The 246434-nt window shown below is 39.2% G+C and overlaps 3 protein-coding genes across 11 annotated transcripts; 1 reads left to right on the forward strand and 2 right to left on the reverse strand.

The window, feature by feature from the left end:
* Positions 1–11233: 11233 nt before the first annotated feature.
* Positions 11234–168387, reverse strand: ATP8B (ATPase phospholipid transporting 8B). 9 transcript variants are annotated; one of them, XM_065238338.1, is made up of 22 exons: positions 167919–168387; positions 108280–109399; positions 51128–51186; positions 50780–50992; positions 50168–50704; positions 37589–37672; positions 37392–37526; positions 37078–37326; positions 35918–36490; positions 23594–23760; positions 23407–23530; positions 23161–23334; positions 22814–23090; positions 22595–22747; positions 22335–22530; positions 15720–16009; positions 15435–15658; positions 15138–15363; positions 14974–15077; positions 14663–14911; positions 14485–14604; positions 11234–14415 (listed from the first exon to the last, which is right to left on the reverse strand). In XM_065238338.1, the coding sequence occupies exons 2-22, from the start codon at positions 108311–108313 to the stop codon at positions 14068–14070; spliced, it is 4536 nt and encodes a 1511-aa protein (XP_065094410.1). In that variant the 5' UTR covers positions 108314–109399; positions 167919–168387; the 3' UTR covers positions 11234–14067. The 9 variants fall into 9 exon arrangements, with proteins under 9 accessions (XP_065094410.1, XP_065094405.1, XP_065094402.1 ...); XM_065238333.1 differs by lacking the exons at positions 108280–109399; positions 167919–168387 and adding exons at positions 57335–58137; positions 81736–82314; XM_065238330.1 differs by lacking the exons at positions 108280–109399; positions 167919–168387 and adding exons at positions 57335–58137; positions 81633–82314.
* Positions 168388–180984: 12597 nt separating this feature from the next.
* On the reverse strand, positions 180985–196702 carry LOC135714940 (mutS protein homolog 5-like). Its single transcript, XM_065238345.1, has 3 exons — positions 196222–196702; positions 181201–183363; positions 180985–181144 (listed from the first exon to the last, which is right to left on the reverse strand). Exons 2-3 carry the CDS (start codon positions 183339–183341, stop codon positions 180997–180999), a joined length of 2289 nt encoding a protein of 762 aa, XP_065094417.1. The 5' UTR covers positions 183342–183363; positions 196222–196702; the 3' UTR covers positions 180985–180996.
* Positions 196703–223529: 26827 nt separating this feature from the next.
* LOC135714958 (odorant receptor 10a-like) lies at positions 223530–237863 on the forward strand. The gene is made up of 6 exons (XM_065238362.1): positions 223530–223875; positions 223942–224131; positions 236832–237213; positions 237296–237394; positions 237498–237650; positions 237813–237863. The coding sequence occupies exons 1-6, from the start codon at positions 223530–223532 to the stop codon at positions 237861–237863; spliced, it is 1221 nt and encodes a 406-aa protein (XP_065094434.1).
* Positions 237864–246434: the final 8571 nt, after the last annotated feature.

The following is a 246434-nucleotide window of genomic DNA, read 5'->3' on the forward strand; positions in this document are numbered from 1 at the left end:
AATTAACCAGAAACTTCAAGACGTGAACCAAATAATCATGCAAGATTCGAAAATCTCCAAAATAGAGAAAATAAAAAAAAATTTAACCATGCAAGATCAGAAAAATTATGGCCGCATCCGGACATGTTCTGGGTACCCCCGAGGAAGTGGTCAGATCCTTCTTGAACCTACACCCTCATGCGACACATCAAACCAAGCTGAACTTTGCATTAGGTCCTAAGTAACATTGATCGATACTCTTCGTCGACTTTCTCTTTCGTTAATAACTTATTCACAGAACCGTTTCTTGATTTGTTTGCCGTATTGCATGCAAGATAAAAGCTTCTTATATCGATTTATGGGCTGAAAATACCTGGGAATGTCTTTACATGACCGTGAGGATGCAAAGAGAAAGTCGACGAAGAGAATCTGTCAATGTTACTTAGGACCTAATGCAATGTTCAGCTTGAAATTACATGAGAATTAAAAAAATTATGATAATTTTTGTCCATATTAAGTATTGAAGACCACGTTGGCAAGATCCGGACACGTTCTGGATACCCCCGGAGAAGTAAAACTTGGACCTACATCCTCATGTGACACATCAAATGAGAATTCAAAAATAAGAACATTGGTGACCTTAAGTACTGAGGACCACGCTGGTCAGACATGTCCGGGTGCTCCCGGGAAGTTTCATAAATTTCCCGAAATTTTCCTGAGGCCAATGGAACTTCTCTGCAGTTCTCAGAAATTCTGAAGGTCTCCTCAGAACTACTCTGAAGCTCTCTTCAGAATTACTTTCAACTTCTCCTAAAAACTACTCTGAAGGACTCCTCAGAACTACTCTGAAGTTCTCGTCAGAACTACTCAAGTTCTCGCCAGAACTACTCTGAAGTTCTCCTAAAACTACTCTAGATCTTCGATGAAGTTTTCAACAGTTTTCCTGAAATGTACGAGTTGTCTGAAGAATCTCTTGAAGATCTTTGAAGTTCTTTAAACTTCTCAATAAATTAGAGTTCTCTAGACTTCCCTAAAATTCATGGAGTTTCCTTAAGCTCTCGAAGTTTTCTTAATATTCATAATTCTTCTACGAAGAGCTCTCGATATTTCCCCACGGTTAATGGTACTTCTTCAAAGTGTTCCTAATTTTTTTGAAGTTAATGCAAATTCAGAGACGATCACTGAACTTTGCCCCTTGGATATTTTTACAAGATTGATCAATTACAGCCCAAATTCGCTGGTTGGGCTTTTAATACTTGGGCTGCTTTTTAGTTGCGCCTCCGTTGGTTGGGCCATGACCCAATTAAAAAGCAACTGGATGTCAAAATCTCATGCCAAATTGGAATTGACAATCGATCATAAATTCTTCCAGGGGGTAAGCTATGCGGCTAGGATTGCGAATCATATGTAATGAATGTTAACGTTTGGTGAACTGGCCGTTGGGTACTTTTTTCTTACCGTGTAAGGCTGTGAACCATTTGCCGAGTTAAATTTAACTCGTGGTGACATTTCGAAAGTTATTCTTGATGTTCGAAAATCCCTGTGCTGTCGATCGACCGGTTTTTGAGAAGAACTCAGCCACGGTTGTCAACATTTAACTTCTTGTCTGTCACGCTGGGATAGCAGGGTTAATCGATAACTTTCCATCTGTCAAATTTAAACCAAAAGTTAAAATAATCCTAAGGCTGTGAACCATTTGCTGAGTTAAATTTAGGTTGTGAACCATTTGCCGAGTTAAATTTAACTCGTGGTTAAAAGTGACATTTCGAAAGTTTTTTCTTATGTTCGAAAATCCCTGTGCTGTCGATCACCCGGTTTTCGAGCAGAACTCAGCCACGGTTGTCAAAATTTAACTTCTTGTCTGTCAGAAATAACCACGCTCGGATAGCAGGGTTAATCGATAACTTTCCATCTGTCAAATTTTAACCAAAAGTTAAAATAATCCACCAAATGGTTCAGAGCCTTAACTCGTGGTTAAAAGTGACACTTCGAAAGTTATTTCCCATGTTCGAAAATCCCGTGCTGTCGATCGACCGGTTTTCGAGCCATGGTCGTCAAAATTTATCTTCTTGTCTGTCAGAAATAACCATGCTCGGATAGCAGGGCTAATCAATAACTTTCATTGTGTCAAATTTTAACCTAAAGTTAAAAAAAATCGCCAAATGGTTCAGGCCTAAGTTTCCTGTAGATCTACAACCGTTTTTCGTTCCAATTTTAACTGGGCATAGTGTCAGGAGCAAAACTGACTTTTCTTGAGTTCACTGGCGGCGTATCTTCAAATGATTCAGTGAGGGTGTGAACTCCAACTAGCCCTCATTTAAATTCAGAAAAATGTGGTAAGATTTGAACACTGCTTGCCCTGCATCCGTTCTTCCAGGAATTCGAAAAGCCTCCGGGGGAAAAGGTCGGAACATAACCTTTTCGTTGCAAGCGCTTGGAGTTCACGTGAGAAGAAAATCTCCTGTAGTTCGGGCAATTCAGGATCCTTAGGAAAATTGTGAAAAGATTTTCACTTGGTAACACCTTGTCTATTTGCGCACCAATAAAACTCGCACTTGCGGCCCATGTTCTGATCGGTTTTTAACAAACAATGTTTTGCTCACAACAATTTTGACATCATGTTAAGATGACGTCTGCCGGTCATCGACGTCGATGGGCAGCGACACTAGCGCCACCACGATATTGCTAGTTTCAAATGTCTAAATTTCTTACACACTTTAAGAATTTGACTTGGATGTCTGTTCTCTGTGGTATAACATTTAAATACAGCTTGAGACTGTATAAATGAAATGAATAAAGCGTTTACATTGCGAAAATTGTTAAGTGGGTTGACCGCTTCTGCTGCTACCGCTGCCAAATCCTTCACCACTGCATCCCATACATTCGAGGCTTCGAGGTACACCTGAACGCGGATCTTCCAATTTATTTTATAACTAGTTTATTGAACGTCTGGTAAGGATGGATGTTGAGTTAGGAATGACACACAAAAGAATATGAATATGGGTTGCTGTGATGAACGGTCCTCGTTGAACACCGATGACTTGATCGCCAACAGGAAAATACGGTTCAAACGAAAACGAGAATATGGGTGAATACCTTCTAGAATGTAAGTTGAATTGCACCGCATGGCTTGTATATTAAGGAATTTCGAATAAATCAAAATCAGTCCCCAAAAAAACATTTCAAATTTCCACTTTATTTCACTAGTCTCGTACGCCCGCTTCGGCTCTGGCTCATACAATACAAAAATTACCATTCTCCATACCGCTTCTTAGATTTGACAGGAATGCAAAATTAAAATTTGGTTTCTTGTTTTGTGTTTGTGTGTGTGTGTTAGTCTGTGTGTTCACAGAAGAATATTGTGGTTCAATGATTCTTTCTCCCAAACAGTCCTCCTAGCACAAGTACGTTTAACGTAAACTATTAAATATTGAAAACGAAGGCGTAGCTAAAATCTAAATTGAACCAATTGCACGTAAACGTAGGATAAATTTGAAATTAACAAAAGGATCTACTGACAATAAAAATACTTATTCCATATCACTAGACTTGCTTGGTCTTAGAAAACTAGAGAGACTCCTACTTACACTTAAGACACGTGAGTACATTTGATGTACATCTTCTTTGATGATCATGCTTGTTTCCCATTTTGTAGTTTAATGGTAACAGGTGGTAACTGCGCTTGTTCGCTCTGATAGGAGGATAGAGGGGGGGGTTGTACAATGCTAGCAATTCCGCTACACTTTGAGATTATAAAACATAGAAATTACAAAACAGCTCAACGACAACTTTGATTAAATCAAGAAGGCATCTTCGTTTTCCGGGTTTTGTTTCTTCCAAATCAGAGATGGTTCGCTCATTGCTTTTTTTTTTACATGGAATGCTAACGTTAAGTTCAACTGAATTTTCAGTCAATGCATCTTAACACAGATAGATTGATGATAGTATTTTCCCGACCAAACTTCAACAATTTCGCACCGTTGAGCCACACTCCGTGTTTTCATTGAAGATTCACTAGAGTGCGAGTGCCTCTACGGTGCAAAAGGTTTGATCGATCAATTTTTAAATGGATTAACTGAAAATTCAATTGGACCTAACGTTAGCTTTCTATATTAAAAAGTAATGAACGATGCTCCAAAGAGCGAGCCACGCCTGCTCCAAATCAATGATTTTGCTACGCTCTGCTTTGGACTAAATGGCGGAAAATGTTCCCTATGATTTCGCGTGCTGAGATTGACTGATTAACCGTTTTATTTATTAGGAAACATTCAACCGATAAGCTTGTACAACTTCACCCACATATCACGTCTACGTTTCACCTTCTACTTAGCCTTGTTTTCTGTTTCCTTGGGAAAATTTGTCCACTGATTTAATTACCATTAGCTTTTCCATAAATATAGTTATTCTGTTTCTGTTTGATTTTCTAGGTATTCCACAATATACACTTTGCAACAATTTAGCGCATTAGTTTGCTTGCTCACTATGCATATTATTTATCAGATAGTAAACCAATCTGTACATCGAGCTGTAAAATTTACAGGATGATCACAATGAATGTTTGTTTTACAGCTTCAAATTTATACACCTATTAGTTTGATTCATGCTGAATGATGAAAGCTATATATTTTCAGATCTGAATGAATATGCTATTGAAAATTAATAAAAACTAACGCTTTGCGGTTCATGTCAAGTTTTCAGTTGTATGGTTCTGTTCGAAATGTGAGGTGATCGGTGACCGGATGTGTCCTAGCTTCCAGGAATGAACTAGTTATTATAGGCTATTATTGTTACTGTTCATGTTATCTTCCTCTTAGGTAAGGTTTTGCTTTGTTAAGTAGCTGAAACATTCACACATGCGTTAGTTAATTTGTTGATTCAGAGAGACTCGAAATTATGAAGGCAAAGTTTCCTTACGTGCTAATAAACGATCAGTATTGTTTTTTGCTTTGTTTTTATTTGTTCATTGGTCATCTCAGGCTTCCCGCCTCCGTACACACCGATTTTTATCACATTCATTCTTTTTTGTTGTTGTTAAGTCGCGCTTCGTTTGTTAAAATTACACTCCTTTTCGTTCCGTAATATATATTTTAAATACTTTTGTTTCTTTCTTGTTTGTTCATTTAATGAAACGATATGCCATGACAACAGTGGTACAATTTTGCTTTTGCTAGGACTCGGCTTGGAGCCCTAAATTTGTGAACAATACGCTTCTTTCGGCGTGAGTTTCTTACTACATACTATAAAATGGTCGTAAAAAATGGTCATAGGGAAGCGGCACTGATCCTGGTTTCTTGGGTATGTTAAAGAAGAGATTTTGATTGATGCCATTCAAAGCTAATACAAACTGGGAGCACTGCAAAGCTCATGCTCAGTTCTCGAGCAACAATAGAAAAGAGTCCATCGGTTTTGTAAACAACCCGTTCTAAAGTCCTTTCCATCGTGTAGGGGAAACTTCCCCTACCCGTTAATGCTGTTGAAGATGGGCGGCATTCGATTTGTTTACAAATGCAAATGGGCCCTTTTGTATTGTTGCTCCAGAGTTTCGGATCAATCCGATATAGATTTATTCCTAAGTCTATCATGGTCCTTTAACTTTCACTTAAATTTCATTTGATCTTTCGGAAATCGCATACTTCTAGATAGAGCTGGAATTTGGGCGTAACAGCTTTTGTAAACAATGACTTCTCTCAATGCTTTATAGAAAGTTAAGGCTCGCCCACTCAAATCAACGACACCATCGGGTAGAGGAAAACTTCCCCTTCCCGAAGGTTATGTTGGTTTGCGTGGGCGTGCCTTGAGTTTTGAGAAATCATCGAGAGATGTCATTGTTTACAAAAGCTGTTACGCCCTAATTCCAGCTCTATCAAGACTTGCTCTACCGATTTTCAATTTCACGTATTTTAAAACGGGGTAATATTGATAGCTTTTTTGGAGTGTATTCTAAATATTTTTTACAGCAATGAATGTTTTTCAATTTTTTTTAAACAAGTACTGAGGATTCTAGAGTAAATTAATTAGTAATATGTATAACGGAAATTATTACATTTGCACTATTTTTTTAGTCTTGTGACCGAATATCAGTATTTTGATTTGGGGTTACTTTGAAAATGCTCGATGAATGTAGAAAAAACATGCGCGAAACTCAAACAATTTAGATCAAAATTTGAATTTGTGATGGCTATATCGGAAATACATTTCATAAGTGATTGTTTTAATACCTTTTCCAACAGGCGAAAATAAAGAAAATTGGTTTTTAATATGTTTGGAAAATATGTAACACATATTATATAAAAAACTCCATTCGATATCAAGGGCAATACCACCGACAAACCGACATGACACTTAATTCGTAAACGACCGATTTGAATGTGTAGTGATCCGAACTTTCAATACCATAGGTTTTTTTGATCTAGATAAAATAATTTATCTAGAATAGATCAGACACGAAACAATTCATAACTTTTGCATGCTGGTTCATGGCTTAGCTAAATATTTCCAGCGAACACGGTGCCAGATGTCAGTAGTGTGCTTTGGTCAGACATTTTAATGTTTTTGCTATGGTCATTCATGTCGGTTTGTCGGTGGCAATAACCCAAGCTACAATATGGAAACATTGTTTTGCAATTCGCAGGAAGTTCAGAGAGTTAATTTGATCATTATATAGTTACCCGCTTTATCAAAGATACCCCGTTTTACGGTAGCTAGAAATTTAATTCATTGTAAACTTTTAGGTTTGTATGGCTTCTAGATAGTGACCTACAAAACTTGCAAACTGGAGGGGCAAATTTCTTGCCAAGATGACGGATTCGAGGCTTTGCTTTAATGTGTAGTACCTAGTGCATATTCATTAAGTATCCGGAATTCTAGAACGTTTTCCACGACGTTCAGAGTAAAATTTACAACCGCTCCAGTAAAGCTCTAAGCTCAAGGATGGTTTGGTCAATATGTGACTGAAAATGTCATCAGGATTCCCGAATTGGTCATCAGAATGACCGAAACGGTTATCGGATTGTAGCAACTCGGGGGCAACTTGACATCTCCAGTATATTACCATTGTACCCCGAAAATTTGGTGCTGGTGGTTCTGTCAAACTCACAAATTTCAGAAGTTTTATCTGAATAGGACGAATTCGGAAATGATGTAATGTAAATAAAATTTATTTATTAACAAATAAAAGTTTAAAATGCATCTTATTGTCGCACGCCCGCCAAACAGGACACGCGACGTCCGACGACAAAACTAGTATTAACGACATAGAAACTCCAGTGATCCAAGCGACTAATATCGGTTTGATTCTCAGTAGTATGTACAATACATAATCAGTTTATGAAACTTTTTTTTATTTGGTGTATCGTATGTATTTGAGCAGTATAGAACCAGCAGCATATGATTTGTTATACAAAAATGAATGATTGTCATCGTCAAATTGTTTCGCTTCCTATGTCTCACGGCACAAATTTCTACTCACAACACTCTTCCCAACAAACAATTTGAGTTGATCAACAGCTGAATAAGCTATTTTTTAGCTGAAGATGCTTACGTTTGCCTGAATAAGGTCTTAATCAACATTCAATGTTTGTTGAGTTTTTGACGTTCTCCTATTCACCAAGAGTGATTAAATCTATCGCTAAGTTTCTATTAAAAAGCCGTATCAGGTATGTAACTTCTTTGTGGATAGAATTCTTAATGCTTCCAAAGTTGTTAACATGTTCCTCAAGCCAGCGTTTTAAATAAAAGTCTATGCACATTACCTGAACTCCGAGAAAGGCTCTGATAAGTTTACAGATCTGTAGAAAATATCATACGGCATTCGGAAAGTTCTTAGCACTTCAGGGCAAGAACTTGAGGGAAGTTCCAAAAAATTTAGGAAATTTCAACGAACTTCAAGAAAATTTCAACGCATTTCATGAAAATTCCAACGGGTTTCAAGGCAATTCCAATTCATTTCAAGGAAATTCCAACGAAGTTTATGGAAATTTTGATAAATTTCAAAGAAATTCCAACGAAGTTTATGGAAATTCCGATAAATTTCAAAGAAATTCTTACGAATTTCAAGAAAAATCCTACAAATTTCAAGGAATGCCAAAAATTTCAAAAAAATGCCAACGAATTTCAAGAAAATTCCAATGAATTTCAAGGTAATTGCAATGAATTCAATGAAATTCTAACGTATTCAACCCAATTCACACAATTTCAAGGAATTGGCAACAATTGCAAGGACATTTCAATAATTTCATGAAAATTCATACGGATTTCAACAAAACTTCATTGAATTTCAAGGAAATTCCTCAAAGTTTATAGAAAATAACTAAGAATTTCAACAAAATTCAATCGAATTTTATGGAAGTTCCATCAATTCTCAAAGAAATTTCATCGAACCTCAAGGAAATTCTTAAGAATTTTAAGGAAATTTCATGGATTTTCAAGCAATTTCCAACGAATTATAGGAAAATTCAAACAATTTCAAAGAAAATTCTTTCGAAATTCAAGGAAATTCCAATGAATTTCAAGGAGATTCCTATGCATTTCAAGGACATTCTTACGAATTTCTAGGAAATTCGTTTCAATTTCAAGGAAATTTCAGCAGTTTAATGGAAATTCCAACAAATTTCAAAGAACAATAACTTTATGGACATTTTTCGAATTTAAAGAAAATTCCAACTAATTCAACGAAATTCCCGAGGGGGACGACTCTATCTACGATGCAAAAAGGATTGTGTTTTGCTGTGGCTAGCTGCGCGCACGCTGAGTAGATATAAAGAAGATTGATGATGATTCTGAAGATTGATGAACGATGCAAGTAGATGCGACAAATGAAAGAAGATTTTTCGAAGATTGATTCGCTAGTGTGAGATTTTTTGAGCATCTAAACTTGAGATTTAGATGTGCCGCCCCCCTCGGAAATTCCAACGAAATTCCAACGAATTTAATGAAATTCCAACAATTTAAAGGAATGAAATTTCATACTTTCACTTTCAAGAAAACTCTACCGAATTTCAAATGTATTCCACAAAATTTAATACAAATTCCTACACTGAACGAATTTGACATATTCCTTTTATGTGGAAGTCTAATAAATTTGCGCTATAAGATAATCCATTGAAAATGATATGTTTGAAAATGTGTCAGGTAAATTCTATATGAATATCTGATACATTTACAATGCTGATAATTTGGTAACTTTTATATGATCGTCATATGATAAATGAAAATCGATCAAATTATAATAATTAACTGAAATGGATTTGAAACCCATAAGCATAAGCTATACTTTTCACCACAATATAATATATGTGTCATAAATCAATCGAAGTAAAGTTTATGTGAAAATAACATGAAATTTACTTCTTCTTTTGACACATATATTTAATCGAATTCTAAAAATAAATTCGAAAAAATAAACATCAGGCAGTGGGAGCTTTCGCAGTTGTGCCTTTTTTTATTGTAGCTGTTTTGGGATTCGATCAAGAACTGTTGAGGTGTGATGCTTTCGGTGTCTGTGCTCGATTCCACTGGGCCACGGCTGACTTCAAGATTGAGCTCGTTCAAATAGCATAAAGTAAGAACAGCTCTCCCGACATGGAATGTAGTGCAACGTTATGCTCGTTTTGCTAGAGTGAAGACAAATAGCACTGACAAATTTATGTTCCGTTTCGGTGGTGTGGTTTGTTCAAATCTTTCTCAATGCACCTGTGTGCAATAAATCAACGACTAAATTATATGATTTGATAGAACTGGCTCATGAAGTTCGAGTACTACTTAGGGCTGGAATCTGAATTAGCCGTGTAGAAGGCTTACAATTAGAATCATAGCAAAGTAAATATTACAGTAGAATCATTTTTTTTTCAATCTCAATACATTCTTTTCCGGAACCAATTATCTTATGAAACAATAACAAACAAAGATTATTCAATACAGTATCATTGTTGTTAGTAGTATTTAGTTCAACTAATCATTTTAATAAGTGTACGTTAACATCGTTGAAAATTGTTTCAATAATTTATAAAGAACAATCATGTAAGATGTATTTTATTGGGAGCGATATTAATCCCAGAAAAACATGCCAAAACAAATGCTTGCTGTTGGATTTCTTAAAAGGCATTTCTATATGACTATTTAATGATTGGGATAGATCTGTTTACAATCTCTAAACCTCAAAAATCAAAGGAAGCTATTCCAATGAGATATACATGTTTTCCTATACTGCAAAGTTAAATGACAGTCCAATAGTTTCTACATGTCTATTTACACGCGACATATCAACAAACGTCAAAAATCAGTAAAAGCAACTCCAATAAAATATACATGATTATCTTATAAGATATATATTCTAGTGAGCAATATTCATCATGAAAACAGGTATATTTTACTGAATTTTCTCATAGTGCAAACTTATATGATTTTCCATTAGTTTCTAGATGTCTGTTCCCACCCATGACATATCAACAGTTTTTCACCATGAAATATATCAGACAATATTCATAAAATTCTTACCTTCGCTAACCACGTTCGAAGCAAAGTATTATCAAGTACTAAGTATGTGAAATTACGATAGAAATCATTCCATATCGCAGTCATAGTTTTTAAGTGATAATCCAATGGAATCTATCAATCATCACATAGAATGAATAAATCTGCTGACATTGCTATGTTATAAGATGGATCCAATAAACGGTACATGTTGATTTGTTTCAGTGTACGAATTTCAGGAAAGTCGATCAAATTTTAAGGAATTTCCATTGAATTTCAAAGAAATTTTAACGATCTTCAAGGAAATTCCAAATAAATTCCTAAGAATTTCACGAAAGTCCGACGAATTTTAAGGAAATTTCTATGAATCCTTCGAATTCTAAACCCAAATGAATTCAATAAAATTCTAACATTTATAGAAAATTCTTAAAAATTTCCAGAAATTCAAAGTTCCATCAAGTTTCAATGACATTCCGACGAACTCCAAGGAAATTCATAAGAATTTTAAAGAAATGTCATAGAATTACAAGCAATTTCCAACGAATTACAAGAAATTCCATTACATTGTATGGAAATTCCATCGATTTTTAAGGAGATTCCAACGAATTTAAAGGACATTTCTATGAATTTCTAGGAAACTCCAACGAATTTCAAGGAAATTTTAACGAAAATCATGAAAATTCCAACAAATTTCATGGAAATTCCTACGAATTTCAAGGACATTCCTCCGAATTACAAGGAAATTCCTATGAATTTCAAAAAAGTCCTACGAATTTCAAGTAAATTCTTACGAATTTCAAGTTAATTCCTACGAATTTCAAGGAAATTCCTATGAAATTCGAAGAATTTCCAACGCATTTCATGAAAATTTCACGAATTGTAAGGAAATTTCACGAATTGTAAGGAAATTCCACCAAACTTCAAGAAATTCCAACAATTTCAAGGAAATTCCTACAATTTTAAGAAAATTCCAACAATTTCAGCAAAAGTTTTTGTCATGTTCCTCAAGCCAGCGTTTTAAATAAAAGTCTATGAACAATTTTATCAGGATATTGCGATGGATGCTTACTGCATCCTCCTCCAAAATAAGTCCTGATTGTTACAAAAAAAAAACATGTTGATGAATGTTGCAGATGTTCATTATGATTCTATTTTCAAGCCGTTCGTAGTATGTATTTCCCAACGTTGAAATTTTGTGGTGATTAATTAGTATTTTCAGTTCAGTTTCAGAAATTTTGCATATCAGAAGAACACATACGGCCTAGGGCAAGCCTTCATCATCGCACAACTATGATCAAAAACATAATCTGAAGGCTGATATATAAGAAAATGAACCTCCATCAATCGGTTTCAATTCATTTTGATTTATTTCATTTCACCACGAAAATCATAAATTCGCTCTTTTCATATAACATACTTGCCTGTTATTTGACATCCACACATGGGGAAACAAAAAGTTGATTTCCCATAGAAAAATACCATTACGGTGGTGAAGGACAATGCCTTTGTTTACGTTGTGTGGCAACATCTACTATTTGCAAGTGGTTACGTGAAATTAAGGTTATCTGTCACCTTGCCAGGGACTTGTATTGTAGTCACGGTAAATTTAGAGCTGGTTACTCTCTGATTTAGCATAACAAGCTGAACTATGCATTAGGTCCTATAGGTAACATTGACAGATCCTCTTCGTCGTCTTTTTCTTTGCATCCTCATGGTAATTTTAAGACATTCCTAGTTTCTAGTAAGGCTAATTGAACTGAACTGAGGGTCATTGACCATCTCTGATGTTCTCAAAGCTCACCTGAACCACAGACAAACAGACGTAACTCTTCATAATCATCTAGATCATCGTTTGCGCCTTTAACGATTTGTTTGAATGTTATTGTTTCCGTGAACTACTCGTCGCAGCGCTGGCATCGGATTACTTTGACGTTTCTATACATTCGGTTTTTCTTGCATGCAACATTGTTTGCGAATCAGCGAGCAAGCTTGTTTTCCGCGAGAAGCTCGCGAGATGTCGTTACTGGAGTCCTATGTTTAGCGGTACTATGTTTAGTAGATAATTTTATTCAAAGAGTTACGTCTGTTTGTCTGTGCCTGAACCTTCCCCTGAAGATTTTCTCTACAAATATCTGGACTTCTGTAAAGTTCTCAAAATATGTATGAATATTTCTAAATTTCTCAGCAAATGTCTGGACGTTCCCGAAATTCCCAGAACTCTCAAAGCTTCTTGAAGTTTTCGTGGAATTCGTGGAGCTGTTCAGAATTAATCGAAACTAACCCTTACAGATCTCTGAGCTTGTCCGAAGATCTCTGGACCTAACTTGTCTGCGGTTCTTGGAATTTCTATAAAGTATTCACAGTTTTTCTCAAGTTACGTGGACTTTGCTGAAGTTTTCATGCTTTCTCTGAATTTCTCTTCTTCGGTTGGGACGAGGAAAAGTGCGGAAAACAGAATGCCTAGGAAATCTGTTGCCCAAAATGAAATTTATTGCTTTGCTTTTGAGGATCACTTCTGATTTTGACAATTTTGGGTAGCATAATCAAGCACTGGTGAATATCAACAAACGCGTATTCACTGATGTATAATGAACTCATTTGTTCAGCTCACCCGTACGTGACAACGAAGATTTTCAAAACGAACGCAATTCATCTACACTGGGTTGAAGCGCTACTCGTTTCGTGCGATGGTAAATGATAAAAACAGACACTGATTCAGTATGACTGAACTCATCATCAGTACGATCGAAACGAATTAGCAGTACCATGGATCAGGATGACCAACATTAATCAAGATAATCGAAACGGTAATTTGTTTGACCTAAATGATCATCAGTATCAACAGGATGGTCGAAACGGTCATCAAAATGTTATTACATAAGATTGCCGCAGATTACAAACGGTTATTACATAAGATTACCGCAGTTTATCACAATGATCGATACGATCAGTGTCACTGGAACGGTCATCAGTATGACCTAAACGATCATTAGGGAGACCGTACCGGACATCAAGTTTGGTTAAGTTCATCAAAATGGTCGAAACGGACATCAGTATGATCGAATCAGTCATTAGGATTTCCGAAACGTCGGTGTGACCAGTGTGACCGAAACGCTTACTAGGATGATTGTAACCTGGACGACCGTCAAGAAGATCGAATCGGTAATCAGTATGACAGAAATGGTCGCCAGTGTAACCGAAACGATCAGGATGATCATCAAATTAATCTGCAGATTGGTTGCTTCTATTCATCTTGTAAGAATTTCTCCGCACATTTTTAACTCTTTTTCGCGCATAATACTTGAATGTTTAAACATAATCCCAAGAAATTGAATCACTTCCGTATCCCTTCAACCATTTCTCAGCTAAATATTCGATTTCGACAGAACTCCAAACCGTTGATATCCTGGAAGTCTGGGCAATAAATTCAATTTGTTTCTTGAAGAACAGCCAAAAATATAACCTTAATCGTGATATCTCATGCCGCAAATCCTCCCTCGAGAGCCTTGATTCGATATATTCGCTAAAATCCATTCCCTAACTTAAACAGGTAACTTTAATTCTTGTCCTCGACTAAAATTCTCACACCTGAGCTTGCTCTCTTTCTCTCTCATCCGCTCAAAGATTGATCGTGTCCAGATCTTGGCAGGGTGCCCGCGGACTGTGGTCGCTATTCGAGCTGCCGGGCAGGTTGGTGATCTGATTTCCGTTGATCGTAATGTTACCGCTTGCGTTGACATTGTTGGCGTTGTTGGTATTGTTGTTGTTATTGTTGTTGGTATTACCGTTACCATTGTTGCCACCGATGTTGACACTGTTGATACTGGTCTTACCGGGCGTCCCGGTGTCAGCGGCGATCGTATTGGCCTGCTGTTGCTTCTTGCTGCCTAGCCCCAGAGGGAAGGCAAAGTCCTGCGGTAGCTTGCGCATGATCTTACCGGACGTGATGAGCCGACCGAATCCTTCCTGTAATTTTTGAGAAGTTGTTTGGTTATGAAAATGAATGAAAATGTTCTGGCGAAGCAGCTAACGGACCTGATGGGCAAACGCGTACCCGGATCGAAGTGATCTTCTACCTCGACGAGCTGACGGCGTTCGAAGGACGTCGTTGCTTTGCCTGGATCGGAGCTGTGCTAGCCGTTGCTTGGCTCGAATCTGACCGAATACAAAAATTCATTAGATTGTGCTGAAATCAGGAAACTCATATTCTTACCTTGTCCGATAGGCCAGGGAACACATCGACAAAGTAGAACCTGGACGCCAGGACCGGTACCATCAGTACGATCACGGTTAGTACCGTGGTGAACCAGAAGGTAGCCTCTTTCATGGCTTGCGTCAGCGAGCCAACGTACGGACCTCCGATGACGTAGTTGTAGAAGTAGTCCAGGAAAAAGTACCACAGCAGACTACCCCAGATCATAATGTGGTTGAACACGGTCCAGTAGGAAGTGTCCAAGGCGATCTGTGAATTAGAAAGAATGCGTTAGAACAGATCGGTGATCGTCGGGGAAGCCAATCTCTTACTTGGGCAGTATTATCCAGAATCAGGATGGTGGCAACCACCGATCCCAACAGCATATGGTCGTTAAGTACGTAGCCGTCTGGGGAGATTCCGTCCTTGTAGGTACCTGAAAATAAACCTTTGATCACAACGACGATTCAATCACACACACACAAAGTGATCTTACCGTAAGGTATCAGGAACAAGATCAACGAGCTGAAGATCCCATGCAGTACGCTCCGGATGAACTCGGTCGTGTTGAATAAGGCATTGGTGATTCCGGGGGTGTAGAGCTTCGGATAATCGACGCTATTCTTGTCCGAAACGTCCTGTTCAAAAATACCTAACGCTAGCACTGGTAACGACGTATAAAACAGATTGTACACGGATATAAACATCGGATCGAACACCGTCTGCGGGTGGAAAGAATAAAGTTCTCGTTTAGTTTCTGGCCTCGACCGATCGATCGATTCACACAACTTACTTGAGCACTGAAGCCGCAGAAAAATGCATACCAAAAATGGCACAACGTGAATGCAAAGTTTTTGTAGAAAAAATAGCGCAGAAATTTACACATCCGATAGTAGGACCATCGTCCATGTACCAGTAGCAGTCTTTCGAGGAATTTGAACTGAGCTATCGAGTAATCGCTAGCCAGGACGGCTTGCATGCCCTCCTGTCCCGAGATGCCAACGCCGATGTGGGCAGCTGCAATCAATCTCCCGTTAGCATAAAAATCACATTTTCCAAAGCCCAATCGCAACCTCACCTTTAATCATAGAAACGTCGTTGGCGCCATCGCCGATGGCCAGAGTTACGGCGTTTTTCGCCCGCTTGATCAGCTCCACCACCATGGCCTTCTGCAGCGGAGTCACCCGGCAGCAGATGACCGCCCGACAGTGCGAAGCAATCTCTAGGAACTTGGACTCCATGTCCGGTTGCAGGCAGTGCACCAGCGAGTGACCGTTGATGACCAGCGCCACGCCGGAACCTTCGTCCAGATCGGACATCGAGGTGTCCGTTTTGCCCAGCCCATCGGTGTAGTTGCTACAGTTTACACTAAAATGATTGAAATCGTATTTAGTTTGGAGGGTTTTATGATGGCAACAAAGTATGTTTGAACAAATTTGGACAAATTTCGAACGTAACATCAACGGCTGGATTCTACTCCAAAAAATAGATTCTTCAATTAGTACAACTTACGGGTATGTATATGAGGAAGGGATTGGCGATACCAACTGTATTTACTTTGTTCGTTTCGGAGCTAGCTTTCGGACTACACAGCTGGATTCGGTCAAGTCTAAGCCAAAGGTAATCGTTAAGTAGCTGAAATTTTCTGAAAACGGTCCTACTAAAGAATACTGCTCGTGGAAACATAAAATAAACAATTCCATGAATAAACTAAATAGGTACTAGAATGTAGGAACAACATAACTATGGTTTCTTGTAGGAAGCTTTTATTCTGATTCTACGAACAACTAAGAGAAATGGAAAATTTGGATGAAATGGACAATGCAGCTTTGACTCAATAAGCATACAATTTACATAATCCGTTGCCCGCACATTACAAATCAAGCTAAGTTCATTGTCGGAAATTCTCAGTGCGAAGAACTCCATGAATACATATGCTTTAATTTCTCAGTATTCGAACGAATTCTTCATATTAAAAAAAAAAAAACAAAAAAATAAAATCCGCTTCGTTCCAAACCGGGAATAAGGGCGTCTGCGATTTCGAACATTGCCTGGATTTTGCACTGACTCCAAGATACAGGCAAATTGATAAAATCGAGATCAATATTGATTATTCAAAGAATTAGTAGAGCCTTGTAGAGAAGTAATGAACAAGTTTAGTTTTGAGTAATGGTTGGTTAAAACAACCTCCGATGGAGTTCATTTGATAGGTTTGAATAGTGCAGTTTTAGATTGTCATAGTGCAATATTCAGTGAGGCCATAAAACAGTAGAATATTACCGGTTTCTAATTCAATCGATGACCCAATTTGAGTGATCTTCAATTAAAAAGTGATCTTCAGCAACGTAGAAGTTGTGAAAATTTCCCACAAGTACAGATAGTAAATTTGTCTGTCGTTGAATTTATGTTTAAAAGGCAGGTTGAAGTGAAATAAAAGTTCATTTTACCCTTCTCACAGAGAACGGTATACATATCGCTTGAAAAACTAACTTTCGATCAGATCCGAATTCGTCTTGATTGCTGCCTTCGAGCTTATCGTTCCATTCGGACAATTACAGTCAGGAATCCTTATTGCGGGGGTAACAGGGGCGTGAATAAGTAACCGCGAATATGGATACCCACAGCTTATGGGATTTTCTTCTTTCCTTTATTTAACGTCGGTCTCTGTTCCGCAATCTAGTGCCAATCACCAACGGACATCGATTGCCATCCATTGACGGCAATCGAATGTGCAGGAAGGCAGCTTCCACACCTGCGTAGGATATCGCACCCATTCAACACACATGGGCCGGGACCAACGGCTTTACTTCCCTTCCGTGACCAGAGATTTTTATGCCTCAGAAAAATCCCACCGATCTCAGCTGGGATTGATCCCAGACCCATCGGGGTGTTAGAAAGCAGTCACGGTTACCACTACACCACCGGCGCCGGCTCTTATGGGATTTTCATTAATAGGGGCTGTGGTGAATTATCTCATTTGTTTCAATATATAGAGCTATACTGTCTTTGTCAAAGTTGTTGTACTGGGATAGACCAACAAGCCTGTGTTATTGAATTCAGGTTTAATTGGGAACTACTCCGCTAGAGGCGCTTCACTTTTATGTTACTTATGACAGGCACTATAATACATGGATCATTCCAACAAAGAATATTTCGTGATCCTGGCCATATAGAAAGTTACTGTCTTCAGCAAAGTTGTTCAAGTGACCAAGTCTTTTCGGATGGTGGCCTTTATTAGTTTAGAACTCTTTCACTACGTAGCGTTAATGTGCATATGAGCTTGCTATATATATTATATAGGGGAAATGACGGCTTCGGCATGACAGACTATTTTCGGCAACCCAAATTGAAACACTATTTTCACTGGATTTTCTTACGAAAACACTTCGCTGAATGCATGCAAACAATTCTTTATGCTTTCAGCTTCAATTTGACTATATTTTTACCACTGAGAAAAAGCAATCTAGCAGGGTTTTCTTGAAATGAAACACACGCACTACAAATTGTAGCTGATTTCGAGTTGCCGATAATAGAACAGCAGATTTACATGCAGTTCAAATGGATCGGTTGCCGAAGAAAAACTGGTTGCCGACAATACTCGCTCTCACTAGAGAAGATTGGAGCTTTGTAAAAGCGTTTCAAAACAGTTTTTGACAATTCTTTCGACTGAAATTGTTAGAGCAGCTGGCAGCAAAAGATTGTAAACAAACCAATACTGCACATTTGTGCGTTCCATAGAGAAAAAGACTATAGAAAGAGGGTCGCTGCTTAGGTTGCCGAGAATACGTAAATTCCCCTAGTTTGCTATATAAGCTGTATCTCAAAATCCTGGCCATATAGAAAGTTACTGTCTTCAGCAAAGTTGTTCAGGTAATCATGTCCTTTTGTATGGTGTTCATATTAGTTCAGAACTATCTCAATATGCAGCGCTAGTGTGCATGTGAAATTTCTATATAAACTGTATCTCGAGAACCTGGCCATATGGAACGTTGCTGTCTTCAGCAAAGTTGTTCGGGTGACCAAGTCCTTTCGGATGGTGGTCATATTATTTAATAACTCTCTCATTTCGGAAAGAGACGACGTGTAGAGTTGGAAAATCGATGCCAGACGCCATTTTGAAACACACTAGCGCTCCGTAGTTTATTTGTTTATTTAATAATTCAACTGACAATTAATGTCTTAATGAATAAAACTTAATCTAAATAGTTATGGTCAACGAAACGAAAACGGTCAAGTAACCGGTGACAAAACACATTTGCTGATACGTTAAAGTCAAATTCGCAATAAAAGTAGTTAAATTGTCGGCTGATTGCACGAATTGGCTCATTCTGCGTATAATTTCTGCCTCGTGGCTCCAAAAACAGAAATTCGCGTTGACGAAGAGGTCTCTCAGGAGCATACATATTTAGCTGGGCCAGAAACGTTGGACAGTCGATGTCACCCGTGAGAAGCTTTCCAGCAAACATAGCTTGAGCGACCGTCCGTCGCACCACTAGCGGTTCGATGCCCAGAAGACGGCAACGCTCCTCGTACGGTGGCAGGTTCGATGAGTCACGTCAGTTCAAGAAACGAAGAGCATATCTCACAAACTTTCGTTGAACAGATTCGATTCTAGCGATCCAAGTGGCTTGGAAAGGGCACCATACAACTGCCCTTGATTCTAATATAGACCGCACAAGTGAGCAGTAAAGTGATCTGAGGCATAACGGGTCCCGGAACTCATCGGCAATTTTGAAAATAAAACCCAGTTGGCGATTGGCTCGGGAAATGATGTCGTTATAATGGATTTTGAAGGTGAGCCCGCAGTCCAGAGTAACACCGAGATCCTTTATTTGTTCTACACGGGCAATGCAACGTCCAAAGAGCACATAGTCAAACATAATTGGTTCGTTTTTACGGTGATAGGAGATGACGTTGCATTTTTCGATGCTCAGGCCCATCAAATTTCTCGTGCACCAGTCAGCGAAAATACATAGCATATGCTGGAGATCCCAACAGTCCGAGAGGCTTTTGATAATTTTGTAGATTTTGGCGTCATCTGCGTAGTAAAGACGACATCGAGATGGTAACAACAGAGCGATGTCGTTTAAAAAGATCGAAAACAGCAGAGGTCCCAGGTTGCTGCCTTGTGGGACTCCCGAGTTGTTTGAGAAAACATTTGAATCCGTCGCGCCAATCTTGACTCGTACAGAGCGATTCACTAAGTACGATCTGAACCATTTCACAGCCGTAGACGAGACACCTAGTATCTCCAACTTAGCAAGCAGGATTTCATGATCCACCCTGTCAAAAGCGGCTTTTAAGTCCATGTATGCAGCATCAACTTGCCATCCAGCATCCAAGCTTCGCAGACAGTCAGAGGTAAACTGCACCAGGTTCGTGGAAACCGATCGCTTGGGGTAAAAACCATGTTGGTCCGTATCGATATAATTTTTACAGTACATAAACAGAGCATCATTTACAATAATCTCGAAAAGTTTAGAGCAGGTGCACATGGAGGAAATCCCACGATAATTAGCGACATTCCGTTTGTCTCCTTTTTTGTGAATTGGAAACAGATAGGAAAGCTTCCAGCGGGAGGGGAATTCACTTTGCTGTGCCGAGAAATTAGAAAAGTCGCGCAAGTGGAAGGCAGAGGTTGACTGCACATCGTTTTAAAACTGACGAGGGAATTCCGTCAGGACCAGCGGCGAATGAGTTCTTCATTTTGCGTGTTGCGGCTATCACCATGTCTTCAGTGATGTGAGGTATGTCAAAACTAAAAAAATCACGTGGCATCCCGGAGGTTGCGACCAACACCTGTGTCGGTGAAGCGGAAAAATCGTGGAAGACTTGTTTGAATTGACGAGCAAACAAGCTGCATTTTTCACTTTCGCTGCAGGCCGTATCATCTCCGAGGAACATGGAACAAGGCAGCCCGGATTCTTTCCGTTTTGAATTTACAAACTTTCGGGTTCGACCGAAGGTTCGCTTCCGTGCATCTAACGTGCCGATTATAGAGGAAGTGGTTGTAGTTTCGATAGCGACGACTTGCGAAATTAAACTGTTGCTTGTAGAACGGGGAGCGAGAGCTGCAGTACCTTCGGAGTGCGGCGGAGCGCTGACGTTTTAGTTTACGTAGGCGTGGGTTCGACCATGGGGGCTTCTGCGGGGGACGTCTGAGTTCTTAAATAATATCACCACCATTCGGAAGGACTTGGTCACTCGAACAACTTTGCTGAAGACAGCAACGTTCTATATGGCCAGGTTCTCGAGATACAGTTTATATAGGAAGTTCACATGCACACTAGCGCTGCGTATTGAGATAGTTCTGAACTAATATGAACACTATACAAAAAGACACAATTACCTGATCGACTTTGCTGAAGACAGTAACCTTCTATATGGCCAGGATTTTGAGATACAGCTTATATAGCAAGCTCATATGCACACTAGCGCTGCGTAGTGAAAAAGCTCTGAACTAATAAAGGCCACCATCCGAAAAGACTTGGTCACTTGAACAACTTTGCTCAAGACAGTAACTTTCTATATGGCCAGGATCACGAAATATTCTATGTTGGACCTATGATCCATATATTATAGTGCCCGTCATAAGTAACATAAAAGTGAAGCGCCTCTAGCGGCGTAGTTCCCAATTAAACCTGAATCCAATGACACAGACTTGTTGGTCTATTCCAGTACAACAACTTTGTCGAAGACAGTATAGCTCTATATATTGAAACAAATGAGATAATTCACCACAGCCCCTATTAGTGAAAATCCCATAAGCTGTGGGTATCCTTATTCGCGGATAGCCCGGCAATAAGGAATCCGGCAATAAGGATTCCTGACTGTATCCTGAATTCGTGTAAATAGCTGAGTTCAAGTTTGTTGTTCGATTCGGGCAGTGTCGCAAATTCTAAAAAAATGTCTCGAATTCGTGTACATTGCTGAATTCAAGCTTGTTGTTCAATTTGGGCACCATCTCGAATTCGGGCAATTCTTCCCAATTCGTGTAAATTGTGTCAATTTTTGAATTAAAATTTGTTGTTCAATCCTGGCATTGTGCTAAATTCGTCTAAATTGCTGAGTTCAGGCTTAAACTTCAACTCGGGCAATAGTCCCGAATTCGTGTACATTGCTGAATTCAAGCTTGTTGTTCAATTGGGTTAGGCCCCGAATTCGAGCAAATTTTTGTTTTAAAGCTTGTTCAATTAAAGCAGTTTTTTGAATTCGTGTAAATTGCTGACTTCAAGCTTGTGAAATTCGGAAAATTGACCCGACATGGTGTAAATTTCTGAATTCAAATTTGCTGTTCAGTTCTGGCATTGTTCCGAATTTGGTCCTAGTTTGGTTTAATGAAACCTTTGACCGGTGTCTTGAATTTCCTAATAATAAATACAGAATTGAAAAGTTCACAAAAGCAAACATTTATTCGAGCTGTTTTGTATCATCAGCCTCGATCAATCTTACGATAAAAAGGATTAGTGAAAATAGGGGAAAAAATCTACTGCAAATTAAGTTGGTTGAAATTGATAATAATAGAACACAAGCAAATGAAACTATGAACCAATGCTACCGATAGCCAAAACCCAAATAGAAAGTGAGAAAATGAAACGAGAAGATCATTAATTTAGGAAACTCGTCCAGCCTAGCGCTGTACTCGCGTGTTAGACCCGCGTTAACCCGAACAAAAGATGAACCTCTGCAGTACCTGTCCGACGCCTCCTCGCTTCCTCCTATACTTGTATATTTATGTCTATTATCCCACCTAAAGGTTACCACCGACACCGACGGCGGTGACGAGTTCTGGATCTCGATCATCGGCCCCGAGCTTCCACTGTTGCCACCGTTGGCCGTCGGACCCGTCGTCAGGCCACTACTTTGGTTAAGGGAGTTCTTCGGCATGGCTGCAAGCAGAAGGAAGTTGCGCTTGTATTCGGGTTTCTTTCATAGTTATACGGAAATACTTACTCGTAGGATGATAGGTATTTACAATTCGTAATGATTCCATGTACTTCCGTAGCTGCTGTTCCACCTCGACCTTCGTTAGACCATCGATGATGAATACGTCCACCATGTCGTCCGTCAGTAGCTGACAGGAGTAACCGATATTGATTGCCGTTTCTGGTTTGGTGAAGTAAAGATCAGATTGGTACTAGAACAAGGGTTCACAATAGGGGAAGGCCTTACCTTGTTTATCCCCCGTCAGCACCCAGATCTTGATACCAGCCATCTGCAGGTTGGCAATCGTCTGCGGTACCCCGTCCTGAAGCTTATCCTCTATGGCGGTCACACCGACCAGTTGCATATCACATTCGATTTCGTCGTAGATTACACCTAACTTATCCTCTCTACCGTCTAGCGATAAGGCAGCTTCCCTTTGTCGCAGCAGCCAGGAGTCGAAGAACTCCTTAGTTAGCCTCCGTTCGGCTAGCACAAGTGTCCGCAGACCTTCACCGGCGAATTTCTGGCAAATGGGAGAACGCACAGTTAGTGCAATTTATCTATTGGTGATGGCAAGCAAAAGTAAATCTCACGTTCAAATGCTCCTGGGTCCTAGCCTTCAGGTCCTGTTGATTACGTCCTAACCTATCATATATCACACTGTCGGCCCCTTTGCAGTACAGTATTATGGTATCATTGCGTTGCAGTATCACCGACATTCGCTTCCTAACATTATTAAAATCTAAAATACTCAACAGTTGGTACTCCTGCGAACGAAAAAAAAAAGATACACTTATGAGAATCCATCAAGTCCTAATCGCCTCTCTCCGGGACCGTACCTCCATCCTTCCCATTACTTCGATTGTTATACTATTAGGTGCTCTGGATCGGAAAACGAATCCGAAATTTCTGGCCGCCGAAACGAGCGCAGCCTCGTCAGGACTTTGTGCTTGATACTCTAACCTAGAATTGGATCCAGCGTTTAAAAAAGGGTCTTAAAATTGAGCCAACGAATCGAGGACCAACCTCCCGTTCTTCTCCTCCGGCATCACCGTGTGGCACAGTGCAAGCAGGCGAAAAAAGTTGTGAGCGTGCTCCTCGTCCGCCCGGACGGCATCCAGCAGACCCTGGTCGTACCACCGGAAGTCCGGCTCGAATTCCGGGTTGAAGGAGAAATCCACCGGTTCGGTGACCTAGATTTTCGGTTTTGTTTTGTTTGCGTTGTCGTATTGTGTGATTGTGATGGGGATGTTGATGTAGGTATGGATGTATGGGTTCGGTTTTTGGTTTGATTGTGGTGACAACACCAAAGTTGAAATTGATCACAGAGAAAGGAATAAGAACGGAGAAAACGAAAAAAACAGAGAGTGCGTTTAAAGTTGATCGGAATCTAGACATTGAAAGCTACATAAATATTGAGAGAAAAAGAGGGACTCGGCCATTAGTTTGGTTAGTAGATGTACTAGATTCTGGGCTCTAAATGAAAGGCGTGATCAAGCACAATCAAAGCTACATTGCAATGGCCTCGTTGCTAATCTACTATGCTAGATAAATGTACTTCTGTCTACCAAGCACGAAAGCTAAGGCAAAATTAAAAGTAAGCACTGCATCGTGAGTGATGAAATTTTGATTTTGTTTCTGACGTTCTTTGGTCAGCTATTTAGTTTTATGCATTCAATGTTGAATGGCAGCACAGAAAGGCTGCTGCTTTGGCACTATTCAATTAACACGTTATTATATCATCTAGCTAAATATACAGGGATTGACATAGGTTCATTTAACGATTAAACTATGCCCTTTGCATCCAAAAGGAGATGGTTGAATGGAGATTAGACTGCTCCAGACTTGACTTGTAAAATCAGCCACTCGATATGAGTAATGGGTTTGAGTTTTCATGTGATTTGAAGTGTTGCATGTTGGGTTTTGGTTCAAATCAGAAACTGGTCAGTGGCTACTTCCCCCTGAGTACTCGGAACATATTTGGATGTGACGGAAATGGTCCTCGGTACGCTATGCGACTAACATTAAACTTCACTCTTAGTGCTCCTGAAATTTGTTCTCTGTTCGGATTATAATCACTGCGACCAATACATTGATCTTTTGTGATATGTCCGTGTCCTTTGTTTAGTGAATGTCATAGTACCTCATTACTATGGAATAGTAATGACACAGACAAACAGACATAACACTCGCAAGTTGTTCGTCGAACAAGCATTTAACGGTCAATTTAAAAGTATCGTAGTTGGTAGTACCGCCACCTGTGGCACGCATAGTCTATTCCCTTGCGTTTGACGTTTACACACTACCGCCATCTGTTCAGCGTACTGCCCACCACAGCAGTGTACTCAACAGATAACGGTAATGTTTTAGCGACGATGAATTGCAGTGAGAAATATTCAATGTGTTATGTCTGTTTGTCTGTGGTAATGAGGTATTCATTTTTTTTTTGTGATGTTCCGTATCATTTGAAGAGTTATGGGACCTCTCTAAATATGCGTCCTTACATCAATCAAAATGGGTTTTACATGAATCCTCATTCAATAGTGATGTTCGGCATCTTTTGACAAATTCTGGGATCTCTTCAAATATGCAACTTCTCAGCAATCAAAATAGGTCTTCTTAGTGAGAAAAACAAGCGATGATACTAATATTTTATCATGCATCGGAACCCTGTTCCGAACCTTTTCTTGCATCCAATCTCAAAACAGTCAACAAGAAGAGCATCGGGCCAGAGTTCGATGTGGTGGATCTTACATCCCGTAACGTACCAAGAAAAGGTGATCTACCCACGCTACGGGGCAAGTTTGAAGTTAGAAACTGGTCACTTCACCGAGTGTACCCGGAACATGTCCGGGTGTGGTCAATTGAGTTCTGGGCATTCAACATGACCACCACTGATTTGTATTTCGTATTCTCATATGCTTTGAGGGTGTCACATGATATGTTTCAGGTCACTTCTAGCATTAAGAATCGTATTCAGTGGAACATGTTCATAGCCATATCCCCGGAACCAGTTGACCGATTCCAAAAATATCGTTCCAAGGGGCTATGATACTTTTCGTTTGAAGGTTGTTGCATATAATTTGGTTCAGTGGTTGACGAGAAATACATTTTACAAATTGTAACACATACATACATATTACAATCTTAGAAATAACTACTTTACACTAGACGTAAGAAATATTGGACGTAAATCATGGAACGTAAACAAACATTTCACGTGAAATCAAGTGTTCTCAAACCGAAACATAAGCTAGTCGACGAAGAGAACGTTTGATTGAATTGATTTTCTCGTTTCTTTCAACTGATTCTTATGTCAAAAGGGTCGCTTACATGTGTCGGTCTCAAAGATCAGAAATTTAAATGACTTTTTCGTAGTATGTAGGATGGGTCACCGTTTGAAAAAGCGCAAACTTGACGTCATCAAGCGAGGGTTTGGGGTCCCTCTAGGATCTAGCTTTCCGCATTGCGTTTGAAATTTTGAACCTTGCAACTTTGCCCAAGGAAGTACGAAAATTTATGGTTTTAATTGAATGCCGAAGCTCACTTTTTCTGCCAACACTGCCGGTGTAAAAATGAAATTTTTTTCCGAACTGAAATAATTTCGGAGTGGGGGTATAGTAAGCCTCTCTCCCTTCTCTCACTACGCATCTTAGATAGAGCAATTGTTTTTTGAATAATTCATCTAAACATACCAAATCGATACGGTAAGAAGCTTCGAAGTTGTTTCAGTTTGAAACTTCACTTCCATTGATATGAGTGAGGAGGGTGGGGGTGTAGTAAAACACCAAACGTGGTGCCCGTGCAAGATGGGAAATGACAGGTGGGAAGGAACTCACGGTCTCCCAGTGTTGGTGAGTTCTTTGCCGTTAATGTTCACGAAAAGTTCACTATTTTGCCATACAGAAATTCAAAACAAAAATTTTTATCTGCGGGTTTGGACTGTTTTTGACCTGTTTCGTACGACCGGAAGGTGTATGCTGGTCACAAATGCCGTGGCAAACTGATTTCCTACTCAATTAATCAATCTTTGATGTGAATTTCGCTAATAAACACGAGGAGCATTTCTTATAGCAAACTTGCCATAACAAAATGGGCATGGTTCATTTAAGTAAACAAACTAACACTTTTTCCGACTGTGGCACCTCTCTTACTCGCCTGGGTGCCCGTGCATAATTGTTTGCACCGGTGTAAGGATGCTTCGGCAAATATCAAAGCCGAGTGTTTCTAACTTCGGCAAACACCGCAGCCGAGTAGATTTCGGTACTGCTTTTTAACCAAAAGAAACCGAATTGAATTTCATAGATTTACCTTATGAACATAATGTTGACAAAAATATTGAAGAGGGATGGACTAGGATCGAACCATGGACATTGGAATTATGAGCCAATGCTCTTTGACCACTCTATCAGCTCCTGCTAAATGGAGGATGCTAAAGGCTACCTTGAGTAAGACGATAATCTTTGATAAGTCGACCAAAGAAAATTCCAACGAGCAGCAAGCGTGTTTTCCGATACAAAAGAATCGATCTTTTCTTCATAATGCTGAATTACCGTAATGCACCGAATACTGGACGGTCGGTTAACCGGGACATTTAAATTATAATTAAATATCACGTCTATTTTGCAAGATCACTAATATGTGTGATCCAGATCGATCCTTAAACACGTTTACGTGATTTTTAGCATAGTAGGCAGTGATAACAAACTTTTAAAAGTGTTCGGATTTATGGGCTAGGTATCCGTATATCAAGTCATTACGGAATATTATGAAAATCAAAAGTAACATGTTTAAATTTCAAAGAATTGATTTATAAGTCTTCAAATGATATTTTGTATTAGTAGGTTACAATACGAGAGTATAAGGAATGTGTTGCTCACATAAACCTGCCAATTTTGCTTTCAAAGAGTAACAATCAGCGATGCTCGAATCGCTGTTCGCGAACAATCAAGAATGAGTGAAATTGTCAGGTTTTATGAGTGAAACACAAACTTTACAAACTCTTCTTGCCACTAACAAATACAAAATATGATCATAATCATAATTTCTTATATGATTCCATTATCCCATAAAAACATCTTTTAATGCAAAATTAATGAAAGTAACCCTGTGTCAACCTTACTGTCATAATGCGTAATAATGAAAGAGGAAACATATGAAATTTATATTCTCAACCCTATTTTGTATAAAACATTAGGAGCGACTATGTTAATGCTAAATTTGAGGGTATTTTCAAAAAATTTAGGCTTGGGGTGAATGGAAATCAGTTTTTCGATGCGCTCAAATTACTTTCGTTTGCTTCTTTGAAGATCGAAAAGATCGAACGGAAAGATCGATTTTTACGATTTTTTTATTAAATAAAGATCGATCCAAGATCGCCCAATCCTAGTTTGCCGAAGCATCCATACACCGCGGTGCAAACAATTATGCACGGGTACCGGTACCGGTGCCTTGTTCGCAACGTTTGGTGTTTTCTATCGAGCAGTGCACAGTGGTCCAGAATGCAGATTTAGGTGGAATGATATGTTTTGAGCCTGAAATTGAAACTTTAGACTAAAAGTCTCTTCTATAAAGTTGTTCCTTATAGTTACGCCCTCATTTTTATGATAATGAATGCTAGGGTGGTTCCTATTATCATTAAAATCAAAAATCTAACTTTTTTGTTTGAATAAATTAAGGTATACATTCTTGGGCAAAGTCATAGCTGAGCTAATTTTAAGCAACTTTGTTGAATTTAACTTTTTTGTATCTCTTAAATTGGTCGATTTAGAGCTATTTTCTTGAATTGAGTTAGGGTGGCTCTTAAAAAACAGTTTTTTTGCTCTAGTTTTCTTATTTAAAATTTCACAGCAAAGGTGTCTTCAAATAACTTTTAGATCTTAAAAAGGCACAAATTTTTGCTGCTCAAAGTTTGTCAATATCTTTAGCCGATCAAGAGTTATTGACGTTTTTTATACTAAAAATATGCACTTTTCAAATGTTAATATCTCTGGTTGGGGCAAACAAAAAAACAGTTTTTTACGGCATTTGAAAGGACGTATGTTATTCTCAATAATATGAAAAAAGTGGAGGTATATTATTTTTTAAACTCGTATAAAATCAATTTGAATTTATTCACATTTTTTACTATATTTGGTTATATCTTTTTTATTAGAAGAGATACAGGCAACAAATTCAGCTATAAAACATTTGTCTTAAAGAGTTTTTAAATTCTCTAGAAGATAACTTTCATGAGAAATTTCAAACTTTAAGGGACTTCCAGTTATAGAATTATCGACTTATAAAATAAATTAAATATTTTTTTGTTATGGTCTATTAGTTTAAGAACAATACCAAAATACTCCATTTACTGGAATATCCGACCTTATTTACTCATATGAGTTTGAAAAATCCAGCCAAGGATCCATTTGTGGAAGTTCTGAGTAGCTAATTTATAATATTGAGCCAATATGCACAAAACACGCAATAGGGCTGTCAGTTCTTGAAATTTAATATGTCAAGATATGAAAGATTCTGGTCATTTGCCCGAAGGTCACACGAAAATGTCGTATCACTATAGTATCACTATAGTATGTCCGACATAGACTGACCAAAAGCATTTTCACAGCCAGGTATTACATTTCGAATGAAATGTACTACTTGACTGGGACCTGCATTCCAAACAGGGGTTGAAACTGTTGACGTTTTTTACGACACTCGCTTCGTTGTCATGTGCGACAGTCTGTTTTTATTCGTACTCTCATGCTCTACCGTCGTCTTTCTCACACAACACAACCGGTAGAATAACATTCGAGCAAAAAGAAAATTATCAAATAACTATCATATGACATGAGTCATTTCGTTCTAATTCCTCAGTGTGGTGTAAATTAAACCATTTCTGATCAGAAATGTTATTCCTAGGCCATCATTGCTTGCTATTTTCAGAATTCACACAAGCACAACATCAGCAGCTCTTATTATGTGAAAAACTAAAATACATACATTTGTGACGGTCTTCGGCGACAGTGTCGTATGACAGAGCCTGTCAAATGACATTTGAGTTTGGTAGTGTACTATGATAGCTTGTTTTGCAAGTGTCGGAGGCAAAGGCAGTCGATTATCACAGAAAATGTGTCGACTACCGTGACCGCTTACAAGACTGATTCCAAATATCAAAGGGTTCTGCCAGCCCCTTATCCAGAAAACACGCCTTTTATTGAAGATTGCTGCACAAGAGCATAGCAGATGTTCAGAGTCTTCCTTTTCTATGCCACAGAATCGACACATATCCTCTTGAAGTTTTCCTATTAACTTCAAATGATATTTGCATGGACAATGTCCTGTTATCAAACCAGTATAGACACTGAGATCTTTCTTTGATAATTCAAGAATTTTGCTAGTCACTGAAGTGTTCGGAATTATGAACCGTTTCGACTGCCTAGCAATGGAAGTGTTGTGCCAATTGGTCTCCACTTTCATTTTTAAGAGAACAAGCAGAAACTCCACAGAATGGTTCTGGTCCTATGAATTGCTGAGATGATCCTTGCCTGGTTAACGTGTCGGCTTTTTCATTCCCTTTTCAATTCCACAGTGGCCAGGAACCCAATATAGGTTTACTTGGTTTTGACAGGCCAATTTCTGAAGTGACATTGCACATTCCCATACGAGTTTTGCATTGCATGTTGCTGATTTTAAAGCATATAATACTGCTTGACTATCAGACATAATGCAGATATTCGAATGTTTATAATTTCTACGCAAGCATATTACAGAGCATTCATGAATTGCTTGAATTTCTGCTTGGAACACGGTTGGTAGATATTGAGATATCTATCCCTGCACACTTAATCTAGCTCAGTAAAATCTTCAACAGCCGATTACCTAGGCATTTACTTTTGCTGATATCTCAGCAAAATCTTATTTGTTAGCTGAGTCTCGACAATTGTTTTACTGAATCTCAGCAAAATAAATTGCAGAACTACTCGGCTGTTGGAATCTCGGCGAAAAAATTTAAATGTGTGGACCAGTTATCACTGCTCCCACATGATTGTTCAATCTTGAACCGTCTGTATAAAAAACAGTTGAACCTGGTCTGATGTTTGGTTCCCCACTTTCCCAAACATTACGATCAAATTCTGCTGCATTGTATAAACGATCGAAATTATATTTTTTCTCCATCCAGTCTTCACTTTTTAATACGAGAGAATTAATATCAAACATTTTTTTAAATACTAAGGTGTCCTGTAAGATCACCTTCAAGGAAGTACTTTGTTCGTTGGACCCTTAAAGCACTCCTTTCAGCTTCTAATTGGATAAATTGATGCAACGGAAGCAGATAAAGTAGAGCATCTAGTGCCATACTCGGTGTGCTGTTCATCGCACCAGTTATTGAGAGAGTAGCAAGTCTTTGCAGTCTCCCCAGCTTCTTCTGAGCCGATTTTTCATTTGTTTTCGGCCACCAAACCAATGCCACCAATGCGTAGGAAATTCTGGGTCTTACAATCGTCAAATAAATCCAGTGGATCATTTTTGGTTTTAGGCCCCATTTCCTACCAAAAGTTTTCTTACTTATCCAAATAGCATTTATTGCCTTACTAACAACCTGCTCTATATGTGAGTTCCAGTTAAGTTTACTGTCGAGAATGACCCCCAGATACTTGACTGTTCGTGAATGTTCTAAAGAAGTTTCTTTCAATTTTAAGTTATTTATAGAAAATTTCCATTTCCGTGTGAACGGAATTATATATTATATATTCAACCCTTCTTTAGTGCACCACGACCAAACATTATTTAAAGCAGTTTGCATTCTATTTTAAATGACATTATCAAATTTTCCTCGTACTATTATGACTATGTCATCTGCAAAGCCAATTATCTCGAAGCCCTTTGCTTCTAGGTTTTTGAGAAGTTCGTCAACTATAAAAGACCATAAAAGAGGCGAAAGAACACCTCCTTGAGGACACCCTTTTACTGCTCTAACTGTCATGGAGGAGCTTCCAAGATTTGCTGAGATTTCTCTTTTAGAAAGCATCCCATTAATCCACCTAACGATGCTTTTGTCGAATCCAAGCTTAAACATATTGTTTTTCATGGAGTTATAAGTTGACGAACTTTTTAACACAGCTATGTTTTTAAGATTTTGAAAACATGAGCCATTCTCGTTGAAACCAAATTAATGGACCTCTCGCTCGCCAAGTTTTTAAAAAAGATGAATTTCTAGCAACTTTTGACATATCTATCATGTTAAATCTTTGAAATTTCATATGGAACCCTCCTGCAAACAACACGTTATTATGAAAAGGAAGGATAAGGCTTTTATTTGGCATGATTTTTGTTGGCAGCCATCTTGGATTTGTCCGCCATATTGGATTTTATAAGAAAAACGTATTTTTCAGTATGTTCACACGAGAATTGCTCACTTAGATATTTGTTGAGACTATTCGGGGAAAACTTTTCAAGAGAACTCGGATTGCGATTTTTGTATTTTTTTCGGAATAGAATAAATTTCAACCGTACCCTGACATTTAAAATTTCAATTTTGAGATCAACCCCCAATTTCGGGTTATATGGTAACGAAGGGAGGTGACACTACTCTAGTACAATGGTCTAGGATTTGTACCACCTACGAACTCGTGCAACCAGCTTAATGCGAATACGAATGCGAAATACATCATGCGACACATCAAATCACATGAGCCTTCAAAAAGCATCTCAATAGAAGACAACTGCACTTCGTGGATTGCCATACCCGGACATCTTACGGATACCCCAGGTTAAGCGATCAGAACCAAACATAAACCGGAAATTGGCCATGTGACACCTCAAATCACATTAGCAGCTCAATGGAAAACAATTGGGTTTCGTGAACCGCACCGGTCACACCTGGACTTGTTCCGGATACCCCGGAGGAAGTTGCCAGAACCCCACCAAAGCAAAAATCTGCAGTGTGACACATCAGCTCACATGAGCTTTCAAACAGTAGCTCAATGGAAGTTAACTAGACTTCACTCGACGAGTTACAGCTGAAAATCCAATTTCCACCGCCATGTTGGAATCCAAGATGGTGTCTTATAGTAGGGAATTTTTGGAATATGGCCAGAAAAAAAGTTGTCAGATATGCGATAATTGTGAGTATTTTTGGAAAAGTGAAGTCCAGGTATCCAAAAATGAGTCAAATACCAAGCAATGTGGATATTTTTTTTTGGAAAAGAGAACCCGAGCAAAGCTGAAGATCAAATTGAAATCAAAATTTGCTGTTATGATGTAACTTATATTGAATACTCCAGTTGATCTCATTTTGGTTGACTTAAAGGTTAACACAGCAAAAATTAGAGCACAATGTTACACTGTTGAATCAAACGGAAAACTAATCCTGCTATCAATTAAATCAATTTGATTACTGATTTTGCATTCATGTTGTTTAACTGAATACGGGCCTGGTGTAAATGGTTAGAATCCATGCTTCTCACGCTGAAAGACTTGAGCTCAAATCTCATCCCGGGCAAAACACTAACGACATAAAATGTGTTATACAAAACAAATAAACAATAATCGTTAGTTCAACAACAGATGAACTTAAATTAAATTTTAAACAAGACGTTAACAGCAGAACTTCAAGTTAAGTTGTTTTTATTTAAAAATTTTGACTGTATAATGAAAGCACAATATGATATCAGACTTCTGTCGCGGAAATTAAAATCAAAATTAGTTTTCATTATGATAGGAACTGCAAACTTTAATATCAATTTGCTTTCATTTTGTTAACCGACTTTGCTCGGGAACACATGCAGACTAGAGATCAGAAATCAATATCCAACGCTAGTTTTAAATCAAAGATGGTGACTTCCGCTTTTCGAAATAAAATGTAAGCAAGGATATTTCGAAACGGTAACTTTTCGTCAAAGTTTATTCAATCTCAGTTAAATTTGTTTGCTCGGAGCTCAACAGCGTAAATCTTGGCAAAAATGGCTTAGATTGGGCAAACAAAACTAATTGTACTATCGTTCTCTACATTGTGCATATTTCAGTTGAATTGGTTAAACAATTTGTAGATTGTGGTAATAAATGATCAACATAATATCAAATTTCTTTCAAGTGTAGAAGTAATCGTGGAAATTCTACAGTTTATTAAAAAAAATGCATTAAACCGAGAATTATTTTAGCGAAGACAACAAATCAAGAAGACTGGCAACTTTGCCAGAATCCCAGCGACAGATACAATGGCGCTGCGCTTGAGTGAAGGTGGAAGCAACGCATAGAAGAATGAGCAAATACACAAACCCTTCTTCTGAGGATGTAATCTTTACTATCAAACTCGTTCGAAGCATTTACCTTTGAGCGGCAGATGACGCGATTGTACCTGTCTACCTGTACCTGTACTTGTGCGTTCGTATGAGAAAATTGAAGAGTTGTCAGTTTTCTTGATTTGTTGTCTTCGATTTTAGTCATCTCATGAAAGGTGCGAACATTCTCAAAGAGACCATTTATTTGGGTCAACTCAGTGTCAACATTATAAAGGGGCGTAATTGCATTTGTAAACAATGGCTTGAACCATCGATTTCTTTATTTGCGAGAAATCGATAGCTCAAGCCATTGTTTACAACAGCAATTACGCCCCTTTGAAATGTTGGCACTGAACTGTAACGGAATTTCTCATAAAACCGAACTTCCTTATAGAAATTTAGGCTAGTTTTATCACTATGTATTTCCATACAGAATATTTCCAGAGATGGTGCTGTTTCCTTGTTTCTTCTTCTTCTTATTCGCATTTCAAGCTTATTGCTTAGCGCATATTAGCTTATTGCGTGCTCTCAACTTAGTGTTCTAAATGCACTTCCACAGTTATCAATTGAGAGCTTTCGGTGCCAATACCAATGCATGAATTTGTATATTGTGTGGCAAGCAAAATGATACTCTATGCCCAGGGAAGTCGAGAAAATTTCCAACCCGAAAGATTCCCTCGACCGGACCGGGAATCGAACCCGCCGCCTCCGGCTTGGTAATACCGTGCCTTTACTGACTAGGCTATGGGGCCCCATATTCCTTGTTTGGCATCGTTGAATTCAGTATGGGAGAAGAGAGAAAATCATTTATTTCCAATAATTACAAGCAGTAATCAAGAATTCACGTTGCAAAGTACATAGAGATAGTAAATATTTACCTTCTTTGACACTTTTATTTTTAACTTTACTAGATAATTTGCTGTAAAATCAAAAAACAGATCATTCCCATACTCTTTACTTTCAACCTTACTAGGGTTTTTGATCTAATTTCCGTCCTACTAAGCACAACCCGCACTTTACCTCTCTTTTCTGAACGAGTTTAAACAAAAAAATGGAATATTTCTGTCAAAAATGACTTCTAAATTTATTCACCTTTCCATACGTACCGTTGGATTTGATAAAGAGCCACAAATTGTTGAGATATTGTTTAAAATCTAATACTGCTTCTTGATTCTAAATTCGTTCTACGAGTTTCAATTCCGTCCAAACGCATTGAAACGCCATTCGTCCTACGGATAAACGTAGAAAAAGGGGATTCGCTAGGAGCGCTTCTTTTGTTTTGAGAACAATGGGCGTAAATGTTCATACAATGCGCTCTAACAGGATTTATGTTGTAGCTAATGAACAAACGCATGGAACAAACCTATTATTGATTTGTGCACGGTGAAATCATTGATATTATTGATCTTTTCTGATCGATAGAACGGAAATGGGCGATTACGACGAAGTAGCGCTCTACCCTACCAAGAGAATAAGCTACTTTGTCTCTCACACAATTCTCTTTCTCCGACGAGCTTTAACTCTCTACATGCCATGTATTTTGATGACACACTATTTATGATTTCCCTCTCACTCTGTGCTCTCACTGACTTCATGTCACAGAAAAAAGTTATCCTTATTTATGCACTTAGATAAACATTCAAGTTCCGATTTTGCACACTCAGCACAAAAGATACTTTCTAAACCCCTACTCATTCATGAAAAACGGTTAGAAATACTGTTAGGGGTGGGGCTTAGAAAGTATTTTTTGTACTGAGCATGCACAAAAGGAGGGGCTTCTGACTTGTTTTGCAGTATCAGGATCTCTATTTTCTAGTCTGTGGAAGGGATTTCTGATGGCCATCGGCTCATTGACTGATCGTTTTTGACTTCAAAAGAAACCCCCTACTGGAGAGAAAATGTTCAAGCAAAAACCTACGGTAAACTAGCTAACTGAAGAGTGCTTTATTCTGAGGCAAAAGATTAGTGCATTAAATATAGAAAAGAACAATCTATTGAAAACTTTTAGAAATTCAAATCAAACTACAAGTCCGAGCAAATCAATGGTGTCAACATCTATAAAAAATAATATTAAAAAAATCATGCATACATGCACTCCTTGCGCATTACTCCCGCTAGGTGGCTCAGTGGTCGTCGAGATCGTCGTCGTTGTGGAGGTCGTTGTAGTGTTATCTAACATCGCGGTAAGATCGGACTTTTGCGAATGTCTTATACTGGTGCCGCTAGAGGCACCACCACCGTAGGCCACCGTCGCCGCCGCCGCCGTCGACGCCTTTGTCGCCTCATAGTAATCGGGGGGTTTCGCGGGGATGGGCGTGGTTATCGTTTTCGTCTCGTGGCTACTACTGTGCGGGCTGAATCTAACGTGTAGTGAGGCATGATGCTGTTTTCTACTACTACTACTGGCCGTGCCTGTGAGATTGCTATTGTTTCGTGTCGTGTTCGGACTGACTGATTGTGGTGGGGGTTGCTCTTGCTGTAGCAGTACTTGATAGTCGTAGTTTGAGTTTCTAAGCGTCGTCGAAGTACTAGTAGTGGAGGGTACTGTATTTTTGGTGGTGGTGGCGGTGTCGACGGTAAAAGCTGAGCTTGGCTGTGGTGTGCTGCGACCGGGTGGCTCTTCGGCGTTTAGTAAAAGCGATGTGTTGCTGTTGAATGTAGGCTACACGGAATCCGTGTTGGTGGTAGTGGTGGTGGTGATGGTGGTTGAGTGTTGTGGTGGGAGAGTAGGCGAACAATAGTAGTTAGATGAAACGAAAGAGAGCGTTTTGGTAAAAGACAAAAAAAAAGAAAATTCAATGCAGAGGGGTTATTGGGGTGGAAGTATTTCCTGGTAGAATGTGTATTATAGCAGATTGTGTTTGCAAAAACCGGTCACTCAACCGCACGCACACGCACACGCTTACGACGGATGTGCACTTTGATGTCCACTGATGCTTCAGCGGAGATCAAACCTCGGAAATCAAAATGTGCAACTCTACTTGAATAAAAGTTAAATTCCAATTAGTTACAATGACGATCAACATAGAGATAAGTGAAACGAATAATGCAAATAGTTTTGAACTGGTACTCGAAAATAAGTACTTCTTTTGAGATAGTGGAATACGAGGCAATCGAAAGAAACACTCACACAGAAATGACAAACACAAACATGAGCATTGGTTAGTTGAAGAACCAGTTCATCACGGTGCCAAGACTGACATTTTCCAGTAGTAGGTACTCGTACACATGATGGGTGTGAAAGCTTACCTCGGACACCTCGACCGCTTCGCCGGTCCTCAGGTCGATCACATCGCCGTACGCCCGGCCCGCTATGCTGCACTTGTTGAATGTCATGATGTTCTGTGTCAGCGTTCCCGTTTTGTCCGAGAAAATGTACTGAATCTGACCCAACTCCTCGTTCAGTGTCGTCGTCCGCGCTTTGGCGTGGGTCTTCGTCTGGTCATAGTACATCTTCTCGTCCCAGTTGATTAGAAAGGATTGCGCAAAACGTATCACCTGTTTTGAGTGGATATAAAATGCATTACTTTCTATATCGACTATCAGATTCTGGCAGCACTTACCTCGACCGAAACATATAATGAAATTGGCACCACTGTATTCAGTACAATTGCGTAGGAAAAAAAGACTAGACATCCAATGATGGTAGCACCCTGTAGATAATCCTTTGGAATTATGTTTTCCCATGGCAGATAATCCTGTTGAAACATGGGACCAACATAAGCTTGGAATTGAGAGCCATAAAAAGTGAGTTACTTACTTGAAATTTATAGCCTACTATCGCTTCCCATATTGCGGCCGCTATCGTGCAGAATCCGCAGATGGATAAAAGAAAAAATACTATCTGCAAAGACAAAACAACAATAGACGGAGGACCAATCTTAGTAAATCATTTCACAAAAGTTTATGACTCATCTTTAATGCTTTGAAAGCAGCAATAAAAAAAGGAAAACCGACAGCCCACTGCTAATTGATTTAACAAAGAGGAGACGAACGAAATAATGCGTTTGTTCCGGATTCAACAGATTTATTTACCCTCGGCGATGATGATGGTGATCATGGTCAACAATGACACACCCAAAAAACCAGATTTCCTGGGGAGAGCAAAGTAAGTGATGTTTGTTCGGAGTAAATAATGAAATCCAGCTTGAAAGGGGAAGTAAAAGAGCACGGCCCACGGTTTGATGATTGAGTGAAAATTTGTCGTCTGGAACGCTTGTTCCAGGTGTTGACTACAAAAATGTGACAAATGTTTAACTGTTGCACTGCCTAGTTGAGACACAGGGTTGTTTAAGAAGAGGCTTAATGCCTCAAAAAATTGTTTTGAGTATTCTAAAAAGCAATGTTTTGATTATTCTAAACAAAAATGTTGTTTCCTATTTTTCTTAAGAGCTACCTACATTGCACTTTTATATGGGCAACCTATTTTTCCTCTATGCGGGACATAACACTACTGCGACTAGTAATTTGATCTATTGTCCTTAGTTTATTGCATGTCGTATACCTCCATTACTGTTGAGAAATGATGATGTTTTCGGTTTTGATACAGTTGTCTTTCTTGCCTTCATCGCAAGGAATCGATTCTAATTGAATGGCCCCGCTATTTATGCCTTTTGGAGTGTTGAAACACCCTTCAAAGGCGCGCCCCTTTGTCAGTCAAAATTGGATTCCTTAGCAACACAATTAAATAATGACACCGATAATGACCATGTATCAGAATCCTCGTCTTAACCACTTCAAACTAGGGAACAACGAATAGAAGATTAGGAATCACATAGATGAAGACTAACTAACTCATTTTTTTCCTTGTTTCAAGATCATCCTCGGTGGACAAAGCCGAGTCTTGTCACTATCAACAAGGCATTAAAAGTAGCAAGGACTAAGATGTGTTCCTTTGATTACTGAAAAATCCTGTTCCCCTACTTTGAAGTAGTCAAGACTAGGAATCGGTGCTACATCTTACATCCCGTAACGTACCACGAAAAGGTGATTAACCCACGTTAAGGGCACAACTCAAAATGTGCCTTTGATGCTACTTTATTTTTGACTTCTTTGAAAAAGTAGCAAAGGCATATCTACCTTTAACTTACGCTTTTTCATGGATTTCAAAATGGGTTTATGTTGGATGAAACTTCACATTATTTGCCGTCATTTGCCATTAAAATCTCACAAATGAAAAATTTCGGCTTGGACAGTATTGCATGAAACTGACGATATGTTTGGTACGATACATTATTTCAAAAGCTATACTCTATAAGGACGGGCGGGATGAATGTTTACACCCATTTTTCTTAAAAAGAAGAAGGGTCTGTGCCTATGGACACGAACGGAAGCTTGACGTAGGACCGCTAATGGACGGAACAAATATGTTTATCATTTAGTTCTTAACTGTTTCCATTTTTGAATTGGTGGCCCTGAGAAGGGTTGGTTTTTTTCAAATGGTGGCCACACCAGTGCAAGTCTATGCTGACCGGATGATGGCGGCCTAGTCATGCTGCCCATTTGAGGGAAGCCTTTTCCCCGGTCGATGTGGGTGCTTTCATCGTCGTCTTCGTATTGGTACGATCGAGGGTGCGATGCGTGTTGTTCCACTCATACATCGTGTCCGAAGCTTATCCGTCTGTTGCTCGCAAGCAAATGACGAAGAAAACGATTTGGCAAGCGATTTTATTATCACTGCTTTCTCTTCCCTTCTTTTCATTGGTGAAATGGAGAGCGAGCGGTCAACCGAGCATTGAGCTCGCTCATGTGAGCATGTACAATGTGTCGTCTGTTCGATTTGCACTCTATCGTTGCGTCCGTGTTTGGGATTTTTCGTTACATGTCTGAATTTTGAATTTTTAATGTGACCCCCAGTATAGAAATTAAAGACGTAGTCCTACGTCAAAAAAAAAGAAGCGCTCCGAATTCGAATTAATTTTTCCATTCCATTTTGACGTAGGACTACGTTTGTGATTTCTATATGGGGGTACACTTTGTGAAAACCAAAAATGGAACATGTAACAAAATTATGAAAGATTTTGAACGTTAATAACTCAGCTGCCGCTGGACCAATTTCAATAATTTTATCACCAATCGATCAGAAATATTTCTACGCGCCTGTTAAATTTCATCAACTTCTCAAAAACCTTCGACAACGCGCAAAGTATGCGGATTGGGCGCAGATTGGTAATATCGTTTAAATGCGCTTTTTTTTCAGAGGCAAAATTTTTACGTGCTTCCAGCAATCGGGAAAGGTAGATGTTTCTATGAACATGTTGAACAGATGAGTAATGTGTTGCAGGACAAACGGTAGGATGATCTTAACGAAGGTAATCGGTAAACCGTCCATCCCAATAGCGTTTGATTTAATCTCCCAGATAGCATTGACAACTTCCCAGTACCGCACAGCTTGGAAAGAGAAGCTATACCGCGAAGGAGATGCTCATCTCGAAGCTCTTGCTACTCGAGTGCTGTTTGTAAAGTTGGCTGCGAATGTTTGATTCACTTCGTCCGTATCAAACTCACATGGAGACCCGTTTCCAAACGGTTTTCGACGGAGTTCTGCTGTCCAAGAAACGGTCATGTGTTCATAGTGAACAGCGAAATCGGCCAACTTCTCTGCCAAGAAAGATAAGCAGTCGTTATCGGGAGGGTTGTAGATGGTCATCAGCAAAATCTTGCTGCCGTCCACTCGAAACTCTAACGCCAAACATTCAGTTTTGTCCGTCGATTCTGCTGTAAGTACCGTGCCGAAAACCTTGGAGCAGGCAAGATGTTTCTTGTACTAAACAGCGATTCCTCCGCCGCGCCTACACGCCCTTGGAGTCCGACAAGACGTTCCGAACTTCATCGAGCTTACTGGAATTACGAGCGCAAAGACTCTGGGCATTTCCATGGCAGATATTAAGCTTTCCAGCGAAAAGGACAGCATTCAGCACTGCTCCTGGAATGTTCGTAGAGGTGTGGTTGTGTGTCGGAAGCATTAAGTATACTGGGGGAAGCAATTTCTAGAGGGCTGTATTTTTACGGAGGAAAATAAAACAAATATCTCTGTCACACAATCTTCAACACAACAATACATAAGTTGAAACACTACTACATAGACATAACTTCAAAAGTGAACGAAAAACATAGTTACGAATATTTGTCCAGCCTGTATCACGATTGTAGGTCCACCAGCTGCAGGCTTTAAATGGACGACTCCTTGCTTGCTGTACACCGATGCTTGCTTACCCGCCTTCTTCAGGTGTAGTACCGCCGACTTCAATTTCCGCGCTTCGATGGTCAGGCTTTCGTTGATGTACACCCGGCGGTCAGAATCCAATCCGATGTGTCTCAGCTTGAGGTCTCGCTTTCGTAAATATGCACTGTAGAGCTTGTCTCACGTTGTCTTCAGTGCAAACTCCACAACGATAAGACCGTCATTGTCCGAGTTGCTGCTGGATTTTATCCGTCTGGTTTCTGCCATCGAGGTGGTCGTATCCTTCACGGATAGGTGCCGTCCGATCGCCTTGAGCGTTGAGTTCAGGTTTTCACCAATACGGAAAGGGATGCCGCTTATGATGAGCTCGTTCCGGTTTTGTAGGGCCCCGATTATCTGGGACACACTGTCCACTCTCTCATTCAGCGAGTCCAAGGCGGCGTCGTGATGTTGAAATTTCGCTGCACATTCGTCTTTGACCGATTTGATGTCATTCTTCAACTCGGTTTTAACGGAATCAATTTTGTTGTTGACATCCTTGATTTCGCTCCACACACTGTATCAATCAGCTGCCTGATTACCGTGAACTGCTGCATCATCGTCTTCATCATACCTTCCAGCGTGATCGAATTCACACTCGCATCACTTGCCGCCGAATCCGTCTTTTGCTCGTCCTGGTCATCAATCCGCAGTCGCTTGTTCGTCAATGCTCAACTACTTTTTCGAAGGGACGTATCAGCTTTTGTAAACAATGCATTTGGCGTAACTGGTAGCTCGCCCACGCATTTTAACGATAGGGGAAATTTTCCCCTACCTGATAGTGGTGTTAGTATGCGTGAGGGCGGCGATCAAATGCAATGTTTACAAAAACTGATACGTCCCTTCGAAAAAGTAGTCGAGAATGGTGTATTTTTACCCGGTTTACCAACAGCTGGTGGAGTGGAGTGCGCTGCAAGTTCGCCATCGCGTGTGGGGAGGAACAGTGAAAATAACACAATCTGAGTGTTGTGTACAACAAAAGAGCGTCGACGGTAGGTTGTTGATTTCAAGCGCCGCACAACAATAGCAATGGTGAATCCACAGACCGAATGCAGGCAAAAAATTTCGACCGCAGTAACACACTGGCACATTATCGTACCGACTGGATAACGCGTACGGGATTAATTCGGACACTCCGGGTCGCGATGGAATAGATTTCGGTAGTGAAACTACGGTGGAACTTCACTTTTGGAGCAGTCTAATCCGCGACTATTCTCGACACATACTCGTGTTCACGTCGTCTCTCTATTGAATTCAAAGCCCATTCGGTCGCACCAAACGGTTTATTCAATCACCGCGTGGTGAGTGGTGGTGTTCTCCAGTACACAACGTAAGGCTGCCTGCAAGCAGCGAGCTGCAGTTCACATGACCACCCATAGAAGGAGGATAAAGCCGCACCGCTATTGATCGGAATCAGTAGCTCTCCGTGAGTTGCTGTGGGCCATCTGTCAAGCGCGTCATACTACAGAGTATAAATAGAGAGAACCCCGCTCAAATTCCTATTCCTACACAAAACACAAGCTCCTGCTGCAGGTAACAAATAAGATTTGTTATATAAGACCACGTAGCCCTACGTCACCATAGCGTACAACCCCATAGGGTTGTCCCTTGTAGTTTTTAACTTCATCCGTATGCCAAAGTAAATTCATTCAAGAATTCGTTGGCCCAGTCAAGAAAGGGTGTTAGATTTTTGAGAATATCTCGACAACTCGTGACTCTTTATCTAATCTAACGGTATGCATGCGAAAGGTAAATAAATTTGAAAGACATCTGTAGTGAAAGCATTCCATTCTGTGTAAGTATTAGGGATGGACAATCCACTCCGGAGCTGTTCCAAAGAATCGATTCTTTAAGGTGATACTCCTAGGAATCCTTAGCGTGAAACTTCAAGAACACAAATGTCAACTTCCACAAAACGTACAAATATGAAATTGCTACTCCTTAGTTGCAGCGTTACAACAAACAGAGAGTAGAAATTACATTATTGCATGTTTTGTGGAAGCTGACATTTGTGCTTTTGAAGTTTCACGCTAAGGTTTCCTCAGAGTATCACCTTAAAGGGAGCTGCAGACCTGAAATTCTATTTAAAAGAACCGCAGCTCATCAGCTCCCACTGTAACTACTATTTTACCTTGAAAAAAACAACACATACACAACTGTAAATGGGATGCGAAACTACTTTTCTCACTTCAGTTGTATTTTAGCGCATCACGTGAGCTGCACGACAGTGGTGGTTTGACAACAAGCGGGTGAAAAAGATCCAATGTGAGCTCAATGAACCTTCAGCTCCCTCAGCTCTGATTCGAAAAAGACCCGACGTTCAGCTCCAGATACAAAAAGAGCTGCGGAGTCGACGGAGCTGAATGGATCATCAGCTCTTTCAGCTCCGATTCAACAAAGAGCTGTCAAAAAGACTCGCTGTAAAGTGAATCCTACACGATAGCTTTTATTGACAATAATCATATTGTCAATAAATTCTTTATTGACGTCAATATATCGAGATTGACAATATTCCTGTATTTACATCATCAATATTATTGTCAATAATTCCCCTTCGCGTCAATATATTGAAACGTGTGGGGTTCACTAAAGCCTAAAGCGAACCCCACACGTATCAATATATTGACACGAAGGGGAATTATTGACAATAATATTGATGATGTGAATACAGAAATATTGTCAATACCGATGTATTGACGTCAAGATTGAATGTATTGACAGTACGATTATTGTCAATAAAAGTAATCGTGTAGGGTTCACTTAAGAGAAGAGAAAATACGGGGGCGAAAACGAACCACTTTTCTGTCAAACGTTTGATTGGCCGATTTCATGTGCGTAAGATAGAGATAGAGATAGATAAAGATAGAGATAGAGATAGAAATAAAAGAGGTAGAAGCCAATTGTCACCTCTTCCTCTTAGCTGTAAGCCAATGGGTTCCAAGAGAGTGCTATGCGTTCCTCTCTCTCTCGTTTCTTGCTTTGCTCATTCGCTTAATTTGGCTGTACAAAACGCAATAGACCTGTGCACAGGTGAACTTTTGTTCATCTACTGCACAAAATTTGACACAACACCGGGGCCCTGTTTACTAAAAATGAGCACAAGAATAATATTTGCGTCACATTTGAAAAGCGCCTACACAAACCAATCGCACTATCGGGAAGCGGAGAGTTTCCCCTACACGATGGTGTAAATAAACTGTGTGAGCATACTTCGGTTCGCGGGAAAAGGGCTTAACAAGTTATTTACAAAAGTTGATAGGCGCTTTTCAAATGTGACGCGAACATTATTCATGTGTTCATTTTTAGTAAACAGGGCCCCGCTGTTGTGTCAATTTTTGTTCAGTAGCTGAACAAAAGCTCACCCGTGCACTCGTCTATTGGAAAGTCTATCAAATCGATTGTCGATAATGTGAAACGAATTGTTCAATACTTCAAGAAAAGCTTTGCATTGTCAAAGTTCACTAATATGCTGAAAACACTTAACAAATCACCCCTTGAACAAAAACAAGATGTTCAAATTCGGTGGAATTCAACGGTTGACATGCTGGAACGGATTTTACTTAACAAAGACTTTGGCCTTGCTTGGTTCAAAACTGTCTCTGAAAAACTCGGATTGGGAGGTGATTCAACATAGCGTCAACGTGTTGAAAATTTTGGAACCACGGTTCAAGAAACAAGTTTTCGGAGATGATGGGAAGTTCAACCTGGCATACCAATCCGTTGTAGAAAAGTTGACGAAACATCACAAGTGGTTCAGAAGCAGACACCAGTACCGGTATCTTGTCTGTGGGAGGACATCGACGATTCGGTGATGAAAATACAAGGCCAACAAGATCAATCTTCGGCAACAATTGTTGAGTTGGACAAATATCTAGCAGAGCCGCATCTGGCGAGAGTTGGAGATCCGCTAGAGTTGTGGGAAACCAGGAAAGCTGTGTACCCAAACCTGTTTCGTCTGATGCGCAACTTTCTTTTTATTCCGGTGACATCGGTTTCTTGCGAACGCATATTTTCTAAAGCAGGCCAAATAAGTACCGAAAAAATGAGCAGATTATCGGCACAGCATATTGAACAAATCCTTTTTCTCAACAGCAATGCGTGTGACTTGTTGATTATTCTTTACTAACTCTATCTACTTTCCTATTGTTATAAGAAATATAAATACAAGAGAAACTACATAAAAATTTGATAAACCAGCCTAAACTATAAATTTGTATACTACTCAAAAGTAAAAGTATTTAAAATACTAGTAAAATCAATCTGAGCCGATGAGCTGTTCTAAAGAATCGGTTGTTTTTGGTGAGCTGAGCAGCTCCGATCCGCTGTGCAAAGTGAGTTGAATTGTACATCTCTAGCTAAGTATCCACCTTGAAAAGATAGGCAAAGTGCGGCTTGTGTTTAGTTGGCCCAAAATTAGATCTAAACCCTATACACAGAAAAAAAATCTGAATTTTAACTATTGCGTAAAATCTCCCTTCGTTTAATGTTGAGCTATACTTGGCATTAACAGCGAAATCGTTTACAAGTTTGCATACAATATTGCTAATTTATGCGATATTGCGCTTAAGTTTACACGAAATATCGCGTAGATTTATGCCAAATCTAGCGTTAATTTTATGTGCGCTATATGTCGCAGAAATTTACATGAATTTTTCGAACGGTGTATTGAAAATACAATGTTACTTCAGTTGTTATTCCAGGAAGTTTGTTTTTTATGTAGACTACGTATTACCGGAAGGTACTGGGGGTAAATCGTAAATCTAAAATTGCAACCGTCACGAAAAGGTGTAAGGTTTTGAACGCTTATAACTTTGTCATTTATAGATGAAATTAAAATCCAAATACACCAATCGATAGGAATTAACTCTCACAATTTGCTACAATATTTTTTTTTTCAAATTTTACACAAAATCGTTGAAAAATGTACAAATAAAAAGTAATAATTTTATCACTATTTTAATGAAAGAAACGTTTTCCCCAAACCAAGTCGTCATAATCGAGTACCATTTGGCTGCGCATCGTTTTGCTTGTACCTATAAAACTATATAAGAGCTCTCCTGTCGTCCCTCCGCTCATTAATGCTTGGGACGGCGTGGCAACCAGAAACAGGAGTAAATCAGGAAAAGGTGGAATTTTCCCCTCTGCCTCTGCTGAACATAACCGCAGTCAGCCTGACTAGCCTAGAGCGCTGCTATTGTGAATCCGCTCATTTTCACATCGGACGACACAAAATAGCAGCAGTCAGCGTGATCACCTTGATGACAACCAACGATGGGGTGGAGAGGATGTAGAATTTGTGGAGATCGAACAATTGATCCTTTTCAGGACTACACATATTTCACAGACTGTTTTCGGTCCCGTTCAAATAACGTGAAATGTTATTTTTATCTAACACAAATGACAAATGTTATTTTTATATAACAAACCCCCCCCCCCCATCCTCCTATAACGACAACCTAAAAAGAATTGACGTTAATTTTTCACCCGCCAAAAATTCAAGTTGAGAGAAAATTTGCTTGCCATGTATGCTGTACCTCTCACAGCTACAAAATAGTGTAAAACATGTCTGGTACCTCTTTATATGCAATTAGATTAACATCTGAAGTCCATCCTTTTTTACATATTCTGCACAAAAGATACTTTCTGTCACACCCAATTCATAAAAAAAGGCGGGAAATACTGTCAGGGGCGGTGCTTAGAAAGTAGATTTTGTGCAGAATATGCAAAAAAGGAAAATTTTCGGGTGTATTTTTTCTGCCGAATATGTAAAAAGGGAGGGACTTTGGATGTTACATACAAATTACAGATGCATTACTGTAAGAACTGTCAAAATCCTATGAATTTACACGCTAGTGTTCGTAAGATTCTGCTTGGCAAACTGAATTTTGGTGATTCTGGGCCGTCCGTCCCTGTGTTGAAGTGGGATCCAGAGGGACGGCAAAAAATCATTTACATCTTTAAGGGGAAGCTTACCGGCCCGAAAATAAAAAAATATTCTCGGTACATTTTTATTTCTTTAAAAATATTGGGGAAAAATATCAAAAATAAAATAATCAAAAAATGTTCCTTAGATTTTTGTCAAAAATTACATGTAAATTTTTTTTTCTATCTCATCATGAAAAAAAAAATTGGACTCTCAGCAAAACCGAAAAGTCGATGTTTTGTGGTTTTTTGAGTCCAACTTTATGCCATAATGACTTATAAAAAATGTTTTTGCACGTGAATTTTCTTTGAAAAATTAAAAAATATGTGATTTTCTTAGAATTTTGATATCTTTTTCCAATATTTTTAGAAAAATCAAAACGTAATTTTTTTTTCGGAGCGGTGAGCTTCCCCTTAAGCAGAGCTTTACATTGTTATTTGTTACAAAATTCATGCATCAAGTGGATTGACGAGTTTCTAAGCGCGTTCTAATTTTGTGAAAGCATAACTCTGAATATCAAATGTTCGATTATGCTGATGGAAAGAAAGTGAGGGGACAAACAACAAAATCAATCCAAATTAGCGGCCTTATTGGATACCTCCCAAGTAACAATTTGGGTTTTATGAGGGTACTGTAGACCATGATTTAGACTTGTAGAGTGCTTTAAAACCTCAATAAAACATACAATGTTACTTGGGCTGGGATGTGCAATACATGCTTGTGAACGATTTCCCACCGGAGGTATCCCACTGCGATCAAGCGTTTTGTTAAACGTGTTATCCATATCAAATGTGTTACCGTTTGTAACTTTGTTGATGTATTTCTGTATGTTTATCGTATTCTGCATGTCCATTTAAATTTGAATAATAATTGCCAATTTGATACCCCTAGTTTTAGTACACTATACACTACCACAGTTTACTACCAACTGCTGGAATAGGTGATGAGCCAACAAATTGAGTTCAGTGGAACATAGGAGAATGGGTACGAGAAGTACAGAGAAAGGGAACGGCGAGTAGCACGGAAACTTCTTCCGCGACTTGCCAAGTAAACTCAAACAAGAGCAGTTGCATAAGCTAAAATCTGTTAAAAGTTTAGTGAAGAAGAGTAAGAGTGTCGTAGTAGCAGGAGTGGATAGAGAGAGAGAGAGAGAGAGAGAGAGAGAGAGAGTCAGGACCCGTTAGTTGCAAGGGTAGCTTTTGGTGGAGAACTGGCCTCTCGACGATACCGAGGTTGGACTCGGTAAGATTAGGATTTGGGTTGGTATGGTACCGAGCAGGTCTCCACACACCCGTGAAATCCAAGTCTGCCATCTCCAAGCCTGGAACCACAGACTCTCAGCATAGCCAACATTTGTTCGCCAGAGTCCGCCATTGTGCTAACCGACCGGCGTCGCCAGACGGTTTCACCGAGTCTTCATCAGCCTCACTGTTTCCCGCCATCAAGCTAGCCACCATCATCGAGACCACCACCACCAGCACCATCACCCCCACCAGTAAATTCCAGCAGCCACCGGCCGGTCAGGTATTACACACCACACCCCCCCACACACACACACCATGTTAAATTAGGGAAATAAATGGTAAAATTGTATTTCACCAGCTTCTTTTTACTACACCTTATCCGAGGTCTGATTTGCCGAGTGAAGTACTCCAGCCGACCTTGAGACTCAGAAATAGTTCTCCAGCTCTGCTAGCCATCAAAAAAGGTCGTTGAATGACCCACCCTCATTGGTAGGCCGTTGCTTAGCCAAGCCCGCCGAGGTGTTTGTCCTGGTAGCCCCCTAGGTACCCCACCCTAGCAGCAACAAATGTTCAATGGAGATGGGATAGGCATTGCACGGGGAATATATTTAATAACGGAGGATTAAAAACAAGTGTTTCATATGCGGAAATATCCCTAACCGAAAGTCCAGAAACAGTCAGAAAAATAACTAGTAACGGTGAGCAAATTGACACGTCAAGGAGAGGAAATGTAGTGAATTGAGGAAATAAGTTACTTCTACTGTATTTTAAATCGTTATCAAGATAAATGCACAAGAAGTTCACTAAACATCTCAACGTAGTCTACCATGCGGTCGAGTCTTGTACACAGCCCCACATTTTTTTTAATTCCCAGGCTAATTGCAAAGAAGTTCACTGAGAATACTCTATGCATTTCAGTCAGAAATATTAGGAAAATTTCTAGAGAAAATCCAAGTCAATTTGATGTAAGAGCCTTTCGGGAAGAATTTTCTTAAAATTTCTTTGTTAAGTGGATTACAGACAAGTTGTTGAGAAAGTTTTAACCTATATTCCATGTGAATTCATCCTGGCATATTTCATTTGCTTGAACAAGTCTAGTCAAAATAGTAAATACTATGGGAAACGTAAATTTGTTGTACTCATCGTCTTACCCAATCGCTATAGTTCTATACAGAAAGTTTGCTATCTGTACTTATGTGAAATTTGCTGAAGGCCTCTTTTTGATTGAACATCAAGAACATTAATTATTAATTGATGTCCAAGTCGATATCTTTCTGCTATGATTCATCGGCTGCTCAACAGGCAACCCTACATTTTGCCCCATTCTTCTTGACAAAGCATCGTGATTGCTACTTTAAATTCCTCTCGAATGCAATCGTCCGAAAATATGATGATAATGCATAAGATGCATTAGAGAAAATTGGCATGGAAAAATCTCCCACACATTTCCGAACGCTGTATTACCAACCAGACATACAATGCACTGTATTGCCTCTCTTCGACAGCAAATCCCATTGAAAACGACGACGACGACGACCGGTGCCATCAATCATCGCAGAAGCATCCCGACAAAATCGCATCATTCTATTTTTATGTGCTTCTTGATCTTGATGTTGCAACTCTCTAACTTCGTTATGAAATGTTTGTATATGGCGTCAACTGGAAAAGAAAATACAAATCTTGCGCTTTACCACGACCCATCCGACGACGGCGACGACCAAGCTTGCATATTCATTGTCAATGAGGTCATCCCGTTTCATCAAGATACTACCAGCACCAGCACGGCAGACACTTTCAGTCGGCCACAGACCTTTTGTTCGTTCGAGCATTGATGGATGTGACAATAGCGCATACTGACACTTTTTGCTATTTCGCACCCTCCTTATTTAAGCGGAATCGTAGGTATGCGGCTGTCGGTTTTTCGATCACGTCCCACACCGCGCGACTTACCCCTATAATTATAAAATTTAATAGCCTATCGATGGTAGTCCGCTTGAACTTGGTTTTCCCGGAGTTTTGCATCAGCTTGGTGTCCTTGCCGGCGAAGATCACCACGCCATAGCACCACTGGGTGTTCCGGATGATGCAACCCCGCAGCAGGATTTTGTCGTTGTCCAGCGCATAGCGTTGGTTCTTCCACGTCAGGGTGCCCTCGAATTTGTTCAGCAGATTGTTCGGTGGTTCACACACAATTTCCCCGTTGAACTTCCACAGCAGGTCCTCCTGCTCGCTCATGACGGCCGTCTCCACCAGGCACTGTTTGCACTTGAGATTCGTTTCGCCGTCCAGTTCGGCCGTTTCAATGAAGCACAGCCCGTTCGGTTCGCTCGAAGACAGCAGCAGGATATCGGCCGCCACGAACTGATCGTTGTCCATGCGAATGATGTCCCCGACCTGTACGCCGGACCACTTCTCGTCCACAAGCTTCCCGTGGCGAAGTGCCTTCGAACGGCGGTTGTTGACCTGCGAGTCGGACATGTGACGTTGCTGGAAACCGAAGAACGAAAGAACCGCTTTTAAAACACCTTCGAACTAGGCATGATTGTTGGGTTTTAAACTTACGAAATCATCGTACGCATCCTTGATGGCCGTCAGCATTAGCACCCCGATCAACGGGATGGCCGTGGTCACCGGTGTCAGCGAGGAGATCGCCGGTATCAGTTGCAGGATCAGGAGACATAAAAAATAAAAATTGGCAAGACGTTGGAACTGCTCCAGTAGGTTTAAAGGCAGAAACGTTAAAACGCTATACTTGGACGTTTTGATGTAGTTGTTCTGTCGGGAAGGTCGGAGAGAAGAATGAAAGCATACAATTAGTGCCATACGTACGCACTCGGTCTTCCAGTGGGTGGATGTTCATCAGGGAACGTCTTGTTCGGCTGAAGCGCTCTGAAGTGAAGAGGTACTTACCGCATATTTAAATTGTGTGTTGTATTCTCTATCGTTGGCTCGTATTCTACGTTCATTTTCTGCAAGTAAAATTGGCGGAAAGAGAGAAAGAGATTGTAAGGAATTTGATGAGTAATGGCCTATGTGGAGAAGAAGCAACCAGGAGAAGGGCAACCTAAATATAACTCACAAGGCATATTGACAGAGTCAAGCTCCATTGAAGACGATTAAGCACAGCGTGAGAGGTTTGACTTTCTCACCCAATATATTATATTGCGCGACGGTAGTTGAAAGGGAAAATGGGTTGGAAAGCGAAACGGTCATTATGGGAGGATGTAAGTAGAAAAAAAATAAGCAAAAGGCATCCAGTACTTATCACACTGAGGGGGTGGCGTTACATTCGTAAATACACAATCATACGCTGTACTTGGTCGTAGTACGGAGATTGAGGAGGGGGATGGTCTAATCAATAAAAACGATTACGGGATTGCTGTGTGCTCGAGTGGCGCAACCTGCGTAGGTAGGGCCATTCATTCTGAACAGGATATTACAAAACGTAAGAACGTTGGCCACTTTGTTTGTGTTCCGCGAAGGATGTGCATGCATGTGTGAGTGCGGTTTGTGTATGCCTACATTGTGTTGGTCGAAAGTGGGTCAAAAACGGATTGATGGTTGATTACTATCAAATTGTGTCGAGGCAATTGCGTTTGCCGTGCTTTAGCGGCGGGGGAGTGCAGTGCGTATTGTAAATAGCTATCTACGTATTTGAATCTATGAGAAGAGGGGACTTACTATTTATGTTCCCTCAATTACATACAAGTTATACGATGCACGGAATTGATATTCTAAATTTATTCCATACCAAAAAAGAACGCTAATTTAGGCTTGAAGTGGAAGCAGATTGTTTCAGATTGTTTGTATTAAGGATTTCAAACGTTTGATCCAATGCTGCAATTGATTTTTTTTAATCAGCATTGAAAATTTCCATCTGATCCTGCAAACTAATGCAGGTATTTGTTGTTCGGTAATTTTTGAACTTTCACAACTGCAAGTGAAAAAATCAGTGAAATTTAAAAAAAAAATCGTTCATTTATTCCCAATTTTGTACAGACTTCGTTCAGTTGACCCCATTTAATGATGAAAAAATTGTCGCTTCTATTGATTCCTTACGTATAACGGTCATTGAAATCTTTTCGACTTTATTAGCTGTTCTAAGACCCTTATCGACTTGGGTGATCTGAATTCAGATGAGAGAAAATCGAGAGCAAAAAAATTATTTATTTTCCATTTAATTCCACTTAGTATTTTATCCATGATGGATACAGGGAGGGACCGTTGTTTGCGGATCGTATCATTTTTTTCTGGACTCATTGATACTTGGTTTTTTGTAATATAGATACCAATTGTGGTCAATGTTCGTACTACCAAAGATCAGGTACCAAGAATTGGGAAAAAGGAATACCTACTAAAACCCTATCGGCAAACAACGTACGAATTTTGACTACAATGTGCAGTCATCATCAGGTCATCCCCACTAAACTTCTATTGAAAACAATCCCTCCTAAGTAATCAGTCCCGGGGTAAACATGTCAACATCAGGTATAAAAGTGAGACTACAATGTGTTGAATCGAAACCTTGTAGTTGAAATACGCATCTGTCATGGATGCAAAAGTGGAATCAAATAGAAAATAATCCTCTTTTCTGATCACCAAATTCATAACTTTCATCAAGAAAAGCTATACTAGTATCACCATGAAACTTAAGAGCGATTATTTATTACCTAGAGAAAGTTCTGAAGAGGATAGATTAATAGTTCCACTAGCGCACGGCAGTGTGAACATTTAACAGAAGTTGAAAGTGAGCGAAGGGCCATTAATGTGACAATACTAATCAAATGCGCACTCCTTTGCCTAGCTCATTTGGTGGGTGAGAGGTGTTTGAGGTATTTCCTCAAATTTACAGGCAAAATAGTGCGAGTTAGCTTGGAATAGTTCTAGCGACGTTTATCACTACTTAAACCACTCGTTACCGGAAGCATTTCCAGGCGATGGTGTGTTATAATGCAACTCTTATTTAACCAACTATTGTTTGCAACTGTCGTCATGATCACAGTGCCGTACTCTAATGGAACTATCAATCTATCCGCTTCAGAAAATTCTCTGGTTGATGAATTATCACACTAAAGCTTCATGTTGATATTAGTAAACCATTTCCTCCCAACTCTGTAATCGTAAACTTCACTTATGAAGTAAAAAACACTTGGATTGAATCAAGGAAATGTAAATAGCATAAACAATATTTTCTAGGAAGCATCGATATAGAGAAAGATCGAGACAGAAAGAATATCGAGTTGAACATGATGTATGGGAATCTGAAGGTACTGTCCAACTATCGAAATGTAGAACATCGAGAAATGGATAGTTGACTTGACTATGCTACAAACCATGCTTATGATTTTGATTTCGTGTGATTTCGCATCAGTTTAGAAAACCATATATGATATTTAAACATACTTAGGCCAAATCAGTTACTATGCTAAGCAGGTACTTGAAATCACTTGGAAAGTTGAAATTTTGAATTTGTTTTAACTTTAACTCGATAAAGATGAAACAAAGGCGAAGTTTTATAAAGCACATTACGCACATGATAAGGAGCTGTCCATAAACTACGTAGACAGTTTAGGGGGATGGTTGACAATTATCCTCGGTCCATACAAATTTTAAAATTTTTATACGGACAATTGTCTACGCAGTGGGATGGGGGGGGGGGTCAAAAATAAAAAAAAAAACTGTTACGTAGTTAATGAACAGCCTCTAAGAGCGATGTGTGGATACGTTAATAAAAGTGCGCTTTTACGTTAAATCGTTTTGGTGTCTTCCTTGGTTCATAACGAAATAGTACGCAGAAGACACCAAGATGATACAACGTAAAAGCGCACTTTTATTAGCGATTCCTCACTTTTGTGGAGTCCAGTTAGAAATACGATATCCCGTACGCAATAGTTTAATTTGATTGAATAAGTTTTTGCAAATGCGCTTGGTGTGATTTCGCATTTCGCTTTGTTACCCGGAGTGACCTCGATCACGCTTAGATATTGTTCGGTTGCTGCGATGAGCAACGCCTTTGTGGCCAACGCAGTGTGGTGTAAAATAATAGATACCGAAAACACGTTCGATGATGCAGTGTTTGATGATGACCTGATGATGGAGTGAATGACCGGGATTGGAGATGAATGTGCCAGCTAAGCAAAAATGGAAATAAGTTGCTCCCAAAATCAAAAAACATGCTGTGAACATTTACTTTTAGAAGTTTTTTTTTTTTTATTTTGCTTTTTAGGATCAATCACATGAAATGGACTTATCTCCAGAGAAGCAAATTCCGTGAATTGCAGGGTAGTTAACAACCTCTGGAATAAAAAAAAAACGATGACCATCATTTATCACGACATTTAGCCATTCCACCCCTGCTATAATGTCATCCTGCACAGAAAGTCCATTTGTTTTTTTTTGCAAATAAATGTAAATATAAATATTTGAAATGAATCTTACCATTCGAGATCAATAATCATTCGAGAGACATGTGAACAGTATTCCACTAAAACATTATTTTTCGTTTGATTTACGTCTACGTAGGCTTTTAAAAATTGAACTAAAATCATCCAATACTAAGATGACAAGCATCTGAATTGGTTTGCTATGAATCGAATGACGATCATCTCAATATCATCTGATAAGGCTTGAGTAAGCGAATAATCATTCAAACCAAGGATGACGTTTAGATTCAGTGTAGATTCAGCTGGAGAAAATATACACTGAATGATGATCATTTATGTAGGTTTGTCGGTAGTTATCGTGGAGAATGATTCGGAGCCCGTCTACCTTATGCAGAATGTATACATTTTGAATACGTTGGACGAGTTCCGGGTCATTTCTAAATCAAGTGAATGTAAAGTTGGTGCAATTTGAATTCATAATATATGAATCCTCACCATTGTACAGTGATCATGGATAGATTTGGTCAGTTTGTTTCAGTTGAAAGAAAAACATTCTTATACATATATTATCATTGTTCATTGTTCTTGATTTCATGTTGTTAACCATCGGGATAACCTCGATCTCGCATGATATATTGCTCGGTTGTTGCAGTTTAGATTTTGTTAATTTTGAAACATAATTAGGGATTCAAAGAACGTGGAAAGATCCAGATTTTTTCAGTTATTTATAGATCGAATTTAGGTAAAGCTGAAACAATTCGTGGTGTTTGAATCCACATCATTAGACTTTTAAGACGCCATTGAAAAAAAAAATATGATCATTATTGATTATACTTATACTTCATCATTTCTCAATAGTGATGTAGTAATACGACATGCACTAAACTAAGGACACGGGATATACTACAATAGATCAAATTATTGGTCGCAGTGGTGTAAGGTCCCGAACAGAGGAAAAAAATGTTAAGCGTCTGTTCATTTTGAAACTTGATGGTCCTTGAAAAAATAGATACCGCGATCGCAATTGAACATGTAGCCTAAGCAGGTGGCTAATTTCGTTGTAAGTTCCTCACGATTTCTATGGTCGCATATGCTACGCTACCCAAGTAACAATTTAGGGTGTATAGTGCTCTTGCAGACCATGAATTAGACTTGAAAAACGCTTTAAATTCCTGATAAAACTTATAATGTTGCTTGGGTATGCTATGGCTTTAGCTGTATTGTGATTAATATTGGTGTTTTGCTGTATTATAAAGGGCGAATTCAATAACAATGGCCCACACATAATCAGCTGTAACTATTAAACTATTATACCAAATAACATTCATTTTTCAAAGATGATTCTTTGTAAAGTACTAGAGAACACATTTTAGGCGAATTTGTTCAATATATTAACAGATTATCGTGAAAGTATTATAGAAATTACTGCTTTTGTTTGGCGTAAAAGAATTGATTTTTATTTTTTTTTAAGTCAAAATGAGTTGAAATTATGAAGTGTAATTTCTGACCAACTGTACAATCTTTTGAAATATTACCAAGCCAAACTGGACTAACTGCTACTCAATTCCACCGGCCACATTTAAAACATGGTTGGTTGTTTGGTTTGGTTGGTTTTCACCAGGCAATGAACGATTAGGCGGATGGCTGTTCATATTCATATGAAAATGACTCATTGAACCTGACTGTTTTGAGCACTGCTGGTAACCTAATTGACCAATAACATGAATATCCTAATTTGGTATGATATCGTATTTTGGTATAAAACCACGTTTTGTTATTTATCAGCAGTCGAAATATTTTGTTAAATATTTACTGAATACCTCCTTTAGAATTTATTGCCTAAAAATCAACATGACGTTTTGTTATTTTGCTGAATAATATCAAAACTAGGTTTTATTCCACAATCAGACCAAAATAGGATCTCATACCACATTAAGATATTCATATGTGATCGGTCAGTTCAAGCGTAACTGTTCAAATCAACGTATCTACTTTTGTAAACAATCACTTCAATCGACGGTTTGTCTTAACTGCTAACTCACTTCCTATTCGCAGGTGTTGTAGTGGCTCCAAATCGTCGATTGAAGTGATTGTTTACAAAATCAGATACGTCGATTTGAATAGTTACGCTTGAGTTATCGGTTCTTGCTTGACGTTGAAAGTATTTATTCACTGGATTTTTCATACTAAATAATCCCAAGCCCTATTCAAATGGTTCTTTGTGCAAATTTAGCATGGATCTGGTCAATCACGGAGTAGCAACTACTAAATGTATGGTCGTCAATGCTCATGCACATGCGATGATTCTTTTGATCAACCACAGTGCTGCTGTATTTATTACTTGTATTCTGACAGATATTACATTCTTCTCGTTATGTTGTTTTCGATAATACGTTTGGTATTTAAATTTTAATCCACTTCAGTACAATACTTAGTGCTGGTGACCTAAAGTGTGAGCATAGGCTGATATAAGGTTTCATAACAGCAGTTTATTAATTCATTTTGAACAGAGCAAACTAAGATACAGTACATAGTGAAAATTTTTTTCAATTAAAATGTTATGATGTTTATAAAATTATTAAAGACAAGCGGGTCAAAAGGAAACTTCTTAACGATTTTACAACTAACACTAATTCACATAAAACACATAAGCGCAGGCAAAAAAAAACATCGAAAGCCAAGCAAGAGAGAAAAATGCGTCCACAACACAGTATCTCGCTAGAAGTAGCTTTACCCCCAAACTTCGACCGCAACCGTCCGGCTCCATTCGATATGTACGATTGTCCACGATCAAACGACGACTTGGTGTCGCTTTTGTGGATTTGACTTTTTGTCACCTTGGCACTGTTCCACATACCAAGCTTCTCCAGCACGGTCACGATCGAGGCCTTGAGCCCGTACTGCACATGCCCGCTACCACTACCGGCCCCGATCGATCCACCGCCACCTGCTGCGCCGTCACCACTACTAGTTCTACCATAGTAACCACTACTTCCACCTCCACCTCCACCTCCACCTCCACCTCTTCGGCCGCAGTAGGAGCCAATTCCCGTCCTGCCGGAACTGCCCCGCGGTCCTATGTCGCTAATGCTCTCGCAGCTTTCCAGCACCGGAGCATCGTCGAGCGTGTTGGAGCTATCCTCCACTTGGAAATTGATATCTATAACGCCCTCGTTCTCACCGCTAGCATAAAAGTTGACGTTCGGCTCCGACCGCTGGGGGTACAGCGGCCGTATCGACGCCAGATTGTACAGACTCCCGCAGCTCTGGGAATTGGATTTCCGTCGGCTGGTCCGATTTCGCCGGTAGCGTTTCCGCCGGGGTGGCGAGCAAGGTCGCGGAACACCCCCGCTTCCTGCTCGTCCGATGTCCAAATCCTCCTCATCGCTGCTGTCCTGACGGATTTCCAAAATTTCTAGCTCCACCGAATCTGTCGTCGCATTCGAGATGGGCATTTTCCCGCGCAATCACACACTATCACACTTCAATTTTCTTCATTTGGACCGGATTGCCGTTTTCTCGTTTCGTATCTTCTTTCTATGGCAACGCATCGGAGTTGAGCCGGGGGAGTGTATAAATATAATCAAATGAACGAATCAATAATCGACTGATCACCACACTTAGCACTGACCGCAAGCCACCTCCCCCGAGACCGACGTATTGGAAGTTTGTTGAGAGCAATTTTTTAATTATCTTCATTACATTTTCTCATCTCGCTGGCAAAGCTGCAAAAGCCAACCACACCACCACCGCCAGTAGCCCCCATTCCAACGGAACGACGCCGAAACGAGAAGCTTGGTCCAACCAAGGAGACGATGATGATGATGATGATGATGATGACGAGGATGATGGAGCGCTAATGTGCTTGAATTATAAATTTATTTGGTTTTTTTCTTCTCTGGTGGGAATTTTCCTTTCATGTACCCATGGTTGCGAAGACGAACGGGCATTGGGAAGAGCTTAGTTGTTAGTTGTTGAGCTATGGCGAGGGAGTGATTCGTCTAGTCTCAACATTTGTGTCTATATTGAGCTTAGGTGATTATTGAGTTTGTCAACGCGACGCCACGCGTCGACCCCAAGTGATACCTAGTCAATTTTGAGAAGAAAAGGGCATAATTGTTGGCGGAAAGTCCATGGCTGTGGAGTCAGGTGCATTTTCGAACATAAGGAGTCAGAGTTGGAGAAAAAAAGAACCGACTCCGACATTACTGATAATTTAAAACAAAGATCGTCTCAAAAGTTATTATATGAACACCTTTTTTTGGCTGGTTAACCCGAGCAGGAAAAATACCAAATTCAGGTATGAAAATAGCATAACTGCCAACCTATAAATGGTATAAGTGAGGCTAACATAAGAGGTAAAATACCAAAAATAATATCTCAAAAATATTCTACGAATAACGAACTAATAAATAATTTAGTTATGACAATAACAAAAGGATAACAGACGCTTTTTTAGATGCCAGAATACCATAGTTTGTTATTTTGAAGGTCTTCTAATACCAATTCAATCACTCTTTTAGGTGTCATTGTCCAAAAAACCTGAAGATCACATTTTGTTATTTTGGTATTCATTTGAAATTTTACAAACTATTTCGATAACTGAATAATATCAAAACAAGGTTTTATACCACAAGCATACCAAAATCGGTTATCATACCATGTTAAGGTTTTCATTTGTTATGAACCCAGATTAAGTGTTGATTTTTATTAAACAAACCTTCTCATTATACAGATCAAATATTTTGATTTCTATTTTAAGTGAGGTGAATGTTTTTTTTCGAGCATACATAAAAAAATTACATTCGAAAATACTTTTTAAATATCAAAATTGCAGAAAGTTTATTTTCATTCTGCGTTTATTGCACAGGTATTAAATCTAGCATAAAAAATAAAAACATTGTGGAATTGCATCCAATTGAGTTGACGTCTTGAGTGAAGTTTCTTGAATTCATTAGGACTACAATTTTGTGGACACAAATAGTTCAAATTTCGACCACAAAGATGGCGCATCGATGCAACTTTTGTTATTTCGCAAGATAGAGTTTTGTTGTCTTTGGCAAAGTTGTAGAACGTAGAATTTCATGAAAAGTTGCCCAAGACATGAAACGACTGAGATGTATGAAGTTTCATAAAATTTGACTGAAATTCACGTATTATATTTTGAACAATCGTTCAAAAGAATACTTTTATTATTTTTCCTCGATCGGTACTGATCAATCCAATATTTTTCAGATCAATTCTATTATTATAAATAGTTAACAGTTGGGACCAGTATCTTTTAAACAGCATTATGATTTTTTCTGAAATTGTGACACGCTTATTCTAAATTGTGTTCATTTTCGTCAAAAATGGGCAAATTTTATGAAAATTACCGATAGAACTTGCGCCAAATTTCCGATAAAAATTGTGATATTTTTCATTAAAAGTAGCAGAAATATTTGTTTAAATGTCTGCCCATTTTAACTTTAAATCAGATTAATTACACTCAAAGCTGTCATCAAATTCAGCTGTGATTAATTTCGTTACATATTTTGATCGATTGCATTCGAAGTTGTGGCCAATTTATTTTATAAATAGGGGAAATGGATGTAATGTCGGCCTAAATGCCCCTAATTTGGGCCCATACATAAATTCAGCAATCGACTAAATTTTCAATAGCGACCAAATAATATCCATTAGTTCCGTCTCAATGACGCGTTGATCTAGATAAAATTAATAAATAGCAGATTTTTAGCGATGGGCCCAATCTTAGATCCAACATTAGAGCAAATTCCCCTATGACCAATTTTGTTTCACAGAAATTAATACGTTTATACAGCCATTCCATAGCAAAACGATAAAGTGGTTCCCAGAATTTCGAAAAAAATGGCAGTTTTGTTCCTTATTGCAAAATAATGGGCTCGTATTTTTTTGTATTTTGTCATAAGGGTGACCATTTTCATGTAAGGGTGGTCCACAAAATCGATTTTTTCGGTTTTTTTTTCAAAAATGACTTTTTTAAAAATTCATCACTTTTGAACCACATGGCCGATTGCAAAAATGCAAAGATCAAAATATCAAATGAAAGGTAATTGAAAACGATATAAAAAATTGGGATTTTGTATTGAAAAACGTTGATTGTATTTGTTTTTTTTTATGGTTTCCATGAATTATAGACTGAGGGTGCAATATGTTTTTATATTTTTCTTGAAAATTCTGACTTTTTTACACAACATATCAAAAAATTAGCGAAGTGTTTTTTTTCCGTTTTTTACTTAAATTTTTTGAAGCTATCCAGTTTTGGGTTTTCACTCAATACTCCTATACGACTAGACTATCATGCGTCAATACCATGTTACAGTCGCTATTATAAATGGATGAAATCGGCCCAGTGCACAGTGGTCCAGAACAAGGTTGCAAATACTCATATGAGCTAAAATAATGTTTTACCGAATAATAAATCCAAAAGATGGTATGATGACATGTTTTACTTGTAATTTACAAGAAGTGGGTACAAAGTATACGTTTGAAACATAAAACCTGTAAATTTTGCTTCACAATCAGCGATTTGCTGCTCGCTGAGTGAGTGAGTGAGTGAGTGTGTGAAACATCGCTGATTGTGACGCTCATGAAGTGAAATAAACAGGTTTAATATTTCAAACACATTCTTTGCAACCTCTTCTTGTATCTTACCAATTCAAAATATGATCATAGCATCTAATTATTTCATATTAAAAAAAAAAACATTGTTTTAGCAGAAATGAGTATTTGCAACCTTGGTCCAGAATGCAGATTTAGCAGTTTTAAGACTGAAATTGTAATTTTTAACAAAATGTGTATTCTAGAAAGTTGTTCCTTATAGCTAGGCCCTTATTGTTATGACAATGAATTCTAGGGTGGTTCTTATTATCATTGAAATCAAAAATCTAACTTGTTTGTGTGATGGATTTAATGTATATATTTTTTGGCAAAGTTATAGCTGTGCTAATTTCAAGCAACTTTGTTAAAAAAAACTTTTGCATTGACTCATGAATTGACCGATTTAGAGCAATTTTCCTTAATTGAGTAAGGGTGTCTCTAAAAAAACAGTTTTTTTTATCAAGTATTCTTATTTCAAATTTCTCAAGGTGTCTTCAAATAACTTTTAGATCTTTAGCAATCAAACCAGACCCCAAGGTACTTGAAAGACAATGATTGAGTAATGCATTTGGGCTGGGTACCGCTTTCGAGTAAACACTACCAGTTCAGTTTTCTGCGGCAAGAATTCGATCCCTAGATTCCTAGCCCAAGAAGACAAGTTATCTAAGAAACTTTGCAATGGTCCTTGCAAGTCCACGGCATGTGGACCTCTTATGGAAACCACACCGTCATCTGCAATTTGTCTTAGCGTGCATTGTTCTGCCAAACAGTTGTCGATATCTTTGACATAAAAGTTATAAAGAAGAGGGCTGAGACATGAGCCTTGGGGCAGGCCCATGTAGCTAATTCTGGAAGTTGTCAGTTGTCCAAGGGAAAAGTTCATTTGCTTTTCTGACAACAAATTGTACAAGAAATTATTTAAAATTCCGGAAAGCCCACATCTGTGCAGATTGTCTGACAGAATTTCAATGGAAACTGAATCAAAAGCCCCCTTAATGTCTAAGAATACTGACGCCAATTGCTCCTTGTGCGCAAAGGCCAGTTGAATATCTGTGGAAAGCAGCGCTAGCCAATCGTTTGTTCCTTTGCTCTTGCGGAACCCAAACTGTGTATTTTATAGCAAGTTATTTGTTTCGACCCACTGATCGAGTCTCCTAAGGATCATTTTCTCCAACAATTTCCTAATACACGAAAGCATCGCAATCGGGCGGTATGAGTTATGGTCAGACGCTGGTTTGCCAGGTTTTCGAATGGCTATTACTTTGACCTGTCTCCATTCAGGCGGTATAATGTTGTTCTCTAGTAAGGAATTGAATAAGTCTAGCAAGCGTCTTTTAGCGATATCTGGGAGATTTTTCAGAAGATTGAATTTAATCATATCGCTTCCCGGTGAGGAGTTGTTCGATGAAAGAAGAGCCATAGAGAATTCCAGCATTGTGAATGGTCTATCCAGAGAGCTGCCGCTCGGAGACGCTTCTCGAAGAATGTGTTGTGCTGGAACTGAGTCCGGACAGACCTTTTTAGCGAAATCGAATATCCATCGGTTGGAGTATTCTTCACTCTCATTAGAAGATGAGCGGTTACGCATGTTTCGAGCCACCCTTCACAAGGTGGTCATTGAGGTTTCTCGTGAGAGTCCCTCGACGAAATTGCGCCAATAACCGCGTTTTTTTGCTTTGATTAATTGTTTCAGCTTTGTTTCAAGCTTTGAATATTCCTCGAAGTAAGTGGAGGTTTTGTGTCTACGAAAAGCTTTGAAAGCATCAGATTTTTCTACATACAATTTTGTGCATTCTTCGTCCCAACCAGGTGTGGCTGGTCTCCTTTTAAAGGGTGCACTTGGAACTTTTCTTTTTTGTGCTTCCAGTGAGCTTTTGTAAATCAAATCGGCTAGGAATCGATATTCTTCCAATGGTGGAAGCGCATCTATTGATTCGACACCGATTGTCACCGCCGTTGCATATTTCTGCCAGTCGATGTTCCTTGTAAGATCAAATGGAACCCGAGATGGTTCTGCAGAGTGAGGGCCACACTTTATTGAAATGATGATTGGCAAATGATCGCTACCATGGGGATCATTGATAACCTTCCACTGACAATCCAATGATAGCGATCTTGAACACAAAGATAGGTCGAGTCGGCTTTCTCGAGCCGGAGGTTTTGCTATACGTGTCGCTTCACCAGTGTTCAAAATAGTCAAGTGGAAATCGTCGCATAAATCGTAAAAAATAGCCGCTCTATTGTCGTCATATAGATCGCCCCACCCAGTACCATGGGAGTTCATATCACCCAGAATTAATACTGGGGATGGAAGAATCGAAACTAGATTCCAGAGTTGACTACGGCTAATGGAGGTTCTTGGTGGAACATAAACTGAAGCTATGCAAAGGTCTTTGTTCTTCACATTTATTTGGCAAGCGACGATTTCGACGCCGGATAGAGCAGGAAGGGAAGTTTTGTAGAAAGGGTAGCAGTTTTTGATCCCTAAAAGTACTCCTCCATAAGAATCGTATCTATCCAGGCGTATAATGTTAAAATCGTGGAAGTTGAGTTCTTTATCGGAAGAAAGCCATGTTTCACAGAGAGCAAATATATCACAATCAGAATTGTGAAGTAAAAATTTGAACGAGTCTAGTTTAGGCACTAGACTACGGCAGTTCCACTGTAGCACAGTGATCATATCTTCAACCTCGTTCGACGAATTATCCATCGAAAGATATGATTGATGCAAGGAGGGGCCATGAAACAGTCAATTGCTTAAGATATGATTCAAATGTTGGAAGCAAGGCAGAAACTAAGCTTCTAAGAGGGTCTTGTATGTTGAACATATTTAATATGAATTCCACAATGTACGAAAAAGCTAGCAAACCTCGTTCGGACTTGGATTTCTTTTGAGAAGTTTGAGGAGCAGCTTTTTTATTTTTCTTATCTTTTTTGGGCAATGGTGGAAAATTCCTGCTGCATCCAGGGATTGGTTCAGCAGGAGCCTTCGGTTTCGTTTTTTCATCCCCATTACCCTTGGAATTTTCCAATCTTCTGGAGGTGACTTTTGTTTTCTTACGGCGCACTTTCGGGGAGGGGCATTTTCTTTTTGAGGATCCGTCCATTTTTGAAGGTGCGTGTACCACCGTAGAATCACCTTCATCGGATGAGTCAGAGTCCGATTCTTCAGCTGACACAATCGAAAATTGGTTTGCATCTTGGACGGCTGATGCAGCCTTCACTTTTTGAGCATATGTCTGCTTGGAGCGTCCAGAGATTGAACGCTGCACTTTATCGGAGTGCTGCTTGTACATCGGGCACTCCTGCAAGGGGTGAGGATTCTCGCCACAATAAGCGCATTTTACTGATTCTTTGTGGCAAGAATCCTCTTTGTGGTTTTCACTACATTTGCCACAACGAGTTTTGTTGCCGCAATGGCTGGCCGAGTGTCCCAGCCTTTTGCAGTTGGTACAATTGTATACCCTCTGTACAAACAGCCGCACCGGAAAAAAAGCACCATCAATTTTAACAAAGTTTGGGAGAACCGAACCTGCGAAAGTCACGCGAAACGAGTCTGAATGTCGATAAACTTTTTTACCGTCTAGCAAAGATGCTGAATGCAGTTGCCTTACATCCAGTATCTTCACTAGCACGGTAGCGAATGTGGAGTTTTTAAAACTTCCCGAGGCACGTTTCAAGTCCTCGACAGTCAGACTCGCGTCGGAGACCACGCCTTCTATCTCCACATCTCGAGAAGGGATGTAGATGTTATACTCAACACTAAAAAGCTCGTGTTCAGCAATTTTATTTGCCACATCATAAGTCGGTGCTTCTACCCGCAGTTTGTTGAATCTTTCCTTATGTACCTAGATTCCCGGATACTTCCGCAGCAAATCTCTCGTAATGTCGAGAGTTTTCAAAGGTTTATTTTTGGGCCGAAAAAAGACAACCCATGGTCCTTTCGAAGACGGTTGGTAGTATCTGGTTCGCGCAACGTAGGCATCCGAAGACGCCATGAGTGTTGCGCAGAAGCGGTGCACAACCGCTTAAAAATGAAAAAAAAACTTAAGAATAACTTTCACCAATTAATTTACTTAACTACTAGTTGTTAATATTTCGTTGCCCGGTGTGCAAACAACCATACAAAAAAAAAAAAAAAATTATCAGAAAAAAAATTATATAAAAAAAAAATTAACTTTTTACTAATTGCAAAAATGCCCCACCCTATTAGGGAGAGCACACTGCAACAAGGCAACTTTGCTATACAATAGCAAGGCAATCGAAACAAATTGCTTGCAGCTGCAGGTGGCGATACAATGGAGACGTCGATAACTGCGATACAATGGAGACGTCGTGATGATGGTGATCTTTCACCGGGATGGGTAGAGATGGACACTCGAAATAAACGGGCTCGCCGAATTTCGGTGCTTCCGAGACACGCGCGCTTATCACCTGGACACTGCACTGTGATGCGAAAAAAACCACGCGGGTGGAAAAAAATCACAACTAATACTTTGTGTCGTGTGAGAGACCGGGACCGTGTTAACCGACTCAGCGCTCGATACGGAATGTTTGATAACCTTAATCGTTATTAAAAAAATTAAACATTAAATAATTGCTCAATCACAGAAACTAATTCCCTTTAATTTGTTTGTATCCAAAATTTCAGCTCAGAACGAGTTGTCATAATATTTTTTGTGAGAAAACAGCTTAGATTAGTTGTCACTATTATTTTACAATAGCTTTTAGCAGTTTTTAGGAGACCGGTTATTGCCACTTTTATTCATGTTCTATGGCTGTTTTCCTTAAAATTGACAATTTCAAATATCTCGAGTTAAAAAAAAATGCTACCTCTGCCATTTTTCAGCAAATATATAACCAAATTTCTTCTTTCCATTACTTTCAATAGATTTGAAATTGGCTTGGATTTTTTTTAGATTATTTTGACCTTAGAACATCTGACATCATGACACCAATATTAAATGAAGATGTTCTAAGGTCAAAAGGATCTAAAAAAAAAACCAAAATGGCTTTAAACACCAAAAAAAGCCATGACATTTTAACGGCTAAAACAGCTAAAAAAGATACATAGAAATATAAAATAGCTAGAAACGATAAAATTGTACCAAATCGACAAATTTATCAAAATCGGCTACAAATGTGTGGAAAGGATCTGAAAACACTAGAAGAGCTATCTATAGCACGCATAAGTAGTATCAAAACAATAATGTATTTAAGCTAATTAGAAAACCAACTCATAACGTTGTAAAATTGACTCGAGACCTACTTTCAAAGCCAGAATGACTTTAAAAACCAAACGAAGGCTTTAAGTCGCGAAAAAGGCCTCAAATCGCTAAAATGGCTTTTAAAACGTCGTGAACACTGAATTCCTTAAAAACGTCAAAACACCAAAAAGGCCTGACTAAACAAGATTAAAATGGCCTAGAATTGCTTTGAAAACGACAAATTATCATCAGCCTAAAAATGACAACGTTTTTTTTTTTTTTTAACTTTATTAAACTGTTTTTCAGCCGTAGAAATGACAACTCTCATAACAATCAAGGAACGATAAAATAGCCCTAAAAACGCTAAAAATGGTTCAACTGACCTAGGATTTCCAAACTGGCTGTATAATGCCAGAATGGCCATGAAATTTTGTATTCCAGCTCAAATTGAGAAACGCAGCACTATTGTATTACAAATGGTCTCGTTTGGCTGTAACCCTGTGTCATTGAATTCTAATAAATTATAATTATAATTGAACACTTGGATTCGAATATTGGTCATCTCTCCCTACACGATGCATGTGAGATTATTTCGTGTGTTACTGACAGCTGGAATAATCTAGGCATTTTTTTTTAATTTGTCAAAAAATTTAATGAATTCCATAAACAGACCTTCAGTGGATTAAACTTCGTGTCGTCTATATTTCGACCGTGCCATGGTGAACGGTAAACGTTGAGGTCCATTGTGTGAGGGTATGTGCCCTGCCTGCAATTTTCAGCTCCAAATGGTATAATCAAATTACATTTGATTGGATGCGGCACCCCACAGTCACCAGTAAGTCTGTTTTCAGATGAGCAGCATCATCCCACAGTGTCCGAGTTCGCCGTATTTAACGCTCTACCGAAGGATTTTAATACATAGAGGTTGAGCTACGCGAGGATAGCTAGAAGTGTAGAATGTCAATTGAGCCGTTCCAGGCAAAACAGCGAACAAAAACTGAATTTTTAAATCAACCTTCTCAGATTTGTATGAAACTTTGCGTAATTCCGGAGTGATTTTTGGGCGTAATTGCATTTGTAAGAAAACGCGTCAATCATTGATTTCTCGCGAATAAAAGCTCTACCTCGAAAATTTTTAACGCTATGAGGTAGAGGAATGATTCCTCTATCATTTGGTATAGTAAAAAAAAGGTAAAAACCAAGTATCTCAAAATGCCCATTCCGATTTAAAATTTTCTTTTTCTTTAAAAAAAAAGGTCATGAAAAATGCAAAATTTTGTAATTTTCAAAAATATGGACACTTGAAAACTGGCAAACATTGTAGAACAAGAACTTTTGGTCCAGTTTTTAACCTTTTGTTAGTTAGCTTGTTTGTGTATTTTTTCACATATAATGATTTAAAATGTCTCAAACGTTGTTTTCTGAGTATAAATAACGTCAAAACACGTTTTAATGAAAAGATGTAAATAATTACCAAAAGTTCTTGATCTACGATTTTTGTAGATTTTTAAGTGCCCGAAATTTTAATCGTTCCAAAAGTTTGCATTTTTCGTGAGTTTTTTTTAATGAAAAAAATTAAAATTCGGTCTAGAAAATTTTGAGACATTAAGATTGTTAACATTTTTTGGAAATTTTTATTTGAAAGTATCAAAAACCTTTTTTGGTATATTTTCTCCATAAAAACGTTATTTTTCTCTATAAATTTGTCCCAGACGTCTTTTCGATAAGAAGTGCCGTTTCCTTCCTTGCAACAATTTTTGAAAAATTTCAAATACGTTATTTAGAAAATTTTGCAAGATCCAAAATGGCCGAATTTTAGCAAAAATGTGAACCATTTCCCATAATAAACAAATATGCAAAGTTTGGTTCAAATCGGAGAAGGTCGAGTGTTTCCGATTCGTCATTTGGCGTGGAACTGCTCAATTTAATGGTGGCGCTTGTCGCCTGATGTACTTTGGGGGGTGTGGTGTACACAGAGCTCGACCTTGATCTTAGACAGAATGGACAGTTTTATACTTGTGGATGTTTTGTGGGTGGATCAATTTCGTTTGCGAGAGGGAATTAATTTTTACTGAGCGATGGAGACAGTTTTATAGCAGCACTATGTACCATTTATAGCTATATTATAATTTTAGCAGTGGATTCAAAATCAGTTCCGAATCATTAATATAAAAATGTATTGCATAATTTAACTCCATTAATTCACACTTTGACAGCTCTTTTTTTCTGCAGTACCCATATATGTTGTCAATGTACGGAATGAATTCCATAAATCATAAATCGTGGCTAATTATTACGAGTAAACTGTTTATAATGCCATACAAGTAAACAGGTAAGTCCATCGTGATTAATAGTTACGTGATAGATAATGAAGCCACGTTCATTGTTTAACTAGTAATAGTATTCGCCACTGAGCACTGATTGTTGTTATCATCATTAAGCGATAATGTTCTATAATAATGATCACAGAACCATTGCTGATGATGAAGGTTAGTATGAATGCGCATCGAAACTCTGTTCGTATTAAATTTCGATATTATTTCATTTTTTCCTCATAATCCTGGAAATAATCAAAGTAGTTTTTGCATCCTCACAACGTAATCAAACTGTTCTGCACTTCCATTAGTCAACTAATGATATGGTTGTAATTACATCCTCAACTCAACACCCATTATACGCCTGTCTTCACTGACTGACAATCAATTCAATCTGAGCATCACATGCAACAGAGTTGCTTCCTATCGTTACCATATCGTAAATTGAAATCTTAATAACCCCCGCCCTCGCCCACAAATCGTCGATCTCCTCACGCACATTTTGCGCATCGCAAACGTTGTTGTCACTCTGCTGCATATATATGGCAAGCAAAATTGGATTAAAAATAATAGCATTAATCTAATCGAGCATAGCACAAATGGCCTCACATTGGACGTGCTCTCCGTGGATCTGGCAATAAGATCCACGTCAATCACTTGCCCACTGAGGCCCGACGACGATGGCGCGACGAGTGCATCCCATGTGCCATCATCATTGTCTCTAAAATGCAACATGCAATCGTTTATAGACAACGGCGACTCCAGTGGAGTGCATTTTGATTATTATCCATTGTATAAGTATAGCTGTAGTTGTTGTTGTTGTTGTGCTGACAAAACGACAAATTGCTTACTTAGTATCATTCACAACAGCTTAGCTGCCGTGGATGCCATGGTGCTGATGGCATGCATCTACGCTGTTCGTTTGGCAGAATGGGAGAATCCAGTAGAAACAATGCCAACGTCGACGACGGTGACGGTAGCCATTTATTGCGGGTGGAACAAAAGAGGCTAAACCGCTGACTTCAGCTACTACAATGTGATGCACTACGCTGTTAAACCGCTGTTACATATGTATAGTATTCCCAACCACCTATGGGATTCTGCCACTTTCGATTGTGCGAGGTCTGGTGACTCTGCGTGTTCTGGTTGCTTATGTAATACGGGATGACATCTGAGCGAGTGGTTGGGGCTTCCCGGGTGAGCGAGTGCCGAGTGAGGAAAATTGAGTTGACGCTATTGAGGGATTTTGCTGGTTAAATGTGTATTGAAGTTTACACCTTTAGAGTAATGAGCTGATCTTCAAATTCAAACTGCAGCAAATTTTAATGATGATGCTCTACTTTTTGGTAGATGGTGTTATCACCTCTATTGTGCTCTTTAATAGTTGATGGTCTTCTCAAAAATGTAATAGCCCAAGGCTTCGATTATACAGATGGTTCAAGATTGAAAAATCAAGTGGGAGCAGGAGTAACTGACATTGGGATCTTAATCCTTTTGGAAGAACTCCACCCAAAAATAACTGTTCGTCAAACGAAATGAGCATTGTTTACTGATCATATCTTTTTCGTTAAGCCTACATTTTTTTCCTAGACGGTTTTGCTCTACACTCGAAGTTTTTCCTAGTAGGATTGTTTGAATAAAATGTGCGCCAAAGCAAATACACCCTTGTAAAATATCACGCTTGTTTCCAAATGACCCCCGTGAAACATAATTGTTGTACAATACCGGAAACCTGTGTAAAGTTTCATCAAAATCGAAGATTCTTTGCGCATGATATCGGCTTTCCTCCAAGCTGAGTGAACCCCCACACAACGTAACTGCCTCGCGCAGACAGCAGCAGGCGGCAGCTGGCAGCCCGGAAAAAATAACCATACAATTACCATAAAATAATATAAAATCACAACAAAATCTATTGCCAACATTCGATCCTATTGTATGTATATCATACAAGTAAATTTAAAATATTGTTGTTACAATCGATCTACAATACGTTCCATAGAGCATAAATTTTCAACAGTAGAAAAACAATAAAGTTAATGGTAAATGACTCAAGTTTATTCGGGGAAAAGTGATTTTCTGTACGGTTAAGATACATAACAACCCCCTTGTTCTATTGTAGATTTCCACATTTACCATATATTCTATTGTGGAAACTATAAATTCTATGGTTATTTTATCGTTGTTGACAGTACAATTTATTTTAAGTACAATCAATTCTATTGTATGGTTACAATACATTTCATTGTACCTGTATCGTTCTTTTTTTACGGGAGTGCTGCTAGAAAAAAAGAATAATGACCTCACCCGATTTTTATTTGAAAAAGTAAGTTTTCCCATAGAAAATCCTGTGTAAAATTAAAATCGCTGGCGCTAAAATATAGTTCCACCGACCGACCTGAAATTTTACACAGTTATTCTAGGACCCAGAAGGCCCCCAGAAATCATACTGGAACGAGAATTAATTTTTTCATATATCCGTGTCCCAGCATATAGACATATCCGTTCCTATGAGCAGATTGCCAACTGTAATCCAAGCTGAAATCCAAGTAATTTTAGAGTGTTCTATTATATGTTTGCGTAGAGTAGAGACCATAAGAGTTCAAATACATGCATCATGTCCGACAGCTAAGCTGCTCTAAATGCTTTAAAATCGGCGACATGTACATCAAAACTTGTCTGGAAGCGTCCCAAGTAACCAACAAGCCCGATAATCGCCCTTTTTGGTATATAAGGCTGCTATACGATTGATATAAAGTTCGGAAACCCTATATTTATCTTATATCGCAAAAAGGGCGATTATCGGGTAGTTAGCGGGCTTGGTGGTTAGTTGGGGTGTTCAATCATTTCAAAAAATTGTCTTGTTATAATCAAGTCAGTGTTCACTCGGCTGTCGACAGAAGCAGACCACTTTCAATGTATGTCACGTGATCTTTTTGTTCGGCAGCAACCATTGTGTGGTCCTCCTCATTGTTCTTCATCAGCAGTTCTTTCAGTCGATGCGTCGTCGACTTTGGAAAGCAACCGTTTCGTTATGAATATGTGATTGCTGGCCACGTTTCGCGCCCATTGCTGAAATGGAAGCACTCTGACCCCCGTTGGCGAATCTGCCATACAATGAAACCACTGGAAGCGGTTCCCGTTCTGATGGAGGAGGCTTATTGGATAGCGGAAGATAAAATGTTTATTGTGTTGTACCTTTTGACTATAGCTTTAAGATGTATTGTATAGTGAACATGAATCCTCGGCTCTGTAAAGTTAATTCGGTTGAGCCTTATCAAATAAATTAATAAAAAAAATAATCAAGTCAACTTGGGTTCCTGGTCATTGCGGGATTGACGGAAATGAAAATGTTGATGTGCTAGCAAGACTCGGATCTTCTCATAAGTTCATAGGGCCAGAGCCCTTTTGTGACTTATCGGCTGCATCTCTTAGAATGGAGCTAGAAGCATGGGAATCTTCAAAAGTGGAGGGAAACTGGAAGAACACTTGCTAGGCAGTCGAAGGGATTCATTAATCCAAACATTTCTGTGACCCTCATAATCTTGGAACTTTCTAAGAAAGAGCTTATATGCTAAGGTCTTATAACAGGTTATTGTCCGAGCCGTTATCACTTGAAGCTGATTGGAAAACTTCAAGATGATGAATGCCGCTTCTGTGGAAGACTCTAAACATTTGCTATGCCACTGTATGGACATTTTCAATAAAATGCGTAAGATCTTCAACAACGGGCTGATAGAATCAAAGGGAGAATAACTCGCAGTACGGCAGTGCACTTTATTCGAAGTGTAATGCCATGCTGGGATAATGCTATTAGTCAAACGATGATCACCAATAATAGTAATAATAATAATAATACTAATACGGCATCTTGATATAGCTAAGGAAAAATAAATGGGGAATATATCGCAATAGATCAGATAAATAGTCGCAGTGATGACAATACCCGATAACGAAAAAAATGGCCGTGGTTTTGAAAGTTTTCCAACGTTCTTATATTTTGACTTTTACTTAGTTACACAATCACTACAATTTTTCGAAATCCAGCGCTAGATTAAATAGGCCATAAGACTGACTTTTAGAAAGGAAATTGTTTTAGCAATTTTGAACTTGAATTGATTGAAATCCGAAACAAGTTTAAGATTTTTTTTTAGGTTCTATATATGCTTGAAACACGAAAGTTTTGTTGGGATTTAGAATTAATTTCGAATGTCTGGGTCTTGATTGAAAAAATGAGAACATTGAAACACTTTCAAAGCTCTTGGACTATTGGAAAATAAATTCATGATTTTGAAACTTCGTGGAGTTGGAGTCAATGAAAATTTCTAAAGAATATTGAGGCTAAAAATCTAGGCGTATTTCGGCGTAACACATTCTAAGGACTAATCTAAGAGAGTTCTGACAAAATATTCCATTTTCGCTTTAAGTAGAATTCAAAACTAGTGATGAGGAAGTCTTAGAATTACCTCCAAGGGAATTCTGTAGACATCTGGATTCCTGTAAACATAAAAATCCTAGAAAGGTCTACGAAGAATTCTAAGATGTCCAGAGTAGAATTCTAAGGAAATTGGGAGGAGACCTACAAACCAATTTTGAGAATTACTAAGCAATTCCACGGAAACTCCAAGGGAATTTTGAACTGACATTTAAAGGGAGCTACAATTTTCCAGTATTTACAGGAGTATGCTTAAGGAATGCTAAGGAGAATTGAATGCGAATTGTGATGCGCATTGTATGGAAAATTTATAAGAGTTCTGAAGAGTCTCGAAGGGAATTGAAAAGAGAAACTGATAGTAAATTCGGAGGAGAATTCCAGGAGATTTCTGAGAGGTGTTTCAAAGCAATTACAGTGAAGTTTCGATTTTATCACGGTCATCAATTTTATTCCTGCGATTTATTTGAAACGTGATATATTTGAACTTATCATTGAAACTACTAGCATTCAATGAAAAAAACACCATTCAATCTCCAGCAGTCCACATCGTGCTGATCTATTTTCATTTTGCTGAAGGAAGTGTTACTGCTACCTAAAGCTTAAACAAAAAATTAAATAACACTTTTCAGTGCTCACTATTACTTGTAAAATTTCTGCCTTATTTGACTCTTATTCCTCTTCGATCCTTGTTTGGACCCTACCCGAGGTAATCCTGCTTAGCCATCGACTTGGAAAATTCCTCTTCGATCCTTCGGATTCTTATAGTAATCTGCTTGGAAGTCGATTTGGAGAAACTTGGATCTGCCGCCATGGCGCCTAAGCGCAAAAGAAAAGGGCAAAATCTTGATCCCCCTTCTGATGAAATTCAATTGAGCAATCCATTTGCCATGCTTACAGTTGATGAGAATGATCTATCATCAAGGAAAAATTCCATTTAACATTCCCGGCTCAATGCCAAAAAGGAAAAGGTTTCCCCTATTGTTATAACCACTACGTATTTCCATGCTCTTCGCAAGGAACTTTTGAACTTCATTCAGTTCTCACGTCTTCTTAAGTATCTTACTGAGAAGCAACACACATTTTTTACTAACGGCACCAACACTGAACGTCTGTTCAAGGTTGTCTTAAAAGGTCTGCCCAGTGGTGAATCCCTGGATCAGATCGAAGATGAATTGACTAAATTACTTGGAGTTGAGGCCTGTCCAAGTAATCAAAATGAAAATGAAATCCCGCACTGGCGATTCACGCAACGGGATTTCCAATGATTTTTATTTAGTTTACTTCAAGTCTAGTGAACTAAACAACTTTAAGGCCTTAGAAAAAGCTAGCCTTATGCTCCATGTCCGAGTGAAGTGGGAACACTTCAGGTTGTGTACAGTGCGAAGATCCGATTAAGGTTGTGCCGCTAGTCAAAAAAGGATCCGACATCAGCCGTATGAGCTTCATCTCGTACAAAGTCGGAATGGATCCCAAACTACGCGAAGCTGCTGTTAGATCGGATACATGGCCGAAAGGAATTTGGTTCCGTGAATTTGAAGACGGTTCAAAAAACATGTGGTTGCCTCGTTTGAACACGCCTACCATCACGATCTCTCCTATTACGGGACCTTCCGAGTTCTCAATTCCCATTTCCGGACTAGACCCAGTCTGCTGATTCAGAATTGGATTTTGCGTTGTGAATCGGACCAGAACGCAATGCCTGTCGCATTATGGGAGACCTTGAACCACTCGATCCAGTCGCACTAGATGTTTCCCGCCATCAAAGTCGTTCTATTTTCTGCCATCAGAGCCGTTCTGGCCTTGCGGTTGAGTTCGGTGGTGGGGTCTCCCAAGCATCGTCTTCAGGCAAGTATGCATACATTAGTTACAGTCATTTGCCTGATCAGTTTCCGTGTTCCAGTGCAATGCTTCAAGCATCTGCCGGCTGTTTCTAGTTGAGAAGCACTTCTGATACTGCTCATTCACATCACCCGCTTTACTGTTCGAACAAACCTAATTCATCTCCGGGACTCCAGCCCAGTCGTGCCGATTCCCACCAGCGTTCAGCATAGTCGTCCTGGACCTGTGGCTGGATATGAATCAGGAGTCTTCCACCTTGCCTCTACAAGCAAGTACAATCAATATATTAACTATTCACTGCCTGATGCCGATCAAATTTTCAGCAATTCTAACTATGTTAGTCGTTGTGATGATGCCTCTGTAACTCCTAATCCTGGAAACCCGGAACGCACCGTAGGAAGCCCCATGAAAGCCCCCAATCCCTCCGTCTCAGTCCTGCCATCAGCAGCCTTCGTTCATCATAGTCGTTCCGGACCTGCTGTCGGATGCGGAGAGGGGGTCTTCCAACCCACTGACTATGGCGAGTATCCAATGAGACTTGATGATGGTCAGTTATTGCCTGATGTATCTGTGATTTCCAGGGAGAGCAGTCGTTCGATTCCTTGCCGCAAGCAGGACGTCGTGATCTTCTACCAAAACGCCGGTGGAATGAATTCTGATGTTGAAGAGTACCGCCTAGCTGTATCGGATCGTTGCTACAATATTATTGTCCTGTGCGAAACGTGGCTCGATTATCGAACGCTTTCCAGTCAAGTCTTCGGTCCTGACTACGAGGTCTTTCGTTGCGATCGGAATCCTAACAACAGCCGTAAATCTACTGGTGGAGGTGTCCTTGTAGCTGTCCGTAGCGGGTTGGAGGCAAAGGCCATCGAGAACGATTCATGGAACTATGTGGAGCAGGTTTGGAAAGCCATCAATCTGGGTGATCGCACACTATTTCTATGCGCTCTGTACATTCCACCTGATCGAGGCCGCGCCAATGAACTCATCGATACTCACTGTCGGTCAGTTTTCACAGTTGTCGAAAGTTCCACTCCAGTTGATGAGATATTCATTTTTGGTGACTTCAATCTGCCAGGCGTTTCGTGGAGTCCATCTTATAGCGGATTCCTGTATCCAGATCCTGCTAGCTCTACATTTCACGCAGGAGCTATTAGCCTTCTCGACAACTACAGCGCAGCGACGCTTTCTCAAATTAACCATGTAGTTAACGAAAATGGTCGTAGTTTGGACCTCTGCTTCGTGAGCACACAGGACAGGGCTCCATCAATTTCCTCGGCTCCTTGTGCACTAACTAAGCTAGTTCCACATCACCCTCCTCTAATTGTCACTGTTGAGGACAAACTCGTGCGTGATTTCGGCGACTATACTGCTACGGTTTCTTGAGACACTAACTGACGACCATATTAACCTGGCTGCCAGGAACGTTCCAGTAAACGATCAAACGCTGGGTGCAATTGATGTTAATGCAGAAATGATTTCTAAGGCCGCGACTCTGCTCAAGTCATCCTTCAATCCTGGACCTGATGGAGTTCTATCTGTATTTTTGAAGAGACATATTGCTTGCTTGTTAATTTCGCTTCTTCGTCTGTTCCGAATGTCTCTCTCAGGTGGCATTTTTCCATCTTGCTGGAAATTTGCGCACATGTTTCCCGTCCACAAAAAAGGAAGGAAACGAGCTGTGGATAACTATCGAAGAATTACATCGTTAAGTGCCGTTTCGAAGCTATTCGAGCTAGTGATTATGGAACCGTTGCTGTCCCATTGCAAGCAGTATTTGAGTGCTGATCAACATGGGTTTACTGTCGGCCGCTCTACAACTACCAATCTGCTGTGTCTCACATCGTATATAACCGAAAGCATGTCGGATCGGGTTCAAACGGACGTTATTTATTCAGACCTATCCGCAGCATTCGACAAGTTGAATCATGCTATTGCGATTGCTAAACTCGGCAGACTCGGTGTATGCGGTAATCTTCTGAGTTGGTTTCGATCATATCTTACCGGTCGGCAACTAAAAGTTGCCATAGGAGATTGCAGATCAGCTAGCTTCTTCGCCACATCAGGTATACCTCAGGGAAGCCACATGGGACCGTTAATTTTTATACTGTACTTCAACGACGTGCATCTGGTCATCGAAACTCCTCGGTTATCATATGCAGATGACCTCACAATCTTCCTACGAATCTGCTCCATTGCTGACTGTCACTTTCTTCAACGTCAATTGAATGTATTCGCTAGTTGGTGCAGGTTATGGGAGACAGAACAGAATGGTAGTGAACCCAGCCAAATGCTCCGCTATTACGTTCTCACGAAAACAACAACCGATAATATTTAGCTTGGCTCGACAATCGAACGCGTGAATCAGGTGAAAGACTTGGGTGTGATCTTGGATTCGCAGCTTTCATTCAAGCAACACATTGCATATGTTGTTGATAAGGCGTCAAGAACTTTAGGGTTCATTTTTAGGATAGCTAAAAACTTCACTTATATCTACTGTCTAAAATCTCTCTATTGTTCGCTTGTTCGATCGACGCTTGAGTATTGTTCAGCGGTTTGGAACCCAAACTACAACAACGGTGCCGAAAGAATTGAATCTGTTCAACGTCGCTTTCTCCGTTTTGCGTTGCGTAGATTGCCTTGGAATGATCCGTTTCGATTACCAAGTTACGAAAGCCGTTGTCAACTTATCGACCTAGAACTTCTCCGGACTAGAAGAGACACAAGCAGAGCCCTAACCGTGGCCGATATCCTACAAGGAAGGACAGATTGTGAGGCTATCCTGAGGCAAATTGACCTGAATGTTCAACCCCGACCGCTTCGTAATAACCTTATGCTAAGACTGCCTCTACGTCGCACAAATTATGGAGCGTACGGTGCGATTTGCGGACTGCAGAGAACATTCAACAGAGTTGCATCTGTTTTCGACTTTCATCTCTCCCGTTATGCGCTTCGTCGAAAGTTTTCTTCTGTTTTTCGCCGGCAGGAGTTAAGATATTGACTATAAGATATACGTTTTTTAATGTTTGAATGTATTTTTTTTTACCATAGTTGATAAGGTTAAAATCATTGGGGCTTCATCCAGCCTGTTGATGTAAAACAACAATAAACAATAAACAAAAAACTAGTCCTATTGAGAATCACGTTGCTCGGGATGATCTGAATGTTTTCTCTCGGGAAAATATTTTTGATGATTCCTGGGAGACTGAGTAGATCTATAACTAAAAAGTTTCATAATATGAAAGCTCCAGGTGATGATAGAATTTTCTATATCCTCATCACAAAACTCCCAGAGAGTACCTTGTCTTTCGTGGTAAAAATATTTAACAGATGTTTCCATTTGGCATGCTTTCCTGATAAATGGAAAAATGCAAAAGTTGTTCCAATTTTGAAGCCGGATAAAAATCCAGCTGAAGCTTCTAGCTACCGTCCAATAAGTTTGCTTTCTTCAATAAGTAAACTTTTTGAAAAGATAGTTTTAAATAGAATGATGCTTCACATCAATACGAACCCAATTTTTGCAGATGAGCAGTTTGGATTTCGCCATGGGCATTCAACTATTCATCAACTCTTAAGAGTTACCAATTTAATTCGTTCTAACAAATCTGGAGGCCACTCATCTGGAGTTGCTCTTCTAGACATAGAAAAAGCATTCGACAGTGTTTGGCATGAAGGTTTGATTGCTAATTGGAAAAAGTTTAATTTTCCATTTTATATTATGAAATTAGTTCAAAATTATTTAACTGACAGAACTCTGCAGGTTAATTATCAAAATTCCAAACCGGAACGACTACCTGTTAGAGCAGGAGCTCCTCAGGGTAGCATTCTTGGGCCTATATTGTATAACATTTTCACTTCGGACCTCCCTGATTTGCCCCAGGGTTGCCACAAATCTTTGTTCGTTGATGACACAGGCATTTCCGCTAAAGGAAGAAGTCTTCGTGTTGTTTGCAGCAGACTGCAGAGAAGGTTAGATATTTTCTCTTCTTATTTACAAAAATGGAAGATTTCTTCCAACGCTTCCAAAACTCAACTTATAATATTTCCACATAAGCCTAGAGCTTCCTTTTTGAAACCTAGTAGTAGTCACATAGTCACTATGAACGGAGTCCCAATGTCCTGGTCAAACCAAGTGAAATATCTTGGATTAGTACTTGACCAAAAATTAACTTTTAAAGATCACATTGAGGGCATTCAAGCCAAATGTAACAAATATATAAAATGTTTCTATCCTCTTATAAACAGGAAATCTAAACTTTGCCGGACGAATAAACTTGTAATATTTAAACAAGTTTTTAGACCAGCCATGCTTTACGCTGTGCCAATATGGTCTAGTTGCTGCACTACCAGGAAAAAAGCACTTCAAAGGATTCAGAACAAAGTTCTAAAGATGATTTTGAAGTTACCTCCCTGGTACAGTACTACCGAGGTACATAGAATTTCGAATGTTGAGAATTTAGAACAAATGTCCAACAAAATAATTAATAATTTCTGGCAAAATCGTTGCAATCCTAAATTGCAACGATTAATTCCCTTTATACTTAGATAATATTTAGTGTTAGTTTTTAGTTTTAAGATGTCAATTGTTATACTGACATGCATGTATAGAAAACCTGTTTAAAATACTGAATTGCCAAGGCAGGAACAATGTAAAAACACTTAGATAAATATCATAACAATTAAGACTGGTATGTTACTGCAGTAGTTGGAGAATCTAGGTTAAAATGAAATGTAATTTATTTTGAATTTGGAATAAATAACTATGAACGAAGCTCCAACTAAGCATCTGATAAATTGTTTAATTTTGAATTTAAATACTACTCGCTCACACGCATACAACATCAGAAACGAGCAGTAGCCTATGCGAGCCGAACTGATTTAGTTCATATTCTCATTGCTTTCATTTCCTTCGATGAACGCAGAATTAATCCAAACAGGTAGTTGAGCGCAACATGAATGATTTTGAGTGTAGAAGTGTGAATGATTCCTTGCTGACTATTTTTTGCTTGCTGAGTCTTTCACGATTGCATTCTGCTGAGTGAGCTGAGTGAGAATTTTGTAGAAAGAATAACTTTTTATTTTCTAGCTTTAAACTTTATTTTCTAGCTTTAAATTGACACATTCAAATTGCTATTAACATGGAGAAAAGTATTATACTGTAACACATAGACATAAGCGTCACACAAATACTGTAAAACTGCTGTGGCCCAATCAACTGATTTAAATCACTGAGTCAAAATATAGCTCACTCGGCTATTTAAATCGCTAGCGTTCGATTTTTACGCATTCACACGGGTTCTCCCTCGCGCGTGGAGAAATTTTCCGGTTGCCTTTCAATTTATCCTTCATTCCTTCCAGGGTAAACGCTCCTATAGTTGCGGTACCTTAGAAGCGTTTAGTTCCTATAGTTGTGTATTGAGTCTCCATGTGCCTACAACTATAGGAGCGTTTCCCCTACTGCCGTCAGTTCCGAGTCTACCTGCAGAGCTACTTGGTTGGAATAATTTACGCACACGTTCGGCAATCTGTGGTGAGGATTTTGTTTCTATGGTGCTCGCGCGAGTGAATAAATTTTCGCATGCTTGGTTCCAATTAGGTCAAGACAAGTGAAATTTCTTGGACAGAACAAACTCCTAATGTTAAAAATTTTTAGGCCGGGTCATGTTTCACGCTTTGCCAATATGGTCTAGTTGTTGCACTACCAGGAAAAAGCACTTCAAAGATGAAATGCAGTTTCAATTTTGTCGGAATTTAAACCCGTAAGAACGGCCAGATCTCCATATAGGTGAACAAATGTAAGTTTTTCCTATCCCTTAAGCATTGCTTGTCACAGATTTCTAATCCACCCCCCCTAGAAAACAAATTGACAATATAGCAAACAAGCAAGCTTTGACTCTTCTTTAGGTTGGCTTGCAAAACAAACGCCAAAGGTCGTGGTAATGAACTTTTTCTGCATTGCCGAGCCTATACAGATAGATATAGGTGAGGTTTTTTTTTAATGTTCAAGCCATTATGATGCAGCAGGACCTCACCGACCGCTCCGATTGTTTGTCAAATCGATTTAACATAGTAGCTGAGTGGCAGCCAGAGCACTATTCTCGCATCATTCACCGTCGGTTCTCGGTTGGTCGATCGTGTTGTGTCTATGTGCATTTCCATAGTATCGTTCGCATTAGATGCAGCTATAGGACTGCGGTAGGTAGCTATATACAGCATAACCGACGTACCGCAGCTAATCCCCAACATTGGTTCAAGACGTTTTCTCGACGATGGTTGCGACAGCGAAAAATAATAATAAAGAAACAATATTCTATTTCACCGTCACTACCACTCGTCGTCGTCGTCGTTGGTCTTGACAATTAGAGACACCACTGTTCCCAAAGGCATAGTGTGCGCTTGGTTGGTTGGGCGTTTCATTCGTTGGCCGGGTGGTGGTGTACGGTGGCTGAAGACTTGAGCTCGAGGAAAATGCGACGATGTGTTTTATGAAGAATTTTCTAGCTCAATGCAGTAGATTTTCTCGGTTCTCGGTCGGTCGTTCGTAGGCAGATGGTTCCGATCAGATGCTGTTTTCCAGAACTAACTGGCATATACACTTGCACGAACATACACACATACACACTGGCGCACGTTCAAACAGGGCTGGACAGGATATCCTTTTTAACGGGTGGTCGATGATGAGGAAGTAGCAGCAACAAAAAAAAAATCAATTTTTCATTACACTTTAACACCACCCGCTTGCGGTGGACACTTTGCAAGCACACGGTATTCACACACGCTTGAGCTGGGCACTTGAACCTGCGGACTCTAGCGCGTAATCGATAGCATATTCTTTCCTTCTGGCACTTTGCAGCAATTAGTCGGACTGACCACCGCAGCGGATGTTGAAACTGTAACTTGTTCTTCTCGAGCGAGCGTTACTTGGCCTCCGTGTCAAAATCGATGACTCATGGCACGGGTTTGTCCTGCCCCCACAACACCAACAGCAAGCAAGCAATCCCAGGGGGTGGTGGTAGGTGTAGTGAGTTGCCTTGTTTTGCCAAAACTGATTTTCTGCACTAATATCTACGGAGAGGACTGAACTGCCTTACGGTTCACTTGCTTTTAACCTTCTTGTGAAATATCACTCTAGAAAACTAACGAACGGACGTTCCTAATTATCGCAAATAAAACAACCGCACTAATCGTAAACTCATAATTCGAATTTTACAACACCACCCGTGTGTGTTTCAAGGATATGCCACTTTCCAATAACAAGGTCTGCGCCCTAAACCTTCTCTTGGGCTGCTTCGGCCGGAACGTTCTATCGCGAAACGAGAAAGAAAACTGACTGACGACGGACTTCTAGCGCTGTGCACCCTCAGTAGGGGAGGGTTTGCGTTGGTGAAAAATCTTACCCCAATTCGACGTGGTTGGCAGCCCGTGCAGAGCTGCCAACCGTGACAAACCAACAGCCATATTTACAATTGTTGTTGTTGTTGTCGTCGTCGTCGTAGACGCGGCTGTTGGTCGTTCCGAACGAGTCCAAAACAAAAACATTACCGATCAACATGTGGATGTCATCGACGTTGTTGTTGTGGTTGCTGTGGGTTGTAGCGTTGCCGGGTGGCGGTGGGTGGACTTTAACCGTTTCAACGCGCGCGGTCGTTTGTATTGGTGACGATCACGTGGAACTCGATGCACTGCGAAAACATGACCAACACATCGATGCAACGAATAAGTACGTTCCTTTGGGCCGATGGCTGACGGAGGGACGACGTCGGTGGAAACCGTGATTGTGTGTTTTCAGATTTCTAGTGAATAAAAAGTGAAATCAGCTGCTGCCGGGTTATGCGCATGACATGCAGTTGGCAGTATCGTTTAGTAATATGGCACTCTCCCACTCTCCGCTCGCTCGCTCGCCGATCGGGCGGCTGCACTACTGGCTGCTGGTGGTGTTAGTCATTCATTGCCAGAGCAGTAGAGCAATAGAACGCATGTAGGCAGTTGCAGCACGTTCAGCCGCACTCGAGTTGTCCTTCTTGTTTTGGTTTTCATTCGCATGCACCAACCGGAATTCATTCATATTTTACGTGGAATGGAGCTTTTTTTTGGTCTATCTCTCTTGTTGCAGTGTAATAGGTATTTGGCAATATGGTTCGTTTGAGTGAGCCACGTTTTAAAGAGTGTTTACCTTTTTTCGCCATCAAAGTTGGTTCGGGTACCGAGCGTCTCCTTCGGAGGGGACTTCACATGTTTCAAATTTCCCGGAATAGTTGCTGATGTAATTGATGGGCTAATTATCAGGAGTATGCATGCGATATTTATGAAGGTAACTTACAATCGATTAAGGAAAGCAATTGGAGCACTTTGAACGGGTCTAGATGTCATATTTCAGTATAATTCGATGATACAAAGTTGGGGATTCAAGTTGACTAGAGTTGTTTTGATGAGAATAATGGGAAAACAATAACATGTTTATTGGGATGAACTGTAGGCAACATTCGAAGGGTAACTAGATTGTTTTGGCTGAGTTGGTGGTACGTTCAATTCTGGATCAAATTGTGATTAGGCCGAAACTAGCAAAACGTAAACAAATCGAGAAAAACCGAGCAAGTTTTCACGTATTAATTCTCGAGACGTATCAGCTTTTGTAAACAATGCATTTTATCGTCGATTTGGCGTAACTGGCAGCTCGCTCACGCATGCTAACACTATCATCAGACAGGGGAAGTTTTCCCCTAACTGATAATGGTGTTAGTATGCGTGAGCGAGCTACCACTTACGCCAAATTGACGATCAAATGCATTGTTTGCAAAAGCTGATACGTCCCTTCGAAAAAGTAATCGAAAATTTAATTTTTAATTCATTTTCTCTTGAAAATTCGTCGTTTTTATAATTTCGCCCGTATATACGGAATGTTAAGAATACGAACTCATTAAATTGTCCCATACATGTATGACAACAACAGTTCGTCCAATACTATGCGCCTTGTTTGATTTCCTTAAAAGTGTCGCCCTTTACTTGTCTCAGTGTTTACGTTTCAGTAAGAGATGAGCCTTTTACTATTTTGGCTTTTGTTGTTTTTAAAATTGCGCCCTGTACTATCGTTAGCAAATAAAAGAGCGTAATCGATTTTTAAGCTTGTTAAGAAATAAATTTTGTTTCGCCTTTCGCTTTGCAAGGATTTTTCGATAGTGGAGCATTGACAATAATGGTTTGTGGGTATTTGTTAGTAGATCTTTGCCTGCTCCATCTGATTGCTGTAAAAAATCTAGTCACAATTTACTACGGAATTCTGTTTTTAGACGATAGATCCGGACTGATTTGCGATTTGGTCGTAGCTGTTTTAGTCGGTTTTAGTAAACAATGAACTTCATTCACCGATTGCTTGCGAATAGAATTCATTCACTTCATTTTGAGTTTTTGTCAGAGTACCTGTCAAAAATTCCCAAGAATAATCTAAGGATTCTGTTGGAGATATGAATAAGGTTTTGTAAATATTAATTGGATTGGATTGAATTGTTAGGTGTTGTATAATTGAATTGCCATTACAAATGATATGAACTGTTTTGAAATTGCGAGCAGAGAGAGGGAGAGAATTTTGTTCATACGATAACGATAACGACCGATAGGTAGTCGATGGTCACTACCGAAGTAACCAGCAATTTTCTTTCATTTACAGCCGATCAACCTTATGAAATTCTCCAATGTTGTTATAAATCCGAAAAAGGCGAAATAATCGCCCAGTAAGAAGCTTGTGTTAAGACTTCAAAAAGCTTTTGAGATTACTGATAGTCAGTGTTGGGAAAATATAAAAAAAAAACAAATGTCACCAATGCCCAAGATCACGCATGATTTTCGTAGACAAAAATCAACAAGCAAACAACTGCGGTTGATTTTGCAAGCTATGATATCGCAGCTCGTAATATCAAACTAACAAAACTCACCAGCTGCAAATCTCAGCAAACTGTGGTGAGATCAGGGAATCAAAATGAACGATTCAGATTTTCGGAATGAGGATGACTATAGAGGTCGAAAATCGATGTTTGCCGCCATTATGAAATCCAAGATGGTGGCCATCGATTTAAGAAAAACTGTCGAAAATTGATGTCCGCCATCATTTGGAAATGCAAGATTACCCTGCAATGTGGGTATTTTCGGAACAGGAATAGCATGCAGATGTAGAAAATTAATATCTGTCGCTTGGATGGAAATTCTGCTCAGAACTATTTTTAAGATCACCTCTGAATTCTCCTGTAGATTCCATAGGAGCTCTCTTCAGCATTCTTTAAGTAATTTTCAAAAGTTTCCTTGGGATACTCCTCAAATCTTTCTAGGAATGCTCCCAGAGCTTCATTTACATTCTCTTAAAAATTCCCTAGGAATGCTCCCAACAGTGCTTAAATATTCTCCTTAGAATTGCCTTGGAATTTTTATCGTGGTTCTCTTTAAGCTATCCTCAGATTCAGAGCTCCATTGAATTTCTATCAAAATAACAACAACATTTGACACATAGTTTTTTCAGAATTGCTTTTGAATTCTCTTCATAATTCGCTTAAAATTTGTCGCAAAATTCTGTTGGAAATATCCATAGAATAATTGACCTCTCGTTAGGATATCTGAATCAAACCTATCTTGGAATTCCACTTCAAACTCCCTAATGCATATTCCAATTAAGCCTGCCGAATGCAACTGAACATGACAATGACACGACAGTTAAATAACAGATCAATAAAGGTAGTGTAAAAGTATTTTAAATGTATTTAATCTGTTTCCTTGACTGCAGAAAAATTATCACAATGTGAGAAAATTTGTGAGTAAGCAGAGAAGCAACTTGAAGATAATACGGATTCAGCTGTCACAATGAAAAAAATAAAACTATGTTAGGCATGCTATTACCATAATTTTCTGTGTATTCCAAAATCTAGACAACCACACATCGTGATTTCTTGATCTTCTTAGAAATCCTGTAAATTCTCATGGTTATTTTTACGATCATCAAAGCAGCAGAATTTTTAGTCCATGGGTTCAGTAAAATAATATAAGCTTTAAGTTTTCACTAGAAATAATATGCGTGACGTTCGATATCAAGAGTACTCGATTAATTTTTTGATTAGGCTCAATCTCCATTTGTCGATCAAAATATCGATTTACTTTATTCGCTTTCTACCGCGACCAGAGTGGTATTTCCATAATATCAATGCATACAATCTTTAATTTACACTTTTTAATTATGATTATATGCATCGATATTGCAAACCCACCACTCAGCTCACAATATTATGTAAAAAGAGTTGATCGGGTTTTAATCGTCAAAACGAGATAGAATCTATTCAAACATCAATCAATATTTGTCTTTCGATTTCCCGACCATATTTTGCTACCCGGGAATCAAAAACTGCGGATGGTTCTATCAGGAAATTCCGGGGAATCGGGAAATATTTTTATTCGGTGACCAGATATGGCTGTCCACTCATTTTACAGATTTTTACAGGTCTTCAATTGTCAATTTCCCGATTTTTCCAGAGACCCGTTTTTTAAATGCGTTCAAAATTTTTTAACTGTTGTGGTAAAACAACAACTAAAGTGAACATGTTTTGGATAGTCTGGAATTTTTTTCACTGATTTAAGGAAATTTTTTTCGTGTCTAAATTCAAGACGAAATATATTTGCATTACATAACAAAATATTTATAGACAACACACGGGTTAATAAAAATATACAGCCAAGGGCAGACAGGTAGACAGGTTTCTGCATAGAGGAGGGCAACATCTCGAATTAACTGGTTATAATTCAATGGAACAGAAATTTAGCTCTAAGATTCAAGGATATCATTTCATTTTCATTTTGCAGCGTTTGGTGAGGCAATGAGAGCGCAAGTCAACCCAAAGCCGAGGATAAGGGAAGGGTAATGGCTGAATAGTCTATGCGGACCACTTGAACGCCATGGGAAGGGATTGGAGAGGTCGGTTATTGGGGGGTTTTGAGGAAATGACACATAGTACTAGATTTGTGCTGTAAAATGTAAAGAAACCGAAAATCCATCTCTCACTGATTCATCTTTTCACATATATATCAAATTGACATTTTGAAACAACCATAAAAATAAACAGAAAATATATGAAAAGGCTAGTTGCCAGTTGCTTTAAAGGCTAGTTGCCTCCCTAAGCGGACCCCCCGCATCTTAACTCTTTTGTTTATCTTCTTAATGTTATTAGGCTGTCTAAATTTTCTTATTTAAGTTCGTTTGATGATAATGATATCTCATTAGTCTAATTTGATAAATAATTGAAATCTATAATCTACCTAATCAATTATAACCCATGCTTTATTAAGTACCTGCTTTTATGTATGTAATCTAAAACTTAACGTGTATCAATTTTTTTTGCCAGAGATGAACTAGCCTTCGGCTAAAAATCTCTATAATAAAGATTAAAAAAAATTGTTTGACTTTGACCTATATTTATTATATGTTAGTTCGTCCTTCGTCCCAGGTGATACCTTCAAGTGACTAAAATGCTACACTTTTTGAAGTTAGTTTCCTAGCTGATTTTCAAAATTATATAGGGTGTATGCTCCAACTATGCTCACACGCTTCCACTATGTCACACCACAAAAATACGTTTAGGTATGTCACAATAGAAGTACGCCACAGTGGAAATCCCGAGCCATAGTTCAAACACTTATCCCAAATCAAAATGAAGCATATATAAGATTAGTTACAATACCATGTACGAAAATGGTGTTTAACATTGTTCTCTGAGTAATACATCAATGAAAACAGCAATGATAGCTTGTCACGCAAATAGAAGAAGCACTGTTGGGCATTTTCTGAAATATTTCAATAATATGATTCCCTTGCAAACCCAAATAAATCTATCTGCGTAAAAATAAATAAATTAAGAGTGATTTGCGGCAACACCCACCAGTATCGCACCCAACGTCAGTGCCTATACGCCAGAGTACTACAACGCGGCTCTCAAACAAAGGAGTAACAAGTGTGATACTATCACTGCTGGACTAGATCTTGGGTTTTCTCATGCAGTGGTTCATCAGAGAGGGGAAGCTTAGTAATCCCCATCGCCTGCCCATGGCGCCATTCTATCGCGGCATGAGCCAGCAACGCTGGTCATAAACCTACCGTCTCCAACACTCCACTATAAAGCATGAACTTAAGCCCGCCCACCAACAACAAGGTGCAAAAACTAGCCAAGGGGAGGGAGCTCTAAGATTCAAGGATATCAAAGTTTAACTAAATTTTACTTAGTTCATGATCTCAAAGCTTTTAATCTTCAAATCTTCTATTATTCCAGACTCTGGGAAGTTTGTCCGTATATCGACCCAAATATCGAACAAACTCTACGAATATTGAAGATTTTTCATGATCATGGAAACTTTTCTTAGCATGAGACTAGTTTCTTCCTAGTCTAGAGTCTTATTTTTATATTTGAATCATCTGATGCTCTTGGAATTCTTCGCAGGTTTGATTTTAGAACTTTCTCAAGAATTTCCTCGGAGCGAGAATTTATCAGCTTTGAACTTTTTCTAGTATTGATAGAATTTTCTCCGAAATACTTTGCGAAAATCTCAGCAGAATTCTCTCTGAATTCACGTTGAAATGATAATGATTTCTCATGCAATTTCTTTTGGAATTTTTCTCAACGGTCGTTAAATGATCTCCTTCAATTCACATTAAAATATCCCTCTTGAAATACTCCTCAAAATTTCGCTGAAATTCTCCTATCAATGCTTTAAAAATTAACAATGGAATAGCCTTGGAATAAAACTAGGAATTTTAAAGCGTTTCCTTTGATTTTTTCTTAAAATTCCGTTTAAGCTTTCTTCGGTATTCAATTCCCTTGGAATTGTCCTCAGTATTCCCTTGAAACTTTTCTCAGCAATCCTTTAAAATTATCTTCTTAATTTTCATCGAATTATTTTCAGAATTCCTTCTGGATTCTTCATTTTTCTTTGTAATTCTTTCCACAAATACCTCATAATTCTCCTTAGAATTCACTTGCAGTTCTCCTTAAATTCCTTAGAATTATCAACAAAATAAGTTTGAAATCCTAGTCACAACTGTTATGAAGTTCTCCTTCGCTTTCCTATGCAGTATTCTTATAATTTTGCTCACGATTGTTATCTTTCATAACAAACCCTTCTCCGGAAATTCACATGAAACTCACAGAAAACTCGCGAAATTCTCCCTCAGGTTTTTTTAAATCATCTTGAAGCCGGCAAGGGATATGCGACGGCTTCTGGTTTCAGAAAAAAAGTGGGAAATACTGCAAATACCCCACATTTCAGAATCCCAGCGACGCCTAGACGCCAGAAACCGATTTTGTTTATTGATTTATTTGATAAGGCTCAATCGGATTAAGATTCAATTCTGTAAAATTTGTATAGTTATTCATCCTAAAACAAGAGTCTTCCGCTATCTAATAATCCTCCTCCATCAGAATAGGATCCACTTCCAGTGGTTTAACTGTATGGCAGTAACGCCAGCGGGGGGCAAAGCGCTTCCATTGTAGCAATGGACGCAAAACGTGGTCATCTCTTCACTCATCTTGAAATGGTTGCTTTCTAAAGTCGACGACGCATCGACCGAAAGAATTGCTGATGAAGAACAATGAGGAGGACCACCAATAATTGTTGCCGAGTAAACATACGATCACGTAACACACATTGAGAGTGGCCTGCTTCCGTCGACAGCCGAGTGAACACCCACCAGAAACCGATGTCCGACGTCACTTTAAAATCTAAGATAGCGGCTTTGGTTCAGAAAAAGGCTGAAATACTGTCAAATACCTATCAATGTGGGTATTTTTGGTGACATATAGGGGTCGGAAATCGATGTCCGACGCCAAGTGTCAAGTGTGATTTTAAGGATCTACGTCCCCGTTGCGAAAATATCCATATTGCAGGGTATTTGAAACTTTTCCTCAGCCCGATGGCCACCATCTTGGACTGCAGAATGGCCTTGTTAATTTAACTTTCGTTTAATGTAAAATATCAATTTGTTACTACATCTACCTATTCATTTTTATTTCAATGCGGATAATTTTAAAACGGATTCTATCCGATAATTTTAACTTGGATATTATTCGTTTTAAAATTTTCCGGATAGGGATAGGGATAATATCCAATGATAGATTTGATAATGGATAATGGATAGGGATAATATGGATGCATGATCCTGACACGTGCGGTTACTAAATACTGTTTTTGGGTGTACGGACTGTACGGAAGCATCTAAGTGAGGTGTGTAGACGAATTTGAAACGGGCGATGAGGCTTTAAACGTTATTTCAATTGTGAAACAACTTCTGCTTCTGTAACTCACCCAAGTGACATAGATCGTCAATTGAAATAATCAATTAAATCGACTGTAATTAGTGAGGCAAATATTAAGCCAAAAGAGCCAACAAGCATCGCTTGAAAAGTAAAAAAAAACAACTCCTTTACCACCAGACTTGTTAAGTAGATGTGTCAATTGTCTGCCAAACATAACACTGATTTGTGAAGTCAGTCAGATATTTCGAAGCCAACATTTCATTAGGGCAAATCTGTTATTGTAAACAATATTGACTTCAACCACCGATTTCTGGCAAATAAAATCTCACTCCGGCAAACTACCAAATACCAGCCGGTAGAGGAAGCATTTCTCTACTTGAATAATAATATTGAATTGAAGTTGAATAAAAAAGTTAAAGTATGACGAAATCTTCCAGAAATCTGTAAATGTTTGTGACAAATATAAAAAGTCTGGTAAATGTCTGCATTCTAAAAAATGAAAAGTCTGCATATTAACAGGCATGTCTGTAAATCTGGCTTCTCGGACTGCATATTGACTAAATGCTGGTGCGGTGCAGGATTTGATCGATGCCAGAAAACACATATGTATCTTACGTACCTACGTTTTTGGCAATGGTTATTGACTATTTCAAGCTGAACATTGCATTAGGTCCTACGTAACATTGACAGATGCTCTTCGTCGACTTTCTCTTTCGTTAATAACTTGTGCACATAACCGTTTCTTGTTATGTTTGTCGTATTCAGGGCTGGTAGCGAGTCACTTTTTAGTGACTTGGTCACTTTTTTCAAGCCAGTCACTAAAAAGTCTCTTTTTTAAGGCCAACTCACTAAAGTCAGTCACTATTTTCAACTTTTTTTATAGTTAATTTATTTCAAGATTGAGCATTCTTTGCTTTGGGCGTTTAATCGTCTCTCTCTATGTACAGGGTGTCTATTCTTTTTTTCTAAATAAAATTATCTGAGTTTTCCAGGTTTTTCCAGTATTTTAACGAATAAATTCCAGGTTTATATTAAAAAAGCTAAATTTTAAAATGCGTTAAATATATTTTTTGGTAGATCAAAAACAACAGCAATTTACCAAACCGTTTTTAAGACGTGTCAATCAGATTTAAAGAAACAGTTTTACAATCAAATCCATTGAATGTTGAAGTTTATCACTTACTTAATTTCTTACTTTATAAAGTAAAAAAAAAACTTACCCAATTTGAGTAAGTCGAAGATCTAAAATTATTCAATATCTTGAAGTTTCGTATTCTATATACAAGTTCAAGATATTCAAATTTTCAAGGATAAAAATAAATGATTTATTTCAAGTTCGTAATTGTAGGAACCTTTAAGAAGTAATGAATAGAAATGCCGAGAATTTCAGTGAAGCTCCATAAACAAACTGCCGTAACATAAGGGAAGTTAATACGCTGAAAATATGGGGAACTTACTGGAAGCTTTAAGAACCTCAAAGCGGTTGTTTTAGCTTCTGAAAATTTTCGGGAACTTTTATGAAGTTCCTAGAATTTACGAGAACTTCACAAGTGAAATATAGAAAACAGGGGTATTGTGCAAATTTTTAAGAAGTTCTAAATACCTCAGAAAAGCTAGATCAAGAGATTTTTGGGGAATTTCAGATCTTAAGAGCAGTTTCCGTAGCTTTAGTCCAGACTTTTGGAGCAGTTTAAATATATAAAATCGTATTTTTAGAAAAAAAATCAGAATAGTTCCATGATGTGCTGAAAAATAAATCGAGAACCCTCAAGATGTTCCGAGAATTTCAGGGAAGTACAGAGTCCTTCAGAGAATTTATGAAAACTTCAGAAATATTTCAGAAATTTCACAGAAGTCCAGAGAATTTCAGGGAAATTTAAAGGTTTTTTTTTCCGGGAATTCCATTTATTTCCGAGCAGCAGAACCGAGAAGCTTTAAAGAAGCTTCGAGAACATCAAGACAGATTATAGAATCAAAGGGCAGTTCAAACAATTTCAAGGAAATTGTAGGAACCTTAAAGAAGTTGCGAGAAACTCAGGGAATTTACGGAAACTTCAGCAAAGCTCCGAGAGAATTTCTGGAACGTGATAAAACTTATATGAAAATCCGGAAAACGTGAGAGTATTGTAAGCGTGTTATATCATGGAGATTTCAAGAACTTAAAAAATGCAACAATCTTGCTTAGTTGATTAGAGAAAATCACTAAAGTTCCATTATTTAACAAAAAAAAAATGCGACAACTTTTAGCAAGCAGGGATATCTTCAAGAAATTCCAGAGAACTTCTAATACATTTAGATACTTTTAGATAGTTTCATGATATTCAGCGAAGTTCGGAGTTCTTCAAGAACGATCAGATAGTTTCATAATAATCCCATTAACTTAAGCAAATTTGCAGAGACTTACAAGGAGTTCCGTGGAATGGTAGGGTATTCCATGAATTCTATGATTGATCCGAAAACGTAAGAAGCGTCAGGGAATTAACAATATATTTCAAAAAACTTCGAAAACTTCACAGAAGACAGTGGTTTTCACAACCATTTCGAGAAGTTCATAGAGATCTATGGAGCTTAAAGAGAGATCCGCGAACTTCAGGAATTTTTATGAAAATTGGGAAGGCAAGTTCCTTCAGTTTCAGAAAATTAGTGGGAAGTTTAAAGCAGATTCCAGAGTTTCAGATAACTTCAGAGACGTTAAAAAGTTAATTGAGGTCTTCGCATACGTTCAGAAGCTCACTGAAGCTTGACATTTTTTTTAGGGCGATTCAATTGAATTCAGCGCAGTACAACAAGGTTCTTTAGAGAAGTTTTGAGAATTTCGGAAAAGAACAAAGAACCTCAGAGCAGTTCCATTAACATTAGATAAGTCACATAAATTTAAAAAAAAGTTTAGGGAACTTCAGCGAATTGTTAAACGTTTAGAGGAGATCCTTCTTCTTCTTCTTCGCATTTCAAGCTTATTGCATATCGCATATTAGCTTATTGCGTGCTCTCAACTTAGTGTTCTAGATGCACTTCCACAGTTATTAATTGAGAGCTTTCGATGCCTGTACCATTTTTGCATTGGTATAATTGTGTGGCAAGTCCAATCATACTTCTATGCCCAGGGAAGTCGAGAAATTTTCCAACCCGAAAAATTCCTAGACCGGACCGGGAATTGAACCCAGCCACCTCCAGCCTGGTCTTGCTTTGTAGCTGCGCCTTTACCGACTGAGCTAAGGGAGGGGATATAGAGGAGATCCATGATCGTTAGAAACATCCAGAAAACTTTAGGAAGTCCTATAAAGTTCAGGGAAGTTTAAGAATTTGATGAACAGTATTGTGAGCATCCGGCTAGTTTCTCTAACTACAAAAAGAACTTCAAGGCAGTTTCATTAACTTCAGAAAAAATTTGGGAACTTTCAAGTAGTTCTGAAGAACGCAGAATAGTCCATTCTGATTATCATTGAAATATTCCTCAACATTTCAATAAAGCTTCTCACAAATTCCTTAGATTTCTTCTCATAATTTGTTTAGCGAACCCTCCTAAATTTATTTCCCAAATTCCTTTGAAGATGCTCTGGAGTTATTCTCAGATTTAATTGTTATCCTCCTTTTAGTTCTTCAACAAGATTCCAAGGAGATTCGTTTTCTCCCACAAACACAAAATTATCCTCAGAAGGCCCTTGGAATTTTTCCCGGAAGGAGTTGTGCTCGTTGCAAATTTTCAGAGTTTTCATTAAAATTTACTTTTAATTCAATTCAGGGTTTCTTGAAATTCTACTCAAAACTATCACACTTCACAATAAATCTTAAATTCCTCAAAACTACCTTAAAAGCAGATTGCATTTGATGTTTTGCTGAAAGATTTTGTCCCAGAACTTCCTTAGAAATTATAATAAAATTCCACGAGCTTTTAAAACTGTGCATGGATTTTGACTCCACATTCTTGAAAACTTCTTGAAGTATTATAGCTGTTAAGTCCAGAACTAGTTCAAATTTAAAATTTCTAGAAAATATGCATGTTCCAAAGAAAAACAAAAAAAATCAAGGATCTGTTTTTTTTTTTAATTTATTGGTTACTGAAGATTAGTCCATTGTGGATCTCTAAAGTTCAAAGTGTGAATGAAAATAACGAAGAAAATTAAATGCTTGTATTTTAAAATTCATTCTTTTCTTTAAAACATCCTTAGTAAGAAAATTATTAAATTCTCTGAGCCTTCCAGGTATTTTGAGGACAAATAAAATTTCCTGAGGATTCCCGGTTTTCCTGGTTTTTGCAGTTAGTATACACCCTGGCTAATACCGTGGGTTTGGCCATAAACTTTCTATTGAATCTTGCGCTTTGAAGGTTCATATCGTACATGAGTGTTTATGAGATACTTATTGAATAAGTCTAAGACATCAAACATTTATTTTCTCTTAGGTCACTTTTTAGTCACTATTTTAACAACTTTAAATCACTATTTGGTCACTTATTTCTTCAACATGGTCACCAAAATCACTATATTTGACAGCAGTGATCGCTGCCAGCCCTGCGTATTAGATGCAAGATAAAAGTTTTTTTTATCAATCTGTGTGCTGACAATACTTGGCATACTTAGGACCTGATGCAATGTTCAGCTTGATTTCTCCTGCACTTCTTGAGCAGATTTCGGTGAATAATTTTCTCCGACGCATCCACAATTCATCACGGCTAGCTGTTCCTTGCCATAGGGCAAACTACCCAACAAACATTGAATGTTAAATATGAGCTTATACAGGCCAAAATTTGCTTCGTCTGTTAAAAATTGGCTTATTCAGCTTTTAATCAGCTCAAATTGTTTGATGGGATGACCACAATAATCTGACAGAGTAGCCTAACCCTTCAATAGTAACCCATTTCATGATTAATTTTCTTTATACTTCTCAAAGACACAGTCCAGATCCGTGAGATATTTTCAAAGATTGTGATACATCTTCAAGTTTTTTATAGCTCCGTGATCTAAAAAAAAACATATTTTGGGTTTTGTAGCGCGAGATTTAAAAAAAAATATCTAAGATAATTATTGAAAATTGACAGCTTATGTAGCAACAGCGTCTGGATTTTAGAGAAAATTCCAAACATTCTGTAAGACAACGCGATATCTTCTAAACAAGTGTTGACACTTAATTTTATTTATCAAATTGAGTTGGTTATATCGCAGGGGGGATTTGACTATGATGGGTTATGTTCTTGGGGACCCCTGCAGTCTTATGTACTGAAAACAGCTACATGCTTCCTCTATCTAAAGTTTCAGTCTTTATTGGACCTTTTTCAAGAATTAGAAATTGATGGTGTTGTGTTGTCAAGTGCTAATTTTCGTTTGATGAGTGTATCAGTCGCATTTAATAAGCAAATTGGCTGCAAAAATCGGTTTTAGTGCCTACTATGTTGTTTCAAAATGACGGTCCGTTTATATCTGTAAACAGTGCACGAAGCTGTCGCTGGATATTATTATTGTTGTTTATTAACAACATTGTAGGCGAAGATTAAATATCAACATTCCAAGTCGCCATAAGTTTAAGATTCATCTTTCCGCTTTGTATAAAGTGATGAGCGTGGTGCAATGCCTAATACCCTTATCGGCAAAACCCGTACCATTAAGTCAGTGCAATCATGACGAAAATCACCGCTTAAGGTTCGTGCGACCGGAAAATTTTCAAACAAAACAACGAGCACACTGTTGTTGTTCAGAGCTGGTAAACTAATAAACAGTCATTGAGATCGGTTACTTTGAAGATTGGCTATGTTAGGTTGCTTGTTAGAGTTAACTTTTGAGTAATAATTGTGAATATCGCTTACGTAAATGTTATGACTGGATCCTATCCAAAATATACGCTTTTCGCTGCTAAAAATACCCAAACAATGGAAGCGCTTAATTTTTGCTCTCCCATATGGGAAATCACATGCGTGTATTTTACTCACTCATGAATAACAAATTAGTTATTGCTAGTGATGGTGAATGATGATGGTGCTGCTGTAGGGGTGGACGTTAATTTTCACGCTTCGCCAGTACAGCCGGAGTAGACCTCTGGACCTCTCCCGCTCTTTGTATGGGCCGTTGGTTGGCGTCATTCATTACCGCGTGTGTAAATGCTTGTGCGAGCAGCAAAAACTTAAAGTTACCGGTCCTGATGGTCGGTTGGTCGTGCACGACCGATGAGATCCACTCAGAGTTGAGTGGTTTTTAACTCAAAATCGTAAAAACGTAGGTTACTCATCGACTGAGTAAAATATTCCTCACTTTTCCTTAAAAATCTGATCGAATATGGGGAAAATCGACGAAATTTTTACTCAGTCTATGAGTAGCCTACGTTTTTGCAAATTTGAGTGAATGACGCTCAAATTTGAGTTGGTTTAATCGGCCGTGTTGGTTGTGAACAACGGAAAATCACTTTTCAATTAGGAATTATAGTGCTTTTAAATGAAGGGGAGAGTAGAATTCTGCGACCGATAGAGGCGTTGCAGCATCGCGTGGAATGTCGAGCATTTGTCAGCAATTATTGATGATGCAGTTATTGAGGTCGACAATATCACATATTGGTTGGAAAAAAATAAACGTTCTGAAGACGATCAATTTGAATTGATATTTATTTGAAATATCTATTTCCCTTCAATTACTGACTCTTTACCCAGTCATGTCTTTGTCGTTCGTGAACGACAAGTTTTTCATTGGTCATGGTAAAAAAAAAGCATTCATGAATGTTCGGAATCAATTTGATTCGAAATCTTTTCAAAAGTTTAGTTATAATGAACTTTGTGATTTTTCGGAAAAGTATAAACTGGTCATAATATCTAAAACTGATTCCGTTGTAATCAACATCAAGCTTAACAGTTTTTGACTGAAACTTGATCCTCAGTTTCCTTTTGAGGTCTAGTTTTAGCTAGCCATTTTGTTAGATTTAGATTTTGGATCATGAATCCTAATTGCTTAAAGTTGTGTTAACATTTTTTCTCCTGATTATTTGTTCTTATTTATTCATATTTGATAAAACGGCACAAATTTACTAGGGAATCAAATGAGAATTCTTATCTAGGTATTATCTTCCCTTAGAACACATAAAATGAGCGAAGAGTTGCTTAATGCGAAGTTTACCGCCAAGAATAACACTTTAAATTTTAAATTTTCATTGCTTAGTCGAGTGCAGTAGTACCATAGAGGTAACTCTAAGACCAGAAGGTCCCGTAGAAACGTCCTCAACTTTTTGGCGCAACTCTGGTACTCTCTTCGGTCCCAAGCTAATCGATGCACCCCTCAAAACATTGGAGAATCCACAAACCCCTCATTTTATCGGTCAAACTTTCATAGCGAATCAAAACAAACATAGTGTAGTACTGGAATGGGATACGTTAATCGATTTGCTTGGGACCAATAGGCTAGTCAAGTAGTGAGCCAATTTAAAATCGTTAGTTTCGAATTGATTGTTGCTACTACCGTTAGACAACATCGCCGCCACCTTGAAATGCTCAATTTAAAAACTCTTGTAATTCAAAATCTAGTACTACATTTACCCGCTACCAAAAACTTACATAATAAGAGAAACAAAAGCGAACACAATGTAAATAGTGAGCCGGCAGCTCAAAATGTTAGAGTCATACTGTACTGGACATATTTCAGCATGTAAGATGAATAACAAAAAATGAGCTGTGTTTGTTCACATCGACTGATACTGAGTGGTTGCGGTACAAGCACATATCGTCGATAATAGACGATTGTTGTGTATCAGAGAACGCTTGCGCAAAAAGACTAGGGTGGGGAACGGATTCGAAACTCAAATGTCATTAGCCAAATACATCCGTAGACCATAGGTCCACCGTTGTATAATTGGCAATGCACCCGTGTACTGAATGGGAATTGTGGGTTCGAATCCCACCGGTGCCCTTAGATTTTTTCGCAAATTTTCTCACACACATGTCTCTTACCGATGATATGTGCTTACCTCTCAGTATGTTCAAACTTTCCTATAATGTAAATAATGTCACAATATTCTTCTTCTCATCGGTGATGACGTTTATGTTGCTGCTACTCTTGCAACGGGAACAATCTCTGCATCGGAAGGAAGCAAACAAATTTTTGTAATCGGCCGCTTGATGATACCACGAGAAGTCTTCAGGGTCACCACACGAGTCAGCTGATCCTTGCCTGGATGGACATCGACGATGCGGGGTAGAGACCATTTCACTGGATGCTGCATTTCATCGACGACGATTACGAGACGCCCAGGCAGAATAGCATTGTTCGGCTTACCATATTTCGTACATCGCTGCATCTCCTGCAAGTATTCCAGTCTCCAATGATGCCAAAGTAGTGACTCAGCATACTCGAAGGATGCCTAGTGAAATCCGGCTCCGGAACTGCGTGCATCGTTGGCCCAATCAGAAAGTGCGCAGGAGATAAGCACGCCAAATCGTTGGGATCTTCCGATAGAGGCACAAGAGGTCTGCTATTCATCGACGCTTCGATTTGTGTCAGCAGCGGCGCCATTGCTTCGAACGAAAGTCGAGAATTTCACCGCTGACAGTAAAGATGATTTTTGGCAACCTTCACTCCCATAATCCACCAAAGGGAGGCGCTTTTGGTGGACACAAATACCAGTTGATTCCTTCATCGGTGCAGAAGGCATGGATTTCATCAGCTTACTTTTCTCGTTTTAGCAGACGGTGAATTTCCTCCAGGGCATTTTTCGCTCCTTCAAAATACTTGCCGTTCTCGGAGTTGGTCGGCCTCGACGTGACGTAAATCTGCGGAATGCTGCCAGGAAAGCTGGGGTCGCCAAGTCTCCTACCAGCTCTATGTGCACTGCCTTGGTACAAAAGCAGACGAAAATGCAGACGTACGCCTTGGTTGTAGGTGCTCTTTTGTGGATCGGTTTGAGGTACAAAGGTCCCGCAAAATCTACACCGGTGACGCTGTATGGACGGCTGGGTCTGATGCGGTGAACTGGAAGCTGTCCTAGTTGCTGGGTCGTTTCCCATTCGTTGGCCAGATTTTTTCCCGCATGGAGGCCAGTGTGAGTCGGCCGCCACCGTGAATTAGTTGTAGATGGTAGAATTTGGCAAGAAGGCTTGTATAGGGGTGATGATTCGGTAGGAGGATAGGGTGTTTGTTTGCATAGGGCTGCTCTAACAGGTTCAATCTCCCTCCCACTCGAATTATGCCTTCAGGGTCATGAAAGGGGCTTAGTAAGTGAATCGAGAACTTCTTCGAAACGATGTTGCCTTTGCGAAGATCTTTGAGCTCTTTCTTGAAACCATCGGCCTGAACTTCCTTGACGAGAACCGATTGGGCAGCGGTAAGTTCGTCTGCGTACGAATCCTTTCACGACAGTGGCGGACAGAGCGAAGGCAGTAAACGGTTACACGGAATATTGCAGTGTGCGACGAGAATCGGATGAAGTGCGGATTGATAGTAGATTCGGTTCAGGTTACTGCTACGACAAGCTTGCGACGGTTCCAGCGTGCTCCGTGGGTAGCCGATTGTATTGCGGATACACGGATGGCCACACATATTTTCCAAGTGTTGGGTGCAGCCTTGAGCCATTGGAGAGTGACTGTGGAGTCGCACCAAAAGTATGAAGCGGAAATGTCAATTTGCAGTGCCTCGGACATGCTTGGCATACACAGTTTAGGTCACGAACTGCTCATTTGCTAATAACTTTACACAGAGTTGACGAAACATAGTTATTTTTGAAGCAGTAGATAGAATAGAGGTTAAGCTTGTTATAGATACATAAAACAAAATAGATTTTAATTCTAGTAATAAATTGTATTTGTTTTTGCGTTGTAAAAATGAAGTGAGAAGTGCTCGCTGCACATCTCGGACTTTAAGAGTAAACATTCATTGGTGTTGATTCAAATCTTAAGATTTATCTACTTTTTACATATCTATAGTAAGCTATGATCCTAATCTATCGATTACTTTAAAGAAAAACAAATTTCATCAACTGAGTAATAAGTTATTACAAATGAGCAGTTGGTGTGTACAACTGTGTATGCCAAGCATGGCCTCGGATACCTTGACGAAGAGTTTTGTAGCAATAGCGGCGACACAAAGTTCCAATCGGGGAAGGCTGACGCGTTTCAGTGGTGCCACTCGGGATTTCGATGCTAGTAGACAGTGATGCAAAATATCATAACACTCACGTGACACTCGTCTTCGCATCAACCGACTATCGCTGACAGATCGTTTTGTCTCGCAGTGAGAGTTAGAGCCATGGCAAACAACAATCACCAGTAATGGTCGCTGCTCACAAGCAAAACGTTACACACTGCTGATGATGAAAAGCACATCGAAAACAGTGAAGACTTCTGCAGTACGGAAGCTGTTGGGCTCACTCACATTAGCAAGCAAAGCAGCAACTGCTTCAAAACGAGCACAGATATGAGTGTCGTGATTGTCAGGAATGACCAGATCGGTGATGGATCACAACAGAAGACGACATTCACCAGTTGCTTTTTACTTCTTTCGTCAACTTGATGGATGGTCATGGAGAGAGCTTCGACGAGCACATTGATAGGAATGTACAAAGCGTTACTACCATCAGCTGTTTGATGATCGTGATTGTGATAGGTCACAACTCTGCTAGTAGATATACAGCAACATTGTCCTGGGAGTCAACGGATCGAATCTGTGCAGCTGGATGGTAGCATTTGGAAGCAACGCGTAGCGTGGGACCCGGAACTCGGAAAGCTTCGGTAGTTGTTCGGTGTACTTCTCTTAGCGATCGATTCTGGAACCTCGTCGTCCTAGCCAGACGATTGCATCCACAGGAGTTGCATCAGCATTTTGCCACGGATTACGACAGGAGAAACTATTCCGAGGGGGTCGAATAGCTGCGATATCCCAGATAAAATGCTTGGGTCGGTCGAAGAATGGTCTCAAAACGGAACACGTCGAGTTCAGGTTCCCAGTTGATTCCCAATGCCTTGATTGTTTCGTCCTTCGAATTTCAGAGAGGACTGAGTTCCAATTTGGTCAGCAGCTAGTCCTTGCAGCACTTCCATTCCTCAAGCAGAATCCACCCTTCGCAATTAATTCTCCCAATTTGGTCCTCAACTGGATACCCGAGTAAAGTCTGAGATCAAATTGAAATCTAAATTTGATGTTGAGATTTCGCTGATAATGATTACACAGGTTGCTGTCGTTTTAACGGTTAAAATATCAAAATTGATTGCAAAAAAATCTTCCTGTGACTTCACATTGACAACTAGGTATTTCTGCTATCAGTGAGAGCAAACTGAAAACTCAATTTGATATCAATTTTTCCTATTGATAACAAAACAAGTATTCAATATGATGTTATGCTAAGGCAATGCAAACAAACACGCAACAACATATTTTTGAAGAGCAAATGTACAGCAAAATGAAAACAAAATTTGATATCAAATTGGTCAATTGCGTAAACTGAAATCAAACTATGATTTTAGTTAGAAGTTGATATCAAAACTTGATTTCAATTTGCTGTCATTATGATGCTGGACTTTGCTCGGGTAGCCTCTTGAACCGACTGGGCACCTCCGATGCGATCGTCCACGTAGAATCCCTTCCTGAGTGCTGGTCCTCCCAGTGGAAAGTGACTCGTGACTCAGGACCTAGCGGTACATCTTCTCGACGTCACCCACAACCGCTACTGGGAAGGTTCGAAATCGAAAGCAGATATTAAGAACATATATCGTCCTGTACTACAGGGCCTACTAGTAATGCTTCATTCAGTGAGTGCCCCGTAGAAGTCTTGGCGAAAGCATCAAAGACGACACGTACCTTCGTCGTCGCGCTGGCCTCTTTCAGCACTGGGTGGTGGGGCAGGAAACATTCCTTCGACCTGCTTGCATATGCCCTAACTCTAAGTATTCTCGCATGAATTTGCAGTACTCTTCTTTCAGGTGGGCATCTCGGTCAAGCCTGCGTTCAAGAAGTTCGAATCGTCGTAGAGCGGTGGTCTTCGATTCTCCAACTAGCTCGTCGAAGTTGGATTTCCGTGGAAATTCCACTACGTATCGTCCTTCGGTGTTTCTAGTAACCGTGGAGGTGTAGATTTCCTCACATTTCTTCTCTTCCAGTGCCAAGGCAGATCAAGCTGGCAGCTCTTTGATTTCCCAAAAGCGTTCCAAGCTTTCCTCGAGGGACATTAACGAGACGGTCGTAACGGAGCAGCGTGACATTTGGGCCGGATCTTGCGAGTTGTCACTACAGCCGGGAAGTACAACAATGGTTCAATGACAACGGAGTTCAGTTTGTTCCGAAAACCCTCAATCTACCCATTTGTCCCCAGTTCAGGCCCATTGAAAACTACTGGGAAATTATGAAAAGGAAACTGAAGGTAAAATGTTCAGTCATCGAAACGGCAGCTCAGATAAAAAAAATGTGGGATAAAATCGCCAAAACAGTGGACGATACCGTATTGGGGGAAAAGTTCCAGAATTATGAGAATAGGTCATTTGAAAAGATTTTTTGTCGTGTAATAACGTGTAATAAAAAAAAAGTAGAAGGGTCTGTACCTATGGGCACGAATGGGAGCTTGACGTAGGACCGCTAGGGCACGGAAGAAATGTGAAGAAAATTTAGTTATTTTAATTGATCGATCATGTATTATCTTAACTCTTTCCGTTTTTGATTTGTAGGCGTGCCAAATTTGTAGTATTTTTTTTTTGTAGTATTTTTTTTCCCCTGCTTCCAAGTTTGGTTGGAGAGCATTTTGTGTGGTCGTTGAGGGCATGTGGTTCTGAATATGGGCCAACTGGCAGATACATTATATTCTAACTTCGATGGCCGCTTACGCTTGGCGTGTTCAGTATAGGTGAAAGCATCACGGATCACATTCTCCAAAAACACCTTCAGCACATCTCGTAGATCAGACCGGAGACACGTTTGACACCGCCACGGCGAGCCAGACGACTGCTTTTGCTGCTTCTGCTGTCTGCTCACCACGGCGTCCGAAGCGAAAATGAGTTGAGGCTAGACAGCAGCGCTCTTTTATATCTTTTCAGGTTAAAGCAGAATGATGTGCAACCAAGTGGTACTTGATTATGACGCCTGAGTTTGGGAACAACGTTTATTTCATGAAAACAGTGAACAAATTATCACTTTTTATTTGTACTTTGGATAATGCTTGACTTAACCACTTTTTCAATAGTTTCTTGTTGGAAATCATCAGATGGAAGCATTGCGTAGACATATTTCTGATCGATTGGTGATAAAATTATTGAAATTGATCCAGGGGCAGCTGAGCTATTAATGTTCAAAATCTTTCATAATTTTGTTTCATGTTCCATTTTCGTTTCTCACAAAGTGTATCCCAGTATAGAAATTAAAGACGCAGTCCTACGTCAAAAGTGTGTACTTTTAGGGTGAAGCGCAGAGCAAGTGAAGATTTTGAATAACGCTGAATGTTTTTTGGCCCTTCACTATATTGTAATATTGGGTGACATAGAATATTAATGAAATGAATCAGACTTATTGTTCAATTTCTCCCTCACAAAACTTCGGCAGTTATTTTTTTTTATAACTTTTCACTCTAAAAAGAAAATCAAATATAAATTCGTAACTCCGTGACTAGTACAACAATTTCAGTGCAGTTTTATTTTAACCAGGATTTAGACCATTTTAGTTTGCTTTTGAATTAGGGGTGGAAGATTTGTCATCTTTTTCAATTACGCGATAAATTCCGAAAACTTTTTCAGATTTTCGGAAATCAGAATAATTATAAATTTTGCCTCAAATTAACATGTACAATCAAAACGCGATGCGATCAAAACACGAATAATAGTAGGAAAACTACTGGGGGAGGCGTCCTTATCGCAGTTAATTCCAAGCTGAAAGCAGAAGTTATCGAGGACGATTCCTGGAACAGGGTTGAACAAGTGTGGGTGGCTATTCAACTTGGTTATCGTCAATTGCTTCTATGTGCAGTGTACATCCCTCCAGATCGAACCCGTGACTTGGAGCTTATTGACGCACATTGTCGATCCGTCTTGGCCGCTTCAGACAAAGCAGGCTCTTCCGACGAAGTTATTGTTCTTGGCGATTTTAACCTACCGGTCATTGCATGGACTCCAACCCATAGTGGTTCCTTTTGTCCTGATCACGAGCGTTCATCTTTCCACGTAGGAACCATCCAGCTCCTGGACAATAGACTGATGCAAAATTTGAAATTTTCGCTCCACAGTGCTCAAACGGTTCCAAATTGGGCCCTGATTAGCCTCCCAAATTTGAACTCATTTAGTGAGAAACTGACTTGGCACAAACCATTTGAAGTTTATATGGGAATTACTACGGAGAAACCATAATTTAGGTTCATATCTATCTCAAAATTCACCAGTTCACTCTACTTTAGAAAATGATAGCTGAATTTGTTGAAAATTTTCTCAGCTACAAGGCTACAGGCTTTGTCAAAGACCACTTTCGGAGACGAGCCAGCCAACGGCTGAAAGTCTCCTTAATAAAAATAAAAAAAAGACCACTTTTCGATCAAATATAAGGAATAAAAGTTATTAATGATTTAAGTCACTGATGTCTTATGATTATGCTCAATCAACTGTTCAGCAGGCAACATTGGGGTTTATGGCGCGTAGAATAGAGGTCAAAAATCATGGCTACTATGTCACACTGCAGAATACAGTGTTGCCTACAATACAGTTGCTTAATCTTGCCATAAGATTATCAATCTCTAAAAACAATTAATAACTATTTAATTTGACGTTTGGCTGAAAAACGATTTTGTGCAAAGTTGTAGCTGATAAAAATTCCCATAAGAATAGCAATCTAACTTTTTTAAAGTACTATATGTAAAAAGGCTAGAATACAATGAACAAAAAGTTTTGTTTTCGCATAGTAATTTCCATATAAACTTCAAATGGTTTGTGCCAAGTCAGTTTCTCACTAAATGAGTTCAAGTTTTGGGAGGCTAATCAGGGCCCAATTTGGAACCGTTTGAGCATTGTGGAGCGAAAATTTCAAATTTTGCATCAGTCTACTGGACAGTTATAGTACCGCAATTCTGTCACAAATTAATGGCCTGTTGAATGAAAACAACCGCACCCTGGATCTCTGCTTTGTGAGTGCTCGTGATACAGCTCCTTGCCTCTCAACGGCACCCGAATCTTTAGTCAAGGAAGTTAGTTATCGTGATCGAAAATAATATTGTTCATGATTTCACCAGCACTCCAAACGCTGTGTCATATGACTTCCGTAGAGCTGACCATCGCAGTATCGTCCAAGTGCTGTCTAACCTAGATTGGGAGCATATTCTAGATCCTGTAGACGTCAACATTGCTGCAAAAACCTTTTCTCACGTCTTGACAACATCTTCGCTCGTTGAAAAGAACTAAGAAGGCTGCTCTCAGAAGATTTACTAAACTCAGAACACTGCCGCTGAAATGCTACTATGTCAGACTCAACCACGAATATAAGCGGTTAAGTCGTCTCTGTTTTCAACGCTATCAAAGGAGGATTCAACGGCGGCTAAAATCACACTCGAAATCCTTCTGGAACTTCGTAAATGAGCAACGCAGGAAAGTCGGCTTACCCTCTTCCATGATTTTTAATGGTGAAACTGCTGGCAATCAACAAGACATTTGCAACCTGTTCTCAGCCAAATTTGCTAGTGTGTTTGAAGACGAGCAACTCTCCGCTAATATCATTACTTCCGCGGCCCATAATGTTCCTTTGATCAACCAAACGCTCAGCATGGCCGAAGCCACTACAGATACGATTTCTAGAGCAGCATCTAAACTTAAGACTTCAACTAAGGCTGGACCCGATGGTGTTCCGTCGATTATTCTTAAAAAGAACATCACTTGTCTTTTAGATCCACTGCGCCGCATATTCCAGCTCTCTCTTTCTAGCAGTATCTTTCCGTCTTGCTGGAAGCCTGCGGATATGTTTCCTGTTCATAAAAAGGAAAGCAAACGCGACGTAAGCAACTACCGGGGAATCACGTCGCTGAGTGTTGTATCAAAACTTTTTGAATTGCTAAATGCTCATTGCAAGCAATATCTAAGTACAGATCAACACGGTTCATAACTGGGCGTTCCACAACTACGAACCTGCTGTGCCTAACGTCTTACATCACAGACAGTTTTATTGCTCAGACCCAAACGGACGTTATCTATACAGATCTTACGGCAGCCTTCGATAAGCTGAACCACGAAATTGCGATCGCTAAGCTTGATAGGCTAGGGATCGGTGGAAATCTTTTGAGATGGTTTCGTCCATACCTCACGGAGCGCCAATTGACAGTAACTTAGGGTACTTGTCGCTCAGCAAGCTTCTGCGCAAAGTCCGGTATACATCAGGGTAGCCATCTGGAACCATTGGTATTTCTCCTTTACTTCGACGACGTTCACCATGTTATCACAGAGCCACGATTATCGTTTGCAGACGATCTGAAAGTTTTTCTGCGCATCCACTCACTCGCCGACTGCCGTTCTCTCCAAAATCAGATTGACATCTTTGCTGACTGGTGTAGTCTAAACCGACTGGCGGTCAACCCAGCTAAGTGTACAGTTATTACTTTCTCACGCAAGAAAAAACCGATTATTGTCAACTACAAACTAGGCACGACTATCGAACGGGTGCATTGCGTTAAAGACTTAGGGGTTTTTCTAGACTCAAAGCTGACATACTCACACCATATATCGTATGTCGTCGACAAAGCGTCCTGAACGCTTGGCTTTGTCTTCAAGATTACTAAGAACTTCACAGACATTTACTGCTTGAAATCGCTCTATTGCTCTCTCGTACGATTTACGTTGGAATACTGCTCTGCAGTCTGGAGCCCGAACTACAATAATGGGGCCGAGCCAATTGAACGACGTTTTCTTCGCTTCGCGCTCCGTAAGCTGCCTTGGAGATACCCACTTCGTCTTCGTCACAGCTACGAGAATCGCTGCCAATTGATCGATGTCGAGCCCTTACGTATCCGAAGAGATGCTTTCAGAGCCTTAACCGTCGCGGATACTCTGCAAGGAAGAATCGACTGCGAAGCAATTCTACAACAAGTGAACATTAATGTTCAACCTCGATCACTACGCAACAGTCTTATGCTGAGACTTCCACTTCTTCGAACTAATTATAGCTTAGGGAGCGCTATTTACGGCTTGCAGCGAGTGTTCAACCGAGTAGCGTCGATGTTCGATTTCCACTTGACACGGAATATGCGTCGCCGAAGATTCTCTGCCATTTTTGCTGACCGAAGGCGCTTGATGCCCAACAGCTAAGTGTAAAATTTAAGACTTATAAATTTTTAGTAACTTGACAATCCTTTCCTAGTTATTTTCGTTTGTAATTGTAGTAACTGTAGTATATGTAGTCTGTATGATGTGTACTTTTTTTACAACACATCATTGGGACTATTTCTAGTCTGTTGATGCAAACATAACATATAAACAAAATAAACAAATAACACCATTTTCGCACTAATTGGAATCCAATTCTTAGTTTCATGGTATTCAAAAAACCTCACGGTGAGGTCCATAGATTTCGTGAAATCACGATTTATTCCATACAGTAATGCAACGAACTTGTAGAATTACCAACATTGAATTCAATAAGGACAATCCTCCGGATAGATGGGAAAGTTTTTTCTGTTACATTCAATCGTTTACACTTCAACCTGATCAGTCTATGTACTTACTTGAAGAAAATTCTAAACTGACACTTAATCACCGCTCTAAAGGTTGCAGAAACCAATTAAACCGAATCTTACATCTGGTTGGAAAAGTCACTGTTTTCATCAGCTCCCTGTTTTTACCCCTGAACCAAGCGACCTTCCGGAAATAGCCTCCATCAATCAGCGCATCCATTGAAAGCAACACAGAGACGACAGGTTACTCTTTTCAACTATCATGTGCGGTAGACTGTAGAGAAGCCTTGAACATGAACAATGTCCATACCTTGCAATCTAATTCAAAATGACACACCACGAAGACAAGAACACAACCACAGCAGAATGAAAATAAACAATTGATTTTGTTTCTACTTCCTGTTACTTACGTTGTTTATCCGCTGGCTGGTTGTTTTTGCCCATATTGGCTCGTAAATCTATCGACAGCGTGCCCGCGCTCGTTGCTTTCTCCTATGCACTTGGTACAACTTATTGACTCGTATCACTCGCCGGCGGTTGGCACCTTGGTTGATTCGATTTCCGTTTTCTTCTACCCGGCTATTGCTTGCAGCTATATCCTACTTATGTTGATTCGTTGGTTGTAGTATTGTAATCCTAACGTTGACTTATTCGTCCACTAAAGCTGAAGGAGAAATTTGGCCCCAATTTGCTTGCACTGACGGTAAGCACTTACTAATACTAGAACGGCTAAACTATGTATGAAGTGACTTGTTTCGTTTTCCCTCGGAATGCCACTATTCAACAACAGGAAAAAGAAAAGAACAGCGGCTCTTCGGACTAAGGACACTTGCAAAGACACTTTTTGTACAGAAATACGTGGGATAGAAGTTTTCCTTTTCGGTGGTGGAACTTTTTTACATTCACTACTGGTACTTATACTACACTTCTAATAACGATTGGAACCGAACACGCTGCTTCAGCCGTAATTGGCAGTTGTCATGCGATTTTGTTTAAATTATCATTTTTCCACACTTTTGAACTTTATGCTTATTTGTTTTAAACCCATCGGATGGACACTAAAGCTTATACAATACTTATGCACTAGCTGAGGTGCACTGATACTTCTCTCGTGGATCACAACGTACTTTGGCAACGAAGGACTTTTTCCTCTTCATTTTATTTTTATTTTCGCACTGGTTAGATTTTCCTCAATAGGCTTTCCGTGTATGTGGCACTAATTTTCACCCGCGTTGGGGGCGTATTCTCCTTCTTCTCTTATTTCACTAAAACACACTTTCCGGCACGGAATAGCCCCACTGAGATTGCACTTTGCTTCTTTTGGAATGGTCGACTTGAAACGAATAAAAAAAAAATGAACTCTTTTCCTGTTTCCGGTTCCGGTGGAAGGGTTATTGCTCATCGGAGGATTGCCAGCGGCAGGTTGGCCTCGATTTTATTGGTGGGACCCACAGCCAGTGCTCGAACGGTGGTACGGATCGCGGTACCAAGCACCCTTCCATTAGAAGTGTCAGTGGGCGAATGCGAATCCTGCAAGTGTACAAGACGGAGAAACGAATCAGAAATGCGAGCATACGAGTGTGACGAGTGATGAGAATATTCCCCACGTTGACCACCACGGTGTGGATGTAGGTGTGTGCGATAAATAGCAGGAAACGTAAGTGTAGGGGCGTAAAAGCGAAAGGACCTTACGGTCGTCGGCGGGTGCAGCAAGCGCCGTGCCGGTGGGCGGTGGTCACCGTTCGGCAGGATATGAGAAATGTGGTGGGATTGGTTGATGTGCGGGAGGATCAATTATTGCCGGTGGTAACAGGGATGAGTGGAAGCATTGGATCGGTTGGTTTATCTTGACAGAATATGGGTTAAACGAACCTATAGTAGCATTTTAAATGTTTCTGAATTGCTGACGTTTTCAAGAACCAGTCAATGATTTACAAGACGGATTTTTTTCATCTTCGACGAAATTCATAGTAGCACGTCCGAAAGCATTCGACCCATGCTGTTAACTACCCTCCATTAACGAACCGCACCCAAACCTGGTAGCCTGCTTTCCCTGAACCCCAGTGGTGTATATCTTTCCGGTACAGTCACACGGCTCATGATGATGATGATGGCAGGTTGTCGTTTCCCGGTACGAGAGGCGTAGTGAGAAAATCAGCTGGTGTCCGATTGTTTTTCACTAGCACTACACAGCCCGCACTTCAGGGAAACCAAAGACATTGTCTAGCACTTGGAATTATAGCCGCGATAGAGGTATGTATATATATACCGGTAACTGAATTATTAAACGTTTTAATTCTATTTGAACTGGAAGGTTTTTCAATAACTCATCGTACCCAGGATTTACACGCGATGAAGACGACTCCAGCGACGACGACGACGACGACGACGACGACGACGACGACGACGACGACGAAGACGACAGTCAGTGCAACCTTGAACCAAGTGAAACGGATCCAGCAAAAACATGTGGTTCCGTTCGATATTAGTCACCTACAGTCAAGATGTGGGGGCTACGGCTACTTAGCCGGTGTCAATTGGAGGAAAAATATGTGTGACCTGCTATTTATTGGCTTTCGATGTAGTGAGCTTTCTGCTTAAGGATTGTAAATATTTCAGTGTTTCTGACTGGTGGAACTGTAGAGGTTGATTGTTGATTTTCTCACTCCACGCGAACGGATCTTGATAGCAATTGGGTAAATGTTTACAAGTACGTGACATAATTGCGCGGTGTTGTACACTTGATGATTCATTCAAAATCGGTGTATGGATAAGTGAATAATCGGAGTGTGGTGGAATTCATTGCTTGAGGCCCTGGTAAATAGTTTAGTTTTATGTTTTTACTATAGTCACTTCACAAGTAACAATTTTGGTTAACAGTCATAAAATTTCCCAAGATGTTCATCGCTCTCTCATTTAATGATTGGTATAAATTTGTGTTAGTTGGTATTGTAGCTCTACCAGTGCAGTTGTTTGAATGTTCAAAATCGTAGACTTTTTAATTTACTCTTCAGTGGTTTTTTTTTCCCTACCTCACAACATTTACATTTTAGCAGGGAAAACAATTTTATGCAAGGGAAAACATTCTATGATTTATTTATGACTGTCTTGAAAATGGTTGATTGAAATTGATATCTTATTTTATCAAAATTAAATAAAAAATAGACTTATGTAAAACCTTATGCGGGGCGACATTGGGCCAAAACATAAATTTGGTTAAAATATCTTAAAGTATAGAAATGTAACGTAGCTATTAGGAGTACATTTGGTTATGATCACAATGTACTTGCTTTGTATGGTTAAGGATCGCGTGTAGTGCTCGTCTATCCACATACAAGTGTGTTCAAACTTTTTGTTGCCTATGGACATTTTTAAAATTTAAAATATTTATGACACTTAACTTTACAGCACTATTTAAATAAAACAGCTGGTTAATGTTATCTACACTTTACTTCAGGAGTTCACGGAACATATTATAGGCAAGATTTTCTCATTTCTGTATAGTCAAGATATTTGCATTAATAAACATTTTTCAATTTTGGCCCAGTGTCACCCCGTCTCACGGTTGATATACCAATAATGCTAAAGAATTATGATAAGTCTTGGTGCAAAACTTCACCGCAGCTGGCATTAAACAATAAAACTTTCTAGTTCTACAATATAGAGTGTGGTGTCTACAGCTAACTTATGGATATTTTTAACACAAACAAATTAGCTCAAAATTGAAAATCTCTAAATGTCTTAGTTTTTGATATACTGGCGTTTATTAAAGGGTGAGTCGATAATTATTGCGACACTTTCAAAGTTGCGTAACTTTTTTTTTATACTTGACCGAAATTAACCAAAATTTGCTCAATTTATCTTTAGAGTGCATTGTTTGCATCCGCTCAGTTGTCAGTGAGATTCCGGTCGAGATCAAAGAAAATCAACAAACCGTTCGCGAAAGGATTTTGTTCACCCACATGCAAAATCCTGGGTTGTCGCATCGCGCCTTGGGAATCTGATGAATATACATCGTTTGACCGTCTCAAGGGTCCTCCAAAGGTTTCGAGAACGGATGACAGTGGATCACAAGCCAGGAGCAGAACGAAAACCGAAAACAACGCGCACAAAACCGACAGAGCACTGATTGCTCATTTCGAGCGGATTCCGAACATTCGCGGGACTTGGGCAAAAAACTTGATGTTTCGCAAAATTTCGTCCAGAGGGCCAAGAAACGATCCGGATTGAACACGTACAAGGTGCAGAACATCCCAAATTGGGACGAACACCAGCCTAGTGTTTCCAAAAACGCGTGCCTGGAAACTCTACACGAAGCTGCTAATGAAATACCTGTGCTGCGTCATTGATAATGAGACCTACATCAAAGCAGTGTAGGCAGGCCAGTGACAAGGCCTATACTAAAGAGCCTGAATTTGTAAAGAAGCGACATCTTATCCATTTGACAGGTCTTCTGCTCGATTGGAATGACTTTTTCTATAACTTTGACAGACAATCGATTGTTCCAATTTTGACATGTCGTCTCTTTATAAATTCAGGCTCTTTAGCCTATACCAACAGCCGCGTTTGACAGTAGGCAGCATTATAGTCGCTATATTCATAGTCTGGCGGATAGCATTTCGATCTATCAAAAAGCGGAACCAATTCAATATATTCTAGACCAACAATTGAAAAGGTACTATCAACTTTTATAAACAAAACGTTGATTATTCTTTCCTCGCCAATCCAACTTATTATAAAACTTACCTAAACCCAAAAATGGTGTTAGTTTGTGTAGGCGAGCCTTGAGTCACGAGAAAAGGGTTTCCGAAGTTTTGTTTGCAATAGCTGATGTGCTCTTTTGTGTTGTTGGTCGTGATTTGCTCGATTTTTTCCGCTATTTGACAGCTCAATTGGTTCCCGAGATTCTATCCGCCAGACTATAGCGACTATAGGCAGCATGTCCCGGGCTCAAATAATTTATTTTACTGTGCTGGGCCCGCTGTCACGGTATAACATGTTGCCTATGCGCCTGCCACTGGGCTGAGTGTAGGGTTGCAAATGAGAAACTCAGCAAATAGGCAAAATTATTCTTTGTTATGCCGTTAAGAACCATTGCCATTCAAAATAGTTGTTTTCTCCATACATTTTCGGAGAGAGGACTATATTAGAACCATTTTACTTATGGTTTGAGAACTTTAATGGTAATGGTTATGGTAGTCAGAAAGATCCATTAATAGTTTTGTATTATCGGTCAACTTTACGTGGAATATATCGCGAATTGGTAATTAGTCATTTACAGGCAACCTATTCGCGATATATTCCACATAAAGTTGATCGATGTTACAAAACCATCTGTGAACCTTACCGAGTACCATAACCATTACCATAAAAGTTCTCAAATCATAAATAAAATGGTTCCAAAAATGTATGGAGAAAACAATAATTTGGAATGGTAATGGTTCTTAACAATCCATTATTTGTAAGGTTCACTTCCAAAGAACCATAATGCATAAGGCTAAAACTTTATCACACAAACGTTCATGTAAAGTTCCATAGCCGTTTCAGTTAAAGTTTAGACAATTTTTAACCGTTTTCGGTAAGGTCAAGTTATGGTTCACATTTATGCGGGAAAGCAAATTATTAAACTAGCCGAATACCGGTTGAGTGTACGATGCACTTTGATACAAATCAGAAACACGTAACAGTACAATTATGATACGTTTATGGTTTACAGTTTGAATGACAGAAACAAATTTGAACTTTGTATTTCCATATTATTTAAGTTTGGTTATTAGCAGCATTGGCTTTTGCAAGGCCTCCATGCTTTTTGTAACGGTAGTAACAGTCTTTAAACCATTCTATATGCTCGAGTATTGAACGTCTGAAAGTGAGGGTAACAATAACAAACCAACATTTTTGGCTGGAGCAAAAGTAAGGATCCATGTAAATATTTAAAAAAATGAATAGGAGAAATGACTCTTATGTTGGCCTATGGATCTAAGATTGGGCCCATCGCTGCTATTTATCAATTTTATCTAGATGATCGCGTCATTGGGACCGTACTAATGGATTATTTTTGGTCGCTATTGAAAATTTGTATGGGCCCAAATTAGGGGCATGTAGGCCAACATTACATCCATTTCCCCTATATGTTTGAAAGCAGTCGTGTTTATTTTAATAGCCCCTTCAAGCTACCACAAAGCGTCATTGATGGAATCTCTTGTACTTCTGAATCTTATTATTATTATTATTATTTAGCTTTATTAAGGGGGTATTCCCAATCTTTTGCCTTTTTTCGGCCTGTTTTTCTATTAATTTTTTTTCAAGGAAAATGAATAGTAATGCGCCTAACCCTTTGGGATTCTTGTTTTTTAAACATTAAAGTTTACAAATAAATTTTTTTCGACATAAAAAAAGACATTATTGACGTCACAAAATGGCGGCAAACAGACCCTGTTCGCCGCAAACGCCTGGACGGGCGAAGACTTTTCTCTGGAACGGCTTCATCTGAAACAGATTTCGTGATGAAATTAATAATCTGCATAAGATTCTCTGGAGCTTCTCCCGTTGGCAGCAAAAAATCTTGCAAATTAACAAAATGGCGGCCATATAAAAAAACAGGCGATTTTTAGCCCGCTTTTTTGCAGCTTTAAGGTGCTTCAAACAATGTTAAATGTTAATATTTTTGGCTGAAAGTGGGAGAAGCTCCAAAGAATTTAATAAGGAACAAAATGCGCAAAGATTCAAGTCAATATCTCTTATAGTTTCTGAGAAAAATCTTCGCCCGATAAAAAAATGTGGTTTCGAGAAAAACGCGTTTAAAGTTTTGACTTTAGTTAAAACCATTTGGGGGTTCTTACCATTAGTCAGCTATGCCTGGACACCAAATTCGCTGATCGGAAAACGGCTTGGGGGGATGAAAGTATATAGTCTAAAGTACAAAAAAAAACGTGAAAAAAAAAATTTGATTTTTTGAAAAAAAAGATTGGGAATACTTAAGGAGGCTTTCAGCCTTGGGCTGGTTCGCCTCCAAAGACTTCTGAATCTTCCCGTTGTTGAAGAAAGACTTTGCAACCCACATGAAATTACGTGAAGATGACACAGGAGATGCAGCGATCATTGTGCAACAGGCAACTCAAACAACTCTGACAAGAGTTGTGAAAATGGTATCGGCTCTACAACAATCATCTAAAAATGACTGATCGCGCACGATAGGACCGTACTGCGTTGTGATCAGTATAAGATTAAATTAAAAGACGACCGAATATTCTACCGACAAGGTGGTTTCTAGACGATTGCATATATTTCACACATGATACAATAAACGTACAAACACAATACGGTATAGCAGGCATTACAATTTCAACAATAGTACGAATAAAGGAGTGGCGCGTTGCCCAAACAATGACTTTGTTTCAGCAGTTTCCGAAATGTTTGCAGTAGTGAATCCAAGGAATCTTTCGGAGCACACGTGCTCCTGCGTGCATGCTGGAAAAGTTCAGTGATGATGATTTGTTAAAAATGACTTTGACGATTAAGTGAGGATTTAGCGGCGCCGGTGGTGTAGTGGTAGGTGTGACTGCCACTCACTCAAAAGGGCCTGCGTTCAATCCCAGACGGTGCCATCTGGACTTTTCAGGCATAAAATCTCTGATCACGGCAAGAGAATAAAACCGGTGGTTACCGGTCCATGAGTTGATGGGTCGATAGGTAGGGTCCAGGTGTGGAAGCTGCCTCCCTAGCGTCGGTAGCATTGGTTCTCAGTACGGAAAACAAGATCGACGGAAAACAAATCAAGGGAAAAAAAGTGGGGATTTGACGGAACAACTGGATTCAGTGCACATAAGCAAGCATTCACGATGGACTAAAATCTGACGCAAAGGTATTCGTTACATCCATTGTGCCTGGGAAAATGGAATCTAATGGGAACAGAGAATACATGTCCCTCCTCAACTCGGTACCGTCGATCGCTTCGGATTTATTTTTTCTACCAAATCTGATTTATTTATAGATTTCTCATAAAACGCTCTACAATTTTAATTGTAGCTTTATTTGATCCGAAGATATTGATAAAAGAAAGTAGTTCTTTCTTGAAAATCACGAAAAATAGAAAATGCTCCCCTGGACCAACTTCAATCGAGACAACAATTTGGATTCTGGGGCGACCCCGGTGTAGTGGTTAGCATCCATACCTCTCACGCCAAAGTCACGAGTTCAAATCTCACCCCCGGACAAGTCACGAATAACCCAAGAGCGTTATATTGACTTTAATAATAATAAAAAAAATAGTTTCATAAAAGTTAAACCAAAATAAACGGTCCAAATTGGAAAAGGTTAATTTCACGTGCCTCGGACACTTGGTTCGGAATGACCCATATATAGAGCTATAGAATCATAGAAAAAATTAATTTCATGGCTACTGTGAGGATGATTTCCTATGGGATTGTTGTTCTATAACTCGATAATTATACAGAGCGATGGTCCCTTCAATATCGAGCTGCAAAGAGTTCACAGTACTACTCTCGTCGCCCTATCATCGAGGCTAGAAAATTAAAAAAAATAGTGTAATTTACCAGTTTGCAAGGTCGCCTCGAATTATATCCCAAAAATCCCAAAGCATTTGATTTTATTCAATTGTGTGCCCTCACTGAAGTTCACCCTGGTTCCAATAGATTGTGTTTAAGCAACATATCTATTATGACACATAACAGCCATTCTATAGCAAAACGATACAGTGGTTCTCAGAATTTCGTAAAAAATTGTAGTTTTGTTACTTATCGCAAAAAATTTTAGACACATAATATTTTATTTTGTCATTAGGGTGACCATTTAAGAAGCAAAACTACAATTTTCACGAAATTCTGATGAAGTAAGTCGACCACAGACTGTATACATTAAGGTGGGTCAGGTTTGTATGGCAGATCACAACCACCTGTTCCCAACTGTTCTTCCGATGTATTGAGGCACCAACAATCTGGATTTGCGGTATAATTTTAAATTTTGTATGAAAACCGAAACGAACCTATTCATTTGCTTACCAAACATTCAAATGTTGTCCAAATATCATCAAATCTCAGAAATAGATTGTAGATACTACGCGAACCAACTTGATCGAAAAAAGTTATTATTATATTAATTTTGACCTATTGCTCCGTGCATACCTACAGCCATTTATATAAGCTTGTAAATACGTGTGGTCTTTTTGTGCAAAGATCAAATCGATTTGCAATCTTCGTCAAAGTTGTTTCGTAAGCTATTCTCAATCTAAGTCCGAGATTTGGTGAAATTTTAGCAATATTTGGAATTTTGGTATGCAAATTAATAGGATCTGTTTCCCATATAAAATCTGTTTTATTCTGTTTCCCATATAAAACTTAAAATTCCCCCGCAAATCGTGATTCTTACCAAATTCGTTTAAAACGCATTAAAAAAGCAGTGGTGAACAAGGGGTTATGAAGTTAACCCACCCCTGGTGCAACATATTTGGTATCTGTTATATTGCTGCTATCTAGAAGTATTCAAAGTCCCATAAAATGAGTAATTTCTTGCCCCATTTCGTCGTAATACGGCTCTCAATCAGCCGAAACGACCGGTAATAAAGCACATCATGTGCTGCGGGAGGCAGTTTTTAACTTCCCGTCCGGTCGAAGATAATTTAGGCTTGGAATTAACCTTGGCCAACCCAATGAAACTGCCCTGCAGAATTAAAAAAAAAAAATGGATTTTAAATTGATAAACAAATCAAATCAATGTGTGACCTTTTTGCTGAGTTTGATTTTTTTCGATTTTCGATGCCAATTGGAATCCCACATTCAACTGGCAAGGTCACGCCACCAGTAACATATCTGCAGGACACGTAAGCGTTGAAGCACCCCACAAAGTTGCGGATGAATAATAAATCCCACCGGCCACGATAATCCGCTGACCACACCTCGAAATAGGTTTCCTTCGCGCGAATATCAAATCGTTTCGACAAGTGGATTTGCAAAGCTCCTGAATAATTAAGCACCCGGGGCAGGCGCACGTTCTCTTTTTCAACCTTCAACTTGATGGTACCCGGGCTCGCCGACGCAAACTTGGCAAAAAAAATCAATCGTGTACCTGACCCATGTTCTGCCAATAATGGTTTACCAGCTACTTACAGTGGTAGCTGCTTGTAGCACCCCACCACCGATGGACTCAAATTATTCAACTGATGCAAATTTCACCCGTCAAACTACACTTGCTTCCATTTCCCACGATTAACGAAACCTGAGCTTCTCTTGCTAATCCTAGCCAGTAGTTGTATCACCACCATCACCTCCACCGTCGTGCTCCAGCAGGGGCAGCAGGGTGGCATGCAGTTACCTACGAGGAAGTTGGTCACGTGGCGGTCAGTTTAGCGGGCTCCTTTGGACGATCGTAGGGCCACCACGTCAGAAGGGGCGGAAGTGTGGGGCGGAGGCATACGAGAGCTGTAATTGAAGCCTTTTTACTATCGCTACTCCACCTTTTTAATATTCCCCTGAATCTCATTGAATATTTTATGCTGCGGCTGCTGCTAGTCGCTTTCGCTCTCATCGGTTCGATTACAACAAAGTGGAGTTGGTAGTGTGGTAGAATGAAGCAAACGGAAGTGGAAAGTGGAATATTGATAGCGATTATTTGAAGAAGAATTGAAATTGAGAGCCCGGCTTCGCGGTGTCAATGATTGGAGGAAATTGATAGTTAAGAAGAGATACTCGATTAGATCCCAATAGCGGACGTTGAGTGTAATAGTCACACTCGTGAGTCACCGTAGTAGAAAATCATGGTTGATCATTATTTGATGACTGTTGAGATTGTTGGCTTGATTGGACTTAATTGGACGGTCCTGCCGGTGGTGGTGGTAGTAGTAATTGTATTCAAGCAGTAAATTTGTATGTCTGTATTACGGAAGGACTTTTTTGGCTTTCAGACGACCATCTTGGTTCATGGTGTGCTACTGGAACTGATGCTTGTTTGGAACTAATTCTTCTTTTGAGCATATCCACAGTTATAAATTGTATGTTAAAGCGTGGTTAGAAGTAAATGTAGACTTTTTGTGCATTCGACCTTTTGTTCATTCGACCTTTAGTTCCTTCAACCTTTTGTCCCTTTGACCTTTGGTACATTTCAACCTTTTGTAAATTTCTACATTTTGTACATTTCGATCTTTTGTTCCTTTGTCAAGCAACGTAACATCATTTGATTTTCGCTAATGTATGTTTAACGTGACACTGCAATTAACCATTTTATTTTTCCTTTTCAGGAGAGAAAATTACATTACTTGTTGATATATTTATTTGTATACTTGTAAATACTTATTTAATCAGATTCGGAGCATAAGTGATGAGGGAGCTTATTGTGTTCGTGAGTCCTCTGTTTGGGCTGGATTTACTGATTTAAATCTATAATGTTTATTTTTTAAGCTGTTCGATGATGGAACATTTTTAGATTAATATTATAATGATTCACTTTATTCAGCCTTCCTTCAGCAAAATACAAAAACATTGTATTGCATGATAACAATTGCATGAAAAAAGAGATGAACTAGCCCCAGGCTAAAAATCTCTAAAATAAAGATTAAAAAAAAAAAAAAAAAAAATTGCATGAAAACTGTTAACTGTCCAAATAACTTCGATTTTCTGACTCAATAGTTATTAAAGTTTACCAATATTTTTAAAAGCATTCCGTATTGCGTTAAGCCATTCCATGGTGCATAATAAAGTGTTTGTTTCAAAATCTCAAAAGTTGAAATCAGTTGAATGTATTGAGGGTAACTAAAATCGAGCTCATTTGTATTTTGTAATACTTGTTTATTTTACATTCTTTATATTTTATGTATTGCATGACTAGTGAATTACTTTTAATTCACATATTTAAAATCTCATTATAACTATAATTTTCATTTATGGAAAAAGTTGTCCTGCAGATCCTGAAGAACAAGCAGGTGTATCAAATAGCATATCAAATTTATAAATATTAACCTTTTATTTGGGTGAGATCATTCCTTTTTATTAATTTATACAGTAACCCCTCCCTATCGTTAGAACGTCAATTCAGCTTATCGTTTACCAAAACGAACCCTGCTGCAAACCCTACCCTCTTAACCAACATCCCAGTGATTCCTTGTGGAAGTGCAGAGGATTTCTCGGCTTCCATCAAAGCGAGTGTCACGTCAACACATTCCTATCCCTTCCTTTCTTGACCTGTGTTCGGTTGCGGTCGGCGCTGGTATTGCCTAGTTTGAGGTCACCCGTTTTCATACATTGAGAATGATTGCTAGCTCCCTAAGGGCCTCCTTTAGCTCAGTCGGTAAAGGCGCAGCTACAAAGCAAGACCATGCTGGAGGTGGCTGGGTTCAATTCCCGGTCCGGTCTAGGAATTTTTCGGGTTGGAAAATTTCTCGACTTCCCTGGGCATAGAAGTATGATTGGACTTGCCACACAATTATACCGATGCAAAATTGGTACAGGCATCGAAAGCTCTCAATTAATAACTGTGGAAGTGCATCTAGAACACTAAATTGAGAGCACGCAATAAGCTAATATGAGATAAGCAATTGGCTTGAAATTCGAAGAAGAATTAATTAATTAATTTAGCTTTATTTAGGAGGCTTTCAGCCTTAGGCTGGTTCGCCTCCGAATTCGAAGAAGAAGAAGAAGAAGATGATTGCTAGTCCTAGGCATCGTCTATTGGTTTTCTGTGTAATTACAGCTGATCTGGCAATAACAGAGTAGCAACCGTGGGCGGTCAATCATGCTCATGCTCAGGCATTTCGATCTCTTGTTCCTTTGTCCAGTTTTCCATTTCGAGCTTTTGTCCCTTTGAATTTAATTCGATCATTTGTCTATTCGTCCTTTTGACCAATTAGATCTTTTGTCCCTTTGACCTGATGTACATTTCGACCTTTTTCCCTTCAATCTTTTATTCATTTCGAGCATTGAATTCGCTTAGATTTTAATTCGACCTTCTGTCACTTCGACCTTTTGTCCATTCGATCTTTTGTCCCATCGACCATTTAGCCCTTCGACCTATTATCCTTCGATCTTTTGTATTTCAACATTTTGTCCTTCGACCTTTTGTCCTACAATTTTGGCTCCGTTTGCCATCGGGAATTTGGCCAAAATCAGGCGTAGCCTAAATTTACATTAAATCACATCAATATTCATGTATATGATCATTTGCTGCCATTTCGAACACCTAAGGTTGCATTGGTCACACCAGGGCATGTTCCAAGTGCTACCTGCCCAAAATCTGCCGAGAGCCAAGCAGAGCAGACACAGACCGTACATTATTCTCCTTCTTTATTTTCCTTCCCTTCCCTGAGGGCGGGCTGGAGCAAATTTGCCATATCAGATTTCACCATAGGTGAATAAATTCACCTGTTGGTGGGTTTCAAAACATCAATTTATTTCTCATTTTCGACATCCTTATACTTTCTAGAATGTTGTGTCAAAATGCCAATTCGATGTATGATGGATGTAAGTCGCTGTTAGTTGTGTGATAAACGCACTTTAATATAACTCAAATCTTAAAACGCGTTTTTCTCCAAACCACATTTTTTTTACCTTGCTAGACAGGGATCTCGGAAACTTTTCGACTGATTTTGCTGATGACTGTTCGCGATGTAAAAATGAATTATCTTAAATCGAACCTAGGGTTTTTCGGATATTCCAACTTTCAACGATAAATCAAACTTTATTTTCAAATGCTGCCATTTTGGAAATTTTGCATTTTAGATATTCTAATGATGGGCCTCCCTTAGCTCAGTCGGTAAAGGCACAGCTACAAAGCAAGACCATGCTGGAGGTGACTGGGTTCGATTCCCGGTCCGGTCTAGGAATTTTTCGGGTTGAAAAATTTCTTGACTCCCTGGGCATAGAGTATGATTGTACTTGCCACACAATTATACTAATGCAAAAATGGTAGTAAAGGGTGATACGGTCAAAATTTGGTCAATATCAACTTGACGTATTTCTTTCAATTTTGCATTTAAAAAACCTGAACACCCCTCATTTTGAAGGTGTGTGTGTGTAGAATGTTGCTCCTATTTTGATTTTGGAATTCACTCTTCAGTTGTCAAAATGCCGTCCAAGCAAGAAGAGCAGCGTATCAAAATTTTGCTCGCGCATCGCAAAAATCCGAGCTACTCGCACGCAAAGTTGGCAAAATCGCTAAAAGTTGCCAAATCAACCGTTACAAATGTAATTAAAGTGTTTGGGGAACGTTTGTCGACAGCCAGGAAGTCTGAATCGGGGGGAAATCGAAAACCGGAAGCCGCTGAGACGACAAAGAGAGTTGCCGGTAGTTTCAAGCGAAACCCTAACCTCTCTCTCCGAGATGCCGCAAATAAGCTGGGTGTATCGTCTACAACCGTGCATCGAGCCAAAAAACGAGCCGGACTATCGACTTACAAGAAGGTAGTGACTCCAAATCGCGATGATAAACAAAATACGACGGCCAAAGCGCGATCCCGGAGGCTGTACACGACGATGCTGACGAAGTTTGACTGCGTGGTAATGGACGACGAAACCTACGTCAAAGCCGACTACAAGCAGCTTCCGGGACAGGAGTTTTATACGGCAAAAGGAAGGGGAAAGGTAGCAGATGTTTTCAAGCACATGAAACTGTCAAAGTTCGCAAAGAAATATCTGGTTTGGCAAGCCATCTGTACCTGTGGCTTGAAAAGCAGCATTTTCATAGCTTCCGGGACTGTCAACCAAGAAATTTACGTGAAAGAGTGTTTGAATAAACGTCTGCTGCCTTTCCTGAAGAAACACGGTTGTTCCGTACTGTTTTGGCCGGATTTGGCATCTTGCCATTACGGTAAAAAGGCCATGGAGTGGTACGCCGCCAACAACGTGCAGGTGGTTCCCAAGGACAAGAACCCTCCCAACACGCCAGAGCTCCGCCCAATTGAGAAATACTGGGCTATTGTCAAGCGGAACCTAAAGAAGACCAAAAAACTGCTAAGGGCGAGCAGCAGTTCAAGGCAAACTGGCTTTCTGCGGCGAAGAAGGTGGACAAGGTGGCTGTACAAAATCTGATGGCAGGGGTCAAGCGTAAGGCCCGGCAATTCGGATTTGGAAAAGCGGAAGCCTAACTGAATATTTTTCCTGAATTTTATACTAATTGAACTTGAAAAAGAAATTTAATTTGATTTTTTAAATAAACGATTTCACCGATTTACACGCGTTTTCCCTTGACCAAATTTTGACTGTATCACCCTTTAGGCATCGAAAACTCTCAATTAATAACTGCGGAAGTGCATCTAGAACACTAAGTTGAGAGCACGCAATAAGCTAATATGCCATAAGCAATAAGCTTGAAATGCGAAGAAGAAGAAGAAGAAGATATTCTAATGAAGTTACAGTTATTATTTATTATCTTCGATGTTTCAAGGCTGTCAGCAGCGGGAACAATAATATTTTCGACTGAAATTTTCGAAAATAAAGCTGAAAAGTTGCTTTATAACATACTGAAACCCCGAAGTGATTGCATTTATTCTAATGTTCTAAAAAAAATAACAAAAAATACCCTTTTTTTTAGAGATCTCAACAGGTGTCCCCCTTAAATTGATAAGTTAACTGTTCTTGAAACATAAGCAATTTAGGGCACATAGTGCATACATATATAACTCAAATCAAATATCAAAACTAGAAGTTTTGTGGGGGGTATAGGAAAGTAGAGAGGTAAGTCATTAAAATTCATTAAATTCATAACTTCAGAGGCGTTGGCTAACTTTAGGAACCAGATGAGTGAAGTCTCGAAAGCCTCTGGTGCCAAATTAGTTAACTCAAGAATCTTTACAGACGAAGTTGTAGGAAACAAAAACAGAACATTTATATGATTTTAAAATTTATGTTTATTTGAAAGTTTATCAAAAATGCTAATTATTCTGAAATGGACATAATGGACAAAACTGACCAAAATCGTAAAATATAAATTTTAGTAAAATTTTTTGAATTTTTTATTCACTCAATAATTATGTGATTTGTGCAAAGGAAACGGTTTTCTGTACTATAAAAATTATGTGTCGAAAAATAGATCAAAATTTGTACTTATGGTTTATTTTGATAAATTTTGAAGTGTCCATTACAGGTTTTCAAGCATTATTTATACAAGTCTAAATCATGGTCTACAGAACCCTTATAAAACCAAAATTGCTACTTGGGATCAGGGCCCCACAAAGTCACTTTCAATCGAAAATCTTCAAGTGACGATGAAGCTCTCAACCATCACTTTCAATTGAAAGTCATTCTGTCTTCTCTTCGAGCAGATCCCCATCAACAAAACCACTTTCGATGGATTTTCAAGCTGTTTGTTTTGGCTTGACTCGTGTTCATTTATTCTTTCATTGTCAAATGAACTTACTTTTGCATTGAAGCGAAGCTGTTCGATCCAAATTCGCGCAGTTTTTATGACTTTTGTTGATTGTTCACTCGGTTGACTTTTGTTGATGGTTTTTTTACCCATCAATATGGGTACTTTTTGAATCGGGATGACGAAGATTGATATGCGACGCCATTTTTAAATCCAAGATGGTGGATTCCAGTTTAAGAAAAAGTGGGAAATGCTGTCAAATACTTATCAATAAAGGAATTTTTGGAATCGGAATAATGTCTAGAGGATTAAAATCGATATTCGACGCCATTTAGAAATCGAAGATGGCGGCTTCCGATTTACGAAAAAGTGGAAATACAGTAAAATACACATCAACATTGGTATTTTTGTAATAGATATGAAGTCTACAAACCGAAAATTGATATGCGACGCCAATTCGAAATCCAAGATGGCGGCCTCCGATTTCAGAACAAGTGGGAAAATATTGTCAAATTCCCATCAATATAGGTATTTTTGGAATCGCGTTGACATCTGGAGGCCGGAAATCGATATCCGACGCCATTTTGCAATCCAAATGGTGGCTTCCGGCTTGCGGAAAATTGTCAAATACCTTAAAATATGGGTATTTTCAGGATGGGGGTGAGACGTAGATGCCGAAAATTGATGTCATGCTGTCATTAAACCCAAGATGGCGGCTTTGGTTCAGAAAAATACCGATTAATGTGGTTTTTTTGGAATCGGGCTGCCATCTAGAAGCCAGAAATCGGTGTGCGACGCCATCTTAAAATTCAAGATGGTAGGTTCCAATTTCATAAGAAGTGTCAAATAGCCTACAAATGGCATCGCATATTTATTTTCAGCATCTAAGCGTGGCCCTTGTTTCGAAAATACCCATATCTTAGGGTATTTGACACACTTCGAATATCGATTTTCCGCACCTTCATGTTGTCCTCGTTCTGAAAATACCCATATTGTGGGGGTATTTGAGACTTTCCCTGACCCCGATGGCCGCCATGTTGGAGTCCAGAATGGCCTCGTTAATTTAATTTTCGTTTAATATAAAATAATATATTATTACTACATATAATCTGGATGCCTTCCCTATCGGCAACTTATATTGTGCGGATACTATCCGGATACTATATTTTGATGCCTGCGTCGTCAGTTGGTGACAAGTCGAATAAGTCCCGAATTGAAGTGAAAGTGGAAAAAACGAAGGAAGCAGCTTTCGAGTCATTCATTGCATCAATTGAAACAAGTCTTTGCTTCAAATGAAATGAACTGAAGCACTCGACGAACGAAACAAGTGATTGTCCTGTAATGATTGAAAAGAGGAATGTTCATCGTGACTCGATAACAAGAAACACGATGACTTACACGAAAATGATATCGCTCGAAATGAAGCGATTTTGCGGAGAGTTCATTTTCTTTTCTTTGTTTCGAAAATGCAGCACCCTGCTTGGGATTGTGTCCATTTTAGAAAATGTAGCTCTTTTGGTCAGCTTTCAAATAAAGATATGTTTAAAACCGCAAGGCGGAAGTTTGAAAACATGGTGTTTCTTCATACATTTTGCTGATTTTTTACATACTAACTTCAACCCGCTTGAGAAATGGGTAAATATTAACTGATTTCGCATAAATTTGGACCTGAGCCTTAGTTTGGCATTGGTTACGAGTGGCTCCGTGACGCGGAGGGTTGTCGAAAAAATCTCAAAATTCTGAACACCCTAATGGTGGTGATAGTTAACGTGGTTGAGCTAGCAGTTTTGACAAATTAACGTTTGAATATCAAAAGTACTTACAACTATTCGAATACAGATTTTGATATTTTGGCAGCTGGTTTGTCAAGCATTCAAGACATTTTTTTTCCTTGATTTGTTTTCCGTCGATCTTGTTTTCTGTGCTGAGCACCAATGCTACCGACGCCAGGAAGGAGCTCCCACACCTGAACCCTACCTTTCGACCCATTAACTCATGAACCGGGGACCAACGGCTTTACTTCCCTTCCGAAGGAAGGCGTGATCAGAGATGTTATGCCTCAGAACATCCCGGCAGCTCCGACTGGGATTGAACCCAGGCCTGCTGGGGTGAGAGGTAATCACGCTTACCACTACACCACCGGCACTGCTAAGTATTCAAAACATATTGGTATTATTTTGAGTCAGATTGGCTGAATCTCTATGAAGTTTGTGCAATCATGCATGGTAAGCACAATGATACTCTATACTGAGAGCATTTTTTCAACCCAAAATAATCCTGGATATACACCTGAATACCCGAAATGCTATGCTATTGATTCATTATAACCACAAATCATCATAACGTAGCTGACTGAGCTTAATTATACGTCGTCAAGTTTGATTCAATGAACAATTCACAAATAATGACCGGTGCCTTACAGTAAATGGTAGTTGTATATCACCATCAACGATCAACTATGGCTACTTGGTCATAGTTCAAATTAGTCTGTTAGTTCTGGATGTTTATATGCTGCAGGAAACAAGTGCTGTTACACAGGATAACTAAACCAAATAATGTTCCAAAATAACGCTCCCAGTGTGACAACAAATCATAAACCTACCCGTCCCCCTAATTACCCTTTATTGTTTGGAAAATAGCCACAAGAGTCTGCCTTGACCGTGAACAAACACTGAAAGCAAATTGTCCAAAGCAGCAATCCACAGGCTGCAGGTGCATAATCAGAACCCTCGCCGTCGATTGATCGACCATGGCAAACATTCAGGACACAGAGCGTGTCATTTGATGGGAGATTTAATCGATTTCCACTCTCCATGTCATATGCGTCCGCCATCATCCATCGTCATGAACACGTAATCTGCTGAGCAATGCGCTGTTTAAACTGTCAGTGACAGCTTACCTTCCTGCTTGTTACAAATACGGTAGCTTCTTATGTTCCGGTTGACTACGACCGACGACCGACAGTATGTGGTGTAATTTCTTAACCTTTAGCTCTCTGTTACGCAAATACACCCCCAGGTGTAATTGTTAGTTAGTTATTGCACATGCAGTCTTCGCCCCGGAGCTTGCTGACGACATGAGTACAGCTTTCCCCTGAAGAACGCGTTAACCACTGAGTGCTACCCACCGGGGTTTCAACCAGTTGGTCTGATTTTTAGTAGTGTTAATGAAGAACTCGTAACTCGTAGACAATCAGACCGATTGGTTGACAACCCGCTGAGAAAAAGCAGTGGGTAGAACTCAGCGGGTAACGCATTCTTCGGGGGAATGCTGCAGGAAGAATGCATCAGTCGTTATGACGCTCTCTTCGGATGATTAATTTCGCGCTTATGCTTAATCTTTTAGATCGGGGCCTGGGGACACTGACTGTAGCTTTTGTCGCCTGAGCAAAGAGGAATGACGCGATGGCGAATTTCTCTGGAATGACGCCATTGCCTTGCGGTGTTCTTCAATCTAACTGTCTCGGAACTCATCGTCATTCATAAGTGACGACTCACAGAGCAGAGCTAGGTAGGTATTTCTTTATCGCTGTTTCATTGCTGCTCACACACGCGTTAATTGCCGTTTTATTGCGTCTGTGGTGTATGAAAAGTGAAGCACGACAAGTCATGGCTAAATTTACGCTGGTATATTGGGGTTGGACTTATTTTCCACCAGCATGTTACTGTAGCGGCAGTGGCGACGGCGGCGGCATGGCAAGCCTTATTTTTGCTAGTGGGGTGATAAAGTGAGTTATTGTTTCAAGGCGACGTTACCTCAAAAAGTGTGGCTGTGGACTTTTCGACAAGTCATGGAGGCAAGATCATTACTTTTATGATGTATAACTGCGCTGCAAAGTGCTGACAGTTGAAGGTTTGAAGTGCACAGAAATGGCGGTGCCCATCTTCTACGACAAAGTTGACAATGTAATGCTTTGTAATGAACAAATCAATACTTTTTACACACACACTGGCACACTGGTGCTTCGGAATCGTAAATAATCCTTAATTCACTTGTACCCTCATCATGCCATTGCATAACGGCAGTGGTCATAAACTGTCGGAGAATTTTCATAATTTCTTATTCTCATGAAATAAACAACCTGGCCATGGCGTACGTTTCCACGCAAATGCACTTGTAGCCCATTGAAAACTTCGGTAATTTCCTTCCGTTAGTTCAATCCTAGACCTGCGGGGTGTCACTTTCCGTCTGGTTTTCAGTTAAACAAAATAGCACTCTATCAATTCACCTAGCGGTATGAAGCATGCCGTTCTCTGAGATCGACATATTCTAGCGTCACTTTTGATTTAGAGCAGTTCCACGCCCAAAAGACGAATCGGAAAAATTCGAGCTGCTCCGATTTGCATGAAACTTTGCATAGTTGTTTTTTTATGGGCAATGATGCAGATTGAGATTTTCGTTTGAAGCGAGCAAGAACTACATCTCTACTGCCCAATACGGATTCTTCCCAAAAAGATCGGTGGGCACAAATCTCGCGCAATTCACTTCTTTGTGTATTCGATCGATGGACGGCGGTTTGCAAGTAAGATGCTATATACACGGATTTCGAACCGAGTGAATCATTATATTCTGCTTTGAAAATTTGGAAAACTCGAATTATCTGTAGCCTAGGATGGCTGGTTTAAATCGTACCTGGCAGATCGATATATGAGAGTGAAAATTGGCTCATCTCACTCATTCACAATTACGGTTACGTCTGGGGTACCTCAAGGAAGTAACCTGGGTCCCTTGCTGTTCTCGCTTTTCATAAATGATATGGAATTCATTCTACCATCCGGTACTCGGGTGTTCTATGCTGATGGCGTCAACATTTTCATTTTCATTAATTAAACTGTTGGATTCATTCGAGGATTTGAGCTGGTGAAACTCCCTTGAGCTGTGCGTAGCGAAGGGCAATACTATTTCCTTCACAAGTAAGCGTCATCCGATCCTCTTTCAGTATCGTCTTGCTGGCCACGTTCTACAGCGATTGAATCCAGAAAACCCAGAGACCTCTGGGCACATTACAATGATGTGTTTTCTTTAAGCTCGCCGATGGCTTCCGTGACACTCTATGCCTAAAATCACTGTACTGCTGTATGCTGCTAGGTATCGAGGCACTGGAGAAACGTAGGTCCAACCAGCAAACAGTTTTCGTCGCTAAGGTCCTGACCAACCAGGCTCCTGATATTCTTGCGGATATAAACGTCTATGTGCCTGAACGCCCCCTCCGTCGACGAAATCTGCTGCATCTAGAGTACGGCCAACACGACCCGATACGGTTCATGGCGTCACGCTTCAATGAAGTATCTGAGATCTTCGATTTCCAAGTTCCTACTGCTGTCCTACGGCATCGTCTCACTAACCGAATCTAACTCTGTGATGGGAAAGAAATTATATGCAATAGGTGAGTAGCTGTTCACCTTCTTCAGGGTTGTGTAAGCTGAGATCAACGACGATGCCGGACCATCGCTGACTCGTTTTAAACCTATGACTATATTTGCATTGTGTATTATTTTATGTAATTTTTTCCTTTGTTGTAAAAGATGCAGGGTTTTTACGCCAATTTGAGCATCGCTGTCAAGCTTCATTAAGACATCTTTTGTCAGATAAAGAGATGAAATAAATAAATAAATTAGTACACGATGCTAAAGAAGTATGCATATTGTAGATGAAAAACGCATATCTGTCAAGGCAATCAAAGCAGTGGGATGAAAATTACGAACCTTTCTCTCGTTCTAAAAATATAGCATATTTTTTGTTATTTTTCCCAGAAACACAAAATTTTTCACTACAACTTTGTCTCAGACGTCATTTCGATAAAAAATGCCGTTTCGGTGCTACAATGTTTAAAAAAATCATGGTCGCCATGAATTTAAGCAAATATGTAAGTCATTGCCCATAATAAACAATTACGTAAGATTTTATACAAAAAGATACGTAATTCAAAAATTTTTGTTTTCGTTATTATGCCTGAAACTCTCAGTTAAATCACACACAATCAGACAAAACCATTGGGCAAAACAGTCAGGCTCAATGAGTCATTGTCATATGAATATGAACAGCCATCCGCCTCATAATCCACTGCTTCGTGAGAGTCTGAATGATTGGAAGGTAAACGAGTCACTGACAGACGAGCACTCAGTCAGTAGCTCAGTCAGCACGTTTATTCTTCGGTGATGGTACCCAATCCTTGTTTTGAATGACATACATTTTCGATGGAAACATGCCTCAATTACATGCTGTGTGAGTCGCCTGTTCGTGAGTGACTGAATGTTTTTGTTTGCTCTTTCATTGCCTCGTCCTCTACCGTTTGGTACATACGGTCAGGATAGAGCAATGAATTGAATCGAGCAGTGCTTCAACACTCACCATAAGCAGTCAATAATTCTACGCTCTGGACGTAACACTTGCATGTTTTTCATTAAACACTCATTTAAAGGTCATTTGTTAGCATAGTCAATCTCCTTGCGTTTAACGTTTACACACTACTGCCATCTATCGAGCTTAGTGCCTATGAATTACATTTGGTGTTTATTATGATTTAGATTTAGATCTGCCATGAGCCAAAAAGCATATTGCATGAGAATCCAAGATCAAGGCATATCTATTATATTGAGTGTCTGGGAAAACATTGACCACAGATGGATACGTTTGGAATACCTCCTGTGACGAATCAAACCATATTATTCTACACAAAGTCCCACATGTCATTCAAAGATTATCTAACTTTCACTCTCCGTCCAAATTCAGCTACAAATTTTCTGTTGATCTCCAAATATTCCTTAGCTCAAATCCGGCTAATTTTGATTGTATCTGATAATTTTATCACGACGTCCTCTGAAAAATTCAACCACGTATTATAACATTGTACGGCACCTCAAATGGGAACGTGCTGAAATTTATTATTCCTGGGACTTCTAGGAAATTTATAAACAATTTCTGAGGACTTCCTGAAAAGATTTTTTTCAATGAACTGAAGGGTTATTCTTTTTGAATTTAACTCTTCGAGCACCAAACAAAAACGTTATTTTTCGTTGTTTTTATAATATCTTGGGAAGTTTTGAACGGATTTCTGAATGTTTTTATCTTGTTAGAAAGGACATTAGTTCCCTTTCTTATGGTTCAACAGGTCATGTCACATGTCACAGAATAGAATCCGAGATACATAATTTAAAAAAAAAGTGTGCTGCTCGAAGAGTTAACGAAACTCATCTAATCCGCCTCCAAAACTCACTTCTGAATTCCTGAAGCACTAGCCACAAAGTCCTCCGGAGCCTTCCGACCGGACTCAGACCTGGATACAGTTGCCATGGTGACCAGCAAATGCCGTTTAGCAGTTTTCCGGATTTCTACCTTTTATTGCTCCGAAAATTTGTCAATTTTCCGAAATGTGTGATGTACATTTAATTAAAATCGAATTCAACTCAGTTGAAGGATTCAATAGGTTTAATGGGTCATTACTAACAGACAGCAGTTTTTGGGTTTGTCTACGTTTTAATAACCTTGAATTCAGTTAGAATTCTTAAAACCTCGGACACTTATAAATTTACAAAAATCGTAGAACAACTTTTGGTCAAAATGTCAACCTTATTATTCACACGCCATTTATAATTTTTTTGTGTCTTTTTAAATAATTTTCTGGCAAAAAAAATGCCCAAAAAAACTTTAAAAACTGGATCAACAGTAGACGTCTTACGGGTTTTGACAATTTTTAAGTGTCTAAGGTTTTCAGCATTAAACAGAAAGTAGAGCAAAGAAATAATTTGTTATTAAATTTGTAAAACTTTTTTTGATTTTATCTCAAAATCACCAAATAAATTTTACCGTGTATATTTTTCATAGGAAGACTTAATTTTCCTTTGAACTTTGCGTAAGACATTTTTTTTCAATTAGAAGTGAAGTGTGCATGCTACGATTTATTGAAAAATGTCGAACACGCCATTTAAAAATATATCAAGATTTAAAATGGCCGAATATTAGAAATGAGAATACAAACATAAAGTTTCATTCTAATGGAAGAAAGTGGAGTCTGATCGATTCATCATTTGGCGTGGAACTGCTCAAGTACAAGCCTATCTGAGATGTCCTAAAAGGCGCTTATAGGTGACAGTTTGTCTTGCAATCAAATTGTCAAATTAATGCAAATTGTTATTCGGTTGGAGATCTCTTTGCTATGTGAAAGGTTTTCTAGACATCATTCACAGCAACAGTATTATAATGTTAACAAAAATTAACTTTCTACAATAAATTTTATAAGCTTTTCAATGAAAAATATTTAAAAAATTCATTGAAAAGCTTATAAAATTTTCAAGTTGGTCACTTAAAATTGAGCAAACATCATTAAACAATACCATTTGGAGAATTTTGTTTAACTTTTCTTTATAATCTTGTTTAGTTAAATTTTGCACAGAAAGCAATGTTGAAACTCTTAAAAATATGATACAGAAATTAAACAAAATTTATGGTTAATTATCTACGGAAATTTCTGATGTTAAAATGGAAACGCCCGTTAAAATTTATAAATTCCATAAACCTGCTGAATTACCCGTAGAAATGGCATCACTGATCTTGGTCGGAAAGTAAGTGCAAAAGAACCGGGGTTCTTAAAATTTTGTTCATCTTTTAAGCACCACAGTCCAATGAAGTTAAGTTTACTTCATTAAAGAGGCTTTCAGTCTTTGGCTGGTTCCCCGAGCAAACTTAGAGATCAAATTGTAATCAGAATTTGCTGTTATGATGTAACTTATTTTGAATACTCCATTTGATCTCATTCTGGTTGACTTAACGGTTAACACATCAAAAATGAGAGCAAAATTTTACACTGTTGAATCAAACGGAAAACTAATCCTGCTTTCAATGAAATCAATTTGATTACTGATTTTGCATTCATAATGTTTGACTGAATACGGGCCTGGTGTAAATGGTTAGCATCCAAGCTTCTCACGCTGAAAGACTTCAGCTCAAATGTCACCTCGGGTTGGTTACGAATGACCTAAAATGTGTTAAACAAAACAATTAAACAATAATCGTTAGTTCAACGACAGATAAGCTTAACTTAAATTGAAACAAGATGTTAACAGCAGAACTTCAAGTTAAGTTGCTTTCATTTAAAATGTCTTGACTGCATAATGAAAGCACAATATGATATCAGACTAATGTCGTGACAATTGTAATCAAAATGAGTATTCATTATGATAGGAACTGCAATCTTTAATATCGATTTGCTTTCATTTTGTTAACCGACTTTGCTCGGGTCGCCCCTGTAATTTACATGAATAACTAACCGGTGCATCAACCTGACGGGGAAATTAGTTTATTCTTAGTGTATTGGCCAAAAGTTTGCAGAGGCTAACAGACACCACATTTGTTCCGGTTGTTTTGCTTTTGAGGTTCTGTCATATGTGCAATTTTTGTGGGTTGAAAATCAGGGTCTGTTGAAAGTCCGCAGTCTGGAATAGTGGTTAGTATCGGTTTTCTCTACACTCTTTAAATGTGGGTATCAAACTTCATAAATTTGCAAGGTGGTATTCATTGAAACACTCTGTGGTAGGTTTCAGATACTCCCGGCGAAGCATCCAGAACTTGAATAATAACAAAACTGGTCATGCGACACATCAATCAGCATCAGCATGCAATGACTATTCAATTCATGGTTACCATGGGGTTTCCGGAACAAGTCCAGATATTGTCAAAAGTGGTTACAGAGATTTAATATTGATACAGATGGGTTCTGTTAGTTAGTGTTTTTCTGCATCGCATGATCAACTCAAGTACCATTCATTTTTTTCCTACTTCCTCGAGGGCATCCAGACAAAGTCCGGAACATATCGGGATGTGGCAAAATGTGGTCCTAAAGACTAAATATTATCACCAATGGATTAGTCAATGCATGCTGATGCTGTGAAATGATCGGTTTTGGCATTGTTCAAGTTCTTTCCATTCTCCTGGGGGTTTCCGGAACAAGTCCAGATGTGGTCAAATGTGGTTTACAGAGATTTAATGATGACACTATTGGATTACTCTTTTTAGTATTTTTTATGAAATTTGATATCTCGCATGATTGATTCAGGTACTTTTCAAGTTCTGGTAACTTCTCCGGAACAAGCCCGGATCACATCCGGATGTGACTAAATGTGGTCCTAAAGATTAAAAATTACCATAATATGATCGTTTTTTTATTATACAAGTTGTGGTCACTTCTGTCCGAGTGGCTGGAAGCAATTGGTCTCTTTCAAAATGTTTCAATTAACATCACCTTGCAAAATCATGAAGTTCGATTTCCATATTTATAGCGTTTAGGAAAAATCGATATTGAGCGCTTTCCTGAATAAATTAAATGGAAATGGTCGTATCTCGATTGTGTATGGACCGATTTAAGATCCTCAATTTGCAGTAGACTTGTAATGGAAGTAAATCTTTAAGAAAATGTAATATTTCAGATTTTTAACCCAAAATTATAAGCGGCAGAAAAAATGCATGGGTGCCAATGAAAGTGCCCTGTGCTGATCTATATTTTTGGCACACTGTGCGGAGTGACCAATCCCTTGGCGGAAGCGCTTTATTCGGCGCCAGGAGGTCTTTATAGAACTCGAGCAGATTCCGCCCAATCCACTCAGCTCCACACATATTACAGGCGTGGGCGCAGCATTCTACGGTCATCCCTATAAAGTCCTGTGGTCATGCCATCGATGTCCATGCCAATTAAGACTAATGTCTGACAAGAATATCCGAGGAAAAACACAGGAGAAAAATGTGAAAATTTACAAATCTGGCCACCCCCTATGCTAAGCTTGGCTTCTTCTTTATTGTCCATTCTGCATAATAAAATTGTTAATGTACCTAACTCTCGCAGAAGATCCTGCTCTGATTCTTCGTTTTATGCTTCGTATAAAATGCTAAGTTAAAAGAGAAGAACTGTATTCTGGAATAACGCCTCCAATGGGGTACCTATGGGTAAACCATGTGGGCGAGAATGTGAGCAGCGTTGGGGAGGTTTGCGATATTTCACGAAGTTCATCAAGGAAATCGCGAGTCGTATTGAGATTTGGTGAACTTTTTCAATACTGAATGTGAGGACTCATCAACCTCGATGTTCATAGCACCGACGAACCGACATGCCACTAGAGCATTTCGTTTGTCCGCAATTCAAAACGGGCGATCAGATCTGTCAAACGAAGTGAGAAGCAAACCAAGTCAATATAAATTTTACGTGTGTTCATGTCCTTGCTCATAATATGTCGCGAACAAAGCTGACATAGGGCAGAGCATACACATGTCTTATTAAGGTGATTCCTTGTAAAGGGTGTCCACGATGAAATTGCCACACACAAAATTGATTCGCAAAATTCGAGTTTTCATCCGATTGCCATCAAATTTTCAGGGATTGAGAAATAACTATTAAACTTCATTTTACCATGTTACTCGTATTTTATTTACAGTCCATACGCAAATGCCCGCACCTTGGCCTTAACCCCGGCCATAAGATTCTGCACAACCTGTGAATCAACCGTTTTTTGCATGTAAACCCATACTTTCTTCAGTTCCTCGACTGTCTTCACTACCTTAGGTCGTTTAAGAAGGTGCTGCTTCATAATCGCCCAGTACTTCTCGATGGGGCGGAGCTCCGGAGTGTTGGGAGGGTTGAACATTTTCGGCACGAAATTGACCTTATTGTCCGCATACCACTTCAGCACGTCCTTGGAGTAGTGGCATGAGGCCAAATCCGGCCAGAGGATTGTTGGGACGTTGTGGGCCTTCAGGAGAGGAAGCAGCCGCTTCTGGAGGCACTCTTTTATGTACACCTGTTCGTTCATCGTGTCCTGGGTCACGAAAGGTGCACTCCGCTTCCCGCACGTGCAGATGGCTTGCCAAACCAGGAATTTCTTCGCAAATTTGGACATCTTCTGAGTGCGGACATGTTCCGGAACGCTGAACTTATCCTTGGCCGTGAAAAACAGGTTGCCGGGGATCTGTTTGAAGTCGGCCTTCACATATGTTTCGTCGTCCATGATGCAGCATTCAACTTTCGTCAGCATGTTGAGGTACAACTTCCTGGCACGGGTTTTGGCGGACTTGTTCTGCTTCTCGTCGCGATTAGGGGCCTTTTGTACCTTGAACGTTCGAAGCCCAGCCTTAGTTTTGGCCTTCTGGACAAAACTTCGGCTTAGGTGCAGCTTCTTAGCCACATCCCTAACGGAGGCGTTCGGATTTCGGTTGAAGGCCCCAACTACGCGGTTGTGATTTTTGGTTTTGTACGGAATACTTTTTCCTTCACTTCTGGGCTTCCGATCGGTGGTCAACCGTTCCTCGAACCGCTTAATCACTCGCGACACCGTGGAATTCGCGATTCCCAACGTTTTAGCGATGGAACGATGCGAGAGATCCTTGTTCTCGTGATGAATGCGCAAGATTTTATCACGCACGAGCTGTTCTTTCGACTCCATTTCCGCGAGTTTTGATCACAGGACTTTAAAACTTGCAGGATGTAAATAATGCACTATGAACTAAATCCACCCAAATTTTCATTAAATTCTACCCAACGGTTAAAAAGTTAGAGCAATTTCATAGTGTGGCAATTTCATAGTGTGGCAATTTCATCGTGGACACCCTTTAGAGCCCACAAATGGCCACCACGTAGGCTTTACATGCACTTTCACTTTGAATTTTCAATTACACACATCTCGGAAATGAATGCCCCATTTCTCCAGAAATTGCTACTTCATGTATGCTGCAGTACAGCAAACGTGGAGTAATAGTTTCATTGTGGTACGTATCGTAGAAGCTGATATTTGTACTGTTAAAGTTTCGAAGTGGCTACGAGAATAAGGATCTCACAGCGAAACACCTTAATGGGTCTGATTTTTCAATTGATCCTGGACTGTATTCTGCCGCTCATCGCAAGTCGATCCCATTTGCGTTTTTGTCAAAATGTCGGTGTCCGGAAGAGTCTAAAAATGTTGGCTAATATACTAAAACTTAAATAAATCACTGTGGGAGATGCTTAACGTCCAATATCAGACAAATTTCAGTGAAAATTTTATACGATAGATGATGAATTGAAAGCATAGAGTTAATAGTGAAAACTGCATATAGAAAGTAGAAAGCGAGCAAAGGACAATTTTGAGAAAGGCACGAATCGGGTTGATCATCATCATCATCATCAACGGGGGAGTTTGGTAAAGGAAATTCGTACCTTCCTCAAAATTGTCACTGCCATACTATGAGTGAACTATGAGCCGTACTATAAGTGAACTGCCTTTCTATGAGTGAAAGTACTATGAGTCACTGCCGTACTATGAGTGAACTATGAAAAGCACGTGCCCGAGTGGATTTTGGACGAACGTAATGGAAATCCTGACTTGTCAATACGGGAACTTGCAAAAAAATTTGATTTACCTAAATCCACTGTTCACGGTGTGCTCACATCATATTCGGAAAGTTTGACGGCCGAGAGGAAACCGAGAAGTCATATCAATATTGGACGTGCTGATTCTGCCATGGACCGAAAGGTGAAGAGGATATTGAAGGAAATCCTGAATCCCTCTGTTCGAACGGTGGCTCGTAAATTAGGAACCCAAGTAACCAAAAGTTCTGATAAATGGCTATTTGTGGCTTAAGTAGCTTGGTTGAAGGTGGCCTATAAAATTCTAAGCAGCCTCATTTTTATGTCGTTATAAGAACTTGAAAGTTCCGGTACCATAATTGAAGAGCATTCTAAGCAGCTTCTGGCAGAACTTGAACAGAACTTTTAGAAAATATGTTAAAAAAGGTTTTTTGTCCCCTACACCAATTTTATATTTAGTTCGCACGTTTATGAAAGTCAATTCTAAAGCTAGGTCTTTATGATAGTTGCAGATATGAACGTGTATTGGTTTATCAGCATTAGTAGTAGTATTGGAGCTGTTTGAAGAATTAAACCCAATCCTTCTGCACGAACCGCTACGTCATCTGAGATATATTAAAGTGAGCTGTTGTCCCACCTATGTACTTTTGGAGTTTTCAGTGCCAGATGACTGACTTGAATAAGAAACACAACACTTTGATGAATTTTAAATTGATGTTTGCCCGCATGGTATTCCAATACACTTGTGGCGCAGTGGTTAGCGTTCGTAGATCGCATGCCCGAACACACGAGTTCGAATCCATATTTGGATAAAATATTGATGCACTGCATAAATATAAGAATTTTGATCATTTCATATTTAGGTACAATACATTTTGTTACTTATAAAGACTTGTGCGGATTGCTTCATGTGGGCTATGACGAACCTATTTAGAAGCTTTCAAGTAGCTAAGAAATTCCACAGGGAACTTTTAAGATACTAAGAAGTTCCGCTGGTTTTGAACTTCAAGTTGCTAGGAGTACGCATCGGATCTTTTTGGAGCCTGTAGTTCCTCATGTGCTTTCTGTAGCTTCTTAAGTAGCCAAAAAGTTGTGTTGGAGCTATATATGCACTTTATGGTTCTTAAAAGTGGGAATACGTTGAATACGGAACTTTTGGTTGATTTATTTGGACTTTATGGAACTTGAAAGTTCTGTCGGAACTTTATGGAACTTGGAAGTGAGTTTTATCGGAGAATGCGGAACTTTTGGTTACTTGGTTTTGTCCAAAAATCAAAACAACGTTTGGGGCTGAAGTCGTATAAAGTAAAAACAGTTCCAAATCGCAACGAAAAACAGAATTTGACAGCAACATCAACGGGCTCGACGTTTGTACAGCGAATATTTGACGAAATTTTCATGCGTTGTTATGGACTTAAAGGGTGTCCACGATGAAATTGCCACACTATGAAATTGCTCTAACTTTTTAACCGTTGGGTAGAATTTAATGAAAATTTGGGTGGATTTAGTTCATAGTGCATTATTTACATCCTGCAAGTTTTAAAGTCCTGTGATCAAAACTCGCGGAAATGGAGTCGAAAGAACAGCTCGTGCGTGATAAAATCTTGCGCATTCATCACGAGAACAAGGATCTCTCGCATCGTTCCATCGCTAAAACGTTGGGAATCGCGAATTCCACGGTGTCGCGAGTGATTAAGCGGTTCGAGGAACGGTTGACCACCGATCGGAAGCCCAGAAGTGAAGGAAAAAGTATTCCATACAACACCAAAAATCACAACCGCGTAGTTGGGGACTTCAACCGAAATCCGAACGCCTCCGTTAGGGATGTGGCTAAGAAGCTGCACCTAAACCGAAGTTTTGTCCAGAAGGCCAAAACTAAGGCTGGGCTTCGAACGTTCAAGGTATAAAAGGCCCCTAATCGCGACGAGAAGCAGAACAAGTCCGCCAAAACCCGTGCTGACGAAAGTTGAATGCTGCATCATGGACGACGAAACATATGTGAAGGCCGACTTCAAACAGATCCCCGGCAACCTGTTTTTCACGGCCAAGAATAAGTTCAGCGTTCCGGAGCATGTCCGCACTCAGAAGATGTCCAAATTTGCGAAGAAATTCCTGGTTTGGCAAGCCATCTGCACGTGCGGGAAGCGGAGTGCACCTTTCGTGACCCAGGACACGATGAACGGACAGGTGTACATAAAAGAGTGCCTCCAGAAGCGGCTGCTTCCTCTCCTGAAGGCTCACAACGTCCCAACAATCTTCTGGCCGGATTTGGCCTCATGCCACTACTCCAAGGACGTGCTGAAGTGGTATGCGGACAATAAGGTCAATTTCGTGCCGAAAATGTTCAACCCTCCCAACACTCCGGAGCTCCGCCCCATCGAGAAGTACTGGGCGATTATGAAGCAGCACCTTCTTAAACGACCTAAGGTAGTGAAGACAGTCGAGGAACTGAAGAAAGTATGGGTTCACATGCAAAAAACGGTTGATTCACAGGTTGTGCAGAATCTTATGGCCGGGGTTAAGGCCAAGGTGCGGGCATTTGCGTATGGACTGTAAATAAAATACGAGTAAAATGGTAAAATGAAGTTTAATAGTTATTTCTCAATCCCTGAAAATTTGATGGCAATCGGATGAAAACTTGAATTTTGCGAATCAATTTTGTGTGTGGCAATTTCATCGTGGACACCCTTTATGTCCTTATGAATGAAGCTTATATCCTGGAGGATTTCAAGCTTTCAGCTTTCAGCTTCCAGGGCTGGCTTACTATTCTGATATGGCCAACAATGCTACAATTGAGTATTTCAGGACAAAGAAGGCATCGAAATTTCCCAAAAAATGCCTTATTTGGCAAGCAATTTGCACGTGTGGCCGAAAACGTCAACCGTTCGTCATAACAGGCACAATCAACAAGGAGATTCATTCGAAAGAGTGGCTGCAGAAGCGATTGCTACCATTTATCAAAAGCCACAAAGAAAACCCTTTGTTCTGGCCCGATTTGGCATCATGCCATTATGCTAAAACTGCGATGGAGTGGTACGAAGCAAATCAAGTGAATATTGTACCAAAAACCGCAAATCCACCAAATTGTTCAGATTTACGTCCAATCAAGATATATTGGGCTCTGGTGAAGCGGAAGATTACTGGAAAGAAGCAAGTAATCAAAGATATCATACACTTGCAACAAATTTGGACAAAGACGTCCACCACGGTATCTAAGAAGTCTGTACAGGCCCTAATGGATGGAGTTAAGCGCCAGGTTTGAAAATTTTATGCATACCAAATAACTATGTTTTGACTTCGTGATTTTTTAAATCATATCCCATGAATCTGAAATAAACAACTACAATTGAAATATAATGTGTGGACCTTAGTAATAAAAACATGATTAATCAAAGTTAAATAAATCGTTGATTTATTCATGAAACTGTGGTTCTTTGAAGTTAGATAAAACTTTGCCCAACTCCTTGTAGTTCACAATTAGGTTGATTTGACAACATTTTCAAAATCCATATATCCTAAATCGTTTTTTTGTTTGAGTGATACCAATGCCTCCTTCTTTTCCTTTATTTAACGTCGGTCTCTGTTCCGCAATCTAGTGCCAATCACCGACGGACATCGATTGCCATCCATTGACGGCAAACGAATGTGCAGGAAGGCAGCTTCCACACCTGCGTAGGATATCGCACCCATTCAAACACACATGGGCCGGGACCAACGGCTTCACTTCCCTTCCGAAGGAAGACGTGACCAGAGATTTTTATGCCTCAGAAAAATTCCATCGACCTCGGCTGGGATTGAACAGATACCAATGCCTGTGGATACCAGAAAGGTAAACGAAAGCTCGGCCACTCCTTACATTTTGTGCAAAAAAAGTATGCCCACACAGGACCCGAGTCGTAGCGTGAGTTTCGTCCATAACATTTAGAGCAGTAGCCTAGAGAACCATTCCCATTTTGCAGCCATAAACCTTGCATGTACACACGGCGCACAACACGTTTGGCCCAATGGCAAAATCAAGGAAATGGCCTACTAAAAACCAAAAACAACTACAACAATAAATGACCGAAATGGGGACATTTGACTGTTTGAGCAGGTGACGTAAGAGTTTCCAGCAAGAGCGGAAAACCGAAAAGTCCAAATGGAGCACACGCCGTCTTTGACGGACAAACGACCGTGGCGTGACAATTACTTCCTTGACACTTCCTGTTCCGGTGGGTCGTCTACCTACGCGAGTGGCGGAAAAGGGGGCAGACGATTGACAAGCGAGACTGAAAACTGCTGAGGGCGAACAAATCGGCTTACAACTGAGTTTCGTTACAATAGGTGTAGCAGGGTGATTTTAATCATGGTTTGTTGTCTGGTTGATGTAAAACTAGATTAGCTGCGCTGGTTGGACTTGTTGCGGGTAATTCACCCGCGGAGGGTAATTCGTACCAAGTAGATAAGAAATGAGCCAGGATCATGGAGAACGGGTTAATTATGCATGGTGGGGAAATTAGTGATGGCTTTGGGATGATAAGCAGATAGGGGGTCATTAGTTTGTATGAGTTTTTAATTATTTAATACCTATTGCAGATGTTTTATTTTTCGTGCGGTAATTGTCAGACCATGTGATCTTGACGATTTAAAATGCGACCGCACTTCTACAGGGATTGACTGTGTACCAATGTGCTAGACTAATGTTTAACAGTTTTCGATAAAGATGGATAGGCAAACTTTCTGTTCGTGTCTAGCCGCTACTGATGGATCGACCGACAGGACACTGCAGGACACCGCCACGTCATGCCAGAGCACCATACATCATCTTTATCCCTTTTACTAGTAGACTTGAATAGCGGCGCCGGTAGGGTAGTGGTAAGTGTGACTGCTTCTCACTCCAAAATCGGCACCGTCGGGATTTTCTGAGGCATAAAATCTCTGAACATGCCTTCCTTCGGAAGGGAAGTAAAATCGTTGGTCCCCGGTCCATGAGTTGATGGGTCGATAGGTACCCGAGCAAAGTCGGTATTGTGCTTTCATTATACAGTCAAGAGTGTTTTTTAAATGAAAGAAACATTACTTAAAGTTTTGATCTTAACGTCTTGTTGAAAATTTAATTTAAATTCATCTGTCGTTGAACTAACGACTATTGTTTATTTGTTTTGTTTACCACATTTTAGGTCTTTCGTGACTTGTTCGGGGTGAGATTTAAACGCAAGTCTTTCAACGTGAGACGCATGGATGCTAATCACTTACGCCAGGCCCACCCTAATAAAAATAACAATAAAAAAGAGCTTAACGACGTGTTTGGGGTATCATCCAAACTAATTGTAGGATAGTTTACCCATCCCTGATACAGTTCATTTATGGTATTTGTTTATTAGGGTAGTTAAATATTCTGAATACAGAATCAGTCATCAAATTGCTTTAATTGAAAGCAGGATTAGTTTTCCGTTTGATTCAACACTGTAAAATTTAGCTCTCATTTTTGCTGTGTTAACCGTTAAGTCAACCAAAATGAGCTTAACTGGAGTATTCACAATAAGTTACATCATAACAGCAAATTTTGATTTCAAATTGGTCTCCAACTTTGCTCGGGTAGGGTCCAGGTGTGGGAGCTACCTGCTTGGCGTCGATAGCATTGGTACTCAGCTCAGTACGGATAACAAGATCGACGGGAAACAAATCAAGGAAAAAAATATTAGACTTGAATGCAGTCAAATGCCGCGGAAATTATTCGTATAATAAATTATGATCACTATACAATAACTATACACGTGTGACCATGGATGACCATGAGTTTTATTAAACAAATAATGCTCATGCTCATAGTTTGCAATATAAGTGTATCCGCGGCAAAACTTCTGCCAGTATCCAGACATGACTACTACTGACCCAGTTATTGCACCAGGAAATGATGGAAACGTGTGGTTTGCATTAAACCCCGAGCGCGTGAGTGCACAGCCGGCCTGTTTGTTCGGATTTATGACCGGCTCTCGGAGTGTCTCAACTAAATGTGAGATAAAAAAAAAGTTACCTAGCATGAGGAAATTCCCGGTGCATGATGACGGATTCGATGACTCGGGTAGGTTAGTTGACCGGTCGGTCCGGTGCTTGTCGAGCGTGAAGGTCTAATTTAATTATAAGCCGTCGGAAAAAGTTTACAAAGGATTGCTGAACGTCATCGGCATGTTATGGTGGGTTTACTCATTTTGGTAGCGACAAATGGGGAGCAAGTAGAAAGCTGCAATAAATGAAACCATTGGAACGGGAACTGTTTGAATGATTTGTTTCGAGCCACCGCAGAAAGTGGTAATAATTATATTCAGTTCCTTTGTTCGTTGTATTGACATCGAATAGTTCTGCTGATGGTTTAATTCTTGTAACTAGTAACGTGTAGAAATGTATATTTATTATTAATTAGCTTTGTTCCATAGCTTGAAGATCAAAGGAATCAAACAATAGGTACTAATATTGCTTATACATTGTGTGATCGAATCATTACCGTTTCACATAGCATTTGAGTTTTCTTTATTTAAAGGAAAACAAAAGACCCGAGGTCATTCAATATCGTTTGGCAATTTATGATATAATACTGGAACAATATAACAAGATGACAAGGTTATTCAAAGCATCCAGTTTGGTACAACGAACAAATAAAAAAAAACACACAAAATCGCAAGCAAAAAGCACACAAAATGTATAAAAGGGATAGTAACAACGATAATTTGGACTATTTGTACATTCGCGACCGCCATTGCACAGTGGTTGAAAAGTCAATTTTGACGCTCTTAATTAATAGCACCATGGAGAGTGGATTTAGAGTAATGTCGTCTTGAGCAAAGTTAATAAGTATGCCATGCTTCACCTTTTGAAGGCATGATTTTGTGATTAATCCCCGTAAAAGTGAAATGAAACTTTTGTTTTCATAATGTTGAGAAAAATGGTTGACGTCTTGCGCAAAGTTGTAGCAAAAATGGTTACAAACAAATTTGCTCAAGATATAAAAGTCGTAAATTTCACTAAAATCGAGATAGAGAGCGTTGTTTGAGGACAGAGCGCCAAAATCACGTTTTTCATCAAAATACCAATTTTCTTTAATTTTAAGTCTTCACTATGTTCAACAGCCGGCGCCGGTGGTGTAGTGGTAAGCGTGACTGCTTTCTAACACCCCAATGGGTCTGGGTTCAATCCCCAGCCGAGGTCGGTGGGATTTTTCTGAGGCATAAAAATCTCTGGTCACGTCTTCCTTCGGAAGGGAAGTAAAGCCGTTGGTTCCGGCCCATTTGTGTTTGATGAATGGGTGCGATATCCTACGCAGGTGTGGAAGCTGCCTTCCTGCACATTCGGTTGCCGTCAATAGATGGCCATCGATGTCCGTCGGTGATTGGCACTAGATTGCGGAACAGAGACCGACGTTAAATAAAGGAAAAAAAAAGACTATGTTCAACAAAGTTGATTGGTACACTTAAATACACATCTTTCTAGAACATACTATACTTGCATCATTTTAAAAGGAAGAGTTATTTAAATTTTTTTTTTCTATTTTTCTCATATTTTGGACTTGCGTACCTTTCTTAGGTGCAAGAAGGTGCAGATGAGGTCAAATGCATCTAAAAATACATTAAAAGAGCTTTCAAATGATGGTAAACTTGTCCGGCCATGACCGTTTGCTAGGGAGTTTAGCTACACATTTTAGGGTAATTTTGAACGGGCGTGTAAAACTATAAGCCAAATCTCGATGAACATTTTGAAAGGCTCGATCTCCTTTGATCGATTCGCTTCACTGACTTTCTCTTACGTTAATACATCCACAGTTGAACTAACACAAAAAAAATTACAGGCTATCTGCCTGCTAGTCATTGCAAGTGCGACAGCAAGCAAGCACTGAATGGTTGATTATGATTAAAATGTTTGAACAATTTTGAATAGTTTACTATTGATAAACAACTATAATATTTACACAAAACAAATCTTACATAAAAATTTTGCCAAGTGGTGTAATAAGTTTCGAAATCCATCCATAATTGGTCAAGTTATAATCGTTCAAAACCTGACACTATATCGTCACACTATTTTTTCGATTTGCACCCCAGTTTATTCCACAAAGACGTAGTTCATATGTCAATATTAACCATCAGCATGAACTACCTCTCACAATATTTGAACGAAGTTATCTATGCATTTGGATTTAGTTGATTCGGAGCATATCAAAACTGACATTATGATCAAAACTATTCAAGACCTTCAATACTGCGGATCGTTAACCGAAAATAATCTGAATTTCAATTAAATCTCTAGTATCCAGCCTTGTAGTATTGATACTCTCTTGTTTCGCCAGTTGTGAATCAGTCGAAGTTTTCATTATTCAGTATTTTACAGTATTATTATTCAGTATTTTACAAGAAAACTGCACGCACTGAAGCTTAAGGGTTTCGAAGATGACGGAAAGTAAGCGTATTTTCATAAGTATTGTAGGACTTATATTAGTCATAAGTATTTACAGGAATGTTCATTGCAAACAAGGAGCTGGTTTACCTTTTAATGGATGGAAAAGTTGTGACCGAGCGTTGGATCATGTACAAAAAAAATCTGGTAGTGTGTTGAATATCACGGAAGCGAAAAAAAAAGAAGTTTTCATTGTCAAGTTCCAATTGGTGGAGGAAAAGCAGCCGTCATTGGGGAATATTTGAAAAACTCTGTTCGAACTGGTTGAAGGGAAAACTAATTTTTGAGATGCTGAAAGTCTCGAGTACGCCAAGGGTCGCCCCTAGAAAACGGTCTCAGAGCACAAAAATCAAACGAAATAGGACGCGTGAATTGCGGGAGCATTTTTCTCCAAAGGAACTGATATTTGCCGCAGCATCTAGTGTTGAGCCGCCAGGTATTAATCTTGATGGTATTTGAAATCAATGTCAAATGCATTACCTTATTTTACGTAACAGGAAAGAAGAATGCCGAGATTGTAGAGAACATCATGAAAGCACCAAGTTCAATGGAAACCTCAGAAACCAAAATCTAATTATGTTTGCATATAAACGCAAGAGCTTCTGTTGGGGAAGAGAGGAGATCTTGCGTTTATATGTAAACATAATTTCTCGAAAGCGCTATACACGAGTATTCGGCTTAGTATTCTTCAAAACTGCGCAGATATGTATCCAGCGTATGGCAACATTCTCGAAGCAAAGGAAATGTATTATCTATCTGGTAAATTTTAAAAGGGACTATAGGACGAATTAAAACTGTAATTATACTTGTGCCTTAAACAGGTATATCGATTTCACCAGTTTCACCAGTGGCAGTAGTTAGGCTTCAAGAACTTCTGAACCACACTACGACCCGCTTAATAAGCAGTCAGGTTCCTGTTGAAAAATTGCAACAGTTCTATGGTAGCTATGAACTAACCGTTATCTACAACTGGGTGTGTGATGGCAGCAGTAATCACGCCAAATATAAGCAAGGTTTTAGTGACGAGCTCAAAGACGGTGAAGTTAAGGAGTATAGTGATTCGCACAGCTACGGAGGAAATTGTTTGGGTCAACACTCTACCATCATCAGTTACTTTATGTCGCCCAAGAAAATTACTGTTTGCCAAAGAAAATCTACAATTAACGTCCATCCAACCATATACTGATCAAATGGTATCGAGCTTCCACACAGAGATCAGACATTGAGGCTCGAACAAAATTTCTCTAAAAACTTGTGTAAAGATTCCTATTTGACTTAAGCGCCAATAACGGGGACTTCCCCACTTAAAAACCCTGTTTGACAACATGATGGCGCTGGCGTTGCAAAACTTACACTAGACACTAAGTGCTGGTAGCGCCAAGTGGCAATTTTCAACAGATAATTTATCGATACTAGCACCACAGAACAGAAGGGGAAGTGCAAACAAATCGGTGAATCAAAAAGTGGTTCGTTTTTCTGCTCAACAAGCGATGCGTTGTGGTAGCGTTCCACACGGGCTTTCTATGTGCACTCACACTATCATAGGAGGCTGCCTATCAAAACTGAAGGCAGAAGATGCCTTCTACCGCTAGGTGCGCTAGTGTTCGCAACTGACAAGTGGAGCCACTTTCTGATCTGAAGTTCCACTCCTGTGCTAGCGCCCAATTGGTCAAAAAGGAAAAAAAATATAGAGGAAATCAGGAGATGCTAGCGGTACGTAACGGCGACGTTTCCACTTAACTTTACACAAGTTTCTGATCGAACTTGGACGTCTGTTCTCTGTGGCTTCCAGTTGTTCCAAAACTGTATTTCAGTATGGTCGATACAAAAGTAGTGAATTATGTTATCGGTACCAATACCCAATCCTACTTGAGGTCGTGCCGGGAAAAATCTAAACGCTGTCAAAAGAGAAGATGTTCTGAACGAAACCGACACAACAAAATACACCAAAATTTAACAACAAGATCAATGGTGTCCATATTAAGTATCTGTTCGTGCAGGCGACTACTACTGCCTCTACCCTTAACATAAAATAGATACTGTGCCTACCCATAGATGTCACCACTTGTCCCCGTATCATTGTCATAGCTTATTATGTACTGTTCTTGTTATGTTACAATAAGGACGGTCAGTGAATCGATCGTATATCATTATTTATCACATCTATCACACAACGTACAAATTGGGTTCCATCCGTGCGCGATCATAATGATCCTGGTCACGGCACCATTATGTCGCTACCTGTTGAATGCATTGATGTTGATGAGATGACTGTCCGTTTCTGAAGCATTATTCAACATTGGTTGGAATCAAATGTTCCTCTCAAAAGATGGCCAATTTCCCTAGCTTGGAGTACTCCTCAGCTTAGAGTGCTGAAGCGTGAGCGTAACGCAGTCAAGAGAAAACTACGTCGTCACAGAACAGCTGACACGAAGCGTGACTTCAAGCGTGCCAGTGCCGTATGCAAATTACACGTCCTCAGAGTCCCGTAGAATTTGCGGCGTAACCCCCGAAATTTTTGGAGCTTTATCAACAGCAAAAGGAAAGATTTGAGTATACCGTCCAACATGCTACTCGATGGGAAAGAGTCCACTTCTCTTAGCGAAACGTGTGAGATGTTTGCTAAACACTTTGCATTTGTCTTCGATACAAATATGACAAGTGACGTTGAAGCTGAATCTGCTGCCTCTGATACGCCTAGTGACTTAGTGTAACTGAGCACATTCGAAGTAACTCGGGATATGGTACTTTCAGCAGCAAGGAGACTGAAAACCTCACTCTCTCCTGGTCCAGATGGAATTCCGGCAGTGGTGTTCTGCCGTTGCTCAGCTGCCTTAGCAGAACCATATTTAATGCATCCTTTGAGCAAGGAAAATTCCCAACATTGTGGAAGCAGTCGTATATGTTTCCTGTTTTCAAAGCTGGCAATAAACGAGATATTAAGAACTATCGAGGTATCACCAGTCTTTCGGCAGCGTCCAAACTGTTTGAGATCATCTTGAGCGAATTTGTCCTGAATCGCTCGAAGAACTACATTTCAACTGACCAGCATGGATTTATTCCCGGTAGATCGGTAGCTACTAACCTTTTGGATTCCACCAGTACATGCATCACCGCGATGGAAGATAAGGCACAAGTCGACGTCATATATACTGATCTGAAAGCCACATTCGACAAAATCGACCAGAAGGTTTTGTTATGCAAGCTCTCCCGACTAGAAGCGGCTGAGCAACTTAGGTCGTGGTTACATTCCTACTTGACTGGACGAACTCAACATAGGATCTTGTGTCTCTTTTACGTTTACCAGCACCTCTGGAGTACCTCAGGGAAGTAACCTGGGTCCACTTACATATGTTTACGTTATTCTTCAACGATGTAGCAGCTTTTTTGGGAGTTAAATGCAAGCTCCTTTATGCAGATGATCTTAAGCTATACGTCATAGTTCACTCGATTGAGGATTGTCATCGTCTTCAAGCTCTGCTAGATTTGTTTGTGGATTGGTGCCGTCGCAATAAGCTCATCATCAGTGTTCCAAAGTGTGCAGTGATGACGTTTTATCGCTTTAAGAGTTCAATCCTTTACGACTACTGAACGTATGACTGATCTTGGTGTTCTTTTGGACCCAAAGTTGACCTTCAATCTTCACTATTCCTCGATCATCTCTAAGGCGAATCGTCAACTGGAATTTATTTCGAAGATTGCACGAGATTTCAAAGACCCTCACTGCTTTAAGGGACTACATTGCTCTTTAGTTCGGCCCATACTTGAGAATACATCTGTGGTCTGCTGGTCTCCATATGAGCTAGTATGGAATCTCCGAATAGAAAGTGTTCAGAAAGAATTTTTGAGGTTGGCTTTGTGCAGTCTGCCTTGGCGCAATCCAATGAATTTACCACCTTATGCAGACCGATGCATGCTATTGGGCCTAGACACATTGGAACACAGAAGAAAAATACAACAAGCCTTATTTGTAGCGAAACTTTTAAATGGCGATGTCGACTGCCCTCAACTACTTTCACAATTAAACTTCCGTGTTCCTCAAAGGATGTTTCGGCAATCATCCTTACTATAACCAAGATTCCATCGGACTGCATATGGATACCATGAGCCAATGTCTGCGATGATTCGGGCATTTTCCGCTGTGGAAGAAGGATTTGAATTCGGAGAAACATCGAACCAATTTCGAAACCGATTGAGAAGATTGTGATTATTTTTGTACTCGGTTTATTTGTTGCTTTTTGTGTATTATCTAAGTTTTATTCATTAAGATAACTACTGTCAGATGAATTACAATAAATAAATAAATAAATAAATAAATAAATAAATGACTCTATACGATATCAAAGGTAACTCTAAGACTAGTAGGTGCTGTGGTGATTAAAAGCTGTATAGTAGTCTTGAGCGCACCAGTAGCATTCATATTCAACCTCTCGTTGAATTCTGGAATCTGCCCTGATGGCTGGAAGAATTCTTCCGATTTCCCTGTCTTCAAGAAAGGCGATAAACAGTCAGTAATCAACTATCGAGACATTGCGGCTTTGGGCACTGTTTCAAAACTTTTTGAGCTGATAGTTTTGGATTATTTTAAACACACTTGCTCCAGTTACGTTGCCTCCGAACAACATGGATTTATGCATCAACTCTCGTGCAATACACATCTTTTATAATTCGCGAGCTTGAAAAAGGCGACCAAGTTGATACTATCTACACGCATCTCTCTGCTGCGTTTGATAAAATGAACCACAAGATTGCTGTTGCCAAACAAGAGCGATTAGGCTTCCATGGGCTTCGTTCTTACCTCACCGGTCGTCAAATGTCAGTGAAAATAGGTGACCGTATTTCTCAGTCGTTTCCAGTTTCTTCTGGTGTACCCCAAGGTAGTCCTATTAGGCCGTTTGTATTTCTGGTGTATTTGAATGACATTCACTATTCAATCCCACTACCCACGGAAGAGCAGCTTGGCGCAGCTTCTCTTGAAGATGGCTGGAGGGACATCCGTTCCGCCATAGACGGATTTCACGCCAACTCATCCAGTGGTTGGCAGCACCCTCTCAGAACCTTATGGAACTTTGTGGGTGTGGAGACTTAGCAATTTTAAGCAACTTTGCGTACTTATTTTTTTTCAAAATTTATCTCGCCTAACATTTGATAAGGGTCAAAGTTTTTTGTCGATTTTTTTTTCAAATCGATATAGCTTAAAAATGACCTACAAAAAAGTGATGTATAACGAACTTTTAGCAAATAATCTGAAATTTTATAAAAAATTTAAATAAAATAAAAAATTGGTTTCTACACTCTAAAAAAATATATTTAAAAATTAAAAGTCATTTTCCCAAAAATGGTACCCCTCAGATTTGCTTGATATTTTTTCTCATGAAAGGCAATATAATTACCTAACTTTTCTTCATACATCGCAAAGTGGGCGCTTTTAAGGAAAAAAATTTGTTCGAACAACAACTTTTTCATGTTATTTTTTTTTAGCGTGTTTCACTCAAAGTCGAATAGTAATACGCGCACAACCTTATTAAAATTCGATTAAACTTTATGGGTATACTTTTCGATAATCTGGGCGAAATCTAGCCTAACATTTGAAAAGGGTACAGAGAAGTTACCTGCAAATCGTCCAATAAGAGTTCAGAACAAAACGTTCTAATGAGGAACAGCCATCTCAGCATGGTTTGCACTTTCCTGTGATGGATTGTATTATAATATATGCATGCACTCTATCCAACTTCTATAAAACCACCCTCAAATTGTTCCAAATCAACAGGTAAACTAAGTAAAAATCACTTAGTATGTTTTATTCATGAAAAGATTTCAATTCATGTATTTGTGATTAATTTAATTAGAAAAATAATCATTCATTTATTTTTATGTATTAGGTGTGTCCATTAGTAAGCAATATGCATATATGTTTATACCTCATCTCTCAAGTGAATACATATAATAGCGCAGGTAACTTAACGATTATTTAAGGCATGCCTAAAATAATCGTTAAGTTACCTGCTATATAGCAGTTATATAACAACGCAGGTAGTCACATGAGAGATATAAGGTATAAACTTAAAGCACCGCAGTCCGTTTCTACCGACATAATCTAATATTTAAGTTTGGTGATATCACAACAATGCTCATAGTTGCTGTAGTGCATAGTTGTTGAAAGTGTAGTGCTGCATAGTTGTTGAAACGAAAAAGTGTTTATATATACAACAATGGAAAAATCTGCTGAATTGATTATTAAAAGGGTGCAATGTAGTGCCAACATAAACAATCCCAATTGCAGCCGCAATAATTTACGTAATTTATCATCAAGTCTCATAGAGAAAATACATTCATGGGGCTTTGATCATCAATTGGATGTAACAATGCGTATTTGTGAATCGTGTCGTGGAATTTTAGTGCACAATAGGACACCTCTCCCGAAAAAGAGGCGATCGGATGGAAAAAAATCAAGCCATGCTCGGAAGTTTGAAGAGCCGCAACCATCAACAAGTCATCAGCAATCAGAACATCAGGAATTTGATGATACACTAGGTAAATAATAATAACTTTAACTCTTCAACTGTGTGGTTTAAGGATTGTACATCGAAGATACAACTTCATTTTCAACATTTTTTTAGAGCACGAGCTGGATGAACCGCTTATCGTACAAATTTGATCGATTGGTAGGCCAAACTCGGTGAACAATCTATCAAATTTTCACGACTGTACGATATGCGGTTTATGCAGCTCGTGCTCCACAAACATGGGGAAAATTCAGATGCGGCTTCGATGTACCGTAAACGGGGATGTCTTTGATAATGGAGGTAACTTTGATAATGCAGCTAATCCAAAAAGTTATGACTTAATGCTCTTCGTATTCATTATTTTGGAAGGGAACATCGGTTTCCTATCCAAAATATTGCGTACGATGTGCCTTAAGTCATAAATTTTTGGCTTAGCTGCATTACCAAAGTTACCTCCATTATCAAAACCACCCCCGTTCATGGTACTATCACCTTAACAGCGTTATATATTAATGTGTGGTAATATTTTTTTTTTCTTTTCTTTAATTTTACAGATACAGATCCATCGCTAGAATCAATCCCATCAGCGGATCAGATCCAAGGTCCATATAATGTGGAACAATTCAATTGTATAGCTTCAACCTTACAGTTATCACCAATTTCATCGAGAAGTATGAGAAGTATGAATTATCGTGTTCAAAAATCTGCAGAGATCACAAAGGCAGTGCGTAAAAATATATTTGGGATGGATTCAGACGATGTCAACAAATCAAATGATTTTAACGAAATGATCATGCAGTTAAAGAAGAAATTTAATTTGCCTTCTACGAGTACAAATGACAAATTAAAAGTGTTATCAGTGCTCCCTAAATCATGGTCAGTGAATCAAATAGTTAATGAATTTAATGCACCCCATCATACAGTGAAACAGATGAAAAGGCTAGTCAGAGAACAAGGTATTCTTTGTAGTAAGAAAGCAAGAAGTGGTCATGGATTTAATGATACTGAAAAACAAATTGTTTTAAATTTCTTTGACAGTGATGATATTAGTAGGCCTATGCCAGGAAGTAATGATTATGTTTCTGAATATCGAAATGGATATAAAGAGCATGTTCAGAAACGTTTATTGATGATGTCTCTTAAAGAGGCTTTTATGATTTTTGAAGAGAAATACAAAAGTGTTAAAATCGGATTTACTTCGTTCACTCAGCTCCGACCAAAGCATTGCATACTGTTGGATAGTACAGGTACACATAATGTATGTGTCTGTACTATACATGAAAATGTTAAATTGATTATTAATAGTGTAAAATTTGATTCATATAAAGAAATTGCAGACAAAATACTTTGCAGTAGTCCTATTAGAACCATAGATTGTTTTTATCGTACATGTGAAGAATGCATTTCCACAGATAGTATCGTGAGGGAACTTACATCAGTATTAGAAGCAGATGATATGGAAGAAGTTTTATTTCAACAGTGGTTGACTACCGACCGTTGTAATTTGGAAACTATTATTAAACCTGCAGATGAGTTTGTTCAATATTTGACGGAAAAAGTTGAAAAGCTCATAACCCATGATTTTATTCATAAAGAGCAATCATCTTACCTAAGTAATAAAAAAAATTCTCTTCAAAACGGTGAAATTTTAGTGATTTGCGACTTTTCTGAAAATTATTCATTTATTATTCAAAACTCAGCATAGGGGTATCATTGGAACAATAATAAAGCTACGATACATCCTTTCGAAATTTACTACATAAAAGAAAACAAGTTGGAAAATTTAAGCTTTATTATTATTTCAGAAGTATTGACCCATGATACAATAGCAGTTCAATTATTTATATCAAAATTGTTAGATTTCATTAAACAATCTATTAGTTTCACAAAAATTACTTTCATGTCAGATGGAGCAGCGGCTCATTACAAAAATAAAAAGAATTTTGCCAGTTTGTGCAACTTCAAGTCCAAGTATGGATTGGAAGCAGAATGGCACTTCTTCGCAACGTCTCATGGGAAAGGCCCATGTGACGCAATTGGAGGAACTCTCAAACGAATGGCAAAGAGAGCAAGTCTTGCTCGAGATTATGGAAACACAATCACAACTCTACAAGAACTTTATGACTGGGCAGTTAAACAAACAGATACAAGCATAACAAAATTGAACTTCTGCTTCATATCAAATGATCAATACACAAAGATGTCCGATGAACTTAAGGAGCTGTTCAGTCATGTAAAAACTATACCTGGTACACAAAAATTTCATTGTTTTGTACCTATTTCTCAAAACATAATTTCTACTAAGCGATTTTCACATTCAAAGGAAACTCCGAAAAATTTCACTCTGTTTCCGATAGACTAATAATCAATGAAAAACTCAAATTATGTATGGAGAATTATAGGAAAATAAATTATGCACTAAACAAAAACACTAGAGTTTTCATTTATTAAAACACCATTCGAAATGCAGGAAAATCCTCTGTATTAGGCCCTTTCAAATGTTAGGCTAGATTTTTGTTTTAAGCACGCCCAGATTATCAAAAGGTCAAAATCTTTATGCTCATTAAGTTTCAACGGATTTTAATAAGGTTGTGCGCGTATTACTATTCGACTTTGAGTGAAACACGCTAAAAAAAAAATTAACATGAAAAAGTTGTTGTTCGAACAACTTTTTTTCCTTAAAAGTTAGGTAATTATATTGCCTTTCATGAGAAAAAATATCAAGCAAATCTGAGGGGTACCATTTTTGGGAAAATGACTTTTAATTTTTAAATATATTTTTTTAGAGTGTAGAAACCAATTTTTTAATTTATTTAAATTTTTTATAAAATTTCAGATTATTTGCTAAAAGTTCGCCATACATCACTATTTTGTAGGGCTTGTCATTTTTAAGCTATATCGATTTGAAAAAAAAAAATCGACAAAAAACTTTGACCCTTATCAAATGTTAGGCGAGATAAATTTAGAAATAAGTACTCAAAGTTGCTTAAAATTCCTAAGTCTCCACAACCAAAAAATTTTCATAAGGTTCTGAGAGGGTGCTGCCAACTCCGAAGACGAGTTGGCGTGAAATCCGTCCATAGCTAGTATGCAAACTATTAGTGGAGGGGAAGAATGCAGCACGGGCGAGAATGCTGCAACACCGCACGAGATTGAATGTGGAGCGATACACACAAGCGCGGAACAGACAAAACTCGGTTTTCCGAATGAAGAAGCGTCAGCAGGAAGACCGAGATCGCGAGGCGATGGAAAATCTGTACCGCGTAAACGACACACGGAACTTCTACGAGAAGCTAAATAGTTCGCGCAAAGGCTACGTGCCGCAAGCCGATATGTGCAATGACTTGGACGGTAACCTTCTCACGAACGAGTGTGAGGTGATTGAGAGGTGGAAGCAGGACTATGACGAGCACCTTAACGGCGAAGAAGCAGAAAACGAAGGTGGCACGGCAACAGACCTTGGAGCACCCGCCGAAGACGACAGGCTATCGGCCCTTGATCTTCAAGAAGTTGAGAAGGAGATCGGTCGGCTGAAGAACAACAAAGCAACTGGTGTTGCGTTGAACACCCTAATGGCTCAGCATTACTAAACCATCACAATAAAATGGTAATTTTCAGGACCACCATAACTTGAGTTAATTTTCATTGAATGTTTGCTCGCCTTTCTGCCAGCCACATCACTCCCAAAGCTCTTTGATAATGTACCCAGCAACCAACCGTTTCTGGTCAAATGCGTCAAATTCTCGCAATAACCGAATACCACATGACCATGTAAAATAACCAGAAACACTTCGTAAGGTTTTCTCCAGGACGCTAGAAAAAAGCAAAAAAAAAAAATCTCGAATTTAAATTATTGATCGCGATTTTTTTGAGCAAGAAATTCCTCCAATCAATATTTGCTTCTTTATTATCTATTAAAAAAAAAAAAAACAAAAATTCAGTGCGTTTTGTGCACGTAAATGCGTAATTTTGTCATCAGAAATCGAGGAGTTTTCGTGATGGGAAAAGTGGTTTCCCTAACACAGTCGCCGAATATTGATACTAAGCACTGAGCATGCCAGACCGATCTTTATGCCTTGCCGAATTCTCTTAATAGAAGAGGCTTAAAATTTGCATCAAAAAGTATAAACGTAGGTACCGTCCGGTACGCTCATATTCAGTGATTGATGTGTTTTCCCTAATAGGAGAAATGACTCTAATGTTGGCCTATGGATCTAAGATTGGGCCCATAGCAAAAAATCTGTTATTTATCAATTTTATCTAGATGAACGCGTCATTGGAATGGTACTAATGGATAATTTTAGTCGCCATTGAAATTTTAGTCGATTGCTGAATTTATGTATGGGCCCAAATAAGGGGCATTTAGGCCGACATTACATCCATTTCCCCTACATATTTCATTTCCGCACTGCTATCATTTCCAAAAAACATCGAGGAAAAGTTTCCACAGTATTGTTCTTAACTAGCTTCCAACCCATCGGTCCTTTTCCACCACAAATGACTAATTAAAGAGTAAACTAAAGAGTAAGAGCTTGAATCCAAGACATATCGTCCAGGATTGGCATGTACTACATGGAAATCGACAGAGCACCCTAAAAACAGAACTCTCAAATTGCTTCCGAATTTCAAGCAATCGAAATTTTACACTAGTAACGAGTTAAAAAATCAATTTTATATTTACTATACTTTTGCTGTGACATCCTAACTAACTTTCGTAATCCTACGTTGAATCTACGGTCGTGTCTTGTATACAACCTCTCACTTTTTTTCCAAAACTACTTTACTTTCTCAATCAACTTTGTCTCAGACGTTATTTCGATCGGAAGTTACATCTTAGTGCTACAATTTATTGAAAAATCTCAAAAACGCCATTTTGAAAAAAAAAACTAGATCCACAATGGCTGAATTTGCGTTTGTCAACGATGATTTTTTTGTGCAAAAATGTAAATGATTGCCCATAACACTTAATTTTGCAAAGTTTCATGCAAATCGGTGGAGGTCAAGCCATTTTTTTTTATCTTATTTGACCTGGAACTGGTCAATATTAAACAGAAGATTGAGCCAAAATATGAATTTTCTGATTTCCAAAGAAAAGACCAAAAAGAGGCAAAATAACACCACGTTGCGTTTGTAAATCTTCATCTTATATCAACAAACAGAAACACTAGCAAGTATCCACCAGTTTTGATCTCAATGGAAACCAGCTAAGACAACAAATGCCACCCGCATGATGCTTGAATGGCCGCAATATTTGTAGTTGCACGATATGAAAACTGGATCAATAAATGCTAGGTAAATACTGACACTTATCTCGTCGTCATCATCGTGGCGGCCAGTTGAAACCGAGACGCACTCAGAGAGCTACCCTGACTGCCTACTCTCGCTTTCATGTAAGTTGCCGGGCTGTGCAGTCGATCCACTTCTAGGTAGGTACCTAAAGGTAGATCTGGTTATTATTCTACACAATCACTCACTCGAAGCAGTTGGCTCATTCCAGTTTTACTTATAGTCGCTATATTCATAGTCTGGCGGATATAATCTCGGGAACCAGTTGAGCTGTCAAATTACGAACAAAATTTCGGGAACCGTTTTCACGTGACTCAAGCCTCGGCTACGCAAACTAACACCATCGTTGGGTTGGGGAAAGCTTCCCCTATCCGATGATGCTGGTAATTTGCGTTCGATTGGCGAGGGAACAATAATTAACGTTTTGTTTGTAAAAGTTGATAGTACCTTTTCAATTGTTGGTCGAAATTGATAGCTCGAAATTCTATCCGCCAGACTATAAATATAGCGACTATAGTTTTACTGTCCTCCCATTACTTGATCAAGGTGCTATTCCAGCGACGGTCTATGCAACGACCGATGATCTTCGCGACTACTGGTGATCGTGTGCTACTCCAACGAGGCAAACAAAACTGAAACATATGCTTATACACATATCCATCGGTACAGCACACTGGTTTACTAGTAAATAGCCACATCAAAACTGGGCCTACATGATGGAACCAAGTCGAAACGACTTTGTTTTCATACAAGCGTTCATACGAAAAACGCTTCGTTTCGACTTCTCCAATGAGAGGCTCGTAGTCTTTTAGGTATAATTTTGTCCCAGTAGTGCTTCTACTGCTGTTGCACGTTGCACTTCAAGAAACCGGTGCTTGTTGCTGATGCTTTCCAAGCGCGACGATGACGATGATGGGACGGTGGCGGTTTTATGTAACTGCAATACAACTAGTAGAGTAGTGTGGTAGTGGTGCGGTTTGGCTGGTGGTTCGCATTGTTTTCCTTGACGGAGTTGTGGTTGGCGATGTTGTTTTTTTGCGGTTCACCTTCGGAAGGTTGACTAAGTAACGGGTATGGTTTGTAATCGGCGAGGGTTGTAGTCATGGACTGCAAATAATTCTGCGTCGAGTATTGAGTGTTTGCGTTTGAGTGGAATATTTTGTTCCGCATAAGCGCCAACTTAGCAGTTTTTGGCACGTTTTATTTACTAATATTTGGTGATCGGACCAGCTAACAATCCATTCTGAACAGTAAGAACAGATGCTGATAATTGGTTGGTATAGGTGGACAAAGCTGATTAACACCAGACTGAATATAAAGTTGATGAGTAATGCATGCGACGAATTTTGTCCTCAGAATTGTACGTCAATAAATAATCTGATATAGAGGAGTTCCAAGCCAAATTAACAACAATAATTTTTGACTCAACCTTCTCCGATTTGCATGAAACTTTGCATACTTGTTTGTTATAGGCAATCATTCACATTTCTAGACGAACAAATCAAAAGGTCATATATGCTTTGATTGATTCTCTTAATCGAATTTCTATTTCGTTAATAACTCAGCAGCAAAAATATTCCATGTTTTATTGCATGTTCTGGATGCTAGATTAGAATCTCCTTTATCAAACTGTGTTGCAAAAATAGCGTGAAATCTGTTTGTATAGCCGTTGTTATCAAAAAAGAAAGTCGATTAAGAGCATCGATCAAAGCATATACGACCACTCATTTCGACATTTTTCAATAAATCGTAGCAATAAATCGTCACTTCTAATCGAAATGACGTCTGAGACAAAGCTAAAGAGTCAAAATAGAAAATATATACACTGGAACCTTCATTTACGAACCAAGCAAGGGGTTCGTAAATAGAATCATAAAAAAAAAAAAAATTTGGGATTTACTTCGTAATGATGGTGGTTTGAGCTGGACGATTTATCTTTAAGATATCTAAATATATATATATATATATATTTTTGTTTATTATAGAGGTTTTAAACATATATATATCTAAATATGACATTTTAACCAGGTTAGCAAACAAAATTGAACTAGTTTCAGTTACAGATATAAATTCCTTCTTGAGTTTACAGTTGCTTCACAGCGATATAATTGTGGAAAAACTCTTAGTTCGCCTTTTTGTCCACCTACAATATTCACAAGTATTACAAGCAATCAAGACTTAATGAACAATCAACAAAGCATCCTATTGCACTAACAACCCCGCAATCTGATGCTTACATCATTTTCAGCAATGTCAGGAATGCTCACGGACCCCAAACATTTACCAAAACTTACTACTAACTCAAGGTATCTTCCAAATAAGCTTCAAAATTGCATTATTTTTCAGTACTCTATATCTATATCTCTACTCTTTTTTTAAATCTACTACCATTACATCAAATATTAAAAATCCATCATCACCATCGTGGCGAAAAAAAATAAGTTTGGCAGTGCTACAATAATTATTAAAAAGTCATTATGACAGCTATTCATACAAAACATACAAATAATCCATTAGAGATAACTTCGTCAAGATACATAATTTGTCAATTCATAAAAAAATCACTGTATAACTATTCAAAAGACAGTTTTAACGTGTGAAATTCACTGTCATATAAATTCTGTAAGTGTTGCTGTAGGTTTGATATGTCTAGGCACGAATTGAAAACCTTTATTCCTTTAAAATACAATCAATTTTGTGAAGCACAAGTCAAGTAAACTGGAGTTCTTTTTTCAACCGCGTTTCTAGTATTATATCCATGAAAGTCACTTCCTCTTTCAATTCGATCACACAAATATCGAGGCAGCAAACCGTTAACTACTTTAAAAATGAACACCATAGTCAAATACACAATTCTTTGTTTCACCGACAACCGTTGTAAGGCGTCTAGCATCAAAGTTGAGGAAGTGAATCTATTACATCCCAAAATCAAACGCATTATTTTACCCTGCAAGCGCTGTAATCTCGATATTTGAGTTTCATTGGCCAGAAATAAAATGGAAGGGCAAAAGTCTAGATGAGAAGAGATGATTGATTTGTATAGCTGTATTTTAATGGCAATAGTTAAATCGTTTCTCAGTCGACAATTCCATACTTTGCGGCAATTTTTTTTGATGACATTGTCAATGTGAGAGTTGAACTTAAGTTTTTCATAAATAATCACACCAAGATATTTTATCTCTCGAACGCGATCAATAGTCTCATCATCAATTACAACAGAGACGTTCTCATTTAATCGATTCTGCGAAATTACCATAAATTAAGTTTTACTTGTATTCAATTTTAACAGCTTACACTTCAATCATCTACTTAGATACTGCAAATCTTCATTCTAGTGTGAGACGGCAACTTCCAAATTCTTAGCTGCAAAATTCACAGGGGCCCTAATACGCTTCCCTGGAGCACTCCAAGGTTATTCCCCACGGGACTGGAAACAGAATCATTAAAAACAGTCCGTTGAGTTTTGTCAGATAAATTGCTTTCAAACCATTTATATGTAAAACTCGTATTTCCAAAGCGCTTGATTGTACTTAACAGTAAGGGCCTAGAAATTGTTTCAAAAGCGCGTTCCACATAAAAAAAAGTCGAATCTTTACGCTCCAAGTTGTCTTTCCACGTTGTTAACACCAAATTCAACGCAGTTTCAAAAGAATGACCTTCCCGATATCCTGATTGTTCTGGTATCAACAAAGAGTTGCTATTCAAATACTCCAACAGCTGGCCTTTAACAACAAGTTCTAAGATTTTCTCTAATGTGTGCAACATGTTGATAGGACGAAAATCTTCGGCAACTTTTTGAATAGGAACCACTAAGGATTCCTTCTAAATTTGTGGCACATGTCCAGGTTGCAATGATTCATTAATAAGGTCCAGCAAGATGTGGCCAATGACATGAAAGCAATCTTGAATAACTCTAGCATTATCATTATCTACTCCAGCCGATTTTCGTAATGAAAAACAAATAACTGTAAGTTCATCTAATGTAATTGGGAGAAAACATTCAAATCTACAACTACTTTTAACTGACTGTTTTATTTCGTCAGGTTCATCGACCAATTCAATGGATTGATTAATCAATGAAACAATTTCGACAAAAAAAATCATTAAACTTAGATGTAATTACTGTTTGGCGTGTTGAGCAAAGTTGTAGAACTTGTCATTACAAGAAAGTTTGCCGAAGACGCTAACTTTCTATCTATTTGTTAAAGCAAGTTAAATCGTATTTTTCAAATAAGACTCCTCAAAAACAGTTGTTTTAGAATAACTTTGCTCGTGTTTGGTTTATTATTTTTTTTACATTCTTCAAAGTTGTGCACAAATACACAAATTTGTAGAACAAAGTATGTATCTGTCTTTGCTTATTTCAGAAATATATTGGTTTTTTCACCAAAAATGAGACATTTTCGAGCACAAACTACTCGAACGGCGGCAGATGACGGCAGATCGGCAACGCCTGATTCATATGCGGTACGCATAGCCAACTTTGATCGTTTTCATCCTGTCAACTTTTCATTGTATTCCAGCGTATCAATATTGACATTCTAAACACAAGCTGTTTGAAGAGTGTTATTCGAAGTTTTTATAATTGTGCCTTTTTTTTTTCTTAAAACCGATCAGAAATGACCTCCAAAACTAACGGTAAGTACTCTCAAATTGCTGGTATTGCTATTGCCTATTGCTATTGAATATTGGAATATTTAATGACGATAACCTTGTCTGGTTACACCTACTGAACAAATCAGTTACCATCATATGCTCATGAAGTGGAGGGAAGCAGAGAGACATGCTAAGTTGAAAACTGTTGTTCACGTGGTTTTGGATTGTTACGAAATTGACGTGTGTTCCAGACGTCATAGTGGAAATTAAAGAATTCATAAGCAATGTTTGCAAATACTTCAAAAGGCCTTGGGAGAAGTATAGCCGTACATTAAGCAAATCTCTTAAAAATAATGCCAAATATTGTGATACGCCATTTAGCGTGCCAGACAATATTCTTCGTAAGCTTCCTTGAAATCCCGTGCTAAAATTCGGAGATTGAAACCGTTTTATAATTGTTTAGAATGTTCAAAAAGGCGTAGAATTGAAAAACTTCGATCGAATCATCCAACGGAAGAGCTATATATGCTTCTTAGATGCTGCTACGTTCGGCTGGCAATAATGCAGCTGCAGCTATTGTAAAAAAGCAGCTCAAACTACACCTTCGCGTGCATCGAAAGTGCTATCTTCATGGAGCAATCCGAAGGTAATAATACCTTACACAGGCTCTGAAGATTTGGCCTTCGTGATTTTTTTTTTGTAAAGCCTTATATTTAGTTGCTTAATTGTTAATAGCTAAAATACAAAATTGTCCAATCCTATTGAGTTTTCATGGGTTTCAATTAGATAGCTAAAGTAAAGACCTATCAATTTAATCAAGGTTGCAAATACTCATTTCAGCTAAAATATTTTTTTCGGAATAATAAACCCAAAACATGGTTTGATGACATGTTTTACTTGTAACTTACAAGAATAGGTTACAAAGTATGCGTTTGAAACATAAAACCTGTAAATTTTGCTTTCCATGAGTCACAATCAGCGATTTGCTGATCGCTGAGTGAGTGAGTGAGTGAGTGAGTTAGTGTGTGAAAAATCGCTGATTGTGACTCTCATGAAGTGAAATAAACAGGTTTAATATGTCAAACACATTCTTTGCAACCACTTCTTGTATCTTACCAATTCAAAATATGATCATAGCATCTAATTATTTCATAATAAAAAAAAATGTTCTAGCTGAAATGAGTATTTTCAACCTTGAATTTAATAATACAGTTTTTAATTGTTTCATTACTGTTTCGGAAGTTTGGATGAATCCATTCCTCCGGTTGTAATCTGGCTAACCTAGAATCGTGATGCAATAATTTTCTTCGTAGGAAGCTCCAGATATCTCTGACATGTTGGCAACGGAACAGCTTGTGTATCGAGCTCTCTTGGACATGATTCACAATAGGGATTATCTACTACACCTCGTTGAAACAGCATCTCTTTATGCCTTATCTTTTTGTGCATTACCACAAACCAATTTGAGCGCTGCGATGATGTTAGAACTTTGTTGTGGAGATATTTGAAAACAGTTTTCCAGTCGCGGTGTACAAATCCAGGATCCGGTTTCAACGCCAGAAAGTGAAGATATAATCCTTGGAAGGATGGGGTGTTGCTCAATTGATCCGGTAAGTGAGACAGTTCCTCCTTCAGTATAGTTACGTGGTTGAAAATTGCTGGTATTGTAGTGTTTGGTTCTCCAGGAAGCTGCTCAATATGGGAAGTTGCTATGCGAAGTTCATGATCCGATTAACAAGCAGAGCTTTCGCTTTTGTTTCTGGACAATTTAGGTTTAGACCTCCTCTAGATTTTGGGAAAATTAGATTTTCAAATGCTATTCTTTGCAAAAATGAATTTCCCGATCTCTGCCTTTATTTTTGTAGCAAATCCCTTTGTGAGTGGTATATTTGAGGCCATATACCAGGGATTTGAGTTTATGTACGTGTTCATCAAAATAATTTTCTGTACCAGGTTCAGCTTCCTCTCGGGTGGTGCTTGTTTAATATTTTCTCCCTAGCGTACACCGAGAATGTTAACAAAGTTTTCAACATTTAACCATTCCGTGTCTGAGGTGAGGTAGACGTTTTCAATTATAACTGCTACAGTTTTCTGTTTATTAAATATAGACCCAGAAAATAATCCAAATTCATTGAATACATTTACCACTTGAACTACTACTTGTTCATTGTCCAGAAACATGGAGATGTCGTCTGCATAGGCGTTAATCGCAGTATCGCCAATAATTTGACCAAATTTCAGTACATGAATATGCGCAAAAACGCGAAGTTGAGGAATTCAAATGTGTACCCTCACATAACAAAGTTCTGCTTGCAAAGTAAGAATGCTATCCCCAATTGATTGAAGTGAGCGAAACTCTTATTGAAGTGCAGCTCCAGTCCCTATTAGACCAAAGTTGTCGTCGTATCCTGCAAGCAACTATACACAGATACAAATTCTGAATTTTAATACTGATGTGAACATTCATTCACGTAAACTTGTATTTCAATTCACGCAACCGAGCAACTTGTAAACAATGTTGTTTACAACAATGTACTTTTGTATAAAATATTTGCTACATTGCATGAAATGTCTCAGAACGTTACATGATATATAATGTAAACTTATATGATATGTGACTAAATGGATCATACTGAACAGAAATTTACACTACTTTTTCGAACTGTGTAGATAAACTTGACGTTTTTTCTGATGATGAACTTCTGGAACTGTCGATGGTTATTAAATGGGAATTCGATTGGAGCAGTGGTCATAGGGCCAAGGAAAACTTTTGTTCCAGAATCCTACTCCATTATCCGCACGTTATTGTCACCCGCTACGAATTCATCTAATAAAGGAAACAGCTGATGTGTCTATGAAGGAGAAAAATGATTGTGGATAAACCAATACTTAAGTTAGAACCTTTCGAAACTGAGGATAATGATAGAACCGTGAGGGTTACATATGAAATGGTATTAACTATGATTGATAGTAAAGTTTGTAACGCAATTACTTCAACGGCATTTGCCCAAAGATGTGTGGAGCAAAACTGAAGAAAATGACCAATATCGATCTAGTTCAACCTACGGACCTACGGATGCAAGCGCATTACAGTACGGTTTGTGCAGCTTGCATCCATGGATTAGGTTCATGGAGTACTTCCTTAATGTGTCGTATAGATTGTATATACGTAAATGGCAAGTTAAACGAGCAGATGTAGAACAATTTAAAGAAGGAAAAGTGAGGTTCAGGGAAGGTTCAAAATCTATATGGGATTAATTATTGACAAACCACGTGCAAGCGGATCTGGAACATCGAACGACGGCAACTCCGCCTGGAGTTTTTTCGGGACGCAGAAAAACTTCAATAATCACAGGTAAATAAATATGTTATAAGTATACGCATTGTTGAAATAAATTATTGTTATGATATAGGAATCGATCTGGACGTAATGCAACGATGCGGGGCTATTTTGCAAGCTCTTGCAAGCGGAAAAAAATGAATTCAGCAAAATTCGACGAATATTGCCTTACAACGAATACTTCATATCAAGAAGACTGGCAACTCTTCCATTTTATCATACGAACGCTATGAGATAGGTACAATCGCGTCATCTGCCGCTCAAAGGTAAATGCTTCGAACGAATGTGCTTTGTTGGCGAACGTTTGTTGAATTATATCCGTGGTATTATCTGCCTGCATCTGTCCATAAGGTACTTATGCAAGGATCAGAGATCATAGATCACTTCATGGTCCCTATCGGACAACTTTTAAAAGAGGCGTTAAAAAAAATTATAAGTAGAACACGAGAAAACCATTCGAGAAAAATTTCGCGGATTGCAACGAACACCTATGTCCTTCATCGCTTGCTTGATTGCCTTGATTTCAAGCAAACGTTTATCAACACGTAAATCAGAGCTCATAATGTCGCCTGATGCTAAATATTTATTAGATTATAAGTGATAAGTGATGATTCTGATTCCAAAATACTCTGATTCATCGGAGAGCGAATAATGAAATAATATACTACCATAATAGTGCCTACATTTAATGAATATTTCTACATTAATAACTTATCCGGATACATTGAGATACAAATGAAAACTTCTGGATTTTTGAGTATTTATTATCTAGTTTCTGATCCACGTAGTTCAATCTGCCGCCCTTCGAGTAGTTCGTGCTCGAAAATGGGAAATTTTTGGTCAAAAAAGCAATATATTTCTGAAATAAGCAATACATACTTTGTTCCACAAATTTGTGAATTTTGCACAATTTTGTACAACATACAACATTTGTATAACAAACACAAACAAAGTTATTCAAAAAAAAAAAAAAAAAACATTTAATTGAGGGGTCATAATTGAAAAATACGATTTAACTTACTTTATAAAATAGATAGAACACTTTGTTCAGCAAACTTCCTTGTAATGACAAGTTCTACAACTATGCTTAAGACACCAAAGCATTGTATTACCATTTTGAAAAAAAAATGATCTTTTATCTTATTCTTTCCTTTATTTAACTTTGGTCTCTGTTCCGCAATCTAGTGCCAATCACCGACGGACATCGATTGCCATCCATTGACGGCAATCAAATGTGCGGGGAAGCCAGCTTCCAACACCTGCGTAGGATATCACACACATGGGCCGGGACCAACGGCTTTACTTCCCTTCCGAAGTAAGACGTGACCAGAGATTTTTATGCCTCAGAAAAATCCCAAAGACCTCGGCTGGGATTGAACCCAGACCCATTGTGGTGAGAAAGCAGTTACGCTTTCCACTACACCGCCGGCGCCGGCTGTATGCTACACATATGATGTATGGAATATAAGTCTGAATTTGGATTTACATACAATCAAAAATAGGAACAAAATTTATCGCATGATTATCAATGCAATGAATTATTATCGTATGTACAAAGCAGCTAGTTGTCACTAAAAACGATTCAAACTGTGCACTTCCAGTAGCAAGATGGAGTATAATTTCTCTCCACTTTCACTGATTATGGATCAAATATAGTGTAAATTTGTGCACGCTTTATAATAACCTTTATTCCCATTTTGTCCCAATCCATTGAATTCATCCGGCATCAAATCAAATCGATTTGATGACATGATTGAAACATGACATGTTCCAGCACATTTGCAATTGTCATCCATCGTACTTTTTAGAAAAAATGTTGATGACCTTCGTAAACCTATTGACTACAACCCTCTTTGGAGCGAACGAATATTGCCTTTAGAGCTAAATTATAATTCAATTTAAAATCCGGTCTCGGTTCGCTTCACACGCTGTCGTTTCCATCGTCGGTTGTGACCGAAAATTACCCACCATCATAAGCGACCGCAGCAGTGGGCAGTACGAACGGATTCCCGATCATTTCCGCAAATGGGGGAAACCCTCCTTTTCGTCATCATATTCTCATCACCATCAGCTGGAGCCCCAGCAGTAAACACTCACACAAGCACACGCAACCATAAAAAAAACAACGTCATTCATCTTCGCGGCAGTCCCATCAATCAGAGCTACAACACTAACAACTCACAATAATCATAATTACGAGTAATTGCACCGAATATTAATATCAAAAATGCGTACATATCCACAATAATTGTGCGAACGAACCTTGTACTGGTGGCGGTGGGCAGACATTTAAAATTCGCTTACAGTTGCTGTTGTTTATTCCACTCTATGATTTCACCTTTCTGCATCTCACGCGCGGATTTTGAGCGAAGAAGGGGGGCTACGAACAGACTTGAACCTGCAGTTGCACTTCCACCAGTAACACAGTTTTGATTCACTTCTTCTTCTTCCTCGCACACCTATACACGCGTTCGGGCACGCATGAAATCACCGCGCGGAACGCGATCTTAGACTCCCGATCAGTCGTTTTTGATCAGTGCTAAAACTTGAACAACAATGATGGATGGCATAATCCAATAACTGAAGAATCAAAACGATTTGATGATTATGAGAGTCAAACAACAATGACTGGTGGTGGCGCGAAAGGTTTGTTTCGAGGCGAAAACAACAACAACAATGATCACATCGACGGCGACGCTAACGGCGACGACGGTGACGACAAATACGACGATCCACGTCTTGCGGCATTCAGAGGCAAACTGGCAGTCGATGCTCCACCAGCAGAGAGCGAGAGGCGACCAGCTAGAGGACGTGCTGCTGTTTGAAAGTATGCATGAATGGAAAATATGCGACCTCCTTTGAGTCATATGCTGGAAGCTTGACTCGCCGCCTGTGTAGGTGGATAATGTTTCGTAGAAAGTCATGAAAAGATTTTTATTGCATTTAACCTATTTTAACGGTATAAACTTCAAGCAGGGTATGATGTTTTTGCTAAGTGGCCAGTAGTGTGGTTAATGGCGTCAAACCTTCGGGCCCTTGTATCAGTGTGAATCTATGACAAAAGGTCCAAAGACAAAAGGTCGGGTTGAACTTAGAGGGACGCAAAACAGTATTTTAACGGCGGTGGAGGTAAATTTATCAATCGCATCCTTGTGTACCTTTTACTTGCTCCCCTCTCTACCTGTCAATAGATTGTAGCCCGTAACCTCTAGAAATACTCAGAGGGAGAGATGGGTGGAGAAAACAAAATACAATTCGGCAGCAGGGATTTGTATCTAAATTTTCTTGAAACCCTTGCTAAAACTTAGCATTTCACATGACTTTTACTTTTGATTCGATTTACGCGTAAATTAATACTTGATTACATCGCAATATTTTGCTCATTTTTTGGTGCCATTAATTAACCAACTAAGATCAATTAATCAATAGAGCTAGAATATTGCTTTTGATTCCAAAAACTAGTTGAATTTGAGAAGCACACGAAACATAAAGGTGATTGAATTTCTGTTCGATTGCAATACTCTCAAATTTAATCTAGTAAGAATAAAAAATCCTCAGAAAAATCTAATGGGAATGTTCGTTTGGCTCAGATTTTGACAGTTTATTTGGCTCAAAACATTTTCTCCGCTCATCTCTCCTTCTAGTATTTCTAGTAACCTCGAGTAAGCCCCTTCTTCTACGAAGTTTATAAATTTCGGCTCCGTAGAGCTGCCGCAATTAAGAGCCTAGATAGGGGAAATGGCGCTAATGTTGGCCTATGGATCTAAGATTGGGCCCATAGTTAAAAATATGCTATTTATCAATTTTATCTACATGAGCGCGTCATTGGGACGGTACTAATGGATATTTTTGGTCGCTATTGAAAATTTTGTCGATTGCTGATGAGCCCAAATTAGGGGCATGTAGGCCGACATTACATCCATTTCCCCTAAATAAATTATTAGTAAAATAAAGCACAATCGACGAATGGATTACCAAGAAATTTCTAGCAGTTATTCTTTTTCAATTTCGTTTGAATTTCGTTTGAGCTTTGTTTTAAATATCATTGAAATTTAACCCATAGAACTCCAGGCGGTCATTTAAGCATTCGAATTTGTGTTTCCATTTCCGGGCTTTTTTTTGGGTTACTCAGAAATCGGGAAACAGCTGATCGCTCATACTGGAAATCAGTAAATTCTTAAATTCAGGAGCCGGATAGGTTAATCAGAATGTATTAACTTCTGTTGATGGATCCACACAGCATTTTTTTTTTGTAAATTTACATTCGACACTTTATACATTCATTTATCTGAGCATGAAGATTTTATTTATTGGTTTTTTTTCTCGTCGATCTTGCTTTCCGTACTAATGCTACCGACGCCAGGGAGGCAGCTACCACACCTGGACACTACCTATCGACCTATCAACTTATAGACCGGGGACCAACGACCTTACTTCCTTTCCGAAGGAGATTATATGCCTCAGAAAATCCCGGCGGTGCCGACTGGGATTGAACCCAGACCCTTTGGGGTGAGAGGCAATCAAGCTTACCACTGCACACCCGGCGCGACGGAGATGAACCAGCGTCTGACTGAAAATCTCCTTAATAAAGACAACCGCCAACCAACCGACGCCGCTCATGAAGAATTCTGGCTTCTCTTAAATTTGTCCTCCGACTTCCCAAGAAGTTTTTCCGACTTCTCCTGGAAGTGAGACATCCCCCTGAAGTTTTTCTTTTTCTCGTAAACTTCATGTTTAGCTCCTTCTGGGTTCCCATGTAAAGAGTATCGGAATTATTAGGATTTTTTTCTGCCTTCATCCGGAAGATTCTTCCTTGTTCTCACGGTAGTATCTTTTTGACTTCCCCTTGTTTTTTGTGAACTTGCTCTGGACAGCTCTACCAATTTATCCACGAAGCTTCTTCCGACATTCCCCCAGAGTTCATTCTGAAATGACCCAAATGTGTCTGTCTTCTGACTTGCTGTAGAATTCACTTCACTAGGGGAATCTACGAGTATTATTGTTCGTATTAAACTGGTGCAACGACATATCAAACATTCTCTTCGAGAAGTTGATGATGAAATGAAAATGAATTTAATTCCATTCGTATGGAATCAGACACTACGTCCATTCGACACTAGCGAACTGCCATTTTCTCGAAGAGAGCTGGTGTCAAAGATTCCAGGTCTTGATAATTATTGACAAGATTGGACGGAATTTATACGTTGCATCATCCTAAGTCTGTTCCTGTGAGAAATTCTATACCAGTGAGCATCGCGTTTCCTATACGAAAATGATTCTACAAGTTTGTAGGCCAAGCTGAAGAGGTAGTTCAAAAAAGTTAGAAATGTAACCACTGTAGCTGAAGCTTTGAATCTCTTCAGCATGACCATCTCTGGATGAAAGGGTTCCAATGACAGCTCCAGGCTTAGGGGCCTCCCTTAGCGCAGTTACAAAGCAAGACCATGCGTCCCACAAAGGTCGCAGGAGGGATATTTTGTTAGTAGGTTGGGTTTTTCCTTGATTTGTTTTCCGTCGATCTTGTTTTCCGTGCTGAGCACCAATGCTACCTACGCCAGGGAGGAAGCTCCCACACCTGGACCCTACCTATCGGTCCATCAACTCATAAACCGGGGACCAACGGCTTTACTTCCCTTCCGAAGGAAACCGTGATCAGAGATGTTATGCCTCAGGCCTGCTGGGGTGAGAGGCAATCACGCTAACCTCTACACCATCGACGCCGCTCGAATAATATCTTTCCCAGCAAGACTTAAACATGTGTTTGAATATCCTATCCTACCTAAGTATATGGCAAAACAGATTAAACTGGAACGAGCTCACCAATTTAGCTGATTGCTGGATGCAACATGTCCGAAAACATCACCTGGAAATCAAAACCATGGGCTGCCCATGATTCGATAAAGATCACAAATTACCATCACCAACTAAACGAATTTCATGTTTTCCACACTGACTTTTCACCACAAAACACGAAACGCAATAAACTAATATGCGATAAGCAATATGATTGAAATGCGAATAAGAAGAAGAAGAAGCTCCAGGCTTAGCTCCAGACAGCGAACTCAGTGAATCATTGGACGTCTGCTTCTCTATTTCCTGCAAACTTATTCCATGGTGACTGTATTGCTTCTGCATCGCTCTTGGCTACCAGATACTTGACACTCCTTTCCTGTTTTAGGTTAAACCGAACGCCACGGGAAGCTGTGTATACACAGAGAATTCAGAAACCTTAGCCATGGCGATCACTGGGCGAATCACTGTTCTCGTATGTCAGCGTAATACATTGTTTATTGGTATAGTTGTTACAAGATCAGGGGAAAATGTTTCAGGTGAAGAAAGTTTGGTAGAGTTCGGGCACAAGGAGCGGAGATGAACCTGAAGCTGAATTCCGGGCATACATTTCATCGAAGAGATAGAAATTTCTCCAAATGAGTATAATATGCATATTTTTTTTCCTTGACATATTTTCCGTCGATATAGTTTTCCTTACTGAGTACCAATGCTACCGACGCGACGGAGGCAGCACCCACTCCTGGACCCTACGTATCGACAGATTTTACAGAGATTTTATGCCTCAGAAAATCCCGACGGTGCCGACTGTGATTGAACCCAGACCCTTTGGAGTGAGAGGTAGTCACGCTTCCCACTAAACCACAGACACCACTCAACGTGCCATTCTATTCAGGTTTAATTGGAAACTACGCCGCTAGAGGTGCTTCACATTCACATTATTTTTTTTTTTCCTTTGGTTTGTTTTTTCCGTCGATCTTGTTTTCCGTGCTGAGCACCAATGCTACCGACGTGCCAGGAAGGCAGCTCCCACACCTGGACCCTACCTATCGACCCATCAACTCATGAACCGGGGACCAACGGCTTTACTTCCCATCCGAAGGAAGGCGTGATCAGAGATGTTATGCTTCAGAACATCCCGGCGGCGCCGACTGGGATTGAACCCAGGCCTGCTGGGGTGAGAGGTAATCACGCTTACCACTACACCACCGGCGCCGTTTCATTCACATTATGACAGGCACTATACTGTAAAGAATTTCTGCCCAAAATAGAATATCTCGTGATTCTGGCCATATATAAAGTTGCTGTCCTGAGGAAACTTGTTCAGGTGACCAAGATCCTTCCATATTAGATCAGAACTGCTATTGTGCACATGAACTTCCTGTATTAGTCGTATCTCGAGATCGTGGTCATATAGAAGGTTACTGTCTTCAGAAAAATTGTTCAGGTGATCAAGTCTTTTCGGATGGTGGTCATATTAGTTCAGAACTATATAACTAAGTGGCGCTAGGATGTTGCTGTGCAATGTGAGTATTTCCGGAATAAGAGATCCGTGTAGAGGCCGATGCAAGATGCCATTTTGGAAACCAAGATGGTTTAAGAAATTCTTTCAAATACCACAATATGGGTATTTTTCGAACGTGGCTGAAGTTTAGAGGTCAACAATTGATGCTGAACGCCATTTTGGAATTCAAGCTGCCATCCTTCGGTTTTAGAAATACTGTCAAATACCCAACAATTATGGATATGTTTGAAACGAGAATTTCGTGTAGATGTCTAAATTCGCTGCCCGGTGCCATTTTGGAATCCAAAATTATGGCCATCGGTTTTTCTAAAAAAAAAACTGTAAAATACCCACAATATGGGTATTTCCGGAAGGGGGACGATGTGTAGAGGTCGAAAATCGATGTTGGACACCGTATTGGAATCCAAAATGGCTAGCAATTCGATATCCGCTAGCCGCTTGACGAAATGGAAATGGAAATGGAAATGGAAATTTTGGAATGCAATATGGTGGCATTTTTTTTTTCTAAAACCGATGGCTGCCATCTTGGATTCCAAAATAGCGATCAAAATCGATTTCAACCTCTGCACATCACTCCCGTTTAGAAGATTGTATTCTTAAATCGATGGTCGCCATCTTGGATACCAAAATGCCGTTCAACATCGATTTGCGACCGTTCCTGAAATACCCATATTGTAAGGTATTTTACAGTTTTTATAAAACCGGACGCCATCATGGATTTCAAAATGGCATCATCCCTACACGACATCTCCTAAAATACTCACATTGCACAGCAACATCCTATATAAGCAGGTATTCGAGACATAACAAATCCAAACATTTCGCTTGTACACTGGGTGTACTATAGTACAGAACTTACTATAGTGCGTATAGTAAGTTCTGAACTAATATGACAATCATCCGAAAGGACTTGGTCACCTGAACAACTTTGCTCAAGTCAATAACCTTCTATATGGCCAGGATTTTTAGATACAGCTTATACAGGAAGTTCATGTGCACACTAGCAGCACCGCGCAGTGTGAGAGTTCTGAACTAATATGGCCATCATACGAAATGACTAAGTCACCCGAACAACTTTGCTCAAAGCCAGGATCACGAGATATTCTATGTTGGGCCCAAATTCCAGATTAGTGCCTGTCATGAGTCTTATGAATGTGAAGTGCCACTAGGGGCGTGGTTTCCAATCAAACCTGAAGCAAATGGCACAGGTTTGTTGGGCCAACCCAGTACAACAACTTTGTCCAAGACAGAATAGCTTTATATATTGAAACAAAGGAGTCACCACAGTCACTATTAGCGAAAATCCCACAAACTGTGGGTATCCTTATTCGCGGATAGCCCGGCAATAAGGATACGGCCATAAGGGATACTGGCAGTAAGTAATCCAGCAATAAGGATTCCTTACTGTATATGTAGAAATTTCTTTCTCTTCGATGAAATTTTTGCCCGGAATTCAATTTATGGGTACAGTTTTCATATCTCCTTAAATCCTTGGGATTTTCGAACGATAGTAGGGAGTTGATTGGGTCGGTAAACCGAATCTGTTACAAAAAATCGAAATACAAAAAGTTGAAAGGGACCAAAGTCGAGTGGAAGAAAAGGTCGAATTAAATTTAAAAGAGCAAAAGGTCGACTGGTTTTTCAAAAGCATTTTCTCCAGTTTTCTTCCGAAGGTTTTTTTTTTCTTCAACTAATTGGAAGTTTCCATTGAAGTTCCCATGTAATTTTCTTTCGATTTCCTAGGATGCTGAAACTGATTTCTATCAGAAGTTTATTTTCAGTTCCATCGGAAGATTCTTCCGATTTCTCCTGGATCTTTCTTCCTAAATCCCTTCGATTCTGGCCTCCTCTGGAAGCGTCCCTGACTGTTCCTGGAAATTTATCATATCTTGAATTGAATTTTACGACATCTCTCGGAAGTTTATTTAAACTTAAAGCTTCTGCCTTCCGCTAGAATTATCTCTTGTCTTCTGATGGAAGTGTTTTAGATTTACCCCAGATTTCTTTCGCCTTTCCATCGTCGTGTAAAAGTTCCTTCCAACTTTTATCGGATTTGTTTTATCGATTTCCTCTGGAAGTTGCTTCCAATTCGGGAAGTTCCTCCCGATATTCCTCGGAAATAGGAAGTAAATTTCCGTGTGCTGTAATATAAAAAATACCTTTTTCCCTGGAATCGGGAGACGTGATTTTTGGTGAATTTTCCAGAGATGTCCCGGGTAGGAAACACTAACTCAAATATATGTACTCTTCTGTGAACCATCCACAATTCTCCCTTCAGCTTTTGCGCTTTGCCGATTATTCATAGGTGCATACGTACCCCCAAGTTTGAGGTCTATTCCTCGACACGCGGGAGAGCGCGAGAGTCTTTCGTGAACGTGGCGACATATTCGCGATCAGTAGCAGTAGGTATAAGGTGATTTCTGCGAGAGGGAGAGAAAAAGAGTGACAACGGGCGTTCGATGGTAGTTTGGTAGCTACTTAGCATGGAATGAATTGTCGCGGCGTTTTTAAAAAAAAGTGGGAAATTCCTTGCTCGCGATTCGGTTACATGATTAGTTGACAATATAGATGAGTAATATGTGCTAGAAGGACGTAACGTTGAAGCCAAGTCGATAAAGAAGATGATAATTTGATTTTAGAGTTGTTGTTGTAGTTGTAAATTAGCGTGATTGATTAGGTTGCTTATATTGCTGTGGACTAAGTTAGTAATGTTTGCAGTATTTTAGATATATACGAACATTTCATATGATTATGACTGAGTAAATTAGAAAAAACTTAAAGAAATTTTTAGTCATTATCGAATGAAATCTTATGCATTGTTCTGATAGAAAAATAAAGTGTACTACGCTCCATTGATCGTTGACACGGTTGCTAGCATACTTTAATACAATGCTATCACTGTATACTACTTGAACAGTTTGATAGAATTTTAAATGATATCATACTGCCTATGTGTTCTTCATGAGAACACACGAAATCAAAGCTGTTCACTTGTGCTGACATTTCTGAAAAAAGAAAGAAATCCAGCGCCCAATGGCGATAAATCAATTCGTTCTATGAAGGTTAGTTAAACTGGTGCTCTCGAACTTTACTAGCAGGCATGGCGTAAGGCAATGCAATTCCTATCGCCGATACATTAAGTCAACACATGCTGCGTGTTGAACAATGATACCTTTCACGCGGGTCACCCATCACGCAACCGACGAACTCCGAAGTATCCACAGTCCATAGTCGGTCGATCGCGTTCCTTAGTTATTAAATTTTCAGTTCGTTCAGTTCCATTCAATTAACATCATTGTTTGGAGCGTTGTTGCTAGACTGCTAGCCGTTAGCCCGGGATGGTCACGCGGTAGAAGGATGCGGAGAAAGTTGGATTTGTTTGTCCAATTTCACATACGAGTTCGCTGGGTGTTGGCTTCCATGATGATTGTTTCAAAATTCCAATGCCTTTTTAAACCATGATTGCAAACATAACGATAGGCTGTCCAAAGTAAAGATTGTTGATATTTACTGTCGGCTTAACAATTTGGGCTTGAAAATGTAGTCTCAATCAGGGCTGGCAAATGTTATTGCAAGTAATTTTTACAGAACAATTTATGCCATTGTCAATGGATAAAATGACAGTGATAAAAGTTTCAACCTGACAGAACGAGGCAGTCCAGACAACCAGACAACCAGACCGATAATATCAGTTAATTAGTAATTAGTAAATATCAGTTATATGACAATAGAGCGGGTATTTTCTATGATTTGTGCGACGATTTCAACTTGACTATCTTTAACACTGGTGAAGCAACACGTATAGCAAACCCTCCTGCTCGAGAGAGCCGTCTTGACATATCTTTGAGCTCTAACTCACTATCATTAGAATGTCTGTGGAAGGTTATCAATGATCCCCATGGTAGTGATCACTTACAAATTACTATTTCAATCAAAAGTGGTCGTCTAAAAACAGATCAGTCAATTCAAGTTCCCTTTGACCTCACGAGGAACATTGATTGGCAAAAATTTGTATCGGCTGTAACTCTTGGTATTGATTCTACCGATCCTCCACCACCACTGGAAGAATACCGTTTCTTTACCGAACTAATCTACAAATGCGCATTAGAAGCTCAGAAACGACGTGTTCCAAGTGCATCCCTCAAAAGAAGACCCGCCACCCCTGGATGGGATGACGAATACACAAAGTTGTATCTTGAGAAATCCGATGCCTTTAAAGATTATCGTAGACATGAAAGATCTGAGCTTTTTGAAAAGTATCTAAAGCTTGAAAAAAAGCTTAAAAACTTACTAAAAGCAAAGAAACGAAACTACTGGCGTTCTTTTATCGAGGGACTTTCTAGAGAAACCTCGATGACAACGCTTTGGAACAAGGCTCGCTATATGCGAAACCGCTCATCTTCCAATGAGAGTGAAGAATACTCCTCCCAATGGATATTCGACTTCGCTAAAAAGGTTTGTCCAGATTCTGTTCCAGCACAACCAACTTTACGGGATACAGCCCGAAGTAACGGTTCTCTGGATGAACCATTCACAATGCTGGAATTTTCAATGGCACTTCTTTCATCGAATAACTCTGCTCCGGGAAGCGATATGATCAAATTTGACCTTCTAATCTCCCCGATATCGCTAAAAGACGATTACTTAACCTATATAATTCATTTATGGAATTAAATATAGTTCCACGAGCATGGAGACAGGTTAAAGCAATAGCTATTCAAAAGCCTGGGAAACCAGCGTCTGATCACAATTCTTACCGTCCGATCTCTATGTTATCATGTCTGAGGAAATTATTAGAAAAAATGATCCTATTAAGACTTGACCATTGGGTTGAATCAAACAATCTACTTTCAAATACGCAATTTGGTTTCCGGAAGAGTAAAGGAACAAACGATTGTCTAGCGATGCTTTCATCTGATATTCAACTGGACTTTGCGCACAAGGAGCAATTGGCTTCAGTCTTTTTGGATATTAAGGGCGCATTTGATTCGGATTCCATAGACATACTGTCAGACAATTTGCACAGTAGTGGATTACCCGGTATTTTGAATAATTTCTTGTATAATTTGCTGTCAGAAAAACAAATGACCTTCAATCTAGGTCAACTGACAACTTCTAGAATTAGCTACATGGGCTTACCCCAAGGTTCATGTTTAAGTCCCTTACTTTATAATTTCTATGTCAAAGATATTGATAACTGCTTAGATAATCAATGCACGCTTAGACAGCTTGCAGATGATGCCGTGGTTTCCATGAGAGGTCCACGTGCAGAAATCTTGCAAAGACCATTGCAAAATTCCCTAAATAATCTTTCTCTCTGGGCAATAAATTTAGGGGTCGAGTTTTCACCGCAAAAAACTGAATTGGTAGTGTTTACAAGGAAGCGGTTTCCAGCCCAAATGCGTCTAAATATTTTGGACAGAAACATTACCCAATCTTTAACCTTCAAATACCTTGGAGTCTGGTTCAAAATGCACTTGGGGTACCCACATTACGTATTTGAAACAAAAGTGTCAACAAAGGATCAACTTTCTACGATCAATTTCCGGGACATGGTGGGGTGCTCATCCGGAAGACCTCATTAAACTATATAAAACGACTATTCTTTCAGTTCTTGAGTATGGCTCTTCTTGCTTCCTCTCGGCAAGAAAAAGCTACCTAATCAAATTGGAACGTATTCAATATCGTTGTTTACGTATTGCCCTTGGCTGTATGCATTCAACACACAATATGAGCCTAGAGGTCCTAGCGGGCGTAAAACCCATGCAGAACCGTTTCTGGGAGCTCTCATTAAGAATATTGATTAAATGTAGTGTCAGTAACAACCTTGTGATTGAAAACTTTGAAGAAATGCTCGAATTGAGCATCCAGTCTAGATTCGTGCGAATCTATCTTAATTATATGTCATCGGATATTAGCCTTCCTTGCTATAACCCCTCTCGTGTATGCTTTACTAACTACAGTTCCCCCATTGACTATGATCTCTCCATGAAACAGGCTATTCAAGGAGTTCCAGATCAACTTCGACCTATCTCAATTCCCCGCATTTTTGCTGAAAAGTACCAACAAGTCAATTGCAATAGAAGATTTTTCACTGATGGATCACGCATTGATGGATCCACTGGCTTCGGCGTCTTCAATGAATACTCAACCGCCTTTCGGAAACTTCAGGAACCTTGTTCCGTTTATGTTGCTGAGCTAGCAGTAATCAACTTCGCATTGGGGATGATTTCCGATATGCCCATAGACCATTACTTCATCTTCTCGGATAGTCTCAGTTCGATTGAGGCTATTCGGTCGATGAAACAAGGTAGGCACTCATCTTATTTCCTTTCAAAGGTAAGGGAGCAGATGAGTTTGCTGGTCGAAAGATCATATATGATTACCTTTGTATAGGTCCCCTCACATTGCTCAATCCCAAGCAATGATAAGGCAGACTCTCTCGCAAAGGTGAGCGCACAACAAGGCGAGATTTATGATAGAAGAATTTCACATGATGAATTTTTCCCGTTAGTACGTCAGAGTTCTCTTTTAAGTTGGCAAAACGATTGGACAAATAATTCTCTTGGGCGGTGGTAACATTCCATTATTCCAAATGTTTCTTCGAGAGCGTGGTTCAAAGGTCTGGATGTAAGTCGGGGATTCATTCGAGTGATGTCAAGACTTATGTCCAACCACTACTCGCTAGACGCACATCTCTATAGAATAAACCTCGATGACAGCAATATATGTATATGTATGAATTCCTTTGTTTGTCTGATGTTAGAGTTTGATGTGCCTATCCCCTCCTTTCCAAACAATTTCTCGCCATTGTGTCCCAGTCTTATTATCCTCCTGTTCCTGTGCTTCTTGCCCCTGCCCAGCCAGGATTTGGTCAACCGTCCGAGAGTAGTATCTGAAGTAGGCTTCAGAAACCAGTTTCCTACCTAGATCCTTCCAATCGAAATTGTTACCCATTAACCTCGAACCCGCCACGAGTAATTGGTACCCAATACTAACCTAGAAATACTGCTATTTAAAATGTAAATCAAACATTACTGATTTTGGCTCCGCAAAGTGTCACACACGACTGAGCCTAGTAAATAAACGAACTAGTTAAAAAAAAACATCAAACCCCAGTCAAACAGACGTAAACACTTAAAACTACGTTTGAAGGAAACGACACCTCGCGAGTTATCCATGGGCCATAAAATTGTTGGCAGTCGCAAAGTTACAGTGATCCAGTGAGGTGGCAATTCGCGAAACTAATAATATTCAAATTGAACATTATATTTATGCGCTTATGTACTATGGTATAGACTCAAGAGTTACCTCCGTTAGTCTGTGGCTCAACATGCTATCTTCTGACAACTAGGAATGAAATTCCATCACCGTACCAGAAACATATCACATATGAACCCGTATTGAACTCGACAACACATACGGGGACCCGACAATGGAACATCAATGGAAATAAAATTGAAAGTAATGTACAAGGTTCACCTTCTTCGCTGTCAACGACACCACCTCACCACGCGTGGTCTTCGGTCGCCAGTCGTTCAGCCCCAACCAATGGCGTAGGGGAAGGTTCCATCCGGAATAACACGCGTTGAGCGAACGATAAAAAAAAAGTATGGAATAATCAATATTTCATTAATTATAGACATGTGAATCAGTGCCGTTATGCGCTATTGATTGAAATCTTTGTCCTACCGGTGACGCGGGTGGGTGGTTCACATGTATGCGATACTCTGCCATACTGCGTGTACACCGGCTCACGACGGCTAGGATGGCTGGTATAAGAATCTATTGTGTGCTTAGAGCGTCCGGTGAGAACTAGATAAATGTTTTCAACGTCCTTGCCAAAGACTACGCAGTGGTGTGTCTGTATGTGATTGGGAGGATGAATAATCTAGTAGTAATCAAAGTGTCCGCAAGTAATGAATGGTAAATAAGTCAGTGAGTATATTTTGTTCCAAAACATCGGCGGCGCGAGGTTCCAGGTTGAGGATTATTCACAGTTTAGTACTGGATTCGGGGTGACCTTCAACTGCGCCGGAGTGGAACCTGCGTGACGGAAACAGAATGGTACAGCTGGGCGACAAGTGCTGGATCGGCCTGGTCTCTGTCGAGGAATTTCTTCGTCAGGGTTAGGGTCAGCGATTGGATGACGGAGGCGATGAGTTCTTTATGGCTGGAAATATATTTCTAATGAAGGTTATATTTGATGGCATTCAATGAAGGACTTACTGGTGATTGGGGTCAGCTGATATTTGGTCTTGGTCGGTGGAACTATCGGTTTGGGTAGAATATATACGTAAGAAACGATAGCCATGGAGGTAGTTCGATATAGGAGTGAACTGCGTCGCAACGATTGTGATTGGAACTTCGGAGCCCTTCGCTAGCAGATGTTCCAAACTGGAGATCAGGAGGGACTTTCCTTCGGAATATGTAGTGCCTTTGCCGAATTCGTCGATTAGCACCAAAGATCGGGTTGTGGTGTTGGAGAGGATGTTAGACATCTGGTACAGTTCTCCCATGAACGAGGACTTTCCACTGTATACCGATTCTGGGAAATCCAGTCGAGAGTACAGCGAGTCCAGTAATCCAATAGTTGCTGACTGTGCGGGAACAAAAGACCCAATGTGTGCTAGATAGCAAATCATGGCTATTTCTTTGAGGTAGATCGTTTTCCCCGATGGTTCAGCGGATGTAAAAATTTTGACAAAGCATTCACTATCGGAACTAAGATCGGTATCATTTGCCTGGTATGGTTTGATTTGCTCCAGCAGCGGGTGCCTACCTCGTTTGATCTTAAGAATTTTCTGATCACATACCACGGGGCGTGAAAAGTCTTGGGATGAGGAAACCGATGCGAATGCCAACAACACATCTAACTTGGCAGCCGTATTGAAAACGTCTATCAATTCGGATATGACTTGATCAATGTAGACGACGAGCTTTTCGAGCATCAACTGTTCACGCTCGCTAACGGAAGCCAACAAATCTCCAAATGTAGTATTGAGTTCGCGGCATAGATTATTCTGGAAGTACACCGTGGTGTCCGATTGGTACACAAAGTTCATAGATGTACCGGATAGGTCCTGCAGGTCACCGTTCCGTGTGGTACTGAACACGAAACCATACCCTGGAAGGAATGTCACAAAGACGTCGTTCGCATCGATTGGAAGGTTTTCGATATCTAGACGTGAGGTTTCCAGCAGAGCTGTCTGCGTTTCATCTAGTTGGCGTCTATGCGCGTCCAGTTCTTGATCGATGCCAGGTTTAACGGTAAACTTGTTGTCCCGTTCACCACGTACCAGATCTACAACCTCATCCAGGGTATAGAGCAGTTGCTTAAGTGTACCTTGCGGTTGTGAAACAAACTCTGCTAAATCAGCGATTGGAGTCGTGCCGTTGGATGGTTCTTTCACTGCGAAGCAGAGCTTACAAAGCAGATACACGTAGTAGATGTTCTTCTTCAGTGACTTCCACTCATTGTTCTTCGCTCGTTTTGCAGCGATCTTCCTATACAATGGCTGAATTCTGGTCAAATTTGTTATGTAACTACGCATTTCGTCAGACCTACTGGTATTGCGGGTATCAATCATCCACTCCACCGTATCGAACCGCCGATTGAGTTCCACCACATCCCGAATCGGTTGTTGCATGATGCTCTTCAGTTCCATTTTCCCAATTTTGGACGAACATCTGTTGAAAAGGTTGAATAGAGAACACGAGCTGTTTTCCATGTTTCGCTTGAAACCGGAGGGATGCAGACGCGAATCGAAGATCTGCAAAGCTTGGTAGGTTAGTTCATCGATAACCAGCAGGGTTTCCGGAGCGAGAATGTTTATTTTTGACACCATAAGGCCATCGTTTTCTGATGCTAGGCCATCCAACAACTTCAATAGGCACCCCACGGCATGGATCAACAAGTCCTGACTGAATGGTAGGACGCTCTCCATGAACAGTCGGCGTTCTGCTTCTGATGCTTGCTGAGGAATTCCCGGTAGATTCATAGCCAATACTTTGACCGCACTTGCCTTGATCGCTTTGGGTCCAAAGTCACAATGGCGAGCCCTCTCTTCGACTGTAATACTTCCTGAATTTAGATTCTGCAGCATCGTTCCGTCCGGTAGATTCAGAATCTCATGAACGTCTTCCAAAAAGTCTTTTGATCCCGAAACCAAATGAAACAGAGGATTATATTGTCGAATCAGATTTCTAACCAGCACGTATTGAGGTCTCGGGTCAAAAGCTTGCTGAATGGCATACATTTCCATCTGATCAACATCGTAATAGGAAGCTGCCGCAGTTCCGGCACTCCAGCACAGCGAAAGGATTTTACTCGCCTGAATAGAACCACTGCCTGATTGTTGATCGTTCATTATGATCACCGTTTTAATTCACCTACACGGTGAAGAGTAAACAGGGAAGGAAAAAAAGAGACGCAAAAGTTGTAAACTTCGAAAACAGGTTTCACCGTAGGTAAATACGCAGCAACACTGATCCATTATAGTTTGTATGTTCATTTGAACGGCACACGACCCTGAACTTCAGGGAGATTTTTTCCAATGCAAGCCCGCGAGACACGACCGCCAACTGCCTATTGTCGATGAGGGGTGTTGTGCGTTGCGCATTTAGATTTCCCTCGCTCTATTTCGCGAAAACAAGGCAGCGGCGTTCGACTTTGTGGGAACCAATTGATTTCAAGCGTTATGAAACTGCACCGAGCGCGCCGAAGCTTCTCTAGTTCACGTCTACTAATCCACACAATCGAATCAAAGCCCATAGCTAAGCGCAAGTGGCTAAGCTGTGAGTCTAATTGAATTTACATGTCTGTCCACGGGATTGTGAATGCTAATGATTCTTAAGAAAAATAAGTAAGTTGAAAGGGATGGATTCAGCTCACTTTGAAGATTTGTCACGAGTGGAATGATCTTGAAAGCATTCCTCGAGGTGACCGCACAGCGGCACACTGTTTGCTAGTGGCCTTATGTAATGAACGTACTTGACCGACTAGTTGACGACTGTAGGCTCGTCGGTCACCATCACCGTGGAAGCCTGAGTCATGCTGGTCTGGCGTTCAGAGCTTTGGTGTGCATGATCCGGATTCCGGATGTTTCGGTGTTCGAGGTCAAGTGGAGGTAGCACTGGACGATGTTTCGGCGAGTGTGGTTGTTATTTGTTGATTGAAGAGTGTTTTGATTAATAGGTGATTCAGTAAATTTGATGGTGTTTAGGTAGATTGAGACAAATATGATTTTGCATATAGAAACTAATAAATAGTCAATAAAGAATTGGAAAACGCTCCCTAAAAACACTCAAATGATGCATAAAATTCCATTGAAAATCCCTAAACAGGTGTGAAAATCCATAAATAATATCAATATGATCCATATTTTATGTTAAATTTAGTAACACAATTTCTCACAAGTAACAATTAGGGTTTTATGAAGGTTCTGTAGACCATGATTTAGACTTGTAGAGTGCTTTAAAACCTCAATAAAACTTGCAATGTTACTTGGGCTATAAGCTTTTATGGATTAATTGAAAATCAAGTTTGGGCACTATAAAATACAGGTATGATCCAAAAATTAGACGTATATTTTTTATGTTTTGAACACCAATTATTCAATTTTGATCCATAAATCTAGGAAAATTGCACCTTTACTCAGATTTACTGTCCTGTCCATGTTTTTTTTTAGTGAAAGGAGCGGAGCAACGAACAAACGTCTAATAAGCTTCCAAAAGAAGCTTCCAAAATAATCTTTTTAAGACGGTCTTTTAGATAATACCAATATTGGTTCGTTCTCAAACTTGTCTATGGATCGTTTTCTTTAGTTTATGGTTCATTTTTGATCGTTTTATGGATCATATGCAATATGTTCAATTTCAATGTTCTTGAGCGTTTTTTTTTTAATTGTATTGCTAAATTTTACATTCCATGGGTCATATTGATATTTTTTTATCATTCATACTATTTTAGGGATTTCTACCGGGATTCTATAATACATTTTGGTGTTTTTTATTGAGTGTTTTTAATTTTTATATGGATCGTTTTATCATTTCTAAAAGTGCATACTTAGGGCTGCTATAGATTGACATTGCAGTGATTCGATTTATTAGAACGAAAGAAATCATTAAGATCGTTTAAATTTCTTTTAAAAATGCCCAATTAGTTTACTTATGTCCATTAATGTATTAATTAACGTTTTCGTCATTCTGGCGATTCTGTATTCAATCTCAATTTTAGTAATACGTAGTTATTTTTTGTTTTTTTTTTTGCGTTCCGCAGTTTTTGTTATCTACAAATCGTTAAGTTCGCTTCGCTGATTGTGGCACCCTGAAAGAAATATTGAAAAGTTTTAAGTGTCAAACACACAATTTTTAACCTCTTCTTGTAACATACAAGTATTAATTATCATTGTAACATCTAATGGTTTCATAATTCCCTAAAACAAATTTTTATACCAAGTGAGTGGAAGCAAGCCTGATAATGTTATTCCTGTTTCCTGATGATGGTCACATATAGCAATAACTGGAATATAGCACAATTTTCATCTCACTTTCATCAACAATGGCTGGAAGTCACTAACAATTTTGAGTGGACCCAAGAACGCTCCATGCGCTCATCTGATGCTTTGAAGCCACCCTCAATTTTGAGTGAATCCAACAACACTCTATGCGCCACCCACATGGTTGCCCAACATTTCAAATCACATCTCTGGATCCACAATAGAAAAGAGGCCCATCAACATTTGTAAACAAACCGTTCCAAAGCCCATTTACCCACGCAAACCAACACCATCATCGGATAGGGGAAACTTCTACCTACACGATGATGGTGTTGGTTTGTGAGGGCGGCCTTCGATTTGTGAGGAATGAGCTTTGGAACGGTTTGTTTATAAATGCTGATGGGCCCTTTTCCATTGTTGATCCAGATCTCTTAGATCTAGCGTTCAGAACCATAAGGGCCTAATTGCGATGATCGATTCTCTTCATCGATTTTCTCTTGGCGTTACCGCAGCTAAGTAAACCTATTTTCCGAAACTATTCCAGACTTGTGAAACCAGTGCCTCAAATATTCGAAAACCTAAATCGAATGCCGAAGAAAAAATCACATTCATTCGTGTACACACACAATCGTTTCCTGCATACGAATGAGTATAAACAAAGGTGAAGGAATAAAGAAAAGCTTTCGTTTCGTACCGACGCATTCATTGTCGTTCGTCCGTTCGCTTTCGCTGCGTCCGCCTTCATTCAAGCATTTAAAGGCTCAATTACATTTGGTTGCAAAATTCATTCGCATTCCACTCGTTGAAGAAGTTCATTGAAAATTTTCGTTGAATGCATTCAGTGCCATCAGTGGTTCTCTGCGTAAAATCAAAACCTGTCGACATCTGTATCGTCAGCTGTTAAAGGTGAGGAAAGAAAGGTAAACAGTAGACTGATGCAAAATTTGACTTTTTCGCTCCACAGTGCTTAAATGGTTTAAAATCGGGTCATGATTAGCCTCTCAAAGTTACAACTCATTTGGTTAGAAACAGACTTCGCACAAACCATTTGAAGTTTACATGTAAATTACTATGGGAAATCTCAACTTTTTGTGCATTGCCTTCTAGTCTTTTTCCATATTTAGCTGGGAAACAGTTCGATAACCACTCTTATAGAAAATTTTCTCAGCTACAACTTTGCTGAAGATCGTTTCTATGTTAAACGAGACAGCAAAAAGTTATTAATTATTTAAGACATTGGTAAACTTATGACATGATCAAGCAGCTGTTCTGAAGGCAACACTGTATTTTGCAGTGTGACATAGTAGCCATGATTTGTGTGTCCTATTCAACGCCCCAGAAACACCAATGTTGCCTGCTGAGCAGTTGATTGAGCATGATCATAAGACATCAGCGCATTGAACCATTGATAACTTTCGGTCCTTGCATTTTATTAAAAAGTGGTCTTGAGCAAAGTTGTAACTGGAAAAAATTTCCTACAAGTACAGTTGAAAACTTTTGAAGCAGACCGATATGGTGAATTATTAGATAGACACAGGGTTGCTTCCACTCACTTGCTATGAAAAAATATTATTCGGAATTATGCAATCATTAGATGCAATAATGCTATGTTGTACTTGTAAGTAACAAGAAGAAGTAGTAAAGTATGTGTTTGACTCATAAAACCTGTCAATTTCGCATTGAGAGCGTCACAATTAGCGATCTTATGACTCGTGAGCGTTCACTCAGAGTGAGCGCTCACGAGTCGTAAAATCGCTGATTGTGACGCACTGAAAGCAATTTTGGCAGATTTTATGTGTCTTACATATACTTCATGACCTCTTCTTGTAACTTGCAAGTACTAATTAGTATTATACTATATCATGATTTCATAATTCCGAAAAACATTTTTTTATAGCAAGTGAGTGGAAGTAACCCTGGATAGACATGAACAAAAATCTTGGTTTTACTATAGTAATTCCCATGCAAACTTCAAATGGTTTGTGCCATCTCATTTTTTCACCAAATGGGTTCAAATTTTGAGAGGTTAGTCAGGATCCGATTTGTAATCGTTTAAGTATTGTGGAGCGAAAATTTCAAATTTTGCATCACTCTAGTAAACAGCGTAGTGAAAATAAAGTGACTCTCGCCGATATTGCGAAAGGCTTCATTCGAGGAGATGGAGCAAAGACTTCATGTGCTATTGATCCAGGAACTACGTGCAAATATACTCAAGCTAAACTGGACATTAGAAACTTCATTCGACATGGCGAACGGGATAACCAAGGTAGGGGAAACACCGGCAAAGAAGCAGCGAGCTGTGGCAAAACGTCCTGTACTAATTGACAAATTATTGTTTATGGATTCATTTGTGAAACTGATTTCGTACCAATGCAATGGGAAGGATTTAAGAAACTCCAAGATCCTTTGGCATTAGCTGTTGGCGTAACAATGAATCCAACAAATATGAAGGCTACGGTCAAAGAAATTGCTGGCAGGATTCGTGAGGCTATAGCAGCAGAAATAAAAGATCGGTTCATCAGCCTCAAAATTGACTCTGCCTCTAGACACAACCGTCAAAAAGTATACTGAGTTCGGTAGAAATAAGTCAGTATGCATGCTCCATATACCCTACTGGCTCAGTCCTCAAAAATTTCCTCTTTTCCACAGCAAATAACGAAGGAGAACAGCTACCTACAGAATGAAATGCAAAGCTTCCCAATCGAAGAGAGATGCGACTGCTTTTGATATTGACTAGAAGCTCACAGAAAACGAATGAAAGCTCCATGTACGAAAACTGAATATTGATCAGCAACCCACTGAAAGAATATTTGGGAAGCGAAAGTGAATGTGATGTGTATTTAAGTCACCAAATCTTCAATCAATGAAACTGAATATTTCAAGCACTCATTGTATTAAAGGGTGTTCCATATCAAATTGCATCACGAAAAAAAACGCTGTAGAAAATTACCTTTTCAAACTTTCAGACAATAAAATATAACCCATTAGTAAGCTTTTGGCATATTTATTTCATTCAACTTCAATACCATAACCGTACGCTCGCACCTTACGCTTAACTCCACTCATTATGTTCTGTACAACATCTGGCTGCAACTTTTTCTGTACGGAAAACCACGTTTTCTTCAAGTCTACCTTAGATTGGACCTCCTTAGGATGCTTCCGTAGTGCCTGCTTCATAATAGCCCAGTATTTTTTTTCGATGGGCCTTAGTTTCGGTGCGTTGAGGGGTTCATGTCTTTGTGTACGAAAGTGATTCCGTTGGCTTCGTACCACTCCAGGACAGCATTTGAATAGTGGCACGAAGATAGATCCGGCCAGAAGATCGTAGGGCCCTCGTGTTGCTTCAACAGAGGAAGCAGACGCTTCTGTAGACACTCCTTGAGGTAGATCTCCCCGTTTACAGTCCCGGTAGAAACTTTGAAAGTTTCTGCTTCCTTACTTCCTCCGGAACATCAAACTTGTGCCGGGCGGTGAAGAACAGTAGCTCCGGAAGCTGCCGAACGTTCATCTTGACGTAAGTCTCATCATCCATGATGAGACAATGAGGCTTCGTTAGAATCTGGGTTTACAGTTTCCGGGGCCATGACTTTCCCACCGTATTTTGCCGTACCTCACGATTTTGTGCCTTTTGCACTTTGTAAGTATGCAGTCCCTCCCCCCTTGGCTCTCTGAACGAAAGACTTTGACAGATTCAACTTTTTGGCAACATCCCTGACCGAAGCATTGGGGTTCCGCTTAAACGCTTTCACGACACGCTTGTGATCCTGATCGCTAATAGAACATCCATTCTGACCGCATTTCTCCTTCCGTTCGATGCTCAGAGTTTCGCAGTAACGTTTAATCATACGACTCACCGTTGACTGCACGATTCTGAATTGTTTTCCGATGTCCCGATGAGAGAGTTGAGGATCTTCCAGGTGCTTGCGCAAAATCAATTTGCGACGTTGCTTTTCGGGTGACGCCATTTCTTCCAACTTTCGAAAAACTGACAGCGATAAAAATGCAGTAAGGATACACTCTAAACTAGAATATACCCTACAGCTTTTTTCCGTGATGCAATTTGATGTGGGACACCCTTTAGCTAGCAATAGCAACATCAAACGCACCAAGGAATGCTAATCCAGCTGAGTTAACAACTTAAAAAAAAATCCATGAAGAGAATCGATCATCGCAGTTAAGCCCATATGATTCCGAACGCTAGATATATTCTCTCAAATAGCAGGTTGCTCTGAAACTATTAAATTATTCAAAATACCACCATTTGCTAATAGATCTCCAAAAAATACACCAAGATTCTTATTTTAGTCTTCAGGTTGAGGTATTATTCTTCAGATCTTCAACTGCTCAACAATTCCTACACCAGATTGGTCAAAAATTATTCCAAAGTCAGGTGATCATACATCTCCAAGAACTCCTCAGGATATTTGTTCAGGACTTTAGCTTGATCAGGTCTCCTTTTGAAGATCTTCAACTGCCCAACAGCTTGGTCTGAAATTATCCAAAATACTTTCAGGTGATCAGAGATCTCCCAAAAACCCCTCAAGATGTTAATCAGTTTCATCAGTAATTATTCAAAGCCAGGTCATCATAGATCTCCAAAACGTTCTCAGGAATTTGTTCAAGACTTCAGCTTGAGCAGGCATCATTCAGAAGATCATCAACTGAACAACAATTCACATGAAGATCTTCAACTGCAAGCAATTCAAACCATATATCGCAGGTTTTTTCAAGATAGCAGGTTGGTCAGAAATTATTCAAAAGACCATCATGTGATCATCGATTTCCATACAATCTTCAAACTATTTTTTTTTTCCTTGATTTGTTTTTCGTCGATCTTGTTTTCCGTGCTGAGCACCAATACTACCGACGCCAGGGAGGTAGCTTCCATACCTGGACCCTACCTATCGACCCATCAATTCATGAACCGGGGACCAACGGTTTTACTTCCCTTTCGAAGGAAGCCGTAATCAGAGATGTTATGCCTCAGAACATCCCGGCGGCACCCACTGGGATTGAACCCAGGCCTGCTGGGGTGAGAGGCAATCACGCTTACCACTACACAACCGGCGCCGCTAACTATTTGTATTAGACTTCAGCATGATCAGGCATCTTCCTGAAGATCTTCAAGTGCTCAACAACTCAAATCAAGTTGCTTGTAAATTATTCAAAAGACCTTCAGATGATCATAGATGCCCAAAAACTCAAGAAGGCATTTTTTCAAAACTTCAGCTTGTTCATGCATCATTTGAAATATCTTCATCTCAGCGTTGCCAGAATGGTTTAAAGCTTATCGGTATCAAAGGTTTTAAAAAATCGGCATTTATCGGTATTTACTATTTTAAGTAATTTTATATTTTTGCCGTTTTTGAAAGCGAAAATTTTAACTTTTGGACTATGACCGGAAAATTCCGGAAGAAAACTCAGGGGAATGTTTGAATTAGATTCTGGAGGAAGCTGAAAACAACATCCAGAGAAAGAAGAAAGAAGCTCTTCTGGCTTAGAGATGAACTAGCCTAAGGCTAAAAATCTCTTAAATAAAGAAAAAAAAAAGAAGCTCTTCTGGAGGAAATTTGAAGAAAGTTCTGACAGAAGTCGGAAAACATCCGCGGAACTTCCAAGACATAAATTGAGAAACTTCTGGCGAAAATTTTAAGAATCTTTCAGAAAAAAAAATCGGATTTCACATTCAAAGAAAGACAGAAAAGTTTCGGAAATTGGAAGTAAATTCCAGAAGTAGCCATTTCCAAGGGAAGCCAGAAGAAGCTCGGAAAAACCTTCCAGTAGAAGTCAAAAAAACTGGACAAAATTCCAGAACTAGACGAAAGAAATTTCTGGGAGAAGTTTAATTGAACTTTCTGGAGAAGACAGAAGAAACTTCTTGGAGAAGCTGGCAGAAACTTCCTAAGGTAGACTGGAAAACAATCTGGAAGAAGTCGGAAGCCAGAGCGCTAACGGAACAGTCAAAAGAAACAAGTATACGGAAGAATGAGCTCTTGGGGGATGTTCTAATGATCCAGAAAATTTTCCAAATGGACATAAAACATCCCTGAAGACCCTGCAATGCCCCTAACGGTTTTGAAACATTGTAAGGAATATTCCAAAATTCCTCGGAATTCCTTAAAAGTTCATGAAATTTTCCATGAGTTAACAGGGCAGTTTGGGAGTGCTCTGATCATATTTGAAATACTTTGAACATTCCTGAATATAATGAGACTACCGGAATATCTCTAATCAACTTTGAAGGTCTCTAGACTTTCTTGAAGATTACGAAATCTCTTAATCACTCTCACCATTTTTTTTTTTATTTATTGTAACATCAGCATTGAGGGGCCTCCCTTAGCTCAGTCGGTAAAGGCGCAGCTACAAAGCAAGACCATGCTGGAGGTGGCTGGGTTCAATTCCCGGTCCGGTCTAGGAATTTTTCGGGTTGGAAAATTTCTCGACTTCCCTGGGCATAGAAGTATGATTGGACTTGCCACACAATTATACCAATGCAAAAATGGTACAGGCATCAAAAGCTCTCAATTAATAACTGTGGAAGTGCATCTAGAACACTAAGTTGAGAGCACGCAATAAGCTAATATGCGATATGCAATAAGCTTGAAATGCGAAGAAGAAGAAGAAGAAGAAGCATTGAAGTTTTCTGATCTTCTTGATTTTTCTAATTTTTAAAAATTATCGACACTGCCATTAATAAGCACGGAACTTCCCATAAAGTGTTCTCAAAATGTGCTAATGTTCATGTAGCTTCCCTTACGTTTCTTAAATTTGCATGAGCTCCTCGGAACATTGCTGAAGTTTTCGGGAATTGCCTGAGTTTCTCGGAACTCCCCGATTTCCTTGAAATGTATTGATCTGTCCTGATGTTCTCGGAGCTTCCTAAAGTTCGCTCAATTCCCCTGAAACTAAACTGTCCTGAAAACCATTAAATTTTCCAGAAGTTCTTTGGACTTGTGAAGTATCCAAAATATTTATGATGTTTCCTTAAGTTCACTGAATTTCACTGGACTTTCCTGAAATTTCCGGGTTTTAGAATTTGTAACAAAAGTTATTGAAACGTTCTTTAATTAATCGAAACTTACTCAAAAGTTTTGACTTTTCTGATGTTTCAGAACTTCTTAAAAGTTCCTGCAGGTAGAGTATGGATCCGCAATAGACTGCCAGCGAAAATGGTCATTTTTAATTTCGCTAACAAATCATATACAAAATGTTTATTGCCTCGAAAAATGACCCTATGAAAAATTTTAGCTCAATCGGACATGATTTAGGGGTGGCGCAAACGCGTCAAAGTTTGACTTTTTTCACTCTGGAAAATCTCCCAAGGGGGGGAGTACATGAAATTTCGGAAATCAAAATTTTTTTTTTGATGCCAAATGTCTTAAAAATGCATGAAACGTCGAGATCTGGTGTTATTTAAAAAAAAAATTCTTCAAAAATCGACTTTCTGGGACTTAGAATTTTTTCCATGAGTTCTATATGGAATATAGAAGATTGATGTTTTTTTTTTTTTTTTTTCTTTATTTTAGAGATTTTTAGCCTGAGGCTAGTTCATCTCTTAGGTAGAAGATTGATGAGTCGGCTTCTAAAACTGTTCACAATTGTCTCCAACCTGCTTATATATCGAATTAAACCACCATTTAGGATCTAATACGAAATAATTCATTAGGGTGGTCCAATTATTCTTCATTAGGGTGGTCCAAAAATCAAATTAGGTATGTAAAAACCATTACTTTTTACCAAACGCATGTATCTGAAAATATCATCATGTTTGTGTTTTGGAATTTTTTAAATTCCAAACTTTAAAACATTCGATGATATTACTTTTGAGTATCTGAGACCACGTAAAATAGAAGCATAGACAGACATAAATCCGTTATCCAATAAGCCTTCTCCTTCAGAACGAGAGCCGCTTCGAGTGGTTTCATTGTATGGCAGTATCGCCAACGGGAGGCTGAGCGCTTCCATTTCAGCAATGGACGCAAAACGTGGTCAGCACTCACACACTCATCATGAAACGGTTGCTTTCCAAAGTCGACGACGCATCGACCAAAAGAACTGCTGATGAAGAACAATGAGGAGGACCACACAATGGTTGCTGCCGAGTCAACAGACGGTCGCATGACACACATCGAGAGTGGCCTGCTTCTGTCGACAGCCGAGTGAACACTGGAAAATTTAGTCTATTGCTGAATTTATGTATGGAAACAAATTAGGAGCATTCAGGATGACATTACATCCATTTCCCCTACGAAACCGTTCATTTTAACAAAATCTGATTTCAGATTCAGATTCAGCGATTTAAAATGAAGTAAAATAAGTTATTTCACCGAAAACAGTACCAGATTAAATGCTGATTCTGATAGGATGCTTAAGAACAGTGAAAAGTTGCATACACACTAATCGAGTCAGTACGGTTTTACCGAGTTTTTGAATTGCAGAACTGTTCGGTAAAAGTTTAAAAATCTGTGGAAAATTTATTAATGAGAAAATTTGTTCTGAACTTGTACATACTTAGTTCAGTTAACCCCATTTAATGATAGAAAATAAAATTGGTCGATTACATTGATTCCTTACGGATAACGGTCATTTGAATTTTTACCGACTTTTTCAGCAATTCAAAAACCCAGTAAAAAAATACTGACTCCTGTAAAAAAATCTTAGTGTGTATATTATTACTTTCCCAAAATTGTACATTTAAAGTGGTAGAATACATCGTTTTTTAAGGGATACGTTTCAAAAGTACTAGTTAAACTTCTTAATGAATTACTTGACAAACTACAATGGAAAAGGTTTGTTGAGAAATGAAATTTGAACGATGTAGTGATCAAATTCACCTAAATGATCAACTTCACCCCGTTTTACAGTACCTGACTCATAATACGCTGATTGAGATCAGGTCTCGCTAAAAGTTGAATTGAGTATCGATGCCTTGTTCCGTCGGCTCCCTTGTTTGGATGACAACATGAAAATGGAAGGTTGGCCGTGCACTGGCCAAAGAACCAAAGAAGCTGGTGTTGTTAGTGAACTCGGAAAGTGCAACGTATTCAGAAACTATTGAAGACAAGATAACACATTGCTGCTTTCTAGAGGTCCTGTTGATTTTGAACCACTTCCGAGTTCGAAAACTAGACCAGAATTGGAATCCCTATTCACCTTGTCACCAGTCTATTCCACATCAACAAATCCTTCTTCGAACAGCGCTTTCATCAAGCTCAAGCTTTAACTCAGTTGGCAACGTTAAGCAACCATAGAGTTCTCTTCACCTCGATCTAACCCGGTTCGGTAGATTGAGTAACTATTCTAACTAACATCCCCTAGAATGACCGCTGCACCTACAAGACTCTAGTAGCGCTCGATGAAAGGCATGTTTTCTCCTTCCTTTGCAGCACACTCGGATAACCTTCATTTAACCCATGTAAACCTCTCAGCAATTTAACGGATATAAGCCGACTGGTTCACCAAAAACTTTATACCTGTGACAATGCTGAACCACTGTATTTATTTAATCTAGTACCTCGATTGACATGTCAAATAAGCGAAAGCGATTAATGGGATTGGTATGCGAGTACTTTAGCTTGATTTCACGTATTCTACCGAAATACCAGTGTTATAAACGTATTCGAGTAACCAACGAAAAATTTATGTTGCAATGAAACTATTTTGACCATTGACCATAACGACAAATAATACAAATATGTTTAGTCGTTCTATTCTTAATATGCGAGTGCCGGCAGCACTGGCAGGTCAAGATTTAAATTCAATCTCAAGCTTACTGTACCGTAAATGTGCAACTATGGGTGATCGTTAACAACCGATTGCCGTTAATTGTAATATCTGGAATGCATTAAACTTTTAGTTCAGACCTTCAAAATCAACAATCGAGTCGTACCGGCTGAATCGTAAAATTTTTCGATCTCCCATTAACTCGAGCCATATGTTTGCAAATGAATCGATTTAAATCGGACATAATTGTTTATACAGACACCCATTCATAATCGATCCGATCGAGAAATGTGCCAAAGCATAAACAATCCACCATCGCCGTCACCTATATATGCGTGCATAGCTGTTTAGTACCATCAACACGCACCTTATTCGCACCATCTGCCGATGAAGTGATCCTGATTTCCCGCGGACACCGGTCGGTGCACCGATTCAAACGTCAACGAACGTGTATGGCGTGTACCCGCTATGGTAGCATCATCGGATGTGTACCGACACCTAGGACCGACGCCGGTGCTGGTTGGTGTTTATTTATACTTGGAGCAAATATGACATTTAACGTGCTCCGCTAAAAATATTTATCAATAATTTGAAAGTCAAACCCTAAAATTAGATCCTGTGTGAGACTGTTCTGAACCGGTAACCGGAGCAAGATCTGCGTTTTGACCGATGGAATACGTTTTGCAGCGTGTCGGACATTTCTGGAGCAGGGACAACGGTCATTCACCACCAAGGAAGGGCGCCAACTATGGCTTGAGTTCATTATCACGAATTGTCCTCTAATAACATGTGAATATAATGAAATTATACCATGGGAACTTGACAGTCGGTGGTCTGAATACGAAGAAGTGGTGTTAATCGTAAAGACCTTGCGACGGCGATGACGTGCACCAATCCCATGTTGATTCAATGAATGCATGACACATGATTTTACGATCATTTGTCGTCGCGCGTATTGTTGTCGTGTTAAATACAATATTTGCCTGATAACTCGTTCAAAATTGAGACAATAGTGTTCATCACTTACCGGCACTGTAACACCGCTACAATTTGCTTCGCACTGCACAAAAATCGTTCACTTTTGAAACCCAACACATACCTTCACAACCGGCTCGATCGGGTGGCGTTCATTGTTTGCAAGTGCAGTAAAAACACTTCACCAAGAATGACATTACTAGATCTTCACGCGAAAATGCAACCGCTGCATGGCAAACTGGGATTGGTGCAAATTTTCCCTGGAAAACACAAACTGCACATACACCCACACACACACACTCGGAGGTTTGCGGGAAGGTCGACACGTCCGCGATTAAGCCGTTACAGAATGCGCGTCGTGTTTCACGGTGCAAGCGGTTCCTTCAAAGTGAAATAACAAAGAAATTGCATCGACTGCGATATACACCTACCACACTAGGGGAGGAGGCGCTGTAGGTGGTAAACGTAAACTATAACTGAGAGCGAGAGTGGATGGAGAGTCGGCTTCGTTTGCGATCTAACATCAGAGCAAGCGCGTTGCTGGCCGATGTCCAGCTTTGTTTTGTTTACATGCTTCGCTTGGGCTGCTAGGAAATGCCGACTTCACGGTGCGCATGGATGTAGTGGTGTTGGGATTAGTGTATCGGGTTTGTTGTTAGTTCGTTCATCCATTGGATAAACAGAAACGGAACACATGGGGGTAAATGCCGAGGGTTGGGGAAGTTCATTTTATTACCAACACATACCGCTGAAATGGAGTCACTAAATGATACAGTTTGAATGAGAAAAATGTGTAAAGTTTCATAAATATGCATAGTAATAATCAAATTAAAAAATGCTACTATTTTCAGTGCTGCGATTTGTCATTGTCATTGACAGAATTTCACGCGATATTGACAAAATTGTTTTTCACATAGTTACGGATAGAGTTGATCCTCAAAAACACCTTTATCAAAATCTCATTCATCAATGACAAAGATTCACCTGGTAACAAAAAGTGTAATTTCGTGCATTCTGAGTCACATTATTATTATCTTAGCAGTTCAGGACGTAGATGTTTGTTTCTACTTTAACGGCTGCATGTAATTGCTTTGCTCAAGTCATTTAATTTCGCTACAAATTTAGCTAATACAAAAATCTGCACATGTTCGTCACTGACCGCATAATCACTGACAATTCACATGGTTTGCCTTGACGATGACTGTTAGCTCAAATGAGTGACCACAACTGAATTGTGAATATCGCCGTGTATTGTCGAGATTTTAGTCTATATTACAATTCTAAAGTTTAAAAAGAGTTTTAGGCCTTGTCTTGAGAAAAAATTGTAACTATCATCATTATTATTATTATGTTATTATTATAATATCAAAATAATAATAATATTAATAGTAGGTACGTACATTGTAAACGCCAAGAGAGAGCGACCTGTCATCACAATTTGAATGATTTATTACTCCGTCTCACAGTTATAAAGCTTTAGAATTAATAAATTGGACCAAAATTTCTTGTTCTACGATTTTTGTTAATTTTTAGGCTTTTTAGACACTTCAATTATAGTTCTGAACATTCCTAAAGTTTTCATTTTGCATGTGGTTTTTTAAATAAAAAAATAAATAAAATTGAACAAAAGCATTTGAGATATGTATAGGTTTTTAACATTGTTTAAAAAAATTTTACATGAAGTTATTTCGATTAGAAATGCAGTTTCCGAGTCATATTTATTTATAAAGATTAAAGTTGCCATTTTGTAAATGATACTAGATCCAAATAGCCAAAGGTTTATGTAAATCGGAGATGGTCGAGTTATTTGGTTCGTCATTTGGCGTGAAACTTTTTTTAAGATAAATTGTTCACTTTTAATTTTACTATTTTATTTATTATTTATAGTTCAAAGCCTTCGACTACATGGTCGAACAGACAGCTGAACATTTCTTAATCCTATTCTTATAGACTAATTTACTAATGTTGTAATCAAATACATGGCAGACTTCATCGAAGGAATCGATCGAAATCGGTTTGCAAATTTCGTTGCTGGCGGACAAGTGCATGCAAGCACACATTGTGAAGTATACTGTTACAGTCGATGTTGCCGGTTAAAGTGTTAAAGATGTACAACCTCTGGAGCATCAACCGTCTGCTCTCTGAAATTTGCATTCCAATAAGTGTACACCGTTGATTGTAAGGTGGGTAGGTTGAAGTAGACTCCGTAAAGCGTACCTGACGAAGCGTTTGAGAACTCGTTTGATTCGATGGACATGACGATTATGATATGGAGTCCAAACCAAGGTTGCAAATACTCATTTCAGCTTAAACAAGGTTTTTTTTAAATTATGAAATAATTAGATGCCATGATCATATTTTGAATTGGTAGGATACAAGAAGAGGTTGCAAAGAATGTGTTTGACATATTAAACCTGTTTGTTTCACTTCATGAGAGTCACAATTAGCGATTTTTCACAAACTCACTAACTCACTCACTCACTCACTCAGCGATCAGAAAACCGCTGATTGTGACTCATAGAATGCAAAATTTACAGGTTTTATATTTCAAACGCATACTTTGTAACCTCTTCTTGTAAGTTACAAGTAAAACATACCATCATACCATCTTTTGGTTTTATTATTCCGAAAAACATTATTTTAGCTGAAATGAGTATTTGCAACCTTGGTCCAAACCTGTACGGTATATTCTAGTAGGACCCTTCGGACTAATGAGCAATACAGCGACTTTAAAGTATAAACGTCGTCGATTCGAGCATCGCTTACGCTTTAGCAACTGTTAACGAGATGTGTTCATGAATCCGCAACTTGCTTTTTTTTACTAGTTCATTTATTTACTACGCTCAGTCGTGTGTGACACTTTGCGGAGCCAAAAATCAGTAATGTTTGAATTTACATTTTATCCAGCAGTAGTTCCAGGTTAGTATTGGGTACCAATTACTCGTGGCCGTTAATGGGTAACAATTTCGATTGGAAGGATCTAGGTAGAAAACTGGTTTCTGAAGCCTCCTTCAGATACTACGCTCGTAGTAGCATAGAAACAGGAGGATAATAAGACTGTGACACAATGGCTGGAAATTGTTTAGAAATGAGGGGATGGTAACATTAAGCTCTAACATCAACAAACAAAGGAATTCGTAGATCGCCTACATGTAGGGAAGATCTCGGGTTCCCAATACATCTCTTACTTCACGGAAGGGTTGTCTACCTCGGGCCACTAGGGTATCCAACAGTCGTGCTCTGTCTGCAACTTGCTGTCAAGAATACTCCTAAACCCTTGATCGAATTGATTCTTTCTAAGGGTGAGAGCACCAGCATGTAGTCGTTCACAATTGGAGACCGAGCACGCATAAATGTGATGACTTTACATTTATCAACGTTCGTATGTATTCCATTTTACTGGGACCATATCAAGACCAACAATTGAAATGGCCTTAACTCCATTTTGTAAACAAACCTTGTAAGGTCATTTTCTCGCGAACTGAAGTCCGCAAAGGCAAACCAACATAATGAACAATAGGGGAAATTCTCCTCTACCCGATTGTGGTTTGGGTTAACGAATGAAGGTTTTTGTTCGCGAGAAAATGGCCTTACAAGGTTTGTTTACAGAATGGAGTTAAGGCCATTTCAATTGTTGGTCTTGATATAGACAGCCGCTCATTGTCAGCTTGCAAAGCACAGCAGTCCAGAGGGGATTGTACGGCTCGAATGATTTTCAGGTCATCCGCATACAATATCTTTTCGGGGCACGGAATATTGCAAAGGTCATTTACGAATAATGTGGCACACCCGATGGAATTGAAAACTCAACGGATTTAGCACCATGAACCTTAACGGGACGATAGATACGATTCCAGCCAATTTATGATCCAAGATGGTAGACCAAGACGATCCAGTTTTAGAATGGTGAGTTCGTGGGGCACTTTGTCGAAGGCTTTCGCGAAATCAACATAAATAGCGTCCATTTGTTGCCGCTTTTCCATTCTGTTGATGAGCTTATTGGTATACGACATACATAAGATTCGAGATAGTCGAGCGTTTTATCACGAATCCGTGCTGAAACTCCGAGATCACATGCTGCCCAATCGGATACAATGAGTCGTGAACTTTGGCCAAACAGTTCAGAATGGATATCGGACGGTAGTTTTCTACACTGTGCATTAGACTGATGCAAAATTTGAAAGTTTCGCTCCAAAGTGTTCAAACGGTTTGTTTCAAATCGGGTCCTGATTAGCCTCCGAAAGTTTAAACTCATTTGATAAGAAACTAACTTGGCACTAACAATTTGAAGTTTATATGGAAATTACTAAGGGAAAAACAAAACTTTTTGTTCATTGTCTTCTAGCCTTTTTACATATTGTACTGTTAACAAATTCTATTGCTATTCTTATGGGAATTTTTATCAGCTACAACCTTGCAGAAAATCGTTTTTCAGAAAAACGTCAAATTAAATAGTTATTAATTGTTTAAGAGATTGATAATCTTATGGCAAGATTAAGGGGAGGTTTACTTGGATTTGGCTGAAAAACAGTTGAACTTTGGAATTTTTTTTCAGGAGAATGAAAAGACATACGAACTTCCGGTTTCGATAATTATATTTGTCCACTATTCCTGAATACTTGGAAATTTTTTGAAGGTAAAAAAACAAAATGGCGGCTCGCGTGGAGGAGTGTCAGTCAGGTTTTGCTGCAGAACTTCGAGTGCACACCCTCTGGTGGTGAACTGAAATAAAATTTTTTTATTGTGGTTAAAGTTGATAATATTCCCTATAGCTTATACCTAACTAGAACGAAATCCGACAAAAATTGACCAAATTATGGACATTTGAAAATTTAGTGCTTTTTTTACCTCTTTTTTTCTCACTTTGACCTTGCTTAAAAAATAGTAACTAACATTTTTTTTTTCATTTTAGGTATAAGCCATACAAAAAATAGTATCCTTCAAAGCGCAATTTTCCGATTGTAAATCGGATCATTTGTTCAAGCCCTATGCTCTAAGTTGTTATAAAAAATATGGTTTCGAGAAAAACGCGTTTAAAGTTTTTGTAGCGTCGCTCAGCGCGCATGACAAAGGTTCACTCAAAGCACCATAACTCGCTAAATATGTTTCGGATCGTAAAATCCTTTTGGCCACATATTCTACACACTTGTAGCTTTCATTTTATGCAAAAAATCAATTTTTTTGAAAAAAATCCAAGTAAACCTCCCTTAAGCAACTGTATTCTGGGCAACACTGTATTCTGCAGTGTGACATAGTAGCCATGATTTTTGTCCTCTATTCTACGCGCCATAAACACCAATGTTGCCTGCTCAACAGTTGATTGAGCATAATCATAAGACATCAGTGACTTGAATCATTAATAATTTTCGTTCCTTACATTTGATCGATGGTCTTGAACAAAAATGTAGCTGAGAAAATTTTCAACAAGTTCAGCTATCATTCTCTAAAGTAGAGTGAACTGGTGAATTTTGAGATCGATATGAACCGAAATTATGGTTTCTCCATAGTAATTCCCATATAAACTTCAAATGGTTTGTGCCAAGTCAGTTTCTCACTAAATGAGTTCAAATTTTGGGAGGCTAATCAGGACCCAATTGGGAACCGTTTGAGCAATGTGGAGCAAAAATTTCAAATTTTGCATCAGTGTACTGTGCATGTTGCCTGTTTTAAAAAAAAGTAGTTACCGACGCAAGCTTCCCCGCTTCGGGAAAGATACCATCACCCAGCGATAATTTGAAAATATTTTAAATGGCTCTGGCAAGCACTGCTGCACAATGTATGATAAAGGCCGGCAGAATACGGTCAGGACCGTGACCTTTCAAAGTCAAAAACAAACAGGGGAACCAAAGATTGTAGGGCAACAAACTATCAATGTACTGACGCGATGGCTGAGGTGGGTTGTCTTCATATACGTTTTGGAAAAAGTCAGCAAATAGATTAGCGGATGAAAGCGGCGAGGAGGAGATACGAGACTGATAAGTGACGTTGTCAGGGATCTTAGTAGAGTTCTTCCGACTCTTTATAAAACTCCAGAATGATGACGGGTCGTGCTTGAAGGTGTTTTGGAGGCTATCGATATACTCACGGAAGCAGCCGAGCTGCATGGTTTTGTAGTCCTCTTGAAGCCTGTTGAAGTTCTGTTCAGTGCGTGAAATTTTTGTTCCGAAAATAACGTTTTCTGGTTTTTGCAGTCGATTACGAAGATTTCGAAGCTGCGGTGTCAACCAGGGCTGATTGAACTACTGTCTAGCGGGTTGTCGGGCTTTCAGCGGAACTGCTTCTAGATATGGAGTTGTTGACGTAAATACCTATAGACATACATTTTTAATTAACGAAACTGACAATCTACTATTATAAAAATCAGGAACTTTAAAGACTCTATCGTTATGCATAAATTTTTATCATTTTTTATGATTTGTTTATTTTCAAGTAATTCTCAAAATCTCACGCATAAAATTGAGTAGTTCTAGGCCAAAAGCATACTAAAAAAATGAATTTTTGGCTTGACCTTCTCCAATTAGCATGAAACATTGCATAACTGTTTGTTATGGGCAATCATTCTAATTTGTCCTCAAATTCGAAATTGCTTGACAAAATGTCGAAAGACAAAATGTCGAATGAAAAAGTAGCAGGGTCTGCGCCTAGGGGAACGAACGGAAGCTTGACGTAGGACCGCTAGTGTACGGAATAAATGTGAAGATCATTTAGTTCTTTTAATTGATCAATTATCTATTATCTCAACTCTTTCCGTTTTTGAATTGTAGGCGTACCAAATTTGTTGTATTTTTTTTCAAAGAGAAAGTTGATTAAGAGAATCAATCAAAATCACTTGCACCCCTGCTTCCAAGTTTGGTAACAAGATTACAACTCTGGAGAGCATTTTTTGTGGTCGTTGGGGGCTTGTGGTTCTGAATATGGACAAACAAGCACAGATAAATTCTATTCCAACTCTTTACTGATGTAAGCTTGATGGCCCTGAAAAGGGCCGTTTTATTGAAGAGGACATCGATGGCCACTTAAGCTTGGCGTGTTCAGTGTAGGTGACAGCATCACGAAACTCATTTTTCAGGAACACCTTCAGCACACCTCGTAAATGAGACCGGAGATACGTCAAACACCGCCACGGCTAGCCAGACGACGGATGGTGTTTATCTCGAAGAATTTGCGATGACGATTGGCACCTCCTTTGCCACGACCAGTCAATTCTTGCTTGTTGGGTTATAGAAGAGTGGACTAGCCACCATCTTCCTACTGCTGCTATTGCTGACCACGCCGTCCGAAGTGAAAATGAGCTGATACCAGACAGCAACACTCTTTTATATCTTTTCAGGTTAAAGCAGAATGATGTGTAACCAAGTGGTATAAAAGCTACAAAACTCCTCCCATTATGAGTAATTTGCTATTACGTAGCGACACTGGCTCTTTTTCTTTTGCGTGCACGGCGAATGAGAACGACCCAAATTTGAGTTTAGTTCACTCATAATCGCCAAAAGTGCAGGAACTCAGCGATGAGAAATTTTTTTTCATGGTTTCCTGTAGAAAACCTAAAAAAATCTGCCAGAAAATGAGGAAATGGACGAAAATTTTATTCAGTCTCGAAGTAGTACCAATAGACTGAGTGAATCCAATCTTTACTTTTCTCAAATTCGGGAAAATCCTGGAAAAACCTGAGAAAACATGAGGCAAATTTACTCATCGCTGAGTTCCTGCACTTTATTTCTTATTTCTGAGATAACTAAACTCAAATTTGGGTCGTTCTCATTCGCCGTGATATCACCATGAATGAAATCGGCGCCGGTGGTTAGCGTGATTACCTCTCACCCCAGCAGGCCTGGGTCCAATCTCAGTCGGCGCCACCAGCATGTTCTAAGGCATAACATCTCTGATCACGCCTTCCTTCGGGAAGTAAAGCCGTTGGTCCCCGGTTGAGTTGATGGGTCGATTGGTAGGGTCCAGGTGCCTCCCTGGCGTCGGTAGCATTGGAGTTCAGTACGGAAAACAAATCTCGCGTCGCTTTTCAATAGGTCCTATCTACATTGATTGATTCTCTTCATCGACACTCTCTTTCGTAAATAACTCGGCTTCACAAATGTTTCCTGCCGTCTTCGTCGAATTAGATGGTAGATTGTTGCTTCTTCCATCAAAAATATCTGGTCGTGGTGATTCAAAGTTGATCAAGGTTGATCAAAATAATATGTACCTCTGCTTCCAGTTTGATTACATGAGCATTTTGTCGTTGTCGTTGGTTCTGAATATGGACAAACAGGCAGATGAATTCTATTCCTACTCTTTACTGTAATAAGCTTGGTGACCCTGAAAAGAGCCATTTTGTTGCCAAAGTTGGTGATGATTTAACCTCCGAAACCAAACAGAGGGCGTCTCTGTCATTTCAAAACGTAGATGACATCCATGGCCGCTTACGCTTGGCGTGTTTAGTGTAGGTGACAGCATCACAGATCTCATTTTTCAGGAACACCTTCAACACACCTCGTAAATCAGACCGAAGATACGTTAGACACCGCCACGGCGAGCCAGACGACGGATGGTGGTTATCTCGAAGAATTTGCGTTTGGTTCTGAATATGGCAATGAGTGTGCAAAATTTACGCAATTGCATCCTCCCTATTCGCACGCACCCGAGGATCGGAGGCGAATGTCACTTCGACTTGTTTCGTCTACTTACTACTCTCTGACGAATGTACTGGGGAAGCAGCATATGCATGTAGGTAATTGGTGGATTTGTTAGTTAATTCGACGCTTTTGGACAATACTGGACATTTACCAGTTTTTCAATAGTTTCTAGTTGATAATCAACATTCGGAAGCATTGTTATCGATGCGTTGCCATATTTCTGATCGATTGGTGATAAAATTATTGAAATTGGACTAAGGGCAGCTGAGTTATTAACTTTCAAAATCTTTTTTAATTTGTTACATGTTCCATTTTCGGTTTTCACAAAGTGTACCCCCATATAGAAATCAAAGACGTAGTCCTACGTCAAAAAAAAGTCAAATGACAAAAGGACAACATGACAGAAGGTCGAATGGACAGAAGGTCAAACGCAATAGTTCGAGTGGACAAAAGATCGAATTATGAGAAGGAGTACAAAAGGTTGAATGATTCAAGGAGGAAGAAAAGGTGGGACAAAATAAAAAGGTTGATTGGAAAAAACATCGAATGACAAAGGTCAAAGCTACAAACGGTCGAATGAACAAAAGGTCGATGAGAACCCTAATAAACAAATACTATAAATGAACGAAAACCCAAATGGTAGAACTATTCCACAGATGGTTTAATGATTCCCCCTAACACGTCGTTAAGCAAAATAACCATACAAATTTTATTAGGGAAGGGAGGTAAAATGTCCAATGAAAAAAAGAATCACAGAATGATTCAAAGAGGGACACAAGGTCGAATGGTGGTTTCGTTGCGAAGCCCAATTGGTCAGATGGCTTATAGTGGAAGGAATACTTGTCAGGCTTAAGACACGGTTACGTTGAATATTAAATGACTAATAATCAAAATCAATAATTTGTCCTGTTATATGAAAGAACGAGCAGTGATGGAATGAAGGAAACATATTGATTATGGAATTCTAGCTTTCAGTTTCAGAGTAACTACGCATGGCTTCTTCCTCTTTCTTCGTGAATGTACGCTCATCTGGGCTGCAGCTCACTACTACAGCTACTGCTGATGATGACGACCGACCGGAAACCACCAAACACGGTGATTGAATAAGCACCGTTCGGCGAGATTGGATGAAATTCGATTTTGAAATCTGTGTTAGGGAAAGCCGGCAATCGGTGATAATTTTGATCACCATTGCAACAGTTGGACATTTGTGTTATTTTCAATATTGACCTATTCAAAAATGATAAAATTATTATTTTAGCAGCTTCGTAGAAATTTTTTCAATCGATTGGCTTGCTTAGAATTAACCACTTTTCGTAACGCGGTCGAGTTTTGTTTTTTGAAATTGCAACCCTAACATGTGCCGAAAGACGTAATACTACGTTAAAACCATACATTCTGCAATAAACTTGTAAACCGATTGATTCATCAATAGCTTGTAAACAAATAAAGCAGTACTTCCGTTACTGTCAGGTTCAATGAGAGACTTTCGTATGAATTTAACAGAGATCTGCCTACACATCACTTCATCGTGAGAGTCTCAATGATTAGGAAGGAAATAGTTCACTGATAACAGTGCACTCATTCGGTAGCTCATTCAGCACGTGTATTCTTCTGTGTTGCTACCCACTCTTTGGTGTCAATGCTTGAATTCTCTATAAAAAATGTCGCAATTGCCAGCTGTGTGAGTGACCTGTTTGTAAATGACCATATGTTTTTTGCCCTTTCATTGCCTCGTCTTTTATGGGGCGTTCACACTTATGCTGATTCATGTGCTGGTGCAAGGCGGATAATTACAGGTAGGCAGGAGCTCACGGTCAGCCAGTGCTGGTGAGATCTTTACCGTAAATTTTCATGAAAAGTTCACTATTTTGCTTTGCAAAATTTTAAAAAATACGGCCGAATTTGGACAGGTTTGGACCTGTTTTATACGGCCAGAAGGTGCATGCTGGTCAAAAATGCCTTACTAAATTGATTTCCTACGTAAGTAATCAATCATTGATGGGAATTTCACGAATTAACACGAGCAATATTTTTAGTAAAACATGCCATACTAAATGCTCATAGTTCATTTTCGTCAACACCACTTATTTTTGTGCCATGCAAGTCCCCGGCAAGATGACATATAACCTTAGTTTCACGTACCCACTTGCAAATAGTATAGATGTCGCCACACAACGTAAGCAAAGGGCGTTTGAGAATGAGAAACAAAATTTTTGTTTCACCATGTGTGGATGTCAAACAACATGCAAGAATGCCATATGAAAAGAATATATGATTTTCGTGGTGAAATTAAATAAATGCATACAAATTGAAGCGATCGATTGAGTTTCATCTTATATCATCGAATGGCAATCAAAATACTTTGATTTCTTCAGTTCTATTGTGCTTTTGAATCTGATTAGCCTTCAGATTATTGCTTTGAACATAGTTGTGCAATGAAGGTTTACTTTCTCGTGTTTCTCTTACGGGGTTAGTAAAGTAAACGGTTTGATAGGCTGAAATTGGCCTTCAACGGACGTACAAGTACAAAGTACGTGCAGTTGAACTAACGTTGTACTCTTTTAAGCTAGAAAGAGCATTCTAAGCAGCTTCTGGTGGAACATGAACGGAACTTTTAGAAAATAAATTAAAAAAGGTTTTTGTCGTCTACACCAATTTTATATTTAGTCAGGTCTTTATGAAAGTTTTTTTTTTTTAAAGGCAGGTATGAAGTGTATTGATTTATCAGCATTACTAGTAGAATTGGAGTTGTTTGAAGAATTAAACCCAGTTCTTCTGCGTGAGAGCCCCAGCACGAACCGCTACGTCATCTGAGAAATAGTAAAGTGAGCTGTTGTCCCACCTTGTGTGTGTTTTCAGTGCCAACTGACTGACTTGAATACGAAACACAACACTTTGATGAATTTTAAGTTGGTTTTTGCCCGCATTGTATTCCAACACACTTGTGGCGCAGTGGTTAGCATTCGTAGATCGCATGCCAAACACACGGATTTGATTCCAGGAAATTGATCTTTAATTTTTCTTTTATGTCTGGATGAAATCTTGATGCACTGCATAAATATAAGTATTATGATTTATTTGAGCCACTGATCATTTCATATTTACGTACATTAATTTATGCTCCTTAAAAGACTTGTGCGGATTCCTTCGTGTGGGCTATGACGGACCTTTTTAGAGACATTCAAGTAGCTAAGAAGTTTCGCAGGGATCTTTTAAGATACTTTAAAGTTGCTAAGAAGTTCCGCTGGGAACTTGGTCGGAACTTTGTGGTGACCATGTTTTTAGCTTTTACTAAGAAGTGCTTAGGGATGCTTTTTGGAACTTTTTTTTAACTTAGAGAGCCTGAAGTTAGCTTCTAAAGTAGCCAGAAAGTTGTGTTGGAACTTTATATGCACTTTATGGAACTTGAAAGTGGGTTTTATCGTTGAATGCGGATCTTTTGGTTGCTTGGGAAGAAAGTATTGTGGGAACTTGATTTGAACTTTATGGAAATATCATATGTTTATGCTTTTGGTTCTGTTTTGGTCAAAGACATGCAAGACTACATAAAAAAATAACATAAACTGATTATGACTGAAAATCAAAATGACTGGACATCACTATATTTACAATGTCGCTAATGTTAATTTTGACGTCGGACTTCAAGTGTACAATTGTACAACTATCGCGTTCCGGTTCGGTGGGCGCACGGCAATAAGATGAATTTTTAACTAGCATTTCATTTACTATATATATCATTTCTGCACTCGCCCTATTCAGATAACACTTGTTTAAAAATAATGTTGTGTTAGCTTATTTATCGAACAAAGTTTGTTTCCCCAAATGCATTGATGGTTTTAATTAAAATGTAAAATCTGTACTGATCTGCGTCAGTGAGACATAAGTCATACCTCATGGCCTCAAAACTATGAAATGATACACGCAAAACCAAATTCTCCTACATCCAATGCAAGGTAGGATTATGTTTCATACAACAAATGTCATGGTAGTTCATGCAATGGACTGCAGCGTACAAGCAAGTTTTTTCCACAATGCATATTTTTGTAAACAAAATCTTCACGAGATAATTTTCCAGCGGCATTGCATTTCTTCTTCTTTCCTTTATTTAACGTCGGTCTCTGTACCGCAATCTACACGGCGAATGAGAACGACTCAAATTTGAGTTTAGTTCACTCATAATCGCCAAAAGTGCAGGAACTCAGCGATGAGTTAATTTGCCTCATGTTTTCCCAGGTTTTTCCAGGATTTTCCAGGGAAAAATTCCCGAATTTGAGAAAAGTTAAGATTGGATTCACTCAGTCTATTGGTACTACTCCGAGACTGAATAAAATTTTCGTCAATTTCCTCATTTTTCGGCAGATTTTTTAGGTTTTCCACAGGAAACCATAAGACAAATTTTACTCATCGCTGAGTTCCTGCACTTTTGGCGATTATGAGTGAACTAAACTCAAATTTGAGTTGTTCTCATTCGCTGTGTAGTGCCAATCACCGACGGACATCGATTGTCATCCATTGACGGCAATTGAATGTGCAGGAAGGCAGCTTCCACACCTGCGTAGGATATCGCACCCATTCAACACACATGGGCTGGGACCAACGGCTTTACTTCCCTTCCGAAGGAAGACATGACCAGAGATTTTTATGCCTCAGAAAAATCCCACCGACCACGGCTGGGATTGAACCCAGACCCATCGGGGTGTTAGAAAGCAGTCACGGTTACCACTACACCACCGGTGCCGGCCCAAGGGGCATTGTATTTGGTGAAACAATCTTTTTCGGAAAATAAGCTATCATAAAAATTACAAAATTATTTAAAAAACCTTCCGGAGACCACATTAGAGAACCTGTTCCTGCCGCGAAACATTCTAAATTCTGCAAACTTGTCATGCAAATCTGTAATATAATTTTACATTTACCGGTTGGGTGAATCAACAGTAATTCAAGATCGCACCAATAGATTGGAGAGCGGCAGAACATTGCGGCAGAAACAGTTCCAGAGGGTCCTGGCGGTGGAGTTTCAACAAGGAATTCAATAAAGTCGATATGAATTTGACGTCGGTCCTGGTTGAATCAAATGCAAACAGTCTCCATGGATGGAAGTTTTTCACGAGGCACCATTGTCGGTGTCCAGGATTCTGAAGTTAGTAAATATGAAGTGTTAAATGTTTGAGTATGGTTCATCTTATAGCCAATAAATATTAATATGTTACTAGTAATTGCACTTGAGAAGATTTGGCGCTGCGTGGTTTGATTGTTTCTCCCGGACCAAAAACTGTAAACGGCCGATTTAAATATGCAGTGATTCGACCTGTCAAAACCATAGGATTTATTGATCTAGATAAAAATAATTTGTCCCGAATAGATCAGACACGAACCAACTCATAACTTTTGCATGCGGGTTCATGGCTTAGCTAAATATTTCCCGCGAACACGGAGCCAGATGTCAGTAGTGTGCTTTGATCAGACATTATATTGTTTTTGCTATGGGCATTCATGTCGGTTTGTCGGTGATGGAACGTCTAACACTATGTGGTTTGTATCTTAGGTAGCGACATCAGTTTCAAATTCTGATAAGGACTTATTTTGCGTAAGAACGAAGCTGACTTGCACATGTGCACGTTCTGCGCTAGATAAGCAAGATTGGTCTGCAGAAACCATGCAGTTGAGCTTATTCGTACATATCCGAACTACATTTTCTCACGTTGTAACATCCTGTGCGACGGAGAGCGTAATGGTATAAATAGTTGATAGCGAGATCAAAGCACTAGTTAGTAGTAACTGATAATAGGTTCGAAATGAACAAGCTTATCCCATTGACTATCGTGGCTATGATGTGCTTCAAGGCATCTATTATCCTGTCGTCCGCAATCGAGGGGACTCCCTGTGTTTGTACGGAAAGTGAGTCATTTGATTTGATGAATTACTTATACCTAGTTGTTAATAATTTATTCTTCCTTACAGCTGAATGTGGTCCCAATGAAGAGTACAAGTGCTGTTATGGATGCAGCCAAGCAACATGTGCAGAGCGAACGCCCAATATGCAATGTTTCGCGTGTGCCAATGGATGCATTTGTCAAGAAGGATATATCCGAGCTGAAGATAATGGTCCATGCATCCCAGTAGATGAATGTCCATGTCCGTCGGATTAATTGACGAGAGATGCGAGCAGTGGCCGAATTGCACAAAAGTTTTACATCCGTACTCAACCGCGTTACAACCGCACAACCGCGGTTTCATGCGAGAAGAAAGCTTTGCAGTGGTTGAAAGGCAGATGGCATGCGCACTAAAGCTTCGGGATGAGCAAATACTGGATGCTTTCTGTTTGGTTAGTACACGGTCATTCAGACAGACTCACAAAATAGTCTAGTCGACACAATTTGAGCAAAAGTTGATTTACTCAGAAGTGAGTTGAATTTTCCGGGCATTTGCTGGAAAAAAACTTCTCGAATATGCGAAAAATCGATAGAGGCTTCACTCAGTCTATTAGAATGCTACTAAATTGAGTACAATTTGCATGGATTTTCCTCACATTCGAGAAATTTTTGCTTGGTTTCCAAGCCATTTGCACGGAAAATCAACTCCTTTTTGAGTAAATCGAATTTTGCCGAAATTGAGTAGACACGACTAAATTTTGAGTTGATCTGAACAACCGTGTATAAAAAGGGAAATACATAGTAAACCTGACCTCTTTATGATGTGATTAAGCTCCATATATTTAAAATATACTGACTAAGCATGATTTGTTGATATACATATGTGAAAATAGGTTATTAGATTGACGGTAGACTTTTATGCAATAAATTGATCGTCACTTGTATTCGCATTTTGAATGTAATTCAAACTATCTAATACATCATCCAAAAGAATTTGAGCTAGTTGAATTATTCTATAACATTCTATAATAATTGCCAAGAGATGAACCATCAGTCTCTAAATAAAGTTAATCATAAAATTCCACAGTTCAATTCAAAATGTCATATAAAAATACTAATCTTCCGAAAGCTGATTGATTATTAACAACAAATAATCTTTGCAAAGTTACGCTTTGCTGTTCAAGTGAACAGGAGTACAAGCCCAATTAACAATCCTATTAAGGTGAAAGCAAGGTGGCCAGACCTACCGATTTATCGGTAGTCCTTCCGATTTTCAGGATGCCTACCGATCCACAGACGAAAGGTTAAAAACTACCGATTTTTCAGTTTTCCTACCGAGAATCACAGATTTTTAGTAATATTGAAAAAATGTTTTGTTTTCGTGTAGTCAGAATTAGAAATATTGATTTCGATACGTTTAAAGTAGAAGAACTGAAGGAAAGTGTATTGTTCTGGAGCAGAGTCCCCCCCCCCCCCGCTCACAAAAGTTTCAAGTATCGGGAAAGCCTTCCTAATACGGCCTACCGATAACTACCGATAAAAGTTTCGATAAGCTACCGATAATAAAAAAAAAATAATCTGGCCACCCTGGGTGAAAGTGACCTATAGTGAGAAAATAAAAAAAAAGGTAATCTCTGAGACTATAAAGGATAAAGCTCTCGTCATATGGTGCGAAATAATAAAAGAAAAACTTCGACGACAGATTTTTGCAGTCTGAAGTTCCGTGAATGCGTTTTTGAAATTTTCATTTACAGGTTATTTTCACCTTAAGGTTCAATTTACTTTGATGCATTTTCGAAAAATTCAAAAGCAGTTTTTTTCGACGCATTATTTCAGATTGCTAAAAGCTCGCGTCATTTTGTGTAGAATAGCAAAAGGAATCGAATAGTGCGAGCATTTTGCAATCTGAACTAATGCGTCGAAAAAAACTGCTCTTGAATTTTTCGAAAAAGCATCAAAGTAAATTGAACCTTAATGCTGCATAATTTATACTCATGAATAGGGTAGAGCACTACTTCGTCGTAATCGCCCATTTCCGTTCTATCGATCAGAAAAGATCAATAATATCAATGATTTCACCACGCACAAATCAATAATAGGTTTGTTCTGATGCGTAAGTTCATTAGCTACAACATAAATCCAGTTAGAGCGCATTATATTAATATTTACGCTCATTGTTCTCAAAACAAAAGAAGCACTCCAAGCGAATCCTCTTTTTCTACGTTTATATGTAGAACGAAGAAAATCTAATGGCGTTTCAATGCGTTAGGACGGAATTGAAACTCGTAGAACGAATTTAGAATCAAGAAGCAGTGTTAGGTTTCAAACAATTTGTGACTCTTTATTAAATCCAACGGTACGTATGGAAAGGTGAATGAATTTAGAAGTCATCTTTGACAGAAAAATTCCATTTTTTGTTTAAACTCGTTCAGAAAAGAGAGGTAAAGTGCGGGTTGTGCTTAGTAGGACGGAAATTAGATCAAAAACCCTAACCGCATCTATCCTGATCGTTTGCATTTTTATCTCAATTCCAAGAACTGTTTCAACGGTCTAATGGTTCTACCTGTTGGTTGACAGAATTTCTCGCAATTTTAAAATAGCCAAACACTAAAATAGAGGGTTAGTTTACATTTACTTGGAAACAGTTAGCCACGAATATTTCATTCTGTCCTGTGTATTTCATCATAATCGGACCCTAGACAGAAAAAAAACTGCATATTACTCCACGGAAACCAAACATTTCTTACATTCAATGTTAGTTGTATTTCCTATCATCCTCCGCATCGAATACCACAGAGAACGATTTACAAAAACAAAGCCGACATTTTCTAGGTGATTAAGGTTCATTTAGGCCGTTCGCAATGCTGTTGTATTTTATAAGGATTGTTTCAATTTGAAACTAGAACAGAAACGCACCTCTCGCAATGCTGAGTTGTAGTTTCATTATTCGAGCACTATTATGCATCAGATTTGCAACTGCTCGACTATTCTGTTTTATTTCTGAGCGAGTTTGAAACACGAATGGAACTCTGTTTCAAATTTCTTTGGATGTGTTTAAAGATGTTTCGAAGAGCTTCACAAACAAAAAAACGGAGAACTTCATAGAGAACAGTAAAGTTTATAGAACTTGATGATGACAAACATCTTTTAGAACTGTGCGTTGCGCTGATCGTGTTGCAGTTTTATTTTTGACAGTTTCAAATTATAGAATTGACGAGTAGTTTAAAACAATTTTGAAACTCAGCATTGCGAACGGCCTTAGACTATTTGATTTGTTGATCTGATTCGAGCTGACTGCTCGAAAATTATGTCGGATGCCATGTTGGGTTGTGTTTAAACTTTTTCGATATGACGATTAGACTTGACGTTTGATTTGTCGAACGGGATAGGATTGTTTTTAATATTGTGTTGGAGTGTTCGACTGTGAGGTTTTACAATAAACAGTTTCGGCTTGGCAGTCTGGCAATCACTCAATCAGAACAAATTAATTTTGTAATTTGTCCCTACGTTTCGGCTCTGATTAGGACCTTCTTCAGGGGAAACTGAGGGGAATTTTATTTTTAGAATTAATTGTTTCACATTTAATAAACACTCACAATTGTTGGATTTGTTCTTTGTCTAAATACTGTTTGAAGTCTAACATCTGTTTTTCTGGTGGTAAGTTTTTATGCATAGCGGTGTTTAGTTGAATATTCAAAGTTTTTTTTTTGATTTTTTTTTATACAATTTGTGTCGGGTATAAAAATTTTTGCGGTTGTGCACTCTTCGAGGGTTATGGTGGCTATGGTGAAATGGTAGGAACGGGTATTATAGTTGAACTTTTTAGTTGGATTCAGGTGGGCATAATTGGTATTGCTGTTGGGCATTGATTGATTTGGCTTTTGGTGAGTGTAAGATTGCTGCGTAAGCTGTGTTCAAATTGTCTACGTCTGTTCTTCTATTGACTGTATGGGGTGTACTATATATATGGCACATTTCAAGGAATGCAAGTGTATTTGTATTGTTGCCTCGATCAACTATTGCTGTTTTCTCCAAATTGAATCTGTGTTCGTGGGTTATACAGTGTTCGATCATAGCTGTTTTTTTTGTTAGATCAGCTAATTATGTTTCATCAGCGCCGGATGATAGTATTGTTTCTAGTTTGTTTACAAATGATTGGTGTCCCGATAATCGTTGACCTAGTTTGTTTTGGGTCATGCCTATGTAGCAGGAATTACAATTATTACATGGCATGTTGTATATAATATTGTTAATATCTTTTTTGTTTTTAGGATCCTTGACTTTGGTGTGAAATTTCTCTACCGTGTTGTGTTGACTAGCAGCTATTATTACCTGTGGGTAGTCTTTTTTGAGTAGTTTGGTGATGCGTTCGGTGAGACCAGATACATACGGGAAAGATCTGTAGATAAATTCCAGTTGTGGTGTTGTTGGTGTTTGCAGGTTTGGTGTTGGCTCAGTCACAGATGGATCATTCGACGGTTGGTTATCGATGTTGCATATTGGGTTGTTCATGGATGATGCATTGGCAGATGGTGAAGTGGAGGGTTGTGTGCTGGCAGATGGTTGGCTGGGGGGTGGTAAGCTGGCAGATGGTCGGCTGGATGTTGATGGTTCACTTCTGGATGCGTTGCGTTTATGTTTATACATATTTATGAGTCTGTTGACTAATGCTTTTGGGTAGCTGTTTGCTGACAGTTGATTGTGTATGATGTGGTTGACATCCTGTTGCGCTTTTTCGTCTGTTGTGAATGATGATACTCGGTGAACCATATTTGTGGCTGCATTTATCTTCTGCTTGTACTGGTGGAACGATTGGTAGTTGAGTATTCCGCCTGATGCGATTGATTTGATGTACATACCAGGTTGTGCGAAGAGAACAATCTTCATTTCTTATCACGGTGGTGTCCATATAGGGAAGGGTGTCCATATAGGGAAGTTTCGGTGGTGAATTGTAGTCTGGTCTCTTGTCTGTTGAACGTTTCCAGGGCGGTGTCCAGTGCATATTTTGGTATGATAGCGAATAAGTCGTCTACATCGAACGGTAGATCGTTCAAAGCCCTTTTGATGACTGACTCGAGGACTATGTCTGCTAATATAGGTGATAGAGGACTTCCCATGGGAGTTCCGTATGTTTGGCGGTAGAATTTGTTTTTGTAGCGGAAAAAACTTACTTCCATACAAAAATCTACGATCTCTAAGAACAGATCAAGGAAGATATCGGTGTCTATTTCATCCCATCGGTCGATGATGGTTCTGCTTACAAGGATCCTCGGAACATTGGTGAAAAGGGAGACCACATCTAGGGATACCATTATGTGGTTGGCTGGAATGGTGATTGTACATACTTCTTCGCTGAATTGGAAAGAGCTAGCGATGTTGTAATTACTTTTGAGTGAACTGATCAGGATGCTTGCAAGGAATTTGCATAGGTTGTAGGTCGGGGCTGTGTGATATGCAACAACAGGTCGGAGTGGGAGATCATTTTTATGGGATTTCGGTTGACCTTATATTCTGGGACAGGTTGCGTTGTATGTGGTGATCCATCGGCGTTCCTTATGGGTGATTAGGTTGAGGTTTAGCAATCTGTTGGCAATTTGGTTGTTCTTCGTTTGCGTTCTCTAATTTGTTCTGATTGAGTGATTGCCAGACTGCCAAGCCGAAACTGTTTATTGTTTTTAACTTTCGTTCAACTTGTTCTATGAATTTCCAAGAAGTTCTACACATTTCCAAAAAGTTCAATGAATTTTCCAGAAGTTGTTCGAATTTCTCACAAGTTCTTTGAACTTACAAGAACTTCAACGAATTTTCCAATAGTTTTAAATTTTCCCAGAAGTTCTACGAGTTTCTCAGAAGCTCTCAAAATTTCTCTAAATTTCTACGAGTTTCCTAGAACCTCTAAGCATTTCCCTGAAGTTCAACGAATTTCCCAGGAGTTCTACAAATTTCTCAGAAGTTGTTCGATTTTTCCAAAAGCTCTACGAACTTCCAAGAATTTCTGCAAACTGTTCAGTATTTCTAAACTTTTCCCAGAAGTTCTATGAATATTTTATAAGTTCTACGAACTTCCCTAAAGATCTACCAACTACTCTGAAGTTCTGCAAATTAACCATAAAATCTACGAATTTCCCAAAAGCCCCAAAACTAACTACTGGGAAGTATAAAGTATACCAAAAGTACTTAAAATAACAAAAATTCTATGAATTTCTCAGAAGTTCAATGAATTTTCCAGAAGGCCTACAAATTTCTCAGAAGTTCTCTGAACTTATAAGCATTTTTTCAAACTTCCCAACATTTCGTAATTTCCCCAGAAGTTCTGCGAATTTCTCCGAAGTTGTACGAATTTCCCAGAAGTGCTACGATTTTCTCAACAGTTCTATTAGAAGATCTACGAATTTTCCAGAAGTTCTACGAATTTATCAAACGTTCTACAAAATTTCTTAAAGCCCCACAAACTTCCCAGTAGTACTAACATTTTCCAGAAGTTCTTATAACTTCCAAACGTTCTGCGAATTTTCCAGAAGTTCTACGTATTTACCAGAAGTTCTACGAATTTTCCAGAAGTTCTACGAACTTTTTAAAGATCTAGCAACTTTTTGATAAGTTGTATGAAATTTCCAGAATTTTTACGATCTTTCTACCAGTACTTAAATTTAAGTTAAATTTAAGTTTCGGAGAATTTCTATGGGTTTTTTTCAGATTTTTCTATGAATTTTTCTATGAATTCTGCAGAAGTTCTGTAAAGACGGAGGGATTCGACATGATTTATCGAAAGTGAAATCGAGCAGATTTTTCATTATGGTAGCATAAAAAGTCAGACATGCAGTCTGATAGTCTAAACGGACCTTAAAGGGTGATACGGTCAAAATTTGGTCAAGGGAAAACGCGTGTAAATCGGTGAAATCGTTTATTTAAAAAATCAAATTAAATTTCTTTTTCAAGTTCAATTAGTATAAAATTCAGGAAAAATATTCAGTTAGGCTTCCACTTTTCCAAATCCGAATTGCCGGGCCTTACGCTTGACCCCTGCCATCAGATTTTGTACAGCCACCTTGTCCACCTTCTTCGCCGCAGAAAGCCAGTTTGCCTTGAACTGCTGCTCGCCCTTAGCAGTTTTTTTGGTCTTCTTTAGGTTCCGCTTGACAATAGCCCAGTATTTCTCAATTGGGCGGAGCTCTGGCGTGTTGGGAGGGTTCTTGTCCTTGGGAACCACCTGCACGTTGTTGGCGGCGTACCACTCCATGGCCTTTTTACCGTAATGGCAAGATGCCAAATCCGGCCAAAACAGTACGGAACAACCGTGTTTCTTCAGGAAAGGCAGCAGACGTTTATTCAAACACTCTTTCACGTAAATTTCTTGGTTGACAGTCCCGGAAGCTATGAAAATGCTGCTTTTCAAGCCACAGGTACAGATGGCTTGCTAAACCAGATATTTCTTTGCGAACTTTGACAGTTTCATGTGCTTGAAAACATCTGCTACCTTTCCCCTTCCTTTTGCCGTATAAAACTCCTGTCCCGGAAGCTGCTTGTAGTCGGCTTTGACGTAGGTTTCGTCGTCCATTACCACGCAGTCAAACTTCGTCAGCATCGTCGTGTACAGCCTCCGGGATCGCGCTTTGGCCGTCGTATTTTGTTTATCATCGCGATTTGGAGTCACTACCCTCTTGTAAGTCGATAGTCCGGCTCGTTCTTTGGCTCGATGCACGGTTGTAGACGATACACCCAGCTTATTTGCGGCATCTCGGAGAAAGAGGTTAGGGTTTCGCTTGAAACTACCGGCAACTCTCTTTGTCGTCTCAGCGGCTTCCGGTTTTCGATTTCCCCCCGATCCAGACTTCCTGGCTGTCGACAAACGTTCCCCAAACACTTTAATTACATTTGTAACGGTTGATTTGGCAACTTTTAGCGATTTTGCCAACTTTGCGTGCGAGTAGCTCGGATTTTCGCGATGCGCGAGCAAAATTTTAATACGCTGCTCTTCTTGCTTGGACGGCATTTTGACAACTGAAGAGTGAATTCCAAAATCAAAATAGGAGCAACATTCTACACACACACACCTTCAAAATGAGGGGTGTTCAGGTTTTTTAAATGCAAAATTGAAAGAAATACGTCAAGTTGATATTGACCAAATTTTGACCGTATCACCCTTGGATACCATCCGTCCTGATTTAGCAGGACATAACCGCATTAGCAGGAACCGCATAAAATAAAATAAATGAAGAACGTTCAACCGACGATAATTACGGCCTGATTCAATATATTTGAATGGCAAGTTTAAACGACTTTTCTTTTCTTAAAAAGACCATAAGATGGCGCTTGTATTATGCTTATAGTAAGACCGTTGTTTCAGTCTTCCTTCCATCAAACTTTTCTTCGTAGATGAACCACCATCTTTTGCATGAGCCCTGTTCCCAATGTTTTGGCTGCCCGTAGATGATGATTTCAAGCACCTGCGGTGGATAAATTAATCAGGAAAGGTGAAAATCAGAGTTGAAAATAGAAGAGTTACGCAGAGTGAAGCTTGCAACACTGATGTCGATCAATGGGCATTTATTTTTATTTTGGTAACCTTTTTTTGTATACACCTCGGATGACTTCACCTGGGTTGTGAAAATTTCCTCTAGTTTCGATAACAATATTTCCCACGCAACAGAGTCAGTTTGTCTACTATGCTCGATTGGTAGACGGTTTGAAAGTTCGATAGGTAGATTTTGGTTTCAGTCTGCGTAACTCTTCTATTATCAACTCTGGTGAAAATATTTTCCTCTTCCTATGCTTCACGGTGAAAATTTCCACCCTCATCACTCTTTTGAGGGTTACCCTATTCACCGCCAGAGGGTGAAACAATCGCTTAGTTTCTATTGGATTCGACTATTGGCCTTAGTTCCGGAGTATTGGCCGGATTTATCTCCTAGGGAATCACTGTGACGCCATTTTCGCTGAACCACTGTTCGGTGGAATTTAAGTAGTGGCAGCGTGCGCTTCCCGGCCAGAATAGGCAATCTACCTCATGCTGCTCCAGTAGTATCTTCCGTAGGCACTCCTCTTGTTAAATATGCTATTTCTTGTTCAAAGAAGTAACGAAAGTTTCGCTTTTCAGCCCACAACTGCGGATTGCTTGCCAGACAATGAACACGGCCAATCATACCAACTCAGCGACTGAGATTAATTAAGTCAGAGAATTTTCTTTCCATACGAAATTTACTCAGATCTGGAATAAACTGCAGTTACTCATAGCTTGTGAGTAACTGTAATGTTCCAAATATGAGTAAATTTCATATGAAAAAAAAAAAATTCTCGGAGTCAATTAATCTCAGTCGCTGAGTTGGTATGATTGGCTGTGAACTTTTTGGGGAAGTACGACTTTTTTTTGATTTTACATTCTCTCGAGGCACTCTTCCGGTCATCCGAGGTATAAAATTCCTGCCCAGGAATTTGCTTGAAAACTGACAGACAGTACGTTTGTTTCTTCGTCCATAACCATATGTTCGTTTTGAGCGTGCAGGATCGAATTTCGACGTGCTTACTCCGATACAGCCATAATGTGAACTTATCCTGACAACCAACGGTTACTGTGACACTCTTAGCTTATTTCAGTGAAATTTAGAAAAACCAAATTATTTAAAAAATGCCCCTCTCGGGTCATTCAACGCTGAGTAACCTACGTTTTGAGAAATTTCTCTTTCATCTGAGTAGAAGTTACTCTCCCTGTGAGTGAGATTGAACGGCCGTGCACCGAAGCTTTCAGGTGAGAAATATTGGAAGCTTTTTGCTTGGTAAGTGATAAAATTTTCCAGAAGAGGACAACAGAACAGTGGTAGCCACACAGATCTCGTTACGATGTAGTTATATAGATGCAGGTTTTTAATGCCTGTGGATTGTTAGCTAAGTAGGAGGTTCGTGGGAGCTTTCCGCAGCCATGATATCGTCGTTGTTGAAGTTAGACAAAACATGCTCCAGGTTACAGGGGCAAAATTTTTTGTTGGAAGATTAGGATTAGGAGAGGACCTTGGAGATCGGGATTCTGTTCACATTCGATAGTTGTTGAACCTTGGCAATTTATACTCTGATTCAAATGCCAAAATCCATCCACAGGCGCCCCCTGGAGCATTAACACTCCGAATATGATGCCTCCGAAAAACGTGTAACGGCAAGTTTGCAATGGCATAACTTAGCCATTTCTTAATGAATTTCAACAATTGTGGTACCTTTAGAATTCCTAGGGTTTGTAGATAGTTTTGATTGCAAAAGATTGAAAATATAGTCGTCTACTTTTTTAAATAGCGAAAAGAGTTGTTACACGTTTTTTTGAAATGTGTGTTTGTAGGGTTTTGCAAGTGGAGCAAGATATGTAATTTAGATTAATGGGCACAACTGTTCACAATTAGCCAGAATACAGTCATGGTTCCTATATATGGATCCTGTAGACAACGGAACGGTCCTCGAAAAATCCGGAACATCCGTGAAAGTGGTCAATCCATGAACATGATCCTAGAGCTCTGCGGTTTTTTTTTAAACATTAGGGAAATGTGATTTAAAAAATATTTGGGGTCGCGACATAAACATGTACCTAGATAGCAATGGGAACGTCCTCCGGAAGATCCGGAACATCCGTAAAAGTCGACAATCCATGAAACTGATCCTAGAGCTCCACGTTTTTTTTTAACATTAGGATTTGTGATATTAGAATGAATTTGGGTCATGGACCCAGATGGCCATGGGACTGTCCAGCGGAAGATCCGGAACATCCGTATCTGATCCTAGAGCTCCTCGTTTTTTTAAACGAACGTTTTTTTAAACGAACGTTTTTTTAAACGAACGTTTTTTGAAAGTGGAAAATTCTCGAAACTGATCCTAGAGCTCCGTGGTTTTCTTGAAAACGTTAGGAACTGTGATATTAGAATGAATTTGGGATCGTGACATAAACATGGATCCAGATGGCTATCGGACCGTCCTCCGGAAAATCCGAAAAATCCGTAAAAGTGCTCAATGTATGGAACTGATGGTATAGCTCCACGGTTTTTTTTTTCGAAAACACTTGGAAGTGTCATATATAAATTAATTTGCGGTTGTGACATAAACATGTAACTAGAATGCATGGACCCCTCCTCTGCAAGATCTGGAACATCTTTAAAAATGGTCAATCCTAGCAACTGATCCTAGAGTTCTAAGGGTTTTTTTTCGAAAGCATGTGAAACTGCGATATAAGAAAGAATTTGGGGTCATGACATAAACATGGACCCAGATGTCCATGGGGCCATCCTCTGGTGAGTCCAGAACATCCGTAAAAGTGGTCAATCAATGAAACTGATCCTAGAGCTCCGCAGTTTTTTATTAAAAAAAAAAGAACATTAGGAACTGTGATATATCGATGCAGTTTGATGGATGGATTAGTTCAGCGTCAAATAGCATAGAACAAATTGAAATTTTGACAAGACCTTCTTCGGTTTACATGAAATATTGCATAATTGTTTGTTTAGAACAATCACATTTTCGCAAATCTTCGTCTATTTTCGATTGTTTACAAAATGTCGTCTTTAGCGGCGCCGGTGGTGTAGTGGTAAGCGTGATTGCCTCTCACCCCAGCAGGCCTGGGTTCAATCCCAGTCGGCGCCGCCGGGATGTTCTGAGGCATAACATCTCTGATCACGCCTTCCTTCGGATGGGAAGTAAAGCCGTTGGTCCCCGGTTCATGAGTTGATGGGTCGATAGGTAGGGTCCAGGTGTGGGAGCTGCCTTCCTGGCGTCGGTAGCATTGGTGCTCAGCACGGAAAACAAGATCAACGGAAAACAAACCAAAGGAAAAAAAAAAAAAAAAAATGTCGTCTTTGAAAGTTTCAGAAAAATTGTTGCACGAAAACGTCACTTTTGATCGAAATGTCTACAACTTTGTCTCAGATGTCATTTTGCTCAGCAATTACAAAGAAGCCATTTTGAAAAAAAAAATACAAGGTGCCATTTTTATAGAAAAATGTGAATGTTTGCCCATAACACACAAATATTCAAAATTTTATGCCTCCGATTTGCATAAAATTTTTCAGAGACGAATTTTTCAGAATCGTAATTAGGCGTGGATTGCTCAACATTGATAACAAAAATTCATTCCGCATCACCTACACAGTTAGAAGTAACAAATTTTACACGTGACTGAATCCATCTTGGACATAAAGGATTATACAAGTTATGTAAAATTAAGTGCTCCAAGACTGAAATGTTCGTTACTAGACGAAAAGTACGTTTGATTGAGCTGAATTAGTTAGTTAGTTATCTTTATTAAGGAGACTTTCAGCTGAACGCTGGTTCGTCTCAGGAATTGAGCTGAATTTCTCGTCTGTTTTGACTCAATTTTATGTCAAAATTGACGCTCGTATGTGTCGGTATTACCTAAATTTAGTTGATTTTTTTCAAAGTGTGTAGATACAAACTAAAAAAAATCTTTAGTTCAATTTAGCAATCCTCCGATAATTCATAAAATATTAACAAATAGTTAACCTTAGCAAAGATACCCCTTTCCTGTTCACAGAAACAGTATTGTGCAATCAATTAACTACCCCATCCATTCTACATAATTCATACCCTTGAATCACGGCATCCAACCGGAGTGCCTGCACTTCCAAGTTGACTTCCCGAACCGTTATTAATCACTGGTCAACAAGTTGCAACCTGTTGGTTGACAGATTTTCTCACAATTTGCAAATAGCCAAAGCATAGTGATAGGGGGTTAGTTTACCCTCACTTGGAAACCATGTCAACGGTTAACTTTATCCGTCCTTATGATGGTCACTGCTATAAAAGAGTCACAATTTGTCACACAAACCCAGTTTTTTTTTGCCACAAGGTTCTATGCAGGCAACAGAATGCCTCGTAAATTAATCGCTTTTGCGGACGGTGACGTCCAGTATCGGCCTTTCCAGTTGCAGAAAAAGTTGTTCCGAGGACTTGGTTACTACCCTGGCGATGAGCGTTTCGCCCACTGGGGCATGTTTCTGGTGTTGTTCTTTCACTACTGGTCCCAGGTGATGCTGATCTATTGGGAGGGAAAGCATGCGTGGATAAAAATCGGCGAGGGTGATTTGCAACCGGCATTCGAAGGCATCTGCCCGACGCCATCCCGCTTCGGAGGACTGCTCAAGTGTTGTATTCTGATTTCGAAACGCAAGCAACTGAAGCAACTGTTGGACACTTTGAAGGAGCTGTTTGATCGTAAGTTTGTGTTATTTTTGAAGATTAGCGAGGGAGTGGTTGAGATATGAACTTTAATTCACACAGGAAAAGAGCCACGTGAAAAGGAAGTCAATCTTTGGGCAACCTATTGGGGTTATCAGTTTACCTACTGGGAATTGATGTTCACCCATTTGACGTGTGTTTTCTACTGCTTGCTGCCGATAGCAGCAATGCTTCTTCATTTTATGACGGAACCGGACGAATCGAGGATCTACATCTTGCCCTTCAAGTTGGCGTAAGTATTAAACATGTAATCATTATCCCACTAGTCAGAGCTGATTGATTCGTTTAACTTATAATGCATGCTCCGTAGGTTAAATTGTGTTAAGAGAAGTGCACACTAGTCTGTCCCATTTTCCAGCAATGTTCTAAAATTTTTGCTTCGCATTCATCATTCACTCATTTGCTCAACACAGGACCTGGACAAATGAGCTGATTTTCTGCACAGATACTGGTGAGGCGTACGTAAAACAAATTATGGATAGGGAGCCAGCATTTGAGAATGCTGAAAAGGCTGTCCCACCCTACCTTCGACATTTCCCTGCAAATTGTAAAAAGACTTTAATTATTTACATGTAAAATGCAAGCGACTTCATTCAAAAGTCAGGAAGAACGTGGCGAAACGGTAAATAATCATCCAAAGCCTGAGCCGTTGAATAGGTGACGAACTCCCATTTTTGTGCCAGCCCCCCTCGCCTTCACTACTGTAGTATTTGTACAACCACGTTTTTAACTTATTTGTTCAAAATTCAAAATAAATTACATTTCATTTTCACTAGGTGCTCCAGCTACTAAAATAACTTACCAACCTTAATTGTTATGATATATATCTAAGTGTTTTTACATTGTTCTTGGCTTGGTAATTCAGTACATATTTCAAACAGACAATCTTCACTGAAATTCACACAACTACCACAACCGTTTGCAGAACTTTCCCAAAGTTCACAGCAGTCACCTGATTTCCGCTCAACTTGAAAGTCGCAGATCTTTCCTGAAAAAATTATGGGAACTGTGTTGAAGCTATGGTAATTCTGTAGTTACTCAAGGTGAGGGCTACCTAAACTCACTGAGCGAGAGTAGTTAGCCTCATGTGAGTTTGAGGAGTTTCATTAAACCTGTGCTCCCGTATTATGTCGGTTCGTAGGTGGTTGTTCAGCTTCTTAGTGACGATTCTAAAATCAATCTCGAACATTCCTGTATTATCGACATATTACATATATCGATACATCGATTAAACGAATTAAGATCCCGCCGTTAAGTATAAACAGCTCATTTTGTTTTTATGTAAAATCCAAGCAATTTTTCCGCATCTAGGGAATTCTATTTTGTGGCAAATGCCGCCTACTCTGAGTACGGTGCTGTGCAAAGATCCCCAAAAGATTCGATAGTGATGGTCAAAAATCCTTCACAGCTGAACCATCCCAGGTGGGATGCACTGAGTTGAATTATCATGAGCAACGTTCTCATCTGAACGTACTGGGAGTGATTTTCCAACGAGTAATCTAATCGGTAATCCAGCTGTGCAACAGAATCGGCAATCGCTTCCAGCTGATATTAAGAAATTTGTGTTATGTTTGTTACTACCGTAACATAGGTATTAGAATCGATTTTCACACGTATTGCCGTCTGTGATCAACAGCCATCCACACAAGCTATCTCACCTGTATAAAACATTTCCAATCGATAGAACCCAATCGATTCCAAATTTCACCTAGGTAAGCTTTTTTCGGCATGGCTTATCCGATCAATTTGGTCTGGTCCCGTTTTTTATGTAAGGGAAGGCTTTATGTTTAGTTTGTGCTAAAGATACTATAGATTCCATAGATAAGCGGAGGAAAAGTATAATGTAGCCAAATGAACTGTCACCACTAACTAGTCAAACGAGCATGACGTCATCATGGTGTTGTTTGAGGGAGAAGTATTGTAATATTATGAGCACAAAACGCTTTCCACACTCCATATTCCGATTTATATTCCTCGATACATTGTTGCAAAGATTTGCTTTGCACTTCATTTTGAACTTTTACGCACGAAACAAAACAAAACGGCACAACGAAGAGCTCTATGATGGCATGAACTTTTTTCACGGATGCCAGTAAGATAATTTATTTTTCATGGTTGCCAAAACAACTTTTTGTACCTCCGTTTGTCTATGGAATCTATAGTATCTATAGTTTGGGCGTTATCATCAGAAGAAGAAATCGTACGCAAAATCGTGGAATGTACGTATTCCAATCACTAGCGTGCACAGGAATCTTGTTAAGGAGGGGCAATGTTTTTTCTTTGGTGCATTTAATTTGGGGATGGGGGAGTACTCCAAAGTGCGTGGTGGATGGTGCTGTCCACCCACCACTGTTTTTCTACTGTTCAATTTAACAAATTTTATTTATTTTTTGCTCCGGTGGTGCAAACTGCTTTCAGACAGCCATTCTATTTTTTCAAATTTTGGCCTAAATGCCAAGATCATTAAAAAGGTTTAAAAAATATGTAACGATTCAAACAAATGCACACAAAACTATTTTGACAAGCGGGTACAGGATTGTTAACGGAATGACGACTTGTGCGAAGGATTGAGCATTTCAACTCTGTCCCAAAGTACCGCCAGTCTGGGTGACAGAAAATGATGCCAAACATTCAACATGTTGTAAAGATGATATAAAGAACAAACCCGAATTTATTGCGGTAACAAATGACTTGAAATTTTCAGAGAAGATTCTTAGATGAATTTTTAGTACGACAACAATAGACCAAGGTTCAATGGCAAACTAATACCCACTTTTCAATTAGGGAATCCAAAATCTGTCTTTAAACTTTGTACAGTTGCAAAAAAGTCCATCCTCAGAATTCCTTGAGGTTCTTTTCGAAATTTTTAGAACTCTATGAGTTCTTTTGAAATTCTTCTCAGAAGTCCTCTGGAATTATTTTTAGAACTCTCCTTGACTTTTACTCAGAACATCCTGGAACTGGGAACGGCGCCGGTAGTGTAGTGGTAAGCGTGATTACCTCTCACCCCAGCAGGCCTGGGTTCTATCCCAGTCGGCGCCGCCGGGATGTTCTGAGGCATAACATCTCTGATCACGCCTTCCTTCGGATGGGAAGTAAAGCCGTTGGTCCTCGGTTCATGAGTTGATGGGTCGATAGGTAGGGTCCAGGTGTGGGAGAGCTGCCTTCCTGGCACGTCGGTAGCATTGGTGCTCAGCACGGAAAACAAGATCGACGGAAAAAACAAGCCAAAGGAAAAAAAATCCTGGAACTGAAATTTCCTTACAGTTTATCAGTATTATCCAGAATAATTCGCTGAATGAGCTAGAAATTATCGGTATTCCCTTGAAATTTTCCTCAAAATCCCTTTGGAATTAAATCAATTTTTAATTTTCTCGGTATTCTTTTCGGAATCATCACTAAAAATTATTCGCAGAATTTTCTTGGAATACTCCCCAGAAATCCTTTGGAACTGTCCTCAGAATGCAATATCCTTGAGGTTCTTCTCGGATTTTTTTTAGAACTCTCCTAAGAGCTTTATTGAAATTCTTCTCAGAAGTCCACTGGAATTATATTTAGAACTCTTCATTTTTTTTCTCAGAACACCTTGAAACTGAAATTCCTTTAGAGTTTCAGAAATTTTTCCCGGAATGAGCTAGAAATTATCCTCGGAATTCGCTTGAAATTTTGCTTAAAATCCCTTTGGAATTTCATTCAAAATTTGATTTTCCCGGTATCCTTTTCGAAATTATCTTGGAACTATCTGCAGGATGTACTAGAAATTTTCCGCAGAATTTTCTATGAATTCTCCCCAGATATATTTTGGAACTGTCCTAAGAATTCAATATCCTTGAGGTTCTTCTCGGAATATTTTGCAACCTTTTTTTCTCAGAACACCTTGGTACTGAAATTCCCCTAAAGTTTCAGAAGAATTTCCTCTGAATTCTTCAGAAATTCTTCCCAGAATGAGCTTGAAATTTTCCTCAACATCCCTTCGAAATTTTATTCAAAATTTGATTTTCACAGTATTCTTTTCGAAATGATCTTGGAACTATTTGCAAAATTCGCTAGAAATTATTCGCAGAATTTTCATGGAATCATCCCCAGAAATCTTTTCTTTTTTGAACTGTCCTCAGAATTCAATACCCTTGAGGTTCTTCTCGGAAGTCAAGTTTAAGTTGTCCGTCCATTCACCAAAACGTTGTAGTTTTTTCTACCAGAAATGTTCAATAAAGCTTGCCCCTCCATTCACCAGAACTGTGCAATTTTTACATCAGGAATTATCAATTCAGTTTGCCCCTCCATGTAGCAGATTGTTGCAAATCTTACACCTATACAAACTTGCCCCCAGAAAATTTTACACCTAAAAATTTCAATTGACCAGAACGATGCAAATTTTCCACCATTAATGTTCAATAAAGATTGCTTCTGTAATCTTCTGATTAGTGCAGATTTCCTTTTTTTCATTTTCCACCAGACATTTTCAATATAGCTTGCTTCTAATATCATCAGAATGTTGCAGGTTTTCCACCAAATAAAGGTTGCCCCTATTTTCAGATTTTTCATCATAAATGTTCAGTAAAGCAGCTTCCCTCCAATCATCAGAATGGTGCAAATTTTACACCAGAAATTATTATTAAAGTTTGTTTCTCTATTCAGCAGATGAATGCAAATTTAAGACCACAAATATTCCAAAAAGCTTGCCCATCCGTTCAACAAAACGGTGCAGATTTTCCACCAGAAATTTTCGATATAGCTTAATTTTAAATAAAGCTTGTGCATTCATTTACCAGATCAGTGCACGTTTTCCACCAGAAATTTTCTGTTCATTTTTTTTATCAGAGCGATGTAAATTTTGCACCAGACATTTTCAATAAAGCATGCTCCTCCATTCACCAGAACGGTGCACCAAAAATTATCAGTGAAGTTTGTTTCACCATGCACCTTTGTGATGAAATTTTCAGGCTTTGCCTCTTCATGCACCACCATAAATTTTCAATGAAGCTTGCATTCATCAGAACGTTGCAAATTATGCACCAGAAAAATGAATAAACCTTGCTTCTACGTTCACCACAGTGTTGCAAACTTTCCACCAGAAATTTTCAGTTAAATTTGCCCCTTAGCGTGATTCATTTTTTTCACCAGAATTATTCATTTTGATTAGATGCCCCACCTTGATGATATTTTTACACCAGAAATATGAAATAAAAAGCTTTTTCTTCGATTTACCACCACGAAGGTGAATTTTTTCAACCTTAAATTTAACCTCCTCTTTAAACCCAATTTAGCCTCCCAATTTACGTAAACTGTCTGGCCTATAAGCCTCACGAACTGTTGGCTTTTATCAAAACTTCCAAAAACATGAAGGCCCTAGGTTTCGACAACATCCTGAATCCTTGAATTCCAGATTCTACAACCATCAGTGCCTCCGACTTGGCTACTTTCCCTTTTGCTGGAAGTTAGCAAAAGTCATCCCCATTCGGAAACCTGGGAAAGATCCTTCCTCTTACCGACCCATCAGCCTTCTCTCAGGGTTATCCAAGCTTTTCAAAAGGGCAGTTTACAGCCGGCTTCTAACATCTGCCGGAACAAGGCTGCTTCAAAAACATCTGCTATGGCATTATTAGACGTTGAAGAAGCGTTTGACAATGTCTGGCTTGATGGTCTGGTGTACAAGCTGCATCCATACGGTCTTCCGATCTTCCTCATGAAGATCATACAAAATAATCTATCGGACAGGACGTTCCAGGTCTCTCTGAATGGAATCACATCGGATGCCTTTAACATCGGTGCAGGTGTGCCCCAAGGAAGTATCCTTGGGCCCATCCTGCTCAATCTATTCACCTCCGATATTATGGCTCTCCCTGACGTTGGCTCGTTGTCTCTGTTCGCAGACGACACATCCATCGTCTACAAGGGTAGGGTCATCGGAGCTCTTACTGCCAAACTCCAGAGAGGCTTGTATGTCCTGTCTGAGTATTTCAACAGCTGGAAGATACGTATCAACGTGGCGAAGACACAGGTCCAAAGAGGTAGTGTACCTCGGACTAACACTCGACAGCAAGCTGATTTTCAGGGAGCATGTTGACAAAACAAAAACAAAATGCAACATCTTGATAAGGTCGTTGTACCCGCTAATCAATAGGAGATCCACCCTATCCCTGAAAAACAAGCTTGCTGTCTACAAACATATAATCCTTCCCGTCATAGAGTACGGGTTGCCAATCTGGGAGAGTTGCGCACATTCTCATCCCCTTAAGCTACAAAGGATCCAGAACAAGATCCTGAGGATGATCCTCAACAGGCCACCGCGTACTAGAAATTCTGAGGTCCACTGCCTGGCTGGTCTTAAGACCTTGGCGTTAGGGAGAACTGCTACCATCGAAAGGTTCAGAGACTGCTGCATGCGATCCGATCAACAGATCATTAGGGTTCTGGCACGTTAGATCATGCAAATAGGTTAAGAAGGTAGAATATCAAATTTTCTAATTAAAATCAACAAATATGGTTTCCTTAAAAGCAAAATGTAAACTATTACAATGTAAAACTAAAATCAAACATTAACTCGTTACAGACATAATCACTAAATATGAAGAGCTTTCGGGTTAAATCAATAGAAATGTACAATAATTGTACAACACAAGACTATAAGTAAATAAACAAACATTTTAGTAGTAAGTACCAATCAGTCCCGTTGGCGTAACTATTGGGGGTGCCTTATTAGGCAGTGATGCCACATTTTGTTCGAATTTTATTCTGTATTTTCGCCTAACATTTGAAAAGGGTCTATCCTCGTTGATCGATTCTCTTCATCAACTTTCTCTTTGAGTTACCACGGCAAAATAAACGAATTTCTCGCTAAGCTCGCACGACAGTTCGACAGAAGAATATGTTAGATTTAGAGTCGCTATATTCATAGCCTGGTGGAGGGAATTTCGGGAACCAATCGAGCAAATTACAACCAACTACAGAAAAGAGCACATCAGCTATTGCGAACAAAACTTCCCGAACCCATTTCCTCGTGACTTAAGGCACGCCTAAGCAAGTTTCTCCTATTCGATGATGCCGGTAATTTGCGTTCGATTGGCGAGGAAAGAATATTCAACGTTTTGTTTATAAAACTTGATAGGGGAAACGCTCCTATAGTTGCGGTACGTTAGAAGCGTTAGGTTCCTATAGTTGTGCATGGAGATTCAATACACAACTATAGGAACCTAACGCTTCTAACGTACTGCAACTTATAGGAGCGTTTACCCTAGTACCATTTCAATTGTTGGTCTACAATATATCGAATTGGTTCCGCTTTTTGATAGATCGAAATTCTATCCGCAAGACTATAAATATAGCGACTATAGTCTAGTCCTAATAGGAAATTTATATATATCAATAAAGTTTATTTTCAATAATTGGTTAACCTGGATGGTTACCAGTTAAACCACCATGACATCACTGAACATTTTACTTAAAATCGTAGAAAGTGGGGTTAACAAATTTTCCTCAAAAATCACCACCTGAATCGAAATCAACTCAAAATTCCTTTGCAAACAAATACAAAGTGACTGCCTTAAACTATTCATACAAGATAGGGTCCTACGGTGTTCAAGAAGTTTTTAATCTAATTGGTCGTGTACTATTATACTCATATAGAATTAAAATTTTCATACATATGAGGGGCTGTCTATAAACTACGTAGATATGCAAATAAAAAAAATGTATGGACAATTGTCTACGCACGCCCATCCTCCTGCGTAGACAATCTAGGGGGGTCTAGAATCCCAAAACACTGTCTACGTAGTTAATGAACAGAGTATGTTTTTGAGGAAAGTCGAGGAAAATTTTACTCACTCAGAGAGTAACTAAACTCTCTACTATTTTGAGAGAAATCCTACCCAATTTTGAGTTAGTCTCATCGGCCGTGTGCGATGTCTAACGATGTGACAGCCGCTTTTTTGACGTAGGACTACGTCTTTCGGGAAGATGGGGGTGCACTTGAAAACCGGCAGATGAAATTATGAAAGATTTTGAACGTTAATAACTTAGCTGCCGCTGGACCAATTTCAAACATTTTATCACCAATCGATCAGAAACATTTCTACGCACCGATAACAATGCTTTTGACTGTTGATTTTCAAATTAAAACTATTGAAAAAGTGGTAAATTTCAAGCATTGTCCAAAAGCTTCAAAATAACTAACAAATCTACCAATTACGTACATGCATGTGCTGCTTCCCCAACACAGTCATCAGATAATGGTTCCTAGATGAAACAAGTCGAAGTGACATTCGCCTCTGATCTTCGGGCGTGTACGAATAGGGAGGATGCAATTGCGGAACATTTTGCTGCCAATTCAGAACACAAAATGTTCTCCGTTTTTTTCCTTGGATTTGTTTTCCGTGCTGAGCACCATTGCTACCCACACCTGAACCCTACCTATCAACTCATGAACCGGGGACCAACGGCTTTACTTCCCTTCCGAATGAAGGCATGATCAGAGATGTTATGCCTCAGATCATCCCAGTGGCGCCGACTGGGATTGAACCCAGGTAATTACGCATACCTGAGTTAGAGGTAATTACGCTTACCACTACACCACCGGTGCCGCTGCTCTCCAGAGTTGTAATCCTGTAACCAAACTTGGAAGCAGAGGATACTCTATATACATTCTATTCAAACTCTTTTCTGAAATTACTTCTAACTTTTCAGGGCCACCAAGTTACGTTGGTGATAAGTTTTAATCTCCGATACCATACAGAGTTCGTCCCTGCCGCTTCAGAGCGTAGACGACATCCATGGCCGTGACGGTTTTGCGCTTGGCGTGTTCAGTACAGGTGACGGCATCACGGATCATAATTTCTAGGAACACCTTCAGCACACCTCGGGTTTCCTGGTAGATCAGACCGGAGATACGCTTGACACCACCACGTCGAGCCAGACGACGGATGGCAGGCCCTGGATGTTATTACGCAGAATTTCCCAAAAATCGACAAAGCTGCATCATCATGACTGTATGTAGCCAATGGGAAGCGAGAAAATATGGTACCGGCAGAGCTGGTTGTCTATATAACAAGTTGCTAACTACACTTTTGGCTTAGTTTCGATTCACCCGTTTAACGACAAATGACAAGGGAGACAAAGCTCTTGGAAAAGAAGGCACCAAGCGTCATCGGAAAGTTCTGCGTATTAACATCCAGGATATTACCAAGCCTGACATCCGTCGTCTGGCTCGACGTGGTGGTGTCAAGCGTACTGAGGTGTACTGAAGGTGTTCCTAGAAAAATCCGTGATGCCTTCACCTACACTGAACACGCCAAGCGCAAAACCGTCACGGCCATGGATGTCGTCTACATTCTGAAGCGACAGGGACGCACTCTGTATGGTTTCGGGGGTTAAAACTTATCACCAACGTAACAAAACGGCCAATTTTAGGGCCCCAAGTTCATTTCAGAAAAGAGTTAGAATAGAATTTATATAGAGTAACCCATGATTAACCCATTCAATTTGTCACTAAATACATCAAAATGATACAAAAATCAAATAATTTGTTAGGGAAATAAATTATGTTCTAGGTATTTGTAGTCTTATCGGTGGGTTGAAATTATTCCGTTTCACTTTCATAAACTGAGAAACCCTCATCGTTGCATTCTCCTGCTGCGCGACATCTTCGAAATCGTCCGAACCGTTAAATAATACAGAGTACATAGAGTATAGACTTAAAGTACAGAGAGGAAAAAAGGAGAGGAGCCAGTGTCGCTACTTGATAGCAAACTACTCATGATGGGAGGAGTCTGTGTACTTTACCGGCGTGTTCAAAAATAAAGGCAATCAAAATTTCATTTGCTACATGCATGAGGTCGCCGGCGCCGGTGGTGTAGTGGTAAGCGTGACTGCTGGGTCTGGGTTCAATACCAGCCGAGGTCGGTGGGATTTTTCTGAGGCATAAAAATCTCTAGTCACGTCTTCCTTCGGAAGGGAAGTAAAGCCGATGATCCCGGCCCATGTGTGTTGAATGGGTGCAATATCCTACGCAGGTGTGGAAGCTGCCTTCCTGCACATTCGATTGCCGTCATTGTATGTAGTCTACACTGGCTTGACGAAATGGAAATAAATTTGTGGACGACTTCACAAACTGTATGTATGTAAAATCGATGTCCGTCGGTGATTGGCACTAGATTGTGGAACAGAGACCGACGTTAAATAAAGGAAAAGAAGACATGCATGAGGCATGTAACAAAAAGTGTGTTGGTGAGTTCTTTGGCGTGAATGTTCCCGAAAAGTTCAGTATTTTGCTATAAGCAAATGCAAAACAAACAAATTTATAGACAGATTTGGGCAAATTATGACCTGTTTCATGCTACTGGAAGGTATGCTGGTCACAAATGCCGTGCCAAACTGATTTCCTGCGCAAGTGATATGTAAACGCGAATAAACACGAGGTCCAGTGATTATAGCAAAGTTTGCCGTAAAGAAACCATCACAATTCAGGGCCACCACAACTTTCTACAAAAGAGTTGAGTTATGAAATTCACTTAATTGCAGAATAATATCCGAAACAACAAACTAGAAAATCGAACAAAAATTTCGTAGTCCTACGTCAACAATGCGGTCGTGTCTTGTACACCACCCTCCAACTTTTATAACCTTGCAATCGGCTCGTCTCTCCTTCTGTCCTCTGGATAGTCACAGCAAGCAAGCACGTGATTGGTTGATTGCGGCCAAAAAATTTGATCAATTTTGAATATTTTACTTATGATGAAGCACTTTAATATTTAATCCAATCAAATCTTACATAAAATATGAATCAAATGGTGTGAAAATACCTGAAATCCATCAATAAATAGCCAAGATATAAGTGTTTAAAAACTGACAGTATTTCGTCACGCAGTTTTTGATTTGCACCCCCAGTATAGTTCACAAAGACCTTCGCTAGCTAGAGCAAAAAAAAAATACGGTTTTATCAGAGCCACTTTATCTAAAATTCGAAAAATGTTCATAGATTGATTTTTTTAGCAAAGTAGGTTTGAAATTATACTATCTATAACTTTGTAGAAGCAAGTATTCCTTAAAACCTTAAAAATAAAAAATATTTAATTTTTTATTTAAACAAAAGAACACCAGCAGCAAAAGGAAACTCTCTCGAAGCTGTCAAACCTCTAGAGTGTGCGGTTTTGGAGATATCTATTTTATCGCATTTTCGACCATACTGCTGGGGTTTGCAGAGCTACGTTCATATAATTTTGCTACAGTTCACAGAACTCTATTGAAATTCATAGTACTTACCATAAGGACACTTCTATAACGCTTTCAAAACGTCCTTGCAGTTTGCAGAATTTTCCTGAAGATTGTAGAACTTTTCTGTAGAATGAAGTTTTCCCTGAAGTATGCAGTACTGTTCTTAACATTTGAAGAGTTTCTATGAAGTTCGGAGTACGCCTTTTAAAGGCAGTACTTTCCTGAAGTTTGTGGAACTTTCCTGAAGTTAAATGAACTTCTCTGCAAAATGTTGAACCTTCTATGATTCTCTGGAGTTTCCAAGAGTTTCCTGGGGTTCGATAAACTTTATTGAAGTTCATAAAATTTTACTTGAGTTCGGAGATTTTCATTGAAGTTCATACAACTTTCCTGGAGTTTGCAGAATTTATTTGATTGCAAAAATATCCTGAAGTTCATAAAATGCTTCTAAAGTTTGCAGAACTTTACTAGAATTCTACTTAAATTCAAAGAACATGCAGAACGCACAACATGCAGAAGTAGTTCCCTACAAACAATTTTAGCTGCCAAATAGCTTATACAGGTTAAAATTAGCTGTATAAGCTAATGTGCAACTGAAATTGTTGGATGAGAGCCCTAAAATTATCCGAGTTTCTTTGAAGTTCACAGATCTTTACTGTTGTTTGTTCCCTAGATTTCGTAAAACTTCCTTGAAGTTCTTGTAGATCCCCTGAAGCTCGTAAAATTTTCCGGATGTTTGCAAATTGTCCCTGAACCTCGCAGCAACAGTGCGTACCGAAAAATCTAGTCTTCTCCGTAATATTTGTTGCACCTTCACGTCCTTCTGGTAATTCCTCAAATCCGTTTTTGTTCCGCTTCCCGTCTGCTTAGCTGCTCTTAAACGAGTATCGATCGATTTAAAAATGCTGTGAATAGTGTTTGCAGGACAATCAAGCTTTTTGACATGTTTTCTGATCGAGAGATCCGGTTTTTCATTGCGGTCGTACACAATTGCTCTTCTAATGTAAACATAGGTTGTATTTTCAAAAAAACCACTCTACAAAATATTTCACTCGTTAATGAAATATTTCGGCAGATGTTTTTGTTTAAGGATGTCCAGATCTTGTTGCGAACAAGCCTTGTTCAATCGAATCGACCTGGTGACACCAAATATTTCATTTGGGAATTTTTTAAACTATTGGCCAAGTTTGGGTCGAAGGGTCTCATCGTGTTATGAAATGGTGCTCACAGGTAGAGTGTACGATTTATTAAAAAAAAAATAAATAAAAAAAAAATTCCAGGTAGTTAATTTTCCCGGAAGGTTTCGGATTTTTCCGGACATCGCGTAATTCATAATAAATTGGCATGGAAAATCAAGAAAAAGCAAGCACATTTCTGGTAATTACATGTTTTAAAATGATTTTTTTCATACTTCAATACTTCTTATCTATCACTGGTGAACATTTCAGAGTGGTGTGCTGAGCAATATAATTTGCTATCATTCAATCCGGTAGAATTGAACGTAGATTGTCGCACATCGATTTCCCTTGTGAAACCCCCAGAAAATTAAACACCAAATTGAGTGCGTCCCAAATTTCCAGTTCTTTGCCTAAAAAGACAACTACGAACGACACATACTCGCAAAGACTAACTTTTCAAAGCAAAACAAATCCGCTTCCAATTAGCATACACCATCGACGACAGCAATAACCATTTCACTCTCGATGGCCAAAACATCCTTCCAGGCTCCCATTCGACTACTGCAAATCGCCCGTGTTCGAGATAACCTACATCATCATGTGCTACATTGCCTATCCACCCATCTTTATGATGGCCGGCGGTGATGGTCTATTCATCGGTGTTTGTTTGCTCATCTCGAGCCAGTATCGCATCGTGCAGCAGGAACTGGAAGCCTTGGGGGAATCCGGCGGCGGAAAGGATTCCTTCGCACAGGCCACCGACGAGGAAAATGACCGAATCTTCGAACAGTTGAAACTAATCGCCCAACGTCACAACCGGACGATTGGTATCACCGTGGAAATGTCAGCGCTGTTTTTGCAAAACGTGTTCGCCAGCTTCACCATCGCAGCCATCAAGATTGGTCTGGCCTGCATCACTGTGATGAACGTAAGTTGTAGGCACATTTTTCCGAGAAAGGTACGTTGGTTCGGTGATTAAAACGGAGCACACATTTATTGACCCAATTTAGGCGGAAGGACTCAACAAGCTCATCTTTGTCTGGTATTCGCTGGGTATTATTACGGAGATATACGTCTACTCTTACGGTGGAACGCGACTAATGGAAGAGGTAAGTATGGGGGACGCACGCTAATTGCTCGAAATCCGCCCACAGTTGAACCGGAAGGCTATAGGACTTCGGTGTAATTCTTTGCTGATTGATTGCATTGCAGAGCGAGAAACTAAGCCAGACTGCTTACGACTTTCCCTGGTACCGGTATCGAAAGAACGTACGGCAGATTATCCAGATGATGATGCTCCGAGCACAGAAGCCGTCCCGTGTCGACGTGCCCTTCTTTGAAGCTTCGGTCGTTACATTTTCCACGGTAATTGATAGGACATAGCGCTCAATTAATCGAATCGGCAGTACGTCGTAGTGAGCTAACTCACAATGGCAATCTGCCCATGTGTACCCGTGTAGACATCGATTGTTGCTCCCATTTGCAAACCTCAATACAATTAACATGAGTTTCCTCTTTTCCCTACAGATCCTACGAACCGCCGGATCCTACGTGGCTTTGATGCAAACATTTTTGTAAAATTAAATGACGATCTTTTAATCGTTTGTAAGAACCCATTAAATGCTCTCTAATGACGCTGGTAACTTACACAGCAGATAATCTAACCTATTTCCTAGAGTGCTCAGAATAGTGCAACCACACAGACACACACACACACATATACACCCACTCGGAGGGAGGGAGGGGAAATGCACACAAAGTTAATCCACGCCACGAGTTCTATGTAGGTACCTACCAACCTAGCTACAGTAAATCGGTGCTACTTGTTCTAGATTCTAAACAACGCTGCTACTGCCGCTGTCCGGAAGGCATTATCGCACCACCGTGGGAGAAAAACCGCACCCAGACGAAATTTTCAACGCTTGAGGACGACGACGTGGCGCTGTATAGAGGGAGAAAGCGAGTTCGAGCACGGTGCAAAGAGCCAACCTTCCGGAATAAGCACTAGATCGCGATGATGGTGCCTCAGTAGAAGTTAGCAGAATCGCACCTGTCCTATGGGTAGCTGTATCTATTTAAAATTCGAACTATAGTGCGCTTCTATCCCGAGGTCGATTCGAAACACAGAAACGGTCAACTGGGGCAGTCAGTGGAGGCAAGCTCGGGGTAATGAAATTTCACTCCTCATACCAACAACAAAGAGGCAATGGTGGGGGTCGTTGGAAGTGTCATCATTGCCATCACCGTTCGACAGGCTCTGCTAGACGGGGGTGTCCATGCGCTTACGAAGAATTGGCAATCGCGCTCAAGGTGGTGTTCAATGAGTCACTTTACATTTGAAACATAGTATTGATGGTCAAAAATTGGCAAACATTGTTCGCTATCTTTTTGGAAAAGCCTGCCTTTCGATTAGTCAATCATTTTATCATCATTCGTTCTGTGGAATGTTCACCATGGGTAATTGAGATCCTCGTTTGTAGTGATTCAAGTATGACATCCAAAAGATGATTTTTCCATTCCGCCTGTATAATAAATACATAAATTTCCATTTAATTCCATTACCTTATTTGCTTATCCTTGACAGATACACGTGTTTCGCCTACAATGTTTTGACTTCTTCAGTGTCTTGTAATAATACTGGACTCGACCCTAAAAGTCGAGTATTAGTACAAGACACTGAAGAAGTTTTTCACATTGTAGACGAAATACGCGTATCTGTCAAGGATGAGCAAATAAGGTAGTGTAATTAAATGGAAATTACTAATCATTCTCTCTTTCTTTGTACAAGTATTCCACTACGACGCCCACATTCATCAGGAATCAAAAACTGCTATTAGTTTGATTGATATGATATGCTATCAGATTGAATTTAGCTCTTGAATTTATGATACCAAAATATTATATCAATAGCAAATAATACTTTGATAGCAGAATAAGCTACTTGGATATCAGAATACTATCAAAATGATATCTAATTTTGTTTTTTAAGCCATGTTGATAACATTCTTGGGTTGGTTTTTTTTTTTATTATTATTTCGGTTGAATTTGTATTTTGATATTATTTTGATGTTTCTAAAATATATAATATATTTTATAAAAAGAAAATCCAACGGTGCCGGTGGTGTAGTGGTAAGCGTGATTACCTCTCACCCCAGCAGGCCTGGGTTCAATCCCAGTCGGCGCCGCCGAGATGTTCTGAGGCATAACATCTCTGATCATGCCTTCCTTCGGATGGGAAGTAAAGCCGTTGGTCCCCGGTTCATGAGTTGATGGGTCGATAGGTAGGGTCCAGGTGTGGGAGCTGCCTTCCTGGCACGTCGGTAGCATTGGTGCTCAGCACGGAAAACAAGATCGACGGAAAAAACAAACCAAAGGAAAAAAAATAAAAAATCCAAATTTATCGCTGAAATCTACATTATTATTATTATTTCTTCTTACGAGTAAATCATGTTTTCTTTTTGAACATCACATTTACATCAAGACAATTACGATTTTTACAGTTTTGTTTTACAACATTTATTCATTTTGATCTACCTTCGAATTGAATCTACAAATCGATATTTTTTTTTTATTTTTTTTTTTTTTTATTATTATAGTCACTTTAACGCTCTTGGGTCATTCGTGACTTATCCGGGGGTGAGATTTGAACTCGTGACTTTGGCGTGAGAGGTATGGATGCTAACCACTACGCCGGGGCGAACTTTGATTCGCGAGTAAAGGGCCTTAGAAAGTTTGTTTACAAATGCTTTTGTGCCGTTATCAAATGTTATGCCTGATATGTTCGATGCGAAGGAATTGATCATTCATAATAATAAAAGAGTCATCGTAGCCTAATTTTTTACACAATTCGTGTGTCCTATTACTTTATTGCATATAATTCCACTAGAATTTGTCATGAAATCGAAACTCTATACTTAAAAAATCACATCGTCTATTTCTATGCTATTGGATCTAATAAACTTCAATCGTTCGTCATATTTTAACTTTTGTTATTTGTCTATAATGGCAAAAGCGATTCATTGTATACTTTCTTGTAGTTTGATTATTTCCAGTTCTGTAGTTTAAAACGGCACCATTCACACTTTAGGATTAACATTTTTTTTATTTTAAATCTTGATATCAACCAATAGATTTCAAAACATTCAGATTACTAAAATTGATATCATGATATCAAAATAATAACAAGAGGAAATGGCTCTTATGTTGGCATATGGATCTAAGATTGGACCCATCGCTAAAAATCTGCTACTTATCAATTTTATCTAGATGAACGCGTCATTGGGACGGTACTAATGTCAATTGCAGAATTTATGTATGTGCCCAAATTAGTGGCATTTAAGCCGACAGTACATCCATTTCCCCAAATTTAGTTTATTTTATTTTATAATTTTTTTCCTTTGTTTTGTTTTCCGTCAATCTTGTTTTCCGTGCTGAGCATCAATGCTACCGACGCCAGGAAGGCAGCTCCCACACCTGGAACCTTCCTATCGACCCATCAACTCATGAACCGGGGACCAACGGCTTTACTTCCCATCCGAAGGAAGGCGTGATCAGAGATGTTATGCCTCACAACATCCCGGCAGTGCCGACTGGGATTGAACCCAGGCCTGCTGGGGTGAGATGTAATTACGCTTACCACTACATCACCGGTGCCGCATATTTTTAGGTAGATTAGCGTTAAAAACTGAATAACCAGATTTTCCAGATATTACTAGTAGAGGAATTCGGAGATGAACCAGCCTGCGGCTGAAAATGTCGATAATAAAGACATACAAAAACGAGGAATTTAATACGATCAATAGCATCACATAGAGAGAGAGTTCTGTACTATTTTTTATCGTCCAGAAAGGCTTGGTTTCTAAACAGCATTGTAGCGTTCAATTTTCCCAAAATAAACCCTCCTATCCTCTCTGACACTCAGGGACATAATTTCTCGACCACCCCCTTGAAAATGATGACACGTTATCGCAAAATTATTATTTTTATTCATTGTCAAGAATTGTATAGATTTTTTTACCAAAATATGATCTTAAGTTTTAGAAAAAATGGTTTAAAATCTTAAAAGTATTAATTTTTATTGGAATCTCCGTTCCTCTTCCTTTCTGAGCCGGAATTATGCTACGCCTTTAGACAACTTTGCTTGGAGAGTGGACCTAAATTTATCGATTTATGAGTTGATATTCATTTCAGTATAACAGGTATTATAGAGTAACCAGTAAACCGGGAAATCTTAAAAACCGGAACAATGCTGGAAATGATAATTTCGATGAAAAACAGGGAAAAATAAGATTCTGGATCTTGAACAAGTGTTGAGAACCTTGGACTAGATTTTCAGGATATATCACTTTGAAGAACTTAAGAGAATTTCGTTGAAAATTCAATAGGAAATTTGAGAAGACCAATGAAATCAAGAGGTAGTTCATTGAAAATTTCCCAGGATGTTTTGGGATCAGCTCTAACAGAGAGCTTTAACTGCACGCAAATCAAAAATATATTACACTGGAGTCGCTTTTTACGCGGGGGATACGTGCTGCGTAAAAAAAACCATGTAAAAAAAACTACCGAGATTTTGATTTTTCACATGCTTAAGTATTTTTTATAAATCGGATTTTGATGCCATTCGTTACTATAGCATGTTATGGTTCATAAAGACATATTTTAAAAATTTCTGTATTTACACCAAAAATTGTGATTTGTTTTTTAAAAGTATGCCATTCGATGAACTATAGCTTGAAACGGATAATGTGATTGGAATCAAGTCGATAGGTTGTATCATTATTGAGAAATCGTTAAAAACGTACCGCGTAAATTGCGACTCAGCGGCACTAACCGCGTAAAAAAAACCGTGTAAAAAAAAACCGCGTAAAAAAAACCGCGTAAAAAAACCGCGTAAAAAAAACCGCGTAAAAAGCGACTCCAGTGTACATTGAATGTTAGTTGCTTATTCTATCATCCTCCACAACGAATACCCCAGCGAATAATATTAGTTGACCTTGCAGACGATGCAACGATTTTTTATCTTTTTGATATCTTCTTCTGTCTACGCTTTCAACTATACAAGCAAGCATTTTATTAATAACTTTGTAGAACGACGCACACACTTACCACAATTCTCTCCAATTCCCGTTCAGCAGAAAAAGCAAACAAAATCGAGTAATCGTACTATGATCGCTTCTTATTCGCTTTTTGCCTTTCCATGTTCCGAAGCATGGAGAAATTACAGGTCTGATAATCGCACCATTCGTGGTGCACTACACATTTTCGGTCTCCATTTTCTTGCATTGGACCGCAGTATTCAGTATATCTCATCCTCTGGTCATGCGGTCTCCACTAGCACCCTGCGATAATGAATCCCTCATTATTGTAAACAAATCTTACATCCCATTTTTGGGTGTAGAACTCAAAGGCAATTGTGTGAGTTCAGAGTAGAATTGTTAAAAAGACCTATGGAAAATTATTTGACAATTCTGGATCAACAATAGAAAAGGGCCCATCAGCATTTGTAAACAAACCGTTCCAAAGCCCTTTACTCACAAAACGAAGGCTACCCACGCAAACCAACTCCTTCATCGGATAGGGGAAACTTCTACCTACACGATGATGGTGCTGGTTTGTGTGGGCGGCCTTCGATTTGTGAGGAATGGGCTTTGGAAAGGTTTATTTACAAATGCTGATGGGCCCTTTTCTATTGTTGATCCATAATTGTGAGTAGGATTTCAGGATCTGCAATTCAAACTTTGATTGAAGTAGTTTTGGGACGACCTTAGGCAGCTCATTGCATAAATAAGACACTTTTTTTCTCGAGATCAAAAACAAAATAGAGTATATGTCCCCAACCTCGGTCTAATATGTATGCCGTATCTTATGCAATAATTGAGCTGCAGTCGATATTTCTCTTTGAACATGTAAGCTTAGATATTCTTATTATTTGGATATTGATTAGGCATGACTGAAAATTGTTAAATCTCACCATTTTAACATGAAAATATTCCGGATACGTTGTTGGTACTCAAATTGGGTCTATAAATGGATGCAACTTCGTCCTATTGAAGATGAACCTCGATCTACAAAGAATCAGCATGTGAAATTGCGCTTCTTTTTCACTCCTTATCATTCATACGTAACCACATTGTTGATGTCAGTTTCCCTTCTCGGGTAAGAACTGATGTGGATTAAAAAGACAGAGTTTTCTTTGTCGTTAATGCTAAATTACGTTGCTTTTTCAATAAAATTAAAAGTCAAATAAATCATCTCACGACCACACATACACAGAAAATGAAACTTACTCAAAGCTTGAGTTTAAACAACCCAAAATTAAGAAAAACCGTTGTAGTATGCCATTGGGTAAAAATCAATGTGTTATGATAGTTATTTTAACTCAACGGTTGAGTAATACGTATATTACCTAAATATGAGTAAAAAGAAAATGAAAATTTGGTGGGCCTAAATTTACTCAACGCTGAGTAACTTACTATAAAGTTTGCTATGAGTGAAAATAACTCTGAGTTGGATGAGAAAAATGCCACGACGACGCCGCTTGTGATTTTGCTACCTTCGAATGAAGTTCAACGCGTGTGACCCTAACAAAAATAAGAGCGCTTAACAACGTGTTCGGGGTATCATCCAAACCATTTGTGGGATAATTCACCCATCCGGGATACAGTTCATTTATAATATTTGTTTATTAGGGACGTCCGGAAGTTTGTCTACCGCAATCCGTTCTGTTATTCCCCCGTGAACTGGTCCCTTCGAGACCCTTAAATTAGGTTTTTCCCTATTGATCAAATTTACCCACTGCAGTCTTTTCGATCATTTATCCAAAATTGGTTTTTTTTTTCATGTTTACCCAAAATTAGCTTCTCGTACGAAACTTCGAGGTTGAGTCAAACAAAAAACTCTAATTTGGTAATTTTATATTTTTGTGTATAACAAACTGTCAAGCCAAGTAATAGCACACCGAAGAATGCATTAGCTCGCATTGAATGCATTGACAAATTCTCTTAGTAGATTTTCTCTTTGCATCCCCATGGCCGTGCATAGACACTTCTAGCTATTTTCAACGGCAAGAAACGGATTTGTAAGAAAGTTATTAACGGAAGAGAAAGTAGACGAGGAGAAGCGATCAATGTTACTTAGGACCTAATGCATTGTTTAGTATGATAGTTTTTCGAAGGGCCTACACCGTTAATTAATATGACTCATATTTGAACCCCGATGACAATTCGCAAAATCATAAGTCAATCATAGAATGAGTAAATTTTTACTCAAATATGATTAAATGTCACTCATATATGAGTCAATGTCACTCAAATATGAGTGAGATTTAATCATGTTTGATAAAAAAGTTACCCATTCTACGAGTGATCTACGCTTTTGCAAATTTGAGTGAACGCTACTCAAATATGAGTAAGTCTCATTTGCCGTGAAGTTTGTTTTGATACACGGTAACTGAAAAATACCCAATAATGACTACAAAGTAAGCATTTTCGAGGGAAACTGGGACTACTCATAAAATGAGTAAAATTTTACTATGTTTTAACTATGTTTTGAGTGACAAGTTGACAGGTGAACAACATCGACATGAATCTGATTGACTTTGTTCATTTGTCAACTTGTCACTTCCAGCATAGTTTACGCATTTTTGGGTAGGTTCATTTTTGACCGATCTGGGTGGATTGTACGGTACAAATTGAAATTGTACCCAAATTTGGGCAGTTTTTAAATAACGTGTACGGGATGTTTCAGTGGACTGAAAGCATAAGAAACTATTCGCTATGTTTCATGATTACTTTTCCAGCCTTTGTGAACAATGCATTTGATCGTCGATTTGGGGTAACTGGTAGGTCACCCTTGCATTCTAACACTACCATCAAATAGGGGATTTTTTTTCCTTACCTGCTGTAGTGGTGTCAGTAAGCGTGTGCAATAGACTGATTCAAAATTTGAAATTTTCGCTCCACAGTGCTTAAACGGTTCCAAATTGGGTCCTGCTTAGCCTCCCAAAATTTGAACTACTTTAGTAAGAAACTGACTTGACACAAACCATGTCAAGTTTATATGGGAATAACTATGGGAAAACTTATGTTTTTGTTCGTATCTATCTAACAATTCATCACATCACTATGCTTTTAAAAATGATAACAGTGATTGTAGCAAATTTTCTCAGCTACAACTTTGTCCAAAACCACTTTTCAATCAAATGTAAGGAACAAAAGTTATTAATGATTCAGGTCACTGATGTCTTATGATTGTGCTCATTCAACTGTTCAGCAGGCAACATTGGTGTTTCTGATGCGAAGAATAGAGCACAAATATCATGGCTACTATGTCACATTGCAGAATACAGTGTTGCCCACAGAACAGCTGCTTGATCATGCCATAAGATTATCAATCTCTTAAACAATTAATAACAATTTAATTTGACATTTGGCTGAAAAATAATATTCCGCAAAGTTGTAGCTTAGAAATTTTTCAAAAAAGCGATATGGAAAATGGGTAGCAGACAATGAACAAAAAGTTTGGTTTTCCCATAGTAATTTCCATATAAACTTCGGATAGCTTGTGCCAAGTCAGTTTATATTTTGGGAGCCTAATCAGGACCTGATTTCATACCGTTTGAGCACTGTGGACCGAAAATTTCAAATTTTGCATCAGTCTAGTGTGCAAGCTACCAGTTACGCATTGTTTACAAAAGCTGATACGTCCATTTGAAAAAGTTATCGAGATTTGCTTATGCTGCTTAGAGCCGTCGTCAACGCGAATGATTTCACCAATACCAAAACAAAGTTATCAAAAAAAGTTCGTATGCCATAGTTAGGAACAAGCATCAAAATTACGTCCCTACACACGTAGAAATTATCGCCGACTTCGGTAACTTTTACCGAAATCTGACTAGCTGAACTTTTCGGTAAAATTTATGCAATTCAATTCAATTGCTTTTCAGCTACTTTGAAACTAAATCTCCACTAAAATGACAAGATTTGATCACTTGAACAAGGTTGAACATGTTTTGAAATTATTTTCAAATTCAATAGCCTTGAAAATGAAGGTCAAAGTTATGACATCAGCTGTTCTGATTTCGGTAAAATTTACCGAACACAGAAACAAAATCTTAGTGTGTAATGTTCGGTCCATAGTTATAAAGCGCTA

The sequence above is a fragment of the Ochlerotatus camptorhynchus genome, unplaced genomic scaffold, assembly GCF_037179485.1.
Source record: "Ochlerotatus camptorhynchus isolate MF236.1 unplaced genomic scaffold, CSIRO-AGI_Acam_v1.1 ptg000767l, whole genome shotgun sequence".
In the NCBI taxonomy this organism is placed as follows: Eukaryota; Metazoa; Arthropoda; class Insecta; order Diptera; family Culicidae; genus Ochlerotatus; species Ochlerotatus camptorhynchus.

What these genes read in the sequence shown, in the direction of transcription:
- ATP8B (XM_065238333.1), bottom strand. Translation starts at nt 58,055, where the DNA reads ATGCCCATCTCGAATGCGACGACAGATTCGGTGGAGCTAGAAATTTTG. An exon ending in CGACGTTTCTATGATTAAAG is followed by an intron (nt 15,659 to 15,719) that starts GTGAGGTTGCGA and finishes GATTGATTGCAG; the next exon opens with CTGCCCACATCGGCGTTGGC. An exon ending in TTCTGGATAATACTGCCCAA is followed by an intron (nt 14,912 to 14,973) that starts GTAAGAGATTGG and finishes TCTAATTCACAG; the next exon opens with ATCGCCTTGGACACTTCCTA.
- LOC135714958 (XM_065238362.1), top strand. Translation starts at nt 223,530, where the DNA reads ATGCCTCGTAAATTAATCGCTTTTGCGGACGGTGACGTCCAGTATCGG. An exon ending in CCTGCATCACTGTGATGAAC is followed by an intron (nt 237,214 to 237,295) that starts GTAAGTTGTAGG and finishes GACCCAATTTAG; the next exon opens with GCGGAAGGACTCAACAAGCT. An exon ending in CGGTCGTTACATTTTCCACG is followed by an intron (nt 237,651 to 237,812) that starts GTAATTGATAGG and finishes TTTTCCCTACAG; the next exon opens with ATCCTACGAACCGCCGGATC.
- LOC135714940 (XM_065238345.1), bottom strand. Translation starts at nt 183,341, where the DNA reads ATGAACGATCAACAATCAGGCAGTGGTTCTATTCAGGCGAGTAAAATC. An exon ending in TCAGCTGACCCCAATCACCA is followed by an intron (nt 181,145 to 181,200) that starts GTAAGTCCTTCA and finishes ATATATTTCCAG; the next exon opens with CCATAAAGAACTCATCGCCT.